Source organism: Thalassophryne amazonica, chromosome 23, assembly GCF_902500255.1.
Source record: "Thalassophryne amazonica chromosome 23, fThaAma1.1, whole genome shotgun sequence".
Taxonomy (NCBI): Eukaryota; Metazoa; Chordata; class Actinopteri; order Batrachoidiformes; family Batrachoididae; genus Thalassophryne; species Thalassophryne amazonica.
In genome coordinates this window covers 24,167,805-24,377,199 of record NC_047125.1, presented here as the reverse complement: position 1 = coordinate 24,377,199, position 209,395 = coordinate 24,167,805, and the positions used below count along the sequence as shown (strand labels likewise).

General features: G+C 40.3%; 13 protein-coding genes and 2 long non-coding RNA genes across 17 annotated transcripts; 3 read left to right on the top strand and 12 right to left on the bottom strand.

Annotated features, from left to right (window-relative positions):
- Nucleotides 1-1,584: 1,584 nt before the first annotated feature.
- Nucleotides 1,585-5,701, top strand: rbm4.3 (RNA binding motif protein 4.3). The gene is made up of 4 exons (XM_034164469.1): nt 1,585-1,700; nt 3,582-4,003; nt 4,096-4,744; nt 5,062-5,701. Exons 2-3 carry the CDS (start codon nt 3,595-3,597, stop codon nt 4,716-4,718), a joined length of 1,032 nt encoding a protein of 343 aa, XP_034020360.1. The 5' UTR covers nt 1,585-1,700; nt 3,582-3,594; the 3' UTR covers nt 4,719-4,744; nt 5,062-5,701.
- A 12,510-nt stretch (nt 5,702-18,211) lies between these two features.
- LOC117505118 lies at nt 18,212-22,633 on the bottom strand. The gene is made up of 5 exons (XM_034164647.1): nt 22,566-22,633; nt 20,209-20,553; nt 20,026-20,133; nt 18,494-18,525; nt 18,212-18,409 (listed from the first exon to the last, which is right to left on the bottom strand). Exons 1-5 carry the CDS (start codon nt 22,606-22,608, stop codon nt 18,293-18,295), a joined length of 645 nt encoding a protein of 214 aa, XP_034020538.1. The 5' UTR covers nt 22,609-22,633; the 3' UTR covers nt 18,212-18,292.
- A 17,125-nt stretch (nt 22,634-39,758) lies between these two features.
- LOC117505258 lies at nt 39,759-42,193 on the bottom strand. The gene is made up of 3 exons (XR_004559055.1): nt 41,917-42,193; nt 40,738-40,769; nt 39,759-40,455 (listed from the first exon to the last, which is right to left on the bottom strand). It is a non-coding gene; the product is annotated as an uncharacterized LOC117505258 (long non-coding RNA).
- A 9,648-nt stretch (nt 42,194-51,841) lies between these two features.
- LOC117505257 lies at nt 51,842-55,218 on the top strand. The gene is made up of 3 exons (XM_034164865.1): nt 51,842-52,038; nt 52,113-52,478; nt 53,668-55,218. The coding sequence occupies exons 1-3, from the start codon at nt 52,008-52,010 to the stop codon at nt 54,126-54,128; spliced, it is 858 nt and encodes a 285-aa protein (XP_034020756.1). The 5' UTR covers nt 51,842-52,007; the 3' UTR covers nt 54,129-55,218.
- A 2,671-nt stretch (nt 55,219-57,889) lies between these two features.
- LOC117505413 lies at nt 57,890-61,839 on the bottom strand. Its single transcript, XM_034165058.1, has 5 exons — nt 61,785-61,839; nt 61,042-61,686; nt 60,162-60,278; nt 60,029-60,075; nt 57,890-58,258 (listed from the first exon to the last, which is right to left on the bottom strand). Exons 1-5 carry the CDS (start codon nt 61,837-61,839, stop codon nt 58,139-58,141), a joined length of 984 nt encoding a protein of 327 aa, XP_034020949.1. The 3' UTR covers nt 57,890-58,138.
- Nucleotides 61,840-66,436: 4,597 nt separating this feature from the next.
- Nucleotides 66,437-70,020, bottom strand: LOC117504987. The gene is made up of 5 exons (XM_034164491.1): nt 69,800-70,020; nt 69,029-69,712; nt 68,831-68,956; nt 68,698-68,741; nt 66,437-66,644 (listed from the first exon to the last, which is right to left on the bottom strand). Exons 1-5 carry the CDS (start codon nt 69,852-69,854, stop codon nt 66,537-66,539), a joined length of 1,017 nt encoding a protein of 338 aa, XP_034020382.1. The 5' UTR covers nt 69,855-70,020; the 3' UTR covers nt 66,437-66,536.
- Nucleotides 70,021-77,837: 7,817 nt separating this feature from the next.
- On the bottom strand, nt 77,838-79,300 carry LOC117505412. Its single transcript, XM_034165057.1, has 3 exons — nt 78,364-79,300; nt 78,229-78,281; nt 77,838-78,138 (listed from the first exon to the last, which is right to left on the bottom strand). Exons 1-3 carry the CDS (start codon nt 79,232-79,234, stop codon nt 78,025-78,027), a joined length of 1,038 nt encoding a protein of 345 aa, XP_034020948.1. The 5' UTR covers nt 79,235-79,300; the 3' UTR covers nt 77,838-78,024.
- A 5,053-nt stretch (nt 79,301-84,353) lies between these two features.
- On the bottom strand, nt 84,354-89,409 carry LOC117505411. Its single transcript, XM_034165056.1, has 5 exons — nt 89,346-89,409; nt 88,481-88,825; nt 88,280-88,390; nt 84,548-84,594; nt 84,354-84,467 (listed from the first exon to the last, which is right to left on the bottom strand). Exons 1-5 carry the CDS (start codon nt 89,407-89,409, stop codon nt 84,354-84,356), a joined length of 681 nt encoding a protein of 226 aa, XP_034020947.1.
- A 4,737-nt stretch (nt 89,410-94,146) lies between these two features.
- On the bottom strand, nt 94,147-97,554 carry si:dkey-165a24.9 (G-protein coupled receptor 4). The gene is made up of 3 exons (XM_034164433.1): nt 97,417-97,554; nt 96,561-97,333; nt 94,147-96,402 (listed from the first exon to the last, which is right to left on the bottom strand). Exons 2-3 carry the CDS (start codon nt 97,139-97,141, stop codon nt 95,946-95,948), a joined length of 1,038 nt encoding a protein of 345 aa, XP_034020324.1. The 5' UTR covers nt 97,142-97,333; nt 97,417-97,554; the 3' UTR covers nt 94,147-95,945.
- Nucleotides 97,555-99,672: 2,118 nt separating this feature from the next.
- ugt5g1 (UDP glucuronosyltransferase 5 family, polypeptide G1) lies at nt 99,673-113,625 on the bottom strand. Its single transcript, XM_034164432.1, has 2 exons — nt 113,521-113,625; nt 99,673-102,036 (listed from the first exon to the last, which is right to left on the bottom strand). The coding sequence occupies exon 2, from the start codon at nt 102,034-102,036 to the stop codon at nt 100,447-100,449; it is 1,590 nt and encodes a 529-aa protein (XP_034020323.1). The 5' UTR covers nt 113,521-113,625; the 3' UTR covers nt 99,673-100,446.
- Nucleotides 105,312-112,243, bottom strand: LOC117505410 (cornifelin homolog B-like). Its single transcript, XM_034165055.1, has 3 exons — nt 112,110-112,243; nt 111,829-112,019; nt 105,312-108,689 (listed from the first exon to the last, which is right to left on the bottom strand). The coding sequence occupies exons 1-3, from the start codon at nt 112,234-112,236 to the stop codon at nt 108,534-108,536; spliced, it is 474 nt and encodes a 157-aa protein (XP_034020946.1). The 5' UTR covers nt 112,237-112,243; the 3' UTR covers nt 105,312-108,533.
- A 7,112-nt stretch (nt 113,626-120,737) lies between the features above and the next one.
- LOC117504690 lies at nt 120,738-121,457 on the top strand. The gene is made up of 2 exons (XR_004558881.1): nt 120,738-121,066; nt 121,315-121,457. It is a non-coding gene; the product is annotated as an uncharacterized LOC117504690 (long non-coding RNA).
- Nucleotides 121,458-129,468: 8,011 nt separating this feature from the next.
- cldn7a (claudin 7a) lies at nt 129,469-133,896 on the bottom strand. The gene is made up of 4 exons (XM_034164184.1): nt 133,624-133,896; nt 131,184-131,348; nt 129,904-129,988; nt 129,469-129,738 (listed from the first exon to the last, which is right to left on the bottom strand). The coding sequence occupies exons 1-4, from the start codon at nt 133,844-133,846 to the stop codon at nt 129,570-129,572; spliced, it is 642 nt and encodes a 213-aa protein (XP_034020075.1). The 5' UTR covers nt 133,847-133,896; the 3' UTR covers nt 129,469-129,569.
- A 5,822-nt stretch (nt 133,897-139,718) lies between these two features.
- chrnb1l (cholinergic receptor, nicotinic, beta 1 (muscle) like) lies at nt 139,719-152,979 on the bottom strand. Its single transcript, XM_034164183.1, has 11 exons — nt 152,879-152,979; nt 150,543-150,676; nt 150,302-150,346; nt 149,383-149,492; nt 149,065-149,173; nt 148,836-148,983; nt 145,883-146,068; nt 144,439-144,662; nt 143,627-143,793; nt 140,042-140,180; nt 139,719-139,956 (listed from the first exon to the last, which is right to left on the bottom strand). The coding sequence occupies exons 1-11, from the start codon at nt 152,946-152,948 to the stop codon at nt 139,816-139,818; spliced, it is 1,473 nt and encodes a 490-aa protein (XP_034020074.1). The 5' UTR covers nt 152,949-152,979; the 3' UTR covers nt 139,719-139,815.
- Nucleotides 152,980-156,419: 3,440 nt separating this feature from the next.
- chrnb1 (cholinergic receptor, nicotinic, beta 1 (muscle)) lies at nt 156,420-188,226 on the bottom strand. Of its 3 annotated transcripts, XM_034164724.1 has the most exons (12): nt 187,963-188,226; nt 184,810-184,943; nt 181,858-181,902; nt 181,564-181,673; nt 176,683-176,791; nt 176,436-176,580; nt 174,018-174,203; nt 169,905-170,128; nt 162,524-162,699; nt 158,150-158,297; nt 156,645-156,820; nt 156,420-156,606 (listed from the first exon to the last, which is right to left on the bottom strand). In XM_034164724.1, exons 1-11 carry the CDS (start codon nt 188,021-188,023, stop codon nt 156,674-156,676), a joined length of 1,485 nt encoding a protein of 494 aa, XP_034020615.1. In that variant the 5' UTR covers nt 188,024-188,226; the 3' UTR covers nt 156,420-156,606; nt 156,645-156,673. The 3 variants fall into 3 exon arrangements, with proteins under 3 accessions (XP_034020615.1, XP_034020614.1, XP_034020616.1); XM_034164723.1 differs by having other exon boundaries at nt 156,601-156,820; XM_034164725.1 differs by lacking the exon at nt 184,810-184,943 and having other exon boundaries at nt 156,601-156,820; nt 187,963-188,225.
- Nucleotides 188,227-209,395: the final 21,169 nt, after the last annotated feature.

The following is a 209,395-nucleotide window of genomic DNA, read 5'->3' as shown; positions in this document are numbered from 1 at the left end:
TTCTATAAGAAGAAGAAGAAGGAGAAAAAAAAAAGACACTTAGAAATCTACTCATAGGAACTTTTGCCTGAAAATTTCTTTCCCAAATTGATGTTGCGCAGGAAGGAATAGACTTGAAACTCAGATCAGAAAGTCTTTGTAGATCAACCTCAAAACACTTTCAAATTTTTCATCTGCAATTGCCTAATCTATCAAATAGTTTTTTCTCTGCGTGCCTGCTGAGAGAAGCTATAATGAAGTGTGTGAGTCAGTGAGTGCTGACTGTAGGACCTTTTGACCACAGAAGTTATGGTCCACGACACTCCAGCCTAGAATATTCTGACAGCATGTACTTAGATTGTCCAGCAATCTAGAATTTTACATGCTGTGGTTGTCCCTAAACCTAACTCTAATTACACTCAGTTCTTGATGTATTTAGTTGTGTAAACTTATTTGAAGGAATTGAGGATGATGTCATTATGTGACATGGGCCTAGGGTGTTCCAGCCAAAAAAACAAACAAACAAACAAACAACAATGCCATCATGTGGATGTTTCATCCAGATCTGATAGGATAAGCAAACATAACTGCAGTTGTCCTTCATTTAACCCAAACCTTTTGCTTGGGTTAAATGATCAACACCTCTAAATCTGAGGCCATGGTTCTCTGGATCACCTGCTCTAGGGAATGAGGTCTTGCCCCAAGTGAAGGAGTTCAAGTACCTCGTTGGGGTCTTGTTTGCGAGCGAAGTGACAATGGAGCGTGAGATTGGCTGGAGAATTGGGGCAGCAGCGACGGTGTTGCATGCCCTCTACCGTACTGTTGTGACGAAAAGGGAGCTGAGCCAAAAGGGGAAGCTCTCGATCTACTGGTCAATCTTTGTTCCTATTCTCAGCTATGGTCATGAGGGTTGGGTCATGACCGAAATACTAGATTGCAGGTACAAATGGCCAAAATGGGCTTCTTTAGGAGGGTGGCTGGTGTCTCTTTTAGAGATAGGGTGAGAAGTTTGGTTATCTGTGGGGAGCTCGGAGTAGAGCTGCTGCTCCTTCACGTTGAAACGACCCAGCTGAGGTGGTTCGGGCATCTGGTAAGGATGCCTCCTGAACACCTCCCTAGGTAGGTGTTCCTGGCATGTCCATCTGGGAGAACACCCAGGGGAAGACCCAGGACGAGGTGGAGAGATAATATCTCCACACTGGCCTGGGAAAGCCTCGAGATCCCCAGTCAGAGGTGGTCAGTGTGGCCCGGGAAAGGGAAGTATGGGCTCCCCTGCTGGAGCTGTTGCCCCTGCGACCTGATCCCGGATAAGCAGTTGAACATGAGTGAGTGAGTGAACAGGGAAAGTTGCATTGCCTTTTAACAAAAAGTTGGAGGATTCTAAGAAACAAATTATCCCCACAGGTTTGTGCAACCCGGCGATCCAAACCTGGAAAAGCGGTTGAAGATGAATGTGTGAGAGGTTTGTGCAATCCAAACACTGTGCACACTCAGGTGCTTGTATGTACTGGTAATGAAGGATCGCACAGAGCACCTTTGCAGATCTCATCACACTTTCTGCTCCACACACTCCAGTCCAGTTGGTGGCGGTAATGCACTCGAGTTTGTTGCCCGCCGTTTTACTCACATTAAGAAGAAGACCGCATTCACAGCTTCCGCTGTTTCGTAGCTTTTGTGTCAAGAATATTATCGCTTATTTTCAAGACGAAGTAGGGCGAAAGGTAAAGTATTGTACATAGTTTCTACGAATATTTAGTTTGAATTCACTGAAGCAGGGTCAGTGTTTCTTCGATGCTAATAACGTTTATCCCTTTTTTTTGTTAACGACGCGCGCTAAACAGCCGAGCTCGATGCTAACACCGCTTCGCTAAAGTCACATTTTAGTGTAATATGATGGCAAATTGGGTTGTAGAATTACTTTCGAAATTACACCACTCATTTCGATCGAAGTGTTGAGAGGAACAGTTTTATTTGGAAACACGTAACACGGCTGACGACAGCCTGCTACGCTAAGCTAACGTCAGCCATTTTTCAAGGACAAAGGCCTAAAGAAGCTACAAAGAGTGAAATTACTTTCTTACTTCTGCCACTTAGTTTCGATAGTGTTTTGATATTAGTTGTCCAGAATTCGGAATTGAATTGAGAATGACCTTTGAACAGAGCTCTCAATTTGAGATAGGCCAGGGAAGCGAGACGACACACTTTTGGGGGGGATTTTTATAATTTTCAAGTCAAATGGTGTAATCTGACGTATTCTGGACACATTAATTTAGTGATTATGAAGATATAAATTTACTTGAGTTTTAAGATACTGACATCACAAAATACACAAACTAATAATCAACAACATGCACAATTTTACATCCTGATTTTACAAAGTTTGACTAATTTATGCGATGTGTTTCTTGTTGTAGTTCAATGTCGCTTTCTTGGCTTTAAAGCAAAAAAAAAAAAGTCAATCATCACCGATAGACCACAGTATACCACAAAATGCCATCACTGCTTCTGAAAATACGTGAAATAAGCTTAAAAGCAGAATAATCCTCTCAATTACCCCTTTTCAAAATAAGACTAAAACGTCCAATCCACCACAGTTACGCAAAAAGGTCATTCTGGTCATTCTAGGCAACTGGCCTAAATTAAGTACTGTTATAATAAATATCTCCATCACCCTAAGCTAAAATTTAAAGCGTTTGCTCATACCAACTCCTCAATATTCTCTTCCATTTCTTCCAACCCAAACTTAAATTTCAGTAAAATTTAACAATGAACTTTATGTAATGTTTACCTCCAACAGAAATTTACCCAAACAAGTCTATTTTAATATTTAGCAATTTTAATTTAATTGATTTTACTAATTACCATTCTTCGTTTTCAAAAAAAACTGATTAAGACTACATGTACAAATAAACTGTTTAGTATTGAGACAGAAGAGATAAGCCTTGTGGAAAGAGTTTCTATAGTCCAACGGAACCCACCAAAACCATCACCCGATCTACAAATAGTTGCGACCATTGCCTTGGTGATGTGCACGCACCGACAGACAACCCTGACAACACAGTATCACAACCTGTGACTGATCACACTGTACACTTTGCGTGTTGTTGTTAAACTTGGGGTAGAAAGGGATCAGTGTTAAATCACAAAAGCTGGTCAGCACTGTACAAGTGGTGTCCAAAATTTGTTCTGCTCGGTTCAGACATTAAGTCCATGGTGGCTGGCTATGACATACTGACGTGTGAAAGTTGAGTAACGAGCCAGGGGGGTACATTAAGATAACATAAACATTATTCACCTTGAAGGAAATTATTTTGCCGGAGTATCTTTTATATCTGACTTTGGGACTGCAAACATGCTTGAAAGAGTTTTCTGATTCTGCTGTGCCTTTCCCATTTTAATATGTCCGTCACTGTTGACATGTCAGCCTGACGTTGATGGGGACAGGACAAAGTTTGATGACAAACGTTGCATCTGAATTGCGTCTTATCTGAACTCACAGCTCTTATGAATGGATATCTCTCACACCACGCCTTACTAAATTTTGTTTTGTACTTGGCACTTGTTCTTAGTCTAGTTCATCTTTTCCTTTGTGTCTTATGCAGCTGAACTTCAACAATGGTGAAGATTTTTGTAGGAAACCTGCCCCGAGAGGCAGAGCAAGAAGAAATTAAGGCCCTCTTCTCAGAGTATGGTACAGTCACCGAATGCGACATCATCAAGAATTTCGCTTTTGTCCACATGGACGATCGCAAGAACGCCACCAAAGCCATCAAGAATCTGCATCTCTACAAGCTCCACGGCACACCAATCAACGTGGAGGCCAGCCACGGGAAGAACCAGGGTGCAGTGAAGCTGCACGTGGCAAACGTAGAAAAAGGAGCTGATGACGAGCTGCGTGCGCTCTTTGAGGAGTACGGCACTGTCTCGGAGTGCGCAGTTGTGAAGAATTTTGCTTTTGTACACATGCCCAATTCTGAAGAGGCCATGGATGCTCTGAAGGGTATTGACAACACTGAATTTCAAGGTGAGGAAGGAGTCGTCTGTTGAAACACTCGGGGTGTTGTATGGTGATTTTCCTTATTTTAATCAAATTTTTTTGTGTGTGTGTGTGTTTAGGGAAACGCATCCATGTGCAGATTTCTAAGAGCCGTCCCAGGTACGAAGAGCAGGAAGAATACCCACCCCCTCCTCACGAGAGGGGTGGCTACTGGCCTCCACCCTATCCAGGAGAGAGGCCCGTGCCTCCCCCTCCTGGCTATATGAGAGGACGTCTGAGCCATGTACCCCCAGGTTACCCCGCCCCACCCCTGCCGCCCCCACCCCCTAGACGTACCGTTTATCCAGAGCGTCCCTATGATGACAGATACAGTGTGGTAGATTATTATGAGAAGTACAGAGCCCATCCGTATAGCGTCACCTCTTATGAAGGCCAACGCGCTGGTGCTCCTCCTCCCCCTCCCCCTCCAGCCGTCGTCCGAGATCGTCTAAGGGTGGCGCCGCTCGATCCGTATGAGCGTCGTCCCATTCCACCACCACCTCCGCCCTCATACTACGCCCGAGATCGTAGCCCCATCAGGAGAGTGCCTAATGCGGCGATGGCCCCCGCTGCTAATGGCTATTCCTACGATCGCTCCCGTGTCTCTCCGAGTACCAGGGTCCCTCCATATGGAGTTCCTCGCGCCAGGGACCCATATACGGAACGGCTGCCTCCGCCACCTCCTGCACGCTACGCTTATTAAGTGAAGTCCTCGTGTGTGAAATCAAGGTGAGAATAGGTCTGAGGTAGACCGCTAATCCTGTGTTTCTAAAACTTCCCTCCGCCACTGTCGAAGCAGCCTGTGGCTGGTGCAGCATGCACCAACTCGTGCAAAGATTGTAAGAAGCATGCGTATGATGAAGTGTTCGACAAATTTTAATCTCCTGTGTAAGGCACAAGTGTGCCCTAAATTGGATTTCTCTAAATGAGAGTGAGACGTATTGGACAGTGGGATCTGGAAAACGTACACAGTTCGATTAGCTAAGATGGAACAACGTGCTTCATAAGCTCCAGACGGTTCATTTGTGTCATTTGCTTTTTTCCAGGATCGTCGTTCGACTGCGTCGCCGCACGCCGCCTCCTGATGCACGTGGCGCTATTCCCTTCATGTCTCCACCTGAGCGCGTTACGTTCCCCTGCAATGCTCACAGGAGGAACCGAATTGCCGGCGCCCATGTCTGTTATTATTTTTGGGACAGTTTTTACACTCGTGTTTCTTTTTCCTCCTAATTGTTTTAGCTTTGTCATTGTGCTCCAGTAGTTTTAGTAACCTGACGTCTTAAGTTGGCCGTTCTTGTTTGTTTTATTTTTCAGTTTGTAACTTGACTTTCAGATTAAAGTTCTAATATTGTCTGTGACTTTAGGAAGCTGAATCCCTTCAGCAAACAGTTTGTAGGCGATACTTGTGACTGTAGGTTTTACTAAACGTACTCATGTTGATATTAAATCTAATCTGCACGTTGGTTCCATCAGTTTTCTCACCGAACGTCTAAATTCTCAACCAACGTTAACTGTCAGTAGCCTAGTTACCGCAAATCGTGTACATGCAACTGTCCATCATCGACCTTGTTCTCAATAAAGAACCGATTTGTGTACTGATGTTAATGTTACAAATGTGCTCAGTCATACCGAGCGTTAAAACGCATTCTTCTCCTGAGTTCACTCATGCTCTCTCTCTCAAAAAAATACACGATCTTCACAAAACCAGTTTGCTGCCATATTTAATAATTACCCCTGATGAAGTGGCAAACCTCTGAACGACTAAAACTCTTCTTAAAACAGTATCTCCGCTCCAGTGTGGAAGCGATGACCTTCAGCTCTGTGCCCCCTTCCCGCCCCCTTTTCAGTGCTTAAAATGAGCCCCGCCCATGTTGGTGCATCTTTTTTAAATGTGTACCTTAAGTAGTTGTAATGTTTACTCCACGCGGAGCTGACAACAAAGACTGCTGCAGACCTTCAGAAGCATCAGGTAAGTGAAGAGTTTAGGGAATGCTGGGCCTCATTCACGAACCGTTCTTAAGAACAAATTTGTTCCTAAGTCCCACTTCCGAATTTTTTACAAAGATTGTGGCATTCATGAATGCTTACCTATCCAGGATTTGTTCTTGGGTAAGAACAAATCCTACAAACACTCAGGAGTACTCTTGTGCACATTTCAGTGCTGACATGTTGTCACATTGGTTGCGTTGTCTGCTTATGTGAAGTTCATTAAAATACGATATTGCAGTGATATTTCCGTGATATCTTTTAATTATAGGTTACATTTTGGTAATTTACAGAGTATTTTTTTATTCTAAAATAAATGTACACTGTAAAAAATGATAGCCCCATTAAGTTAAGTGAAGTTATTTCTTCTCATTTACTCCACTTGTAATGGCAAGTTTAGGATAATGGATGTAAGTTTATATGTTTTCAATATCTGAACTTAAAGTTGTCCATTCACTTCACTAATTGCGAGTTGACACAAAGCTTCTCTTTAAGGTGAGTTAACTGATAGTTGAATTACTTCACATGTTCAAGGCAGCTGGTGAACGTCAGTTTTTAACAGTGTAACCTGCACTGAGGCTACTGAATAGAATTTTCTTCCTGTGGCTGATTTCCTGCAGCAGAACCTCCACCTCTGAACTGCCTTTTTTTTTTTTTTCCTCTGCTTGCTCCGCTGAAATTGATTTGCCTTTTGCTTTCGCCATTTTGTTTCCTTTTTGAGACCTGTGGCTGCTCACGGACATGCAGTCCCCTGCCCTTTTATGGGCATTGATGGGCTGTTACTTATGCTAATCTTAAGTTAATTAGGCCCACGAGGCACAAGTTTCAGTTTAGAAGGAGATGGCATTAATCAAAATCAATTTAAAAATACAGCTGCAAACAATTCTGCAGTTTAAGGACATGTTAATGAATCTGACTTGGAGTTTTAGGAACTGCTTAAGAAGGAATCTAAGAAGATTCTTAAGAAGACTTTGGTGAATGAGGCCTGTTGTGTTTTACTGTTCAATCACCTGAAGATAAACGCTTTGGTTTCCAAGAGTTGGATTGGTCATGTAGTGTTAGTGACATATATTTCCATGTAGCTTTGGAGAATGTTTATTTGAAGATGTGACAGTGTAGTATAGTCCTGGAATTTGTGGTTATTCTAATTATTATTTTTAATTGGCCTTGATTATTTTTGGGTTAGTTGATGCTTTGGTCAATTTACCACAAAATTATACCCAGAAATTCTGCCAAAAACCTTTCACCTTGCAGTCATAAGGTTTTTGTTTTTTTTTTCTTATTCTCCAGACACATAAGGGAAATAAGTACCGGAAATAAGTACCAGAAATAAACAAAAAAGGTACTCGTGGGGAAAGGGAACAAATCTTGCACCCATCTAATGTGCAGAAATGATAAAAACCCTTTACTGCCGTGGATGATATTTACATTGATAGAGGCAGTTTGCCCCACAAGGTACAGCACTGTGGGAGATTGCAAGTAAAACTTTTAAACTTGCAATCTCTCCAGTCATAGTCATTGAAAAGTATTTTTTGTAGTTTTCAATGACTTGGTGGCTTCTCTCATTTGTATCATTTGTTTCTTAGTGGGACTTCTATATATGAGTGACTCAGTTGTCCCATATAGCTGCTGGGAGTGCATCAGTAATACTGAATACAGTGAGACAAATAAGTATTTGATCCACTGTCTATTTTGCAACTTTTCCCACCTTCAAAGAATGGAAGGTGTCTTTTTTTTTTTTTTTTTTTTTTGTCATTGGTGCACTTCAACTGTGAGAGACAGAATAAAAAAAAAAAAACATTCAGAAAATCACATTGTATGATTTTGAAATAATTGCATTTTTTTGCATGAAAAAAGTATTTGATCACCTACCAACCAGCAAGAATTCTGTCTCTCACAGACCTGTTAGTTTTTCTTTAAGAAGCCCTCCTGTTCTGCATTTTTACCTGTATTAATTGCACCTGTTTGAACTTACCTGTATAAAAGACACCTGTCCACACAATCAGTCACACTCCAGCCTATCCATCCTTGACCAAGACAAAGAGCTGTCTAAGCACGGACAAAATTGTAGACCTACACAAAGCTGAGTTGGTCTACAGGACAATACATAGTCAAGCAGCTTGGTGAGAAGACAACCGTTATTAGAAAATGGAAGAAGTACAAGAAGACTGTCAATTTTCCTGGGTCTGGGGATCCATGCAAGATCTCACCTCAAGGGTTAAGGATGATTCTGAGAAAGCCCAGAACTACATTGGAAGACCTGGTCAGTGACCTGAAAAGAGCTGGGATCACAGTCACAAAGATTATACACAACAAAAATATAAACGCAACACTTTTGGTTTTGCTCCCATTTTGTATGAGATGAACTCAAAGATCTAAAACTTTTTCCACATACACAATATCACCATTTCCTTCAAATATTGTTCACAAACCAGTCTAATTCTGTGATAGTGAGCACTTCTCCTTTGCTGAGATAATCCATCCCACCTCACAGGTGTGCCATATCAAGATGCTGATTAGACACCATGATTAGTGCACAGGTGTGCCTTAGACTGTCCACAATAAAAGGCCACTCTGAAAGGTGCACTTTTATCACACAGCACAATGCCACAGATGTCGCAAGATTTGAGGGAGCGTGCAATTGGCATGCTGACAGCAGGAATGTCAACCAGAGCTGTTGCTCGTGTATTGAATGTTCATTTCTCTACCATAAGCCGTCTCCAAAGGCGTTTCAGAGAATTTGGCAGTACATCCAACCAGCCTCACAACCGCAGACCACGTGTAACCACACCAGCACAGGACCTCCACATCCAGCATGTTCACCTCCAAGATCGTTTGAGACCAGCCACTCGGACAGCTGCTGAAACAATCGGTTTGCATAACCAAAGAATTTCTGCACAAACTGTTAGAAACCGTCTCAGGGAAGCTCATCTGCATGCTCGTCGTCCTCATCGGGGTCTCGACCTGACTCCAGTTCGTCGTCGTAACCGACTTGAGTGGGCAAATGCTCACATTCACTGGTGTTTGGCACATTGGAGAGGTGTTCTCTTCACGGATAAATCCCGGTTCACACTGTTCAGGGCAGATGGCAGACAGCGTGTGTGGCGTTGTGTGGGTGCGTGGTTTTCTGATGTCAATGTTGTGGATCGAGTGGCCCATGGTGGCGGTGGGGTTATGGTATGGGCAGGCGTCTGTTATGGACGAAGAACACAGGTGCATTTTATTGATGGCATTTTGAATGCACAGAGATACCGTGACGAGATCCTGAGGCCCATTGTTGTGCCATACATCCATGAACATCACCTCATGTTGCAGCAGGATAATGCACGGCCCCATGTTGCAAGGATCTGTACACAATTCTTGGAAGCTGAAAATGTCCCAGTTCTTGCATGGCCGGCATACTCACCGGACATGTCACCCATTGAGCATGTTTGGGATGCTCTGGACCGGCGTATACAACAGCGTGTACCAGTTCCTGCCAATATCCAGCAACTTCGCACAGCCATTGAAGAGGAATGGACCAACATTCCACAGGCCACAATTGACAACCTGATCAACTCTATGCGAAGGAGATGTGTTGCACTGCATGAGGCAAATGGTGGTCACACCAGATACTGACTGGTATCCCCCCCAATAAAACAAAACTGCACCTTTCAGAGTGGCCTTTTATTGTGGACAGTCTAAGGCACACCTGTGCACTAATCATGGTGTCTAATCAGCATCTTGATATGGCACACCTGTGAGGTGGGATGGATTATCTCAGCAAAGGAGAAGTGCTCACTATCACAGATTTAGACTGGTTTGTGAACAATATTTGAGGGAAATGGTGATATTGTGTATGTGGAAAAAGTTTTAGATCTTTGAGTTCATCTCATACAAAATGGGAGCAAAACCAAAAGTGTTGCGTTTATATTTTTGTTGAGTGTATTAGTAACACATGATGCCGTCATGGTTTAAAATCCTGCAGGGCACACAGTTTGTCTGCTCAAACCTGCACACGTCCAGGCCTATTTGATGTTTGCCAGTGACCATGTGGATGATCCATAGGAGGCATGGGAGAAGGTCATGTGGTCGGTGAGACCAAAATAGAGCTTTTTGGTATCAACATTTGCCGTGTTTGGAGGAAGAAGAAGGATGAGAACAACCCCAAGAACACCATCTCAATCGTGAAGCATGGGGGTGGGAACATCATACTTTGGGGGCCCTTTTCTGCAAAGGGGACGGACGACTGCACCCTATTGAAGGGAGGATGGATGGGGTCATGTATCGTGATATTTTGGCAAACAACCCCGTTCCCTCAGTAAGAGCATTGAAGATGGGTCATGACTGGGTTTTCCAGCATGACAATGACCCCAATCACACAGCCAGGACAACTGAGGAGTGGCTTTGTAAGAAGCATTTCAAGGTCCTGGAGTGGCCTGGCCAGTCTCCAGACCTGAACTCAATAGAAAATCTTTGGAGGGAGCTGAAACTCCAAACCTGAAAGATCTGGGACCTCATGTACAAAGAATTGGGTGGACTTTCTACTAAAAGTTGGCATACGCCAAAACCCTGAATCTGGCGTAAGCACGAATATATATTTAGATGTATGAAAGTGCGTAGGCATGAATTCACGCACGTTCCGTTTGTACATCCCACTGAACGTGGAATTGAGCGTGGAGCCAAACTCCTCCCTGGCAACGCCCAATTTAAATATGCAGTTTCATGGAAATAAGCCCTTGGAGCAGGGATTCTCCATGACGTCACATCAGACAACATGAACACAGAAGAGAAATTATACTGTAGATGACTGGAAATTTATGTGGAGACATGCAGGGACAGTTTATTAAATATGCTGTTAACCCTAGAACACTATCGCTCAAATTAGTAACACGATCACTAACGCCAGCTGATTTTTACCTGATGTAATATACCCAATAAAAAGTACTTGTCATTAAAATATATCAAAATATGACAATACATGAGAAATAAGAGTAGTGTTCTTTTATTTTAAACTGTGCCATGTCTAACAAAATGAAAAAAGGGTACAATGAGGGGACCATATAAAAATGCTCCAAAATTACTGCAAAATAAGAAATTTGAGAACAAAAAATTCCTAAAAGAAAAAATAATGAAGCTGGAAACTTGTTTCTTGGTCCACCCATTCCTGGGGTATTTGAGACTTCCTTGGTGCAGGCACAATCTCCTTGGCACACAAACGGCTGTAGGAGAGACAAACAAAATATGGCATATTTTGAATGGGTAAAAATGACCAGGTGACTAAAATATTTTTATTATTATATGAATTCCCTTGGAAATCACCAGTTTGTGATAGTTATTCATAACCACTGGACTAAATAAAGATAACATGCAAATTCCAGGACCACTTTCACTTACTTTATTCCTCACATGCAATCAGTACACGCAGGGTGGTAATGGTGTGGACACACTGGTCGACGGCAGATGTGACACCTGTGTTGTGTCTTCCTGTCTGACCCTGAGCGGCAGCGGGCACACTTCACTAAGGGACTACTGCTTTCTGCTGCCACTGGTCCTGCCTCACTTGCAGGAGTGCCAGGGAAGGGATGTCGAGCACGGTACAGATCAGGATTCTGAGTTGACATGACAGATTTGAAGAGAGGAGCCTCTGCTCTGCCCATGGTTTGATAAGTGCCAGTGCCAAAACCTGCATATAAGGCCTCCTCTGCAGGTTGTTGTCACCTCTCTTCATCGCATTCTCCTTGTGTATGACCCATGAGTTTATCACACTAGAGTTTATCATGCCATACAACATGCACAGAGGCCATCTCTTGGTGTTTCTTCCACAGCCATAGTGAGCACACATCTGATCAAAAGTATCGACACCTCCCTTTGTTTTGTTGTAAAACTCAGTAACTTTTACTCACTAGCACTATCCCCGAGTGGAATCCACCCAAAACTTACTTTACCCTCGATCACTATTGCTGGGTGAAAATTACCCAAACGTGCCTGTAGGAAAAAGTGGGTTTTGGACTAGGAAAACACCATGCCATCAAAGATGTCAGACGATGCTGAAGCTACCCAGAGACCCATGACATCAGAAAAACATAACATAATGAAAATCACATAATTACATTTGTTCGGGTGAAAATCACCCGGCGATAGTGTTCTCGGATTAAACAGATTAATCATGAAACTGGAAAAATGTTCGTGGGAGGTACATGCAGCGTGAGTGTGTGAGGCCGACACGCAGAACAGCGCGCACACACTGGTGTTAAAAAAGGTGAGTCATTCCTCCGCTGACACTGACATCCACAATTTACACACGTGTTTATTATCAAATATGGAACACGGGACACCTGTTAAGAAGCTCTGCAGCTCACCATCAAGCAAAAATAAAATAAAAAAAACCTTAATAATAAAAACAAACAAATGCGCATATGCCCAAATGTGCTGGCGCTGGTTTTCATTCGAAACAATTACACGAATCACAAGCAGCCCCCGTTGCACGCCGTGCAGCCTCCACATATGATTTGAACATTGTTGGAATGAAACTGTTTCCTATTAACAGAAACAAACTCATCATGTGATGGTGCCTTTATAGCAATGTGTGCAGTTAATAGCTCTGATTATATTACTCACCTTTACATGTCCACAGTGGAACAATAGCTGTAAAAACATGCGTACGCCAGCCTGGATTTTTGTGTGACGCACCACAAATTTCCACGCTCACGTCACTTTGGATACATTTGCATGCGGACATGGAGACGGGCGTATGCCAGGTTTTTGTGCGTAAGCACGCTTTGTACATGAGGCCCCTGGAGAAGATCTGTACGGAGGAGTGGACCAAAATCCCTGCTGCAGTGTGTGCAAACTTGGTCAAGAACTACAGGAAACGTCTGACCTCTGTAATTGCAACAAAGGTTTCTGTACCAAATATTAAGGTTGTTTTTTTTATTTTGTCAAATGCAATAAAAAGCAGATTAATTATTTAAAAGTCATACAACCCCTGGCAAAAATTATGGAATCACCAGCCTCTGAGGATGTTCATTCAGTTGTTTAATTTTGTAGAAAAAAAGCAGATCACAGACATGACACAAAACTAAAGTCATTTCAAATGGAAACTTTCTGGCTTTAAGAAACACTATAAGAAATCAAGAAAAAAAAGATTGTGGCAGTCAGTAACGGTTACTTTTTTAGACCAAGCATAGGAAAAAAAATATGGAATCACTCAATTCTGAGGAAAAAATTATGGAATCACCCTGTAAATTTTCATCCCCAAATTAACAGATCAAATCAGATCTGCACATTGACCCTATGCCATGACATTGACCCTATGCCTCTTTTTGCAAGGAATGTTTTTGCAGTTTTTGCTCTATGGCAAGATGCATTATCATCTTGAAAAATGATTTCATCATCCCCAAACATCCTTTCAATTGTCCAAAATATCAACATAAACTTGTGCATTTATTGATGATGTAATGACAGCCAAGTCCCCAGTGCCTTTACCTGACATGCAGCCCCATATCATCAATGACTGTGGAAATTTACATGTTCTCTTCAGGCAGTCATCTTTATAAATCTCATTGGAAAGGCACCAAACAAAAGTTCCAGCATCATCACCTTGCCCAATGCAGATTCGAGATTCATCACTGAATATGACTTTCATCCAGTCATCCACAGTCCACAATTGCTTTTCCTTAGCCCATTGTAACCTTGTTTTTTTCTGTTTAGGTGTTAATGATGCCTTTCGTTTAGCTTTTCTGTATGTAAATCCCATTTCCTTTAGGCGGTTTCTTACAGTTCGGTCACAGACGTTGACTCCAGTTTCCTCCCATTCGTTCCTCATTTGTTTTGTTGTACATTTTTCGATTTTTGAGACATATTGCTTTAAGTTTTCTGTCTTGACGCTTTGATGTCTTCCTTGGTCTACCAGTATGTTTGCCTTTAACAACCTTCCCATGTTGTTTGTATTTGGTCCAGAGTTTAGACACAGCTGACTGTGAACAACCAACATCTTTTGCAACATTGCGTGATGATTTACTCTCTTTTAAGAGTTTGATAATCCTCTCCTTTGTTTCAATTGACATCTCTCGTGTTGGAGCCATGATTCATATCAGTCCACTTGGTGCAACAGCTCTCCAAGGTGTGTTCACTCCTTTTTAGATGCAGACTAACGACCAGATCTGATATGATGCAGGTGTTAGTTTTGGGGTTGAAAATTTACAGGGTGATTCCATAATTGTTAACTCAGAATTGAGTGATTCCATATTTTTTTCCTCTGCTTGGTCTAAAAAAGTAACCGTTACTGACTGCCACAATCTTTTTTTCTTGATTTCTTATAGTGTTTCTTAAAGCCAGAAAGTTGCCATTTGAAATGACTTTAGTTTTGTGTCATGTCTGTGTTCTGCTTTTTTTCTACAAAATTAAACAACTTAATGAACATCCTCCGAGGCCGGTGATTCCATAATTTTTGCCAGGGGTTGTATAATGATGACTGCCTGAAGAGAACATGTAAATTTCCACAGTCATTGATGATATGGGGCTGCATGTAAGGTAAAGGCACTGGGGAGATGGCTGTCATTACATCATCAATAAATGCACAAGTTTACGTTGATATTTTGGACAATTGAAAGGATGTTTGGGGATGTTTCAAGATGATAATGCATCTTGCCATAGAGCAAAAACTGCGAAAAGACACAGGGTCAATGTCATGGCATAGGGTCAGTGTCAACGAGTAGATCTGATTTGATGCAGGTGTTAGTTTTGGGGATGTAAATTTACAGGGTGATTCCATAATTTCTTCCTCAGAATTGAGTGATTCCATATTTTTTTCCTCTGCTTGGTCTAAAAAAGTAACCGTTACTGACTGCCACAATCTTTTTTTCTTGATTTCTTATAGTGTTTCTTAAAGCCAGAAAGTTGTCATTTGAAATGACTTTAGTTTTGTGTCATGTCTGTGATCTGCTTTTTTTCTACAAAATTAAACAACTGAATGAACATCCTCCGAGGCCGGTGATTCCATAATTTTTGCCAGGGCTTGTACAATGTGATTTTCTGAAGGGTTTTTTTTTATTCTGTCTCACAGTTGAAGTGTACCTACAATAAAAATTACGGACCTCTCCATTCTTTGTAGGTGGGAAAAGTTACAAAATCATTGACTGTAGATGTCATCATTTACAAACCAACCCCAGATTTGGAATTTTTTTTTGTCAATTTAAGATGTGAAGATTCATAATCTGCAGTTGTAGAAAGTTAGCGGGACAAGTTCTGTCCTTGGACACACATTGGACGAGAAATAACACGTGTCAACATAGTACAGCAGGTACAGAGACAGAATATTAGTGGTAGGAATATTTGGAAAATGTGGACAACACCTTTGCCAGGTAGGTTGAGATGGAGAGCAGAAAGGAACCACTTTTTTAATCTTAGTCTTGGGAACAGTTATTGATATCATGATATTGTTACATTATGAGAAACCCTTAAAAAAAACCCAGCATGTTAAATTTGCATTACTGTTGTATTTTCTTTTTAAATTAAAACCTGCATGAATAAAATGTGTAAAAATGGTTGTCTCTGTTAAATGATGTGGGCTTGGTTATTTCTCCTGGTTGATGCCGTCTGCCAGCAAAGAAGAAAAAATTAATTTAGTAGTACGAAGCATTGTCAAATGAATGTTCTTTTCCTTTTGGAACAGTTGATTGTGTGTGTGTGGAGTCATGCACCAACAAATTATACATACATACATCTTCAGCTGCCTATCCAGGATCAGGTTGTGGGGTAACAGCTCCAGCAGGGGACCCCAATCTTCCTTTTCTCAGGCACATTGACCACTTCTGACTGGGGGAGCTTGAGCTGTTCCCAGGCCAGTGTGGAGATACAATCTAGCACCAAGTCCTGGGTCTTCCCCGGGGTCTCCTCTTAGCTGGATGTGCCTGGAACACCTCCCTAGGGAGACATCTTTACCAGATGCCCGAACCACCTCAGCCGGCTCCTTTCAGCGTGAAAGAGCAGTGGCTCTACTCCAAGCTCCTCGCCCTATCTAAGGGATGCACCAGCCACCCTCTTGAGGAAGCCCATTTTGGCCGCTTGTGCCCACAATCTAATTCTTTTGGTCATCAATCAACCCTCGTGTGACCATAGGTGAGAGTAAGAACAAAGATTGACCAGTAGATTGGGAGCTTGGCCTTTTGGCTCAGCTCCCTTTTTGTCACGACAGTATGGTGGAGCGAATGCAATCCGTCCCTGCTGAGCTGATTCTCCAGCCAATCTCATGCTCCATTGTCCCCTCACGTGTGAACAAGACCCTGAGGTACTTGATCTCCTTCACTTGGGGCACAACCTCATTCCCTACCGAGAGTAGGCAGTCCATGGGTTTCCTTCTGAGAACCATGGCCTCAGATTTAGAGGTGCTGATCCTCATCCCAGCCACTCCGCACTCGGCTGCGAACTGACCCAGTGAGTGTTGGAGGTCACAAGCCAATGAAGCCAACACGACCACATCATCTGCAAAAAGCATTGACGAGACCCTGCGCCCACCAAACTGAAAACTAGTTCAAGTTAGTGCAGGGCACCCGAACACAGCTCTCGCTTTGTGAGTACAGAGATTGGATGGCCCTGAGAAGGGACTCCTTCACTCCATACTCCTGCAGCACAGTATCTCCTGGGGTACCCGATTACAAGCCTTCTCCAAGTCTGTAAAACACATATAGACTGGGTGACATACTCCAAGGCCCTCTTCAGGATCCTTGTGAGAGTGAAGAGCTGATTGGTTGTTCCACTAACAGGACGGAACCTGCATTGTTCTTTTTCAATCAGAGGTTCGACTATTGGCTGAACCCTCCTTGTCAGCACCCAGAAGTAGACTTTACCAGGGAGGCTGAGTAGTGTGATCCCCCTGTAATTAGCATACACTCGTTCCTCTTTTTCAATGTGGGGACCACCAGCCCAGTTTGCCACTCCTTTGGCACTGTCCCAGATCTCCACCACCGGGTACCAACAAAGTAATAAGACCTTAATTTCACAAGATGTGTAATTTTAGTTTTTTGTTTTACAATACCAGATTATTTATTTATTTACTTTTAAAAAAATGACTGCTGGAATAGGCTCCAGCCCCCCCCCCCCCACCCTTAATTGGAGTAAGCGGTTGAAGGTGAATGAACGAGAGAATGTGATCTTAACCCCTTAATGCCTGAATTTATATAGCTGTATATAAAAAAATGTGTGTTTTTGCCTTTAAGTAGATGGTAAATAATGTTGAGATTATTAATTTCACTTTTGCACAAAAACTAGATAGTAATATTGGGTATTCTGGTAATGACTTTATGTTATAATGTTATAATAATAATGATGGTATGTATTTGCGACAACAGGCATACAGGTCAATTTGGTAAGTTGCATATTTGAGTCAGAGATTGTAGCATATATGCGACGATGGGCGTTAAGGGGTTAACACTGAAGAGGTCCTGACGAATGCATTTAAAGGGCCAGCAGGGGGCGCATTTCACTCTGAAACAAGAGGTACGTTGAACGATCGTGATGGCTACGGGAAAATTGATAATTTCCCTGTGATATTTTTTTCTGTTATTTCCATGTTATCATGTGGGGTTATGTATTTCTTAATAACAGCCTTTAACATGACACCTGTCAGCAGCTGCTGTTGCGACTTTTTGATAATTTCTTATGTGAGATTTATTGAAATGTGATTTTGCACTAGCTCCAGATATTTCATGGCTCAGGTTGTGGTTGCCAAGAGTGCACAAACTTTGTGTTGCCAGATTGGGCAGTTTAGAATTTTAGCTTTGGCTGCTTTTTTTTTTTTTTTTTTTTTTTTTTTTTTGGATACACTCGTCTAAGCAACCAGGACAGTTAAAAAAAAAACAAAACTCAAATACATATTGATATAGTATTTTGGGCAGTTTTGTGTGCTTTCTGGCAATTTCAAAACAGCTTTGGGGCTGGAAACCACTTGCATCTGGCAACGCAATGCAGTTATGGCTCATTGATGCAGTGCAGCCAAATAAATCATGTCTTTGGAACATTTAACAACATAGCTGCAACATCAATTAAATACCAGTCAGTAGGATATATATATATGTGTGTGTGTGTGTGTGCACGCGCATGGACACTATGCATCTAGAGATGCACACAAAAGCCCAAATGCAGTCACACAAAGTAAGCTCTAATGCTGACAAGGTGAGCAAGGATTTTTCGAAATGAGACTAAAAGCATGATGGCTTTTTATTTGGGCAGAGATGATCAAATCAGCCAACTCTACAAAACCATTTGAAAGTTGGTTCCATTTTCAGTTGCAGTACCGGTTGCTTCCTGGGCTTATCTGGTGGCAGCATACCCAGCATTTGGGTCCACATCTTCCTGCCACCCGGGCCTCCTCTTGGCTTTCAGAGGGAAACTCAGGGCTGCGTAGTTCAGGTCATCACATCCTTTGTTCTGTGAAGATGGATTCTAACACATCTCAAAGTTTCAAATCAGAATTAAGCATTCTTTTTAATCCAAATTTGAGTTTAGAATCACCTCTCTCCACTGTAGATTCTGTTCATCAAGATCTAAATGGTAGAAATAATACATCTTCATTCAATAATATGCAAAACAAGTATCACATAAGAAAATACTGCAACCATCCTGCTGGAGAACCAAATTTAGGTTGTGGCGGCTTGTTTTAGACAAATGTGACATGTAAATCCACATTTATGTGAGGTCATGAAAAGGTGCTGAGATTGTGCAATATGGGGGGGGGGGGGGTAGGTGTTAGATAAAATGTACTATACAAACATGATTAATTTATTATCTTATTACATCTGCTCTTTTAAATTTTGCAAACTGTTTATCTCAGATATTCCCAGATAGATAGCACAGCTGCAGGAGCCAAGTCAGCCTGTTTACAGTTTGACATCTAGCAAGCTTCAGCAAAACCGCTCACTCTGTACCTAAGATTGGAATGATTCAGTTGATTGCAAACGTATCTGCACATGACTAATAGCACATGTTATAACCATGGACTCGTGTAGCCACCCTTATCTTTGTTTTTACACGCAATAAAAGAGCCTTGCGGAGGATGTCACAGTTGGTGAACTGCACAAGCTGCCAGCCTCTGCTGTGTCTCCCCTTTGTAAAGCTCACTAAAGATAACTCTGAGTTCTTTCTTGTATGTCTAGGCGAGGTCAAACCTGACAGTAGGCACCTCCTTTTCATTTAAAGTCACAGGTGCAAAATGTATTCTAAGAGAAAAATGCATGGGGGTCTTTTTTAATCCTTATAGGTCAGTGTATCTCTAAAGTCACCAGGTGACCAATAATAATTTTATGGAAAAAAAAATGGACAATTTTACCCCGTTTGCTTCCGACAATTAAATATATTTTTTTGCATCAAGGCTGTGACTTTTATGTGGCAACTTTGGTCTCATAGGTTAAACTAATATATGCTAACAACCAATCAATCCATACATTAGAATTTTTTTCCTACTTATTACCTGGACATAGTGTTAGTGGACACAGTTTCAGACTCCTCTGGATGTTATTGTGCAATTAGTGAGCTAATTTTTGACTGGAAGCAACACTCACTTTCCTATATATTCTCATAAAGCTGTAGTTTGAGGTTCCTGAAAAAAAAATGGTAGTAATTTTGAGAAATCTAATCTGACGTGTTGTTACTTTACATCAAATGAAACCTGATTTTAAAAAAAATCAGAGGGGCTTTTTGTCAACAACACTGGTCCTCGCAAATTGACTCACCAATTATGCACCGTTAATCATAGGAATAAAACTTTGTGCAATACACAGTGGAGCAACACACTAGCCAAATGATATATTTAGACCTCGATTAGTTATCAGTATCTGTTAATTTGACAGAAAGTGCATTTTCACTTTTGGTGAGTGTAGATTTTACAAACTACTTTTTCATAAACTGTAGATATACATCTTACCAAAAGTAACAATGAAAATTACCGCCCTCATCTGCCAATTCATGGGTTTAGGGAGAATGCCTTTTGTATTTGATAATCATACAGTTAACAGAATTTAAAAAGTGTGTGTGTGAGAGAGACGTACCTCTCTGAACTTTCCTGATTTTGACCAAGAGACCAAAGATGACCATCATGAGCAAAATGTTCACACTACCGAGGATCGCCTTCATTGAGGTTGTGATTCCATTGATAACTTCAACAAGAAAGATTACATTTAAAATAACAGAAGAAAATAAATGCTTGGTGAATTTGAAAATCTCCACCTTACCTTGAACTCTTAAATATGTCGCACTGACAATTACAGGGTTATTACTGCTGTAAAATCCACAGAAATACAGCCCAGAGCTTGATTGATCCACACGCTTTAATTGGAGGAAGATGGTGGAGGTGTTGGACGTCATTTCGTATTTTTCATCCCGAAATTCTTTGAAGAACGAAGCAGGCACATCAGAGCTGAACTTGGACGAGATCCTGTTGATGTTGGATCGGCCCACTAATCGGAACCAGGTTATGGATGAACGATGACCGGTGAAGTTTTGACAGAACAGAGTGACTGTTTCACCGGGTTGGACCTCGACCATGTGAGACTCACAAACTGAGACCAAGATCCAGCCTGAAACAGACAAAGGATAAATGAACTGGCATCAATAAAAGATGTAAAGCTGTTTTCAAAGCAGAGCTCATCATTGTGACTGGACGTCTGCACTGTATATTGCAAGAAGAGGTGGAGGATTATATGGAGATTATTCAGGCTTCCTCATTGGATAGGCTGCATCCTCAAACAGGGGTCTGATAAGTGGGAGCTTGCAAATGACAGCACCTCACATCGAGAAAGAGAGAGCCGGAACTAACAGCACACAGAACACTACTACAGTAAACCAGCAAAGTAGCAGACAGGAAACTAGTGTGGTCACTGGCAGCTGGCCCTTTGTTTCAGTATCAGACCCAGAATTTTGATGTGATGAGACTGAGACCTGTCCCATTGTAGGTCACAAAATTAAGAAGGAAAGAAATGGTTCAGTGCAACACTTAATATGTTAGTCATACAAAATGGAAAACAGACGAGTCTTTAATCTAGACACGAATGTCTCCAGAGAATCAGACTTTTATCTCAGCAGACAGATTGTTCTACAGAACAGACACAGGAGGGAACCCTCTGGCCTGCCAACTTCTTTTTAACCTTTGGAACACATAGTAGTTCTGCCTCTTGTGAATGCAGAACACGGGCTGGTACATAAAATTTAATTTGAGGGGTGGTGGCCAAGTGGTTAATGTGCTTGGTTTCAGTGGAGAAGGTTCTGGGTTCAAATCCCACCCCTGCCACATTTCTCCATGTAATGTGGAGTTGCGTCAGGAAGGGCATCCGGCGTAAAACCTGTGCCAATTCAACATGCAGATCCACCTTGGATTTGCTGTGGCGACCCTGAGTGCAAACAAGGGAGCAGCCGAAGGGACTTACTTTTAGCCAGATATGGAGGTGCTAGTCCGTGAATGATTTTGTATGGTAATAACAAAATCTTGAACTCCGGTCTTGCATGGGCAGGAATCCAGTGAAGGAAGGACAAAATTGGTAAAACCTTCTGCTCTGAATCAGAACTATACCTCTCATGCTGGACTGTGGTAAGCCAGATAATAGGTACGTTACAGTGGGATCTTTGCAATATTAAGGAGGTGATAGAAAGCAGTCAGTGATTTGGTCATCTCACTGTGACCTTTGAAAAATTCAGTATTGGGAGCACTGCCATTCTAGTTGTGGGCACCAGGGGAGCAAGTGAATGAATCTGTACTTAGTAACCTCTAAACAACTTTGTGTATCATTATGAAAATTGCCACTGAAAGTTATACCTTCCTCGGACCTTGTGTAAGCTTGAGGTTGTACTCAGCGATGCAGGTTAGGGTACTGCTTTCTTAAAACTCTATTTCTTAATGTCTAAGTGAAAACAAGTCGTTAACACCAAAGTATTGAGCAAAGGTACGTGATTTCTTTGTGTTTTTTTTTCCAATAAATTTGCAAAACTTTAAAAAAAAATACATTTTCATGTTGTCATTATGGGGTGTTGTGAGTAGAATTTTGAGGAAAAAACTGAATATACTCCATTTTGGAATAAGGCTGTAATATAAATTGTGGAAAACGTGAAGCACTGTGAATACTTTCTGGATGTACCGTATAAACATTTACTTATTTGACACTGATGATCAATTACAGATACAACATAATTTTATTTTTCAAGGTATATTGACATCCAGTTGTTAATGTCTTTGCAAATATTTACCAGCTTGCTCCTGCATATCATTGAGTGAACTCACAAAAATTCCAGTGTCATCAGCATAATGATAATGATTTTATAATGATACTATCAGAGAAAAATCTAGTTGACATTAATAATACTAATCTAAGAACACAATCCCTGTGGGACTTTGAGAGACAGGCATATACCATGTAAAAAGAAAAAAAAAACTTTTCATTTTTGTGATCGAAAAAATGTTTTGCATGTTTTACATATTTTAAAACTATGTTTTTGGTGATTTTTTTTTTTAAAGGAAATACAACTTCATTAAAGTTTACATGCAGAAGAAATGCAATGAATAATTTACTATACTTTAGGAGTAATTTAATATACTTACTGAAGCTGTAGAGAATCAAAGCTGCTGTTGGAGTAAAACTCATCAGTGTGTTTGATTGTTGCGTTGCAATGCCCGTAAATGATCTTTGGCCTGGTGGCACTGTTTTAAGTGTAAATGGGTGGGTTGTTTTTGTTGTGTGCATGATATCCTAGAAGCTAGCAGTTTTTTTAAAGTGTCTGCCAAAAGAACAAGATCTGTCTTCAGTCCCCACAGCTAGAATACACAAAAAATTATTTTGATATATAATACAACATACATAATGAAGTAACAATAACTAATTGTATTAGAATACTTTTGTCTACAAAAGCCAATTTGATATCATGAACATAAATATCTTGAAATTATAGATTTTTTCTGATCACTATAATTTGAGTGATATCTCATTGTTACCCAACTCTTCCCATTTTAATTTATTTAGTTGAAATTCCATTTGAATTTATTTAGTTTATATAGCACCAAATTACAACAAAGCTGCCTCAAGGTGCTTAACACAAGTAAGATCTAACCTAACCCCTAGAGCAAGCACACAGGTGACAGTGGTAAGGAAAAACTCCCTCTGATGACATTGAGGAAGAAACCTCAAGCAGACCAGACTCAATGGAGTGACCCACTACTTAGGCCATTCTACCAAAAAGGTTTACAATACAGAACACAACACAACAACAACTGACAAGAGTCTATGCAGGTGTCCAGTCCACTGTTGGGGGTTGGGGGGCGGGGGGGTTGTCATCGAGCCACTCTTTGGATCTGTTCCTACAGCAGAGTCCGTCCTTTGTCTGCCATAGAAATCATCCAATCTAGCCGTATCTCGGACACAGAGAAAAAGAAAACAGAATCAGACAGCCAGAAAACTACACTTAAGGTATAATTCATCAGCATTAAGCAGCAGGAAAGCAGAAATACAAAGGTGCTCGCCGGCCACTAGCCCTAAGCTTCACTAACAGACAAAGACTTTAGATAAAGTTGAGGCCGAGACCTGCTCTGTTTAGTAATAAAATGAATTTAAAAGGGTAAAAAGCTCAGTAACATACTATGCCAGTATGCTAGCCTTACGAAAGGGAAAATAAGTGCGTCATGTCTGGACTTGAAAGTCTACAGAATCTGACTGGTTTATTGACGCAGGGAGATCATTCCACAAAATAGGGGCATGATAAGAGAAGGCTTTGTGCATGGCAGACTTTTTATTCACCCTAGTGACACAAAGTAGCCCTGCACCCTGAGAACACAGAGCCCAGGCTGGTACGTAGGGCTTGACTAGGTTAGCCAAATAGGGAGGTGCTAGTCCGTGAATAATTTTATAGGTTAATAGCAGAACCTTAAAATCTGATCTCAGAAAGACAGGAAGCCAGTGAAGAGATGCCAGATGGGTGTAATGTGGTCAAATTTTCTGCTTTCTGTCAAGAGTCTGGCAGCAGCATTTTGAACCAATTGGAGACCCCTAATGCTGAACCATGGCATTTCATTTGAATCATATATATACTCAACAAAAATATAAACGCAACACTTTTGGTTTTGCTCCCATTTTGTATGAGATGAACTCAAAGATGTAAAACCTTTTCCACATACACAATATCACCATTTCCCTCAAATATTGTTCACAAACCAGTCTAAATCTGTGATAGTGAGCACTTCTCCTTTGCTGAGATAATCCATCCCACCTCACAGGTGTGCCATATCAAGATGCTGATTAGACACCATGATTAGTGCACAGGTGTGCCTTAGACTGCCCACAATAAAAGGCCACTCTGAAAGGTGCAGTTTTGTTTTATTGGGGGGGGATACCAGTCAGTATCTGGTGTGACCACCATTTGCCTCATGCAGTGCAACACATCTCCTTCGCATAGAGTTGATCAGGTTGTCAATTGTGGCCTGTGGAATGTTGGTCCACTCCTCTTCAATGGCTGTGCGAAGTTGCAACGACGAACTGGAGTCAGGTCGAGACCCCGATGAGGACGACGAGCATGCAGATGAGCTTCCCTGAGATGGTTTCTGACAGTTTGTGCAGAAATTCTTTGGTTATGCAAACCGGTTGTTTCAGCAGCTGTCCGAGTGGCTGGTCTCAGACGATCTTGGAGGTGAACATGCTGGATGTGGAGGTCCTGGGCTGGTGTGGTTACACGTGGTCTGCGGTTGTGAGGCTGGTTGGATGTACTGCCAAATTCTCTGAAACGCCTTTGGAGACGTCTTATGGTAGAGAAATGAACATTCAATACACGAGCAACAGCTCTGGTTGACATTCCTGCTGTCAGCATGCCAATTGCACGCTCCCTCAAATCTTGCGACATCTGTGGCATTGTGCTGTGTGATAAAACTGCACCTTTCAGAGTGGCCTTTTATTGTGGGCAGTCTAAGGCACACCTGTGCACTAATCATGGTGTATAATCAGCATCTTGATATGGCACACCTGTGAGGTGGGATGGATTATCTCAGCAAAGGAGAAGTGCTCACTATCACAGATTTAGACTGGTTTGTGAACAATATTTGAGGGAAATGGTGATATTGTGTATGTGGAAAAAGTTTTAGATCTTTGAGTTCATCTCATACAAAATGGAAGCAAAACCAAAAGTGTTGCGTTTATATTTTTGTTGAGTGTATATGGCTTACATATAGGGGTGGGTCCAGAAGTGTCCAGGAGATGTCAATTTCACCCAAGGTCAATTAATGAAATGAAGAAAATTTGGGTCTAAGACCAAAAATTGGATTTTTGCTTCAATTTATATCAAATTTGGTTGAAATGTATAGATGGTTTCTGGAATTGCCCAAGCAAGGTTAAATTTACCAAAGATCAACCATTAGCATCAAGGTTATTTGGGTCAAAGGTCAAAATTGGTTTTCAGATTTCCACCAATTAATTGTATTGTTGGTAATTAAATTATATCTCATGTATTTAATATACAATTAACATAAAATTTGGAACTTTAGGAGACATGTTTCCATTAAACATCACTTGATCTGTGATTATTACATGAACATAAAATGAAATGTCTTACTTACTTGCCAGAGACCCAAAGCAATCACATGCATTCAGGCATGTTCAAATATTTTGTATCACTTTTGAAATATGGTTGACAAATGAAATATTCCAAAACTTATGTTGGCTTTTGTGAACTAAATTGATAAGTGACTGATGATTTATATTTTCCGGTCTCCTAATTTCAAGGTTTTCTCCTTTAACAGTTTTGTTTCAAGGGTTTGGTGAAAGCCCAGGCATGTGAGTGAATAGATAAATTAATGAGCACACTCGCTTCAGTTTCTGAATACAGTTACTTGCAAATAATAAATGTTATCATCTTGTAACTGTTCAAATTAAAAGGGAAAACAATAAGGATAAAGTGATTTAAAATGTGGTTTACATTGATACACCAGAAGGATAGAAAGATCAAGTTTGTTTATTTAATATACTATGCAGAGAATGATCTTGTTTTCATGTGAATGATGGAAATTATGAGCAGGTGTTGTTGAAGTGACATGTTCCTTGTCTATTTCTTTTGTTTACAAAACCTACATCTGGTGGCTTTTACAACTTCCTAATGGGTGGCAGTGCGGGGTTATATATCTACAACAACATAGTGGTCTAGTATAAAAACAATATAGGAATATCTCATTATTGTGTAGCACCAACAACACCAAATTCTTATCAGTTTATTTCCACATTAGTATTTATCATCGTGCAAAATATGAAATTTCTGTGTATGTTTGTTTTTGGTTTATTGGGTTACAGGCAAACCTTATCTTTCAGAATGTCGTCTGGCTGAACTCTGGCTTGTCGGACGTCATGTGAGAGAGAAAACTGACCCACCTTTCGTCAAAAAAGTGACAGCTGCCAATCAAAATCGACTACGTCACTAAGCCCCGCCCCCTCTATGACGTCATAGCCAATCAGAATCGATGACGTCATTATGTCCCGCCCCTAAGCCCCTCCCCTAGTCCCGCCTCCAAGCCCCGCCCCCTATGACGTCACAGCCAATCATAATCAATGACGTCACTATGCCCCGCCCCTAGTTCCACCTCCGAGCCCCGCCCCTTATGACGTCACATCCAATCAGAATCGATGACGTCAGTATGTCCCGCCCCTAAGCCCCGCCCCCGGCTCCTCCCCTAGTTCCGCCCCTGGCTCCTCCCCTAGCCCCACACCCCAAGCTCCTCCCCTAACCCCGGCCAAGCACCGCCTCCAAGCCTTACCTCCCCTCCCACCCAGGGTCTAATATTTAATGTCATTTTATTTCATGAATTAAAGAACGATTAAAAATACCTAGATCTTTTTAATGTATTAAAGAATTAACTAATTCTGAAATAATTAAACATAAATCAGTGTATTATTTAATGCCCCTTTAATATTTTTAATTCTTAAATTATTACGTTTCCTTTTCTGTTTTTTAATTCGTAAATTAAAGAAGGGGGTACAAATAGCCGTCTCTCGGCTGTAAGTCTTTGCAGCAAGACGGTCAAATACCCACGCATAGAGCCGCTCGCGGAAACATGACCCCACGGCTGTAAAACCTGTTGCAGACGCTGTGTCTGTGTGAGTGCGTGTGTGTGTGTGTGTGTGCGTGCGTGCGTGTGTGTGTGTGTGGCGGGACACCCGCTGAGCGGAGATGCTGCCCCGAGGTGATGAACCCGAAGAACAATAAACAATGCTCCTTATCACTCACGCCAAAGGATGTTTTCTTTTAAGATATTAGCCGATCGATCATGATCATGCCTATCTCGGCTTTCAATGCTTACCAGTCCAGTAAGTATCAGAGAAATTGTGGAGAGCTGAACATGTCCTAACTTGTCCTCTGACACGCTGAAACGGAGGTGTTCCTTTGTCTCGCTCGACTAGCAAATCGGTCGTTACGCACGAAGCCTCCGCGCGGCTTTCCATGACAAAATCTCTTGTTAAAAGTGAAATCTGCCGGGAAATGGCTGATGTCCAGCTCTTGTGATAACCAGAGAAATTCCACACGACGGTCCTGGCTCCACACAGCCATCTGTTTAGAAATGATCTGGTGTTTTCAGCCTCGTCGTCACAGCTCGGAGCGTGGCGCACCGAGCGCCATTCTGGGCCGTCCTTAAAGCGACAGTAACAGACCTTATTCTCTGTGAAGCCCGTAAAATTTTCACCGAAAGCCAGATAAATTTTTCGAATGGTTTCCAGGTGCCAGTCTCTAACAGCTTCTGAAAAAATTCTGATGGAAAAAACTCCAAATCATTCCGCCATTTCCAGACAATGAAAATCCGACGAGGGGGCGGGACCACTCCTCCCACAAGGCGTGCTCACAGGTGAATGACGTAACCGACAGGCGTGGAAAAACTCACACATGCGCACGAGGGTTCAAGCATGTCTGACATAAAAACATATGAATTCCATATAGTTTTTGAAAAAAATAAAAAGGACCGTTACTTTATTGACAGACCTCGTACAGTCAAGGTAGCCTATTTAGGAAACATTAAATTAACCGAACATTTATTAGGAGGCCTATGCCCACTTCTGAATCGTGTTGCATCTGGGCGTAATTAATGAAAGAAGGTAATTTTTTTACACATATTAGACATTCCACAGGTTAATCATCTGTAACAGATTTGGAGAGCAATTACGCATTTACCCGATCAGCAATACGTTGCCAACAAGCCTGTCTTGCTTTACTGGCAGACGATGTGTTCGATTTAAATTCCTCCTCTGCATAATAATCCTGTATTCTTCTCCGGTAAAGTAAGGTGACCGAGTCATCATTGAAAAATGGTGACGTGTGCTGCAACCCGCCCCTTTTATGTGAACGCGCACAAACTCCAGTTAGGTTAACACAGGTTCAACAAATCAACATCTTATTCAGCGTCGTAGTACCGATTAACACCACTTGAGGGAACCAGGTTTTGTCAACCCCGGTTTAAGAGGTTGAACCTGGGTTACATCTGAGTAAGTTAACCCCGCTTCATAGTACAGGCCCCTGGGTGCCTTTGGATGTGGGAGGAAGCCGGAACACCCAGAGAGAACCCACACAAACACAGGGAGAACAAGCAAACTCCACACAGAAAGGCCACAGGTGGGACTTGAACCCATGACCTCCTCGCTGTGAGGCAACAGTGCTGCCCAAATAAAGGAGCATATCATTTACAAATAAATAATAATAATAAATAACACTGCAAATTACAAATTAATTATTCAGAAATTATGCAGTGTGACTGTCTGGATTTTTTTTTTTTTTTTTTTTTTAGATTCTGTCTCTCACAGTTGAAGTGAACCTATGATAAAATGACAGACCTCTCCATTCTTTGTAAAAGGGAAAACTTGCAAAATCGACAGTCTCTCAAATACATATTTTCCTCACTGTATATGGTTTATAAAATGTTAGTTTCTGGTATCTGAATACCTCTCGGTAACTCTTACTAAGTCAGTTTGTGATGGCAAAGTTGGAAATTTAGTCCAGTTGGTGCAGTCATGGTGGAATTGTAACTTAGGCTACATTATTCTTCTTTTGAGCCATTGATATTTTGCAAGATGATGCTGTTTGAGTCATAAATACACACCAATACTAATTATTGTATTTAAAAAATCGCATAAGTTTGTTCAGTTGAGTAGCACTGCGTTTTTTTTTTTTACAAATTTATGTACAGAGATGCAGGGATGAAAAATCTCTGCATTTTGGTGGATTTTAGCTTTTTTGCCAGTCGCCTGGGTCATTTTTTAGATCAGTGCAAATCCGTTGTGTTGTAAATTCCCTGTCGTTGTATTAGTTGTTATTTAGGTCAGGCATCGATTTGGACAGCCCCAATGTGCTGTTAGCTTCGGTCGCGTTAGGACCAGTTATTTTTGACTCCAACAACGCTGCTTTTAAAGTAGAATTCCTTCGTGAAGAGGGTGAGTTACTTATTTGCAGATGGTTTTCTGTTTTATCACGGATGGATGTTGCGTGGTGTTGCTAGTGATTCCTGCCGAGTGGGGATGTTTTAAGTTATTTGGCGTTATTGGCTAAGGGCTAAGCTAACTAGCCGCTATGTGGTTTGTTTAGACGATATTATGTTAAATAAGTTCAGCCAACAGTTATTAGTGTTTCTCTGATGTTACTGTATTAATAAGCACCGTGTGTTTAGGATTTGGAACGAAAATCACATTGTTTTAATCGTGTTTCTGTCTTGCAGAAACCATTAATTCGTCCAAACTATTAATTCAGACCATTCAGTGGTTTATGGATGTTTCATTCCAACTCCTGTGCTCCCTGCATGTTAAACTGAGCCATTCAAGTTCATCTGTTAGGCAACAAATCTGAATATAAATACATATAGGGCATTATTTTTTTTCTTAAGATTTTTTTTAGAGGCCATGAACTCATTTTTAAAGTTGAAAGTGTATCAAGATCCACCAAGCCATATCGAAAGCCATAGCGTATACTCACACAGTTATGTTGATCCAAAAAGTGCAGTTAAATTCTGTGGTTTTGTCTGAGATTGGGGCACTTCTCTTCTCTCTATTAGATTCCAGAATTGGGCTTTTTGAGCTCAGTGTCATTTTTCAACAATCCAGGTTGAAGAGTGATGCCACTTTGGACTGGCTATTTACACCAAGTACATGCAAATATCTAAAAACTAAATCCTGATTTACACCACAGTGGTGTAAATAGAGAATGAACAAAGGTGCAAATAAGGGGATATTAAAGTCTAAGTTACACCACAGTAGTAGATGTTTGTAATATTAATTAAATTTGTGTCGATGTGGGTGGTGCAAATAGATAAAAAAAAAAATAAAACCTAATTTATACCTCAGTGATGCAAATGGCCTTTTCTGTCAGCACGTCTCCTCCACCTGTGCACGGAATAAACACTTCTGCTGACTGTTTGCCCAAACAGAACACGGAATCTTGTTCATATCCATTACCTCTTCCATACTTATGGACTGTTTTGCTGCTTGTTGACTTTTTAATTCCTGGAGTTTTCGGGCATTCAGAGTTGATTCAGTTCGGATGTTTGTGGCTTGTTTTGAAATGCTGCCTGCCTTTCTTCGGTAAAGCCACATTTGCATTGTCGATAAGACAGATGATTTGGCATTCAAATAAATTAAAATATAAACCTCCTCCCACTCTAAATGTAAATAAGTTATTTATTTATTTATTTTTTAGCATATGCTCTTCTTGTACAGCATTTCTTGTTGTTCTTTGGTGTTTAACGGCAGCCGGCATTAAATGGACTGCATTTATATAGCGCTTTTCCATCTGTATCAGACACTCAAAGCTCTTTACAATAATGCCTCACATTCACTCCGATGTTAGGGTGCTGCCATACACGGCGATCACTACAGCCCGGGAGCAATAGGGGATTAAAGGCCTTGCCCAAGGGCCCTTAGTGATTTTCCAGTCAGGCTGGGATTTGAACTAGAGGTGCACCGATCGATCGGCCACCAATCATTATCGGCCGATCACGCCTTGATCGATTAGATCGGTGATGGGCAAAATGCGCCGATAAAAAGGACCGATCACAACAGTGCAGGCAGTAAGTAGCGCAGGGAGCGCTTGGTGTGTTTGTCAGGAAAATGATAATTTATCTACATTGATTACAGACCCTGCAGCGGGTCCGTGATCAACTTTTTGCAGCGCGCCTTTACTCTGAACCTTGAACCAATCGAAGCAGTGTTCGCAGATTGAAGCATGCTTCGAGCCTGTTACTTCGTTTATACTTTCTTTCTTTCGCTTAATTTTCCCCCGCTAAAACCCTAAAGAGCGTAGTCTGTGAGTATTATTTACCTTTTCTATGTTAAACCGACTGAGCAACATGAAACATGGAAAAAAAAAAGCTTGCTGGTAGAACAAAGTCAGTGTAATAAAACAAAGTTGGCAGTTTATTCTAGTGTCTTTATTTGAATGCATGTTTTTTCTTTTCATCATTAAGTCTTAATGCAAAAATAGTCTTATACATTACACCTATATTCTTATTTTGGGCATGATACAAATATGTACTTGATCGGTATCGTACTTGATCGGTATCGGCTGATCAAAATTTCAGTGATCGGTCATCGGCCTAAAAAATCCTGATCGGTGCACCTCTAATTTGAACCCATGATCTTCTGTACTCAAGCCCAACACCTTAACCACGAGACCATCACCTCCCCTTTCATTCTTATTGGTACATTGCTGCCACCTTCTGCATCAGTCTGTTATTGCAGCAATAAATGCTCTTGATGAGTCCAGATTTTTTAAAAAATATTTCAGGCGTTCGACTGGAACTCGGCCCGCGATCAACCAGTTGGGCATTCCAGCCATAGGGGTGCAGGGTTGTGGGACATTGTTTTGTATTAAAGGGGATCTGTTGGTTTCTCTCGGCTCTGTGCTCAGTGTGGTTGGGTTCGGTCTCTGGCTTCAGGGACCAGTTCAGGTGCATGCTTGTCCAGGGATGCACAGATCAGGCAGTTGCAGGGCTTAATTTGAGGGGGAGCAAGCTGGAGCGCGCTCCAGAACCTCGGACACGCGCTCCAGAACCTCTGACGTTGACTCCACCAGCTATTTATACTGGATCCGGTGATCCACCACCTCTCTTGACTAACAAAATATATATATTTTTTAAAAATCACAGTGATTGCGCTCACTGCCAGAGACTACGCTCGCTGTTTTGATCCGGATGTTGCCCGCAGCCGCAGAGCTCCGTGGCCACCGAGACAGGACTTGGATTCTTTGCGGGTCCCGCATCCGTACCTCCGGAGGCAGTGAGCGAAGGGAGAGTACGCACATTGTGTTCTGCAAGTGTCTGGTTATAATCTTCTCGCACAGAAGAAAAAAGAGTGTTTACACAAGAGAGAAAAGTGAGAAAATGTTAATGCCTGTTTGAGAAAAGTGTATAAAGTGTGCAGTGAGGGGTTTTTCAGCCCTTAAAACATCTATAATAATTGTAAAAAAAAATAGCGCTGACTACTTCGCAGATTTCGTTTATCGCGGGTTATTTTTAGAACGTAACTCCCGCGATAAACGAGCGACCTCTGTATCATTAAACAGGAATTTGTGCTCTATCCGGATTTGGTGTGACTAGTGTTATTAGGCGTACAATACATGCCCAGTTTATTTTCTGTGTGGCGCACAGCGTTGTTCACAAGCACCCCCCCCACCTTCTTTTTTTTTTTTTTTTCCTGCACCAGAGCCACTCATCCTCTGCGCTCCGGGACCTCCCACTTTACAAATTAAGCACTGGGCAGTTGGATATTGACATGATAATATCATTCAAAAGGAGTTGTTAATGTGTCACTGTGCTCTTGCTAAGGTTCTATAAGATTAAGTTTCCATTTCTCAGGAACGGTGTGTACTCCGCTATCATGACTTCTTGTAATTGTAAGCCAGTCTCCACTTGTCTTCTCATGCAGATAAGACAAGTGGAGACTGGCTTACAATTACAAGAAGTCATGATAGCGGAGTACACACCGTTCCTGAGAAATGGAAACTTAATCTTATAGAACCTTAGCAAGAGCACAGTGACACATTAACAACTCCTTTTGAATGATATTATCATGTCAATATCCAACTGCCCAGTGCTTAATTTGTAAAGTGGGAGGTCCCGGAGCGCAGAGGATGAGTGGCTCTGGTGCAGGAAAAAAAAAAAAAAAAGAAGGTGGGGGGGGTGCTTGTGAACAACGCTGTGCGCCACACAGAAAATAAACTGGGCATGTATTGTACGCCTAATAACACTAGTCACACCAAATCCGGATAGAGCACAAATTCCTGTTTAATGATACAGAGGTCGCTCGTTTATCGCGGGAGTTACGTTCTAAAAATAACCCGCGATAAACGAAATCTGCGAAGTAGTCAGCGCTATTTTTTTTTTACAATTATTATAGATGTTTTTAAGGGCTGAAAAACCCCTCACTGCACACTTTATACACTTTTCTCAAACAGGCATTAACATTTTCTCACTTTTCTCTCTTGTGTAAACACTCTTTTTTCTTCTGTGCGAGAAGATTATAACCAGACACTTGCAGAACACAATGTGCGTACTCTCCCTTCGCTCACTGCCTCCGGAGGTACGGATGCGGGACCCGCAAAGAATCCAAGTCCTGTCTCGGTGGCCACGGAGCTCTGCGGCTGCGGGCAACATCCGGATCAAAACAGCGAGCGTAGTCTCTGGCAGTGAGCGCAATCACTGTGATTTTTAAAAAATATATATATTTTGTTAGTCAAGAGAGGTGGTGGATCACCGGATCCAGTATAAATAGCTGGTGGAGTCAACGTCAGAGGTTCTGGAGCGCGTGTCCGAGGTTCTGGAGCGCGCTCCAGCTTGCTCCCCCTCAAATTAAGCCCTGCAACTGCCTGATCTGTGCATCCCTGGACAAGCATGCACCTGAACTGGTCCCTGAAGCCAGAGACCGAACCCAACCACACTGAGCACAGAGCCGAGAGAAACCAACAGATCCCCTTTAATACAAAACAATGTCCCACAACCCTGCACCCCTATGGCTGGAATGCCCAACTGGTTGATCGCGGGCCGAGTTCCAGTCGAACGCCTGAAATATTTTTTAAAAAATCTGGACTCATCAAGAGCATTTATTGCTGCAATAACAGACTGATGCAGAAGGTGGCAGCAATGTACCAATAAGAATGAAAGGGGAGGTGATGGTCTCGTGGTTAAGGTGTTGGGCTTGAGTACAGAAGATCATGGGTTCAAATTAGAGGTGCACCGATCAGGATTTTTTAGGCCGATGACCGATCACTGAAATTTTGATCAGCCGATACCGATCAAGTACGATACCGATCAAGTACATATTTGTATCATGCCCAAAATAAGAATATAGGTGTAATGTATAAGACTATTTTTGCATTAAGACTTAATGATGAAAAGAAAAAACATGCATTCAAATAAAGACACTAGAATAAACTGCCAACTTTTGTTTTATTACACTGACTTTGTTCTACCAGCAAGCTTTTTTTTTTCCATGTTTCATGTTGCTCAGTCGGTTTAACATAGAAAAGGTAAATAATACTCACAGACTACGCTCTTTAGGGTTTTAGCGGGGGAAAATTAAGCGAAAGAAAGAAAGTATAAACGAAGTAACAGGCTCGAAGCATGCTTCAATCTGCGAACACTGCTTCGATTGGTTCAAGGTTCAGAGTAAAGGCGCGCTGCAAAAAGTTGATCACGGACCCGCTGCAGGGTCTGTAATCAATGTAGATAAATTATCATTTTCCTGACAAACACACCAAGCGCTCCCTGCGCTACTTACTGCCTGCACTGTTGTGATCGGTCCTTTTTATCGGCGCATTTTGCCCATCACCGATCTAATCGATCAAGGCGTGATCGGCCGATAATGATTGGTGGCCGATCGATCGGTGCACCTCTAGTTCAAATCCCAGCCTGACTGGAAAATCACTAAGGGCCCTTGGGCAAGGCCTTTAATCCCCTATTGCTCCCGGGCTGTAGTGATCGCCGTGTATGGCAGCACCCTAACATCGGAGTGAATGTGAGGCATTATTGTAAAGAGCTTTGAGTGTCTGATACAGATGGAAAAGCGCTATATAAATGCAGTCCATTTAATGCCGGCTGCCGTTAAACACCAAAGAACAACAAGAAATGCTGTACAAGAAGAGCATATGCTAAAAAATAAATAAATAAATAACTTATTTACATTTAGAGTGGGAGGAGGTTTATATTTTAATTTATTTGAATGCCAAATCATCTGTCTTATCGACAATGCAAATGTGGCTTTACCGAAGAAAGGCAGGCAGCATTTCAAAACAAGCCACAAACATCCGAACTGAATCAACTCTGAATGCCCGAAAACTCCAGGAATTAAAAAGTCAACAAGCAGCAAAACAGTCCATAAGTATGGAAGAGGTAATGGATATGAACAAGATTCCGTGTTCTGTTTGGGCAAACAGTCAGCAGAAGTGTTTATTCCGTGCACAGGTGGAGGAGACGTGCTGACAGAAAAGGCCATTTGCATCACTGAGGTATAAATTAGGTTTTATTTTTTTTTTTATCTATTTGCACCACCCACATCGACACAAATTTAATTAATATTACAAACATCTACTACTGTGGTGTAACTTAGACTTTAATATCCCCTTATTTGCACCTTTGTTCATTCTCTATTTACACCACTGTGGTGTAAATCAGGATTTAGTTTTTAGATATTTGCATGTACTTGGTGTAAATAGCCAGTCCAAAGTGGCATCACTCTTCAACCTGGATTGTTGAAAAATGACACTGAGCTCAAAAAGCCCAATTCTGGAATCTAATAGAGAGAAGAGAAGTGCCCCAATCTCAGACAAAACCACAGAATTTAACTGCACTTTTTGGATCAACATAACTGTGTGAGTATACGCTATGGCTTTCGATATGGCTTGGTGGATCTTGATACACTTTCAACTTTAAAAATGAGTTCATGGCCTCTAAAAAAATCTTAAGAAAAAAAATAATGCCCTATATGTATTTATATTCAGATTTGTTGCCTAACAGATGAACTTGAATGGCTCAGTTTAACATGCAGGGAGCACAGGAGTTGGAATGAAACATCCATAAACCACTGAATGGTCTGAATTAATAGTTTGGACGAATTAATGGTTTCTGCAAGACAGAAACACGATTAAAACAATGTGATTTTCGTTCCAAATCCTAAACACACGGTGCTTATTAATACAGTAACATCAGAGAAACACTAATAACTGTTGGCTGAACTTATTTAACATAATATCGTCTAAACAAACCACATAGCGGCTAGTTAGCTTAGCCCTTAGCCAATAACGCCAAATAACTTAAAACATCCCCACTCGGCAGGAATCACTAGCAACACCACGCAACATCCATCCGTGATAAAACAGAAAACCATCTGCAAATAAGTAACTCACCCTCTTCACGAAGGAATTCTACTTTAAAAGCAGCGTTGTTGGAGTCAAAAATAACTGGTCCTAACGCGACCGAAGCTAACAGCACATTGGGGCTGTCCAAATCGATGCCTGACCTAAATAACAACTAATACAACGACAGGGAATTTACAACACAACGGATTTGCACTGATCTAAAAAATGACCCAGGCGACTGGCAAAAAAGCTAAAATCCACCAAAATGCAGAGATTTTTCATCCCTGCATCTCTGTACATAAATTTGTAAAAAAAAAAAACGCAGTGCTACTCAACTGAACAAACTTATGCGATTTTTTAAATACAATAATTAGTATTGGTGTGTATTTATGACTCAAACAGCATCATCTTGCAAAATATCAATGGCTCAAAAGAAGAATAATGTAGCCTAAGTTACAATTCCACCATGACTGCACCAACTGGACTAAATTTCCAACTTTGCCATCACAAACTGACTTAGTAAGAGTTACCGAGAGGTATTCAGATACCAGAAACTAACATTTTATAAACCATATACAGTGAGGAAAATATGTATTTGAGAGACTGTCGATTTTGCAAGTTTTCCCTTTTACAAAGAATGGAGAGGTCTGTCATTTTATCATAGGTTCACTTCAACTGTGAGAGACAGAATCTAAAAAAAAAAAAAAAAAAAAAATCCAGACAGTCACACTGCATAATTTCTGAATAATTAATTTGTAATTTGCAGTGTTATTTATTATTATTATTTATTTGTAAATGATATGCTCCTTTATTTTGGGCAGCACTGTTGCCTCACAGCGAGGAGGTCATGGGTTCAAGTCCCACCTGTGGCCTTTCTGTGTGGAGTTTGCTTGTTCTCCCTGTGTTTGTGTGGGTTCTCTCTGGGTGTTCCGGCTTCCTCCCACATCCAAAGGCACCCAGGGGCCTGTACTATGAAGCGGGGTTAACTTACTCAGATGTAACCCAGGTTCAACCTCTTAAACCGGGGTTGACAAAACCTGGTTCCCTCAAGTGGTGTTAATCGGTACTACGACGCTGAATAAGATGTTGATTTGTTGAACCTGTGTTAACCTAACTGGAGTTTGTGCGCGTTCACATAAAAGGGGCGGGTTGCAGCACACGTCACCATTTTTCAATGATGACTCGGTCACCTTACTTTACCGGAGAAGAATACAGGATTATTATGCAGAGGAGGAATTTAAATCGAACACATCGTCTGCCAGTAAAGCAAGACAGGCTTGTTGGCAACGTATTGCTGATCGGGTAAATGCGTAATTGCTCTCCAAATCTGTTACAGATGATTAACCTGTGGAATGTCTAATATGTGTAAAAAAATACCTTCTTTCATTAATTACGCCCAGATGCAACACGATTCAGAAGTGGGCATAGGCCTCCTAATAAATGTTCGGTTAATTTAATGTTTCCTAAATAGGCTACCTTGACTGTACGAGGTCTGTCAATAAAGTAACGGTCCTTTTTATTTTTTTCAAAAACTATATGGAATTCATATGTTTTTATGTCAGACATGCTTGAACCCTCGTGCGCATGTGTGAGTTTTTCCACGCCTGTCGGTTACGTCATTCACCTGTGAGCACGCCTTGTGGGAGGAGTGGTCCCGCCCCCTCGTCGGATTTTCATTGTCTGGAAATGGCGGAATGATTTGGAGTTTTTTCCATCAGAATTTTTTCAGAAGCTGTTAGAGACTGGCACCTGGAAACCATTCGAAAAATTTATCTGGCTTTCGGTGAAAATTTTACGGGCTTCACAGAGAATAAGGTCTGTTACTGTCGCTTTAAGGACGGCCCAGAATGGCGCTCGGTGCGCCACGCTCCGAGCTGTGACGACGAGGCTGAAAACACCAGATCATTTCTAAACAGATGGCTGTGTGGAGCCAGGACCGTCGTGTGGAATTTCTCTGGTTATCACAAGAGCTGGACATCAGCCATTTCCCGGCAGATTTCACTTTTAACAAGAGATTTTGTCATGGAAAGCCGCGCGGAGGCTTCGTGCGTAACGACCGATTTGCTAGTCGAGCGAGACAAAGGAACACCTCCGTTTCAGCGTGTCAGAGGACAAGTTAGGACATGTTCAGCTCTCCACAATTTCTCTGATACTTACTGGACTGGTAAGCATTGAAAGCCGAGATAGGCATGATCATGATCGATCGGCTAATATCTTAAAAGAAAACATCCTTTGGCGTGAGTGATAAGGAGCATTGTTTATTGTTCTTCGGGTTCATCACCTCGGGGCAGCATCTCCGCTCAGCGGGTGTCCCGCCACACACACACACACGCACGCACGCACACACACACACACACACGCACTCACACAGACACAGCGTCTGCAACAGGTTTTACAGCCGTGGGGTCATGTTTCCGCGAGCGGCTCTATGCGTGGGTATTTGACCGTCTTGCTGCAAAGACTTACAGCCGAGAGACGGCTATTTGTACCCCCTTCTTTAATTTACGAATTAAAAAACAGAAAAGGAAACGTAATAATTTAAGAATTAAAAATATTAAAGGGGCATTAAATAATACACTGATTTATGTTTAATTATTTCAGAATTAGTTAATTCTTTAATACATTAAAAAGATCTAGGTATTTTTAATCGTTCTTTAATTCATGAAATAAAATGACATTAAAATATTAGACCCTGGGTGGGAGGGGAGGTAAGGCTTGGAGGCGGTGCTTGGCCGGGGTTAGGGGAGGAGCTTGGGGTGTGGGGCTAGGGGAGGAGCCAGGGGCGGAACTAGGGGAGGAGCCGGGGGCGGGGCTTAGGGGCGGGACATACTGACGTCATCGATTCTGATTGGATGTGACGTCATAAGGGGCGGGGCTCGGAGGTGGAACTAGGGGCGGGGCATAGTGACGTCATTGATTATGATTGGCTGTGACGTCATAGGGGGCGGGGCTTGGAGGCGGGACTAGGGGAGGGGCTTAGGGGCGGGACATAATGACGTCATCGATTCTGATTGGCTATGACGTCATAGAGGGGGCGGGGCTTAGTGACGTAGTCGATTTTGATTGGCAGCTGTCACTTTTTTGACGAAAGGTGGGTCAGTTTTCTCTCTCATGTGGTCTCAGACCACACTGTGTTGTCTTTTTGTTGAACAAGTGATGTATGGCCACAAGTTTCCAGTTCTCTACCACCTGCCCTGCTGCCTTCAAATGCCAGATTACCATTATTTCAAATAACACAAGGATTGAAAATTTATTACCTCTAACTGTTGACTTTTGATAAATTAATTCAGATGAAGTATTTTTGTTATTTTAGGACATAAAAACACAGAAGTCCGCATATTTCTATACAAATTCAAAACTGTTTTAATCACATCTGTTAAATTTAGTGTACACCTCAAACAAACAGGTTTACAATCTTTGTTTCACATTTTATTCTTGCTGAGCTCTGACTTGTCGGACGTCATGTGGTCTCAGACCACAGTGTTGTCTTCCTGTTGAACAAGTGATGTGTGGCTGTGAGCTCACAGTTCTCGACAACCTTCCCCAGCTTCAAACACCAGCTCTTTTAACTAATGCAGAGTTAGTTCATACTTTCATACTACTGACAAGCTGAAGTCACCATTTCATTGATGAATACAAAGCGCATCGTTGTTGACTAAATGCTTTGATACATTTAGTAAGTCAAAGTAAGCATGGGCAAGGATCTGGTGTATTTAACCAGATATGTAACATTAATACAGATATGGCAAAAATAAACACAAGTGCAAAAGTAGAGTTGGTTCTTTACTGTTTGACTCTGAGCTGTAATTTCAGTTTGGTCCAAGTCCATTTCAAGGATTCCTGTTTCTGAAACAACTGTTTACAAAAAAGAAAAAAAAAAGGTTTTTCTCAGTTGCAAATAATGAACAAAAAGAAAAAACATCACATTTTAAAAGTAACCAATAACATAAATGAAACTGCCAATTTCTTCCAAAATGGGAAACCCTATTGAACAGAAGGTACACAGTTGTTTCCTGGATCTATCTGGGGGCAGCGTACACGGCGTTCGACTCCAGGTTCTGCTCTGGTTCACGCCTCCTGCTTCGTTTAAGTTTTTGGCGGAAATTCACAGATGCATATTGTACATTGGATGAGCCTTGAATCTAAAAGAAAAAAAAAAAGAAAAAAATGACTTATTATGACCTTTAATGATTAACAATGATGAAAATTTTAAGGAAATGATGAAACATGCAGATGTGGAGCAAACTGCTGTTGATACCAAATTTTTTTTTACAGCAACGTGAATTTTGACTGTGTATGCTAACCATAGATTACGCGACCTGTGGATAGCATTCATTTTAGTTAGTACTAAATAACAGCTGGTGTTAATGGCGGCATGCTCCACATCAAAAAAATTTAATAGTAATTGTGGAATTTGGAATTACCTCACTTCCTTGTGGAATTGGTTCTTCATTATCTGTTATGTTAAGTGAGAAAGATAATGTTCAGTTAAAAGACAGTTTATCGATGGTTTGTATGTTTTTATTATATTGTGCTAACACAGCTTAATCTCTCATAGGCATCGACCAATTACCAATTTTATCGTATACTTCGATTTGAAAATGTGAGAATTCCAAAACTTTAAAGATTCCCTGTTTGATGGAGTTTTATAATGAAACCTGATGGCATTCCATGTTGTTCAGCAAGTAAGCTTTGCATAGCCAAAGCCTGAGTGTAAGAATAGTTCTTTTAAAAAATGCACAGTTAGCATCATCTCAAAGGAGGAAAGCCACCAAAAATGCAAGGTGTATTTTTGAAGAGTGAACAAAAATGGAGGAAAACATCACTATCAACAGCTCTTCAGTCTCAGAGATATATTCCTATATTTGCTTCATCTAGTTATGTCAACATGACCTACAAAAGTTGGTTATTTAAATGAGAAAAGCAAATTGCAACAACTTTTTACAATTAATTATATGTTTCCCATTTAAACAACCAGGTTTTGTGACACTGGTTGACATAATTAGATTAAATAGTGTTTCATTTCTTTGTGTTTGCTCAGCCATTTTGCTTTTTGTGCATTTGACACCACCAGATCTCAGAAGTGAAGCAGTGTCAGTCTTAATTGGGTGGGAGCTCCCATGGGGAGACCAGGGGTTATGTGTTTTTTTTTTTCTATGTAGAACTAGGAATACATCAAGAAGGGAATGCATGCATAAAACTGCAAAATCCAGATCTGTACTAGATCTGCCGTGGGCCCCTGCAAATCTGGAAGCAGGTGAAAAGCAAAGAAGATGTTGCATTCAGAGAAACCAACATTTCTCACAATTGCACCTAGTGAGTTAAAACTTCACACATTCCATAGAAATGTTGGTTTCTTAGAATGCAAAAGATGCAGAACCAGGCCCTACTTTTTCTGGGTCAGGCTCAAAACTTCTCAGTCGGCCCTCGTAATTAACAGCAACCCAACATTTTCCAAAGAAGATGCTTAAGGTGACATTGGTGATGTAAAACCTCCCTTTTGACAGGAAAAAAAACAAAGCAGTACCAGACTCAAACAAGGGACCATCTGTTGCAGTTGCAGAAAATGTAACAGATTCAATATTTTATAATTTAAAGAGTACCTGTCTGAAATTTCTTGATTTTAGCCACCAGATATGTAATGATCACCAGGAGGAAAACAGTCAGACTGATCAAGAGGACAATCACTAGGTCTTTTATTTCATCAGAGCATTCTAAAAGAAACATGAAAAGGATTTAGACCATTTGAAAATTCACTGTCAGTGTACATGAAAGAAATATTCAGTGACTCTTACTTTCAGGCTGGTTCATGTCTTCAGTTGTGTCAGGATCACCTTTTTGCAAAGGGAACATATATACCACTATATGGAAATAATTTTAATTGATTGAGCTTTCATGAAAATGTGAATTATACAATGGAACTCTCAGGGTGGGGGGTTAGGTACAACCCCATTTCCAATGAAGTTGGGATGTTGGGTGAAATGTAAATAAAAACAATACTAATGATAATGATTTGCAAATCCTTTTCAACCTATATTCAATTGAATACACCACAAAGACGAGATATTTAATGTTCAAACTGATAAACATTGTTTTTGTGCAAATATTTGCTCATTTTGAAATGGATGCCTGCAACACGTTTCAAAAAAGTTGGGACAGTGATATGTTTACCACTGTGTTACATCACCTTTCCTTCTAACAACACTCAATAAGCATTTGGGAACTGAGGACACTAATTGTGAGTGTCATGTTTGGGTATCAAAGGAGCATCCCCAAAAGGCTCAGCTGTTCACACGCAAAGATGGGGCAAGGATCACCACTTTGTGAACAACTGCGTGAAAAATAGTCCAACAGTTTAAGAACAATGTTTCTCACCGTTCATTTGCAAGGAATTTAGGGATTCCATCATCTACATCTAAAGCGTGGCTTCGTAGTAAAAGAGTGTGGGTACTAGACTGGCCTGCCTGCAGTCCAGACCTGTCGCCCATTGAAAATGTGTGGCGCATTATGAAGTGCAAAATACGACAACGGTTGAACAACTGAAGTCGTACATCGAGCAAGAATGGGAAAGAATTCCACCTACAAAACTTCAACAATTAGTGTCCTCAGTTTCCAAATGCTTATTGAGTGTTGTTAGAAGGAAAGGTGATGTAACACAGTGGTAAACATACCACTGTCCCAGTTTTTTTGAAACATGTTGCAGGCATCCATTTCAAAATGTGCAAATATTTGCACAAAAACAATAAAGTTTATCAGTTTGAACAGTAAATATCTTGTCTTTGTGGTGTATTCAATTGAATATAGGTTGAAGAGGATTTGCAAATCATTTTATTCTGTTTTTAATTACATTTTACACAACGTCCCAACTTCATTGGAATTGGGGTTGTAATTCAAACATTTGCTTTACTTTGCTAACATTCATTCAACAAACATGTAAAAGTTCGGAATGAGTTAATGTTAACATTCATCCATAGGCACTTGACAACCTTAAAGGTAAAGTAAACTGCATTAAACCAGCTTAATAGCTACTTGCATTAGCCTACTATAGTGTTTTGTGTCATGCATTAGACCACTGACGTAAACAAGCCATTGCAATGACGGGATTGAAGCAGTCCAACAAAATGCTCAACACACACTACTAAAATGTGTGGCTCACTTTTAGTGTGTCTCAAGTCATATTACAAGATTATTTTGTGCATGAATATGGGAACTACATTGCAATAATTACAATCACAGGTAAGAAGTATATATAAAATTTTGAACCTCCCCAAACTGTTGTTTTTACCTCTTTTGGGGTTGTTCAAGTCTTATTTAGGAGGGTTAGACCCTTCTCATACCCTCTGTAATTCCACCCATGAAAAGAGAAATTTTAAATTAAATTAGCCTAAGTTGATTTTGGGAAACACTTGGGACATTGTAGTGTGACTTTTTCGCCAAGTTGGACTGCCACTGTCTGTGAGTCCGAGGCAGAGATCCAGCGTGGAAAAAAAAAAGCGATGCGGAGACAACAAGATGTTTAAGTGTCCTCAAAGTTTCACTGACAGTTTATATAAATCAAAATGTACTTACCGAGGCAGCAGATAGCCAGAGTAAAGGTGGTCATTGTGTATTTGTGTGCTGCACTGCAATGTCTGCAACCGCGGTGCTTCTGCCAGGGTACTTTAAAGGGGGAGGGCTGTTATTTTGGTCCCCTACCCTGTTATAGAAACTTTTTTTTAAATAATTGAAAGTTCAGCCACAGACAAACATTGCTGCACTTGTATGACGTGCGTCATACACAATGCGGGACACACACCATCTGTGACACAAGCAGCTCACCGACCCCCATCCAGATCATTCGAACACATCATGATGGATTTTACTGAGCTCACACCCAGTGAAGGAAAGAAATACTGCCTGGTCATGGTAGATATGTAGTCAAAATGGGGAGAAGTGTTTCCATCCTCCCAACAGAACAGTAGAACAGTGGCCAACACCATCCTTACTGATACCATTCCCCAGTGGGCTACCCCAACCAGTTAATGACACCATCAAACAACTCAGTGAGTTCCTTCCCTTATCAAAAAGTAGTACATGCAAGTATGTTTCAAGTATACTTCCAGTTTACTTTTTATATACGTATCAGTACTATTTTTTGGTAAGAGTAGGATGGACCTACAACAACACTGTGCAAACCATCTGGTGAGTGGAGGGGCAGAAGAATGTGAAAATGGCACCCTTAAAGCTAAATTGGCAAAGCACTGTGAAAATCCAGGCCTACCATGGACCGAGGTCCTCCCTGTGGTTTTGATGCATATGAGAATCAGACAGAGAGAGAGAACAAACTTAAATGTTGTGTGGGCCGCTGAAGAGGAGGTACTGCTGGCCCACCACCACCAGTCGGCGCCCTGCTTGGAGTGCGGGCTTCAAGCATGAGAGGGCGCCGGAGCCATTGGAAGTCATTTGTCAACCACACCAGCTGTCTCTCATCAACCACCTCATAAGAAGCGGATTACAACTCCACCTCCTCGCCGAGAAATCATCTACCATTAGAGGTAATCCTTCTCTGCAGTATTCGGATTAATCCACGTTTTGATCTCTGTTTGCAGCCGTTTATTCCTGTGGGACAGTTTTGTTGGAGCGGCGTGTTGTGGGAACCGCGACGTCTTCGCCTCCCACTCCCTCCAGATAAGTGACTGACAGGAGCTGCTTAAGTGTATGATTGGAGGTGGAGGTGCTTCCCCCCATCAGTGTTGGACTGTGTATTACTGAGTGTGAGGACTCACACTCACCGTCATCTGTTTCTTGTCTGCCAGCAGTACCAGGGCCGACAACGGAGGACAGAGACCACCTGGGGACTCAGGACTTGGCGGCTCCGGTGTTCTTCAGGCCGTTGGTGGTGGAAGCGGTGTGGGCCCCGGCTCTTCGATCACCAGAGGTCTCCTATCTTCAAGCCTGCCCACAGTCCTCTTGTGTACAATTGGCATCCATTATTTTTCTGTCTGTATTCCGTTGTGTGCCTTCACAACATTAAATTGTTACTCCTTTTCTTATCCATTGTCCGTTCATTTGCGCCCCCTGTTGTGGGTCCGTGTTACGACACCTTCCCAACAGGATTTCTCGGCCATTCGTCATGGATCCCGAGGGGCGTCAACCACAGCTTGAACAGCCAATGGGAGAACAAGGAGCGCAGGCGTCAGCAGGAGGCGTGGTAAGTGATCTGCAGCAAATCCTTACCGCTTTCACTGCTCAGTTACATCTGGTAACCGAGCAAAATGCAATCCTCAATCGGAGGATGGAGGCTCTCACCGCCAGAGTGGAAGCACGCGAGTCGAGCGTCGCTGCAGTGTCTCCTCCTGCTGGCCCGGGGCCTAATACAGACGTTCCACTGGCCGTTCAACAACCCCCCCCCACCGTCCCCTGAAGCTTACATAAGCCCTCCCGAACCGTACGGAGGCTGTGTCGAAACGTGCGCAGACTTCCTAATGCAGTGTTCGCTCGTTTTTGCACAGCGTCCGGTTATGTACGCGTCAGACGCCACCGGGGTGGCTTATGTAATTAATCTGCTTCGAGGTGAGGCACGCGCTTGGGCTACGGCGCTCTGGGAACAGGATTCATGGCTTCTGACATCATACGCTGGGTTTATACGGGAATTCAAACAAGTGTTTGATCATCCCAACAGAGGCGAGACCGCCTCGACCGTGCTGCTGTCAATGAGACAGGGGCGTCGGAGCGCAGCTGATTACGCTGTCGACTTCCGCATCGCGGCTGCGAGGTCTGGCTGGAATGACGTTGCGCTCCGTGCCGCCTTCATAAGCGGACTGTCTCCAGTACTGAAGGAGCATTTACTGGCTAAGGACGAACCGCAGGATTTCGACGGGCTTGTCAATCTGGTTATACGCTTAGACAACCACTTAAATGAACACCGTCGGGAGCAGGCCGGGGGGCGTGGCCGGGCACAAGCCGTCCCTCTCTCTTCCGGGTCCGAAGGGGTGACGTCGTCCCCACGTTCCACTGCCAGGGGGCTCCGTGTGGCTACAGCTCCCCCTGCTGACGAAGCTATGGACACGAGCAGGGCCAAAGTGAGATCTGATGTCAAACAAAGGAGGCTGGCCCGCGGGGAGTGTTTTTACTGTGGCTCATGTGAGCACATGTTAAAAGACTGCCCCAAACGGTCAAACACCAACGCCCGTCCTTAGAAACTGGGCTAAGGGTGGGCCATAACATGTACACGGGGAAACCCCGCAGATCAGCACGAATCCCAGTAATAATCCTGAGCGGGGATTTAACCCTTCACGCCCCAGCACTGGTAGACACGGGGTCAGAAGGGAATCTGTTGGATAGCAGATGGGCAAAGGAAGTAGGGCTCCCTCTAGTGGCTCTGCCTTCGCCTTTGAAGGTACGGGCACTAGATGGCACTCTACTGCCACCGGGAGTGTTTAGGATCCTCGGTTCCACCCGGGATCACGGCTAAGGAGGAGGTTAAAGTCCCTCCCAATCTGACGGCGGTGCCCGAGGAGTACCATGATCTGGTTGATGTTTTCAGCAAAGATCTGGCACTCACTCTTCCCCCGCACCGACCGTACGATTGTGCCATTGATTTGATTCCGGACGTTGAGTACCCGTCCAGTAGACTGTACAACCTCTCACGTCCGGAACGTGAATCAATGGAGACCTACATCCGGGACTCCTTAGCCGCCGGATTGATCCGGAACTCCACCTCCCCGATGGGTGCGGGCTTCTTTTTTGTGGGTAAGAAAGACGGCGGACTCCGTCCATGCATCGATTACAAGGGTTTGAACGAGATCACGGTTCGCAATCGATACCCATTGCCCCTCTTGGATTCGGTGTTCACGCCCCTGCATGGAGCTCAAATATTCACCAAACTTGATCTTAGGAATGCGTACCACCTGGTTCGGATCCGGAAGGGAGACGAATGGAAGACGGCATTTAACACCCCGTTAGGTCATTTTGAGTACCTGGTCATGCCGTTCGGTCTCACCAATGCGCCCGCGACGTTCCAAGCATTGGTTAATGACGTTTTGCAGGACTTCCTGCACCGGTTTGTCTTCGTATATCTGGATGATATACTCATCTTTTCTTCGGACCCTGAGACTCATGTCCAGCATGTACGTCAGGTCCTACAGCGGTTGTTAGAAAACCGGTTGTTTGTGAAGGGCGAGAAGTGTGAGTTTCACCGCACTTCTTTGTCCTTCCTGGGGTTTATCATCTCCTCCAACTCCGTCGCCCCGGATCCGGCCAAGGTTGCGACGGTGAGGGATTGGCCCCAACCAAAGAGCCGTAGGAAGCTGCAACAGTTCCTCGGCTTTGCAAACTTCTACAGGAGGTTCATTAAGGGGTACAGTCAGGTTGTTAGCTCCCTGACTGCCCTGACCTCCACTAAGGTCCCCTTCACCTGGTCGGACCGGTGCAAGGCCGCGTTTAGGGAGTTGAAACGCCGGTTTTCGTCTGCGCCAGTTCTGGTGCAGCCAGATCCTACTCGCCAGTTTGTAGTGGAGGTGGACGCCTCAGACTCAGGGATAGGAGCCGTGCTGTCCCAGAGCAGGGAGTCCGATAAAGTTCTCCATCCTTGTGCCTACTTTTCCCGCAGGTTGACCCCCGCTGAGCGGAATTATGACGTGGGCAATCGGGAACTCCTTGCGGTGAAGGAGGCTCTGGAAGAGTGGAGACACCTGTTGGAGGGAGCTACGGAGCCTTTCACGGTTTTCACGGACCACCGGAACCTGGAGTACATCCGGACCGCCAAGCGGCTGAACCCCAGGCAAGCCCGCTGGTCCCTGTTTTTCGGACGCTTTGACTTCCGGATCACCTACCGCCCCGGGACTAGGAATCAACGGTCCGACGCACTGTCCCGGGTGCACGAAGAGGAGGCCAAGGCTGAGTTGTCGGACCCCATCGAAACCATCCTTCCCGAGTCCACTGTCGTGGCCACCCTCACCTGGGACGTGGAGGAAACCGTCCGGGAGGCCCTGGCAAGGAACCCGGACCCGGGAGACGGTCCGAAGAACAAACTTTACGTCCCACCAGAGGCTAGGGCTGCCGTCTTGGACTTCTGCCACGGATCCAAGTTCTCCTGTCATCCCGGAGTGCGTAGGACCGTGGCAGTAGTCCAGCAGCGCTTCTGGTGGGCGTCACTGGAAGCCGACGTCCGGGACTACGTCCAGGCCTGTACCACCTGTGCCAGGGGCAAAGCGGACCATCACAAGACCAGGGTTCTCCTCCAACCCCTGCCTGTGCCTCATCGCCCCTGGTCCCACATCGGCCTGGACTTCATCACGGGCCTCCCGCCGTCCCAGGGCAACACCGCCATACTGACGATAGTGGACCGGTTCTCCAAGGCGGCCCACTTCGTGGCCCTCCCGAAGCTCCCAACGGCCCAGGAGACAGCAGACCTCCTGGTCCACCACGTCGTGCGTCTGCATGGGATACCATCGGACATCGTCTCGGATCGTGGTCCCCAGTTCTCCTCGCAGGTCTGGAGGAGTTTTTGTAAGGAGCTGGGGGCCACCGTACGTCTCTCGTCCGGATATCACCCACAGACGAACGGCCAGGCAGAGCGGGCGAACCAGGACAGGCCCTTCGCTGTGTAACCTCCGCGCATCCGGCGGCCTGGAGTAACCATCTGGCCTGGATCGAGTACGCTCACAACAGCCAAGTATCATCTGCCACCGGCCTCTCCCCTTTTGAAGCATGTCTGGGCTACCAGCCCCCATTGTTCCCACTTGTGGAGGGAGAGGTCGGGGTACCCTCGGTCCAGGCCCACCTGCGGAGGTGCCGCCGGGTGTGGTGGACCGCCCGTTCTGCCCTGTTGCGGGCCCGGACGAGGGCTAAAGCCCATGCAGATCGCCGGCGATCCCCGGCCCCTGCATACCAACCGGCCATTTTGGACGCCATTTTGAATCTTAAACCCATGAATGAATTTAGTTTAGGCACAAATGAGTTTGCTGTGACCTGCAATGGTCTTCCCATTCAATCTCTGTGATATTTAAGTTGTTTATGTTGTTTAAAGATGTTTTAGTAAAAACCCCTATTTTGGCGGCAATCTTGGGTGCCATCTTGGATAACTGGCTTGAGGCCAGCTTTTATTTTTGGGAACATTCTGATTGTGTTTTGGGGTCATCTAAGGAACCTAAAAAAGTTGGTTTGGTTTAGTCCTGGGAAGGGGGGGGGGGGGGTGTGTGCAAAGGTAGTGGTCATAGCTCCCCTAGTAGTATCAACATGCATCTTATCTAGAGGCATGTTGGTATCTGGAGACAGAAAATGCAGTGAATGGCAACTGCAAGGATGAAACTGCACCACCCTGCAGAACATGGATGTGGCTGCTCTGTATTTCATCGCACAGAAGCTGATAATTTCGTGGCTTTCCTCTCTCGATACCTTCTTGTAAGTGTGCTCTGAAATTACCCTGGCGAGGTATGAATATGGAAAATATATTGGGGGGTTAGACCCTTCTGATACCCTCTGTAATTCCAGTCATAGATGATAAGGGAAACAATTTAAAATGACCTTACCTTGAACATTTAAATGTAAACAATTTTAAATGTCCATTTACTTTAAATCCGCAGAGGTACAGACCAGATTTTCTAGAAAGGTGCCTGTTTGGTTGGCTGGTCAAATATTTTAGCAACAAAAGGGACACAGTACTTACATTATTTGAAATGTCTTAAAGACTGATCAAACTTAAATTTCTGTGATATTTCCATTGCAAATTCAAATATTTATTCCTTGCTTCCAAGATGATGTCTGATGTACTGATTCAGGCACTCTGGTTGATAAAGTACTACTGGTGAATTTTAAAAGGTGTTGACAGGACAATAAACATTAAAGGGGTGATAATGCACAGATTTATTTTTTATCTCCCTTTCACAGTTAATTGTAGTTTGAATTTCATGTTAAACAATAAAGAAATTCCAGCAGTTGTATTGTGATGATTCATGTCCATGTCTGTCCTTGTCCTCTGTCTCCTCTTGTGATTTTTTTTTTCTGGTTTTGGTTCTCTGTGTTGTCACTGCTCTGTCCTTCTTGTGCACTTCCTGTTTTATTTTGTGATCACCTGTTCCTAGTGGGTCTCCTCAGATGTTTCCCATTTGTGTTGACCTTCACCTGTCTCCAATTTGTGTCGTCGCCTCCCTTTGTATATATACCGCTGGTTCTTCCTCTGTTCTTGTCTGAAGTTTCTAGTGGGCCCTCGTGTTTCTGAACCCACTTCTCCTTAGTGTTTGTAAGGTTTGTTACTGTCTATTGGACACTGTTACCGGGTACTATTGGTTGCTTTTTGTGTTTTGACACTGGGCTGTGTTTCTTTGCATCATCCAACTGTCAGTCCCCTCAGATACTGTCACCATCATCTTCCTGATCTCCTGTGTGTTGACTGTCAGATTGTTTTGTTTAGTTTTTTTTTTTTTTTTTAATGAAAACCTGTTTTTAATCTCTACATTGGGGTCTTCAACCATCTTCCATCCATGACCGGTGTGACTGTACATGTACATTGTACAAGTCCTACTGTTTCAGACTTGTAATTGAGATGTGTAACAGAAGTCAATTTCTGGAATCTTGATTGATCTCTGACATGCCCACATGATGAAACTTGTTTTTTTTTTTTTGTAGATACCATAAAATGTATCCATGTTATCCATGTCTTTTGGGTACAAACTTGTTGCAAACTTTAATGTCTTTTAAAACACATTCTCTAATAAGAGTACACTAAATAAGTTTTATAATCTGATCCCTTCGAATTCATCTGATCTCAAAATTATTTTTTAAGGGGAAGGTATTGTCCTTTGGAAACATTACACCTTTTGTGTGTATGAGTACAATTCAAAGAACCAAAGGTCACATTTCCTCTGGTTGACACTTCATCCAGTACTACATTTTTTTTTTTTTTTTTAACCTCAGTTGCACCTGCTGCGTTAAATATCCTGGAGACTTTCACCTTGAGGTGTTGCTTCCTGTCTGAAAAATAACTAATACATTTCAAGAGGGTGGTAATGTGAACATGGCCTCATGGTACATAATCCCACAATCTTTTTTCTCCCCCTGTCTTTATGTCATTGGGATCTTCTCTAACCATAATCCAGACTCAGAAAAAGGGTGTGATTTGCCATCTTTTGCATTCTGAGAAGCCAACATTTCATTTTAACATTGCACCCAGTGAGTCAAAACTTCATTCTTGAGACATATTTGTTTCCCAGAATAAGAAAGACAGAAAACCATGCCATACTCATCCTGGATCAGACTCAAAACCTCTCAGTTGTCCCTTGTACTTTGCCATATTTGTTGTTAGTCTGTGTGGTCACAGCTGTCTCATCATATAATCACGACACCTGTTGCTTGTCCCCTTGTTACATGGCACTATTTACATTTATCACGGGTTGTGTTCTTTGTTTGTGTATCCCTCCCCTGACTTTTCTAAAGAAAACTAGTTGTAAAGAAAAATTTAATCATGAGAAAATAGAGAAGTCTGACTTATTTTTTTAATTTTATTTTATCATTAAATGTGTAAAAACATTTATGTACTGACTTAACTTTCAAAATCAGAGTGACCCCATTGCAGTTAATTCACTTCCTACTGAGGCACAAACGGATGTTCGCACCAATGTGTGTCTGGCAGTTACAGTGACAAACCAATAAAATGTACCCCTGCTCAAAACCATGTTTGTCACGGTGAAGAATTCAGTTGTGAAGAGCTCTCAGAATGCACCTGTACACGGCCCTCTGTGTAACACGTAAGTTTAATTTGTGGCTCTTTATGGCTACAATTTGATTGTGTATCTATCTCATTGGGTCTTTTTGATCTTAGTTCACCTGTCCGCAGTGACCCAGTCCTCAACAGTCGTCCAGGACACCGGGGTTACATCGTCCAGGGTCGGTGACAATGTGACGTTACGCTGCTTCTGTCGCAGTGAAGTGGTGACGCACTTCTTCTGGTATCACCAAAGGCTTGGAAGAGCACCCAAGCTGCTGTCTAACATTTACAAGTATGATTTATCGCAGCAAAAGATCCACCAGCTGCAGGCAAATCCTCGCTATTTCGTGCACGTGAAACAAGGAATGAACAATTTACACATCTCCAATGTCCAGTGTGGGGATTCGGCCATGTACTTTTGTGGAACCTCGCACTCAAACACGGCAGAATTTGGGGACGGGGTCTTTCTACAAGTTCAAGGTACTGTTTCACTTTCTGCTGCCTTTGACTTTAGACAAACAATTGAATCAAACGTGCCCCCCAACAATATCAAAATGAGCATTAGACTTTTGATGTGACACCTACCTGAGATTGTCAAAGACTGAATCTCAACACTAATTTATTATATATGTAAAATTTACACCAGAAATCTCAACATATTACTCTATAGGATGTGTCAAACTTATTAAATCTGGTTATGTACAACAGATGTAAAGGTTGTCTGGGGAGGTTTAAGATTAAAGTAAACTTGATAATAGATCTTTAATTCCTGTTCAATCAACAGGAAGGTTATGGTTTGACACACTCTTGGTTTTTAAAATTCATGGGAATAAACTACCGAAGATTCTAAGAAAATGTCTGTTGAATAACTTTGGACTTTTGTACAAACCAAACAAATAAATTAGGGTGGATACAGAGAAGATTCAAAATGTCTTATACTCTTTCCATATAATGAAAAAAACTGAGGAACAAAAAATGATCTACCCTGGAAAGCAAGGTGCAAGTTAAGAATCAGTTTATAAATATAGTGTAGGCAGATCCTGGAAAATTTTATATTAAAAACTCCAGCATTCTGGTAATTAAACAACAATGTAAAAAGTTGTAGTGAAATGGGAAACAGGTGCTTCAGGACATTGTTAGAATACAGTTACCCAACCAAAGTGAGTCTTGCTAATTTGGATTTCTGACATGTGGAATATTGGCAAGCACCAATGAGAGTTCAAACTAAATAAAACTGAAGACGGGACAACAAGCAATTCAATGAAAGTTGGTAAATTGCAAGTATTGTAGACCATTTTAGAATGAGTATTTCCAGACTTGGGCTTTAGCAATGAAAGAAACTGAGGCTAATTTCAACCTGCATGTAACTTCAGCCACAACTCTCCCAAATTTCAGTCATAGATATGATTAGTCCCTGCAACAAACCTACATATGTCTAGGTAGCAGACAGATATGTAGTACAGTATATTGCATAAAGAAAAAGTTGTTTTTGTATTGATCCAGTGCAACAAATTTTCATCAGTTTATCTTCATTATGTGCTTAATTTGAAGACGTACAACAGCATTTTTAGTTTGATTTAAAGTGTAGCACAACTAAAATAAAAGCTGCCCTTCTGATATAGTTTACATTTATTCATTTTTAATTAACCGGTTTGATTCCCTGTTTTAGAGACCGAGCCCGTGGATGTTGTCCAGGAGCCAGTGTCAAAGTTTGTTCTGCCAGGAGACTCTGTGACCTTCAACTGCACTGTCCTGGGTGGAACCTGTGATGGACAGCACAGCGTCTACTGGCTGAGGCACAGCACCCTGACCACCTACAACCACAAGGATCAGTGTAGAAACGTGTCTACGCCAGCGTCACCAGCACAGAACAATATCTACTATTTTCAGATGATGAACCTGAGCTCATCTGATGCTGGGACCTACTACTGTGCCGTCTCCTCCTGTGGGGAGATACGGTTTGGCTCGGGGACCAAGCTGCATGTTGGAGAGGATCCTGCAACTATAACTGCACAGATAAAAATCTTACTCCATCTGTCTGTCATTAGGGTTGTAGTTATGCTGTGTGTTGTAATTGTTTGTCTTTTGGTTTACATCTGGAAGAGATCACATGCTCGTCGTGATCATTGAGATGAAGTTCAAAATCCTTAAACCATGCAACCATTTTTAAAATTGTGTACAATTTTGCGTAAAAGCAATACGGATGCGGGACTCACCCCAAAGATTTGACAAAGGCTGGCACCTGTGTACCACCTTTTATTGATTTTAAAGGCTTTATTCATGATGCTCCCAGGAGTGTATGTTCTTGTGTTTGTATGAGTTAGGCAATAGTAGCCATAGACATGAAGACTATAAGACCAACAGCAATCTTACCTTGACCTTCACCCAGATGATAGACCTCTAGCTGACCCTGACAGGGGAACTCTGGATCCACCAAAGTGTGCGCCACATTTGGTTCAAATTGGAAATTCCTTGGCAAAATGTATTTATTTATTTTTTAAACGGCAGTTATGGGACCAACCCTCATTGACCTACCAGGTTTAGTAGAAATCAGCGAAAAGGACTTGGGAGAAGTAGGGAAACACAATTTTACCTGTGACCCCAATTACTTTAACCTTTGCCAAAACAAACCCTTTAAGGGCAATTTGGGGTCAATCTACATGCGCATACAGCAAGTTTGGAAACTGGCCACTGCCAAAAATCAAATGCTTGAGGAATATTGAGCTCAGCAGAAGCAGTAAAGGTGACAGTGAAGGTGTTGGCTTATTTTTCGAGCATTGGAAATATTAGCCACAAATACAGATTTGTAAATGTCTGTTTTGGTGCAGTATTTTCTGAAAGTGAAGGGGTGGCCGAGTGGTTAGTGCACTTGGTTTCAGTGCAGAAGATTCCCAGTTCAAGTCCCACCCCTGCCACATTTCTCCATGTGACGTGGACTTGCATCAAGAAGGGTATCTGGCGTAAAACTTGTGCCAAATCAACATGCAGACCCACTGTGGTGACCCTGAGTGAAAACAAGGGAGCATCCGAAGAGACTTACTTTTATTTTCTGAAAGTGTGGAGCAGCAGCCACAATGCACAAGTGTTACTTCTGTTCTAGACTAAATATCATGCAGAAGAATTTTGTGTGAAATGATCTGGTTTTGTGTCAAACACCATTAATGTACTGCATCACCATCACGCTGGAGATGGGTCTGGTTGAGATTTTAACCAAATTAATTTGGAGCAAAGCTTCCAGTTTGTGATCATATTGTACAAATAATGCAACAGTATTTGTAAAGACAGACTTATTGTAAATCTTAATTATGAAAGAAACCTTAACAATAGTTGCAACTATTGCGTTTCAATGAAACTTTCCAATAAGCTAAACTCGACAATGATAAAATTATTTGCATTTACTACTGTTTTAAGTAAATGTATTAAAGAAAAATGACTAACAAAAAACAAATTAAAGCTAAATCTGTACCTATCCCTGGGGCTTATGCAAAGTCGGTCTTCTTCCATTTCTTCAACAACAACAAAAAATTTCCATCTCCTATCAAAAACTCAAATTTAGACTACGTTCTAAATTTAATTTCATTAGGTTTTCTTCAGATTAATCTATCATGAACCCATCCATCTGGACTGGCTCCCAGTCTGCCACAGCTGCTGGCACATAGACAAACTTGTTCACACTCTCCATGGCCAATTTGACATCACTAGTTCACCTAACCTGCATGTCTTCAGAAGTGGGAGGAAGCTGGACCATCAGGAGGGAAGCCAACCAAACATGGGAGAGTGTGCAAAGTCCACACAGAAAGGACTGGTCGGAAACTCACCTAGGACCTTCACACTGTAAGACAATGGTACTAACCACCAAGCCACCGAGCTGCCTTATCCTCATCCCCAACCACGAAACAGTAGACCAACTGTGATGCTTATATGCCTGGTTTGATTTGACTTTATATAGGGGTGTAGGCGTTGATAAGCGTTGCTTCTGCCTTTGCCTTATTTTGTTTATTTTCTTATATTTCTTTTCGCCTTTGACTTTTCTGTTATGAGTTTGGTTGTTTGTATACAAGTGAATTTCTGTTATCCATGAGTGTCATTTCAATTCAATTCAATTCAATGCTGCTGTCAATGATCTGTATCCATACCAAAGTTAATTTCTTTCCAGGCCAGTGTCCCAAGCAGTAGGAATTCATGAAAACAGGTATTTAATACTTCTGACAAAACCCAACAGCCATGAGAGAAACCACAATTAAGAGCACACACACACACACACACACACACACAAAACCTAAAGATTAAAATCTTTAGTGTTGGGGTAACAAGAACCCACTACAATTTTTACATATTGTGATTTATTGTGTCTCCATTTTCCAATGTTGTACATCTATTGGCAAGAACAGGAACATTAAAGACCAGTATTTCTAAATGCCTAACCTCTTAATTTAGATGTGCCTAAGCTGCTTGTTCAGTCAGCTATAAGGCAGCATAGAAAACCACCAAAGCTTCTTTTGTTGGGGAAAAAAGAACAGAGGACTTCTGATTTAGAGACATCCTGTTTAAAACCACAAAAACAAGTTTCAAAAGTCCTCTGACATAAGATACAGTACCATCAGCAAGGCAGTAATTGGTCCCCAGCATTTTTATTTTTATTTGTTAGTAGAATATCAATAAAAAAGAGAGGAAAAAAAATATCAGTTTTTATTTATTTGTTTATTTATTTGTATTGATGGTGGAGCGAGGGTTTTTTTTTTTATTTTTTTTTTTTTACCAAACCTTTATTTCAACAAATACAATAAATAGCAAAAGAACAAAACACAAGGTCGAGATATATACGAAAAATAAAAAAAAGTTCCTTATGGAGAAAGTGTCAGCATTTTGTGTTCAAAATTGTTCATTTTCGCTTCACACTTTCTTTGCATTTGAAGCCTTTTTTCTTTTTCTTTTTTCTTTTTTTTTTTTTGAATGAGAAGTTGCGCAACACAATGCCTTTAAAAAAAAAAAAAAAAAAAAAAAGATTAAAGATAAACAATTACACAAAGTACAAAGGTATGCCAGGGGTCAATGAATAAAGAAAAACAAAATAAATAAATATATAAAAGATAACCTGTCAGCACTTAAAATAAGAGTATCAAGAGTCTTCACAGCTTTGGGGTTTGAAGATGACTCAATTGAGACTTTGTAATGTTGTAATTCAAGCAAGTAGAGTTTGAACAGGGGCTTTTTTTTTTACCTGAAAATTTACATTTATGAATATGAAATTTAGCAAATGTAATTAAGAAATTTATGAGCTAAAATTCTTTCTTTTTAGAGTTACATACATTACAGAAACCAAAGAGCACATCAGGGTACAATAGATAGAAGTTACAGTCAAGGTGAGAAGTGGAATGAGTCATCAATTTAATGGCAATATCAACAATTGTTAATGCAACCAGTGTAGCAAAAAAAAAACAAAACAACAAAAAAACAGGAAGCGCATTTTTCTTTTTTTCTTTCTTTTCTTTTTTTTCTCAGCACATTTAATTCAGAACCTGGTGAGTGACATTCTCTTCACAAAAACTAGTTTGGAGATGAGTTTGGAGAAGCTAGACAAAAATAAACAAAATACTGATATTGCTGAAGTCCATGAAGCTAGCATTACTAGCACATCTGCTACAGAACATAAACACAGTGATTCAGACCACTCAAGCAGCATTATGCCAATGTGGATTTTATTTATTTGTTTTGGTCCACTTAGATATACTGCCACGAGAAAAGAAAATGAAAAAGTTGTGAAAATACCCTAAAAGTGTGCATTCATGTACATGCTTCCCACAGCTAAACATTGCTAGCCAAGTCATTAGCTTAACCGCACTAATTTCACACTTTTTTCTTTTTTTTTTTTTTTTTTTGGAAAAATTTATCTTAAAGCTGACATTTCGTGATGCACAAAATAATTTTCTGGAAGCTAATTTCTTGTTTCACAATTTTGGAAGTGTTGACACATGCTATTAGCATTAGCTTCCCCTGCATCATAGGGTGCTTTCATGGCCTTACTCCACACTCATTGGCTGCACACATAAATGTCACCACATTTGCGCAAATTTTGCCACAATAATTTGAGTACACCTCAGGCGAAACTAAAATTAGCACCCACAGTAGATGAAACAAGTCTACTGCATCACAGCTGAGTACACACAGTGGCTTTTACAGCTATCTCTTCTGCTTTTTGATCCGCTGACTTTGAATTCACTTAAAGCAGTGTAATGGAGGTCATCCGCTGTTTGAATGTCCTGCCAACAGAGCAAAAAAAAGAAAAAAGAAAAGGTGAGCCACCACAATACAAGATCCTACGGAGCCCTAGAATTGTCATCGCAAAATGTTTTGCATGTGGAGAGAATGTGTGCACATTTTGTTAAATTGTGCACTCATTTTACTAAATTGTGTTCTCGTTTTACTATAGTGTGCGCTCATTTTAAGCATTGTAAAATAAACGCAGTTTCTAAAACGAGCACACAATTTAGTAAAATGAGGGAATGATTTAGTCTAATGAGAGCACAATTTAGTCAACACCGTTATAAAATATTATGTGCACTATATCTACTTAAACGTGGCCACATTTTGTAAAAAGTGCACTCAATATATATTGTCTTGACACATGTAAGCACCGCATGTGACCCTGCTACAAAGAGTAGAAGTCTGCTGCCACCACCTGCCTTCGGTTATCATCATTTAATGTGAACTGTATACTTACAGAGTTAAGTTGGAAAGATATTCAAAGATTCGATTAAACCTGTGCCAAATCAACATGCAGATCCACCTTGGATTTATTATGGCAACCCTGAGTGCAAACAAGGGAGCAGCCGATAATAACTTCAAAGCAAATTGCTGTTATAAATCAAACTACAACCAACCAACATTTTTTCCCCCAAAATGAGATGTCCTCCGTTCTTTATTAATTACACTGAACTTGACGTGCAGCCTAGCTGCAAGACCAGAGTTTAGGGACCATCAACAAATTACCACGGAAATGCCTTGATGAAAACTCAATAATGTCATGTTTATGGTTTGTAGTGCCACCAAACTCACATCACACATCAGTGAGCTCCCTCTGGTTGTACTACAGCACTTAGATTGGAAAAATGTGCGATTATATAATTTTGAAGATTTTGTTATTGTAATAAATTTGAATAAAAGCTCACTATTTTTTTTATTTAAAGCTGGAGTTTATTGAAGTGTGATGTGAGTTTGGTGGCACTACAAGCTATAAATAAAACGTTATTGAGATTTGATTCAAATTTATTTCAATAAAACATTCTTTAAAATCATATAATTGTACATTTTTCCAATCTAAGTGCTGTAGTACAACCAGAAGCAGCTCACTGATGTGTGACGTCACTTTGGTGGCAGTACAAACCGTAAATGTACATTACTGGGTTTTTATCAAAGCATTTCCTTTCACTGTGGTAATTTGTTGACGGTCCCTGAGCACCGGTCTCGCAGCCAGCTGCACGTCAAGTTCACTGTAATTCATAAAGAATGGAGGACGTCTCATTTTGGGGGGAAAAATGGTGCTGGTTGGTTGTAGTTTGTTGTTTGCATTACAGCGTTTGGAAAGATGTGTCATTTGATTTAAAACAGCAATTCGCTTTGAAGTTATTGATTCCAGAGAATCAAATCTGAATATCTTTCGAACTTTGCTTAAGTACTAATAGCCCAAATCTCCGTACAATAGCTTGCGACAGCGAATGGTGAGAAAATGTCAGAAATGACTTAATGTGAGTACGAAATACATATTTTGAGAGCTCAGTTTAGGCCTATAATGTGCTCACATTTTATTAAATCGAGGACTCAATTAAAGGAAAACATGCTCACAAATGATCATTACCAGAGAAAAAGGAAAATGTGTACACTTTTTATTAATTTGAGGACTCAAAGGAAAATGTGCGCAGAAATGATCACAGCCAGAAAAAAAAAAAAAAAAATCACTTTAAGTGACCTCTCCCGGGTTCCATAAGATCCCACAGAGAAATGCTGCAGAAAGATCCAGATACACAACCCACCTCTGGATGTGGAGGCGGCGCAGCTGAAACTCTTTCCTGTGAATTTGCTTGTGGGAAAAAAAAGAAAAAACAGAGCTAATGTACAAAAACAGCACACACCACAACACATAGTGCCAGCTGCAAAAATAATTACCTGAGCACTGTAAGATATTTCCTTTCTTCATCAAGAAAACCATAAAAACAACCAGGATGATGTTGAATGCCAAACCACCGCTTAAGAAATACACCAAAAGAGTAGATTCCGACTCATCTGCAAACACACACAGGAAGCGAGATCACACAGTAGAATGTGACACTATGGGCCCTATGTTGACCATAGTGCGTGGTCTAAAGTGCATGGCATAAATACATGCAGGGCATGTCCAACTCCTATTTACGGTGGTATGTAATGTCAACACAAACTAAGACACATGACCAAAAAGTGTCATGTTCAGTCTCTTAATTAAATCACAGGTGTATTTTGGCCACAACATTCCAATCAGAGTGCCAGCTGGCATTACTTTTAAGAACTGGGTGCACTTGGGCATTGGAGTCAAGTGAGAGGTTTTCTTGTTAGGAAACAGATCTGTGCACCAAAGGTGCCTGAGGTGAAACAGGACTGTGTGACTGAGTTCCCATATATATATATATATATATATATATATATATATATATATATATATATATATATATATATATATATATATATATATATATATATATATATATATATATATATATATTAAATAATCACACAGTGCAGAAACACTTTAAAAACTATTTATTGTAGTTATCGTAGGATTCAGATAAACTCAGTTTGTGTTCATTTAGCACTCTGTTACGCGTGCGCCTTTGTTACCTGTGTATTTCTTTTTCAGCAGTATGTGTATAAAAGAATTTCTAATATGCCATTTGCTCAAAGGGGAGTGGAACATTGAGAGGCTTGACTGCTAACAGTGTTTAAACAATAACTTGACTTTGACAGAGGGAAAAAAACTCACAATCAACCTGAATTTTGTCAGAATTTTACTTACTTTTAGAGTTGTTCACATTCCCAAACAGAATGTGCCCACACAATGCGACAGCGCAGTAATCCGGATGAGCCCCACTCTTCTCCGGGAGGTTGTAGATGCAGGCTTGTGTCTTGATTTTCATCTCACGCTCCTCAGTCCTGGCTCTGTGAGTGTAAATAATACCTGGATGAGATTCTTCTGAGTTTCTAAACCAGGAAAAGTTGTGTTCTCCATCACAGCTGTTGCTGTTTAGCGTGCAGCTGACACTGAAAGAGGTTGCCGGCTGTCGGACCAAAGCTCGGACATTTGTGCCCGAACCCTCTATGTTGACGACAGTACCCTCCTCAAATTCCAAGTTCCTTGAATCCTCACTCGCACAGTAGTACGTAGCTGAGTCTGCCATGCGTAAATCTGAAATAGTCAAGTTATTTTTCTGTTTGTCACTTTCCAATTTGAAGCGTGAATCCTTGAATTCATTGTATAACCTTCCCCCATTGAATTCATAATACGAAGATACAAGTTGTAGCTTGTTTCCTGCTGTTTGCTTGTACCAGTAGAACCACTCTGCATTGTGATTTTTAGGGGAGCACTGCAAGGTCACGCTGCCCCCAACACGTGCTGATATTACAGACAGGGATGCCGATCGTGTCAAATTCACCACCGGAGCTGAAATTGAGACCAGAATATGACCAAGTTAATAAGAATGTTACGCCGATGCAGATGTTTAAAGGTGAAAATGTTCAGTGACAAAGCACAAGACTTACCCAATCCCCCCAGAAACAGACACATGAGATTCAAAGCAACCTTTGTAGGTGTCATCATGCAGCAAATGAAGAGAGCTTCAATGCTTTTCTTCTTCTGTTCAGAAAGAGGACCGTGTTTCATTGGCTAACCAGATGTGACACTGGATGTCATATCTTAGAAACAGTCCACAAACGACTCAGAGCCTCCTGTACAGACAATTCTAGGATCATCAAAACTTTTCTATCTATCCATTGTTGCAAAGAAAACTACAAAACATTTAATTGTAGTGATTAAATTGTGCAAAATTGGTTTTATGTATGTGTGCCTTTTCAATTAGGTGTCTTTGGGTTTTTGTGTTAAACAATATCACTAAGACTGTGCATGAAAAAATAAAGTAGAAATGAAAGATAAACGTGCAATTTGATTGCCTTTGTCGTCAAAGATCAGTCAAAGTCCTCCACACAGGTTTATTCGCTCTCATAATTAAAGTACACTGAAATTGGTCAAAAACTGAGCACAATAATTTTGGAAAATAAAAACAACAACAACAAAAAACTAGTGTGTTGTCCGTGGGGATCCACCGACTCTAGTTTGGGTAGTGTTTATAAAATAGATAGCTGATATTTTTCAAGGGTGGTAATAAATTATGTAAAGTTTCTATAATGAGTTGGAATGGTGTGTGAGTCCAGAGTGTTTTTAGAACCTTAGACCTCAGCAGTTTTTATTTCCTGTTAATTACATAATTTTTTATGTTAATTTACTGTCGTAATATATTTAGAAATTGTTTAGGTTCTTGTTATCATATACACACTATAATAATAATAATAATAATAATAATAATTATTATTATTATTATTATTATTATTATTTTATTTTTACTTCTATTTTGTCATTTGATTTTTAAATGGATCACAATGGAAATAAGTGTTTTCACTTTCTTAGATCGTCAATGTATTTTTAAGGTATTTTGAGGATTCTCTTTCACCAACACATTCTTGCATCTCAGATGTACTGTCTGACAAATTGTAGCTGAATTTTCAGGTCTTCTTTTTAAGAAAATCCTCCTCTATACCACTCCATCATGAAGCTGGAGGTGATACAAAATGCAAAACATGCACTGTGTACAATTTCTCCAATCACAGCCGATAACTTCTTCTGGGTTGTCTGGGTGTTTTGGCTTTCCTCACTCTAAAAAGTCTAAGGCATATTCAGTGACTAGGAAATGTCCATGTATCCATCCCCTGACTTGTCTGAATAAAACTGGCAATAAAACTGATTATTTATATGTATTATACCAAAGGGAACTATTACTTATTCAACCCATTATCTTGGCTTTTATATTAAGTTGAAGAGATTTGCTTTGAGTTTGAGTTTAAGAAAGATAATTTTAGAAATGTTTATATTCAGAAGCCTAATTTACTTTTTGTATTTGAAATGGCATAAATAAATTAAAATGTATGTGAAATATCAAGGGGTCAAATACTTTTTCAAGGCACTGTATATTCTTATACTCAACTATATTTGTACATAGAGTTTTTCATTGCACTGTCCTGTAGGATTTTATACTTTATTATTATTATTATTATTATACTGTTTATACTTTTTTCCACTTTATCTGTTTGCACTGAAAAAAGGAGAAGCTCTCTCCAATCTTGTAAATTGTGTATAATGATAATAAAGGGCATTCTATTCTATTCTATTCTATTCTGTTCTGTTCTAACACCTTGCGCTGTTTAATGTCTCTATAGGATACTGTAAGCAAAATCAAGGACACAGAGTCACTTCATATCTCCAAAAATCATGTTTACCTTAATGTTGAAATTAATTTTTTTTTCTATTGATAGTGGTATTCCTTTCATTTATAACATTTTTTGATCATGATTGCTGACCTTTGACCTTGATTGATCACCTGTAATCCTTGTCCTTGTGATTAATCACTCATCTTTGATTGCTGATCTTTGATCTAGAGGTTTGATTCTGATTCTGATCTTGATTGCCCACATTTAATACTGATGTTTGATTCTGAGTATTGATCGTCATTGATCTGCATTTTGATCCTGGCCACTCATCTTTGATCCTTATAGATGATCTTTGATCCTGATCACCCATTTGAATCCTGTGGATTGATCCGGATTGCTTACCTGTGATCCTGATTACTCATCCTTCATCCTGACCTTCAGTCTTATAATTGAACACTGACTTTGATCTCCAATCCTGATCACACATCTTTGATCCTGAATGCTGATGTTTGATGTTTGATCTTTAACCTCACCAAGAAGGCTATAACATCATTGCTGTGTGTCTCTCTTCCTTTTATCCATGATCTTCCTTTTATCCGTGATCAAAGGAAGCTAGACAAAGGATTCAAGATCAAAGAGCAGATCACGACCTTTGCTCATGACTGCTGAAGTAGTGAGCACTCTTGATTACAGAATCAAAGCAGTTAGAATCAAAGGCAGGATTAGAAGTAAAGATCAAAGTTTTAGATAAAAGATCAAAGCCAACAACCATCCCTTAATCTACATCTGCACCATTTAATCAACATTTCATTGACTGAATATCTGTCGCTTCACAAATTTAACTGAAATCCATTCATGTGCTTTGATAAATCCTGCTGACAAACAAACAAATACTGTCAGAAAGTAAACAGCAAGAATATAACCTCCTTGGTGAAAGATAAAAAAAGCTTCACTCGAAGTAGATGATATGGTCCACCCACCCCACTTGTCTCACTATTCACATCAACTGGCATGTCCCACAATGCTTTGCTCTCTTTGTCTTTTTCTTCTGCTCATTGCTGTGAAAGCTGCAGCCTGACAACGACAGACCTGGGTGACTGTGTATAAGCATATAGCTTACGTTTCCACGAACAGAGGCACGATTGTGGTCATTCACACTTTCTCCAAAGGGGCAGAAACCCATTGCAGCGAGCTGGTGGGCTTCAAATGTACATCTTGTGTTTACATTTCCTGTCAGACAAAGCTAACAATAGACCCCAGGGGATTTTTTAACCTCCACAAAGTAGGTTATGGTTCTGCTCACGTCTGTCAGTTTGACACTGAAAAATAATCGCCTGACTTTGACACAAGTTGATGAGAAGATACAATATGACTGTCAGGATCTCCAACAAAGAGTGCACAAAGGATATATTTTGTACACAATCTAGAAAAAAGGGGAGCAGCTAGAATGGACTACATTCTGAGATATGGAATATTGGTTGGGACTGTTCAGAAATATGTTATATACACAGTCAGTTCATAAGTATTTGGACAGAAGCACATAGTTATGTAATTTTGATCGAGATGTGCTTGTAGTGTAGAATTTTATCTTTAATTCAAGGGATTCAGTCTCACGCTAATCATTTATAAATTGTATATATTTTTATACACAACACCGCCATTGTCACATCCTAAATGATTGACTTTGTCTTGAACCTAATTTACACCAATTACAAACTACAAAGTGTATGGTGAATTTGTCTGCAGTCAGCAGTTCTCAAAAAGTACATAAATGTGCTTGTTTTCAGGATAACACAGAAACTGTTGAATGAGATTTCAGGAAATTTTGTGGTAGTGGGTGGATGGGGGGCAGTTTCCAGTGGGGTGAAAGACATAACATTTTGGAGCTGATCTGGATGATCAGGTGGCCAGTTTGGATCAGTTTGGTGAACTCTGCCAAGCCACTCTGAGTAGCACCCTTTATTTTAATTATTCATTGTTCAGGGTGGCATACTATACTGTGGATCTGTAGAAAGTCCTCCTCCAGGTCCTCAGCTCTGTGGCACCTACATGCTTGGTCATATACACGTATAGAGCAATGCTGCATGGCTAAAAGGCTGTAGCCAATCTTTCATAATACCAGTGATATTCCTAAGTAACCGTTTGATTTGAGCCAAAGCCATTCCAGTGGCACCCAAGGATCCTTAATAGAGACCTCTCACCAACGACATTAGGTTATCATTGCCTTAGATCACTGGCTAATGTCCACTTCTCATAATCATACAGTAAGACAGGAAACACCAGAACCCTAAAGGCTTTGACCTTCATTCTCTAGCAAAGGTATCAGCATCACCAAACACCGCTGTCCAGGGACCTCATGACTCCGTAAACTCTTCCAAGCTGTCTTTCAAACTCAACACCGAAGGATAAAGACATGAATGTCACTGTGGAGATAAGTGAATGTCTCTACAAGTTCAACATGTTCACTGAATACAAATACAGATGTCAAGTCGGTGAAATCCTCAGTCTTATAGTTTTGATCTAGGACAATCACAAACACGGACGATTCCTTGCACAGCTTGCCAAGTGCTGCAATCAGGGTGCCTATTGATTCCGGAAAGACAACAGCATAGTGTGGGAAGTCAAAGTCGGTCAAAGTTGTCTTGCCAATGAAGACAGCTAAGCTGTTGGTTTCCAAAACCTTACCAAATACCTATTTCATACAAGTGTGAAAAGCATAGGAACCAGAACACATCCTTGTGGAATGCCAGTTTTCACTGGGAAAAATGTTGAGTATCAAGAGAGGGAGATAAGACAGTGATATTTCATTGACAATTATGTGGCCAGTTATTAACCTAATTGGAAAAAAGTTACAACAGATTTGCATTTTTTGTAATTTTATTAAAAAAACAAAACAAACAAGCAAGTAAACAACCAAAAACTCTCTTAACATTTTTTTTACATTTTATTACATATACTTATAATATACCTTACAGTTCTGAACCACTCAGAGATGCAACTTTGAAACAATGTACAAGTGAGAGGTGTCTTCTTCTACTGCCTTGCTGTGGTGTACACACATTCAGCCATATTTGTCTGTGTTCTTGATCGGCCCGACATGTAGTGGCTTAGAGCAGCATAATGGAGATCATCTTGGGAACCCTGTTGACAAAATCAAACGTATATTAGAGAAGCACATACGAGGGGTGATTGAAAAATTTTGAGCCTGGCCCAGAAAAAGTAGGGCATGGTTCTCCATCTTTTTCCATTCTGAAAAAGCAAAATTTCTCAAAAGTTTGAAGTTTTGACTCACTGGGTGCAATGTTGAGAAATGTTGGTTTCTCAGAATGCAAAAGATGGAGAACCAAACCCAACTTTATCTGGGTTAGGCTCAAATCTTTCAGTCGTCCCTCCTACCATACTCTTCTGAGTACAAGATAGTGTCGTAGTCCCCCTGAGCTGAAATTCATCTGAAAATAGGGTTGTCTTATATTCACGGTCTAGATTTTTACACGTCCCATCTGCAACATGCTAATATATAAATCGACACAATGCTAGAATAGTGTGCTATCTCAAGTTAGGCTAAGTAATGTCCTCAGTATAGCCTACCTTGGTACATGCATCATTGGGCAAACACTATAAAAGTAAAATATAGCTTACATCACTAAACATGTTTATAATTCCCACAAGATGCGTATTGTTATACTAGCATGTTGCCCATGGTAATCCACAGGCTCTAGATTGGGTAGATTGGCGTGTGAGGCCAGAATGTTTTTAGAACCTTAGACCTCAACAGTTTTTTGAAGAAGAACTTAACCCTTTTCTTTATCATTAATTGCGTAATTTAATGTTAATTTATTGTCTTAATGTATTTAGAAATTGTTTAGGTTCTTGTTATCATACACTATTATTATCACACTATTATTATTAGTAGTAGTAGTTGTAGTAGTAGTACTTTTACTTCTATTTTGTAATTTGATTTTTAAATGGACCAAATGGAAATAAGTGTTTTCACTTTCTTGTGTCATCCATGTATCATTAACATTTACAGTTATATACGTACCGACATTGAACTTACTAAATAAAAATCACGCACGCACTCACACTTTTAATATATACATGATTAGCCACCCCCTACCACATTGGCGTGTGAGTCCAGAAAGTAAATATAAATGTCCATTGTTCAGTGTTGGTAGCTAATACATGTAGCTTCTCTAAAAATATTAATCCTATCAATGTTCGGTTTTGGTACTGTTCATGCTTGACCCAGAATACATAAACATACCAAATACAATCTGTATTTGGTATGTTTATGATTGTATTTGGTATGTTTATGTATTCTGGGTTTATGGCAAATATCAGCTCTCCCCAGTTTGTGCGTGATCAAAATTACATGCATGCACGCGCGCGCACGCGCGCGCGCGCACACACACACACACACACAACTATTTGTCTTTTCTGCAATCTGCTGTTAGGTGCTTTTTATTTTCCAAATAGAGACAGTGGTGGAAGACATTAAAAGCACTACATGTCACTCATGGTACCAATATGACACTGATGTCACTCATGGTAAGAGCAACATAACACTTAACTAAACTGACTAAACCAATTGAACTACAAAAACACAATCAGTCAATATCACGAACAACACTGTTAAACTAACATGAACCACAGTAACATTTATAACCTCAAAACCCCAAACTCCCATGGTGCATTGCTGCACAACGTCTATTGTTTACTGGTAAGGTAAAATTGCTAATTTCTCAAAAAATATTTGTCTTATCAACTTTATGTTGTTGCAGCATTCATCCTTGACCCAAAATACATACACATACCAAACAGCAAATGTCAGCTCTCCCCAGTTTTGCTGTGATTGAAGCCAGACACACACACACATACACAGAGGCCACTTGGCTATTATAATATAGATTACACAGCCTGGCATGGAATGTTATTAACAGGTATTTCTTTTGATTCTTACAGGTTTTGGAACAATAATTTTAAGATGGAATCCAAAAGTGGAAATGTAAAACATTGTTTTGCTGGCAATGATACAACATAAAATAGGACATAAAAATATCTCAGACTGGCCTCAGTATAAGTAGATATGAAATATAAATTGTATAGGATTTGAAGGCAACTAAAACGGAGACGTACTCGAGAGAAGCATTTAAATTCTCAGCAATTAATCTAAAATTATGCTTTAATTAGTTACCTGTGCATCATTGGTGGGATGAGCTGGACTTCTTGCTTGATTCTCTAGATTATGAAAAACAATACAAAACTCTCGCTGAAATGGCAAAATTTCAGAACACAAAATAGGCAATTGAAAGAAGGAAAGAACTTACCTGGCAATCTGCAGCTTTTGCATTTGTTCATCTTGTACATAGAGGAAGCCAAGAAAAGAATCAGGATGGTGGTGACCGCAAAAGCTCCGCTCAAGAAAAATACTAAGATGGGAGGGACCACGTCACCTGCGCATTCAGACATCGTCAGATCACCTTCAGTTTGATGACTGAGCAACCAGAATCTTTTACATTACTTACGGTTAAGGTCCACCTTGGTCTTGTTTCCAAACAAGATGTATCCACATGACACGACAGCACAGTAGTAGGTCCCAGCCTGGGAAACGTCCAAGGTCTGTGTTGTGAAGATACACGCTTGGGACTGCATCACGGGTGAAGCCCCACACTGATTATTCGAGCCCCCATAAGCGTAAATGACCTCTGGTTGATTATCTTCTGCACTTTTAAACCAGTAAACATTGTGTTTTTCATTACAGGTCCCAGATGGTACCGTACAGTTAAGGGCCACAGAACCTCCAGGCTGGATGGTCTTGGATGAGGGCTGATGGACCAATGCGTGGACATCCAAACCAGGACCTTGTACATTAAGGGTCGTTCCCTCGGCGAATTCCAACATCAAGTTCTCATCTTTTGCGCAGTAGTAAGTAGCTGAATCAGAAAGACTTAAATTTGTGATCATCAAGTTGCACGACGTACCAAAATGGATTTTCACAGCAAAGCGTGGATTATTCTGAAACTCCCCATGAAATGTGACTTTTCCCTGATTTGTGTCACAGAGAAGCCTTGGATTCCAGCCCAGTGTTTGCTTATACCAGTAATGTGTTGCACTATTAACTGTACAGATACATTGCAAAGTCACATCATCGCCGACATTAGCTGATAGGAAACGCACATACGAGAACAGTTTCAGATCAGGCATCACCCCTAAAGAGGAATCAGAGACAAACTCATGTTGTTATTGTTTTTTATCAGAAAGGAAATCATAGATTAAAACAAGAAGATACAACTCACCTGTTTTCCCCAAGAGCAGAAATGCGAGACACAAAGCAGACACTATAGATGTCATGTTCAAATTGTTGTGCTAAATGAGGAAGTTCTTGGTACCTTCTCCACTTTTCAGAGACAGGACTGCATTTGATTGGTCAGCCAGGCATCTCCGGTGCACATGTTCACGACTACTCTGGAAAGTTTTTTTTAGAAGGCGTGGTAAAGCATCAAGGCTGCTCTTGGTGTTATTGTGTTAAAAATCCTTAAAGTTGTACAAAGTTTTAATATAAATTATTGAGAATAGAATGTCCAAGGACCCAGAGTGCAAATTATAGAATGACAGTCAGGCGTCCGTACTTAGCATAATTTATGTTGTATTGATCAAATGATAGGTTTAGTTTGCTAACATTAGTGAAACTATAACTTAAGGCAAAATTTGGAAGCTTGCATTTGTCTGTAGACTTCTGACACAATTCACAACTTCTTACCTTCAGAACCTCTGAAGGTAAGAAGTTAAAGTGTGTGAACAACCTACCGTGGGGAAAATAACTATTTCATCCACTGTTGATTTTGGAGGTTTTCCCACCTACAAAGAATGGAGAGGTCTGTCATTTTTATCGTAGGTACACTTCAACTGTGAGAGACTGTGAGTTTAAATACTTGGGGTCAACTGTCCAAAGTAATGGACAGTGTGGTAGAGAGGTGAAGAAGAGAGTGCCGGCAGGGTGGAGTTGGTGGGGAAAGGTAGCAGAAGTGATCTGTGACCAAAGAATATCAGCAAGAGTGAAGGGGAAAGTTTACAAGACAGTAGTGAGACCAGCTATGTTGTACAGCTTAGAGACAGTGGCATTAATAATGTGACCGCAGGACCTTGTGGCCGGGACGGCGGTGGGATCAAACCCACGACGGCTCGCACTAAAGACCATTCCTCTACCAGGTCAGCCAAAGGGGAATTCCCCATTAACCAAGCTAGCGGGAACGTCTTTTCAATCAGGACCCGGGACCTTCATCCCGCTACATATCTCCCCACCATTGTTGACTTCGTCCCGAAGTCACAGCTGCATTTAAGCATGTTCTGTGACTACCCACATCCTGTTCGTGACGCCAGATTGTGACCACAGGACCTTTGTGGCCGGGACGGCGGTGGGATCAAACCCACGACAGCTCGTACTAAAGACCATTCCTCTACCAGGTCAGCTAAAGGGGTATTCCCCGTTAGCCAAGCTAGCGGGAACGTCTTTTCAATCAGGACCCGGGACCTTCATCCCGCTACAATAAAAAGACAGGAGGCAGAGCTGGAGGTGGCAGAGCTGAAGATGTTACGAATCTCTTTGGGAGTGATGAGAATGGACACGATTAGGAATGAACATATCCAGACTCGGACTGATAATCTGTGATTTTGGGCATTTGCCCGGTGGGCCGCTGCATGTTTAGACGTGTGTGGGCCGGCCCTCCCATATTTATAGAGATTATAGAAATATACAGTGTTCTCGAACCGCGCGCTGCTGTCAACATGAGGAAAGTCCGTGATCGGTGAAGCTACAGCATTTAAACGGCGCAACTGCAGAGCCACTTCCTGAATTTGTGTCAAAATAAAAGTTCTGTAGTGTTTCATACACGGCGCAGTCTTATTCTAGGTTTCAGTTTTGTTTCCGTTTGATCACACAACGGAGACTTACATCGAGCACAATGATTGACATGACCAACAGCCAATGACAATGGAGAAGCATACAGGGTGGCCAATCAGATTGCAGGAAGAGCAGGCGGCCGCTCCCGCCCCTGTGAATGGATTGAGTCCTCGGCGCCTGGACTTCTCTCCGCTCTTCTACTGATACAAGGTTGGAATCGTTTCTTTTATCTTAATTAACTGTGCTTTACTTTTGTTAATATTTAAATGCAACAGCTACGGACTTCAGCTCCTTAATTTGCTGCTGTGTGAATCCTAGCAGTGGTTACACATTACCCCCCCCCCTATATATAGTCATTTAAACTTGTAATTTCGTCAAAATATGTAATTGCCTTTAATGTTATCAGGATGCCCCCTCGTGGCGCCGGGTCCGCATTTTGTACTATGATCAAGGTGAAATGACAGTGAAAGTGTGTGTTTAGGTGTGTGTTCATGGTGTTTAGGTGTATAGTATTTGTTCATTGGGGGTTCGGTATGGACGGGTGGGTGTGCGTGTTTGGGGGTGGATTTGTCGGGCCAATAGTGGGCTGGTCCAGAGGAAAAATGCCAGGGCCGAAATTTGTTCCCAGTCCGACCCTGAACATATCAGAGGGACAGCTTAGGTGGGACGGTTTGGAGACAAAGTCAGAGAGGCGAGATTGAGAGGGTTTGGACATGTGCAGAGGAGGGACTCAGGGTATATAGGGAGAAGCATGCTGAGGATGGAGCCACCAGGCAGGAGAACAAGAGGGAGGCCAAAGAGGAGGTTTATGGATGTGCTGAGGGAGGACATGCAGGTGGTTGGTATAACAGAGGAAGATACAGAGGACAGGGTGAGATGGAAACGATTGATCTGCTGTGGAGACCCGTGATCCCTAACGGGTTGCCGCAGACTTTGACAATTATCATCACATTAAGTGTTGAGAACTTTGGCAATAAAAAAAGGTAACAATTAGAACCTATATCAGAGTGGAATATTGGCAGCTAGCAACATGACTATCCCAGGCAATTTTTTGTTTCTCTTTTTTGCCATATTGAAAAGCTCTGACAGCGTGACTTTCTTGGGATCTACAAAGCTATGATAAAAGGAACAAATATCCACACCACAATGATGGTGACCTTTCCAAAACCTAAAAATAACTTGGACAAAAGGTTTACTGTATATCTATAATGCAGCAACCTGACCAACATGATGTTACGGTAAGTTTAGTTTGTTTGGGTCCTTATTTTAATTGAAAGCAGAACATAATGTCTTGTTTGTACAGTGAATTTCAAATTCCATATTCTGTAGTTTTTACTGAAATATGTTTTTTTTTTATTTAGGCTCAAACAAGCAAGACTGTACTAGATGTTATATTTCTCCTCAAACTAGCTTTTGATACCTTGAACCACCTTTTTGGCAACTTATTTGTGCATTGTTTGAGCTCTTCTAGGTTGCTGGCCTTTTTTTTTGGGGGGGGGGGGGGGGGATATGTTTGGAAACCTTTAGGAAACTTTGGTAAATTGTTTCTATAATTTAATACTGGGTTGAATTGCTTGCAGTATGTCCATAATCTAGATCCAGTGACAACTAGATAGACCAAAATGCAGTCTGTGTCTTGCAGGCCATAATGCAGCATGCAGTGTTTATGAAGTGTTGTTGACCTCTTGATGGCTTTCCTCACTGGTCATCATGCATGGTCACTTCCATATATGTAAATGTACCTGATTCTGTCATGTTCTTGTTCTTTATGATCACTTTAGAGGAAGCGGAAGAAATGTTCAGTGACTTGCAGGTTCTTGTTTCTATCACCTGATGTGAGGAGAGCCAACTTGCTGTAAAAGTGATGCTTTAATTCTGTTAAAGGTGGAGCATAATTAAAGCATTTCTTGCTATATTTTACCATTATATAGTGTTGCAAAGGTTTTTAATCACTTTGAGATTATGGAGCTATATAGATGGAGAGTTTTGTATTAGAGGATCTAAATAGTCAAAAACTGAATTGCTATCTATAAAATTCAACCACTGTGTATCTGACAGAAAAGACTGCAGAGCACATGATTTAATTTGTTATTCAAGGACCCAAAGTCCACATCTGATCCAGTTTTCCTGACACAAATGACCAGAAATTCCCATTTTTGCCCTTTTGAAATCATGAATAGCTGTATTTCAGTAACCAATGAGCTCTTTATTTTATTTTCACACATACTGTGAGATGTACAGATCAGCTTTAAACAATAAGAATCACTGTTAAAAACCTCCAATATTTGCAGGGAAATGGTTTTATATGTTCATAATAATTTTACACAAATGCAAGAAGAGATAATAATCCAAAAATCTGCTAGTGCTTCATACTAAGTAATAGTACCTGTGGCCATGAAAGCAGTACACATAGTGAGAATTTGGTCAAAGTGCACATGACGTGTGCATGAAGCAGGAATCGTATGCAAAACGTGTAAATTAATAGCTGCCACGAACGCCTCGTACACCTGTTGCTACTATTATTTGCACACACTAGCGGCTGAAAAACAGAGTGTGCGCTGTGTGAGCCCATTGAACCCTCTCGTTGGTCAAATTCCAGCTGACACACACGAACATCTAACACCGCTCGTTTGACACTTAGAAAGTGTGTGGCCATTCGTACTATCATCACGAAAACAGTCAGCAGGCAATCATTGTCGAGCTGGATGTGAAATTTGAGTTAGTGCCCCATGACTGTGGAGTTGCCGAGTGCCCTGCTGTCCCCCCAACACATGTATGTGTATGGTTAGCGCGCCCCCCGCAGACGAGACGCCTCTGATCTGATCACAGAGTGACACCTTGGTCTGTGCGCTGGATGGACGGGGCGTGGCAGTTGTTGACAACTCTGGTCCTGGACATCAGAGCTGCAGAACACGCATTGTGTTTTGATGGACACGAGCGTGTGTAGCTTGTTGTTCTCACATCAAAATACATAAAAACATATATCACTTCTGCAACGGGCTGGAGAGCGTGCACACTGACAGGCTGTTCCAGCTGGACCGGACCGCCAGTTCATGTGGACATGCAGCAGGCGATCTGAACATCACGTCTGTCTGACAGGACAGTAGGTGGCGTGCCGCAGGACCATATGACAGGCCAACAGTAGGACAAATATGCCACTTTCAGTCACGTATCAGCAGAAATACACCGTACCAAACACTGGATGGTCAGTTGTCACAGCGCTTTTTTTTCTTTTTTTTCGAAAATACATTTATCTGCTTGTTGATTTTAGCCATTTCACACTCCTATTATGAGACAGTGATTGTAGTGCAGTGGTAAAGTTTCTGTCTGGTTATCTCAGTGTGTGGGTTCAAATCCCATGAGTGTCATTCTTTTTTAACCAGGGTTATTTAACCGTGGGGTTCTGTATTGCATTCCCTTTTATGTATTATTTATATCAACCCAGTGATATTTACAAATTATACAGCTGGTTTTTATTTTATTTTCCTCCACATCAGCAACGTGATGTGGTGCAGCTCATCCCACAGTGTGAGCAGCTGCTCACACTGTGTTCCTGCTCAAAAGACACTGTCACATGCACAAACCACGCAAACCCATTGGTGCGATGTTTCATGGTGCGCTAATTTGAACTGTTTCACGCTGTTTCGCTGTAATTTGACCAAATTCACACTTTGTGAGAAGGGGCCATTAGGGATGTCAATCTGACATTTGACCCAATGACCGTGGCCTTCACCCAAATGACTGATCTGTGGCCCGAACTTGGCAGGACATTTCTGGAAGTGTGTGGCCATATATGAGGTTTAAAATCAACCAAATCAGGTTTAAAATCAAACTCCTTGATCTTTGGCCAAACTAATTTTTTAAGCACAATTTTGGGGTGGGCAGAATTCAGCAAAAGAACGTGGGAGGACACACATGACCTTGGACCCAATGACTGACTTTTCACAAATTTGATTGACTTTTCACAAATTCTCTTACAAAACTTCATATGTGCGCCAAGTTTGAATACAATTTTAGTTGGGAGCGGAGAGGGACCTTTGACCCCAGTGATTGACCTTTGGCAAATTTGACCTTGCCAAGCAATTCTAGAACACCCCCCTCTATCTATCTATCTATCTATCTATCTATCTATCTATCTATCTATCTATCTATCTATCTATCTATCTATCTATCTATCTATCTATCTATCTATCTATCTATCTATCTATCTATCTATCTATCTATCTATCTATCTATCTATCTATCTATCTATCTATCTATCTATCTATCTATCTATCTATCTATCTCTCTCTCTCTCTCTCTCTCTCTCTCTCTCTCTCTCTCTCTCTCTCTCTCTCTCTCGCTCTCTCTCTCTCTCTCTATATATATATATATACAACCGCTGGCAAAAATTATGGAATCACCGGCCTCGGAGGATGTTCATTCATTTGTTTAATTTTGTAGAAAAAAAGCAGATCACACACATGACACAAAACTAAAGTCATTTCAAATGGCAACTTTCTGGCTTTAAGAAACACTATAAGAAATCAAGAAAAAAAGATTGTGGCAGTCAGTAACGGTTACTTTTTTAGACCAAGCAGAGGAAAAAAATATGGAATCACTCAATTCTGAGAAAAGAATTATGGAATCACCCTGTAAATTTTCATTCCCAAAACTAACACCTGCATCATATCAGATCTGCTCATTAGTCTGCATCTAAAAAGGAGTGATCACACCTTGGAGAGCTGTTGCACCAAGTGGACTGACATGAATCATGGCTCCAACACGAGAGATGTCAGTTGAAACAAAGGAGAGGATTATCAAACTCTTAAAAGAGAGTAAATCATCATGCAATATTGCAAAAGATGTTGGTTGTTCACAGTCAGCTGTGTCTAAACTCAGGACCAAATACAAAAATCATGGGAAGGTTGTTAAAGGCAAACATACTGGTAGACCAAGGAAGACATCAAAGCGTCAAGACAGAAATCTTAAAGCAATATGTCTCAAAAATCCAAAAATGCACAACAAAACAAATGAGGAACGAATGGGAGGAAACTGGAGTCAACGTCTATGACTGAACTGTAAGAAACCGCTTAAAGGAAATGGGATTTACATACAGAAAAGCTAAACGAAAGCCATCATTAACACCTAAACAGAATAAACAAGGTTACAATGGGCTAAGGAAAAGCAATCGTGGACTGTGGATGACTGGATGAAAGTGATATTCAGTGATGAATCTCAAATCTGCATTGGGCAAGGTGATGATGCTGGAACTTTTGTTTGGTGCCGTTCCAATGAGATTTATAAAGATGACTGCCTGAAGAGAACATCTAAATTTCCACAGTCATTGATGATATGGGGCTGCATGTCAGGTAAAGGCACTGGGGAGATGGTTGTCATTACATCATCAATAAATGTACAAGTTTACCTTGATATTTTGGACAATTGAAAGGATGTTTGGGGATGATGAAATCATTTTACAAGATGATAATGCATCTTGCCATAGAGCAAAAACTGTGAAAACGTTCCTTGCAAAAAGACACATAGGGTCAATGTCAACGAGCAGATCTGATTTGATGCAGGTTTTAGTTTGGGGGATGGAAATTTACAGGGTGATTCCATAATTTATTCCTCAGAATTGAGTGATTCCATATTTTTTTCCTCTGCTTGGTCTAAAAAAGTAACCGTTACTGACTGTCACAATCTTTTTTTCTTGATTTCTTATAGTGTTTCTTAAAGCCAGAAAGTTGCCATTTGAAATGACTTTAGTTTTGTGTCATGTCTGTGATCTGCTTTTTTTCCACAAAATTAAACAACTGAATGAACATCCTCCGAGGCCGGTGATTCCATAATTTTTGTCAGGGGTTGTAGTTTAGTGCAAATGAGGGTGCAAAACTTTAATTTTGTCCATTAAGCCCAGTAATTAACCTTTGGTTAATTTGATCTCACCTGAGCAATTCCAGAACCGAGCCACGAATATGTGAGAAGTTTGGTGGACATCTGAGTAAAATAAATAAATAAAAATGGATACATTAAAAAAAAAAAAATCAAAGGTTTGACCTTAGATCCAATGACCTTTACCCTTTAAGGATAATTCTAGAGTTGACCCTCATCCATATATCAAGTTTGTTGGAAAGTCGCCAAATGACTTGGGAGTAACAGACAGACAGTCAAATTATAGTATAAATATATTTATGATACAAATGTGGTTTTATGTATCACTTTATTTGGGTAACAGCAAACAAAAAGCAAGTTATTTCCACTGGGAATCAGCTTATCTTGATTTAAACATTTGATTGGAAAGAAAATTTTTTAGAATTTGCCAGTTTTCTAGATGCAGCTTGTTCTCCATGAACACGTAAGGACTACAGAGACGCTCAGCTTGAAATCACATGGACGAAAAAAAGTGCTGATGTTCAAAATATACTGTAGGTCCTGTCTACAGACCACAGGGATGCTATAAAAAGACTTGCCTGTGTAGCAACATCCTGAAAACATCCATTTAAATCAGAATTGTTTCGACACATTTTTGATTTGTGGAATAAAATGGCATTTTTCTGCAAGATGAAGATGTATATTATATATTAATGACATGAAACAAAATCACATCTTACTCCTAAACAAATAAAACAAAGTCCAGCTTTACTGCCTCACAGACGAGTACACACACATGCTGTCATCCATCTGTCTTCTTGATCTTCTGCCTTTGTATTCCATGAATGTAGTATAGTGGAGATCGCTTGCATACTGATCGCCCTGTTGAGAAAATTTCAGCAAATTAAATATGTGACATAAATGAAGTTGGGGGAAAAAGTTACAAAGAAAGGCCTAATGGCCCATTTTCACCTCTGCGTTTGTCGTCAAAGGTGGTGTTGAATATGGGGGTGTTGCTTGAGATTCTAGTTGTGAAACAGAAAGAAAAAGCTGTTTTTTTTAATGCTGAGTCAATAAAATGTTGTTAGCCAAATGCAAAACCTTTACCTGTTTGTCTGAGGAGGTTTCGTCGGTACATCTTGAACATCAACAAAGCCAAGGTGATGACCAAGATAGCGGTGTATGCTAAAGCTACTCCCAAGAAAGTGAGCAAATTCTGCAAATGCCATCCAGTGTACTTAGGCTCAGAGCCCAAGTTGGTCCCATTTCCAAACACAATGTATCCACATGCGAGAACAGCACAGTAGTAAGTCCCATCATCGGACGCATTCACACTCCTCATTTGGAAGTTGTAGACACAAGTTTGAGATTGGATCCCAGCTGAATGCTCACAGTTATTATTCCGGCCCCCGTGGACATAAAGGATCTTTGATTGATGATCTTCTGTGTTTTTAAACCAGTAAACCATGTGTATTTTTTCACAGGTCCCAGGTTGTACCGTGCATGTGAGAGTCACGGAACGTCCAGGCTGGATGGTTTCAGACGGCGGCTGCTGGACTGACGCTAGGATGTCCAATCCTGAACCCTTTACACTGAGTATCGTGCCCTCTGCAAATTCAAAATCGTGCGACAAGTATCCAGAGCAGTAGTAAGTAGCACTGTCTGAAACTTCCAAATCTGAGATATTCAAACTGTAAATATTGTCCTTAATTTCCACTGTAAAACGTTTGTCGTCCTTAAATTCATTGCATAATGTGGGTTTGTTATCATGTTTGTAGTATGTAGCAATAAGACGTGGTTTCTGTCCGAGGGGTTGCTTGTACCAGTAAAACATTACTGCAGAATCAAGTTTGCAGAAACATGGCAAATACGCATTTCCACCAATATTAGCCAATAAAAACCTGTTCTCCTGACGTACATAATTCCCATCAGTCATCTTGGCTGAAAAGAGACACAGAAATTTGTGCGTTTGTGCCATTTACCCAAATTGCATGAAAAATTTGAAATGCTGGTAATGGATTCACAATTTTAAGGATATAAAAGCCGCCTTACCGTTGGTAGCCAAGAGCAGAAATGTGAGATTCAAAGCCAACTTTAGAGACATCATTGCATTCAGCATGCTTTGGTGAATGTAGATGACCTAAAAAAAACTCTCTGCTCTTCAGTGAGGAGATTGTCTATGATTGGCTAACAAAAAGTGACACAAAATTTCCTTTTTGGGAACCAGTGAACTCTACTTAAACTGGTTCAATCATTTAGCAGCAATAGAAGAATCTTCACTTGCCATACAAGTTTGAACAACTCTTTAAAAGAGGGCTTCAGGAAACACAGTTTTAATGTGAAAAATGAAGCTATACAGTGAAGAAACAATGTACAAAATAAAGTATTACTTTTGCAAGATTATTCCAGATGGATACAAAAATTTATCTCCATACAACATTTTATGAATCACAACAATAAAACAAATATAAAAGTGCTAGATAAATGACATACCCTAAAATAAAGTATATACCATATTTTAGGGATGGAGAATAAAATGGTACCGATAACGTATTGTGATTAAAATGAATGCTGATAATATGCTTTGGATATTTATACTCTGTATGGATGGATTACAGAGCAGAAATTAACATGATAAAGTCAACAGTTGTCAGTTTGCACATCAAGAGCTGGAAACGAGAGAAATAAATAGAGAAGGGAGTCGAGTGGAGCAGATAAGGAGCATGAATAGTGACTGGGAACTCAGATCATCCTCTAAAGCTGAGGAAATTGTTGACAAAAAAGGTTATACACCCAATCGGTCTCACTGCATTGATATTTATAGCATGATGACAAAATAAAGACAGAGGCTCTGTTGTATGAACAGAAGTAAGCAGGGTTTATTCTAAGGATTTTTTACAACTGCACAAGCCCTAAGGTTGATGTTGATATGACTCTTACCAAAGACACATAAGACAGCCAATGAGTTGCACTTACTTGAACATTGGTTTAAATGTTACTATGCTAGCCATACTTAAGTTAACTTTACTTTAGGTTTGTGTTGTTGTAACTTGACGTTTATGATCTTGTACTTCTGGTATGACCCCTGGGCCGGCCCTAGATTATGATGGTTTTTGCTTCTTTTGCTCATTGAGGTTTATAATGTCAGAAGCAATAATGGTTGATAATCCTAATTGTTTAAGTAATAAGTAACAATTGCATGGTTTACAGTGTATAGTATGAAGTAGTTAGAAGTAATATTATCTAAGTTATTAATAAATAATAAGTATGTTTGAATTACATTGTAAATTTAATGAAAATAAAAATACATTGTTGTTGAGTGATCAGTGACTTCTGTTGTGGTTCAATATTAACATTATCAACTGTTTTCATCATGGAAATTTTGGAAAATTAAACAAAATGTGAAAAAAAAATCTGTAAAAATTTAGTATTTACAATTGCACAAATTTGGATTTACAACCGCACATTTTCAATTTACAACTGCACAAAAGGGGTACAACTGCACATTAGAATAAACCCTGGAAGTAAGAGAAGAAGTAAGTCCTATGTACTAGGCCCAGAGGCTTGTTAGCAACTTTCTTAAAGATTTATAGAGGTAGCATTTGCCGAAGATCTTGAATTTAGGGAGATTCTGCCATCTGTCTGGGTCTGTGTTTATGGTAGTTATCTTAGGAGAGAAGTAGGGTTTCCACAACTCCTTCAGGCCTACTGAGACCCTTACCCCAAGGCAACTAAAACTTGCCTCTGAATAAAGTGCAACCAACATACCAAAAATGTGCCGTGATAACAACCCACTGGCATTGCTGGTTTCTATTTTTTCCACTGTGTATTAGAATGTACTGAATGTAATTGGTGCCAGGAAGGAAGTAGGAAGTAGGGAAGTAAGATCAAATATCATCCTCTTATTTTGTTGACTTCTCTTTGCTGAATTGATGGAAGATCACCACCAGCTCTTGCAGAAGATCTGTACAAGCACAAGTAGGGTCTTACATGCAACCCAAATGTGAAACATATTTTGATGTTTGTGGCTTATTGTACAAAACAGGTGTGTGACCTATGAGGTTTTTGACTGTAAGCAAATAAAGCACTGCCCAAAAATCACACCTCCAAAGCCCGTATTTCCTGTGTATGAGGGGAACCTAACAGTATGTGAGCTGATGGTAGAGTGCCTCTCAGAAGAGGTAAAAAGCCAAATCCAAATCTCCTCGTCCTTTGTGAGTGCTATTTTTTTTATGTTTGGGCCAGTCGAAGTGGTATTTTTTTTACCCATAACATTTCCTTCGTAATTTTCAATCCTTTTCATCTGTCAAGTGGTCCAGTTTGACCCTCCCTGGTATGTGTGCATTTGTTAACAATTTGCACATGTTCATCTTGGGCCAGCGCAGATACTAATCAAATGTGGCAACTAATTCATCAACTTTCAAATTACTTTCCAAGCAGTTTGTATGTTGTGCGCACACACAGTAGCATTTTGAGTGTTCTACATAATAAAACTCATTACATATTTTTCAAAAGCTTTTCATGGGCCACAGATGAGAACATTTCTTCCACATAATCGCAAGGCCGCCTTACACACGTCAGAGTGTGATATGTAGCAAATTTGCTAACACCACCTTGAATTACTGACCAGGTAACCTCTATGAAATTGGGCTCACCTGGATTTTGATAATAGTAACTAATTTTAGAGTATGCCAAAAAGTAAAAGCCTGTCTATCTGATATTCACGCTTATCTAATTTCTTGCTCGGCCATTCTCTTTTTCAAGTCATCATTTCCTTTGACAACATCCTGTTTGGTTTCTTTGACGACGCTACCATTATGTCTATAATGAGAATAATGACAATTCGCAGTTCTTGCGTGAAATGATTCATTGCAGCACGCCAGAGTTATGTGGTGCAATGTGACGCATTTCAAGGGTGCTGGTACAACTACAAAAAGTTGGTGTACCATCAAAATCATTTTAAAGTAAAAAAAAAAATAAAATAATAAAATAAGCACATTGTATAACTTTGAACAATAGTTTATTGGTTTTTCACTAATTGTTATATTTGGCAATAAAAATATAAAAAGACACATTGGATTTATATCAGCTAAAAAAAAGAAGAAGAAGCAAGGATCAGTACATCAGAGATGGAGATGTGTGAAGTGATTGGAACAAACAAACAAGAAGTGGCGTTGCAAGTAAACCACACAGACATCCTGTTAGGTAAGCGGGGGAGAGAAGACGGCGAAGTGTGTGTGAGAGCTTGACCAAAGCAAAGCACACAGAAATGACACTCCCCACCCGGGTATTCTTGTTAGTCATTTGGCTACAATACATGAAAATATCTTTGTCACAATGAATGAACCCTTTCAGCAAAGGTTTAATTTGAATACATATCAACAGTTAAAGAAAGCAGATCTGACTGTAATCCAACAAAAAGGTAGTAAAAGTATGACAACAGCAAATAAAATAAAGTCATGCCATACAGTCACCATTGTATTTTTGGAAAATTGTCCATCAGATTACAAGATATGCATTTTAAAGAAAACAAGTTTACTCAGTTCGTATAAAAATGCCCGGAATGATGCATATTAGCTAGCTACACAGCATAATCTAACTTGATATAATGCAACAACAAAAGGCATATCAACTAATCAAAAAAAAAACAAAAAAAAAAAACTACAGTATTCAGGGTTCTCACCAGGATTTTTTTTTTTTTTTTTTTTTTTTTACAGCATAGGGGAGTACTTAGCGGGGCATAGCCGAACGACGAGTGCTACAGGTGCAAGCATTGTAGGAGGGTCTGGGGCATACCCTTGAGAAAATTTTGAAATTTATAACCCTTTGAAACACTATTTCCTGCATTTTGAGGGACACTTTGTGTTTCTAACTGGGACGTTAAATTATGTACGACATGTCCTTTAAAAAATAAGAAAAAAAGCCCCCTATGCTGGTTAAATCACACCATAGGGACCCAAATCACAGCATAGGGGATCCAAATCACAGCATAGGGGCCCTCTATGCTCAACTGCGCTGGCGAGAACCCTGGTATTTTACAAATAGTTGGAATAACAAATGGAATAGTACAAATATACTTCCTTTTCACAACTGCAAACAGATTTTTACAATCATTGAGCTAGCTAGCAACCTACGTACTGTCATCCAGTCAATATAACATCAAGCTGATTAACTTGGGTAGTTATTATGCAGTTATCTTTAAAAAAAAAATGCAGTTATCTTGCCAACAAATAATATTTGGTGGTTAATAATGGCTGAAACGAACAAATCTGATAGTATGTGACCATAAGAAAGTCCAGGTGTAAATGCACCTAAAATGTATTGGCGCCAACTGCACAGGTGGTTAGCAACGCAATGTGACCAGACTGAAGACCAATGTATTTCCAATCCACACACAACTACAGTCAGTCGTTGTTTGCAGTCAGTAACGGTCACGGTGTTTCCCAGGTAATGATTCGAATCAGTAATTTAACCTTGCAGTTGTGTGTGAAGTAGGTATTTTTATATGATTAGTGCTGTATTAGCAACACATTAGCTGCGGTCACGAGACGTGACAAAGCTTTAAATTCACATTGTTTGAAACAACATAACAAAAGCACATTAACTCTATGAAGTTATACAGTTTTAATCACAGGCCTGTGAGCTGAAGAGGTACAAAATGTTGAAGCCGTTTTATCTAAGACCATGTGACATTTCTGTGGCCACACTAACAGGCATCAGCGACTTGAATGAAGACAGAAGGTTCTGTTTCGTGTGTCAGGCGACCACAAAAGCAGACGGCCTTTCTGTGGGTTGAACAAATACAGCATGGTGCTTGTTTCTATTTTTTGAATTGCTTAAAAGTGGCTCTTCAGCCCGTGTTCTGTGGTGCATTTGCCTTGAAATAACTCGTGCTTGAGTGTGACTTGGTTTTCCATTTTAAGCTTCATACTAGTATGTGTTGGCATTATCGTCTTTGTGTGAACAGTTGGTTGCATTTATTTACATTTTGTAAAAAACATGCAGGCATTATTTGAAAGATAAGGATGAGTTTTTTTGTTTTTTTTTAAATGTTGCTGTTTTTTTTATGAAAGGAAAAACTTCATTTGTTCCTGGTTTTACAGTCTCACTCCAGAGTAGACTGAGTCCTTTTCTGACCTTGTCGCTCTCTTGAACTTACTTTTTGTTTTGAATTCCAGTGCTGCATACTGCAAGGTATCAGAGTCTGTGCCCTGCTGGAGAAAACGGTGCAAAATTGTTAAACGGTGTCTGCATGTAAAAGTAATGTTAGGAAGATTTTTTTGGCACTAACCTGATTGTCTCTAGTGTATTCTGGTGACCTTGGAGTGGGTTGTAGCCCTTAAAAAAAACCCACCAACAACAACAACAAAAAAACACCATTGGATTTTGTTTTAAGCTACAAACTATATTTGTAATTGACAATCCCCCATGATCAACGATGCTGTTCCCAATGTCAGCTGGTGTTTAGTACCTTGAGTGTGGGAATATTTTTTCCTGGATATTTTGCAGATGATGCAGGTGAAAATGACATTTATCATCACAGATGCAAGCAGAGCTGCAATCAGGCAACATATCAACACAGAAGGAGCGCGGTCGCCTTGTTCCCTTGTGGAAACACGTCAAGTAAAGTACGAATCGTAATACATTTTGTACAAATAGTGTAAATGACACGTAAAAAATTGGAATTCTTTGTAAAGGTGTGCCAGATCAAATTGTGAAAAACAAATTACCTTAATGACAGCACTTCATTTTAGTGTCCTTTTGTGATATTTAGGTTGAAAACCAAGTTTTTTTTAATGTTAGAAGAGTTGTTTATTAGTTGGCTTAAAAATAATTTTATATGCGTGTTAAATATTAAAATAATAACTACTGGATAAACATTTAGGTCAATATTTCAATATTTTATTACAGAAAATAAAAGATATGTCTGGGTTGGTTGCATGGAAAAATCTTATCATGTACATCATGGAAATTAAGAACAGGTGTGGTTGAAGTAGGCATGTCGCTTGAAATTATCTGGCCAGTTTCTATCATTTCCTATCCTTAGGTCTAGTGACTACCAAGGCCACTGTTGCTTTTCCAGAAAGTGGTAGTGTTCAAAGGTGCCACACAAGTCTATATTATTTTAAGTAAACCAAACAAAAGTTGTTCTTTTTTCCACCAAAATTACATTTAGCCAACATTTATTTATTTTTCCTTATTAAATGCCCTTTTAATTTGGTGAGTTACAAGAGACTTTTGTTTTAAATCTATTCATTCACTTACTGCGTTTTCTAAAGCCTAGGAATGTCAGTATTGCTATAAAATCCTTGTAAACATATAAAATTAAATATTTTATTTTATTTTGTTTGTATGGCCGTAGCAGATGGTCACCCCATTCAGTCTGGTCTGACTCTGTGGGAGTTTTTCCTTACCGCTTTTATAAATGTGCCTGCTCATGCGTTGAGTAAGGGTGAGCCTTTGCTTGCTTTTAGTCTGTTGAGATTATTTATATTATAATTTTGGTGCTGTATAAATAAATTGAATCAAATTAGATTTCTTGGTAGACGTGAATAGAAACTAATCATATAGTAAGAACAATTCAAATCTGACCTTTCAACATACATTAAAGAGCTCTATAGTACACTATATCGTTCAGATTTATAAATCTGAACGTTATAGTGCATCTGGAAAGTATTCACAGCGCTGCACTTTTTCCACATTTTGTTATGTTACAGCCTTATTTCAAAATAGATGAAGTTAATTTTTTCCCTAAAAATTCTATGCACCAAGAAATTACATGAACATATGTATTCACAGAGATGTTTCTGCAGATTATTGAAGTACACCTGGGCTAAATTCAGTTGATTGGACATGATCTGGAAAGGTACACACCTGTCTATAATGTCCTACATTTGACAGTGCATGTCAGAGCAAAAACCAAACATGAAGTCAAAGGAATTGTCTATAGACCTCTGAGACAGGATTGTCTAGAGGCACAAATCTGGGGAAGGACACAGAAACATTTCTGCTGCTTTGATGGTCCCAATGAGCACAGTGGCCTCCATCATCCATAAATGGAAGAAGTTCAGATCCACCAAGACTCTTCCTAGAACTGGCCCCCCGTCTAAACTGAGCGATCTTGGGAAAGGGGCCTTAGTCAGGGAGATGACCAAGAAGGACAACCATCTCTGCAGTAATCCACCAAACAGGCCTGTATGGTAGAGTGGTCAGACAGAAGCCACCCCTTAGTAAAAGGTCCATGGTAGCCTGTATGGAGTTTGCCAAAAGGCACCTGAAGGACTCTCAGACGATGAGAAACAAAATTCGTTGGTCTGATGAGACAAAGAATGAACTATTTGGCATGAATGCCACGTGTCATGTTTGGAGGAAACCAGGCACCATCCCTACAGTGAAGCATGGTGGTGACAGCATCATGCTGTGGGGATGTTTTTCAGTGGCACAAACTGAGAGACTAGTCAGGATTGAGGGAAAGATGAATGCAGCAATGTACAGAGACATCCTGGATGAAAACCTGCTCCAGAGCACTCTTGACCTCAGACTGGGGTGACAGTTCATCTTTCAGCAGGACAATGACCCTAAGCACACAGCCAAGATATCAAAGGAGCGGCTTCAGGACAACTCTGTGAATGTCCTTGAGTGGTCCAGCCAGAGGCCAGACCTGAATCCGACTGAACATCTCTGGAGAGATCTGAAAATGGCTGTGCACTGACGCTCCACATCCAACCCGATGGAACTTGAGAGGTGCTGCAAAGAGGAATGGACCAAACTACCCAAAGATAGGTGCACCAAGCTTGTGACAACATATTCAAGAAGTCTTGAGACTGTAATTGCTGCCAAAGGTGCATCAACCAAGTATTGAGCAAAGGATGTAAATACTTATGTACATGTGATTTCTTAGTTTTTTTTATTTTTAATAAATTAGCAAAAAAAAAAAAAAAAACTTTTTCATGTTGTCATTATGGGGTCCTGTGAGAAGAATTTTGAGTGGAAAGTAATTAATTTCATCCATTCTGGAATATGGCTGTAATATAACAAAATGTGGAAAAAGTGTAGCGCTGTGAAAACTTTCCAGAAGCATTGTTTAAGAGTAATCAGGCCAATGCTTTATACATCATAAAAAAATTCTAAACACTTACATATTTTGCTAATATCTATCTATCTATCTATCTATCTATCTATCTATCTATCTATCTATCTATCTATCTATCTATCTATCTATCTATCTATCTATCTATCTATCTATCTATCTATCTATCTATCTATCTATCTATCTATCTATCTATCTATCTATCTATCTATCTATCTATATATATATATAGATAGATAGATAGATAGATAGATAGATAGATAGATATATATATATATATATATATATATAGATATATAGATATATAGATATATATAGATATATAGATATAGATATATATATATATATAGATATATATATATATATATATATATATATATATATATATATATAGATAGATATAGATATAGATATATATATATATATATATAGATATAGATATATATATATAGATATAGATATATATATAGATATATATAGATATATATCAACACGATATTGTTATTTCTAATATAGTTAAGGTGAAAGAGTCCCCTGTGTGCTCTTCGTTGACAATATAGTAGTTTAATTTACATTGTTTGGATAGTTTGAATTAACCAAAGCCATTGTGACTGAGTTTTATTTGCCTGTAGAAAACTGGACCATGTTAATCCTACTTTGTCTTCTGTGAAATGACTTCAACTCTGGATTCAAAGCAAATTTTAAGATGTTGCTTTTCACTTTTAAGCTTTTTTTTTTTCTTTTGTCACCATCTTATCTTAAAGAACCTTTAATTTTATACATGTCTGACAACCTCAGCAAGAATCTACGTATTTTCCCCCAAATAAATTAAAAACTATTTAATTGAAACACTTTTTAACATTACTAGAAAATGTGTTCTATGAAGTAATTTCTTATTAATATACATTGAAAATGTTGAGTATAATTTCTCACCTGTAACATCCACCTTTGTTCCTTGGCCAAACACTATCATCCCATATGAAGCCACGGCACAGTAGTACGTTCCGGCATCGGGCTGTTGCAGGAAAGACTTGATGTTGGACTCTGGAGATTGAACCAAGGGTAGAAAGTGTTACAGTGAGGAAACAAAGGAGAGAAAGGTCATCAAAAGTTAAAATAATTAATACTGCATACCCTTTTGAATTAGAAGTGTTCCATTGATGAACTGAGTCTGACAAATAATAGTTTGTGCGCAGTAGTACGCGGCTGAATCAGAGTCCTTGGTGTTGGAAATCTTCAGGTGGTAGGACCCAGCTCCTGTTGACACTGATAGCCATTTATTTTGGAATTCATTGTGGAATTCATCGTGAAATGTGTTGGAGTTGGGGTCAGATTTGTAGTAGGTGGATATGAGTCGAGGTTGCTCCCCTGGAATCTGCTTGTACCAGGACAAATAGGTGGCAACGGTCTGGGAGAAACACAGCAAAGTCACATTGTCTCCAAGGTTGGCGTGGAGCAGATAATACGGCTCGGCGCCATCTAAAAGACACATGAAGGTGAATTGGTTTAAAGATGTTACAGCATAATATTTAAAAAGCCAAAACGCAGTGACTTACAGTGTTTGAAGAGAAGAATCGAGAGCACATACAGGCTGAGCATCCTTCACCTGATCCTGTCATCCCCGTTACTGCACATGTCGAGGTGCCAGAGAACAAACTAACATCATCAGCGGAAATAAAAGTAAGCCTCTCCAACCTTGGTGGGTGTCAACACTTGTACAACAAGGAAGTGAAAGGTCCAAATTCTGCACTTTATACTGACTTTTGACTTTTCATCTCTGCCAGTGGCTGGAAACTGCAGAATGTTGCCCACAGCCCAAATAGCTTGTTTTAATTGGGCATACAATGTCAAAAAAGGTTTCGCAACTGTGTTTTTCTGTTGAGTGCATGTGATATTTCTTGGTGGCTTTGTGTCTCGGTTCGGTATTTTTCCGTAATGATATGTGGATTAGATTTGCATATCTTCTTGCCTTCACTGTTAGAACATTATAGCAACTCACCCAACAGGACATCAAAGTCCACAGCAATGTCAATCAGTAACACATCGATGCTTTTAAGACACATGGAAACATACTATGTACACGGGGGTGTTGCTACAGGGTGTGTAAACTAGGCTATTGTGTAGGGGTCCAAGATGGATTAGATTATTAGATTACATACTCCACAGTAACAGTAGTTTTGTGAGAACTCCCTTAAATGTTATGATCCACTATGAACATCCTAGAAGAGTACAACACGTAGTCAAAAATTCTCATTTACCACCATTGTCTTACACATATAGTATAGAGTCTCACTGCTGTTTAACACATGCAATATTTTTTATCAAGTTGTGATCTCCTACAATGCATTAAAATAGTTTTAAACTTGCCATAATTGCTGTGACAATAACAGATTTCTATCCCTTGTTGGTAATAACTTTTGATTGAATTATCTCTTGGCCAATTTCTACAAAAAAGAAAAAGAAAGAAAACAGAAGACAAAAAGTGCAAGTTGTTATCAAAAATTTCAGTCTCCTTCAGCATCGTACACAGGCATTTAATCACTAAAAACTATGTGACAAATTTTAAGAATTTTCAAACAAGTTTCTAAACTGGTTTAAGTAACATACTGGTATCTTATTTGTACACTCTAAGAAATAAAATGTTGAATTTAATTGATAAAGTTAAGGTAAGTTTTTCCACATAACATTGTCAATTAAGTGCAAAACAATATTGTAGTTGAAATTAATGAAATCAAATGAAACATTATTACTTAAATCCCTAAAATTAACAATTGCAAGTATATTGAAAATAACAGTATTAATTATATTTAAAACCCCTGTGTTTCATTTCGTAGAGTGATAGGCGCCTGTAAAGCAGCAACAGTATGTGTTATGTGAACTTTAATACTCTTTTAGCATTCATGTTGGTTTAAAAACAAATGGCAAATTGCTTAAAAGTTGAATCTCAAATTGGCCAAATTTGAAGTAAACTAGAAAAATTTTCATGCTTATTTTTAAAGCAAATACTTTATATTTACTGTAATTAACTAATCAATACAGCCATTCCATCCATTTGTCATTAACTAGTTACCAGATTAACTGCAGCCTTATTGTGTCATGCTGGTTTCAATACACCCACTGTCAACATTCACACTCATTTTAAACAAGTGTCAAATTGCTTTAAATTTGAATTTGAACTTGGCCAAATTTCAAGTAAACTAGTTTTTACAAATAAGATGAGAATTAAGAAAAATTTAAATGTGTATTTTTTTTTATTATTTCTTCAATGAACTAATCAAGCCAGTCAATTCATTTGTCATTGGTTTTCAAATTACGTTTATTAATTAATTATTTTATTTTTTATGTGTTTATATATGGCAGAATCCATGGTGCATGTACAGTATTATATGTTTGGTTTAATCAATGATCTATTGATAATGGCAAATATGGTAAAGATGGTATTAGCTTTCTGCTTTTACAGTATTTCAGCAATACCATATTTCATGACACTACACTACGAGAAAACTACTATGTGAAAAATAATATGGCAGGGGTGTTATAAACAGTACTTGAATAATTGTAGTTGGTTGGGGTGAAATGTAGAAATGTATAAGTATAAATTAGAAGAACGTAAGTAAGGTCCCTCAAACTCTCAGATATAGCTGACCCCAAGAAATTTTGCAAACACTTTATGTAAAATTCCATCATTATTAATCATGTCTTTTTTGGATTTAGTAACTTTTTTACATTGTATAAATTCTAACAAAGTCTGTTTTAGGATTTTCCTTTGATTTCATTCTATACTTATACTGAATGAAAGTTTTATTTCGGACATGAAAAACAAAACAAATGAAGAAGAACAAGAACAAACATAGAAAAGCAACAAATTTTACACCTTTGATTTAAATATACTTGTGAAAAATGTTGCTTATAGCACCACCTAGAGGAGTATTAAGGTTATGATATTATACGCTGTAAAGAGAAAGACATGGAAATCCCCTTCAATCTTTCACCAGTCTCATCTCATCTTCAAGCGTTTATCCGGGATTGGGATTGGGCAGCACGGTGGCTTTGTGGTTAGCACTGTTGCCTCACAGCAAGAAGGTGATCTGTTCAATTCCCACCTGTCGCCTTTCTGTGTGGAGTTTGCATGTTCTCCCCGCGTTTGCGTGGGTTTCCTCACACATTTAAAGAGATCTCGATGTCAGTGGGACTAACCTGGTTAAATAAAGTTTAAATTAATCAGGTTGTGGGGCTTTGATGAATATTCATTTTAAACATTTCAATAATTTTCTTGTGTGTGTGTGCACTTATTGTCATGACAATTCAGGACATTTTTATGATAACACACCTTCAATATTTTCCATGTCCTCATTTTTCAGAGCGCTCTAAAGCATTATAGACCAAAAATCTCTGATGTCCTAAAATATCACAATTTTTGGTAAATAAGTGCGTAAGTGTGTTTTTCGTTTTTGCTCTTCCTCAATTTCACAGTCTACTGGCCAGTTTTGGAATTTAACACACTTTTCACACTTTCAGTGGGATGTTATTGTACTCAAAAGTCACATGAACCTGACAGTGTGTTGTGTGGGCCGCCAGAAGAGGAGGTACTGCTGGCCCACCACCAGAGGGCGCCCTGCCTGAAGTGCGGGCTTCAGGCACAAGAGGGCGCTGCCGCCACGGACACAGCCGGGGGTGACAGCTGTCACTCATTCATGCTTCATCATCTCACTCCATAAAACCCGGACGTCATCTCCACCTCATCGCCGAGATATCGTCAAACCGTTCAGGTAGTATTCTCAGCCTTGAAAGGGAACTGTGTATCAGTCTGAACTCTTTTTTGCAGCCGCTTTCCTGTGGTGTTCCGTGTCTGTGTGACCGGCGTTCGGTGTGTCCAGCAACGGCTCCGCTGCACACCTCTACCAGATAAGTGGGTAGACAGGAGCTGCACGAGTGTGTGTTAGAGGTGGAGGTGGCATTCCCACCGTTGTTGCTACTGGGTGTGCACACACCCATATCTTATTGTCTCTGCTCCCTGCTAGCAGTACCAGATCCGACCTTCGAAGACGGTGGCCACCTGGGGACTCGGGACTTGGCGGCTCCAGTATTCTCCGGGTTCGGTGGCGGAGGAAATCGTGTGGTTCCGGTTCATCTCAGGACAGACGTCTTCTATCCTCGAGCCTGCCCACACGTCACCCTTGTGATTGACTGTTAAATTTCACATTCCTCTGTGTTGTGCTCATTCACAACAGTAAAGTGTTCCTATTTGACTCTTTCATTGTCCGTTCATTTGCGCCCCCTGTTGTGGGTCCGTGTCACTACACTTTCACAACACAGTGTCCCATATGTAGCATAAAAAATCAAGTTTGACCGAAATACAGCCCTAGCCTAAAATGCAACAAATGGAGATATTACTGGAAGCATGGGTCAGAATGGGTTTGGTTCCCAGGCCTCTAGGACGCTAGGAAAGGCATGTTCCCATTTTTCACATTTCTGTCGTATGTCCTGATATGTCATGAAAACGTGTGTGTGTGTGTGTGTGTGTGTGTCTGAGAGAGAGAGATTTCTTGGTATTTCTACAAAACTTTAATCTTATCTTTCACCATGTGACATCTTGCCTTGATCTTTTGGTAGCAAATGCTCATGTCAGTTTCAGGAAACATAATCACTGATCAGATTCTGAATGTAAGCAACAGTGAAGAGTTAGAAACTTGAAATTTAAACAGATGAGGTGTAATATATGATCTCTTGGATGTCGTGATTATCAAACATTTTAAGTTATTTAACAATAGTTGTTCTCATTGAAATGTTCTAGGTTTTATTTCTTTTTCCAGCAATGGACTTGAAATGATAAAAACAAGGAATTACTGTATTATTGTGAATATGGCTTTGTTTTTTCTTCTTGGACATTAATCTGAAAAAAGCAGGTCATATTACATTCGGGGCCTAGAATTTTGCATGCCATAGACATCTGAAACAGTAGGTGGCACCAAATACCACTGAATTTAATATGACTACCCAGACTGACCCACCCCTCTAACTACCTTTCAGTGCTGGAAAGATGGAGAGACACAGTGATCCTGAACAAAGTGTGCTCAAAAGTTAGGTTCATTAACCTGCAGCTGAGTGGAAGTTATGAAGCAATTTCAAGCTCATGGTGATAAATACCACAGGGTTATCAAACTACTCTCAAGCAGCCAAGAAATATGGTTTGAAAGTATAATGTTAGAAGTTGGTGAACCCATATAACTGACCCCCCCCCCCCCCCAAAAAAAATGCTAACAGTCCCAAAAGCTTCTCATGGTTCTAAAAGCAGTAGCGTCAGTACATAGTTGTCAAAAGAAATAAGAGATTACCCATAAAATATGCTTTAATTATCATTATTTCAAATAAAAAACATTTATTTAAAAAGAGATTTTGTATGTGTTCAGCTGTCCGGATTTGTGCAGTAACATTATACAATCCCTAGGAGCAGTGATGGAAAATGTTCTGACAGAGGATTTGGTGGAGCTGGTGCAGCACCGCAGCACTGTTCACAACTCTAGTGGTGTCAGCAAGAAGAACAATTCTCTTCAAAACGTGTGTTTGAAGGTGGAGGAAGAAGCGCACGAGTGTGGTTGTCCTCAATCTATGAGCAACTAATCATTCTCTTCACATTTCAAACATTTTATTTGCTTTAATATCTAAAAGTTAACTCATTCTAGGGAAAAAACAACCAATAAGAAGTCCAGTGCTGTAGTTAATTTTAAATAACCTGGGTGACCGAGAACTTTCATCGACACCCTCAATAAATGTTTTTAATACTTTTATAAACAGTAAAAGACAGTCATAGGGGTTTTTAGTGACATCCTTAATCAGTTTATGACTTGTCAACATGTTTATTTTAGGTGGTTATGAATGTCTATGTAACAATAAACATGATTATTATGCTGTTAATGCATATAGTCTTATTAAAACATAACGTACATATGCACTTTAGTACAACTTAACTAATGCGTATTAATACAATGCATTTCTAAACTTTCTTTTGCATTGTGAGATTGTGCTCAATCTTATCAGAATACGTAACAGTTTAAATGTTGATACTGACCACGATCCACATTTGGCTTCTGGATCATGTTTTTTTTATTTTCCAAAGTGATGTAGACTTCTTTTTTTTTTTTTTTTTTTAAACATACTATAATTTTAGCATTGTTTATTATCTATTTGTTCCCCAACTCATCCCAGATCCGGGGGTCAATTTTCACCAGAACTGCTATATGAATGAAGGTCATCCCTGCAATTACCCATAAAGGATTTGTTTTGGCAAAAGTCAAGGTTGATGGGGTCAAAGATCAGTCAAAAAAAAAAAAAAAAAAAAATTCCAACAAATGTGGCGCACATACGTAGGTGGATGAATTACTCAGGCGAGTGCAAATTTGCCAAGGGTCAATCCTTGGAATCAAGGTCATTGGGTTTATTTAATTTTTCATTTTCACTCTAATTTGCACCAAACATGACACACACACACACACACACACACACACACACACACACACACACACACACACACACACACACACACACACACACACACACACACACACACACACACACACACACACAAGGGTGGGTTCTGGAATTCCCCAAACAAGGCCAAACATAATGGAGGTCCACCATTGAGGTCAAGGTCTTGACTGTCTGCAGATTTGTTGTCCTAGTCTTCCCAAGTCCTTTGACTGAATAATACCAAACATGGTATGTGGATGAAGATGGACCCAGGAAGGGTTAAATTTGGCAGTGGTCAATGAATCAAAGTGGATTGTGGGACTACACTGGTATGGTCAGTCAAAGGTCAATTATTAGGATGACAGTCAACGTCATTGGGGTCAAGATCTTTGAGGTCAACGGTCATATTTTCACCATGCAATGAATTATATGGTTTACCACGACATACTATCCTAAACAAAATGACCACATCTTTACTGATGCTACTTCCTGTATCTATCTGCCAATGCTCTTAGCATCTTCGTATCCACAGGTACTGTTGTCTACAGTAATTTCCACTTATTTCTCAAAAACTAATACATTGGCCTTGATGAAACCAATCAGTTATACATATTCAGTAACAATCAACAAGTGACATTTTGTGCAGTTCCTAAGAATAGTCTGAATTTGTCGGAATGAAAGGAAGTGATGGTAATAAAAGAATACAAAAATGTAATAATTGCCATTCTACCTTAAAGATTCCAGGGTTGTTCAGGCTCGACGAGGTGTTGCACTTTCAGGTTTTTTTTTTCAAATATTTTACAGCAAATGTGATGAAAAAGAGCTTTGTAGGATACAAATATCAAACAGTTTATTTTCATGTTATGATCTAATCAAACAAATGTTTGGATTACATTCCCAATTCTTTATTTGTTTTGAGATAAGAGAAATTTATTGTTACAAATCTACCAGGGATGAAAAGTGTTTTTCAGACAATTTAAAGCTATAATATCTTGTTTGTTATAAGCAACTTAACAATGTAAGTTGCTGTAATTTGTGGTTTCTTTGCCACAGACCAATTCTAGTTTTTGGAAGGTCACACTGAAAATAACAAACACACTAGAGTTTCCAGTGCAGGGAACAGTTTCTTTAACTAAACACCAGGAGCTGCTATGTCCACGATTTTTTCCAGTTTATAAGGTACAGATTTATTTTGTCCAGTTCCACTCTGGATGACTGAGTGAGGTCTGGGGGTGAAAGCCCGTTGTTTACGGGTCCTGTCCACATTCCCCAAGCAGGGCAGGGACCTCTGCAGCTCTAGACGAGCATCGGGACACACAAAGATATAGAAGACTGGATCCAGTAGAGTGTTGAGGCTGGTCAAACCATAGCACAGGCGATAGACAAGGAAGATAGAGCGCTCCATTCCACAGGGTTCATCCGTCAGTAGTAAGAACACGAACCTGTACCCACCTACCAGATGGTAGGGTCCGAACACCACGATGAAATTAACAGTGATGATGACCAGGATGCCCACGATCTTGTGCCGCTCATGGTCAGAGACAGAAGGTGATCGTCGGAGGGTCACACCAATGTGGGCTGAAGTGTAACTGAGGGATGGAAGCAGAAACAGATAAGATTGTGGACAGAGAGGGTGGGCTACATTTGCCATGTAAACATTGCCGATAAATCTAATCAGATTTTAATCGTAACCAAAGCTATTTTCTACTTTGTATTGGAAGAAAAGCTTCCATATGATCAAACTCACCCAAGTATGGTGCATGGCAACATGAAACCGAGGACCACCGTTGCAATCTTGAATTGGGCGAATCTGGTACTGACTGGGTACTGCTCCAGACACAGCAGCCTGTCGGAATCAAACACCGACGGCAGCAGACCACATAGGCAGAACAGGAAGGTGAATAACCACACCGCTACCCCCGACACCGCTGCTACTTTCACCGTCCGCACTCGGCGGCTGCTCAGCGGATACACGATGGCCAGACAGCGATCCAGCGCTATCAGGCATAGGAACATGACACTGGCATAGACGTTTACATAAAACACGTAACCCACCAGCTCGCACGCCAGCTGTCCATAAGGCCAATGGTGGCCACCCTGGAGGTAAAGGATCCACATTGGAAGCGTGAGCAGCTGGAGGAGGTCGGACAGCAGGAGGTTGAGGATGTAGACCAGTTGGCAGCCTCCCCCACCTGAGCGACCCAGCTGGTACAGTCCCCATAGAGACAACAAGTTGCTGGGGAGACCCAAAGAGAAGATCAGACCATAGATGCAGGTCAGGCCAACCGTATCTGTGTCCATGGGGAGGTTGCAGCTGTTGTTGGACATGTCTCTGTTGGTCAAACACTTGACATTGGAATCCAGACTTGACTTCAGGCATAACCATTCATTCACACAAAGAAAGCACAAAAACGTTCAGACTGTGTTTTCAGTGATTTGTCCGTTGTCAGGGAGCATCAGATTTGGATTTCCTGCTGTAAGACAACCAGCATTCAAGACAGCCAAGATCCATCAGGAAATCTGAAAAACAGTTCAGAGAAAGGTTCAGTTTTAAAATCACCCATTCGTGCAAAGTAAAATTGTGTGGAGCACTCATTACCCACCTCTCAAGGCCACAAAACGTCTGCTGTCTGCTTTGCAGCCAGGTGACTCAAAGAAATGTTGGGAACACGGTGTCTCGAGCAAGCCTTGCCCATTCTGTGATCGTTTCCTCCACAGGAAGCCTGCTTCTTTAGCATTAAAAGCAACATCCTGAAGCAGAGAATGCTTCTGTATCCCAGAACACAAATGCTCTTGCTCTCTGTGACGCCCTCGTTCTTATTCCTGTCTTGGACAGGATGATTAAACTGGACAAAGCCAGTTTAAGTTGCTTTCCACTAATGCCTTTAGATTGTTGACATTTAATGCACGAACCCTTCTGTTAGACTATATTAAAACATTTTTTTCCTCTTTGATTTTTGTTTTTAGCACCAAAACAGCATTTTTATTCAACATCAGTTAATCCATCCATTATTCTAACAATTAAACCAGGGTCAGGCCATGGCGGCAGTTGGTTAGAAACATATTGTTACAATGTGGCTCATGATGATTGCCATTGGGTGTGGATGTTGCCATTGGGTGTGGATGTTGTGGATGTCTCCTGGTTTCTATGTGTTGTGACAAAGACCACAAGATGTTGGCAGATCTTTGAAGATTTCCAGATTGGTCACAGTCACTTGGGGCCACCTACCTCATGTTTCAATGCTTACCAGCAACTATACATGAACGGAGATGTTCATGTATTCAGTTCTTGTCCTTTCAGATTGAAGGATGCCTTGGAAGAGCTTATAAAGTCATGAGATTACTGGACAGAGGTGTTTGGAGATGACGATGATGATACCTTTGCAGGAGAACATAGGTGCAAGTCTTTAGTGTCCTGGTGCTTCCTGTCTGTGACACCTGTGCGCTAACTAGTGACCTCAGCCAGTATCTAGATATCTGGTGCTACATGTTTCTGCATCATCCAGCCTCCAGATGCCTCAGTTTTGAGGACTCCAGCAGCTGGAAAAGGCCAACAGGATGTCCATATTCCACCCAGTGGAATATGGTAGTATGGTTACTTTCCAGGGTTGCTTGCCATCTACAACCCAAGGTGACTCCTTAGTGTGGTGTGTGGCACCAGTGTGTATTCACAGACCTCACCTGAACAACTTGTGGATGAATTTGTGAAAATGTGATGGCCCTTTAAAGGAAGCACAACCACATCCTCAAACTCCTCCTGGGATTCCTGGGGATGCCCAAAGCATTCCCAGGCCAGATGGAATATATAAATCTTCCAGATTACTCTGGGTCTAGCTCCACTCCCTTAGTCTCTATTTGGGGTGTGTCCAAAAACACCTCCAAAAAGCTATCCAGGAACTCCAATTAAATGCCCAAACCACCTAATTCGTATCTTTTGATCACAACCCAGATTTCACAGCCTAAGTTGTGTTGAAATGCCAGTGTTTGGCCTTCCAACTCTGTTCCTTCTTCACGTCGAAGTGACCTTTACTCAGGCACCATGTGAGAAGAAAGTCACACAATAGAAATTCTTTGGTGAAAGAATGGAGACATTGAGACAATGGAGGCAGTTTAAAAAAAAATGTCTAATCAGTTGTTTTACTTTAAAAAGTCAACAAGATCACATTTTTAAAATATAACGCAATGCTAAAATACCCTCAGCCTCATAAGAATAGGAAACAGGATGTGGCCTTCTGACCTCTTAAAATAGGTCAAGGTTAGCCATCTTTGAAACTGTCCAAGATCGGTGTCCAAACAATGTTCTCTGTGAATCTGAAGACCCTGGCAGTTGTAAGACTGGAGCATAGACAGATGAACGCAAAGTCTTTGCAATACTCGATGGCCATATTTTGGCCTCGGGTAAAAATCAGTCTTTCAAAGCCACTCTTAAAACATTTTTGCATTATGGTCACAAATCCATGTGGACTACTTTAACCACAATGTGTCAACAGTGAGTGAGCCCCGGAGAGGCGTGTTTGTTGCCGTGAAAGGTCACAGCGTTGCACCGTAAACAAAAATATTCTCTCCTGCAGTGCAAAATACAACAGGTCAGTTGGCATCATTCTACACAGTTGATACTATAGTGTGAAGGCACACAGTTCATAGGGTGTACTGACTGACTGCAGGGTTAAACTGTAACATAAGTGTGAAATAACAGATGCATAGAAGAAAAATGTAGAAACAAAGCATTTTTAACGAGGAAGTACTATTTTTTGTGCTTTCTGCCAATATTACCAAATACTGCAAAATCATGGTTGTAAGTCGTGGTTAGTTTTGATTCCCCTCAGCCCCCAAAATTTAAAAAATTTCAGGTATTACACAGTAGGGAAACTAGGATCACCCCCCTGTGACCCCCCCCCCCCCCCCCACCCTAAACCAAACCAAATTTTAGGCTCCTTTGACAAACTCAAAACACATTCATCAGCATTACCAAAAATAATAAATAGATGCCACCTTCAATGTCTTTTTTATTCATATGCATATAGTTTGGAAAAAGAAATCCATTAAAACAGCATATAAATTACTTTTGGAAAAGATTCTATGAAAAGAAAATTTTACATCACAGTAAATACACGTATATATAAAAAAATTCCCTTCATGACATTTAAATTCAAAATGGCGTCCAAAATGGCCACCGAATGAAAAATTTCCATTAAAATGTTCCTAACATACATCACAGTAACAAGCAATAAAATTCATAATAGTATGTATATATTTTGGCAGCTATTTTTGGACGGCATCTTGAATAAGTCTTGAAGCCAATTTAGCGGTCTTCACTTGTCCACCGATAGTAAAGAATTATAAGTAATGATATGATAATTATATGCATGCTAAGTAAAATGCTGCAATGTTTGTCGTAACTTTAATAAACATGCAAGTAATAAATACATTCAGAGTTTCATGAGATTTTTTTCCTGCTTTTCCCTCCTCAAAAATCCAAGACTATAGTATAGTTTTAAATGTGTTGATGTGTTTCAACATCTTCATCTCAGATCATGAATCTGGATCTCAAAGCCATTAATTCATTAAAACATGAAGCAGCATCTTTCCAGAAACCTCAGAAAACGCTAAGGCAGGAGTTGTGTCCAAATAATTTATTCTGATTTAATTTTTCTATTGTACTTCTGACAGCAGAGACACCAACACATTGAAACTATAATACAAACAGAGGTACCAATAAGGGCCAAGACAAAAACAGCCACATCTAGGCTGTGGTAGGAGTACCAAGGCAGGCTAAAAGCTGCCGAGCACAGATGGGCTGCTCCTTTGTTCTGGATAACATACTCGATCCAAAAGATGGCTGCGTCCATAGGAGATATTGGCTGGTCCCTGTGGAGCTTTGAGAGATGTTGCATGTTGTTGCGGTAGAAAGGTGTCTCCAGGATTTCCTTCATAGCTTCCAGGAATTCTTGCTTGGTGAGTGATTTGGCCTCCACCAAACAGGCTGCACCGCGGACCTTCAGGCGGAGCAGGTTGTCGAACTGGTCAAAAAGGAGTGGCAACCCCAGAACAGGAACACCATGGTAGATGGCCTCATAGACGCTGTTGGTGCCTCCATGTGTTACGAATGCTCGCGTTTTAGGGTGTCCCAAGAGGTCGTTCTGAGGCAACCACTTCACAAGCAGAGTGTTGCTCCCTAAAGTTGGAGGTGGTGGACCCTCAAACCTCCACACCACCTTCTGAGGGAGCATAGCGAAAGCAGCTGCGATGGCGTTCATCACTTCATGTGGCAGGGCGGATACAAGTGTCCCCAGAGACATGATGACCACCCCGTGTTCTCCGGAGCTCTGTACAAAGGCTTCCAGCTCAGTAGAAAGAGGGAGGGCTGGTTTACACTGGAACCCCCCGATGTAGACCACATTGGGCATGGTGGGTCGTGGAAACTCAAAGACGAAATCTGACCTCACTAGCCATATAGCGGCATTACGCTGCAGGGAGAGCAAGTCCGTGCCAGCAGGGAAATGCCGCCTGAGCAGATCTGAATAGGGGGGGTTAATGATAAAATATTGTTCAACAACACTATGAAGATAATGTAAGGAGTTCCTGAGCCTTTCCAGAAAAGTCATCTTATCATGAAGCTCAGTGCCCGACACTGGGACATAGGACAGAGGTGAAGGTGCTATAGTGGAATGGCACTCTCCGGTATTAAGCCATCGCACATTAAAAACCATTGGAAGCTGGAGAAAGGCACCCAGAAGGACTCCTATAGGTATTCCTGGGTCAGTTAACATCACTTCAAACTTGGCATCCTGGAGCCTCTTCATAAAAACTGGGTCATCCATCATTGTGGCCAATGCTCTGGCAATAATGTTGTGGCCCACCGAGAACATGGATGTGATCAAGTGCTGCTGGCAGAAGGAGTGCATAAAACCCGGCAATTTGCGGCATTCCATAACGTTGAGCAGCATTTCATTGTAAAAGTTCTTATCGACCTCATCCTCCAGCATGTGCACATGAACAGATGTGTAAATGGAAGAATTACCTGGGATGTACCAGCTGTTGGCAGAGTGCAGTACTGTGATATTGTGGCCTCTGGAGTGTAGCTCTCGGAGAATCACCTCCATGTTGATCCAGTGGCTGCCGTCAAGGGGTACCACCAGAATCTTGCTGCCATTACAAGCATCCGGCTTGTGCATCATGAAGAAGAGTGTTGTCATGAATACAGGGAAGAGCCGTTGCATCATCTAGGAGAAGGAAAAAAACAACAGATAGCATGTTAAGCCAGAGGTCATCGTGGGTCCAAATTACAGAGTCTACGTTGGTATGTTGTTCCTGAGCTTTGGGAATTTACTAGATATTGAAGCACATGTCATGAGGCGCAGCATGATGAGGTAGGGCAAATCAGATATTGCAGAGCCTTGTAGCCAATCAGACTGGCAATTTTAAATATTTCTCATTAGCATAACACAGACAAATTGGGGTGTTATCTCTGTACCCAAAGCCTGGGTATGGAAATAGCCCTTAAGGTGGTAACTGTCAGGTCTGGGGACATACTGTGCTGGTAGATCACCACGTTCACCACATTACGGAAATGCACTGATTTCTGGATGACATCCACTTGGACAGACAACTAGTCCATCCCCACCTCTTGAAAGTAATCGTGTATTTACTGCAGCCAGGAAAAAGGTGGGCATTCCCTTGGCCTTCTCCAGTTGCTTGGGACCTCAACAATGAGGCGCCTGCATGCTTTATCATGGTCATGACTACTGAGCTCTTTGGAAATTTTCTTGTTCCATCATCTCAAACTAATTGCATCTTAAACTGGTTGCAAGCTATCCCAACGTCTTTAGAATATTTAGTTCTGTACATTTGCATGTTACAATTTAGTGGAGCAGATAACTGTAACAATTGTTCATTTTTGGAAACAAGCACCAAAAACTGGTACACATACTCCTTAGACATTATTGTTTTGTAAAAGCACATTAGCGACCTAATTTTTCAATAGGTGGTCAGGTAGGGGTCAATTGAAGAATTACACAAGGGTCAAAATTTAAAAATGCTCCAGTCATATTGAAAACTATACCACATTATTTGTCTGATCATAAAGATTCCAAAAGGGTATAGTTTGGACTATCTATGACTGAATGTTCTGGAGTTATGGGGTAAAAACCACACGAATGGTGACAAAGGTCAATTTCAGTTTGTACAGGGGTCAAAAGTTAAAGTTTCTCCAATTTTGGTAAAAAAGTGGTGCAAATTATTGGTTGCGTTGATAGGATTAACAAATTGAATAGTTTTGACTGTGTTGAATGCTTGGTCTGTAAGGTAAAGGTCAAACAATGTCGACGTCCATTGGATTCTATGGCATGTGACATATGTTACCCTGTAACATGACAACTAAGCATGACACATGGTGCAAACTATTTCTTTTTAAAACCCTAAGAATTACACAAGGGTCAAAATTTAAAAATGCTCTAGTCATATTGAAAACTATACCGCATTATTTGACTGATCGCAAAGATTCCAAAAAGGTATAGTTTGGACTATCTGTGACTGAATGTTATGGGGTTATGGGGTTAAAAAAGCAAGAATGGTGACAAAGGTCAATTTCAGTTTGTACAGGGGTCAAAAGTTAAAGTTGCTCCAATTTTGGTAAAAAGTGATGCAAATTATTGGTTGAGTTAATCGGGTTTTAAAATGGAATACTTTGCATCATGTGTCACGCTTAGTTATCATGTTATGGGTTAAGATATGTCACATGTCAGAATCCATTGGACATTGATCTTGTTTGACCTTTACTTTGGAGACCAAACATTCATCACAGTCAAAACTATTCCATTTATTAATCCTATTAGCACAACCAATAATTTGCTCCACCTTTATCTTTTGACCTCTGTACAAACTGAAACTGATGTTTGTTACCATTCTTGCTGTTTTACCCCATAACTCCATAATATTCAATTACAGATAGTCCAAACTATACTTTTTTGGAATCTTTGTGATCAGACAAATAATTATGGTATAGTTTTCAATATGATTGGAGCATTTTTAAATTTTGAAACCTGTGTAATTCTTCAATTGAACCCTACCTGGCTGCCTATGGAATATTTAGGTGGCTAACGTGCTTTTACAAAACAGTAATGTCGAAGGAGTATTTTGGCCAAATTTGGTGTTTGTTTCACCATTTGAAAGATTCCTCTGTAAATATTCTATTTTCTGCTTCACTAATTTTACATACATTCTTAGCTATAGCCAATATGTTAAATGCAGACATAATCACCCCGTTGGGGTAATCAAGTTTGGCAACACACCTGTGCATTTATGGGATAATGGTGTAATCTTGTAATGTTAAAGATCAACAAAAATCGACAAGTCCATAAAGTAGTTTTTGCATGATATGATCACATATTGAATGGCTTTTAACAGTATCAGTTATTCATTATTATTACTCTGCAGAATCTTAATTTATGGTGATTACCTGAATAATTATTTAGTCCATAGAAATGTTCGAAAATTGGAAGAGAGTCTATTACCATTTCCTAAAACCCAACCTAACCTTAAAAATTTTGAATATACAGCAATCAGTAACATTTTGGCATTTTTTTTATTGCATGTTTATTTTTGTTTCTGCAAATAGTCCATTGGGAGGTGGACTAGTTGTTTAGTTTAATCCAGTTTAAATGCATTAAATGGCCTACCGGGTTCTCCTTTGGTCAAAACTCAGATGTGCAGCTGGAGCTCACAGGTCCTGTGTGCCACGAACAAAGTCGATGACAGTGTTTCTGCACAGCTTACAGATAAAGGCCCCATGCTGCCCAGCCAAAGTCCAGTTGAAATTAATGTTTATAGTTGAAAGCATGTTAGAATACAGCAAAATGGTTTTATCATTTACCTTACAATGTGCGCACAGATCTTAAATAGTACTGACACTGCCTAAAACAGCAACATTTTCATGTTATCTCAGAAAAAGACCCATTTCTGTGCCTGTCACATTAATGCAAGAGATCTGATGCTTGCAATGTCCCCTCTATGACGTGAGGGGGCACCAAAGAGTATTGACTAAAGCTGTCTGGTTATTTTCAATCAGATTATGTAGGTAGGACTTGTTACTCAAAAATTAATCAATTTTAACAGAACTTGGTCAGAAAGATCTTTATGGTGAGAGGCAAAAAACACGATTAGAAATGTATCTCATTAAGAAAAGTTTTAAAAATAACACCAATGATGTTTGTATGTCCATTTGTGCTTTCATGATTTTGGTCAGCATGTTTTTAAGGGGTTGATAAATGTCAAATCTATCCTACCAAGTTTATTTGTTTCTCTTTTATATCAATGCACTTGTGGATGCATCTTGTTAGAAAACTACACTTTATTTATATCTGAATTAATCCACGCTATTTTATATGGAATTTGTTCTTAAAAGTCAGACAAGGGTCAGTCAAGGACAAAGTGATTTAATTTTGAGAAAACTTGGTTAAAAGTCAAGGTCACAGACTAAGGTCAAAATATGGGACCAGTGTTTGGGGACAGAATTGCTGTTTCTATGAAACACTAATCACCTGACAAACGAGAAATGCAGTATTAGATTTTTATTTTTTAAACACAAGAGAGAGAATTAGGAAAATTCCAAGCTGGACCATGTTCAAAGTGCATGAGACGGGAGTGGTGGGGAAAGACGGAAGGAGGAAGTAGCAAGGTCACAGCAAAAAAAATAAAAATAAAAAAAATAAAATAAAGGGACCCTTTGTGATTAGAATAACAGGAGGAGTCGCTGTTCAGCAGTCATATCAGCGAGCAGCAGCCTTTCCCTCCTCTCCTCTGCCTCTGTGGACTTATTCTGCGCAAACCTGAGCGAACACTCGTGCCAAATCGATTCTCATGTGTTTGCAACAACGGTCAACAAACGGCAACAAAAATTCATCAAGAATGTCACAGACCCTCCTGCAGGAACTGTGGGAACACTTTGAACTTATGTGCCTCCTAATGTGCCTCATGGAAAAGGTTTAACAAGGCAGCAGGGAATTTAACATCAGAAAGTAGTACGTTGTAGTTTTAGGGCACAGAAAGTCAGTTTGTGGACAGTAGACGGGATGAGTAATGAAAACTCCTGCAGATCTACAGACAGTGAACCTCTCTTAACTTTTAAATCATCTCCAGCCACAGATGCTGTTGTGTTTTGAACCAACAGCCATCAGAAGCAGTTGACAGATACATGTGTTGCTAAGTCGATCCCTCAAATAAGAACTGACTGAAAATTAAATTCCTTATTACTTTTTTCCCCTCAAGGGAATCATTCTCAAGTTATTGTATCAGTACAACGTTGAATACAAAAGTCCCAAACAGCCGCTTGTTCTTTCCTTCCTCCAATTGTTTGACTCCTAATAACTGATGCCGTGATAGTGTACGTGCCATGAAAGCTGTCACTTAGTGACAGCTGTTTACACTCGCTCAAAACACATCCTCCAAAAAATTTCACACAAACCAGGTTCAACTATTGAGTTTCCTTGTATGCATGTCCGGAAAACATCGGGGCCTGTTCAGTGTCAGTGCTACAGCAAGGAGGCTTTCATTTCTAAAATTTTGTGTGTGTATCGGTTGGACCCTCAAATTTTTGGATCCGTGAATTTTTTTAAGCCCCTGTTCCTGCTTCCTTTGATCTTACTACAAGATCAAGGCATACAGCAATTAGAATGAAAGAATGGGTTGATCCTAATCTTAATGTGTGATAAGGATTAAAGGTCAGTGATCAGGATCACAGTTCTGGATCAAAGATCTAGCATCGAGGTCTTTGGTCCACATTCGTTTGATCTTACATTGTAGTTTTTTGATCTGGTTTCTCTGATTTTCTTATTTGATCCTAGTTCCTCTGATTTTGATTACAAGATCAAACCACTCAGCAATCAGGTTCTTAGTTCAGAAATCAGAATCAAATATTAAGATCAAAGTTGAGGGATCGGGGTGAAAGGTCAGTAATCAGATCACAGTTCCAATCAAAGATCAGGATGTAAGTGCAGTCATCAGGATCACAGTTCGAGCTCAAAAAGTAGTGATCAGGATCAAAGGTTTGCAATAAGGATCACAGTTTGAGACCAGAGATCCAGCCGTTGATTGCAAGTTTTGGATCCAGGCACTCAGCAATCAGGAGCTTACTTAAGGAATCAGAATCAAATGTTAAAATCAAAGATGAGTGATCCGGATCAAAGATCAGGATGTAACTTCAGCTATTAGGAGAGTGTTGACATTTTGAAGACTGAAGTCAAGACCTACCTTTTTAAGCAAACTTTTAAGTGGGTGTGTTTTCAGGTGTGTGTGTGTGTGTGTGTGTGTGTGTGTTTGTGTGAATGTGTAGGGGTGTCTCTATATGAGTTTGATTAATGATGTAAAGCACTTTGTGCTCTGTAAATAAAGTTTGATTGATTGATTGATTGGATTGACAGGCCAGGCTCTAAGATAAGTGATGTGGATCAGTGATCAGGATAAATCAGAGTTACCTATAACAAAGATCAGGATCACAGGTCAGCAATCACAATGAAAGTTCAGGATTGAGGTTACAGTCAGGATCAAAGGTGAGTGTTCAGGATTTCCTTGATTGCTGATCTGTGGGTGTGCTTTGGTCTAGATCCAGATAATGATGCAGAGGTCTTAGAGGAAAAATAAATTTTAACAGCATGTATGGCAACACTGGTCTAGTAGAGTAACTAAAGAGTCCTCTTCCAGTTCCAAATACAAGACAAGGTTTCATTTGATTATTTTGTGAGCTTGATCACAGATCTCTAGCTGTAATTGCTATGAAATGTATTTGAAATGTTCTCCACTGACCTGCTGCACCAAACCTAACTTACTGGTTAGTTATTGATTCCAAATATTTTGTATGAGCTCTGGGCATTATGATCCCAGTATTGGGTCTGATTTTTGGGTTGAATTTTGCGTTGCAGTTACCCACATTAGTTTTAGGTCCTAGTTAGGTGGCTCCCCTCATTATAGTCCCAGTGAGCTGGCAAACCCAGAAGATGCTCAACAGTTTTGTATTCTAAACAAAGTTCCGTCTTGTGGCATGACACGCATTTTAAACAGGAATAAACAAGAGACTTTTTTTTTCCCTGACTACTTCAGGAGTGCCAACAGAGCCGTGCTGGAAAAAGCTGGAATGGTCCAAAGGGCCATGATGCCACCTACGGTGTTATGTGGAGAAGGTGTGGAGGGGGGCTGCCTAATTTTATAAAACAGGACATTCTAGGAGCAAATCTGGGCATATCTGAGGCCAAATTCCAGAGTAAGAATTATATTTTTAGGACTCTTTTTTGTGATTTCCAATGTGTGCCAAGTTTGATCCAAAGACTGATGTTTGGTGAATTCGATGTTGGCTATTACAGAACCCTCTGACAAAATCATGCCAAATTTAGAGTGAACAATCATGATTTTGAGCTTTGACCCCAATGACCTTCACCTTTGCCAAAATAATCCCCTTAAGGACAATTCCGAGATCGATCTACATACATACAGCAAATCTGGTGGACGTTTTCCCACAAACACACAAAGGTTGTCGAATTCTAGTACGGTGATTTCATCAGTACTCCCATCAGTTTGTCACATTTTTGGATTATTTTCATTTATTTATTCAGAAATGATGATCTGGAAATGATGTGGTGTGAAAGATATCAGTAGCTTATAACTATATATAACATATAACTACAGAAGTCAAGTTAAAAACAGCATAAAAGAAACAAAAGATGGTTAATGTTTAAACCAAGTGCGCCCCCTGCAGGGAGGTGAGAGCAGTGTATGTGACTGCGGAGGAGGCGTGGGCTGCAGCTCTTCTCTTCAGCTCTCTGGAGATCTGGAGCCAAGATAGAGGATAGCAGCAGCATCCATACAGGCAGTCGCTCCACACGCTGCCCTGGAAGAGGCCAAACATAGGTGGGAGGCTTGAACAAAAGGTCAGCATTTGCATTCAGGTGCAAAAACAAAGAGACATTTTTTGATGATATGTAATGTTGCAGCTCATTCCCTGGATTGCCAATGACATGAGTTTACTTGGAAATAGCCCAGCAGCAAAAGGTTGCCTTTAAAGTTATTTTGAATATTTTTTTTTTTTTACCATCCGCCCCTCCTGCAAGGCCAAGGGGGGATGCAGAAATGCTTTCAGTCAGTGTGTGTGCGTGTGTGTGTGTGTGTCTGTCAGTAACACTTTCTTGAACAAAGTGTGTCAGATTTTCACCAAAATTGAGAGCATCTCAGATGGGATCGAATTTGGTAATGATCAGGTTCCACCAAAACCCTTAAAGGACCGCCCACTTTACGAAACATCGTATTGGCTATCATGCCCGTCATAACTTGAACGAATGTCTGATTTTCACAAAGTTTGATCTAGATATTCTTCATGATTCTATCTCAGATGACGTCGAATTGGAGGATGCTCGAATGTTACCATGACCCTTTAATGACCGCCCACTTTAATGAAAAGAATATTGATTCTTGCACCTGTGATAACTTGAATAAGATACATGACATTACCACCAAATTTTAACTGGACATTCCAGATGAATGCATCTCAGATGAGGTCAGATTTGAGCATGATTCTACTGAGACCCTCTAATCACCATCCAATTTGCTGAGCATAATGTTGATACTTTTGTCCGCGATAACTTGAACAAACTTGATCTGATTTACAGCAAATTTGAACTCGATACCCCAAATGAGTGCATCTGGGATGAGTTTGAATTTGAAAGTAATCAGCTCTCACCAAGACCTGCTAAGGACCGCCTACTCTACTGAACACAGTATTGATGGTTGTGGCCATGATAACTTGAACAAATTTGATCAGATTTTAATCCATTTTTCACCAGATATTCTAAACCAGTGAATCTCAGAGGAGTTTGAATTGAGGCCAGCTTCTAAATTCATTATCTTTTTTTTCTTCTTTTTTCCAGTATCACCTGGTTCTTTTTCATAATCAGTTAACTACAAAGGAAAAAACAAACAAACAAAACAATAAACTTCCAACTTGAAATTTGCATATAAAATAAGTGTATGTGCTTGAGTAATAATTATTTTTTTAATATAAAGATAAATCAATGATCTGTGACTTGCTTTGCTCTCGTCTGTGTTCGTCAACACACTCGGCTCTGGAAGCAGCTCACACTCTCCTGTGTTGCCTCCCGTGTGAGTTCAATGTGGGAGGGTGACAACTAATATTATCACTTCACCCCCAAACATCATTACAGTCCGTCAGATTGGAATTCAACTTTCTCAATTTTTCTGTTGTTCCAACCACATAAATTGATACAAATGTATATGTATGTACAATATAATACAATGGATTTAACACAAAAATATTTGCATTAATATAAAAGATGCATAATGTAATTTCAAATCTGATTTTGTTGGCCATGCTGTTTTTAAATATTATTTTGTTTTGTTTTTTAAATGCCAGTCTCCAAGCTTTATGGGAAACAGTTACCTTACGTTACCACCATCCTACATGCTGGGGCCTGTTTTTCATAAGAGCTTCTGGCACCTTTGCAGCTCGTGCTGGGCAGTATTGACAGCGATCCACAGCCCACTCCACCTCCAGAGAATTAACATACCAACCACCTCCTTCTCTGATGGCAGCGCTCCAGCTCCTGGCTGCCTGGCCTCCAACCACTCCTACCAACGGCCTTATCTCGGCTTTTCTTTGCAGGTGCAAAAAACGACCGCCCGAATTTATTCCCAGAACAAAACTCCAAACACGGGCCTTGCATGCACGCACTGTTTTCTTTGTGTTCGCTAAACGCGCTGATCAGTGACTGAGTCCTGATGTCTGTCCTGATAATCTGGGGTCATGCAGGCAGTGGTGGTGCAGCGGGTGGGTGGCAGGGTGTACCTCAAAGGCACTAAAGTTGTCTTGTTTATCTGCAAACGTATTGGTAGACTCAGTGAATTATTTACTACTTTGACCAATCTGATTTGGTATTCTTAAAATATAAACAAAGTACCTCGGGGTCATAACACTTTCTTATTTTAACCGTCTCGCAAGGCATCTCTAGACTGAAAATCAAACCCATCAGACACGTCACTCCACATCGTAACAACTGCTCAGAACAAAAAGTCTCACATTTTTCAATAATTAAATGACCCTGATTATAAGACAACCCTCCTTTCGGGAAAAGAATGTATAAAGACCAAATCTTCTTCCTTCTTTTAATAAAGAAAGTGATTTTATTTGAAAATAATACTAATAAATGCACACTTTATGGCCAGCTCTTCACTTATTTTTTTCAATGGCTGCCACTTTTGCGACTATGGTAAGCTTTTCTGACAGTTAACATTTTTAAGATGGTATTTTTAGGCAGAGATGGCTTCATTTTAAATAAAGGAACAAATTAACAGTTCCCTTCTTAAACTAGTGTTTTGATATGTATTAGTATCCAATGGTGGGCGTAGCTAATCTAAAAGCTAGCCTTGATAACGGCTCATCCACCAACTGTAAATAATAATGTTAATAATTAGTATATAGGCTTCAAAAGGCCCAAATGTAAATGGTAAATGGACTGCATTTATATAGAGCTTTTCCATCTGAATCAGACGCTCAAAGTGCTTTACAATTATGCCTCACATTCATTCCGATGTCAGGGTGATGCCATACAAGGCGCTCACTACACACCGGGAGCAATAGGGGATTAAAGGCCTTGCCCAAGGGCCCTTAGTGATTTTCCAGTCAGGTGGGGATTTGAACCCATGATCTTCTGGACTCAAGCCCAACACCTTAGCCACTAGACCATCACCTCCCCAAATCACATGTAAGATTTACAAATGTTTTTGAGCGTTAAACTTTATTTAAAAACATAAAAAGTGAGCTGACTTAAAGGTAGTAGAACAAATTTAGTAGACGTTAATTGGTTCGCTAGTGGTTTTCAAAATTAGCTTAAGAACGAATCCGCTAACAGAAACGTGAGCTTGGCTAATTAGCTGTTAGCTAATTGCTGAACTGTGTCCGACACTGCAAGTATCATATCAGCTGGTATTGTTATAATCTGAACAATACCCATCCATACTGAATGCAAAATGTACTGCGACGGAAAATCTCTTAGCTGTATACCGTATCGCTCCCTGACGGAAGCCCTCATGGCGAGAGATGCTGGGGGGACACAGCCAATACAGTCCAGCAGAGGCAGGCAGGGACACGCGCCAACTGCATTGGTCACCTTACAGGTGAACACCGGGAGGCAGCACAGAGCAAAACAACCTGCACACACAAAAACGCAGCTAACCGTTAGCTAGCTAATGCTATTATTATCTGTTGTATTCTTATTTTTGTTTCTCTTTGGACACTTACAGTCACCCATGTCTTTCCAACACTCACACAGGCCTGTGCTCCATTGCCCTACCTCCTGAACCCTGCTCTCCGGCTGGACCTGGACCACCTGGATCTGTCTGAACATGCCTGAGCCATCATCCATCATAGTGTGATGGTGCGTCAAAGGAAAAAGAAAAATGCTGTAATAATGAGATATTGCGGCAGAACCATATTTTTGCTTTTCACAATTTGTCTATTTTCTGAACCTCACTTGCAAATATGTGACATTATTATGTCTTTTTGTTGTTTGTTTGTTTTGTCCTGTTTTCATCAAACAGACAGCAAAAGGTCAAATTAGAAATAGTCAAACATTCCAATAATAAAAAGAAGGGTATCTGTCCAAAAATATAATTTGCCCGCAGATTTATATCATTATATTTATCCTGACCACTTACCTTTAATCCTGATCACGACCTTCATCGTGATAGCTTACGTTGGACTGCGATTACTGACTTTTGTTTGTGATTACTTGTCTTTGATCCTGAACTTTAACCCTAATCACACATCTTTCACCAAGGTCCTGAGCTATGATCCTGATCCCTGAGCATAGTTCCTGACTGGTGAAGTTTGATCCTGAAGATTGTTGTATCTGAGTCCTTCTCACTGACACTGAGTTTCATTTCCTTGTTGTGTCACCTGTGTGTGTCCTTGGACAAGCCAAAAAAATCTATGTTGTCCCATCCAAGGGCAGTGGTAGACTCTCATCTGCTTCATGATACAGAGTCCGATGATAAGCACTGGGACCAACAGGCCTCAGGGCCTATGTAGGGCTTCTGTTTACTTACCAACGATCCTGGTTGCTGAACTTTGAACCTTATCTCTTATCTTTGATCCTCGTCACTGACCTTAGATCCTCATTGCTGAACTTTTATCCTGATCATACATCTTTGACCATGGTCTTGGTCTTTGATATTGATCAATGAACCTTGATGCTTTTTGCTGACCTCAGAATATTATTGCAGTCTTTTGATGTAAACGCAGACAAACCCAATCGCTAGGCCTTCAGATACAGTTCCCCAGCTTGCTTCCATAGGATTGGTCTCTTACATATGGCCACAAGTGACCATCAAGAATATTTATTTTTAACATAGTAAAAGATGCGTTCCTCAACAAGACATCATTGAAAACACATTTGCCACAAAGCCTGCAGCCTGACGTTCCGAGTGCAGCCTCCAGTACAATCCGCAGCTTTACACAGTTGCACCAACTGGAAAGAGCTTATTGTCTGTCGCACCAAACGACCTATGATCCAGAACTAAACTCTAACACTAACAACCACAGGAAAAGAATAGCTCACTCAAAAGATGCCAAGATCCCTAAAACCATTTGTACCATGGATCAGAATCTTCTCTCACCTACCAGCTCTTTCCAGTTGTGACCGAAAACTCACCCGTCAACGTTTTTGTTGATTCGCCAGTAGCCTTGCTAAGAATTTCCGTGAATTTAGCTCAGTTTTGCTGAGTTTGACTGCGCCTGTCTTCTCGTTTTGACTTTCACGTTAGTCTGTGTTTGTTGCTTGGCTGGAGTGTTTTGGTGTAAATACAAAACTGCCAGTCAGGATTGTTCCCATGACACCTTGCTGTCACTGGCTTTCAGTAAACTATTAGTTTAAACTACACTCGCTGAGAGAGGATTGTTAAAAAATACTTTCCTGAGTGACTGAGTAAGAAAGAGACAAGTGAGGGAAGCCATCAAAATATCGAGAGGCTTCTGGGAGAAACTGTGCATACTCTTTGAAGAAAATTATTTTCAGGAATTTTATTTATTTCATAATAACCATGTAGATCATTCTTACAAAATGGCATAAAACATGAAAAATATGCAATCAGTCCAACCCTCATCAAACGCAACTGCTTTCTCTCTCATAGGGGCTGCTGCTGGCACGGACTCAAACAGGTGGCATTCATGGTGGGTGGAAATTTTCACATGCACCAAAAATATACAACACGACTGCACACAGGGAAACATGCCTTTATTGGTTTCTACAGAGCCAACAGAAACAGGAGGAATCAGAGATTACAAACCATTGCACCTGCTTATCTTTTTTTCGCTTTGGAACATCGCAATAGCTTAGTTAGCATGACATCCACGACAACGTATTCATGTCAATGCTTCTGTTTTTTTTTTTTTTTTAAAGCACCTGCAGGCATATTGTTTTTGGTATTGTGTGGTCATGAGTGTGTTTGTGAACAAAATACATCAGAGTTATGATCTGATTTGGACTAAAATTGGTGGAACGGCCGAGGGTCAAACTCAACGTTTAACTCGGACAGCGGCGGTTTTTGACAAAACTGTTCAAACGTCGAGGCCACACAGAACCAAAGAATTACTTTGCTTGAGTTGAATCCATTTAAAGTGTACGCAAATATATACAAAAGAAATATGTTTGGATTACTTGTGAAAGTTTACAGTATTATAACGCATAAATGGATCTCAGTTAATATGAAAAAGCAGTATATGATGTGACGTGGCGCGACGATGGACGTTGTATACAAGATCATTCACCCTTCACCTTCTTGCATCATTCAGATCAGACTGATGGGGAAACTGTGATGCCACGACTTACAGGCCTCTTGCAGCTTCGGCACCTCTGAAAATTCAAGAAAAAGATGAAAATTCATAAACCTCTTCAGTTATTAATGCTTCTTGTTGAAGAAGAGTTTTGGTTCACTTACTCAGACTGCAGAGGCATTTGATCAAACGGTGTCGCTCCACCGGGTTACTGGGAAGGAGCGGCCGACGACACCGTTGTTTTCCCCCAGGAGAAACTGCAACAAAAGGGAGGGTGGTCACAGCGTAGGCGGCTCTCGAAAAAAATGCACATTTCTCACCGCTATTAGCTGGTTGGGCGAAGAGTGGTGCGCCTGCTCAGGAGGACTTAGTAACGAATGCTTGCAAGCAAGATCTCCTTGTGAGAAATCAATCCAGGTGTGCCAGGTTGGCACAAAATGTGGCACTTGCGGAATGCGCAGTCTAAAGTGCATTGCACAAGTCCCCGCGTTCATGTGCGTACAAACAGAATGCTGTCTGCACATTGCGCTGTGTAAATACCAGAAAAACACCACACTCAAATTTAGGCCAGATTTTTGCTGGGCTGTGGCACAATTGCTTTCTTCTGCCTCATGATGGCGCTGCACCAGCTCTCCACTCAACTGCACCTCATTTTAAAATTAGATTAGGTAGAACTGTATTAATCCCTTAGGAAGACTCCCTCAGGGAAACTGAGGTTCCAGTAGCATTGTATAGCAGCACACAGAGTATCAAAAGTAGAAGTAAAAACAATTTGCAAAGTGTAAATACAAATATAAATAGCAGAAATACTGCTCGCTACTGCCTTAATGGCTGCTACTGTTCCTCTCCTTCCCATCCCCTGTCTTCCTATTACTCCTCCTCCCCCCGAGTGAAGAGCTGTACAGTCTGATGGCCTGAGGGACGATGGAGTTTCTCAGTCTGTTGGTCCTGCACTTGGGACTGAAACACTCCTTTAAGATGAAAAGATGGACCAGGGTAGACTTGCTGTTAATGAAATGTTATTGCTGGGTGTAAAAATGACAGCGCAAGTGCCACTGCTAGTTTTCAAGTGGCATCGCTGTCATTTTCGCGCCTCGCGCAGTATAAGGTACAACTAAGAGTCATTCAGTTGCACAACACCAGCACAATGTGGAATGTGTTGAAGAATGAAAAATTATTTGGGGTTAAGATTCATACACTTAAAAAAAAATGGGGGGAGGGGAGATTGCTACTTGCCCCCCATACAACAGTGGATATGATCCAAAATTCATAACCACCTCTTTCAGCCATGGGGAGACTATAAAGATGATAACGCTTCTTCCTGTATATGTCACTAGATTTCATGAATGATTTGCATGAGTGACATTTGCACCTTTAACCTAGTTAGCGTAACTTTTTAACCTGGAACAAGCCAACACTCACCTTCACATCTGCACTTGCGGAGTTGCACTTTGCTTACGTGCATTGCAGCACAAACACCTGAGCACAGTGGAAAAAACAACAATAATCCGTCACCCATCAAGCCCTCTTTGCATGTTCACATATTGACAAAGGAGAGTCACTAATTTACCCCGACAGTGCAGCAGAGCGCGTTACTTTAAGAGAGCTGCACGGAAAATAGGAACGGCAAAGCTCTGTGCATACTGATAGGATTTTACCTGCGTTGTTGTAGATGTGATGAGTCACAACGATGAACAGGAGAGTCACACCTACGATCCTGATCATAATGGCAGCAGTTACTGATTGCTTGATTCCGGGTGAAATGTTATTGCTCAGGACAACAGAAGCTCTGACAATTATATACCAGCTCAGAACATGTGGGTAGATCTGTCACAGCAAGCCAATAGGGGAAGGGTTATTTTTTTGGATTATCAATCAACTGTGCATGGATTCATCTGTAAAATGTGATGGAAGGAGATAATGCTTCACACGGCCAAGCGGCTTTTCTTTTCTCTTTGTACATTTCGATACGGTTGTGGTTTCATGTTAAACAACATTAGAATTCCCACAGTGACTATTAATGTTTAATGTCGAAACTGCCCAGTGAGATTGGGTAACAAACATTTAGAGAGAGTCATCAAAATGTCAAATTTGACATCTCTATGTAAAGAGAGACTAAAAGTCGACCCAGAAACTAATCCAGCTCTGCCTCTTATGCTGGTGTTCGAAGTCGAACGCAGGATTCCAAATCCTGGCAAACGCACGCGTTCTGTCCTCATTATAAAATCATAGTCTTTCCAAACACAGTGTTTGTCATTTTGCTCACCCACTTCTCATGTAGGTACAGCGTCCAAAACATTCTGCTTTTGGAAGCAGAAGAAAAAACAAACAGAAACACTGAAATAAGTTTTTGAACAACTGAAATGTATCATTTTTAATGTTTCCCATCTTACTGATAGGTTGCGAGATTTGGAAGTTAACTAGTGACCTAAAGCAATGACTGGGCGTCTTTGGTGCCAGGTCTCTTCGGAGAATACGTGGGTACCACTGGAATGACTTGGCATCAAACAAAAAGTCACTTGGGGAGACCCCAGTGACGTTCACTGGATCATCAAGGTCCAGTGATGTAGTTGCCATCCTGGGTCCAAGATAGTGGTGCAGTAGTTGCAGCTGCAACTGTAGCCTTTAAATGTGAAATTCCTAATTTGACATGGATGCACAATACTCAAACCATCCAGCAGGTTCACCAGGTGGCATCACAGCATGCGATATCTTCCCGTTCATACGGATTCTGAACAATGTTTGAAACATGGGTGCTTCAAATAATTGAAAAGGTCTTGAAAGAGTATTGTAAGTTAGCCATTGCTGATTTGAAATAAGGGCAGAAGATTTTGGAGTCATCCCGAGCCATGTGTTCTATTTATTCTTTAACTCTGGTTTTACATTCCCATTATGCTGTGTTGCTGTGTAGAGGGGGTCTGGTTTGGGAACCACAGAATCTCGTCTCTGCTGTTTGCGGACGATGTGGTTCTGTTGGCTTCGTCAAATCAGGACCTTCAGCGTGCATTGGGGCGGTTTGCAGCCGAGTGTGAAGTGGCCGGGATGAAAATCAGCTCCTCCAAATCCGAGGCCATGGTTCTCGACCGGAAAAAGGTGCTTTGCCCTCTTCAGGTCGGTGGAGTGTCCTTGCCTCAAGTGGAGGAGTTTAAGTATCTCGGGGTCTTGTTCACGAGTGAGGGACAGATGGAGCGTGAGATCGATAGACGGATCGGTGCAGCGTCTGCAGTGATGCGGTCGCTGTATCGGACCATCGTGGTGAAGAGAGAGCTGAGTAGGGGGGCAAAGCTCTCGATTTACCGATCGATCTACGTTCCGATCCTCACCTATGGTCATGAGATTTGGCTCATGACCGAAAGAACGAGATCGCGAGTACAAGTGGCCGAGATGAGTTTCCTCCGCAGGGTGGCTGGGCGCTCCCTTAGAGATAGGGTGAGGAGCTCGGTCACTCGGGAGGAGCTCGGAGTCTAGCCGCTGCTCCTCCACGTCGAAAGGAGTCAGTTGAGGTGGCTCGGGCATCTTTTCCGGATGCCCCCTGGACGCCTCGCTGGAGAGGTGTTCCGGGCACGTCCCATTGGGAGGAGGCACCGGGGAAGACCCAGGACACGCTGGAGGGACTACATCTCTCGGCTGGCTTGGGAATGTCTTGGGGTTCCCCCGGAGGAGCTGGGGGAGGTGTGTGTGGATCGGGAGGTCTGGGAGGCTTTGCTTGAGCTGCTGCCCTTGCGACCCGACTCCGGATAAAGCGGAAGAAAATGGATGGATGGATGGATGGATGGATGGATGGATGGATGGATGGATGGATATAGATGAAATGGCAGCCATGGGCTTTATGAAGAGCTGGTTTAAAGTTAAAATGGGGTAAAGGGGTGAACTGTGAGAAAGACCAGCATGCCCCAAATGGGATGAATGAATGAAGGCTCCATGTGCCCCCAATCTTGGAGCTATCAAACAAGCTAAAGCTAACTGGCTAGCCTTGGTTCAGGTATTTCAGTAATGCATTTTTTTTTTCATTGATAGGGTGGCAGTTTCCATAATGGGTGACTTGATATTAAAAAAAGTATGACCACCATTTTCCCACAATAATGGTGGAGTAACTGTGGAAATAACCTCACCAAGCGCTTGATACTTTTTAATTAGTGCTAATATAACAGAGGTGGGACGAAGTCACCATCAAGTCACTTTCAAGTCATGAATCAGCAAGTCCCAAGTCAAGTCTCAAGTTGTAATGACCACCAATTGTTTGCAAGCTGACTTGAGATTTGACTTGGGATTTGCAGATTCATGACTTGAGAGTGATTTGACAGTGACCTTGTCCCACCTCTGTAATATAACATTAAGTAATGCTTCCACACAGTGGAAATACTGGAGTACACACCTCTTAGATAGGCCATTCCTGCAACTAACTGTGCAGTAAGTCATATTATCTTGGATATTTGTAATAAAAAGATCACAAAGAGCAAGCCTGGCCGAGTCTACAGTAGTTAGTAGCCACTGCTAACAGCGGCGTCTGCTTCTAGCGGGGCCCTGAACTCTGATTGCTAGCACGTAGTTGTCACTGTATGGCTTAAAATAACTTAAACTGATGAGTTAATAAAAGCCCCATTCAGTTGTCATGAACAGGGAAACTCGCTATAGAGACCAAAACAATTTTGGTTGTACTGATCAGAAAGTCCAGCAAACAATGGAGTTAGGTTCCACCAGGTACCACTGTGTGCCGAAGACAAGGGGGTGGGGTTTCCCCTCTGTCTACGCAACCCAATAAGGTTAGGTGTTGTGGAAATAAAACCCACCCACTGGACTGCCTACATCGTCTTTTATAAAAACTACTTGTTGGCTTTGTTCGGGGTCTCTCACAAGACGGAGCCCCTGTGTGGGCCCACGCAGTGGGAACCCAGGCCTGTTTTTTATACATGACTTTGAATAAATTTTATATTGAGAAATAGTTTGACTTTGTACTTTGTAAGGGACAGGATACATTAAGAACCGGGTAGAATGAACACATTTATTTCTGCTGTAAAATTGTCAATTACTAAATGGCAAAGGCTATTCGCCCAGCTGTTGGGCAGATAAGTCATACATTGAACATTACACGCCCAACCATTGGGCAGATTAATATAATGTCTTACCTTATTCGCCCAACTGTTGGGCAGATAAATATAATGTCTTACCGTATTCGCCCAACTGTTGGGCAGATAAATATAATGTCTTACCTTATTCGCGCAACCGTGATCGTGTATTTGACACGTTTTGTGCATCTAAACTATGTTTTTTACACCACTTTTTCAAGGCACTATTGCGGTGTGAAAGTGGTGTATGTTTGACACATTTAACAGCGCTGTCTTTAATTACTGCGAGAAAAAAAAAAAAAAAAAACAACACCGCAATGGATGAAAGCAGACAAACTTCATCAGCATTTCGAACGGAAGCCTGTTAACGACGATGAAACAGTTTATATGAACAAAATGCTGCTTGTTGCCTGTAAGATGGTGTTAGTTTGACACAGTTCCCTGGGTGTGATGAGCCAAACAGAACCGCTTTAGATCACAGCCCCTCCGCGGGCTGTGAACCCTCCTGCAGCTGGTGAGAAAATATCTGCCTTTTTCTGTGTTGAAACAGGAAGTGAACTTACAAGCGCGCTCATTGGTCGGTTGTGGTTGGGCGTATATGCTTGCGTATTTACTTTGTTGAACCAATGATTGGGTGTTATTAAATATGTGGCTATTCAAGGAACTACAAGATTTTCCAGTTCTCCATGTTGGTTTCATTTTTCAGCACTGGAAGTTGGGGCTTTAATATGACCTAAGCAAAACAAATTTGCTTTTGGCAAAGTTCACCATCACCCCTCATTATATGCTCTTTTTAATTTGGTGAATTACAACATGATAGTATTTATTATTTTTCAGTTATCATCCACACAAGGTGGCTGGACTCACCCACCCATCTATATTTTTGCTCTCACGAGTGAAATAACTGTAATAAGCGTAAATTTCGTTTGTATATTTGAAAAAAAAAAAAAAAATCGAGATAGTTTTAAAAAAAAAAAAAAAGCCCCACGTGTTCTGCACGAAGATTTCTCATTGGCTGTGGTTGGAGTCAGTCTTCCTGTCGGGCTTCGTGCGTATGAAGGCACTGCGCACTCGAACCTTTGGCACACCTCCACGTTAAAAACACAAGCGTCAGTCGCACCGTGACGTCCACATGCTGCTGTGAGTCAGGACACAACAGCAGGAAATCCCCAGGCTGAGGAAAAGGACGGGAGTTTCCTTTAAATCGACGCTTCGTCGGTGTTTTGCCAAGAAGGAGAAAGAGAGAGAAAGAGAGAGAGCTGTGATCAACAACAACAACAACAACAACAACAACAACACGGTTCCCAGGAGCAGCTTCTACCGGATCAAACCTTCCGCCGGGGACTCGCTCACAAAGAGGTGAGCTGATATTTGTTATTGTCGAAGATTAGGGAGGGATGTGTTCATTTTTTAGAGCGGGGCAGAACATTTTCTGATTGTCGTGAGTAAACTGTGTGTCGTAATGTTTTTATTGGCCGTTCAATGCACCTGTTATGTGGAAAACGCCTTAAAATTGATTATAAACATACGCATGTAAAGCATGCCAATTTCTGTGTAACGTTTTAAAGCTGTGTATTTGTTTTTATGATTTTGACTTTAATTCGCAGGCTGTCGGGACTGTATCGCTCCTATTTCCAACGTTTTATCGTCTCTTACCCACGTTCATTGTTGAGCGGCATTGCGGAAGTAAAGAGGGATTATCAGAGAGACGACACAAAAGCTGGGGTGTGGCGACATCTAGTGGCCAGTCGGGAGAAAAGCGCCTTCCAGCGGCTGCCGCAGAAATGTACGGAGCTTCAGGGATTCCCGAGCTCATCCCCCCCAGCGGGCCCCCCCGGCAACCCGGCGCTGCCGCTCAGTACAACCCAGGACACCCACAGGTCCACGGGCACGGAGGCGGGCCCAACCCGCAGAGGCTGGGCCAGAGGGCGCCCAAACTGGGCCAGATCGGTCGGTCCAAGAAAGGTGAGTGAGCCAGTGCACTCCCCCCCCCCCCCCCCCCCAAAAAAAAAAACAAACCCTGTGTGTTTCCAAGACTAATGAGAAGTTGTGAGATAAGTCAAAATGTCATAATTCTGATTGGAAAAACCCCAGAGATATTAAAAATGGGATTATTTTGATACCGACATTTTATAAGAGTTTAAAAAAATCTTATCTTTAAAGTCACAATTCTAGTTTAAAAACCACCAGTCTCGATTTTAAGTAATAATCAAGCTAATAAAATGTCACAGTTTTCATATATTATCTCGTACTTTTAAAACATCCCAGTTCTGACATTGTGAGTCACAATTATGAGAAGGAGGAAGTACTGTAATTACAATTCTCGGGGAAAAACAAAGAATTTACCATGCGTTTGTCATCTTTCTGAGTCAGAATCATGAGTTACTAATGAGTAGTGGTTCAAATTGTTCATAAATATGATATACAAAGAAAAAAGTCAGACTTTTCCCTCAAGATTTTAATTAAAATTAAGAGTGAAAAGTCATAATTCTGATTTTGTGAGTCGATTATAAAATTTTAAATTTGAACTTTCTCAGTCATGGATAAAATGTCATCATTTGACCTTTTTAGTCACATTTAAAAAGAAGAATGGTGTTAAAAAAACGTAGTTTAGATGCACAAAATGTGTCAAATAAGGCAAATAAGGTGAAACATACGTATTTTCTGCACCATAAGGCACACCGGATTATAAGGCGCGGCCTCAATTAGCGAGTACTTAACCCTTACAAAAGGCGCACGCTAAAACATGTAGTCTACAAAAAACAAAAAAAAAAAAGGTCACGGAAGCAAAACGGTGAGTTTATTTGAACTTTTTAACAACTTTGAACTACCGGTATTTAACAATATGGTTCTCACATGATTTTTTATTATGGTTCTGTCACAAATCCATTGAAGTCTTCATCTTCTGTGTTTGAATTGAACAGCTGGGCAATTTCGCCATCAAACACGCCAGGTTCCCGCTCATCTTCCCTCTCATCATCGCTGTTGTTTTTGCCTTCAGCCGAATGGTGACTGTAGAGACGCTTCTCCCGGCTGTTCTTTGTTCAATGACCCATTGCTCGAGTTGGTCTTCTAGCTGTGGCCACCTCGCTTTGTTTCCGGGGAAACTCCGTTTGGTCTTTTTAACTTGGCGCAGTTCATTTTCTTGTTTCCTCTCGCAGCTGCTCTATTCCCATGAACAACCGCGTAACTGATGGCCTGCAGTTTGAATTGTGCCTCGTAAGCATGTCTCTTCGCTGGCGCTATTTTCAGGGGTCCTTAGACAAACAAATGTTGTTTTGCAGGATACCTGTAGTATACGGTAACTACCGGAGGAGTGGCGGAGGTAAGTGTATGTACCACGGACTCACGGACTCTTCTCTGATTGGTTTATCGCTGGCAGTGTACATACTCTACGCTACCAGCGTACGTACTTTACGTATTATGTAATGTTCTCCGATTGGTTTATCGCTGGCAGCGTACGTACTTTCCGTATTATGTCCCTGTGTCAGTGGGAAATGGTCCGATATTCTGACGGTCAAAGACAACGTTGGTCGTTTTTACAGATTTTGGAATTCAGTGCGTGCATAAGGCACACCAGATTATAGGGTGCACGGCCGATTTTTGTGAAAATTTAAGGCTTTTAGGTGCGCCTTATGGTGCGGAAAATACAGTATTTATCTGCTCAACGGTTGTTCTCATTCTACTTCTTCCTTTATTTCTATGTATTTTATGTATCTTATCTTTGTTTTATTGTGTTTGTATGACTATGTTTGTATTTTAGTGTTGTCTTTTTTGTGCCGGTAAGCTGAAGACAATTTTCCACCTCAGTGGACAATAAAGAATTATTCTATTCTATTCTATTCTATTCTATTTAACCCTCAAGCAACCAAGTCAGGTCATTTACAACCTCAGGCATATATTTTGTGCACCATTTTTCTTATTTTCATCTGAAAAAAGTTTCCTACCATAAATTTGTCAGTCTATTTGTCCTGCATTTATTCATAGAATTTTGCAAGGATTGGCCGATCCATGCGCAAGTATATTCCAAACTTGTGCGAGGTCACTTATGATGCCATGGAAGAAGATCTATGAGATTTTCCACATTATAGCTTCAGATGGTGGTGTAATTTGCCAATTGTAATTGTTATATTTTACTCTTTTGCAAGGAAGCATGGCCAGCTGACATAGAAAAGCAAGATTAACAGTTGCACAAGCATAGAGACTGACACTTGATACCCAGAGTGAGGACGAAAAGGATGATGGACAAATATATTTAATATCAAGAACCCTAGCTTGAGGGGTAAAAGTCAGAGATCTGACTTTCTGACTTGTAATTATGAGAAAGAGGAAAGTGATATAACTGACATTAATAAAAAATACATTTATAATGTTTTAGCAGCATATTTATCTATTTTGAAAGGCAGTGATTTATACTTTTAAGCAATAATTAAAACACAATTTATCACTTGTAATCATTATTAGGGGATATTAAGTCACATTTCTGTGGTCATAATTATGAAAAGGTGCAAATAATTCAGGACTCCCCCTCCCAAAAAAGCTCCCTCTCCCATTAAAAAAAAAAACAAAAAACAAACAAAAAAAAAAAACTCACAGTTGCAATTTGGAACTTTCTAATCAAACTTCTAAAACTAAATTCAGTTATCATTTTGTGACCCATTCTTATGAGAAGGTGTGGAAATGTTGAAAGTTTAATTATTCTAAATGAATTTTTCTCATTTATAATTTAGAAAGTCTGACGAGAAAGTTAAAATTGTGACACACTGCATTGTGTGAAGATTATAGTCTAATTATTATTATTATTCTTTTATTATTATTGTTGTTATTATTCATTTTGTGAACTTATCCTCATTGCCATGACAGACTAAGCAGCTCCTCCCACACTTCCCTATCCTACAGTCAAGCCCTCTGTTTCTGGGATACCTGGGGGATCTTGAGGTCTTCTCTCCATCATGTCCTGGGTTTTCTCCTTTGCCTCTTCCCAGTTGGACATGCTTGAGTTTGATGTGTCATGGACCAATGACACTGAAAATTCTTTTGAAATTGACTTTCAAATTTAATTTTGGTAATTGGTAACTGCCAACCAGTTAATATTTTCTGCACCGTTTATAAGATTGTAGCATGATATTTCAAAAACATATGAAAATATCTCAAGGAAATGTTCTGGAGGGGTCAAGGTAGACTTAAGTAATTGGCACCCAAAAGAGATAACATCTGGAAGCGGCTGGGGTCTGGAATAGCACCGTCTAGTCAGACGCCCGGTCCATCCCCATCTCCTCAAAGTAGCCATGTATCTACCACAGTCAGGTCATGTGTTAAGGTTTTGTGGGCAGTACAAGAAATTTCAAATGCCAAGAAAATACTCGACTGGAGCAACGTTAACATGTCCACGGTAAAAACTAGTTAGTCTCCCGGAGATGATTCAGAGCTAATCTGCCCCCTGGTGGATAAACTTTGTACATCTTCAGTTGTATTTTATGTGACGTTGCCTAATGCTATTTTTTTTTCTCCTGGATTTAACATGTTTCTCTGTTTCTTTGCCATGTTTGCATTTGGGAACTACAGTAATTTTACACAGGGTCGCTAACCTCTGACTTGTTTCTTTTCTAGTGGACTTGGACGATGAAGACTTGGACGACATCATGAACAACAATGGGCAGTGTCCTGTAGCGCTGTCACCCGTCTCTTAAGCTTTACCAAGAAGTGCCAGAAATCCACCGGGATGCCAAATTTTCTTTCAGATCTCTGGCCTTGATCTTGTCAAGTGTCCTACTGAGGTTTCTGATGACTGAACGAAGGCACAAAACAAAGGCTCATTTAATGCCAGCCGAAGCCCTGATTGTAAATAGTATTTAATGTTGGTTGGACTGTGAAGGAATTGCGTTGCTCTCTACCCCGTACCTCTGGAGGTATCCGAGAACAGATTTGAGAAGGTGTCTATTTTTCAGAGCTGATTCTTAAGGGCTACATTTGTGAAGTTGCACTGAGCGACTCGTAGGACGAAAAGCAGCCCCTCACCAGGCCGATTTCTACTTTCCCCTCCCGTCCCCCGTTGTCTGTGGGTTGATTACGAGAGTAAACCGAAGCCTGTTAATGTGTATCATCCAGGTAAAATGTTAAGCCTCGGTTGTGCAACGACTATCATTCTCTCTTCTCACTGAGCCGAGTGGTGTAATATAATCCAGTGGATGAACGCTTGCTACTTGTTACAAACTACTGCGAGTTATTTATTGTTCCCAAGCGAACAGAAACACTTTGTTGTTGTTATGGCTTCTATGTGTTTTTATTCCTTTCTGAATGGCTTCACGCGTCAGTAATTGAGATTTTGTTTGTTTGTTTGTTTCGAACTGGTGCACTTTTGTGGGATTGCCTGTTATGTGCTGTGACACGTTGCAGAATTCTATGCATGGAGTCTGCTGAAGCATCAAAACATGTAACCGGCGTCCTGTTTTTAAGGGCTACGTCATATTTAAAACATGCCGTTTTGCTGTTTTAGGTCATGCCGACTAAAGACTTTTTTTTCTGAGATCACCGGTGACTCACCATCACAAATGACAAATTTGTGGGCACAGGATTTTTGAAAAACGGCAGTGCAAGAGTCTAAATGACATGTACAATTATAAAAGTCTGGGATGCAATTGCAAAATGATAAATATTTATTTTAGTTGTTAAAATTAACAGATGTCCATATGTGGAGCCTGCTTGTTTTTATAACAGATGCCGTTATTTTGATATGGTTCAAGTAATGACATGCTGTGTGAAGGAACCGGTTTGCATATGTGGTTGACGTAACAGAGTTTAACGGTTTCTTTAACATGTCCATACATCGCCAAATGAGTCACGACAACATTGTGTCCGAATCCAGAAACCCCAGAAAACTTTATTCTCCAATATTTGGAACAGGCATGGGCAATTTGAGACTGCACCTCAAGAGGCACAGTGTTTTCTAGTGTCGGCTGCTGTGTCAAATATTGTTACTGTTGTTGTTGTTGCTGCTTGGTTGGTAAAAAAGAAAATTTAAGTGTTATTAAAAGAAAAGTAAAAAAAAACAAAAAACAAGAAAGCCTTGTGTTCTAGTCTAAATTGGAAAGGAATAGTGTTTCACTTATGTTAATATTGTGCATTTATGTAAAAATACAATTCTTTATTTTGCTTGTAAGTATAAGTGAAAGTCTGTTGCTAAATTATTTACTTTTTGTGGTATTTAATGTTGTATTAAGGCAGTTATTGTTATAGTAAATGTATTTAACATAAGCAAAAGGCAGTTCCTATATTAATTTTTGCTGACATGTTCTATTAGCTATTATAATTTTTTTCTCAAACTTAGCAAAATATTAAATACCTTTTAAGCTTCATATTAAATTGCAGTAAAGGTGATTTGTCTATAATATAGGAAACTGTTTTTGCTTCTGCCTTTATAATTACATATGTGCAATTATATTAAATACATTTATAATTGGAAACATTAATTACAACAAATGTAGTAAAATGGTAGTCGTTTTACTGTTAGAATAGCCAATTTTTTTTTTAAATTAAATGTGAGCAAAATAATTGTAGCAATGGCCTTTTTGCTTATTTACTATTGTGTTAAATACATTTGCAGTTACAGTAGCAAGCTTGTTTACTTTAACACTGAATATAATTAAAAAAATAAATATTTAGTAACAACAACTACATTTATTTAATAGAATGGTAAATGTGTGTAAAATGGTCATTGTTAGGTTGCATCCGTTTAATGTAATTGTATGTGTAACAGGGTGGAAAAACCTTGGTATGTTACATTTAATAATGGCCTTTTTCTTATATTTACTATTGAGTAATTTTGTTCATTAATGCTAAATTTATTTAATATAGTAGCCTTTTTACTCATGTACTGTTTCAATTATTCATAGTAAATCGAAGTTAAAAGGCAGTTGTATTAAATATCACTTTAAAAAATGTTCAATTTATATGGATTAATTTATAAAATTTTGTAGCCTTTGCAGTAAGTTGATTTCATGTCATACTTTACCTGGTGCACTGACATCTTGGGCCCCTTCAGCAAGTTGCCCATGCCTAAGATAATTACCTAAATTTATTTTGATACATCATTCCAGGCAACACTAATAACAAGCTGAGTAATCCTCCATGCACCTAGATGGCGTTACTCAGGTGGATAATAATGCTGGCAGTATGAGTTGACTTAAGAACCACTGATTTAAAAACCGTTGATGACCTCACTAATAGAATCTTAACACTTTTGGGATCATTTGTTTGAAAATTGCGGTGGAGCTAGACGTTACCGCTGATGTTGAGGCACTTTTTTACATCAGTGTAAAGTTGCTACAAGTTCAATTTTATTTCTTGGCCCCACACGAGCACTGTGTCACACCGCTCGTTCTCTGACTCGAATGTTGTTTCGGTTGTCACCATTTGCATGAAAATGGTAGTTTTCAAAATGCATTTCTGGAAATAAAATATATGATTCTTTGTGGAAGCTTTGCGTATGATTTTCACACCGTTTGACTCAGGCACCAAACCGTAATTTCCCGTGATGCAATGTTTTTATTATGGATGTATCGTAGGAAATGTTAAATAAAAATTGTATAAAATATACAACTGTGGAATTCACAGAAAAGAGTAGAAACATAATTATGCATGAAACATTTTTATAAGACGATAACTGCACTGCAATACTACAACATGGACTATCTATCCAAGTCTACCCGGTAACCAAACAAATAAATACAGGCTTAAAATGTTTCTCATAGTGGCTGAGATGATTGTGTTAGAGCGTTATCGGTACAGTGACTATATTCTAAAATATTTCATATCTGAACAGCATTTGTAACAGAGTGGTATGAACTATAAGCCCTGTAGAAAGTGTTGTAGTAAAAGAGCTGTGTTACACAGTCAGCCCTGTGTGTGAAGTCCCACCCTGCTTATCGTAACGTCTATTTTAAGAAGCACCAACAGTTAGAATAAAATACCATCCTGTCAGCTGGTGAGACCGCATCAGGCTCTTGATGCCAAAATGGAATTAATCTCTTTCAATTACATGGGAAACGCTAACAGACGGTGGTTCTAACGTGGAGGTGCGACTGTTGGTTCTCAACCAACATTTAGGCTCCAATTCAAGCGGTTGCACCTAAAGGGGCTCGTCTATTAGGTCAGAAGACACAATTATAATCTATTTGTGAATATGACTTGTAAACAATTGTAGAATGTTTGGACGGAGTGAGAGACATAAGTGTACCGCAAGATAATCAAGGGGTTGTCAAATATCCAAGTGAGCGTGGATGTTGAGTTAATCGTAGGTAAGCAAGCGTACAGTACATGTGGAGGGCTTTTATGACATTCAGCAATTAAGATGGCGGAAATTGGAGCAAGGAGATGAGTAATCAGGAAGCACATTGGGACAAATTTGCATGCTAATGGTGCAATGACTCGATTTTCAGGCTGTAGTGATCTTCCCTGAACAAACAAAAAAAAGTGGCTAAAATGGCAATAAAATTAATAAGAAGCTAGACACAAGAGGAGTGGAAGCTACTGCAAAAGCTGTTAAAACTTGGTATATAAAAATTAAAACTGGTTTGACAGAACATAGGTGTGAAACATTACTTGTACAAAACCGATTGCACACCAGACAACTTACAACAAAGAGGACTAAGGTCACCTCTTGTATCCCATGCTAACTAGTTTGGCAGTAAGTTTAAAGACTATGGAGTGCTGTGTGTTTATCCATGTCTTGTGCCACTGACATGGATACATGAAGCGATATTGCCAGATGTACGATAACTATCACATTTCAGTAATTCTTTGCCTCAATCCGTCATTGTCGACATCTTGTTTGTGTTGGACTCCCAGGCTGCAGGGGGCGCTCTCAGACGTATTCCTTAGTGCTACTCGTTGGCCCAGTGCGGGAACTAGCCATGGGTGGGTATTTAGACGCGTGTTTCTTTCGTGGACAAGAAGCGGCTAGCATGGTTCCTCCCAGAACGTCGAGGAGGGAACCACCCCATGCGATGAAGATGGCAGCACCAAATTCAAATCTAGGAGACACAAGAATGTTAGCTAGCATGATTGATTCTTTAGTGACTGACAACAAAGGAAACATTTATAATTGGTTCTTTGTGTTGGGATCTGTGGTGGTGGTGGTGGGGATTCCTCTCTCATCTAAGAAATAAGACTCTAAGGGTGGGACAATGTTGACTTACTTGGTGTTGACAGGCGTGTAAGGATTGTAGAAAGCCCGGATGACATTGTGAGCAAACCAGGAACATGCCACGATAGCGCACAATCCTGAGAACAAGTCAACCACAAAATAAAACAAGGCCATCAATTAGTCATCAAAACCTGACTTACTTTAATCAGTTTGGATTCACACAGTGACCGGCTGAGCAAACCTGGGTTTTAGAATGCCCTATGTTTTTAAGATCACTGTCAGCAGAAAACACCTCATCAGTCCACTTATCTCTGGAGGGATCTTTGGTGGATTGGTGCCATTGATTGGTGGCATGTTTTTGGGTCATTCAGTCATTGTCTCTAGTTTCTCCTGGTGCTGACTGGGGGGACAATGTTGGGTGCGCCCTTGCAGGGGTTGGTGGAAGTTGAGGTGGTATGTTGGGAGTTAATGAGGCCTTTTCTAGGTGGGTGGACCACAAATGGCTGGTAGTCTTACAGATGTTGGTCTGTGCCTGGCACTGGGGCATGCCCTCTCTTTGGCTCTGGTGCCGAGGTGCCAATCTCAGGGGGGTGCAGCAAAGCTACGGGGCATTGCCTGCTTTTACTCTGGTGGGCCATTTGAAATAGGACATTGGTCTGACCTCTCTTTGAGGTTTGGGACCTTGTCTGTTGTCCATCTGGGCTTGTCTGTAACTTGTGCTAGCATAATACATATAAGCATTTGGGAAGAAAAAAAACAACACAAAAATAAAAATCAGTGACACAATGTCTATATTTATAAATATTCTGTACATCCCATTAGAACTGTACATCTGTATCATCAGAAGGATAATTGTTCAATTTGCCAGGTGTGTGACTTGTACAGGTGACATCACACGTCCCGTGTATGTCTTTTGTTTACATAGCTGCATTGCCTGTCAAACAAGTAGCAATGTAGTTGCTGTGAATTGCTATAATCCAAGAGATGGGGATTCTGAGGCATCTTTCTGCAGGATTCTGGCTGAGATGGAATAAAGGGATCACTGAGCAGCAACTACACAACAAAGCTGGATGCCTACAAAACACACTGTTGTGCATCGCACACTTCATGTCGGCCCTGATACAGTAGCCCAAAAGAGACACATTTGCATAATGCAATCTGCAACCTCACCACTAGATGTCACTAAATCCTACACACTGTAGCTTTAAATCAATAATGCAGTGAATGCAATTATTTTACATTGTATAATTTATCATGAAATAAGTTTTTGTTTCTTTTTTCCGTGCCATGCATTTGAACAAAAATTCTTCTTGTGAGCATTTCCATCATCACCTCCGACTAGTAGGATGACGCCTCCTGTCGTGGCAACCCGAGACTTGCGTAGTTTGTCGCTGCCTCCGCAGGTGGTGCACTTCATTCCCATACAGGCCACACCCAGCCCTGTGATGGACACAATGATGCCAACGATCATCAAGGCTCGAGTGGCCTGCAGTGAACCTGGGAAAGGAAGAGGCTTGGAAATAGGTCTACTGTGAAACGTGTGCTTTTCCTGAAGAGAAACTATGGGATACACATGAACAGCTCATGCAAACCAAAAATAAAACACTGGTCCAGACTGCTGAAGGATCAACCCTCCTTTTCCCAAACACTATAAACCTATCACAGGGTGAATTTCCCCCTTTGTTTCTACCCCTTTTATCCACCTAGAACCAGTCTGTACCAGTCTTGTCCATCCCTGCCCTGCCCAAACAAACAAAACCCTCCAGTACTGAGGGAGGGAGAACGAGGATGTGAAGGAGAGAGAGAGAGAACTGTGGGATTTACTTTATAAAACAGGAATGTGAGACAATAGACTGAGTTGTATGTGGGTGCTGATCTGGCCAGGATCCATAATACCATCATGTGGCTTCACACCAAACTGTCGTCATTGTCGCTAGACAGCATCTTGTACCACTTTGGGTTCGGATGTGGAGTCGAGCACAACCTGACTCAGTTTACAAAGAAATGGAACAATCTAGGATGGTAGATTTAGTTCAGTATTTAGATTGTCATGGCAACAAAGTAAACTGTAGTGAAGCTCGATGGTTAGTCAACCTCATACAACAACTTGAGGGCCCTGAGACTGTGAATTCCAATTTATTGACTGTAATGTGTAAAATTAAAACTTCATTTGATGACTGTACAACCATGATGGATGGATGGCTGGATGGAGAGATAGTAGATGTTTTAAAGATGAATATATGATAAATAATATCTATATGGATGGATGGATCTTCTGGACCAAAAACTGATATCTGGATGGATACAAGGCTTATTCAATGGATGGTTGAAGGGTTGGATGATAGATACAAGGATTGCTGGGTGGATGGACAGATGGATTCAAAGCTGGTTGGATGATGTGAAGCTGGACATTTTGACAGATGGATGGATGGATGAACAGACAGATGATTGGATGGATGCACAGTTGGAGAAATGGATACAAGACTGGCTGAATGATAGATGGACAGACATACAGATGGAGGGTTCAGTGCATAGATGAATATAAGGCTGGTTGGATGCAAGGCTGACTGGCTAACTAGATGGATGGATGGATGGATGGGTAGATGGACCATGAATAAATGGACACAAAACTGTTGGGTTATGCAAAGCTGGATGGATGGATGGATACAAGATTGGTTAAACTGATACAAAGCGAGATGGATGGAGGAATAATAGATGTTTTATTGATGAATGAATGATAACTTATGGATGGATGGATGATACAAAGTTGATTCGATGGATGTTTATCTGGATAGATGATTATAGAGGGGTGGATGGATGGATCATGGCTCATGGGCAGGTTGGATGACTTAAAGCTGTGTTTTTACAGGTGAATGGATGATAGATGGATGTATGGATGGACAGACAGTAAGATGGAGGAGTGGATACAAGGCTGTCTGGATGATGGATGGCTGGACATATGGATGAACAAATCAAGTGTTGGATGATTGATATGAGGTTGATTGTAAGGATGCAAAGTTGGTTGGATGATGTGAAGCTGAATAGATGCAGATGTGTTGCAGATGAATGGATTCCGTCTGATGAGTGGATAGTAATGTGTAATGAGATCCAGGACATAACTGAAACCACACACACACTGTATCACACGTGTGAACACAAACCCAGAAGATAACATTGAAGAGCGGTGATCACAGCTTATTTCAAATATATAGCGCCAAATCACAACAAAGTTGCCTCAAGGCGCTTCAAAAAGTAAGGTCTAACCTTAATTGAAAATGAATTTCACAAATTGCCAAGTGATTGGTTAATCACATTTTGAATGTGATTTTCTGCTGACCCAAATAAGAAATAAAAACAAATCAAAATTCTACAGCAAAATCTTTTGCGCAGTTTATTTATTTTACAAAAAGCAAAGTAGGGCAGGTTCCTGTTGAGTTTTCCATAAAATCTGATGAAAAATTCCCAGAAGAGATAATAATTAGGATAAAAATACAGTTTTTTCTTTTCTAAAATTTATTTTATTTATGTATTTTTATTTTTTTATTTATTTTACAAAATGTTTGCATAGTATTTTATTTGTCAGACAGACCAAATTAACTAATTTGCATAAAATCTGATCCAGCCTGGAATGAAAGTACATTTTTGGATGAGTGGCATCCGGCTTTGGTAGCGGTCTGCACTCTTAGTGCCCTTCTACAGAGCTTCACCAAAAGACATTTCCTTGTACTTTACAGACTAAAGTGCCGCTACTTTATGACGTCACTGCACTTACTGTCCAGCTGCAGGATGGAATCGTAGATCTTACACTGGAGCTGGCCCGTACTCTGGAAAGCGCACGACATCCACAGCCCCTGGTACATGGCCACGGCTGTGATGATGTTGTCGCCGATGTAGGCTGACATCTTCCACTGAGGCAGAACAGTCCCGATAATCAGTCCGACCACACCGATGAGTGAGAGGAAGAATCCCAGCAGCTGGATCCCGGAGTTTGCCATCGTTTGTCTTTTTTCCCCCACTCTAAAACCACCTGTGCGCGCAAAGTCTTTACGCACGATCCAATATTGATATATATATATATATATATATTTTCCAATGCAGTAGCGTTAAGGGATGAAAAAGCGTTGCCTTCTGAGTCACGTCCCGTGGGGGTTCTGCTTGTGATGGGCGTTTAACTTGTGTGTGCTGGTGGAAAAAGTGTGTGCGTAAATGGTCACGCTGGTCTGCTGCCATGCGCGCGGTTGGTGCCAATTCCAGTAAAGCAGCAGTAAGTGTTTCTTTTCAAATCGCACACGCTTCTAACGTTTTGCACGTTCAAAATTCTAAATTTTGAAGATTTCAATTGACCCCCCTCCCCGTTGACACACGACCATTAATCCCAGCTTGTTAGAAAAACTTAAACCGCGGGGAGTCCAGCCCTCAAACTAAACAGGAACTTCCCACTAGTTCTAGGGTCCACTAGTCCGAGTCCTAGTGTTAAAGAGAGCATGTTGAAGTTGTTTTTACATTTATGGTAAGATATATGTTGGACTAAAGTAGGTTAAGTAATGATACAAAATTGTGACAACTAAAAAAAAACAAAAAAACACATTTATTTATGGTGAATTACCATTATTTGATGATTTTTCAATTGAACAGATTTATAGACAACAGTACAATTAAAGGCGATTAATGGTGTATGAACTTAAACTACTCGTTTTTATTGTCAATCAGTAAAAAACATCAAAGATGCTGTCATCGAACGAAATATTGATACACTGCATGAATAAATAAAAACACAATAAAAACACATAATAAAAGTCCAAGATAAATTGGGTTTGAAAAAAAAAAGATTGATAACTGTCTCTGTATCTGTATATACACAACATACAATAAAAAAATAAAGGACACAGGATATTGCATATATGAAGATGCTATAAGGATAAATTTGCTACCAGATGCTACAGTCTATGTCCTACATTCTATATTGCAGTTCTTTCTATTGATTTGTATGTAACTTATTTGTATTTAACTTATAGTCTTATGGCGGTTTGGGAGTGACAAGAATGGACAAGATTAGGAATGAATATATCAGAGGGACAGCTCAGGTGGGACGGTTTGGAGACAAAGTCAGAGAGGCGAGATTGAGATGGTTTGGACAATGTGCAGAGGAGGGACCCAGGGTATATAGGGAGAAGGATGCTGAGGATGGAGCCACCAGGCAGGAGGAGAAGAGGGAGACCAAAGAGGAGGTTCATGGATGTGCTGAGAGAGGACATGCAGGTGGTTGGTGTGACAGAGGAAGATACAGAGGACAGGGTGAGATGGAAACGATTGATCTGCTGTGGCGACCCCTAACGGGAACAGCCGAAAGACAAAGAAGAAGGTAAAAGCTGTCCACGAATCTGCGTGTTTTGCACCTCAGGCTACGGTACCATCTACCTGAGGAGGAAAAACAGTTTTTCAAAGGGATGTGAAGTGTCCCTGATTCTTGCCCTGGACAAGCAGTGCTGTTCTGCCTGTTCACCAATGGTTGGCAGCCTGATCCTAATGATCTTCTCTGCTGCCCTCACAACCCTCCCCAGTGCCTTCCTGTTCACAAGGCTGCTACTTAGAGGTGGGCGATACCGGGAATTTTGGTATTGATCCAATACCAAGTAAATACAGGCCCAGTATCACTGATATCAATACCGATACCGATACTTTTTTCATATTTAAGCTTCATAGATCCAAAAGATCCAAAAGACTTAGGATAGAATTTCGCCAAACATTGTACGTGACTACAAAATACTTTATTATCACAATCAATATTTTTCTTTAAAAAAAAATCACTCAACACAACTTAAAATCTCCTGAGGTAGAGGGCTGAGAAACCACAATACAAGGGTGCGTTGCTCCATGTTGTGTGACACAGCGCAGCCCTGCTCTTACAGACAGAGAGTAGACTTTGATGAATCTGCGTGCGCAGCAGTCAGTGCGTTGCGGGAGAGAAAAAAAGCTTGAGTATTGATCTTTTTACACGAGGATCATTCAATATCAATACCAGCATTGGTATAGATATTATCGATTATCGATCTATTGGTCCTTTATAGAAGGAGGTGAGAACAGCCAGGATCAAAAGAATCATATGTTTTTATTTTTGTAAAATGAACAAGATCTGTTTTTTTTTTTTTTTTTTTTTTTTTTTTTTTAGCTATTTGAAAGTATAACATTTTTTGTTAACTTACAATTCAGTTTGGGGTAATATAAACTATCAAATAATATAAAGAGGTTAGGACCAGTGGACCCTAAGACTAGTGGACCCTAGGTTGAGTGGACCCTTTCCCTGGGAAACAATCCCATTTGAAGTTCAAAAGCCTCTGCTGTGCTATATAGGCTAGTGTTAGCATCAGAGAGCTGGTAGGTTGAATCTACCTAAAACAAAGTAGAATATAAACAAAAAGACAGTGATGGATGCATCCAACAAACACTGGCTACTAGAGATCTCGCTGGGGAGAACTACGGATAAAAGCTGGATAATTTTCAATAAACTTTGCTCTATATTGGCTGTTCAGTTGTCACTAATGTTAATGACTTCTTTTTGTCATATGAAATGTCCATATTGCAATTCGATCATGAGGCAAATGAAAAACAAATAAGAATTTCTGTTTGCTGACAAACTACGTTGAAACAACCTACCATCAGAGTTTTTCACCTTTTTCATCTGTGAATGTAACAAATTAGAAGTTCACCATTTTGCCCCCTTGACGAATAGTCTAAAATCAGTGTGCTAAGTGTGTTAGCATCCTGGTCGTTGCAACTTCGAATAGCAAAAGGGCAAAAGCGGACACGCAACACCAAGTACTTAATCAAATTGTAAGTCAGATTTTGTGGCTTCATCACAGTGGGATGGAAAAGTAGCCAGGAGAAGAAATAAAAATCTGTATTACCGCCACCAGGGTAACAGGAATGGGTTTGCCTGTTAGCTTGATTATTAGCTTAGCCGAGGCATTGATGTAATATGTGCTTTCTAAGTGGGTCATTTCTTTTATTTTCTGTATCACTATTGTTACTAAGCCTGTACTTTCTCTATAAACCACTTCTTTGCCTTTCCTGTATCAAGGTTGTAGTAAAAGCCCTAATTTTTAGCAAACAAATACCTCCACTGTTCTGAGCAAGGAACGTCCCGTAGCTCACGGAATGTGACTTTGATGCAGATGGAGGTGGGGACCCAAATGCTTGTGGAGGCTGAGGTCGGTTGAGTAGGATGAAGGAAAGGAAGCTTTAAAAAAAAGAAAGAAGAAAAAAAAAAAACCTAAGACGGATGTTCAAGAGGAAGAAGATCCGACACCCCCGGTCTCTGGGCTACAAGTATTGTTGCTGTTGGTAACCTGATTTATATGATGTCCTCTTGGCTGCGGTTCCAGCCAGGACCTAGGTTGCAAAGAACACAAAAAGAACATTGCTTTGTCTCTCCCCTCCCTCTCCTCTTTTTTTTTTTTAAAGACAGTGAATACATGTTTGTCTTGCTGCTTTAGCCGTTGCTCAACACTCAATGGGAGATGAAAAGTAAAACAGCTAAATCAGCCCCGTGAAGGGCGTTGGCGACATTCTTGGAGGCTCCCTGTCCTACTTTGAGGCCTTCTTCAAGTCCTTTGAGTGGCCTAGGAAATCACTGAGGCATTAGCAGTAAAGCATGCTGGACCTGTGGTTTTTCCTTGAAAAGCTCAGAGCGGACAGTGCCCTGCTCACCGTGTCCTCGGTGATTTCCAGCTTTGGATTTTTACTTGAAAAGACTTTTGTGTCGAAGCAGCAGGACAGTCAGAAAAAGACTATATGTTGTTTTTTTTTTGTCTCACTTCTTAGCAGTTTGACACAAGTTGGTTACAATAACTGCTGTCTCAGTACAAAGTTTCTGTATTTTCTTTTAGCTGTCTGTATTACGGCTGAAAATTCTGCCACCAAAGACGGACACCTTTTAATTTGAGGTAAAATGCAACCAAACTAGATAATTGGTGTAAGAATTACAGTAGGTAATTAGACGAGTTAAAGCAATCACAAAGAAATACTATGGCAGAGAAAAGTAAATCTGACTAGAGTAGATCTTCCTCAAAAACTGAATGAAGTTTTGCAGCTTCCGTCAGAAGGAGGCTTATGAGGGAAGCCACCAAGTGCCCCATAACAACTCTAAAGGAGTTACAAGCTTCAGCGGACGGCGTTAGACACATTAGCCATGAGAAATACATGATTAATAAAAAGTGTGTGTGTGTGTGTGTGTCGGGGGGCATTGCTTATAACGCGAATGCCCCTCCCTCCCTCAAGGAGGCTTGTGAGGAAAGCCACCAAGTCACCCATAACAAATCCTGAAGGACTTTCAAGCTTCAGCAGCTATAATTAGAGACATTAGCAATGAGAGACATCATTAAAAGTGTGTGTGTGTGTGTGTGTGTGTGTGTGGGGGGGGGGGGGGGGGGCACTGGTTAAATGGTCTGTATTTATATTGTACTTTTTCATCTAGAAGAAAAGCCAAAGCACTTTACAATTATGCCTCACGTTCACCCATTCACACACTAGAGTCACCATGCTGCCATACAAGGCCCACAACTGCTCACCGAGAGCCACTTGGGGATTATAGTGATTTTTTTGTTCGATTTGTTTCATTAAAGTTTATCTAAACTCACTCCCTTACAAACCTCCTTGTTAGAGAAACCATCAAGTCACCCATAACAACTCCGAATTAGTTACAGGCTTCTGTAATTAGAGAAATTAGAAGAGAAATAATTATTTTTTTAAAACAAACAAGCAAGCAAGCACACCAACAAGCAAATGCCCAAAAACAAAAGTAAAGTCAAATTCACAAACATGAAATCAAGACTCAAGTGAGGAAAGCCATCAAGACGTGTTCTGACAACTGAATGGATTAAATGTTTCAATGGCTGTAACTGGAGACATGGGCATTACTGTAAAATAGCACAGAAAAAAAAACCTGACAACAGACTGCCACTAGATGGCGGTGTGGCTCATGATTTTGTAAAATGATTCACGCCACAAAGTAAAGTCATGGCAACATATTATGTTGCCATGTTCAGTGACTTTGCTTTGACTTTGCTTATTTGTACATACCTATTAAGCATGTAGAAATCATAGAGATGTATAACACAGGCTTGACAATATCAGTAGGAGGCGCTGTGTTGTGCTAGAACTGTTACTCAATGGAGCCTTTAATGTATATTATGCTTGCTTTCTTTATTTTTGGCAGTGTGTGTGTGTGTGTGTGTGTGTGTGTGTGTGTGTGTGTGTGTGTGTGTGTGTGTGTGTGTGTGTGTGTGTGTGTGTGTGTGTGCATGTGTGCCATCGGCCTCACAAACATTTGGACACTATATGCGCTTTTATTCTATCAACTTTAACACAGACACGCCTACTTACTGCAGGGTGTTCTTGATCTGTCTCAGTGTTATGCTGTAATTCTTTGAACATTTCCCTGATTTGGATGAAAATACCCTCAGATTAACTGTATGTCAAACAAGTGGCAGACAAGTAAATAGAAAAGAAAAAAAAACAAAACAACAAAAGCCTCTGGATCTAAGTGTAATGCAAGCAGCAGTGACCTTGGCAGCCACTGGACCTAGACTTTTCAAATGAAAAAAGCTGAAAGAGAGGTTCAGGTTAACCCACATGTAACTTCAACCACACCTGCTCCTAATTTCCACCATGCATGTGATGATAAGATTCATGTTAATCAGTGTGTCCTTTTAATGTGGAGACTTGGATGATTGCATTTATTGTTTTTGAGTTACTGTACTGCTTCTTCTTCAACTTCATTTAATAAAACTTTTCACGACAACAGATCTACGGAATGAAATACAGAAACCCAGATTTAATGAGATCTGAAAACATTGACAAGTTGATGACGAGTTGACTCCATGATGCTGTAGCTGTTGGAGTGCGTCTTGGCTGGATTGCTAAGGACGTGTAAAAGTCTTGCTCAAATGGTTTTACATGTTGTGTTCTATGGGAAGGGTTTGTCTGGCACATAGTTGAAACTGGCGTCCAGGAACATGGCCAGGGTTCCCAGAGTGGTGATGATGACAAACAACCACAGGAAGAGGCGGTCCACCACCAGGGCCACAAACTGCCAGTCTCCCGTCATCTGGAGGTGAGGCACAGAGTTTAGATTGGGGTCACTGCACGCACTGACGAATGAACGACAAGCTGCTCCGCTGCGCGTTTCTCACCATTTCATTTATGTCTTGCTTCTTCAGCTGGTCGGCCATGTATGTCACAGCGGCCACAGCTGACTTCAGGTTGGGCGGAAGGATCAGGCAGAAGGCGTCGGTGTCTGGGAGCTTCTGGAGATGCACTGTGCCCTCACCCCTTAAGGACACACAAAGGGACAGTAAGCGAATAGATGAAATTGAAAACAGGGATGCAAATCTAGGCTTGAGTTATGGCCTAAAACTACTTTTGAGTTGACAGAGTCTTGTGGTGGCTTCCCTCACGAACCTGCTTGTTGCATGGCCACTCAGTTTTTCAAAACTCCAGACAGATTTACCGCACAGTATTATCATGTTTTTTTATTTCTTAATGATGAGTGTAAATGAAACCCAAGACATATTCAGTAACTTGGAAATGTTCATCTATATATTGGCTGTAAAACTTGTTAAATCCCTTGAGTCAAAATTACAAAAATTTGCTTCACTAAAAAAAAAGTTTATTGTTAACTGTTTATTCGTTTTAATTAGTTTTTAAATGTTCAATTAGCCTTTTATCTTTTTTTTTTTTACTACATCTATTTTAAGTGTAAAAAAAATCAGCTAGCTTTAGATTAAGTTAATTTGTTTTTCAAATCATTTAATTTTTAAGGATTCAATTAGCTTTTCAGTTTTATTCATTTAAAGTTATTTTTTATATTGCCTTAACTTTCAATTCAGTTAGGTTGTTTTTAGATCCATTTACTTTTTAAAGCTCAAGTTAGCATTTTCAGACAGTTAGCTTTTGTTTGTTGCATTTAATGTTCAGTTATGTTTAGGTTCAAATAGTTTTTCCATTCATATAGACTTATGCTAACTTTATTTTAAAATAGCTTTATATTCCATTAGTTTTGTATTTAGTTAGGTTGTTTTTTGAATGATTTAGTTTTTGAAGTTTGAGTTACTTTTCCAGTTAGCTTTATTTTCAGTACATTTTGTTCAGTTAGCTTTAGGTTTAGTTGGGTTAGGTCAGTTAGTTTTATTTTCAGTTAGTTTTTTTTACTCTCAGTTAGCCTTATATGAATTTTAGATTCACATTGTCTTTGGTTGAGTTATTTTTAGAGTCAGTTAGTTTTAAAACATTCAATTAGATTTTAATTTAGCAAGCGTTTGATTCAGTTATTTATTTATTTTTTTAAAGTCATTTAGCATTTCACGTAGCTTTTGCTGCAGTTTGGTTTTATGCTCAGTTAACCGAGCCTTATATTGGTTTAATTTTAGATTTGTTCAGTTGCTATTTGGATTTATAATGCTAGTTTTAGACAACAGTTAGCCTTTTATGCGTAGCATGGTTGAACAATCATTAGCATGCCTGCAATGTCCAAATACAGAAAAAGGCTAACAGTCATATGCAATTGTAAAAGAACTTGAGTGATTGCAGCGTTTCTTTGAGTCTGCTGAAGGGCATGGCACACATTCCCCTGAGATATGTTTGGCTTTTCACCCTAGTGCGCCTTTCAGGTTCAGTCCTTCACTTGTGCATTGACTGAGGTTGATATTGCACAATACCTTCAGCACCAGTGAGGGATGGCTTCATAAATGAATGTAGGACAACTTATCACTTTCAAAGAGTGACAGCATGACAACAGATGCACTGCCCAAACCGAGAACCCAGCTGCCCAAACTGAGAACCCAGCTGCCCCTCCAGTAAGAACAGTGGCGCTATGCTATCCGCATTCCGCTGCTTGCTTGCAGAACTCTTACTTGACTTATAACTCTGAAACATGCTGAGACCGAGAATAAAAACAGGAATAACAAATGTAGGACAACTGGTCCAACATGGCTTCATCCTCAATCACTCAGCACCGGTCTCTCACGTGTCTACTGCCACCCTCCTCCAACTTCTTTCACTGGGATTACTGCCTAATTCCCAACCTAAACAGAGGTTTAGGAACTGGCGACTGGGGATGGGGTGCTGGACTTAGCTGGGGCTGAATCTGATGCCTTTGGAATGGGAGATACCCAGCACCAGATCTGGTTTTGGGGCCTGTGAGCATGGAGGTTACGTGATTATATGTATTGTATGTTTGTCTGTTAGCATGAATGTTCAAAATATTTTTTTACGTATCGCAATGAAACGTAGTTGAACCTACCTACCTGCCTATTCACTCAATGCATTTTACTAGGTCATGCCTAGACTTGGATTTACCGAGCATAATGGGGCATTTTTCAACATCGGTCTGTTTATTAAATTCTTCAAAGTTGATGGCCACAAAACACAGCTGAATGATCAGTGTTATCATGAGGAAAACCTCATTGCCAGAGTTCCTGAATGACATGTGCATTCTTCTACTATCTTGGCACATTGCATGGGTTCCTGTTGCACTGCTGATAGCGACAAGTCAAAACTTTAATAGAAATAGCTTTCTATTTGCCTAACATTGGGATCAGGACACTGTAGCAGAGACAGAAGTTGGCTCAGGATGAATGGCTTTCCAACTCATCATGTCTATAGTATGGTATCTAACAGGCTTGCCAGTTGAAATTTAGGCAGCCTAACCTTTGGCAGTTCATCTTTCCCAATAGTTCAAGTCAACATTTGGTTTATCTTTGTTGTCTACTCCAATTCATCTTGCTGTATATTTTTACCCTTGTTGAGATTGACATATCTGTATCCTTACCAACTTCTGTTATGTGTCGGACGCAGCTCGGAGAACCGACCAGCGTTTGAAGGACCCAGTATGAAATAAGCAGAGCACGGTACAAAGGATAACTGAATTTAATACATAACAGTGATACATAAAGAACAAAGTGCGGTCTGGTGTGGTGCGCTCCCAGCAGCGCTAACGGTCCAGAGCCAGAAGCTGTTCGGACCCAAGGACCCCGCCGACACCCCCCAGGTGGCCGCAACAAACCGAGTCTGTGAAAGAAGGAACCATTATGTGAGTCCACACTCTACACACAGAGAGAACACTTAAAGGTGTACAAACAGCAAACACTTCCTGGCTTGATTACTAATCAACTTCCCAACCTGCAGGCATGGAACATCCAGTTAACAAAACTCCACTGCAGGGGAAGTCGCTACATGACTAACATACAGCTCAATATAATAAAGGTGTGAGGGACACCACATTTACTGACTGTATAAATGTTAGTCACAAAATCTAACGTACCTCAGGAAGTGTGCTGACGAGCGTGAGACCTCACCCCCTCCTCTTTCACAGACCGTGCATCAAACCTGGACGTTCTCTGCATCCACTGATGATGAGATGGCTCCCGAGACAACGATCTCACCCGTCTGGTCACAAGGTCGAGTCTCTGGCAAATACACACTGTGCACTCCAGTCTTAAATGCCACCATGTTCCAATCCATGCAGATGCACCACAGCTGTGAGTCCTGATGAGCCGCAGGTGATCAGCCTCAGGTGATCAGGGTGAGGTCCTGATAAACTCAGCAACACAGCCACTCAGTTCCAAATGCAAGCCACCTGGAAGGAAAAACAAAAGACAGAAACAAAAAGGCAGCCAGGCCCCCCAGCCATACAACAACTTCTTTCTTTCTATTATAAACAGCTGTATCATATACTTATGGTACAGCCCATTTTTATTAAGTAGTAAATGTATTCTTACCTGCCTCTCCAGGGTAAAACAAGATCAGGGTTGATTTTCCGAAAGACATACTCTCCTCCGGGGTGCCATCCATTGAAGGTTCGAATTGGTGTCTCATCTTTTAGCACAGGTCCCTGCGGAATGGGCCTCATCATGCCAATGAACTTGGGGAGAAAGTCAATGAATACCTGGAAGATTCAAGTTCAACAGTCACTGAGTATTGAAGTCGACTACGACTTGTTTGGCAAAGTTAGTTCATCAAGTTTTCGCACAAAATGGAGTTACATTGGTGTCTTGGGTTGCTACTAGAAGTTCTATACAGGGCTTAAGGCCCATTGGTGCTTGTGCTTATCCACAGATACTGAAGCTGAAGTGGATACGAGTCTAGAACTCCCCCTGAACAGGACACAAGTCCATCACAGGTTACTTTCACAGCAAAGGTCAGTATCCCTTTACAGATGGGTGGACTGGGACAATGCAAACCCAGGTTTACATATTGGTAGCCCAACTGCTTAGGTCCCCTGTGCTACCCGTTCTCCCTGTTATGATAGCTCTGTTGAGGATCAATGCAACTTTTTATGTCAAAGTTCACCATGAACTTTGTTCATGGCGAATTTATGCATGAATTATTTACACAGATTACTCAAGAAAATGTATCACCCCCTGGAAAGAATATGGACAAATCCACAGGAGATCTGGTAGCTCAGTGGATAGGTGTTGGGCCATTTCAATTTTGAAATTTCACAGCTTTAACTTTAGGGATGAAAAAAATATTGACTTGAGCTTGTTATATTGCATTATGCCTAATGCGGGTTAAATAAACTCAGCCTCACCTTTCGAACCCAGTATGGCATCATGTGAGTGCTGGGATTTCTGTGGTGAAGGTTGAGGACGACCACACTCAGGATGACAGAGAAGGTGACAAGGATCATCGTGAACATGACATAGTTGACAATGATTGGAATACCAAGAGATGTCTCAGGGACCTTCTTAGCCAGCAGGAGCATGAAGACAGTGAGAGCGATGAGCACAGAAATAGAGAGCGTCATCTTCTCTCCTGGAAATGACAAGGCAAAACAACAAATAACACTTGCTTCTACTGAAACTTGGCCATCCCTGTTTTCCAAAAGTAGCCATCGACTCGCTGTTGAATCCAAGTGAAACAGTGCAAGGATGCTCCTTTGGCCTTGTCCATTTGCAGTGATCCTCACCACTCTGAGAATCATGCTCTACAAAATGCACCACATGGCCACCGTGTGGTGGACAGAGGTGTTTGAGGATTTTGTTACCATTGCAGAAGAATGAAGGGCTGAGTCTTTAGGAGCCTGGTGTTTCTTGTCTTACTGTATGCTTGTGAGACTTGAACACTAACCAGTGACCTAAGGTGCTGATTGGATGTCTTTGGTACCAGGTCTCTTTGGTGGATCCTTGGGTACCACTGGAATGACTATGTGTCAAACAAGCGGTTACGTAGGGAGATGAGGAGTATCACTTACATTGTGATGGAATGTTAGTGGCAACATTTTGGCAATGTGGTGCATTGGAGAAGGCCAAGAGAACATCCATTTTTCATTTGTCTCTGTCAGAAAAGCTGGTTACTTTCAAGAGATGGAGATGGATTATTTGTCACCAAGTCATTCTGGGAATCTCTGAAGACATCTGGTACGAAAGAATTCCGGTCATCATGAATTTCTATCTCTGGTTTGCTTGCAAGTCTCACAACCATACAGTCAAACCTTGAGCACCAGGTGTCAAAGACGTGGACGTTCGTTTTTCTGCAAAGGTATTGGTATCACCATACAGCTTTGTTCAACAATCCCATGACTTCTTTTGATATTCCTGGGCATCTTTGAACCTCATAGGCTCCTGGAGCCATGAACATTACTGCTGGTGCCTCAGCTCCAGTGATGGACAAAGTAGATTCCTCCCCAAGGTCACATACTATCATGCACATTTGTGTCTGTTCTCCTTCAAAAGTATTCCCTGGCTCTTGAACTAGCCCATACAGGGTACACTATGATAGCTGGAAATGGACCCAGACACAGACCTCATCATGTATTATGTAACATGGACCCAGACTTGGACTTGGACTCAGGTGCTCAGGAACACCAAAAGTCCCCAAATTAAAAAAAGCTCTCTGTCAGGATCCATTTCCGGATTTCATAGTGTACCTCCATATCCGACACATGCTTACATTCAACAATACATTGTCAAACCGATTCCCAATGCTGTCTTTTGGCAGTGATGACTAGTTGTGATATTAAAACACATCCTGACCTGCTCCAGGAGGCAAGTAGAAGACAAATATAGCCAACATGCTGGTGAGGATGCAGGGCATGATGATGTTGATGATGTAGAACAGAGGTTTCCTCTGTATGATGAGGTAAAAAGTGATGTCCTCATACAAGTCCTCCTTAACGTTCTTCTTTGTGGGTTTGTGACAGATGGCCCACTCTCCATTTTCTGTGGCAGGTTAAAAAAAAGAAGCAGAAGTTTGAGGGGAGGTTGGAAGAAATCAGAATGATTTTGCTATCTGTCTTAACCTCATTGAGCCACACAGTGATATAAATAAATGCTGATACTAATTCCAAAGCGTGTAAATAGTTAAACAAATCAGGAGTAATAATGTTTGTAATTTACAAAAAGTGATCAAAATGAAGAGACAAAAGATACTGTTGTGTCTTTGTACAGATGTTTATGAATTGTAGCCCAATGCGACAGGTATGCTGGATCTAGCCACCCCTTAACAATGGCTGCTAGCTGCTGTGGACTCCATCAAATATGTCCTTTATATGCATTTTATTACAAATATCAGAGATAATATGACTTGCTGTGTAGTTAATTGAGTAGACCTCTGAAGAAGTCAGTGCTTCAGAATTTCTGTTGAGTGACATATGTTAGCACTATCAGCACTAATTAGCAGGTATTAATAGCTTAGTGATGTTAGCTACACTGTAGGTGCCATGATTAATAGGACAACATGTCAGTTATAGTTTTTAATACCCACACACCCATCCCACCCATTATGAAAACCACTGCCCAGGCCAAAAAACTACATTAGTCAAAAAACTTGCACCAAGGTTACCTAGCCTGTTAGCCTTCTCCAGCTTGGCAACTTTGTAGTAGATGGCATGTTTTGGCTTAATTCAACCAGCTCCTGTCTTAAGAGTCATAGTTATTGTTATTTAATGAATTGCAGCCCAACTTAATTCATGTTTCTGAAAGTTGTTTTGAATTGTGGATCTTTGTGTTGCTGTTAGTACAGCAGTGGGTCCCAAACTACTGATGATCCCTCTCCCAAGATGGCAGATGAAAATATTGCTGGAATAGAATCCTGTCCCCTCTAGTCATTATTAATCTCTAGGGTCCAATCAGCACTTCTGTTGCTAAATGGGAGCAGCCCTTGTCTCATTACTGTCAGTAATGAACCAACAGGTTTGCCAGCACCAATAAAACACCAAGAATTTGAAGAAGAAGAAGAAGAAGAGGAGAAATTATGCTAATGCTCTTTGACAACAATAAAGTTAGAGGAAGAGAACCTGTGAATGCTGTGAGTTTTCCAACCACAGGTGCGTAAATATTCCTCCAAATGAAGTGACAAAAGCCCAGCAAAGAATTATGTGTATTGAGAGTTATATACTAGTTTTGCAAGTTAAGACCAAAATAGTTTATTCATGTGGTGTAACAGGGAAACAGGACATACATGCTAACATGCTAAGCTAGTGGAGCTGTTGAATCAGAGTGCACATGCTAACATGCTAAGCTAGTGGAGCTGTTGAATCAGAGTGCACATGCTAACATGCTAAGCTAGTGGAGCTGTTGAATCAGAGTGCACATGCTAACATGCTAAGCTAGTGGAGCTGTTGAATCAGAGTGCACATGCTAACATGCTACTAGAGTTGACCGGGTAGTGAGAATGTTAACATGCTAAGCTACTGTGGTACTGAGCACAGACAAAGTATCCCAGTGCACATTTGTGAGTGAACTTGAATGTCAGACTTGGCAGAAACCTCTTTGTGTTGTTAGTACTTTCATTGTGTTGTGGTTTGTTGGCCATGTGTCTGTTTTTTGAGTGCGTTGTGAGACACATCAAATTATATTGGTTGCACTGTTGTAGGTTGTATGTTTGTGTTCCGTGATTTTTTTTTTTTTTTTTTTTTTTTGTGAAAGCATTTTCGCAATTTGACCTTTTTCAGTGCAGCTACCTGTTGTTGAAATGATGCACGTTTTCCTTCACTGTTTGTAGTTTTTTCCCCATTTGTTTGTGTGTACTTATACTGAGTGCCTACATAGTGTGGTTAAGTTTTTTTTTTTTTTTTTTTTAACTAGAGTGAATATCTTCTAATTTATATTCCAAATGGTTAAAGCCATCACCAAGCCAATTGAATGCTGGTACAAATTACTGGCGGATGATGCTCAGCCCATGAGGTCTTGCTTATATGATGTTGAACATAGTTTAACCTTTTTAGTTCCCACCTCCATGGTGCAGGAGGCACTGAAATGGGGTGTTGTCTTGTAGGTGACCTTGACTGACTTTTTCTGGGTCAAATTTGGGCCAACATGTAAAAATAGGCTGTTGCCGTGTGATTACTCAACACCAAACCATAGCAGACCCAAGCTATGTAGGTTATGAATGTAGGTTATGAATTAATCTCTGATTTAATTTCATTTATTTTAGTTTTTAATTTTTCAAATTTTTTTTTAGTTTTTAATTATTAATTTTAATTTATACTTTATTTAATTTATATAGCGCTAAGTCACAACAAAACTGCCTCGAGGCGCTTCACACAGGTAAGGTCAAGCCTGACCAACCACTAGAGCAAGCACACAGGTGACAGGGGTACAAGGAAATCTCCCTCTGATGATATTGAGGAAGAAACCTCAAGCAGACGAGACTGAAAGGGGTGGCCCACTGTTTAGGCCAGTCTACCAAAAATGTTTACAAAATCTAATCTATTTATTTCAGATGGCGCTGACCTTGACCTTCTTTTTCTGCAAGAAATTGGGTAGGATTATAAACATCAGTGAAGAATATCCTATTTACGTGAAATTTGAAGAAAAGCTGAGAAGAAATTTGAAGAAAAAGCCGGCGAAGCACGGCTTTTTGGAGGTGGGGGTGGGGGAGGGAGTCATTAGAACGACTTTGATAAGAGTAACTGCCATTACATACAATCAGCTTTACAGTGGATGTGCATGGAAGTGTGCGAGTTCAGTGTGTGCAGGCACCAACCAGTGAACGCGTTCTCGTCTATTACAATCTCATGGATCTCATTTCCGTTGTCATCTAGGAAGTACTGCAGGTCCACCTCGGATGCGTCGTAGGTGTACGAGCGGAAAACCATGCTGCAGTTCTGCCAGTCAAACGGGAAGTACGCCACCTAGAAGAAATGGCCGGGGAAAATGAAATGATTGACGATTCTCCCGCTCGCCAGTTTGATACACTTATTTATAGCCTGTACCTCAATAGAACAGCTGCTGCGGTAGATGGCCGGCGGAAGCCAGTTGACCCTCCCGTCGCTGTAAACTAAGACGTTGACATACAGAGCTACGTCAAAGTTGCCGTCATTACTACAGAAGTAGAAATTGTAAAAGAAAGAAAAGGTGGTATTTCAGAAATGCGACTCTCATTATTTGCAGGAAACCTAAAAATATAGATGTCAAAAACAAGTTGATCAATTTGCATCTATAATGAATCCTGTTGAGTTCCGTGATAGTTGTACTTTGAGGAAACAGGATTCCAGCACATTTTGAAAAGTATCCTTCAATAGGATGCTCACTTGTTGATGAGGTAGATGTCTGGACGCCACACTTTGTTTGGAGGAATCCTCAAGACGTGAATGTTATCGTATTCCTTTGGGTTCCATGTCAGTCGGTAGTCTGTCCATGCCTAGGAAAGAAGGAAGAGGCATATCAGAAAAATATAACATGTAATTGTTACTTTTCCATTTCTTTAGCTTTTGCAAAGAAATTTAAATCAGTTCTCTTCACATACTATCACAAACATTCCCATTATCTGCCATTTTAACACAAGCAAAGGTGGGCTTAGTGAAAGAAGGAGAGAGGCAGAAAGAAAGAGATAATGCAAGAAGTACAGTATTGTTTGGAATGTAAGAAAAAGCAGGGCTGTTTTATAATCAGTCTATAGATTTTTTTCATGTCACCTGTCCAATACATCCACAAGTGTAGGTGGTGACAAATATTCATGAAACAGCTGTTTCTTCCATAACTGAAGCAACCTGTGTCTCTAACTACATAAGTTGATGGAGAGATACAACAATTGTAGAGACAAGTACATGGCTTAAATTGGGCACATTAACCTGCAACTAAGAGAAGCTAAAATACAGGCTTTAAGCTCATAGTAATAAATCCTGCAAAGCCATCAAACAACTCTCAAGTAGTCAAGAAATGCAGTGTGACTTTCTATGGTAAGCTCCCCCCTAAAACAGTCTTAAAAATGCTAACAGCAGAAGTGATAGTGTCAGTACATGGTTGAAAACACAAATGGGAGGCTGCCCATAAAATTGCTATCATTATTGAAATGATAGGATTTCCTTGAAATACATCTTTCAAAAAGGGGGTATCGTATAATCAGGACCATCTTATTTTCAGAGCAAAACTGTAATTTCTGGGTATAAAATGTCCATTTGTGAGTCGAAAGAGGCAGAGTTGAAGAAGCACTGTACAACAAGATCATACCAGATTCATGTACACGTTGGTTGTCATCTCACCATTCTTCTCATTCTACAGCAGGGCAAAAACAGAAGGGGGACAAATATTAATGCATGACACATCTACTCCTTTCAATCCTGCTTTCTCAACACTAATTGGTGCCAACCAACTGCCAGTCAACATGTGGCCAACAGAAATCCCAAAAACCTGATTGAGAAGCACTCAAACATTTCCACCCAGTGATAGCTGCTTGTGCGTGTGTGTTTACCAAGCTGACAAGCTGAGATAGAGTCATCCCCACTCGGACCATCACCCTCTCTTCCCAGTAACGAGCTGGTCGCACCTTCAAGTTGTAGTTATAGAAGAGCGTCTGATGGAGCCGCCGTTCAGTTTCCGAAGCTCCTGGATGAAACAGTGGATGGGTTATCAAACGGTGCTTATGCTTTCCATGCAGCAAATCATGTCTGTAGAGGTGATGTGTCTGATGGACATCCTTCAAATCCGGTCCTTCACCTTCCTTCCCATTCAGCCCCGTTTCCTTCAAGAGTCCCATACTCCACCCAGCAATTCCACCAATGCTGTTCATTGCTGCATCCACCACTCCACATGACCATCCTGGGATCTGGACAGCAAACATCTGGTCCAGCCCCACTTCTCACAAGTAGCCTTCTATCTGCCACAGCCACGTCAAATGTGTGCATCCCCTTGGCCTTTTCCAGTGGTCCTCAGCACTGTCACGTGATACTTCTCATTCCATGTTCTTCAAATTGCAAGTGTACTTGTGCTCAACTGTCCACACATAAGCTTGATGGATTACAAATGAGGTGCGGTCAGATATTGAGCCTGACCACACCTCATCACCGCATCCATCCATACGCTCCTCTTGGGTCTTTCATTTACAGACAGCAAATCAAGCTACGATGTGGATAAGGTACCTTAACTTTATGTTTAGGATCTTTACTATCCTTATTTATCTAGCTAGCTATCAAATGGTTTGCTATACTGTTTTGTCAGTACTGTCTTAGCCTTTCCTTTGCAGTCCCATACTGTTCTTCTATCCTATTCTTCTATCTCTATGGTGTCCTAGCCTATGCAGTCCTACGCTATAGTATTATACGTGATGCTGTTCTACTTTGTGCTATGCGAGCCTATGGTATGGTAGTCTATGCTGTCCTATCTATCCCATTTGTTTTTTGGATTGCTGAGGCTAAACTGGATGTAGACGTAAAATGTAGGGTAAAATTCATTCCTGCAACAAATTGAAATGACATCATGCATTTCCACAAACAGTTTCAGGAGCAACAATTAATTGACTAAGTTTCACTGAAGGGCCAAAAGATGTAGTGACAGTGAAGGCCAAGCAGGACATATACAGGAACCAGTCAGCAGGACAGGTGCTGTTGGTGTTAGCCGGGAAGCAAAGGTGACTGTACTAATGTAATTGATATGCAGCAGGGGAATGAGACCAAAGGGACGCCTGTGGTGCCAGCATCCATCAGGGACAAAAATAGGCTCTGATTATCAAACAATCAAGTGCTAATATGACTCATTAAATGTTCCACTGAACAATAGTCTTTGATCATTTGGCTTTGAATCAAAATATTTAGTAATTCTGCTCACTGTTTCTCAAATTCTTCCTCAAGGAAAGATATACAGAAATGGTGAAGCCGTTTTGTTCGATATTGGGGAGGTCACAAATAGTGCACTCAGTGTGTTGTTTTTTTTTTTTTTTTTTTTTTTTTTTTTTGCTGTGTCGCCCATTTGTGTGGTCAAAAGGTCATAAATCTGTTAGCAATTAGCTGAGACTTGCTAATTGGTCTGCACAAATTGGCTGATGTATATTTACACCCGCACACTCAAGTCCATGTGGAGGTATTCTGGATTTGATGATCCTGATGATCCAATTTGGACCAAACATAATGGAACTATGTTTGCTATTAAAAATGAATATGAAATCACATGTCACCCTTCTGATGGTCATATGAACTCTGACCTTGAAAGCGCAAACTAATTTAGAATAGCTTTACTATAAGGTTACTATTAAAAAATAACATGAGATCATATCACTTTTCTGTTGGGCATATGTATGGCCTTGGGTGACTTTGAAAGGTCTAACTAAAGGTCATAAGAGTTCAACAGCTTGGAGCCAATATTGATTAAACATGGTAGAAGGGTTTTGCGTTAGTCAGTGATAAAGAGGTTAAAGTTTGAGCAGAACTGACCAAATATTAAGACAGCATATAACTGTTTACACCTTCAGTTCCATCTTAAGGTGTTCCTCCAGTGTGCAGGAAATAGCTCGCCTGGTCAGGTTGTTCAATGTCTTTGGAAATCAAACATTTTTTTTTTCCCCTTTTAACTTAATTTCTCCTTCCTCTTTCAGGAGAACCTGTATTTAGTCATTTATGCAAGTTAAAAGACACAAGAGCTATACTGTATCTACCTGTTATTTTTGTGTCATGTCAAAATACCCTGCAGCTAATATTAGGGCTAAGCTTGCCCTAAACTAGCCCTACTATCTTAATGTAAATTCACAGGAAAGAATTCTGCATATGGCTTATGAATATATATTGTAAAATTTTGTCAACCCAAAAATCTCCTCACCAATGAAAGCGATGCAAAGGCAGCTCCATATGATGGCAACACACATTGTCATCTTCTTGTATCCACTCATAATCGCAACATCTTCTTGATCTTTTCTTTCCGTCAACCTTCTCAATCGCCAGTTACTTCTCACCTGGAACTGAAATTGTTCCCAAAAGCTCACCAACTCGATACAAAGGCAAGGCTAATATAACGTGCACCTTTGGCAGCACCAACTGTACAGCTAAGGGTTGTAGTGATTCCTCTCTCTCGCTCGCTCTCTCCTTTGTGGCCATGGCTCCATGGGTGAAACCACAGCCTGATTGGGTGCGTGTGCTGGGAGTGACAAGAGGGTGGAATGTTTTTGTAGTGGGATGCCCTCGGGACAGACACCTGTTGGTGCTTGCGAGTCTGAGGTTAAGAGGGTCTAGATAGAGGGTATGAGCAACAGGAAATACTGGGCTGGTATGGGTTACAGGTTATGACAATGGGGATATTTTTGGAGGGACTGAATGCCTCCTGTGCCTTTTTTGTTTGTTTGAAATTCTCGTTTTTTTGTCTGGTCTCTCATCCCATTCACTCAGTCCACCAGTTCCACTCTTCATTGGTTAATCTGTGATTTCAAAGCCTTTATATGGTGTTCACCAAGGCCACTACTGGTTGGGATCAACTCTTTTTGGAGTTAATCGTGGCCCTTCAAGCAACTGCAGGGTTTGTCACTTTGCTTTATTTTTCAGCTGATAAGGTTGTTGCTTGAGAAAATTGTAATTCTACAGATATGAAATTAACTAATCAATTAATTAATGGTAATCTAGTGCATGACCACAGTTTGCAGTCATTGTAATTCCATTACCATGGAATTGCTCAGTAGGGGGAAGGGGCCATGTTTTGACTTGGTATCCTGCATGCCAGAAACCTCAAGCATCAGATAATAAATACAGAAGAGCCCAGAATGAATGTTTGGTGAGAACATCTCAATGCTACAGCTGCAACGGGCAGATGGCACTGCGTGCCTTTCAAACGTTCAAGGTATTGTCAACGCTGTTGCCACAGTGGGCTACTGAAAATGATCGCACACATTCCGCCTTAAATACCACAGCTGATGGGGCTCAGGCTTGCACGTATACTGGTGCATGGCTGTATTTAAAAGCATACAAATATCAGGGAAGCCCATGCAGCGCTGTCCATTAAGTGACACTGTATGTGCCAGGTTATTAATAGCAGGGCCGGCGAGTGCCAACAGTAAGGGTCACAGTTCTCACGGCAGCAGTGGTACCTTTAATACCCCCTCTTCAGATCTTTATTAACAAAAATGTAAAATGAAAGTGCAACAGGATTAACATGGCAGGTGTACATTTGTGTCACGAGTACATGTGACAAATCCCGAATTGACATGAGGTCAGACGGAGGCGAAAGAGCGCGCCACAGTGCCACAGGTTGGTAAAATGGAAATTCCTCACCCTGTTGGTGCAGCTGGTGAATGGACTTGTCATGCTTTTCCGCACTGCAGCATAATAAGTATAGCCACATGTGCAAATATGCATGCAAACACCCAAGTTCCGAAAATACAAAGAGGATTAGTAAAACACGCGGCACATTCTAACGGGGAAAACATACGGCGAAACCTGATTATAGCATCTGGTTTGTCTTGGTGTTTATGTGTTAACACAACATACAACTATCCAGCAGTTAATCCAAACTCTACAGAGTTGAGGTCCGGTTGCAGTGTGTGCACCAAAAATATGGACATACTCCCACCTAGTATCCTAAATATTCATCGTTGGAAGTTATTGCAAGAATCAAGGCAAGGAGCTTGCATCGCCTCGTGCATTTTTCAGCGCAGCGGGAAGACTGAAGAAAAAAAAAAGGATGAATCAGTGGTTGCTTCCAAGTACACTGTCTACTGGTTGCTAGCGCAGGCTAACGAGTTAGGAAAAAAGTGATTTCTCTGAAATAGAGGATCATATATATTTCTTAACACAAAAAAAGGTAAGGCAGCATGAATCCCCATTTTCAAAGAAGCAAAAAATGAGTGGATATAAAATCGTGAGTGACCAGCAATGGCATAATGCAAGCTACAACTTCACCACTAGATAATACTAAACTCCACACACTACAGCTTTAAAGCAAAAATTATTTTTTATCTATTTATTTATTTTTGTACTTCAAGGTGGCAATCGTTTAATTTCTTTGGAAATCTTGCAGGAATTCTTGAGGCTACATAATTCAACAAACCTCAGAAACACCTACATTCAAATCTCTCAAACTTAAATGTATGTGAGACCTCCACAAGATCTTCATGGATCATAATCACACTTGCTATTGTTGATTATACCTTGCTAGAACCAGTAGAAATTTGAGGTTGGTAAGTATTGTTCGTTAGGGGAATTTTTGTGCAAAATCTGTTCAGGAATAAATGCAAATGAACCAGTTTGAATGACAGTATTGAGTAAAAGGTCCACTGTTGTTGAACAAAAAAGTATATAATTTCATATCTTATAAAATGTATGCATGGCACATTTATTGGTACCTTTTGATTAATTCATCGTAAATCACTTATTTACAACCAATTTTCTACATTAACAAACAGGATTTTAAAGTGGACAATTCCAAGTCACTGAATATGTCTTAACTTTTAAAGTTTTTTTTTTTTGAATGACCACACAAGAATGAGACAAGTGAGGGAAGCCATCAGGACACCCAAGACAATGCTGAAGATGTTCCAGTCAGGTCCATATGTATCACAATATAATTGAAATAATGAAGATGTAGTGTAGAGTTTTTGCTTTAATTCAAGGTGTTTAACAAAAACTCTTCCATGAACCATTTAGAAATTACAGCTATTTTATACACAGTCCCCAATTTTCAGAGGTCATAAGTAACTGGGCAGTCCAAATATGGAGGTTATTTTGAATACAATTTCTCAGTTTTACAGTCAGTTTTCTTTAGATAAGTCAGGTGATTGATACGTGAACATTTCCAAGTCACTGACAGAGTAAAGACCAACTTTTTGGAGGTGGCGAAACCACACTAAGACAAAGACCAGACTCAAGTACTATAACAGTAATGGTTATCTTTGAGAGATGGGGATGGACCAATTGTCTGTCTGAGTGACTATCATCCAGGAGCCAACACAGCTTTATGGTCTGGTGAATGTGGCGACACGTGATACCAGAGCATGCGCCCACATCTGACCTTTCTTTAGAAAGATCCAACCATGTGCCATGAATGTCCAACAGGTTTTCATTGGCATCACAAACTGTGTCATGTGCTTTATTCAAGCCAGCTGGTGGAATCTTTAGTTGCAAAGAAAACACTGTGTATATGTAGTGCTAAACCTGAAACTCAGTGTGTATATAACTGTCTTAATGGTCGTGGACAACTTGTACAATAACGTCTTTTCCTCAAGGCACCGACCAAATTGTGATGATGTGCACAAGCTGCTGGCATCAGCATAGCCAGTGCCAACAGTGTATATTCGATTAGGCCTGGAAAATTAGTAAAGATTTATTTTAAGATTTCATGTTATTCATATGAAAATGCTTTCAGAACACATTATGAGGTATTTTGGGGGGGTTTTGTCAGTAGCACTGCCAAACGTGATCATACTTCATTCACATAACTACTACTGTTGAACTTACTGTATGTAATGATTCTAGAAGGTATATATTATACCCAGTGGACAGGTCTTCTCGAGAACATTTCATTTCCCATAACATTTGCAAAATCAGTCATTTGACAGCTCAGTTTCTCCCTTGTTTAATATGGTTCATTAGGAAGGCGACAGTCTAAGCAAAATGATCTTCCTTGGCTACTTCAGGGGGCTCTGAAGGGGTCGGTGGGTGTCAGGTTGTAGCTAGCAGTGACGAAGATAGCCAAGGTGCCCAAGGTGGTGATGATGACAAATATGATGAGGAACATGCGGTCCACCACCATGGCCACGTACTGCCAGTCCTCCTTCAACTGGATGGGAAAATTGACAAAAACAATCGGTGAACAAAAGCATCCATGCCTCACATGTTTGACACAAAGTTGTGCAAATGAATTCTTTGTGATTTAGTGCTACTACAATATATGTTTCAATGTGGCCTTGATATTTGATCAATTCTGTCCAAAATTGAACCAGATTATCCTTAATTATCACACAACCCTTCCACCATTATTTAATATTGCCTCAAAGCTGAGCTAAATGATTTTTACCTTAAGTTTGAGCTTTCAAGATCACGCAATGTTAAATATTATAGAAAGGTGATGTGTTACAATGAACCGATACAAATTTAAAAAATCTATTTTAAAGTAATAGATATTATTAGATTGACCCTAAATCATCAATTTAACATCATCATACTGGTAAAGAATGGAGAAAGTTATGTTATGCTCACTACTACTGGCTTCCTCTGTGCTATACTCTCTGCTACTGTATGTGGTGCTGCCCCTGGAGTTGAACAGATTGCGAGTAGCACTAGGGACAATTTGCTACACAATAATAGCAAATAGGTAAAGGAGATCTTTAGTTTTTCATGTAAGGTAAGTACTTTTGGCTTTATTAATTTATTAAACAAACAATTGCATTGAATTGTATCATATCTCACCAAATCATTCCATAACAAGAGCAATCAGAGAATTCTGACATCCACCAATCCGAATCACCTTCAAAATTCAGTGCAGTCTTCCATGCCCGAATATCTATCTGTGGTATAAATTTGGTAAGAATCCATGAAGTAGTTTGGAAGTAATCCTTCAAAGCCTATATAAAGTGAAATCTTGATCCAGAATCCCGATCCAGAGTACCTCCAAAATTTAATGGTCTTCCATGGCCTAATATGTATGTGTTCGTGGTGAAAATTTGATGAGAATCTGTGACGTAGTTTTGACGTAATCCTTCAAAGCCTCCAGAATTTAATGGAGTCTTCCATGGCCTAATGTGTATCTATATTGAAAATGTTGTCAAAATCCATGCAGTAGTTTTGACGTAATCCTGCTAACAGTAATCCCTTACAGCCGATATAAAGTGAAACTTGATCCAGAATCCAGATCTGGATCACCTCCAAAATTCAGTGGAATCTTACTTGGTCTAACACCTATCTGTGGAAAAAATTTCATCAAAATCCATGCAGTAGTTTTGACGTAATCTTGCTAAAAGACAGAGACAGACAGGCAAGGCACTTTGTCTTTGGTTGACCCTCAATCATTCTGTCAAGTTTGGTTCAGAATAGATCAAAAGTCTTGGAGGTATTTCGTTCACACATGGATGGACACACAGCACTGCCCATCGCAGGTGTAAGAACTTACAGCTTCATAGTCCTTCTCTGCCTGCAGGGCCTCAGCGATATACGTGATGGCCTCGATTGCTGATTTGAGCTCTTCGGGTAGTGTAAGGTAGCTACTAGGGCCGTCTATAAACTTTCTCAGGTCTTTGCACATGCCTTCTGGATGGAACCTGCACACACGGGTGTAAAATGGGATTGTGATTATTATTCATATGAATGACATAGAAGGCATTCCGATATGACGCATCAATCACAGATTAGTTTCCAGAGCAATAAAGGCATTGATGCATATAAAACGTTAACACCCACACTGGAAAAAAATGCACATGAACGGGGTGACGTGCCAGCAGATGTCGTTCCAGAATAATTAAAGGCTGTAAAATAAGTGTTTATGAGCCAGAGAGGAATAAAATGAAGGTCAGAGGAAGTCCCCGGGCTCCCTCCGTCAGTGTGGGACTCACCTCCGCACATATGTTGCTGACTGGACTGCTCTGGCTGAGAAACCCTCCAGACATGTCTGCGGGTGCAAGCGCATTACCGTATTTACTTGTTGTCATCGGTGCCAAACTGTCATCTGTTACGAGGTGCCAGCAGTTGCCAGAGGATGCCAAGCGAAGGTTGCAGTGGGTGCGTCTTCACGGTTGCGCCGTCAATCACAGTGTTTCAACATAACATGGATAACAGCAGGCCATTATTGTCACCCTTTATTAAAATCTTTACAAATACATAAAGTCACATCAGACAGTCCCTCATGAATAAGGTTGAGTAATTTTGGGCACTATTGTGTAGAAGCCAGGACGTTCTCAGCCATTGGAGGTCATGTGACATCTGCTTAACAATATAGAGTTCCTCAGCAGTATGTACGATTAGTCACAATATTTATATCTGTAAATGCATTCTACCTACTTATTATGACAAATGGAGATACCGTATCTCCAAAGTAAATTGTGCCTAGTCACAAGTCTTCCCCAGAGGACTCAGGTCTGACAGTGTGCCACAAGGTGGATCCACCCTGGGTCCTGATTTGTATCCACACCTCCCAAAAGTAGCAATCTCATATGCCTCATATGTTTCGTTCTACTGAACAACTTTGCTTACTTTTTGTAAAAAAAAAATTGTATCCATGATATGAGGAAGCTAATTCCGGTACAACATAAGCCATTGTGTTTGCGGGGACATCGTTAGTGATGAGAAGAAGTGAGTCTCGTAGAGGCCTTGAGGTCCATTGGGGCGGTGCTTATGCTTATCCCCAGACAGTGTAGCATAAATCAGCTGAGCCTACGGCTCCCCCTGGATAAAACTCCAGTCCCTTGCAGGTTAGTTCCCTAGCCAAGGCAGGTATCAGTTTACAGCTGGGTGGACTGGGTTAGTACAGATTAAGTGTCCTGTGCAAGGACTATTAAAACGGGTAGTCTGAGGTACACACCTGGAATTGAACTCTGATCTAGTAGTAGTTAAAGTGTAGGTGACATGATATGTAATGTTTTTTTTTTTTTTTAGTATTTAAGACTAAAATTAAACAGTTTGAAATTTATCCTTTCCTGGTGCGCAGTTACTGAAGAGATAAATATTCGGATTTTGAACTGCGAGCCACTAAAAACCAGGAACTTCCTGGTGAGTCTCAGCATTGGGGAAGAAAGACGAAGTGATATCAGCACTGGATCCATTATCTTAATAGTCCCGTTAATTTATGGATTTTTCCAGGCTACTGACAGCCCCGTTTCCACCGAGTGGTTTGGGATGGAGCTGCACGGTGTTTTCGGTGTCAGAACGGTTAATTCTTGCTGGCAGAATCCTTTTGATTGGCAGGTGGAACACATATTGACGAGCGAGCATGCACAGCTTCTCTGTGCGTCTGCAACTTCTCCACTCGACACAGAGGCAAAACTGAGTATTTACACATTTTATTTCATTTTATTGTTTTGTGGATCATGGGATAATTTTGTCGCATGCAGACTGAGATGTTATGAGCAGATGAAGGACTGGGAGTCTTTTAACTTGCAGTGCAAAACGGCCCGCTGTGGAACAAGAGAATCCATTCACAGCAGAACCTCGATCCATCAGCCACAGACGCAATTAAGGGATTACACCTGTAGCTGACCGTGCCACTCCTGGATCAGTACAGCAGGGACTCAACCCATCATGGACTTTTCTTTAGCCAGGACAACGAATTAAATTATTTTCAGACGTTTTCATCAGACTAAATATGATCTCACTGAAACGGACAGGTAAGACTATATTATTTACTCCTTGTGTGAATGGTTTTAATATTTAATAATAACGTGTTACGCTACTAATGTATAGTACACTAACTGTATTCAAGAAGGAAACGATATTTATTTTTTAAAAAGCTGATATTTTCAGTCCCCCGTGTCATTTTTCAGATGTGAAATGTATGTACCTGCTTCTCAGAAAAAAATTGAAATAAAAAATCCACACTTCCTCATCACTTTTTTCTGATGTCACAGATAGTAAAACTATTTTTTAATCAGTTGATTACAACCAAAGAGCTGCAAAAAACAAAACAAAAAATAGTTTATCATCTCCACCTGTATGCTGAAATCGCCTGCATTATTTATTTATTTATTTATTTTTATTTTTTGTAATCACCATTCTTATCATCGACTTTTATTGTTCAGGATTTTTTAAAATATCAACATTTCATCATTTGTAGTTATTATTTGTGCACATTTTTTGGTGTCACCTACACTTTAAACTCCTATACCATATTGTACCTGGACCTGGCAGAGGAGCCATGTGCATTGGTAAGTTAATAATGTAAGTACTGGGGAAGTGCCAAACAGTTTCTTTACTGAAAAAGCCATCAAGCTGAGTTGCAGGTCAAATAAGAGCACAACAGAGGGCAGTGTAGCACCATTCCTAATAGTGACAGTGCAGAGGATAATTTGGCAGGCGCAGTACAATAGAGACCTGCTTGGTATTCAGTGCAAGACTATCTGAGCTTTCCAATGCAGAGTTGCTATTGCTGTTTCTTCTGCGACTTTAGCGGGTGAAGAGCCGTGACCTAAGAAAGGTAGAGCTACATCAGATAAAGACAAATATGATGGAGAGAGAAAGTCTTGGGATCTTTAACCCTCTTACTTGATTCTACCCCATTACCTGCCCAAAGCACCACTTCATCAGCAAGAAGTAAATGACTGTTCAGGAGAATAATTTAACTAAAATTGGCACCAATGACACAGAGAGATACATCATTTTAAAGTCTTGAATGTTTTGCGTGCCATTTTTCTTTTCGTAGATTGGGTGATTGATTCTTGTGTAGACTTTCAGTATCTTCACATCTGTTTACCAAATTTACAGATGCAAGGTCATCAATTACGAAATGACTGGGATTAAACTGGGGGGAAAATGTGGCCAACTGGGCGATGTCTACTATTGTTCTCTTCAGGGGCAGTGTTCTTTAAATATTTTGATGAGAAAATCTTCTGTTAGTATTTCATTGGAGCCATTTGGGCTGTTTGGCACCCAAGGCAGTTCTTAAGCCCCGGTCACACGGCACTAATGAAGGACACCAAAGCCAAAACAAAACAAGAAATATGAACTTCCGCTGACTTTCAGAGACATCGTTTAACCATCGTCCAACTTCGTTCCTGTAGCTGGTGCTTCGTCAGAATTTTCAAACTGTTGAAAAATGTTAACGAATCCTGACGACCTCAATTCGCCCCTATTCCGTTTTGCTTTTAGTGTTGACGGTTCTTCATCGTTTGCGTAGTTCCCGTACCGTCAGCGTTCCGTTTGGATGTTGTCCAACTTCGTCCAAACTCCCAAGTCCAACGTCTTGCACGAACATTGGCGATATCTGAACGGATCAATAACTAAAGCTCAGATGAGCTGAACGTGACTCGTCCATGTGTGGGATGAAAAGCAACAATAGCGGCAAGAATGCTTTATCAACTACTTTAACTATTTACGCACGTTCCAGCCGTCTGTAGCTGAGACGTGTGTGTGTGCGCACGTTGGAGTTGTAAAGACAAACCTGTTGTCAAGAGAACTAGATCTCACATGTGCAGGTGCTGTGGAGAGCACAGGCTGGCGCTCAGTCTGATACCCGCTGCAGGAGGCTAGCAGGAGTCGCTGTGCAATAGCAGTCATGGGCCTCACTCCCCAGACAGCCAAAGGATACTCTGGCCACTCAGGCCAGAGCCCAGGTTTTGGCCGACTGGTCAGAGTGTCTGCCTCCCATACCTGAGTATCCTGAGTGGGAGGAGTCAAAATCACAATGCAGAGTAAGCTGTTAAACGTGCAAAAAGTTCCCTCACCAGAAAATCTATCCCTCACCATCTAGCTACATTTGTGCATGTGGGCCAAAAACCTGTTCAAGGTCACATGCAGGAGCAGATAAACAGCTTTCATTTCAGTGCTAACCTGGACTCACCTGTTGGGCCTAGGGAATAGAATGGAGGAGTCAGGCTTTCGGATGAAGTATTCATCAGCGACTTTGCTTATTGCAACCATCTTTTTCTGGCGGCGTTGTTGTGTTTCTAGAAACATTGGGGTCTCCACTTTTGGCCGCTGCATCAACAGGTATGGCGGCAGTATGTGGATGAATATCTAGAGAGGAAAGGGTTGTGAAAAGTAGACATTACCTTAATCATCATCATTCCTCAGTCACACTGAGAAAGGCTATGCCAGGGTACTCGAAAGAAGACCTGGCAGAGCAATCCTCAAACCTTGAATTTGGGTGGATTTATATGGCATTTGTCAAAGCTGTTTACCAAATAGAATTTTCCATATGGTAAAATCTTTAGGTAGACACAAAAAGAATGAGATCACAGATATAAATGGAGCAAATGGTTTTCCTTTCTGATGTCTTGGCTTCATGGAGATAAGGAGCTGTGCCAACCGGCAGTAGGTTCTAGTATAAAACAACTCGAATACCTTGGCAAGTTTTCCACAGCAGCAAGTTTTCTTGTATGTGTCTCGTGAGATCTTTAGTCTTTGCTTAACTATTTGCACGCTATTACCTTTTAGTATTGACTACTCTCTTACTTGTGTCCTTGAGCTCTGTTTCCTGGATTGTCCACCTGCCTAACCCCCCACTGTTGCCTGTTTGCACTGAATCCCTGTGTACTGACCTCAGGTCTGCCTATCTCTGGTTTGAATAGAAGACAATCTTCTTTCATAAACCTGTCTGTATTTCTGCATTGACGTCTCCCGTCATTCTTCAAATGTGACACTTTCCACATATTTGCCTATTAAGGCTGAAGAATGACTCAAATGTCTAATTAAGCATTGATGCAACCCTTGAACAGTTGCTGCTGAATGATGTGGGAGGGGAAACCAAATGAGTAATGCTGTCAAAGTCTCATCTCAAGGAGTCCTTGAACATGGCACATAAATGTTGGATCCGCTCTGTGGACTACTCGGGGTGTATCTGGGCAACTGCCAACTGTCACTGGTGACACTCTGGAGTTGAGAAATATAAATCACAAAAGAACAAGTATCCTCAGTCAACGTTTCCTAGGTAGCAGTTAAAAGCAGTGTTGGATAACATCTGGTGAAACCCTGTGAGATATGGCTAGGGGGTAAGTTATAGTTGCATTGAATACAAGAAACTGCATATAAAGCCACAACAGTAAGATTGTAATAGACTGAGAATAAATCTCTAATTAAAATCTTGTCGCTGTGCAGAATTTATTAACATAGTTTTCAACCAAAGATGCATGAATTTGAGATGGAATGGTAAAATCTTGTATACTACCTGAGTATTATTTGCACCGTGGAGATGTTTTCACCCATGTTGATTGGTTATTTAATTTGTGTCACCAAGTTTACTTATTATTTGTTGTATTAAGCATTATCTATCTATGAGTGTAACTGAATGGGGAACATCTTGATTGTGTTTTGGAGTTGCCTAAAAAGGTCAGCGCAAAGGGTCTCTACCTCCCCTAGTATTGGTGTTGAAGGTATGATTGCAGTTTGTCAGAGGCATGTACAACCCCTGGCAAAAATTATGGAATCACCGGCCTCGGAGGATGTTCATTCAGTTGTTTAATTTTGTAGAAAAAAAGCAGATCACAGACATGACACAAAACTAAAGTCATTTCAAATGGCAACTTTCTGGCTTTAAGAAACACTATAAGAAATCAGGAAAACAAATTGTGGCAGTCAGTAATGGTTACTTCTTTAGACCAAGCAGAGGGAAAAAATATGGAATCACTCAATTCTGAGGAATAAATTATGGAATCATGAAAAACAAAAGAACGCTCCAACACATCACCAGTATTTTGTTGCACCACCTCTGGCTTTTATAACAGCTTGCAGTCTCTGAGGCATGGACTTAATGAGTGACAAACAGTACTCTTCATCAATCTGGCTCCAACTTTCTCTGATTGCTGTTGCCAGATCAGCTTTGCAGGTTGGAGCCTTGTCATGGACAATTTTCTTCAACTTCCACCAAAGATTTTCAATTGGATTAAGATCCGGACTATTTGCAGGCCATGACATTGACCCTATGTGTCTTTTTGCAAGGAATGTTTTCACAGTTTTTGCTCTATGGCAAGATGCATTATCATCTTGAAAAATGATTTCATCATCCCCAAACATCCTTTCAATTGATGGGATAAGAAAAGTGTCCAAAATATCAACGTAAACTTGTGCATTTATTGATGATGATGATGTAACCTTGTTTTTTTTTCTGTTTAGGTGTTAATGATGGCTTTCGTTTAGCTTTTCTGTATGTAAATCCCATTTCCTTTAGGCGGTTTCTTACAGTTTGGTCACAGACGTTGACTCCAGTTTCCTCCCATTCGTTCCTCATTTGTTTTGTTGTGCATTTTCAATTTTTGAGACATATTGCTTTAAGTTTTCTGTGTTAACGCTTTGATGCCTTCCTTGGCCTACCAGTATGTTTGCCTTTAACAACCTTCCCATGTTGTTTGTATTTGGTCCAGAGTTTAGACACAGCCGACTGTGAACAACCAACATCCTTTACCCTCTTTTAAGAGTTTGATAATCCTCTCCTTTGTTTCAATTGACATCTCTCGTGTTGGAGCCATGATTCATGTCAGTCCACCAGCTCTCCAAGGTGTGATCACTCCTTTTTAGATGCAGACTAACGAGCAGATCTGATTTGATGCAGGTGTTAGTTTTGGGGATGAAAATTTACAGGGTGATTCCATAATTTATTCCTCAGAATTGAGTGAGTCCATATTTTTTTTCCCTCTGCTTGGTCTAAAAAAGTAACCGTTACTGACTGCCACAATTATTTTTCTTGATTTCTTATAGTGTTTCTTAAAGCCAGAAAGTTGCCATTTGAAATGACTTTAGTTTTGTGTCATGTCTGTGATCTGCTTTTTTCTACAAAATTAAACTGAATGAACATCCCCCGAGGCCGGTGATTCCATAATTATTGCCAGGGGTTGTATTCTGAGCACCATTCTAACTTTATAATTCAATTTATTTATAATCTTAATAATTTACAACAATTTAACTGGTAATTAAATAATTATAGGAGACACTACCCTTGGTTGTTGGCAATATTTATTAGAGGTGAGGCATCATTGACATACACCCCCAAATTGTTCTTTGAAGCTTGACCAAGCTGGCACAAAGGAGTAAAAAGGCAAAAATTACAAAAAAGGGGAGGCTTGATCTGGAAAGTGAGATTTCTAAGATTTGAGTGTCATTTCAAAAGGAGGATACTGAATGACTTTGACTTGGACAGAAATATGAAAAACACTGGCCAATTTTAATTTTCAATCGATATCATACATGCTATTTATGTCAGGAAATGGGACTGTTATCTACAGTTTCAAGTGATTTGATAACCTTTTTCTCTTCCTCTTCGAATAACTCTTGGCTTGCTTGTATTGACAGATTAAAGTTAATAAATGGCCATTGGCAGAGAATACACTATACCTAGAAAAGCAGATGCAGTGTGAGGTGACGCATCTTGATTTGCAAAGTAGTCTGAAAAAACAAAGAATGATTTTGCATTAATTAGCTCCAGCCCGCCCTAATGTGGTATCTGTAGAAACGGACTCTGCCCATGCTGCTGTCCGTCCACATCATTATGTGCTTCCGTAGTGCTGTCTTGAACCTTCCCCTCCTCCATTTCCCTGCTTGGTTGGGGTATTGTACCTCTGGTTACAAGCCTGCCCTTCTACCTTTACTTAAAGACTATCCTAACCATTTGAGTTAACTCGATCAATAAAAAGGCAATGCCCCCAAATGCTAACAATGTATGAAAATGTGATCCTGCAAAAAGTTGAAATGGATCTGTTTCTGAATTATTACTTCGACAAAAAAACCCTCTTAAAGTAGACATTCTAATTTACTTGAATTATTTGCTATTGGGAAATGTACATGTTGAGGATAAATCAACTTTGAAAGTTTTTAAACCAAGGTGTATGTAAATGTCTACATTCAACGGTAGACCAGGTATAGTTAAAGATTAAACCACTGGCTTTTAAAAGGACAATCCAATCTGTTGGTAATAATTAATATATATTGAATAAATGTGCAAATTTTATGAACTAAACTGACTAAAGTACAAGAGTGTTAAGAGAAGTGGAACCTATGGCAGTTTGCCTCCCCATCCGTCCAATACCATTTCTGGTAAATTGTCCATATCATCATATGAGCATTTGTGAGTGGAAATGTTCCCTGACAACATGGTGGACCTCACAACATAGAAATGCCCTCCATGTAATTAGCTTCAAATAATGTGCATTAACAGCAACAGCCATTGATGGAGGTTAACTATCCTACACTGTGTTCATGGTGAAAAAGTCTGATTCTTTCTTTATGTTACTCTCTGGACTTCAGATCGTAAAAGAAGGGGAAAACAATTTCAGGGCCATACATACACCTTAACTTAAATTTCATGACGTTGTTGTGGTTTGAGGGAGCACATTAATTGAAATTTGCCCATGAGGTAATAAATTCAGCACACAGGCAATTAAAATTTTGACCTGCCATAATTATTTGAGGTCATGTGATGGCATTTATTTAGATGAAATAGTGTGTTGTTGAATCCACATATATATATATACACACACACACTCATCTTCAACCGCTTATCCAAGATCAAAAGGAACTGCATGCTGTATTTATTTAATCCGGTTATGTCAGTTGTATCTACACAACTTGGTTGTTTAAATGTTTGGTGGTTTTCATCATGTCACTAAGCTACCTATACTTGCTAATAGTGATAACAGTGCTAACATACAAATTGAATAAGACTAAAACTTCACTCAGTGGAAATACTAGATATATACTAGATAAATACTAGATACCAAAGCTAGTAGCCACAGCCTCTAGATACACAAGTTGTGGAGTTGTCACACATGTTTATTTCCTCTCCAAAGTTTTGGGATTTTAACATGGGGGTCTATGAGGAGCGACTCATTTTTGCAGCCAGCCTCAAACACCCATTAAATTTTTTCACTTCCACATTTGTTTCATTTATATTGGAACTTGATTTGCCCACATCCAACTTCCACACAAGCAATATGCGAAGTTGTGTCTGTACTTGCAAGCACCGCTGCCTGTGTTTCTTACATCAGTATTACATTCCCTGCAGTTGGCTTTGGATCACTTTGGGGAAAACACATTCCTTCCTTTTACATTATTTTCCAACAGCAACAGCAGGTTGACAAGCGAGAAGGGAAATGGTGTTGAGCAGGTGGATGGAATAAACCTGTCAAAAATGGCAATGGCTAGCTACTTGAGTTCACAGCTCTCCGCCCTACTGAAACATAAATAGATGCAAATATAAAAGTACACAATGGAACTTTTAATATTCTGTTAGAAACTAATGGCTACCCCGTTTGTGTAAATGTTCAATACCTGCTCAATACAGTGGCTGGATTATTTCAGCATAAATATTTTTGAAAATGAGGAAAAAATGGAATACCACACTTTCAGATTTGTAAAGTTCTTTTTTTCCCCCACCAAATTCCAAGACATGGATCCTGTAAAATGCAGCGATTAAAGGACTAGAACAGTAGTGTTCACAATAATAGTAGTGCTATGTGACTAAAAAGATTAATCCAGGTTTTGAGTATATTTCTTATTGTTACATGGGAAACAAGGTACCAGTAGATTCAGTGGATTCTCACAAATCCAACAAGACCAAGCATTCATGATATGCACACTCTTAAGGCTAGGAAAGTGGGCTATTAGTTTAAAAAAAAAGTACAAAAGGGGGTGTTCACAATAATAGTAGCATCTGCTGTTGACGCTACAAACTCAAAACTGTTATGTTCAAACTGCTTTTTTAGCATTCCTGTGAATCACTTAACTAGTATTTAGTTGTATAACCATAGTTTTTCATGATTTCTTCACATCTGCGAGGCATTAATTTTGTTGGTTTGGAACCAAGATTTTGCTCATTTACTAGTGTGCTTGGGGTCATTGTCTTGTTGAAACACCCATTTCAAGGGCGAGTCCTCTTCAGCATAAGGCAACATGACCTCTTCAAGTATTTTGACATATCCAAACTGATCCATGATACCTGGTATGTGATATATAGGCCCAACACCATAGTAGGAGAAACATGCCCATATCATGATGCTTGCACCACCATGCTTCACTGTCTTCACTGTGAACTGTGGCTTGAATTCAGAGTTTGGGGGTCATCTCACAAACTGTCTGCAGCCCTTGGACCCAAAAAGAATAATTTTACTCTCATCAATCCACAAAATATTCCTCCATTTCTCTTTAGGCCAGTTGATGTGTTCTTTGGCAAATTGTAACCTCTTCTGCACATGTCTTTTATTTAACAGAGGGACATTGCGGGGGATTCTTGCAAATAAATTAGCTTCACACAGGCATCTTCTAACTGTCACAGCACTTACAGGTAACTCCAGACTGTCTTTGATCATCCTGGAGCTGATCAGTGGGTGAGCCTTTGCCATTCTGGTTATTCCTCTATCCATTTTGATGGTTGTTTTCCGTTTTCTTCCACGCATCTCTGGTCTTTTGTCCATTTTAAAGCATTGGAGATCATTGTAGATGAACAGCCTATAATTTTTTGCACCTGCGTATAAGTTTTCCCCTCTCCAATCAGCTTTTTAATCAAACTACGCTGTTCTTCTGAACAATGTCTTGAACGTCCCATTTTCCTCAGGCTTTCAAAGAGAAAAGCATGTTCAACAGGTGCTGGCTTCATCCTTAAATAGGGGACACCTGATTCACACCTGTTTGTTCCACAAAACTGACTAACTCACTGACTGAATGCCACACTACTATTATTGTTAACACCCCCTTTTCTAGTTTTTTTAACTAATAGCCCAATTTCATAGCCTTAAGAGTGTGCATATCATGAATGCTTGGTCTTGTTGGATTTGTGAGAATCTACTGAATCTACTGATACCTCGTTTCCCATGTAACAATAAGAAATATACTCAAAACCTGGATTAATCTTTTTAGTTACATAGCACTACTATCATTCTGAACAATACTGTAAGTGAGGCCATCCTTGAAAATAATTAATAATGTTGAAAAATTCCCCCTGTTGGACCGGTGGATGCAGGATGAATGATGGAAATTAGGAGCAACCTGTTTATCTGCCACCTGCTGGACATGTCTGGACTTGTCTCTTTCTAAACACCTAGGTCTGGTGGTCACCAAATCCACTGCTGCTCGACTTAGTAGACAACATGATTAATATGACACTCGCCGACGTTCCCTCATGGATGTTTCATGAGGGAACGTTACATTACTCATCAAGCCTCATAATGGAGTGTCCACAGATGTTTGCTGCAGATCTATAACCACTTTTTGCCATTCTGATCTTTCAGGTGTCTCACCTTGCGGACCCATATGGGCATCTGGTGCGTGTTTGGGGAGCGGTGGTGCAGGTTGAGCACGACCACACTGAGGATGACTGAGAAGGTGACCAGGACCATGGTGAACATGATGTAGATGACAATGATGGGGATGCCCAGCGACGTCTCCGGGATCTTGTTGGCCAGCAGCAGCAGGAACACGGTGAGGGTGAGCAGCACATTGATGGACAGACCCATCTTCTCTCCTGTTAGATATTAAATATACGAGGTCTGTTAGAAAAATATCCGACCTTATTATTTTTTTCAAAAACCATATGGATTTGAATCACGTGTGATTACATCAGACATGCTTGAACCCTCGTGGGCATGCAAGAGTTTTTTCACATTCGCCTGTGGGCAGTCTTTGAGTGAGGAGTCGCCCACCCTCTCGTCGATTTTTTTTTTTTTTTTTTTTTCTCATTGTTTAGGAATGGCTCAGAGACTGCTGCTTTGTTTGATCAAAATTTTTTCAAAACTGTAAGGCACAACTGAGTGGACACATTCGATAAATTCAGCTGGTTTTCGGTAAAAATTTTAACGGCTGATGAGAGATTTTGGTCTGGTAGTGTCGCCGTAAGGACGGCCCACGGTGCCTGACGGCGTTCTGGGCTTCAAGGCGGCAGCGTCTCGCCGTTTCAAGTTGAAAACTTCCACATTTCTGGCTCTGTTGACCCAGTAAGTCGTCAGAGAACTTTCAGAAGAAGTCGGCATGAGGAGTTTATTCGGACATTCCATTAACGGACATTTTGTAATGAAAGAACGTGCGGGCAGAGTCGCATGTCAGGCCAGACCCGACTGCGGGGGGTCGCGACAGGAAAAATACCTCAGTTGGAAACCTTAACGGGCAAGTTGGAACATGCCCAAGCTGTTAAACAATTTCTCAGTTACTCACTTGTTGAAAGCCATCAAAAGCCGCCTGAATGGTTTTCAACACGGAGGTGTTTTTCTTGTCGCGGCGCACACAGATTCGCAGAGTCGTCACGGAAATGACTCGGCGAATTTGCGCGCGCATCTTTCATTAAAAAATGTCCTTAAACAGTGGAATGTCCGCATAAAGTCCTCATGCCGGCCTCTTCTGAATCTTCTATGTTCTCTCACGACATCCTGGGTGAATTAAGCCTTAAATTAGAATGTTTTCAGGTCGAAATAGGCCGACGACGGCGCCTGGAAGCGCTGCGCGACGTCCCGCTCCGTGGGAAGTCCTTACACCGACAGAAACACCCCATAATCTCTCATCAGCCGTTAAACTTTTCACCGAAAACCAGCTTAATTTCTCGAATAGTGTCCACTCGGATATTCCTCACAGGTCCAGAAAAAATTTTGATAAAGCAACGTGCGCCGTCTCAAGCAGTGTGTGAAACAAAGGAATTCAGCCGAGAGGGCTAAACCACATCTCACTCAAGGCCTGCCCACAGGGAAATGACGTCACCGACACGCGTGAAAAAACTAATGCATGCGCACAAGGGTTCAAGCATGATTGGTGTAATCGCACGTCATTCAAATCCATATAGTTAAAAAAAAAATAAAATAAAAGTGTTGGTTTCTTATCTAATAGACCTCGTATCTGAAGAGTACTTAAATCCATCTGCTGAAGGAGATGGCTTCACAAGCACTTTGACAGGCCTGTCTGTCTTTATATTTTTTGCTTGTTTAAAGAGGCCAACATCGCCCAAAATTGGAGGTTCATTGGTCTTTACTCATATCTTCCTGAGCCCAAACTTTCATAGTAGAATATGCAGTCATTTTCCCAAAGTTGGTTATGAATTTGGCAGAATTCCAGACTGACTACAATAATCCTATGCATGCCCTTTTAATTTCAGGGAGTAAGATTCATTGTTGTTTACCGGTTTGGTTGTTGCATGATTCGTGATACTGGTCAGAGTGGCAGTTCCTTAAAAGTCAGTACAGAATGTTTGTGTTGCCTCCTCTAGCTAGCTATCCATTGGCAACAGTTGTGTTTCCCAACTCAAAACATGTCCTGGGGCCTGTACTACGAAGCGGGGTTACTGGCTTATTAGGGTAACTTTGGGAGTAAGTTGATGACGTGTGGAGTAACTTCCCAGTTAACCCGTACTATGAAAGGTGGATAGGTTTTGATCGAGGTATGCTGCCATGGCAAGTTATGCTGTGTACCAAACCTGCTCCAAGCAGGTTATGTTCTCGGTTAGCTTGAGGTTTGCGCTTAACCACTCCGTTTATAAGTACCGTCCATCCACCTTCAATCACTCCGAAGACAATGCCGGCCTACCTGGATGATCCGTTTGATATTGGGGCACAAATTGTGAGGGGCTCTCTTCGCAGGGCGAGGGTTTTTAAAGACCACCAGAATCCACTGACATACCCGGACGATATTCTCTATGAAAGATATAGATTCTTAGCCGAGGGAATTCGTTATCTTTGTCAGCTGATTGGACCAGAAGTCTGTAACATCACCCATCGTACACTGTAAAAAAAGACTGTTGTTTTTACAGGAAAACACTGGCAGCTGTGGTTACCAGGGAATTCCTGTAAAAAATACAGCAGTTAAATGTACAAAAAAAGAGAGCTCTTGTTTGTAGATTTAACAGTTCTTTTATTGTGAGTCAGCCGTGGTTCATTCACTGTAAATCCATATACATATTATGTCTGTAATGTTATCTACTGTGCTGCTGTATGTTTTACAGGATTTCCCTGGTAACCACAGCTGCCAGCGTTTTCCTGTACAAAAAAGTCATTTTCTACAGTGTAGCAATGCCCCGACGATCGAGCAGATAATGTGCCTTGCACTTAGATATTTTTCCAGTGACAATTTATGTATTCCATCGGTGATGCTGAACATCTGAGCAAGAATACTGTATGTCGTATGATTCGCAAGGTAGTACTTGCTCTGTCTAAACTGTTGGATGCATTTGTCGTTTTCCCTGGCCATTTATCCACAATGCAAATCAAAGAAGGGTTTTATGCAATCGCGGGTAATTACTAATATCAAAATAGGTCTAATGCATGTCCATTAATTAGGCAAAGTGGGGCTTATCAAGCTATGAATATAAACCTACCGTTCTGAAGGATGTTTTTATATTTCATCTTCACCTGCTGCCAGGTGCGTTTGGCTATTACATCTGAAATATTGACAGGATTAGGAATAGCAATCATACAGTCAAGGTAGCCTATTTAGGAAACATTAAATTAACCTAACATCTATTAGTAGGCCTATGCCCACCTCTGAATCGTGTTGCATCTGAGCATAATTAATGAAAGAAGGTCATTTTTAAACACATATTAGACATTCCACAGGTTAATCATCTGTAACAGATTTGGAGAACAATTGAATTGTACGTACGCATTTACCCGATCAGCAATACGTTGCCAACAAGCCTGTCTTGCTTTATTGGCAGACGATGTGTTTGATTTCCCCCTTAACGTTAATTTAAATTCCTCGTAGCTCCGCATAATAATCGTGCATTCTTCTTCGGTAAAGTAAGGTGACCGCGCTATCATTGAAAAATGGTGACATGTGCTGCAACCTGCCCCTTTTATGTGAGCGCGCACAAACTCCACTTAGGTTAACACAGGTTCAACAAATCAACATCTTATTCAGTGTCGTAGTACTGATTAACACCACTTGAGAAAACCAGGTTTTGTCAACCCCGGTTTAAGAGGTTGACCCTGGGTTACGTCTGAGTAAGTTAACCCCGCTTCGTAGTACAGGCCCCAGGAGTATAAACCATCTTGGGATATTGTGTACCCCGGGAAGTATATTTTTCGCTGGGTACATGGAAGAGGAACCTCGGCTGTTAGAACTGCTTTGAGTTGAACTGCTAGATATTATTGTATTCAGACATATATTCAGGTATAGTCTTGGTGGCTCCCCTCATGAGTCTTCGTTCATGCACTTCTAGACAGATTTGCTACACAGTATCAAACTCTTTATATTTCTCAATAATTGATGTAAATTAAGTTAATTAAGACATGTTCAGGGAATTTGAAAATTCATATGTCCATCCTCTGACTTTGATTTTTTTATTTGACCTCATAAAAATATTAAATATGTAAAATGTCCAGCTTTCATAATAATTACAGTAAAATAAAATTTTCACAGTGTGGTGCAATCGGTACCTGCATCAGGCGGCAAGTAGAAATTAAAGATGGCAATGATGGTGATGAGGATACAGGGGAGGATGATGTTTAAGACGTAGTAGAGTGGCTTCCTCTCGATGATCAGAATGAAGGTCATGTCCTCATACAGATCGTCATTCAGGTTTTTCTTGCACGGCATGTGTCTGATGCTCCAGTCGCCGCTCTCTGGAGAAAAATTCACATCCGAAAAGTTTCTGTGTAGGCTCTCAGTTGTCCAGGTGGTTTCCATAGAAGAGAAGCTTGAATCTTCGACTGGACTGAGTTGCTTGACGTGAGGACGTTACGCTTCAAGCAAGAATTTTAGCTGAGGAAGCTTCTGTGATTTGAAGCGAAACGTCCTCACGTCAAGCAACCCAGTCCAGTCGAAGATTCAAGCTTCTCTACTATCACATCCGAAAACTTTAAGACAATTGGCACGTCAGCGAAATTCATATTTTCATAACACAAGCAACCAATCAGTATTCCACAAGAGGGACCATGTGATCTGCACTAAAAGCAAAACACCCCTGTGACCAGTGTAATAAAAAACATGCAGAATGCTCAGATAATTAAAACCCCTTTTCTAGACTTTTAGAAATCACCCAATTTGTGATTTCTTGCTTACGCCCATCAAGATATGAAAAGAACATGTAATGACAGACTTACAAATCTTATAAGGCAGTCTTGTGTCATTCAGAATGTGTCACATCTCAAAGCTTTTGGTGTCATTACAGCCAGAGATTGAAACTCATGTTTTAGAGCACGAGCCCGATGGGCTTTCAAACCCCTAAATTTGGTGGCCAGAGAAAAGTTTTGGTTGCCCAAATGTAAACTTATGTCAAACAGTTCAGAAGATACTGCGGCGTACATAATAATTTTTCTTATGTGGGGTTGAAGCCAGATGCATCTCAATTTTACATTCTTTGTACGCTGCCTCCCAGAGACTGCTTAGAAATGTTTTTTGGAAAGCTATGTCTCTGGGAAAAAAAAATGTTTGAGTTTTTGCTGCTCCTTTCTGAGGTGGGTGCAAACAGAAGCAGTGCTAAGAAATTGCGTGAGAAAAGTGTAAAACCAGTTTAATGTTTTTTTTTTTCCCTCTCATGATTGTGATGCATTTATCATTTTTGCTGGCCTTGTGTCTCCATCTTTAGAAGAAATCCTGTGACACACAATTTGGTTTTACCCAGGTGATGTCAGTGTACAGCTGACAAAATCAGCACACAAAGTTGGTGCACAGCGTTCATAGTGTTTATGTTGAGTTACAAATTTTCTGGTGTAGCTTTTATATTCTGACATTGAAAGTTTATTTACAGTTTCAGCTGTTTTCACGGGACAGCATCTGTCCAAGGTAAGCAAGGGCCTTAGCTAACTGTTGAATACTGCATCATCTGGAGTATAACTGCTATTTATTTTATTTTATTTATTTATTACTAGTTTTGGAAGTTCGGCGACTGTGGTGTGTCTTATATACCGATAAATCACGTGTTTGTTATTAAAAATAATAAGAACAATGTTAACTCTATAGGGCTTACCCAGGATTCGGCAAACTAAACAAAATAAATTCCAATAATACAAGAATATATGTACACTACAACAATGCACAAAAATCCCAAACCAGAGAGCTGATTTAAAAGAATCAAATGTGCTTGGGTTTTTATTAAAGTGTTTCCAATGCTGTGGGTCAGCAATCTGTGTTTATCTGCATTAAATAACATCCAATATGTTGTCCAAAGCACGTTTATTTGTCCATCTTTCTTATTTTTGGAAAGTACTTATGTTAAGTAACAGCACATCCTGTGGTGCGCACATGTGCAAATTAGTTTCTGTCCATTGTTAAACTCAGGAAAGTACTGTGTTTAAACTAGCCCAGTCTAGCCCTTTTTTTCATGCTCCTGTCATGAAATGAGTCACATTTTTGTGATGCAGTTTTTTTTTTTATTTTGCTATTTCTAACTCTACCCATTTCCCTAACCATAACCATAACTATAACCTAACTGTCTCCCTTCCCCTAAACCTAACCATAAACCCCACAGACCGCCTGCATCACCACGCATTTCATGATATTGTCATGAAATGAATTTGTGCTGCCGTCATGAAAAGCACCACATTTTCTTGACTGTATAGATTAATTTACGTTTCGTGACGGCATCATGAAATGGCATGAGATTTGGGTTTGTTTAAGAAGTGTGATCCACAGAAAAAAGGTACAACTTGTATATATTTTTTTCCTCCTCATCAAGAGGCATCTTTTAATAGGTGTGACTTCTACTCTGGTGCGACACTGTAGCTAACCTTTCCCGGCAGGCCATGTTGCCATGTGGGCATTTGACACAGAACACAGAGAGCCCATGAGAATGTGATCAATGGAATATCTGTGCTCCATCCATCATTCCATCCTTATATTTTACAAATACACACCACTGAAAGACTCATCCAGTTGGACCTCTCGAATCTCTTTGCCTCTTTTATCCAAAGCATACTGCAGGTCAATCTCTGTTGAGTCGTAGGTGTAGGATTGGAACTGCATGGTACAGTTCTGCCAATCGAAGGGAAAAAAGGCAACCTAGACAGTGAAACATATAAAAAAATATCCAAAGAACCTGGATGAGCAAGCCTAGAGGGGAAATTCATGGAAAAATTAGAAGACCTTTGTGACTGTGTTTACCTTCACACTGCAGGAGCTGTGGTAGAGTGCCGGAGGGGTCCAGGTTATCCTACCATTACTATACACTTGGACATGGACAGGCAGGGCCACATCAAACTGTCCATCATTACTGCAAACAGATTTAGAAGACAGAATCACTGATGAACAGTGTTTTGATGATCATGTTACTATTTTAAGAACAGTGCTGTGAAAACAAGCCAAAAATATATTCATATATATTGAAACAGCGTAAAAACAACACATTGAGATGGTGTACGAAACTTAAATGACCAATAAAATGTGAGCTGAAGTCTAAGTTTATTGAACAAATTCTTACAATCATTATAGTGCCTTGATACTTGGATTTGATCTTAAGTGGTCTAAATTGCCTGAGCCTTGTTAAGTCAGTACCTTTGCTTTAGACTTGTGGGGTCAAAGCCTGAACCTTGTGAAGTCAATACCTTACCCTGGGCCTTTGAGGTCAAGGCCTTAGTCTTGTGGGCTCTGTACCTTGGCCTGGATGTTGCCGGTCAAAGCCGTAGTCTTGTGGGGTCAATACCTTGGCGTTAGTCTTGTAGGGCCAGTACCTTGGCCTGGGCCTTGGAGGTCAAAGCCTTGGCCTTGGTTTGTATTTCCAAGGCACAGCACAACCTCCATATTGAAAAATAAGTCACTTTATAAAGCATTGGGTTGATCTACTGAAAATATTAATAGCCACGTGGCCTCTGTGTGCGTGCGTGCATGTTTATGGCTTTGATCACGGAGAAGCTGGGGAGAGCTGACATTTGCTGTTAGGTATGCTTCTGTATTTTGGGTCAAGGATGAACGCCGCAAAAACTGAACACTGATAAGACAAATATTTTTGGAGAAACTCCGGATATTAGCAAACAACACTGACCAATGGACGTTGATAGTTACATTCTGGACTCACACGCCATTCCAGCAGGGGACAGTAAATCATCTATATATTAAAGGCGAAGTGGCTTCTGCATGTGTGTATGCATGCATGATTTTATTTAGTGAGTTCAATATACAAAAATTGTTCTGCCGCACACGCTGTCTATTGGTTTGCAGATTACTTGGCAAGTAGGACGCAGTGCATTCAGATGGCTGGTGTTAGTTCCTTGAGGTTACAAAAGGTGTTCCTCAAGTTTCAGTTTTAGGACTTAATCTGTTCACATTTTATATTACTGATCTGTGTGCAAATGCCTTCTATCAACTGTATGCACATGACAGTTATGTTTGAATTTTTGCAGTCCACGTTTGATGTAGTGGAGTGCCGTCTGGAGAAATTCAGACTGGTCTTAAATGCTGAAAAATCCAAAATGTTTTTTCAAAGTCACCTGTTTCCTTGAAGAATATACCATTAATTAAAACTGCCCGAGGTAAAACAATTGAGCTAGTCAGAAGCTACATGTATTTGGGATAATTATTGATATGGAGCTTTCTTTTAAAGTTAATCTCCAACGCTTGATCTCCAAATTAAGGGTGAAGCTATGCTAGCTTACAGCTAATTTAGTTTTAGTTGTCTTAAAACATTGAGGCATTGTCTGAAGGAGTTGTTTCATTCCAGGCTTAAATCATTTCAGTCAATTTTCTGAAGCAACAGTCTCATTTACTGCATTCAGTCTTTAGAAAAGGATTTATTTCTTTAATTTTTGCCTTATTTTGTTATATACACGTACGGCTTGAGTTTTCAGTGTATGTCCTGCCATTCCCTTGGTGATGTTTCAGATTTGATGCAGATGCATATTGATTCCCCTTCCCTCAACCTTTACTAACCAACCCTTATCCTACCCAGTCAAGACACAGTTTGTCTCACCACAGTGGAGTACCAATCACTGTCTGTCTTATTCCTGCAGTCACGCTGCACACTCGGTTCTATTAACGCAAATGATGCTTGGATGCAATCCCAGATGGAAAGACGACACTAAAACATTTTCATTGCCCCAGACGAAATGGAGAGACACAGCACATTTCACAGTATGCGTTTAAATGCCGCATTAATATCAGATGTATATAAAGCTGTTTTGGCTATTCCACTCATAATATAATACACAACAGAGAGTTTGAGCCAATTAGACGCAGATTTAGACTTCTATCGGGGTGTAGTGTTTGGCTTTTATGGCTTTTTTAATTTAACAGGGAATAGTTTGTGCCCTCCTACAACCCTCTTCCTCGGAAGAAATCTGTGGTGGGGAAATAACCGGCATCGATTATACGCACACACAAGAGGCTGTGTTTGTGTGTATGTATGTTGTGCGGAGCTGGCTGAAGTGGCTGAGCGAGTGGTGCCATCAGCTCAGTTATTAGGGAGCTGTGCTGCTTAATTGCCTATAAAGTGTTGATGAATGGAGCAGTGGGGATATTTACAGTGGACTTAACAGGAGTTTCTATGTGGTGTATGTTGGTTGAGTGAGCTAAATAGAAAGTATACCAACTGTTAAAAGTATCCGTATCTGTTTTTTTAAAGTAACGATATGATTTAGTGTTTTTTATTACTCCATTGCTGTACACATACTTTGCTGCATAATTCCGAGTGTTATATTTTCATTATCTCAAAAGAGCATGGTTGGATTTCATCTGAATGTTGGTGGAAAGGTAGACTTTAGGTCAAATAAGAATACAGTTTTGGGGTGGCGCTTGCCTTCAGCCTTTGAACTGAATGCCTTTGATAATTATTCCTTTGATTCTGATCCCATGTTTGATCTCTGATTACAACAATCCTGATAGCATAATCAGAGTAATCAGGACCAAAGATATTTTCCTGACAAAAAGACTCAGACAGAAAGCAACAAAACCATAAGTCCTTCTTGGGGTTCAAAGATCAAAGTTCTAGATCAAAGCTGAATGCTCAGAAAAAATGATCAGTGTAAAAGTTCAGTATTGAGGATATCAGGTCAGGATCAAAGGTCAGCAGTCATGAGCAAATCGTAGCATAACAGATCAACAGGATGGGTGATCAGGATTGAAAGCTCAGTAGTCAGGATCACAGATCTGGATCAGACATGAGTTATCAGGATCAAAGTTCATTCATTGGGATCAAAGGTCAGGATAAAGGTCAACAATTATGCTCAAATCTGAGCATCACAGCTCTGAATAAAAGACGAGTGATCAGGATCACAGTGCAACAATCAGTATGGATCAAAGTCACAAACTGGGATCAAATTTTAGGATCACAGGTCAGGATCAAAGATGAATAATCAGAAAAAAGATTGGGTCAAAGTTTAGTATGGAGGATCACAGGTCAGAATCAAAGTCAGCAGTTGTGATCAGTTATCCACATAAAAAAATCAGCATCAAAGATGAGGACAAAGATGAGCATCAGCATCTAAGGTAAGGATAAAGGTCAACAATCATGCTCATAGTTCAGGATCAAAGATGAATGATCAGATCAGAGAACAACACTGAAGATCACAGAACAGGATCAAAGATCACAAATCAGGATCAGTGCTCAGTGATGAGGTTCAAAGTTTAGCAGTCAGGTTTACTGAGCAATCAGGATAAAAGTTCAGGATCAGAGATTAGGTTTAAAGAAGAGTGATCAGCAACAAAGCTTGGTGATTGCAATCAAAGATCAATGATCAGGATCAAAGACCAGAAATCATGGATCAGGCTCTGAGAAAAGTGGTTAGGATCAAAGGCCAGCAGTGTTGATCAAATCTCAGCACTAAACATCACAGGTCAATAATTACACTCACCGATCAGGGCCAAAGAAAAGTGATCACGATAAAATGTTAGCAAATAAGATACCAGATAAAGATCAAAGATGAGTGGATATGATCAACGGTCAGTACAAGTATCAAACATAAATCACCAGGTTTAAAAATAGGTTATCACAATCGTAGTAATCAGGATCAAAGCTCTGTGGCCAGTATCAAAGCTTTATGATCAGTACGGGGGGGGAAGTAAAATGTCACCCCATGTAAAGAAAGATATGTTGACCTTCGGAGCACCCTGCCAGTTGTTAATCAAATCAACTTTATTCATCCGTGAGGAACTTCATTTGCAGAGAAAACACCTGAGCAAAAACAAATAGAACATACCACGTCATTCACAGATCACAACCAAAGTTCATGAGTTCCATAATAAATACATTAAAAATGTTAAATAGATTAAAAACAAAGGTCAATCATACTAGTCCTCAGCTACAGTTTAATGTAGCAGTCAGCTGTTTAACAGGCGAATAGAGGTGGGGAGGAAGCTGGAGGTGGCCCTCTGTCCTCAGTGGGAGTGACCTGTACCTGCACCCTGAGGGCAGCAGAGTATAGTGAGGGTGCAGGGTGTGAGAGAGGGGTCAGTGGAGATCTGTTTGCCTTTCCTCAGGACTCTGGTATTATTCAACCCCGATTCCAATGAAGTTGGGATGTTGTGTGAAAAGTAAATAAAACCAGAATACAATGATTTGCAAATCCTCTTCAACCTATATTCAATTGAATACACCACAAAGACAAGATATTTAATGTTCCAACTGACGTTTTTGTTTTTGTGCAAATATTTGCTCATTTTGAAATGGATGCCTGCAACACGTTTCAAAAAAGCTGGGACAGTGGCAACAAAAGAAAGTTGATGAATGCTCAAAGAACACCTGTTTGGAACATTCCACAGGTGAACAGGCTAATTGGAAACAGAAATGAGTCCGTTCTGTTTGCAGTACTGTATTTGACTGTATTTGAAGTGTCCATGATTACTGTATCATCTGAGTACTTGATGTAGGAGGCTACTTTTTTGAGGCTTATCATCCATCGTCATCAGTTTTAGACTGTAAATTCCAACATGATTCCAGTATTTGCTATCGTAAGGACCAATTAAGATTACGAAAATGCAACATGACCAAGTGGTCATTCAAGTCTGTCAGTACTAATTACTAAATACCACTGTGAGGGCAGTGATGGTACTTACTTATTGATCAGGTAAATGTCAGGCAGCCAAACCTTCGCAGAGGGGACGCGTAAAACTTCAATCCCATCATGCTGCTTGGGTACCCACGTCAACCGATAGTCTGTCCATTCCTGTTGAAAAGGGGGACAGTGTCTTTATGTCTGCATATTGTTGAAAAGTTAGTTTGTTCAGTTTGTCATTTCATTTTCATTTCAGCAGTTCCCACTTACTTATTGCTGCGGTACAAAAAAACCCAACATCTTCATTGTACTGAGAAGTAAATTCCAAAAAGTGATGATCTGCAATTTAACTTACCAGATTCATAAGAACAACTGTGGTCATTTCTTCATTTTTCATATTCTGAAAGCAAAAACAAACATGTATAGAGATAAACAGGTCAAGCAGTCAATCTGTTCTGTTGTCTTTGGAGTTATGTTTTGTGTAAAAATAAACATGCCACACTGGGCAAATTTTATGATATACAAGTATTTAATAAATTAACATGTTGAAGAGAAAGTTGAAAATCATACAGTTCAGTTATTTAGAATATTTTAAAGACACACTGAATCCAGCTGATTTGCGATAGAGTGAATTAAACCCCATTCTATTTAAATTTTTTCTATTTATTTTTCCTTTATATAGCGCCAAATCACAACAGAGTTGCCTCAAGGCACTTTACACAGGTAAGGTCTAACCTTACCAACCCCCAGAGCAACAGTGGTAAGGAAAAACTCCCTCTGAGGAGGAAACCTCAAGCAGGCAAGACTCAAAGGGGTGACCCTCTGCTTGGGCCATGCTACAAACATAAATTACAGAAACAATTCACAGAACAGTTCACGGACGAATATACAAGAATTGCTGTTGGTGCACAGGAACTCACTTTCATAGAACCACAAACCGCCGTGTGAAGCCCACCGGTGCACATGGTTTTATGATGTAATGTGCCGGACTTGCACCATTTGACGTGTGCAAAGACCGTCATAGTCTAACCATAGTATAACTTTCGCACAACGCGGCATTCACACCAAAGTTATGGTTGCCGTAGAAATGCAAGGTTTACCAACGTGACAGCAAACTTGATGAAGAGAAGTAGTATTTGAATATCTTTAAAATGCCACCATGGTCAAAACAAGACCTCAGCGCCGTTGCAGAACACCCCAGAACAACAGGGACACCCTCCCTTGCCGTCTGTGGTGTACCAAGGCATGGAAACAGTTTTAAACATGATCTTTGTGGATGCATATCCTTGAAAAAGGGAACTGGCCTTTTGACAACAGCCGACGGGTCAACAGGTTGAATTCTAGTTGATCTTCTTTGTTGAATTGTTGAGCAAAGACATTAAACCCAGAATTGATCCTGATGCAATATTTGGGAAGTTGCACGGAAGCTCTTGGCATAGTTGTCTGAAAAATTGTCAATCAAATTTATATTTAGATTTTGGTGTGGGAGTTAGTTATAGTGCACAAGACTTGCAGTCGCAGTGAAAAAAAAATAAAGACTCAGAAATAAACGTTAATGTTGCTGATATTTCGAAACATGCATGCATAAATATGCGCTAATTTGCACAAGTAAATAAATGATTGCACATGCGCATGTGTGCAACATAAGTGCTGATGAACAGGCACAAATCTCTGTGACGTATGATTGTGTTTGTGTATCCGGCAAGAGGGCGGAGCTTCACCCGCCAAAGGCTGCTATTTAAAACACAGGAAGGAATGTCAGGGAGACAGCTGAGACTGTGGGTGTGAGAGCGGGTCACTAACTTCACCCTCTCTCCAACTCACCCTCACATAAACACTGATCTCAAAAGTTACTTACTGAAACTTCAGTACAGTGGTACTTCAAAATACTGCCATTTTCCAGTTGAGTGGTTCTGAGCAGTAACGGGACTGTGCCTCCAAGTGGGTCAGTTTTCAAGATCGTTCCACTCCAGACCTTAAGGGCCTCATGTGACGTCCCCTCAGGAGTGAGACTGACCTTGAATGGAGGCGCAAGACGCATACTCACTGTAGATGTGTATGGGATGCAGTGCAACTGTGACAGCATGGGCATACAGATTCCACAGAGACGACAGCCAAGAGGAAATCAAGGAACAGTCACAGTGACCGAGTGAGAGTAACTTTATACCACTGAGCAGTTAGTGAATGTTAGGAACAGTCCGGTTCTGCTCCTTCTTCCTTGCACGCTGTTGTGATTTTGTGGCCAAAAGTAGTGTTGTGGTATAAGTTCAGTTGATTCAGTTTATTTTATTTATATAGTGCCAAATCATAACATTGCCTCAAGGCGCTTCACATGGGTTAGGTCTAACCTTACTAACCGCCCCTGAGCAAGCACACAGGCGACAGTAGTAAGAAAAAACTCCCTCTGGCATTTTTGAGGAAGAAATCATCATCTGCAAATTTGACATAGGAGTGAGTGGCATTTAGGACAGGGTTCAGTACATATCCCTGTGGTGCACCAGTGTTCAGAGTCAAATCTGAATCGCTGTACTTGGTGATGTGTTTCTGCCTAGTTCAGTGGTCCAAAATCATATGAGATCAGTCAAAGGTCAAAATCAAGACATGTTTTCCAGGATATCACTGCAGCCAGTAAGGCTAGAAATATTATGTCAAGCTTATAAGAGTAAATCATTTGTATTCAAATTGTATGAATAACATTATATCATGCAGACATCATGAAATGATGTCATAATTTTCTTGATTTTTTTTTTTTTTTTCCTCAATCAAGAGGGCTAGAGAGCTGATCCAAAGCTCATATCAATCAACTAATCATTTGTGATTACCTCATATAAGTGCAACATGTCATGGAATGATGTCACTATAGTAACAAAAACACATTTTATGAATGTGTAGGTCATCATCATAACAACCTGTCCATGCATGCTCATTGCTCCTGCTGACATTTTAGGAATGCGTGGAGACAAAGACAGAAAGATGAGATTGTAATGCTTTTGGACATGTGCAGCAGAGGGTCCTAGGGTATATAGGGAGAAGGATGCTGAGGATGGAGTCCCCAGGCAGGAGGAGAAGAGGGAGGACAAAGAGGAGGCTTATGGAAGTGGAGGGTCATGATGCAGGTGGTTGGTCTGACAGAGCAAGATGCAGAAGACGGGGTGAGATGAAGACAGATGATCTGCTATGGCGACCTCTAACAGGAGCAGCCAAAAGATGAAGAACACTATAGAACCACTCCAAAAATCTGCTTGGAGGGGCAGCTGGTGAGGTTATTTATTTGTGTTTGTACAGTAATGCCACACTTATCGCTTACCAGTCCAACAAAGGAGGACAGGATCATACCCACACGAACTACAACTCGTTCTTCAGGTTGACGTGCTGGGCGAACCTTCAGATTGTAGTTGGAAAAGACTTCTTTCATCAGAGCCTTTTCTGCTTCAGATGCACCTAAATGAGACATGCATAGAGGTTATTTTGAATAAAATGTTATATGTGAGGTGCTTTAGTCAGTTGTTGCTTTACAACTGTGACCTGCAGGGACCAAAATGGACCACCCATGTGAAATAGAGCAGAGAACAGTATTGATCGGAATTTGATAACTATGGACCAGTCCAGGGCCGTACTTGGGAATCTAGTATTTTGACAAGTTCCAACTGTTCACGAGAGGTCACCAATGTAGTGTCTAAAAGATGACACCAATTGGACTTCTTGTTAGTTTTCCAGATGTTTCTCCATGCATAACTGCTTAGAAATTACAAGTGCCTTCCATGAAGCTACTCACACAGCTGTCTTAGAACTACAAGAAGCTTGAGCATCTTGAACACCACCAACAAGTCCAGTTGCTGGAGAGCATCCTTCCCTCTTACCTTGATGACTTGGAACCATCATCATTGATTTTCAAGTGATTTTCCAGGAGCTGCTTTATTGAGTGTTTCGGTTGTTTTGAGACACTGAATCATTTTCTACATGAGTTGGTTAATATGTCAAGCATTTTGAAACATGAATAATTTTGAGGCATTTGTTTGATACACAAGTATGACAGATTTTCTAAAATATCTGTTGTTTGTTTCAAAATGGCCAGTTGTATTCTGAATAAAATAACTTAATTGGACCAAAGTTCCAAAAAGCCTAGTATCTGGTGTTCTAGACCAAAATCTACACCCTATGGAATACTGGTGAATAGTTGATAAAGTCTCAGTCCTAGTGGAACCAGTAATTCTGTGTAAACTATTAAACCATTTATAGGTATATAATATCAATTTTTAAATGTTCTGGTTCCATTTACATGGACCCATCACTTGCAATGCAGTATTATCTGAGATGGATGAGAAAAGGCTGAATGCTACCCTTCTGGCACCACCTGTACTCTCTGCCTGCTGTCAGGAACCGTGCGTCCCCGTGCCTGCATAATGGAAGTGCCTTGCTGGTGATCACCGTCATTTATTCCTGTCAGGTCGGATCCTGCTGGGCCCACAGCTGTGCCAAATGTGATAAATGCTGCATCACGAGTGCTGTTGATTAGGAAAACATCCAATTTGCCAACACTGAAGAAAAAAAATTAGTGTAAAAGCCTGCATTTATGTAAACACATTGGAATACGGCAATGTTATATGAAGTTAGATGCTTGTTTTATGGCTAATACAAGATATAGATCTTTGAAAGGCAACTTAGGTGTTACTGAATTTGCTCCGTAAGGACGTGTGTTACTTCTTATGTTTGTTGGTTAGTTTAACCTATTTTTATGTTTGGGATAAAGTTACATTTTTGTGGTAGCTGTATAGAGAGGGGTAGAGCCCGTAAATTCAAAGCATATTTAAACAATTAAGCAACAAGTTTCCAGAATGCATTTGTTTCATGCCATGTAAGAAGGTGGACAAACTGAAGTTTTGTGCTCTTCAAACTTCCACTTCCAGAAATGCTCTCCACACTTCTAGATTCAGAAGGAGACTCTCAGATAATATCTCAGCTGTATAGCAACCCTGCAAATAACTTTCTCCTGAATAGTTAGGGTTGGTTTTTAATTTCTCTGAAGTGCACACAAAGCCTGAAAAATTGAACAGTGTTTTCAGATTTGTGCAAAAAACAATGCACACTTTTGGAAGTCTTGCACCGGCAGAATTCTGATATGGTTGAGGCTCATTTTGGGAAGTCTCCCTGGTGCTCTGTGGGAATGGTGTTATGGTACCTTCGATGACTTTTTCAACAACTGCCGTTACATTTCAAACACACACACACATATATAAATCTAGCGCTGCAACAGAAACGGCTAATCTACAACTGGAATAGGATTTCCCAAAAACAATAATTGATTTGCAAATGCCATTTTAAATGGTCCTGTCATGCATTTTAGACCAAACAACACCTCAGCTTTACCGAAGTAAATGAAAGACGGATCCAGATCTGTTTCAAGATGAGTGAGTTTCAGTTCATGTTAATGTGTTGTTCCTTACATTAGCGTGTAGGCTACCATAGTGTAAATACACCATATAATACTGTCCTGACCGTTCTGTGTTCTGTAATCAAACTACAATGTTTGCACGTACAATAAATACATCTACTCTGCAGCTGCACACTAAACTCAAACAAATCTGGCAGCCTGGAAACTGTACAGTGCTTGAATCTTGCACTCACTGAGCCCAAACGTGTCATGAATCAATGCTTCGTACCAGCTCACAGTGGAGTCTGGGACAGCTAGCCGTGATGTAACGTTTTCGTTGGTAATATAAATGAAAGCTGGCCAAAAGAAAAAAATTTGCAGAGCTGAGCGGTGTTGTACTAACATCTCTTTCTTTTGGCTGCTCCGTTAGTGGTTGCCACAGCAACTCATCATCATCCTGACATCTACTGGTCAAATAAGTTGTTGCACTATACTTTAATATTATGATTAAAACTATTTATTTATTAATTTATTGGTTCTCCAGCAAGTAGTATGTTGGGCATTAATGAGTAGATATATAACTCAAGATCAACTTGCACTGCTGACAAACAACCAAGTAAACAGCAAAAAAAAGATAACGTTAAGATAAAGATAAAGCTGAGGTAAATATTTCACAATAATTGTATTTTAAATTTAAATCTTGTGCTAATGTACCAGTGTAACAATTACAGTTAGTTTGAAGTATATATTCATTAAAGCAGATGCTATGGATCTAAAAGAGTAATTTATGGATTTTGAGGGAAGAATTGGTGGTGAAATGAACCTTTGTCAAAAAAAAACAAATAATTTGATCTACTTAACATTCTCAAAAAAGTCTACCTTATAACATCATAAAACTCTATACCCTAAGCATTTCTTCTGTCTTACTGTAAGTCCTCATTAATAATGTAATAATGGATTTTGCTGGTAGTACTCAAATGGTGAAGGTATGATTTTTCCTGATGCAGTTTTACAGTGTGACACTAGGAGTTTTTAACCCAAGACATTTTACATAACCTCAATTTCACACTGTGTCAGTTTATGACTTACCTCCGACTGTACACAGGCTACATAAGAAGCACGCCAGAAGTAGCAGGTCCAGATTTTTCATTGTGACCCAAAACCAAAAGTTGTTTCCTCATCAAAGCAGATCCTCAGTCAGGAAATCTGAGTTTGCTTTGTCTTCTGTTCCTTCTGCAGTTCACCGTAACATTTTCGTTGCACATTGATCAGTTTGGACTGTTGTTGTCTGTCAGTCAGGCCACCATGGCCAGCTGCTGTCTGCTCTGATTACTAACCCATTGCACCACCCCCAAGCCGATATGACCCAATCCTGACTCTGCCCAATGAGCTTTTACTTCAGCACTGGTTACTACACTGAAAGTCATGAAATTTCAGCTACCGTTTACCAGAAGGCTCATCATCAAGTGTGTAATTGCTGCAGGGGTGACATGGGTGTCTTGATGGCGTCTTTCACTCGCTTTATGTTACTCCAGTTACTCATAGGCTCTGAAAATTGAAGCATTATGTATATGAATGGTCTTAAATTAAAGGTAATATTTCTCACACCAGTTGAATTAAAGCAAACAGTATACATTACAAGTACACCTTGACTGTTTCATGTTCACTTAGATTTAGTTAGAATTTGTGTCATTGGACTTATGGATACCATTTCTAGGACATTGAATGTCCAATAATGTTTTTTATAAGCCGTCACCTTGCCATTTGGTCTGGTGCCAATTTAATTACCATAGAAGCTAACTATTAACAGCTAGCAGCCATTATCAAGTCACACATCACATTATTGGGCAGGATGGAGTGTATAAAGCTCGCTTTGGCAGCGCTTCATCTTTACAGATCTCTCTCCCAGAGCATCTCTAATAGATCAGTGTTTAAATTGTAAGTAGCCGATCCAAATTTAAACAAATTATTGATCACCATTAATTGTAATTTCTATGCAAAACAAATAACATAGTATTCAGATATGAAAAATAGTGATGCTATCAGTGATAATAATAAAAAACTGATGATGATGATGATACATTATATTCAATATCCCCCTCCCCCCTTTGCTTTCATTCCAATTATTGCCTTTTCCTAATTACACCATTAAGATAAATGGCTTAATTCCACTGTATCTTATCTAAGTTTCAAATTAAAAGCCTGAAAATTCAGTTTTGCTACCATACTTCCACTAAAAGTAATTAAAATAACCAAGGCAGATTTTTCAACCCACAAGCCAATTTTTGGATTACCTGTATTGTCTTGTTTTTGGTGGCAAGTCATTCCGAAGATTCAGAAGAGGAAAGGTCACGTCCTATAACCGCACCAAGCCTTGGCTGCAAATGCAACACATTCTCACACCCAACTCATCACATATTGATGCAGAACCCTTGTTGTGACGAAGCGTGAGTATCTGAGGAGTTAGGTACCCCTTTTACACTACTTAGTGATGTGCAAACCCTAACCCAAACATAGATGAATGTTCCCTGCTGTGTTAAGGGTTGACTCAGGAGTCAAGTATAGATTAGCATGTTGTTGGGCATAAGACAGAGTATTTTGTGATTTAAACATTTTTACCCGAGGCCAACATATGGCCATCGGGTATTGCGAAGACCCGGCGTCCGTCCGTCTGTCTGTCTGCCCATCCATCTGTCCGTTTGTCTGTCTGTGTACAGCATAAGTCCAGTTCTATTACTGCCATGGTTTTCAAATTCACAGGGAACATTCTTGGGGCACAGACCTTGGACAAGTTTGAATATAGCTAACCTTGATGTATTTTAAGAGGTTTAAAAAGTCACATTCTGTTATCTGATCCATTTTGTGCTTGAGTGACGCGGGTGACAGCCAATTAGAGTAGAGCTGCACTGTGACGTCAGTTGCTGGTTTCTTCAAAACCTCTTTGTTTTGTGTGTTTATATGCATGTTTCCCATATATCATGTAAAAGCTAGTGAGAAAGAAGTAAGCACTTCTAAAACTGAAAATGCTGTTTTTGGAACCTATTAACACCTCTGAACTTATATATAAGACATTTTATGGAGGTTAGCATGGTGACGTCACTTCTTAGTTTAGCTACTTGCTAACTGCTTTGTTTCTGGTATATTATGTAATTACAAGCGAGAAAAACACTTATAAAACTGAAAACACTGTTCTTGTAACCTGATAACACTTCTGGTGTCATTTACAAGAGAGTTTGTGGACATTAGCTTGCATGCTAATGTTTGCTAACTCAAATCTAACTTTGTCTTATTAATATTAAACGTGCAAAGAGGGTGATCTACAAATATTCCATGGTTTGTATAACTTGAACAAATGATGATTTGATTTGAACATGTATAAATCGTACGTAAGACAATAGGATCCTAATAATAAACTAAACAACTGCAAATTATAAATAACAAAATGCTCATATGGCCGAGGGTATTTTAGCATTACATTATTTTTTGTGAAACATTTTTAAAAACTGCTTCTTTGGTGGTTCAAAGATCAAAACAGGTGTTTCCAGACATTTATACAATAAAAATGCTCAAATAGGTTGAATATAAACTTGAGGTCTTTGAGTATTTCAAGCCTCCAATCTGCTTTCAAGTCTCAGTGGTTTATGAGATACAGCACACGATGATTTCATCAGGTGTTAAAGGTAACATCAAATAGAAAATATGTTAATACAAGTGAAGCGACGCACAGTGGCTGAAGCTTGCTCATGGTACACGAAGTGCCAAATTTTGAGCCCACAGTGAAGCGGGAAATGTCAAATGTCGAACACTTCCTGGCATGGGCAGAGGCCAAGGTTGCACAGGACTCCCCTGAAATCTGATTGGGCACAGATGATTGACATGTCATGGCACCGCACGTCTGGTTGAAAAGAGCTGCATTTTGAAATAGATTGAAATGATAGATTTGAAATTGAACATATCGATCGTCTGAACAATGGACTCCAAATGACACCAAAGTTATATTGGTGAGTAAATGACCGTATTTTATGCCAGAAATGAGGTCCAAGTTGTTAAAAGCAGCATTTCTCATTTAATTCTGGTTGCCTTTTGTATATATGTATATATATATATATGTATATATGTATGTGTATATATGTATATATATATATGTGTGTGTGTGTGTGTGTGTGTGTGTGTGTGTGTGTGTGTGTGTTTCTCCAGTGATTTTAAACGAGTAGGCAGCTCTTGATTCATGAGATATAACATAAAGACGCTCAGGCTGAAGGAAATACAGGTAATTTACTCCTCCTCTGTTCTGTATTAAATCTGTGTAACCTTTTAATTTTGCTCTCTGAAGGTCTTATTTTTAAATAACCTCTTAATTTTGCTGTCTGAGTGACACACCAATGACACAACTGTAGATAAATAAATCTAAAGTTATCTTCCTTAAACTTAAAAAGAAAGCAGATGTCTACAACTTGATATAAATGATTTAAAAATAGAAAATCCAGCTTACCGATGAAGTGGTGTAGAGGAGAATTTTCTTAAAAAGATGACCCGATAGTTCTGCTCCAATTTGCCAGAAAGTACATCTGAGATGCAAGTCTAGATTTAATGTTTTGGTGAAAGAAACGTTTGCATTTCTTCATAATTGATGTAAATAAAGTCCAAGACATATTCAATGACTTGTCCCCTGACTTGTCTGAAGAAAACTGGCAATAAAACTGATTATTATTTACGGTAGTATCAAGTTTTAGAGCTTTGCTTTCAGATTGAATTTGAGGAAGATAATTTTAGAAATGTTTATTTTTTATATTTTTTTGTATTTCTTGTATTTGAAATGGAATAAACAAATTAAAATGTGTGAAATTCCAAGTGTTCCAATACGTTTGGAGGACGCTGTATCCTAACCTTATGATGAGTGCAAATGAGTGTGGTATTATTACTGTTTTGTTTAAGAATGTTTTATTTTCACTGCTGCTGCACTATGTGTGAAATCATAGTCATATCATATTGATATGACAATATGGAGATGTGATAATTTGTCCATATTGTACAGCCCTACTGTCAACTAGCTGAAAAGTTTGAATATTAATTTACATCTACATTTAAAAAATGCTTAGTGTCAGGAGGTTAAGAGGACTGTAATTAGGGAGCTCTGGGAGAGCGGAGCTCCCCCCAGAAGCTGAAAGGTTGTAGCCATGCTAATGCTCCCCTGAAGCATTTGCTCAAAAAAAAGTCTGAAGGACCTAAATGACATGGTGAGATGCTGAAGAGCTGCGATCGTTCATGTCTGTGACATACACATATTACTAATTTTCAGGTTAAAATGTTTAATTGGCGCAAATGTAATCTCGGGGACCCTGGGTAATATAGGTTTTGGTTACCAAACACAAACACCTAAATATCTAAATGTCTAGCTATATGAAAGGACACAAAGACACTCAATGAAGGAGCCAGGAGACCAGAGATACAATCATACAAATATATTAGTTTGTTTTATTCAATTATATTCAATAATATGTCTCCCTTGACTTTGTGTAAGTTATTCCAGAAATAAATACAGATCATATTGCAAATGCAGTTACAAGAGTTTGGGATAATAGAGAGTTGAGGGCATTAAGGGGTTAAAGGGGTAAAGAGTAAATATTCAAGTCTCTTTGAAGGTGTCCAGTAAATGATCGGTGCATGCATGCTTGTCGCCCTGCCCGCCTGTGATCCCCACAGGGGGGTTAAATCGGAAAATCCGCAACTTTCACGGCTCGCTCTTTGCCGTCTCTGTCCTTATCTCAGAGTGGTTCATGGATTTGTGATGGTCAGCGTTGGATGGCGAGCAGTGGCCTTGTGATCTTGCTTCTCAGAGAGGCGCATCCCGGCCACATTTGCATGGATATATATATACACACACACACACACACACAATCCTTCCCATTTGTGTACAAAAATATTGCTGTTGTGACTTTGATATAGCTGGAAGACTGAAGCATTCTATTTGCATTTGGAAGACAAATTATGCTGATTCCCTTAAAACCTGTGCGGATGGTCTCACTGCTGGACCATCCATGCAGTCAAAAAAAACAAAAAAAAAAAAACAGAGAGAGAGAGACTGTGAATGAAAAGTCCACCTGAAGGTCATCCAATTATTGTCCTTTTAGAGCGCAAAGGTGTGACAGCAACATAATCACTTCCAAAGATTGTAACGCATTGTATATAAGTCCTTGCAATAAGAGTTGGTTCATTTGTAATAAGGCCTTTATAAGATGCTTATAAATATGATGCATTAAGACTATCCATTTTATAAGAGCATAATATACACGTTTCTGGTCATATAATTGGACATTCTGAACTACCTATATAATACTAAGTTTATAAACTGCTTATGAATGTTGTTAAATCCCTAATGAATTTCTTAAAGTTGTTTATAATAGTGTCACAAGCACATTTATTTAGTTTGTCACTGATTCTCTGCCGTCCCAGTAAGCCAGTTAGTTTCTACAACAACTTGACTTCTTGTTGCTTTTAACAGAATTTAACCACTTGGATGAGGGAACATTTAGGTATTTATTGAGTTTAAGTAACTTACTTTGACCTACTTTCACATTGCTTTATTGAAATTAGAGCATCATTAACATTTATATTGGCATTTATCAATGCCTTTTGTAGCTATCAGATTGAAACCGAGAGCAATGCCTTATAATCAAACAATACAGGTGTTTGTGATGCTATTGCTAGCACTCATAGTCTTATTAACCTATAATAAAGTTAATAAGCATTTTAAAAGCACTTTAAAAGGCTTTATTACCAGTTAAACAGTATTACCAGGACCTCAATTCAAAGCATGACCCAAAAGACCAACAGTGTGTCATTAAAGGGGAACTCCAGAATTTTCCAACTTGGGTTTTTTGGGGGTCAACTTTGCAATCAGGCAGTATTGATTGAGAATGCTAAATGGCTGTACAGTTTCCCTATTCAGTTGCAACAATAAGCAGTTTACATTGTACCCCGCTGACTTACATTATGTGGCCAATTAGCATCTGACACTGCATGACGCTGTTAGTATTCTAATTACCTCCACCAATGAAGCTGGGAGGAGGTTATGTTTTCACCCCTGTTTGTTTGTCTGTTTGTGAACAGCCTGTAACCCACAATTTTTCATATATCATTATGAAATTTTGACAGAGGATTCATATCCTGATAGGCAAGAACTGATTCAGTTTTCAAGGTCATAGGTCAAAGGTCAAAGTCAAAAAAATATTGGAAAAAATCGCTACCCTTTAACATTGAATGAATTTTCCAAAATTCGTAACTCTGTTAAAAAAGATCGAATTTCTTTCATATTTGAGAACGTTATGTAGGATGGTATCCTTTATCGACTGATAAAGTTGGATCCAGATCTGATCTGGATTACAGATTTTGTGGCCATTGAAACCCCATTTAATGTATATCTTACATTATATCTTATCAAACGTGCCCTCATCACTCTCATATTTGAAAGTCAGGTGCAGACTGGCACTCACTATCACTGGACAAAGGTTGATCTGGATCTGGATTGTGGATTTTGTGGACATTTTCATATCATATTGAAAAGCCCATTTGCTGTATATTTTGCATTATATCTCAATCAAAAGTGCCTCAGTCACTCTCATTTTTCTCTTATGGATTTACCTACAGCACCAAAATTGGATAGATGTTTCAATTTTATGCCTGTTTGTCTTCCAGTTATCGGTTGGAAACCAAGTGCCAAAAAGTAAAGACAAATTGTGCATAGCAGAGATAACCAGTGTCCTGTGAAAATTATCTGAAAAAGAATTCAGAAACTGAAAAAGTTGGGAAAAAAACCTGACAACACCACAAAAAACTTTCAAGTGGGTTAGGGTATTAGGGTTACGGATTCAAGTGCATGAACTAAGTACATACTCCTGACATTTGATCACATCTAATTTAGCTTCTGAAAAGCCACAGGACTTTGACCTTGAACATTTTTTCCAAGGTAAAAATTTGTGGAATTGGATACAAGTATTGGCTGAGGTTTGCGCTCTTCGAGTGCGGTGCTCTAGTTCAGTATTGGACCGATTTAAAATTGTTTATGTCCTGACTCTGAGTGAAAAGTCAAACCCAAAAACATCTAAAAATAGAGACCAGGTTGAAAACTTTTCCCCTTCAAAGCACCACAGGTCACAAAACCCAACTTTTGATCAAACTGAAAATAACACCTGCTTGTAGGTTACACTGCAAAGTCGCCACAAAAACAGAGGTGGCGCATTAGCTTCTCAGAGGTGAAGCCGTGGTCTGTTTGTAAAGGTCACACCTTTTTAGCCACAGCTGCACCGCCTCCGTGCAAGGCGCTGCGCGAGCAATATAGATGCTCCCAGAGATTGTGGGTGCGCCGTTGTTAAAAACAACCAATCAGGTTTTTATATGCCAATAAAATCCCACATTAAAGGACGCGGCGGGAACCACGCCTGCATTGATGCATCTTTTTTTAATTATATGTCTGAAAAATTTAAGAAGCAAGGACAGCATCGCTCTTTTGTCGACACACTTGATCCTCTCTTCCTCCCCATCTCTCTCTCTCTGTCTCTCATCTCTCTTTTGTGTGTGTGTGTGTATGTGTGTGTGTTTTCTGCTGCATTGCAGATGTGGCAAAGGGACTGCATCTCAAAGTAACACACAGCCAGCTCCCAAAAAGACTGTTACAAACATTAACGCTGTACTAAAACACACAGTTGGTTTCTGTATCAATATTAATCTATATCAGTTTTTCCCTCCTCTGCGCCCTCAAAGATAATGTGGCTGCGCCTTGTTAATGGAGTTTATTGCTTTCTGCCCAAGGACTCTGCTCATTGATTTGGCCTCTGATTTCGACTCCATTTTTCTTTTTCTTCTTAGAAGCACAAAACTGTTTCCTACGTAAACCAAAGATGATGTGTGACATGTATCCATCAATATATATTTGTCACAAACAGCAATTTACATTCTTACCACCTCTCTGTTTAAAGGCGTGGCTTGTTCACAAAATATATTAGAGTACATACAACATTTCTGTCCCAAAACTTTAGAGCAAATTTTAATTTGTTTCAGTCGAACGTGCAATAATCTGTCTGATTTCCACGATTGTGCAGTATGGCTCAGTTCGTAGACTGGGTTGTCCACTGACCGAAAGGATGGGGGATTCAACCCCTGCCTGCTCAGTCTTGAGGCACAGAATTACATTTTGATCAACTTTGATGCATATCTTTAGGTCAATACCCAATCACTTAGAGAAAGTAGATCAGTAGGATAACTAGTTGGGGCTACCAATATATAGACCTCTGTTCAATTCCCGTTCACGCTAACCATCTGCGTTCTTGGACAAGACACTTTATATGCATCGTTCCAGTCCTTCCAGCTATAAATGAGTACTGGTTTGGGCTTGGGAAGGAGTCTGCATTGAACTGATGTTCTGTCCAGGGGGAGTTGTCCACTTAGTGATGCGGAAACTGTCAATAAGAACCAGACGTCAGTATAGGACTTGTTTCTTCCAATCACATGCTGTCACTGCAGTGATAACCTTGATGTGATCAAAGTGATCAAACCAGGTAGTGAGTGTGGTTCCCTGTTTTGAATAAACTTAAAGCAGTTGTTGGTTGAAAGTTCAATTGTAGAACAGACTCTATTTTCTGGACTATAAGTCATGTTTTGTTTATTTGTCTTGCTGGTCCTGCAACTTATATTTCCAAGTGACATGTATGTCAAAAATATACTGCATGATCATTTATGGCCACAAGATGGCAGTGTCTAAAATAGTGACCAAGTGAACGCTGTTCCTGTATGATGATCTGAATAGCTGTTTATTAAAGAATGATCGTCAACTCTGCACTCCACTTGCCCCTCCCTGAGCCTGGTTCTGCTGGAGGTTTCTTCCTGTTAAAAGGGAGTTTTTCCTTCCCACTGTCGCCACGTTCTTGCTCATAGGTGGTCGTTTTGACCATTGGGGTTTTTCTGTAATTATTGTATGGCTTTTGCCTTACAATATAAAGCGCCTTGGGGCAACTGTTTGTTGTGATTTGGCGCTATATAAATAAAATTGATTTGATTTGATTTTACTTGTTTGCACTTTGTGGTACAGCCGCAACAGAGGAACATTGCTACACTCAGGTAAGGCTAACTGGTATAATCAATTATTTAAAAAAGTTTATTTATATTTGGTGAGGTAAATAATGTACAGACATTTAACTCGACTTTGAAGTGATCTGTTCAGTGGCAACAAGGAGGAGTTTATTTGTCTTGTACAATAAAATTAATTTGCCCGTTAGCTTCTGTTTGCTAATGTGATACTTGCATAAAAAAATTAAGTAGACTAAAAAGCTAACGCTTTCCAAAAATTAAAAATAAAGCTTAGGCTGTAATTCAGCAGAATTCTTCTTTATTGATGGTGCAGTTGCATCTCTCTCTCTCTGTGTGTGTGTGTGTGTGTGTGTGTGTGTGTGTGTGTGTGTGTGTGTGTGTGTGTGTATGTATGTATATATATAATATGAGTTCTCGCCAGGGCAGTTGAGCATAGGGGGCCCCCATGCTGTGATTTGGATCCCCTATGCTGTGACTTAACCAGCATAAGGGGCTTTTCAGGAAATAGTGTTTCAAAGGGTTATAAATTAAAAAATTTTTGGCCCCTGGACTGTCCTACAATACTCGCACCTGCAACACTCATCGTGTGGCTATGCCCCACCAAGTTCCCCCGTATGCTTTAAAAAAATCCTGGTGAGAACCCTGCATATTTTCCTCTTCATGACGCATTGTTTGACAGATGCAACTAATACTCTAATGTGACATATTTTCCAGAAAATACAGTAAATCTGTGTGGCAATGGTGGAATTATCCCAACATTATTATTTTCCCAACAATATTTTTCAGCCCCTGAGGCCTGTCAGGTCAGTGGTTTTCTCCAGTTTCTGTAGCATGAAGAGAATGAGTGTCTACAACTAGCTCTGGGTGGTGAGGCCGGTCCATCGCAGGATACATTGCCTAGCAAACACCAGTGCCCATTTCCAGCTGGGCGGACTGATATAATGTAGATGAAGTGTCTTGCCCAAGAACACAGACTGGTAGATTGAAGTCTGTATCTGGAATTGAATGCCGGTCTTTTTGTTGGCAGTTCAGCTCGTATCCCACAGACCACATTGCAGAGGTGGACTTAAAGACCCTTAAAGCTCAACTGTTCCAGGAGAGTTGGCCAAGAGCCACATAAGATTTGCATCTCCAATTCTACGCACGACTGAAGCATTAGGAAATGAAACCTCGAAGCTTCAGTATCTCTCTGCCTATCTCGCTGAGTCCTTCAGCACCTCGGATGACCCCCGGCTCTGCAGTCATAATTCGCTCAGTAAGCAGGGAGGGCCCTGACTTTGGAGAAGCAGGATGGAAGGGAGTCCCCAGGGGAGAGGTGCTAGCAAATGGGGAGCATGCACGCTTGTGCAAGCTGTGTGAAGCACGCAGCTAAATCAGATACATACATCATTTATCCTTCTTTGTTATGCATAGCATACTCACAAGCACGTGTCTCCTATCTTTTTTTTCATATTTTCCTTATAGAAGCAGTAATGCCTGCACTCCAAAGTGCCAATATTTAATATTTAAAGCTGATACCAGGGACATTTATAAGTGAGTTAAAAGCAGTAAATTCAGCCGCAGGGGGTTTTGCTAATCAAACATGTGCTCCAACAGACGGCCACCGAGATAAGCGGCAATCTTTCCATCCCGTAATTCACACGGAATTGTTTTGAAGTGAAGCCCGAAGGCTGGAGACCAGACGGGGTGGAACAGAGGAGCCGAGTTCAGACTTACATCCAAGAAATGAGGGAGGTGAGAAAACACATAGAATAAAGGCACGGGTCAGTGGACAACCCGCTCGAACCTCACCCACCCACACACACGACATGGAAATGTTTCACAAGAAGTAATCAGAATCAGTATCCCTCATGAACAGCCTCACCATTATTAAGGTGCCAGTATATTTTAAAAGAAGATGATGGAAAAAATAGGCTAATAAAAGCAAAGTAGCATTTGTATAATGTAGTACAAATATTTTGTTCACAAAGTTGACTGTTTAAATGCACGTGTAACATTTTCTCAACATCCTTCACACTTCGAAATGTGGGTGTGATGCACTTTTAAGGAAGCTTAGGTTATATCCTAACTGTTCAATTTCCTAAGAAACAAGATAATTCATACAAAAAACCCCAAAGGTTTAACACTGCTGGTTTCCCCCAAGAAACAAGTTTGACATTTATTTTCACAGAATTCTACTTTGGACTTAATTCCATTGTACTATCAAACTTTGCATGAAATCATGAGGTATTATTCAGAACCGCGATGTTTGGTTGGGAGGTTGGCTACCTACACCAGTCACATGACTTACAGAAAAAGTGTCTGTCCTGAGTCTCAAATAAAAAAAAAAAGACCTGCCATCTGAACCCTGCGATTAGCATCAAGGTTGGCAGCTTGATGGAAACACACTTTCTCTGAAATATGTACAGCTTACAGGAAATATACTCTTTAAAAAAGAAGTAAAAATGCATGTTGTTAAGGAGGGAACAACTTGAAATTTCAATGCCATCATCCACCAATTTACATATAACACGTTGGCAACAGAAATGTGATGTGTAAAAGACCGTTGTAGCCATTCAAGTTTCTGAGAAGGACTGTGATTTAATCATGCAGATTTTACAGATCCACTCACTGGCTCCCTGAATGACTATTAATCCTTTGCTTGCTTTACTAATAGAAATTTTGTCCAGATATTGCCATTCCTTTTGAAGTACACTGACACTGTTACAACACCACAACCCTAAAAACCCAGCATATATTTTAAGAAATGCTTCAAGAATAACAGGTAAAAAAAGAAAAGAAAAGATAACAAGCCTTTTATGACACCTGCCGCAACGTGCAGTGTAATTATGAGTTTTCAACCCACACCATTGTAAAATATGTTTCAGGAGCATCTACTTGCGCTCATGTGTGCATCATTTACGCGTTATGTACAGTGGTGAGCACAGTCCACTAATCCACTAATTAGCAAAGCTAAATTTTTTGTTAGCTGATTAGCCTTACAATTTTATTTATTACAATTTTATTTAGTTTTACAAATTGGACAAGTTATTGAAATTAACGACACCTCTGTCATTTTAAAAAGCAAAAATATCAGCTATAAAGTAATGCACTAATTTGGAAGGTTTTAGCGTTTTACAGACACACATGCCGAAAAGCATTATGGGAAAATTAGTTTCCTGTCATCAGCGGTTGGTCGGTATATGTAAAAAAAAAAAAAAAACACACAAATTACTGTAACATGTGTGCTGGTTTTTACAAATAAACCTGTATTTGTAAATATGTCATTTCTTTTCATTTGTAAAAAAAGGCAATTTGAAAACTGAAAATTCTGTTTGTTCCGTGATTCAGCACTTTTAGCGAATGTGTGGCAATGAACACTGCCACCCCGGAGACGGCAATGTTCATGGCAGTGTGAATACCAGTGGCAGTTTGAATTTTCCCATAATGCTTTTCGGCATGTTTGTCTCTAAAATGCTAAAACCTTCAAAATTAGTACATTACTTTAAAACAAAAACATATAGCTGATATTTTCTCTTCGTAAAATGACAGAGGTGACGTTAATTTCAATAACTTGAATTAATTAGTTTGTTTAAAATTTTGGCCATAAGTCAAAACTGTCTTGCTGTGCATGACTCCTGTGATACATCTGTAAGCCTGTATGACTGTGAAAATAAATGTTTTTTTTGTTTGTTTTTCCCTCCTCCTCTTTGATCACCAGCTCTGTTTTGATGAGGAAAGGCTGATCTGAGACAGAAGTACTCGCTCGTTGTTGTGTCATTAACTGCTAGTGAACTGAAGTCCATACTGAAAGTTATTGGTTTAGCTTTTAGCTGTAACTTCCACTAAATTTGTTAGGGGTTTATTGGTTTAGCTTTATAAAAGTTAACTTTTCACTTAGTGGATTAATGGTTATCAAAGATAACTCTTTGGTTCGCTGTGCCCACCACTGGTCATGTACATAACAAAATGGAGTTGCACACTCCCAAAATGTACCATATGATATAAATCAAGAAGATATGACCCAATATCTCTCACAATTCCTTAAAAAAAAAAAGTAAAAACAAGATTACATGTCATTTAAAAATAATTTGTAAGAACACTCTGATTACACAAATGGAATATAATGGTGACAACCTTTGAAATAAGTGTGCAACGTGCTCCCCCCTCCCTACCACCACCACCACCACCAAAAAAAAAAAAACTACTTTGGGTTTGAAACTATAAGATACTGCTGTTATGAAGGGCTGGTGCACAGGTAATCATACAATCACAGTATGAACGTCTCCATAGCGAACCAAGATATAAAGTCTTTAAAACTTTAAAAGAAGTACTCCTGATGGCTTTGCTTAATTAGAACTCAGAGCATAAAGATGACATGATTGTAGCCTGACATTATCACACTCAGTTATATCGCCACCATATGTGCTGTCTCTCTCTTGTTTTGTTTTTTTTGCATTAGTACAGGCATACGCGTCAGCAGAAAAGCATCTGTTCCAAAGTAAAATGTTAGCCCTTAACTCTCTTTGCAAAATATGCTGGAATTCTGAAAACAAGAGGAAAAACCTCCAAAACAAACGGTTATAGCAACGTCAATTTTTTCTTTCCAGCTCTTAAAGTATAGTCAGAGTCACAGAATTCACGGCCACGGCTGTTTTCTGAACGTCACCACCCTTCCCCAACACGTCACTGCCTCTGTAACGCATCACTCAGCTCGAGCTCGAGCTTCTTCTAATTAACATTTTAATTAAACACTTGTGTAATTACCTCACAAATTATAGTCAAACATGGGTATTCTGGATTTAGTAGCTCACAGAGGGTCAGACACACCAACCTAAACATCTATTTAACAGTTTAACTGAGGTCATTAGTCCTTTGGATGGGGTGCAAAACTCATGGTTTAACGGTAGGTTGCGTGGAATCATTTTGTACAAAATCTGTCCTCTCGTTGGCGCAAAGTCTTGAGGTAAACTTTGTTTTTGTCCCTCTGGTGGAAGATTACTTTTGGACATTCTGGACAGGCGTGTTTACTGGTATTACAGTCAGGTGTGTAAGTATTTGGTCAGCAACAGAATTTCTGTAGTTTTGCCTCCCTACACCACCACAGTGGAGATGAAAATGAAACAATCAAGATGTGCTTCTAGTGTCGACTGTTAGCTTTAATTCAAGAGGATTAACAAAACAGTCCCTCCCTCCTTTTCAGGGCCCAAAAGATTGAAGTAAATGGACAAACTAAACATGAGTATTTTCACTTTTACAGCCTGTTTTCTTTAGACAAGTCAGGGGATGGATACATGAACATTTTAAAATCCCTTAATATGTCTTGGACCTCATTTGCATCAATCATTAATACAAACAGTATGGTGCTGCATGGTAAATCTGTCTGGAGTAGGCAGTTCTTACAAACTGAGTGATTGTGCAAGAAGGAGACTAGTGAGGGAAGCCATCAAGACATCCCCAAAAACTTGGAAGGAGTTAAAGGTTTCTGTGGCTGTGACTGGAGACAATGTGCATCGTGCAACTTTTTTCTGTTGCATCACTAGTTTTGAAGGTTTTTGTTGGATTGGCACAGAGAACGATTTTCTTGAGTGGGAGTTTCAAGCCTAAATTTTATTTATCTTGCGTGAAAATCTTTCTCTTTTCCATTCGACCTTGAACCTGTGGTACAACGGAATGCGGTTTTTGAAAACTGCCTACTGCAGACATAGCATGCCATACCATTTGTATTACTTAGTGATTGATGTTAATGAAGTCCAAGACATATTCTGTGACTTGTTAATATTCATGTATCCATCTCCTGACTTGTCTGAAGAAATCTGGTGGTAAAAAGTTTGTCAAATTACTTATGGGCTCTGAAAATGGAGGGACTGTGTATAAAAAAAAAAAAGTCATAATTCCTTAATGATTAATGCAATATGTTTGTTAAACCCCTTGCATTCATGCTTAAAATTTTCAATACAAGCGCATTTTGATTTTCTTTATTCTCCACTGTGGTGGATTACAGAGACAAAATTACTAAAAAATCACAACACTGTCCAAACATTTATGGACCTGATTGTATTTACAACCACTAGTTGCAGGGGAGCAAGGATTTGCAGGAGCAGTATGTGTGTACAGTTCCCTTTTATGTCTATTCATTTTTTATTTTTTGCTTATCTCTTCTTGACTCTTTTTCTTTGGTTCCTCCTCTTCTTTAAGCCTGGAGGATCACTCTACCCACACGCCTTCCTTTAGAATTTACAGGATTGTTTTCCTTCTGTTAATGCAAAAACCTTAGGCAGAAAAAAATTACTGTATTGTTCCGAATATAATACAGTTGGGTTTTATGTTGTTGTTGTTTTTCCTTGGAAGTACCTCAGAAAAAATAGTAATTTTATACTCAGGTTCTAGACTTTAACATGTCATACAGTAGTGTTCAGAATAATAGTAGTGCTATGTGACTAAAAAGATTCATCCAGGTTTTGAGTATATTTCTTATTGTTACATGGGAAACAAGGTACCAGTAGATTCATTAGATTCTCACAAATCCAACAAGACCAAGCATTCATGATATGCACACTCTTAAGGCTATGAAATTGGGCTATTAGTAAAAAAAGGTAGAAAAGGGGGTGTTCACAATAATAATAGGGGCTGTTGACGCTACAAACTCAAAACTATTATGTTCAAACTGCTTTTTTAGCAATCCTGTGAATCACTGAACTAGTATTTAGTTGTATAACCACAGTTTTTCATGATTTCTTCACATCTGCGAGGCATTAATTTTGTTGGTTTGGAACCAAGATTTTGCCTGTTTATTAGTGTGCTTGGGGTCATTGTCTTGTTGAAACACCCATTTCAAGGACATGTCCTCTTCATCATAAGGCAACATGACCTCTTCAAGTATTTTGACATATCCAAACTGATCCATGATACCTGGTATGCCATATATAGGCCCAACTTGGTGGTGGTGACCGGCTTTCTGCTGTGTGTAACAATAAAATTCTTTTGAATCCTTTTGAATCCTTTGAACACCATAGTAGGAGAAACATGCCCATATCATGATGCTTGCACCACCATGCTTCACTGTCTTCACTGTGAACTGTGGCTTGAATTCAGAGTTTGGGGGTCATCTCACAAACTGTCTGCGGCCCTTGGACCAAAAAAGATCAGTTTTGCTGTCATCAGTCCACAAAATATTCCTCCATTTCTCTTTAGGCCAGTTGATGTGTTCTTTGGCAAATTGTAACCTCTTCTGCACATGTCTTTTATTTAACAGAGGGACTTTGCGGGGGATTCTTGCAAATAAATTAGCTTCACACAGGTGTCTTCTGTCATGGCACTTACAGGTAACTCCAGACTGTCTTTGATCATCCTGGAGCTGATCAATGGGTGAGCCTTTGCCATTCTGGTTATTCTTCTATCCATTTTGATGGTTGTTTTCTGTTGTCTTCCACGCGTCTGTTTTTTTTTTTTTTCATTTTAAAGCATTGGAGATCATTGTAGATGAACAGCCTATAATTTTTTGCACCTGCGTATAAGATTTCCCCTCTCCAATCAGCTTTTTAATCAAACTACGCTGTTCTTCTGAACAATGTCTTGAACGTCCCATTTTCCTCAGGCTTTCAAAGAGAAAAGCATGTTCAACAGGTGCTGGCTTCATCCTTTATTAGGGGACACCTGATTCACACCTGTTTGTTCCACAAAACTGACGAACTCACTGACCGAATGCCACACTACTATTATTGTGAACACCCACTTTTCTACTTTTTTTTTTTTTACTAATAGCCCAATTTCATAGCCTTAAGAGTGTGCATATCATGAATGCTCGGTCTCTTTTTTGCCAGCTTGCACTCAGCCGAGACGGACGCACTTTTCTCTTCTCCCTCCCTCCTTATCTTTCCTGCTTCTGTGGCATGTTGTCTGTGAGGCTGCAGCTTTGTTCTTCTGGAAAACGACAAAAATGGATCTGTTAAAGTGGTCTTTGAATGCAATTGACACTATTTTTTCTACAAGACATTTGGGGGCAGAGGACCCGACCTGTCCTGCCGGGACGCATGTGATGGGTTACGTGATGGACTCGTGGAGGAGATGGCAGGTCATGTGCCTTTACATGCTTTCTGTGGAGGACGTCGAAGATGTGTATATATTTGGCTTGGTGGTGACCGGCTTTCTGCTGTGTGGAGCGGGCATGGCACTGGTTTACTGGAAAATCAAGAAAGTGGAGGCAGCTTTGATTGGGCCGTCCAGACTGCCCTAGATGATTGATTTGATTGGGAAGGCAGTGGCTGCGCAGTCGGCGGGTGTTAACCGCACGCTGGAAAACATCTCGGGCAGGATTGCAGCTCTGGAAACCCGCTTTGACCGTCTGTAAAGACCACATTCTACATTCAGATGCATTGAGAGCCACTCTGTTCTCAGAACTGTGGAATCTTTCAGGCGTCTGCTAATCTGGATATTCATTTGGCCTCTCCAAAACACAGCTGCACTCCAAGGCCGCTGTGATAAAAAACCTCCTCAAGAAGATCAACACTTAAGCCTCGCTCCCTTGGTCATCCCCTCCCTTCAGCTTCTCCAGCTCTGACGTTGACTGTGGACAGTGGACTGCTCAGGGCTGAGCCCCTCCCCCTCCAGGATTGTCAGACAAGGCCGTTGACGGCGCCAAATAGGCTGCCTCCGGAGTGTTCTGATAAACTGGACCTTCAAATCTTGGTTGTCGTCCTGCGTCTTTGTTTGTCTGTGTGATTATTGTTTTTCTGTGCTGATGGGGTTTTTTTTCCTAATTGCTGCTGTGTAACGCAGCGGCTATGAGGGTTTTGTTCTCTCCTTTATCCCTCGTGTGTGCTTTTTTAATATATGTTTATGTACCGGGCGGGCCTATGTGTGTTGTGTGTCGTTTGTTATGGGTCGGTCTTGGTTTGCTCAGCCCTGCTGTTGACCAAGGCAGGGACGTACATTTGGAGCTGGTCCCCGGGCACCTAATGGCGACTTCTGCTCCTACTGGCAATTAGGATGGGTTAAATGCAGTAGACACATTTCATTGTGCAGGGAACATGTTATTTTGTGCATATGACAATAAAATTTTTTTGAATCCTTGAATCCTTGTTGGATTTGTGAGAATCTACTGGTACCTTGTTTCCCATGTAACAATAAGAAATATACTCAAAACCTGGATTAATCTTTTTAGTACTACTATTATTCTGAACACTACTGTACATCCTGAAGCAAACTGCCCATCTAACTAGCATATACAGTGGTTCCTCACTATAACGCGGTTCACCTTTCGCGGCCTTGCAGTTTCGTGGATTTTTTTTAGAGCAATTTTGCATGCTTTTTTTTTTTTTAACGGCGCATTGTGTTCTGCGTCCTTATCAGGCGGGCCGGTCGCGGCACCGGTCAGCATCCCCGCGATTGCTCTCACTGCCTCCGATGCACTTTCAGCGGGCCACTCACACCGCCCTCTGCTGTGCGGAACTGCACCAAATCTGGCAACAGGTCCAGAGACTACGCTCGCTGTTTTGATCCAAATGTTGACTGCAGCCGCAGAGCTCCGTGGCCACCGAGAGAGGACTTGGATTCTTTGCGGGTCCCGCATCCGTACCTCCGGAGGCAGTGAGCGAAGGGAGAGCACGCGCATTGTGTTCTGCGTGTGTCTGTTTATAATCTTCTCGCACAGAAGAAAAAAGAGAGTGTTTACACAGGAGCGAAAAGTGAGAAAATGTTAATGCCTGAGAAAAGTGTATAAAGTGTGTAGTGAGGGGTTTTACAGCCTTAAAACATCTATAATAATTGCAAAAAAATAGCGCTGACTACTTCGCGGATTTCGGTTATCGCGGGTTATTTTTAGAACGTAACTCCCACGATAACCGAGGGACCACTGTAATGCCGAATGACACAGTGATCATTCTCCTAAGAGTGTGGTTCAGAGGTCTGGCAAATTAACCAGCAACTCAGGAGAAGTTATGTTTTACAATTAAATTGTAAGTCCCTTCGGCTGCTCCCTTGTTTGCACTCGGGGTCGCCACAGCAAATCCAAGGTGGATCTGCATGTTGAATTGGCACAGGTTTTACGCCGGATGCCCTTCCTGACGCAACTCCACGTTACATGGAGAAATGTGGCAGGGGTGGGATTTGAACCTGGAGCCTTCTGCACTGAAAACCAAGCGCATTAACCACTTTAAATTCATGGTGATAAATACAGAACAGTCATCAAACAACTCTAAAGCAGCCAATAAATACAGTGTGAAAATGTAAGGAGACTGCAATTCAAAAAGAACATCATAAAATTGCTAAGTCAGAAAGGCTATGGTTCTAAACGCATCAGTGTGTTGAAAAAAGAAATGAGTGGCTGCCCACAAAATGTGCTTTCATTCACATTATTTCCAAATTAAAGCATTTTTGGTCATTCAAAAAATTTGGATTTCCTTATATTTGGAACAATACAGTACTGTCCCTAGCATTTTGAAATGAGAATGTTGGGAGTGAATCGTGAAAAATGACTTATTTTTCACATTAAATGTCAGAAATAAATGAAACAATACTGCAAAATATGACAACCACCTGGTTATTTCTACTAGTTGACCAAATTAATGGCCACAAAATGTAAATGTAAAGCACTTGAGGACCAGACGTTCAGTTTCAAAATAATCATGTTGTTACCTTTTACATATGACTTTGGTTTATCTTTTATTCCTACAAACCACAGCAATTGCAATCTGTGATCTCCCAATGGCAGATTTTCACACCGCATTTGCAATACAATAATAAAGAAGGCTTAAATTCCATTGCATCAAAATCAAACTCTCCTGGAGAGGTTTGTGCTAATTCAGCTGCGGATGTGAAGAAGCACATGTAGAGGGGGTTGGGGGGGCAGGGGGTGGCATGGCATTTTTGTGGAAATAACAAGTCCTACAGTGTGATGTCTGTTCGCTCCAGTGAAGCAGCTCGGGGGCCAGCAGTGATGGTTGTGGGCCTCGTTTCCTGACAAAACTCAACCCTAGGAGAGTTTCCTGCAAGCATTTCTGTATATTATCAACGAAGGGTAGATTTATGAAAGAAAATGAAAAGAAAAATTGCACCATGTTGTTTCTCTTTCTTGCATTAAAAACTAAATAACAGGAAAACTTTCATGTATTGAAACCTTGACAATTTAATAATTTTGTATTGTGTATACACTGTCATTAAGTTTTTATATCTTTATTTATTGGAAGAAATGGCATTATTGACGTATTTACCAAACATTGCCACAACAATTATTTCCATACTGGATTTCCCAAGCAGATTTTAGAACCTCAATCAAATAATGGTATGATGCTCTGTTTTTTCTAACACAGAACACATTTATGTGATTTATGAAACAAATTGCACTTTAAAAAAAAAAATAAATAAATTAAAAAAAAATATCTATATATATAAATAAAGAAAAATTATACCTCATCCAGATGTGAACAGCTGCAGTGGCTTAAGGAGGGTTTGTGATAGCTGTGGTTGTTTGCTACTGGTGACCTATAATTGAGGACCGCGCTTGTCAACCGAGATGGACCAGAAGAAAATGTGTAATGTGCAACTTGTACATGAATTTAAAAAAAAAAAAAAAGTGGACAGGACTGTTTTTTCAGAATTGGTTTTGCACTACAGCGCCGCCAATGGTTCTGGAATTGGATTGCGGTCTTCTGCGTGTCAGTCATGATGACAGTGGAGCTAGTTTAGCTCCTGCTTGTATTCCCCTTGAGTAAAAATTATACTCAAATAAAGCAATCAATACTCAAATCTCATACGTTTCATGAATTTAAAAAGGATTCGATCTATGTCAGCAAAAATAAATGGCTTCAGCCAACACTTGTACGGGAAGAGCAGACTGAAATTCTAATGTCTTTTGGAAATACCGCCTTAGTTTAAGAGGGTACATTGGATTTTCACTCATCTTAGTCTGAAGATGTTTAGTGGAAACGAGGCCCTGATCATTTTTGACCCAACTTTAAATGAAAAAGAAAAAAAAAAATGCACTCAAAATGAAGCAAAAAATTTTGCTGACTTGAGCATAGCAATGGGGTATGTTTTTAAATTGTGTGAACACACAACAACACAGTTTGTTGTTGGTGAATGCATTTTTTGGATAGATCTTTAGGCTACGCCATACTAATTGAAAGAACCGTCTGTAGATCCCGTGATGGCTTTGTAGGGTCGCGTTATGCATGGCCAGCCTTGCAGAATGGGCAGACATTCACTGCTGCACCGCTATGTTTGCATTGACACATGAGATGATTCGGAATATGAAAATGAACTGTGTGGATACCAATTGTAATAACGACATGTGTGCACGCGCAAGCTAAGCGGCTGTTTGAGGGAGCTCGTCCTCTCGTTTAAGGGGTCGAAAGATTCTGATCAGTGCCAGAACTCCATTATGGCGCCAGAGGACAGGAGGGGTTTTCATTGTGCCACCCGAGTGGAAATTGAGTCCGTGTCACCAAATAATCAAAAGGTG

Excerpts from the sequence above, each read along its gene's own strand:
- rbm4.3 (XM_034164469.1), top strand. The coding sequence starts at position 3,595 with ATGGTGAAGATTTTTGTAGGAAACCTGCCCCGAGAGGCAGAGCAAGAA. Across the intron at positions 4,004-4,095 it reads TGACAACACTGAATTTCAAG|GGAAACGCATCCATGTGCAG; the intron begins GTGAGGAAGGAG and ends GTGTGTGTTTAG.
- LOC117505118 (XM_034164647.1), bottom strand. The coding sequence starts at position 22,608 with ATGAGTTTTACTCCAACAGCAGCTTTGATTCTCTACAGCTTCA. Across the intron at positions 20,554-22,565 it reads TTTGATTCTCTACAGCTTCA|GCTGGATCTTGGTCTCAGTT; the intron begins GTAAGTATATTA and ends TGTCTGTTTCAG. Across the intron at positions 18,526-20,025 it reads AATCAGGAAAGTTCAGAGAG|ATCTTGATGAACAGAATCTA; the intron begins GTACGTCTCTCT and ends TCTACCATTTAG.
- LOC117505257 (XM_034164865.1), top strand. The coding sequence starts at position 52,008 with ATGCACCTGTACACGGCCCTCTGTGTAACAC. Across the intron at positions 52,039-52,112 it reads CACGGCCCTCTGTGTAACAC|TTCACCTGTCCGCAGTGACC; the intron begins GTAAGTTTAATT and ends TTTTGATCTTAG. Across the intron at positions 52,479-53,667 it reads GGTCTTTCTACAAGTTCAAG|AGACCGAGCCCGTGGATGTT; the intron begins GTACTGTTTCAC and ends TCCCTGTTTTAG.
- LOC117505413 (XM_034165058.1), bottom strand. The coding sequence starts at position 61,839 with ATGACACCTACAAAGGTTGCTTTGAATCTCATGTGTCTGTTTCTGGGG. Across the intron at positions 61,687-61,784 it reads TCTGTTTCTGGGGGGATTGG|CTCCGGTGGTGAATTTGACA; the intron begins GTAAGTCTTGTG and ends TCTCAATTTCAG. Across the intron at positions 58,259-60,028 it reads CGCCGCCTCCACATCCAGAG|GACATTCAAACAGCGGATGA; the intron begins GTGGGTTGTGTA and ends CTCTGTTGGCAG.
- LOC117504987 (XM_034164491.1), bottom strand. The coding sequence starts at position 69,854 with ATGACATCTATAGTGTCTGCTTTGTGTCTCGCATTTCTGCTCTTGGGG. Across the intron at positions 68,957-69,028 it reads GACCAAGGTGGACCTTAACC|GTGACGTGGTCCCTCCCATC; the intron begins GTAAGTAATGTA and ends CTGAATGCGCAG. Across the intron at positions 66,645-68,697 it reads ATCCCACCAATGATGCACAG|GGTTCCCAAGATGATCTCCA; the intron begins GTAACTAATTAA and ends TTTTGTCAACAG.
- LOC117505412 (XM_034165057.1), bottom strand. The coding sequence starts at position 79,234 with ATGGCACAAACGCACAAATTTCTGTGTCTCTTTTCAGCCAAGATGACT. Across the intron at positions 78,282-78,363 it reads AAACCTCCTCAGACAAACAG|AATCTCAAGCAACACCCCCA; the intron begins GTAAAGGTTTTG and ends TTTCACAACTAG. Across the intron at positions 78,139-78,228 it reads CTTTGACGACAAACGCAGAG|GGCGATCAGTATGCAAGCGA; the intron begins GTGAAAATGGGC and ends TTTTCTCAACAG.
- LOC117505411 (XM_034165056.1), bottom strand. The coding sequence starts at position 89,409 with ATGTGTCTTAAAAGCATCGATGTGTTACTGATTGACATTGCTGTGGAC. Across the intron at positions 88,826-89,345 it reads GGACTTTGATGTCCTGTTGG|ATGGCGCCGAGCCGTATTAT; the intron begins GTGAGTTGCTAT and ends TGTGTCTTTTAG. Across the intron at positions 84,468-84,547 it reads AATACACTAGAGACAATCAG|GGCACAGACTCTGATACCTT; the intron begins GTTAGTGCCAAA and ends TTTCTCCAGCAG.
- si:dkey-165a24.9 (XM_034164433.1), bottom strand. The coding sequence starts at position 97,141 with ATGTCCAACAACAGCTGCAACCTCCCCATGGACACAGATACGGTTGGC. Across the intron at positions 96,403-96,560 it reads TTGCCATGCACCATACTTGG|TTACACTTCAGCCCACATTG; the intron begins GTGAGTTTGATC and ends TCCATCCCTCAG.
- ugt5g1 (XM_034164432.1), bottom strand. The coding sequence starts at position 102,036 with ATGATGCAACGGCTCTTCCCTGTATTCATGACAACACTCTTCTTCATG.
- LOC117505410 (XM_034165055.1), bottom strand. The coding sequence starts at position 112,236 with ATGATGGATGATGGCTCAGGCATGTTCAGACAGATCCAGGTGGTCCAG. Across the intron at positions 112,020-112,109 it reads TTGGAAAGACATGGGTGACT|GTTGTTTTGCTCTGTGCTGC; the intron begins GTAAGTGTCCAA and ends TTGTGTGTGCAG. Across the intron at positions 108,690-111,828 it reads CGCAGTACATTTTGCATTCA|GGCAGCGTGTGGAGCGACTG; the intron begins GTATGGATGGGT and ends GGCCTCTTCCAG.
- cldn7a (XM_034164184.1), bottom strand. The coding sequence starts at position 133,846 with ATGGCAAACTCCGGGATCCAGCTGCTGGGATTCTTCCTCTCACTCATC. Across the intron at positions 131,349-133,623 it reads TTCCATCCTGCAGCTGGACA|GTTCACTGCAGGCCACTCGA; the intron begins GTAAGTGCAGTG and ends TTCCTTTCCCAG. Across the intron at positions 129,989-131,183 it reads CGTCATCCTACTAGTCGGAG|GATTGTGCGCTATCGTGGCA; the intron begins GTGATGATGGAA and ends ACTTGTTCTCAG.
- chrnb1l (XM_034164183.1), bottom strand. The coding sequence starts at position 152,948 with ATGAGTGGATACAAGAAGATGACAATGTGTGTTGCCATCATATGGAGC. Across the intron at positions 149,174-149,382 it reads GACATCTACCTCATCAACAA|TAATGACGGCAACTTTGACG; the intron begins GTGAGCATCCTA and ends CTACTTCTGTAG. Across the intron at positions 146,069-148,835 it reads AGACGAGAACGCGTTCACTG|AAAATGGAGAGTGGGCCATC; the intron begins GTTGGTGCCTGC and ends AACCTGCCACAG.
- chrnb1 (XM_034164724.1), bottom strand. The coding sequence starts at position 188,023 with ATGAAAAATCTGGACCTGCTACTTCTGGCGTGCTTCTTATGTAGCCTG. Across the intron at positions 176,792-181,563 it reads GACATTTACCTGATCAATAA|TAATGATGGACAGTTTGATG; the intron begins GTAAGTACCATC and ends ATCTGTTTGCAG. Across the intron at positions 174,204-176,435 it reads ACTGGATGAGTCTTTCAGTG|AGAGCGGCGACTGGAGCATC; the intron begins GTGTGTATTTGT and ends ATTTTTCTCCAG.